We start from the raw sequence: 236956 nt of genomic DNA on the forward strand, positions 1-236956 counted from the left end.
GAGATCACCCGGGAAGACAAGGGATCCCAAATTGTACACCGAAACCGGTTGAAGCTCTGCCTGACGCCAGAACCTAGTGCCGAGAGTTCTGGATCTGAATATCCTGTGTCAGAGTCAGCAATACAGCCCGAGGATCCTATGCAGGCTGTTAGTAATCTGAGGTATGACGCTGATCCCATGCATTGGCTTCTGACACCTTGGTTGAACTTGCTGGTGCCTGCTCCGGCACCTACTGTAGCTTCACCTCCGGAAGAGCTGGTTCAAGATGCCCCGGATCCAGTTCCCCCTCTAGTGGATCTAATTGTTCCAGTTGTTCCTGACCAAGATCTCCCTGATGGAGACCCTCCTGTTGCTCCTCTCTCTTCTACCTCGTTGCTAAGGGAAGAGGAGACCCCTGTTTTGAGAAGGTCTACCCGGATGACCAGGGGACGCCCGCCAGTCCGTTTAGGAGACTTTGACTATTCTGGTGGTGTCTCCTCCCAAACAGTTGCCACTGGCAATACCTTACTTGACATTTGTGCGCAAGAATGGACTCCTCCACGTGAGCCCTTGCCTGTGATACACCCACAGGAAATTCCTGAGTAGTTCCGTTTTTATACCGTTTTATCTATTTTGCTGTTCTATTATGGACTTATTCATTGTCATGGACTATCCTGGTTATAATGTTACGCTGTGCCAGGTCAGCGCCCCAGTTCCATTCACTTTCCTGAAGAGAAGAGAACGACGCCCCTTGTCACTACCCTTCATCTTTGCCAATTGGACCTGATATGAATGTAAATGCAGATGAATTACATGTATGTATGCCTGCATGTCTCTTTTTTCTGTTTCAGGTAGAGATTCCAGTTGGGCGAGCCCTGATGGAGTACGAGGTCGTACTCAGCTTAAAGCAGTGGGGTATGTAGTGTACGGGGACTGTAATGCCCGTCACTACAAAAGTGTCGCTTGGTGTGCTGTCGTCCCTCCTTAATTATGGGAAAGTTGGTATATGTCATTTTTATAAATTGTCATGTAATGTAATGTTATGTATTTCCCTGTTACTGTGACACTTGCATGTACAGGCCTGCTAGGGGTGTCATTCCAGCTTCTAGTCACTAGAGGGAGCTAGGGAGCCCTAGTTTATATAAGGCCCAGACAGGGAAGTGAAAGTCAGTCTAGTTTAGAGTTCAGAAGTTTCTAGATGCTGAGGAAACTGAGGGAGAGACAGAGGCAAAGCGCAGAGAAGCAAGAGGTACTCAAGATAACAGAGGAGGTACTTTATAAAGCTAAAACCAAGGATATACGCCAGAGTTAAGGTATTGGACCTTGGAGAAGATTTGCTATATTCCAGGATCAGTCAGAGATAGAATGCAAGCTCCTGTACTGCAAGTCCTGTGTTTAACACTCTGTAATCACCTTGCTCAATCTGTATTGCCTGCATCAACCGTATTGCAAAATCGACTGTATGCCAAGGAACTGCGATTCCATTATTGTCTCTATGAAACCTACTAAAGTTGGAGTTCTGCTTTAACCTCACGGTGTTCCTCATTTATTCCTGCTATCCGCAAACGGCGTGCCACCGTTTAATTGGCACTGGCGTCACGAACAATTTCTTACCATCACCTGCCTATGCAGAGAGTCAGCCGTCTCAGGTTAGTGTCATTGCACTACTACATCCAGAAACTCTATTACACACAACTTGAGTACGCTGCACATACCTTCCATCAATGACGGCCCCTTCCGCCTTCCTACTATATATATATATATATACAGTGGATATAAAAAGTCTTCACACCCCTGTTAAAATGTCAGGTTTCTGTGATGTAAAAAAAAATGAGACAAAGATAAATCATTTCAGAACTTTTTCCACCTTTAATATGACCAATAAACTGTACAACTCAATTGAAAAACAAACGAAAATCTTTTAGGTGGAGGGAAGAAAAAATATAAAAATAAAATAATGTGGTTGCATAAGTGTGCACACCCTCTTATAGCTGGGGATGTAGCTGTGTTCAGAATTAAGCAATCACATTCAGAGTCCTGTTAGATAGGAGTCAGCATACACCGGCCATCATGTAAAGTGCCTCTGATTAACCCCAAATAAAGTTCTGCTGCTCTAGTTGGTCTTTCCTGAAATTTTCTTAGTCACATCCCACAGCAGAAGCCATGGTCCACAGAGAGCTTCCAAAGCTTCAGAGGGATCTCATTGTTAGAAGGTATCAGTCAGGAGAAGGGAACAAAAGAATGTCCAAGGCATTAGATCTACCATGGAGCACAGTGAAGACAGTCATCATCAAGTGGAGAAAATATGGCACAACAGTGACATCACCAAGAACTGGACGTCCCTCCAAAATTTATGAAAAGACGATAAGAAAACTGGTCTGGGAGGCGACCAAGAGGCCTACAGCAACAATAAAGAATCTGCAGGAATATCTGTCAAGTCCTGGCTGTGTGGTATATGTGACAACAATCTCCCGTATTCTTCATATGTCTGGGCTATGCGGCAGTGGCGTTACGAAGGGTGTGCGAGGGGTGCGGGCCGCACCGGGTGACACCAGTGATGGGGTGACACCAGTCTGATGGCGGCAGCGGCAGGGCACAGGGAGATGAGCGCTTCCATTGTGGAAGCGCTCATCTCCATAGTCATCTGTATCGCCGTCCTCAGGACAGTGATACAGATGGATGCTGCGGCGGGGCAGGGGAGGGAGAGGTGTGTCCCTTCCCTGTTCCTCTGATAGGCTGCCGGCACTAGGCCGTCTGCTTAGCCCCCTCCCCCCACGTCAGCGGTCTGTTTACTATCCAACCCTCCCTCCCCCCCCCCCCCCCCCCGTTACCGCTTGGGTTGGTCAGAAGGCTCAGTGAAGGACGTGAAGGGACATCAGCAGCGCCGCGGCGGCAGGGCGGAGCTTGATGGACGACCCCTATGTGACTTGTCCGCACAGGTCAGAACACGATGACCACACGAAGAAGCGGTCACCAGAAGAAATTGAACAGCATTTGGTGTGTCGGTCAGCCAGCCAGCGAAAGTGGGGTGCACCTCACCTAGATGAGCTGCTGCCAGCAAGGGGGAAGGGGGTGCTGGGGCTCTAAGCTTTGGGGGGGGGGGGTCTGCTGAGCTAACGGATGCCCCCCTACGGCAGTAGCACCCCCATAGCACCCATATATGGCTAAAAAATGATTGCTTGGGGGATGACACCATTTTCTACTGCACCAGGTGACACCAGCCCTAGCAACGGCATTGCTATGCGGTAGAGTGGCAAGACGAAAGCCTTTTCTTACGAAGAAAAACATCCAAGCCAGGCTACATTTTGCAAAAACACATCTGAAGTCTCCCAAAATCATGTGGGAAAAGGTGTTATGGTCTGATGAAACCAAGGTTGAACTTTTTGGCCATAATTCCAAAAGATATGTTTGGCGCAAAAACAACACTGCCCATCACCCGAAGAACCCCATCCCCACAGTGAAGCATGGTGGTGGCAGCATCATGCCAAGGGGCTGTTCTTCTTCAGCTGGAACTGGGGCCTTAGTTAAGCTAGAGAGAATTATGAACAGTTCCAAATACCAGTCAATATTGGCACAAAACCTTCAGGCTTCTGCTAGAAGGCTGAACATGAAGAGGAACTTCATCTTTCAGCATGACAATGACCCAAAGCATACATCCAAATCAACAAAGGAATGGCTTCACCAGAAGAAGATTAAAGTTTTGGAATGGTCCAGCCTGAGCCCAGACCTGAATACGATTAAAAATCTGTGGGGTGATCTGAAGAGGGCTGTGCCCAGGAGATGCCCTCGCAATCTGACAGATTTGGAGGGCTTTAGCAAAGAAGAGTGGGCAAATCTTGGCAAGTCAAAATGTGCCATGTTTAAGGGTGTGCACACTTATGCAACCATATTTTATTTTTATATTTTTTTCTTCCCTCTACCTAAAATATTTCAGTTTGTTTTTCAATTGAGTTGTACAGTTTATAGGTCTCATTAAAGGTGGAAAAAGTTCTGAAATGATTTATGTTTGTCTCATTGTTTTACATCACAGAAACCTGACATTTTAACAGGGGTGTGTAGACTTTATATATATATATATATATATATATACAGTACAGACCAAAAGTTTGGACACACCTTCTCATTCAAAGAGTTTTCTTTATTTTCATGACTATGAAGGCATCAAAACTATGAATTAACACATGTGGAATTATATACATAACAAACAAGTGTGAAACAACTGAAAATATGTCATATTCTAGGTTCTTCAAAGTAGCCACCTTTTGCTTTGATTACTGCTTTGCACACTCTTGGCATTCTCTTGATGAGCTTCAAAAGGTAGTACCCTGAAATGGTCTTCCAACAGTCTTGAAGGAGTTCCCAGAGATGCTTAGCACTTGTTGGCCCTTTTGCCTTCACTCTGCGGTCCAGCTCACCCCAAACCATCTCGATTGGGTTCAGGTCCGGTGACTGTGGAGGCCAGGTCATCTGGCGCAGCACCCCATCACTCTCCTTCATGGTCAAATAGCCCTTACTTTCAAAGTTTTCCCAATTTTTCGGCTGACTGACTGACCTTCATTTCTTAAAGTAATGATGGCCACTCGTTTTTCTTTACTTAGCTGCTTTTTTCTTGCCATAATACAAAATATATTATATTAGGCCGAGCCAGGACAAAGGGTGACTCTCTTTCTTGGGACTGGACCACAAACAGAGACACACATGGGAGAGAAAGAGATGAACTGAGCAGCTCCATAAAGGAAGAGAGGCCATGTGCCCATGGAGATGGCTGAGTAACCCTTTCCCTCCTGCATTGCAGTGCCACATACCGTGTGTCCTACAATCCTATATAAGAGACACTACTCACATTATTCAAACACTGGAGGAATTAGAAGTACATCCTGACTGGATATTGGGGACCCTTGACGTACAATCTTTATACACGATTATCGATCATGACCAGGGAACTTCAGCTATGAGGAGTCAATTAGAGTTAAGTAGATCGCTAAGAAAAGAACAAATTGAATTTCGGGTGGAAGGAGTGACCTACATACTCAATCACAACTATTTTTATTTTGAGGGAGAATATTTTTTGCAGACTAGAGGTACCGCCATGGGCACCAGGTTTGCCCCCAGCTATGCTAATTTATTTCTGGCACAGTGGGAAATGGAACACATCATCCCCAGGCTGGGGGCAGACCTGGTGCTATGGCGGAGATATATAGATGACGTTATATTCATTTGGAGGAAAGGTACAGAGGAACTACATACATTTCTAGCAGAGATCAATAATAACCGATTAAACTTATGCTTCTCATCCAACATCAATAACGAAGAAACTGAATTTTTAGATCTACAGATCATTAAGAAAAACAATAATTATACATGCAACACCTACCAGAAGCCAATGGCAAGAAACAGCTACATCTTGTTTTCAAGCTGTCACTTGCCACGGTGGCTAATTAATGTACCTTATGGTCAATTCCGTCGTATCAGAAGGAATTGTACTACTGAGAACACAAAATTTGAAGAAGAAGCAGCAAAGATGTATACACAATTCAAAATAAAAGAATACCCAGAAAAGGTTATAGATGAAGCACTCAACAAAGCCAGAGATGTAGAGAGAGAATCCTTCTTTAAATTAAACCACATAGAAGTGGTGGAGGTGGAATCTAAAATAGAGGTAGAGCCAGAGATGAGAATCATTCTCCCTTACAACGCACAACACAAACAGATTGAGTACATTGTAAAAAAACATTGGGCCAGATTTATCATTAGCTCAAGTCCGAATAATGGAGTGAAAAAGTCGCAAAAAAATGCGCAATTTCACTCCAGTGAGGACCATGCTTATCTTATGCGACTTTTTAATAGAACATGCGACTTTTTCGTAAAGACGTGCGACTTTTGTAAAGCTGCTTAGTGACGGATAAACTGCTATCGTCAAACCACATTTATTACAGTCTTAAAGAGCCGATCATAAACCTGACTTGGCTAAAACTGACTTTAGCTATATGTGAAAGTGGAGTGAGCTGTCAGAGTCATGATAAATCTGGAATAATGGGTTTTTTAGATGCGGAAAGTGTATAGGCTGCAGAAGTAGAAATTTCCCAAAAAAGACAAATAACGTCTCCTCTACACAGAACTCCTTCAGCATGGAGATCAAATATCCCCTGACATGCAACTCATCCAGTGTTATCTACCTAGTCAGGCGCCCATGCCAGAGACAGTACATTTGCAGAACAAAGAGACCTTTAAAGGTGAGAATATCCGAACACCTAACAAACATAAAAAAAGGATATGAGAAAAACTCTCTATCCAAACATTTTAAGGAAGTTCATAACCAAAACCATCAAGGTCTAACTTTTACAGCACTGGAAAGAGTGGAAAAACACTGGAGGGGGGGCAATCATATTGACAAAATGTAGCGAGCAGAGTCAAGACGGATATATGACTTTGGAAGCCTGCTACCAGCAGGAATAAATTCAGAGCTAGAGATTTTTGGGTTCCTGTGACAATCAAGTTGACAACAAGGAACGTGGGCCCCCTCGCCAATGGGAGATCGCATGTCCAGCTGTTTATCAGCACTGCGATCTTCCCTCGGCGGGGGGCCCACGCCCCCACTCTTCACACTACATTCCCCATACACCAATTAACAAACCCTGTACTATTTCTTATATGTTTTTATATTTTGCATATTTATATATTCATATATTGATATATTTTACATTAGAATGTTTTAAATAAATTTTTATACAGTGGAATGGAGGGACAATATACAGAAATGGGTAAACTAGAAGATCTCATGGACTGTATTACGATTTTATCTTTTATCTTTGATTGTGCTAGCATTATGAATTTCTTAACATATAGGGAGGATATAAAATTCCATTTTGCAAACATAAGCAAAAAAAAAAAAGCATGAATACATGAAAAAACGCATGCATACCGCATGGAAAACGCATAGAGAACAAAATACCAGAATTCGATACATTTTCGAAGTAGATCGAACGACTAATCGATATATTCAAAAATTGTGTGATAAATATACCACTACCAATCTGCAAGCATAAATAAACAAGAAAACACATGCACTTTGAAATGCTTATATATCGAATTGCAAAGAAATCTGTAGGACACAGAAATCCAAACCAGGCTTTGATGGGAGCTCAAACAGGATATAAAAGGTCGGATCCGGAAACATTGACTATAGCCACTCAAGAAGGGGAAAGTACTCCCCGAAACGCGTCTGGAAACTGTAAGACTATATTCAATGTCCGAATATATGCAAAAACAAGTCTGAAGCACTTCAGCATATTGCAAAAAATTGGATGCAAAAAAATCAGATGCATAAAAATTGAATACAGAAGAGAATTAGAATTTTCCCGCGAGTTGTGAGGAGAGTCACGTGAACCGCCAACAACAAACACAGCGTGAGACGCCGATGCACAGCGTGAGAGGCCAAGATCGCATACCATTGCACCATTGGCTTAAACTCCATGCTGAAAACGTGACTTTCCAATTCAATAATATCGATCACAGCAAAGGGACATACAGGGTCAGGTAAGCCCACAGTAGTGGGACGCCACAACGGGCTTGACCGACTGAACTGTAAGTAACCATTTAAGCGGGTATTGATTAATTTAAGTTATATACAAATACCAATATCAAAATTGAAAGCCTAAGCCATATCTTTGTTCTACATATGAACCCCATATAGCAGAATTGCTTGACATGAACTGTGTACAACCGATCTCATTATAATATCCTGGGCTACATATGAACTTTCTACAACTGGATTTATTGAAACACCTATACATGGGACTTTTGTGAAAACACGGAACATATGTGGAGTGACTTTGTGGTTTACCTACCTTTCCATGCGTGTTTTTATGGTTTTATCATTTGCTTTTAGTGAGTAATATTTTTAGTGTGCAATATTTTAGCTGTACAATTCAGCTCTTTTATACATAGTTTTTAATACCTAATAAATCTACATGTATCCATGGGAGTCACCTATGTTTGAGTGCCAGTCCATCCATTATTTATTTAGTGTGGACTGTGTTTGTGTTGTGGAGTCCTGAAGAGTCAAGGCAGGACTTATGCCATGGATTCTGCTGGCCTCCACAAGACAGGATGACAGGGGGAAATAAGCCTGAGTACACATGAGTAAGACAGGGATACCGTGCCATCAATTACAAGATGGTGCTTTGTAAACATCTCCCCTCGGATATCTTAACCTATTAGGGTGGCCATCCTTATCTGTGGGTGCAGAGGGATGTGATCCAGAGGACGCGATTCTCTGAAGGTAGGTGTTGGGATAACGAGGGGTCCTGTGACATGAAGGTCAGCCCAATACCTTTCTCTTCACTAGGGTCAAAGGTATTGTTGCTGGTATTTGGCAATTTGCACTGTGAGGGGAGAACTCCCCCCAGGAGCGTATGGTTTTTACTCTTATCCTAGGTATGGACACAATGGAACAGGAGAAATGGGCCCCAACTACGCCCAGCTGAGAAGGTGGATATCCGACCAGATACCTCTGAGAGTAGTGAGCAGAGAGAAGCCGAGTGTCTGAGATGGGAAAAGACTCTGATGTGTCCTGACTGCGTTGGATATCATCTAAAAGGGACTTTGCTTTTCAACCTGCCCATCCACCCAGTGACCCGGGTGGTCCTACCTTGGACTGTCAATGAACTGACATCGACAACAGACGAAAGGACTGGCCAAGTACAACCAGGCCAGTCAGAGTCCTATTGTCACGGCGGGGAGTAGGGTAAGGGAAACCCCCCACCGTACAATGTCAGTGGCAGTTACGCCAGATAGCAGGGAACAGGGAGCAGGTCACCACCTAACGCAACCCTGAAATCTCACTAGACTCCTAGTGCATGAGCCACCTCAGAAGGTAAGGGGGCTCATGCTCACCAACCTAGAACCCTAGGTATCCCTGCTATGCCCTAAGACTGAAGACAGGGCAGAGACCACCCATTCATCCAACACCACGGATGAATGGTGTCTCCAGAGGCCCAGTAGCTGGCAGGGTGCAAGACTTTAGGAGAAAACAGTACGGCAGGTAAATAGCACAGCAACACAACAAATGCTAGAAACACTTACCTGCCGCAGCCGAGATGGAAGGACGGCACAGATGACAACCTGGACCTCCCTGCGGCTACTAGATGCAGGGAGGCACCAGGCTAGGAAGCACACAGTCTTGTATTTTGCTTAAACCCCTCCGGGAAAGCAAGCCCCTTCCGGAGCAAACACACCACAACACAAACCTCCAAACAAGGCCCACACCATAACAACGTACACCAGGTGCGGGAGGGAAAACAGAAACACACCGGAGGGGACACACAGACAAAGCAAGAGAAACAATATAACAAATAATGGTGGCTCATACAGACCAAGACATTCAGCCCGGGAGCAGAGCTCCTACACAGACTGCCAACAAAATCAAAACTGACTTAAGGCTCCACAACACCAACATATAAGGAGGCCTGAGGACACCCACCACACCTAGCAGACACACCTTAACCCTGTGCATACCAAAATGGGGAAACACCACATCCAAGGAAAAGTGCCTCACATGCAAACCACGTAGCCAAAGGCAACCGCACGTTCAGACATAGAGTCAAGACCTAGCCAGGGGTCGTGACACTCCCACCCCTCAAAGCCCCCTCCAATCTAAAAGGGGAAGCTGGTGGGGCCAAACAACAGGGAGGGGGGAGGGGCAATGCCTGATAACCGCCAGTGTCTCCCTCCAGAACTGCCGCCAACAAACCTGGACCATCACAAAGGTCCCAGGTCGCCAGCCACCAAAGCAGACTGGAGGAAAGAACAACTGGAGGCACTGCCAGACAGGTGCCCGTATCTCCCTCCAGAACTGCCGCCAACCTCCCTGGACCGACACCTAGGTCCCAGGCAGCCAGCCACCAAAGCAGTCTAGAGGAGGAACACTGGACACCGCGTCCGACTCAGGAGAACGTTCCTACTCCAGGTCGCTGCCAGCAGATATTCCCAAACCAGCACAAAGCAGGTATACTGACAGGAATGCTGACAACAGCCGACCGGAGCAAGGAACCCTGAGAGGGAAGAGGGGATACCAACACGGACAACGGTTAGCAACGTGGCAGGGAAAAAGCCACCAACCGCGCCGTTAACGGTGTACCCCTTAACGCTCTCCCTCCGGAGAACGCGCATGTATGCCGAAAACGGAAGGCAATACATGCTGCACCCTCTTTCGAAGGCCCGAGACTGCGGAGCCTTTATTTGTTATAATGTCACGGCGGGGAGTAGGGGAAACCCCCCACCGTACAATGCCAGTGGCAGTTACGCCAGATAGCAGGGAACAGGGAGCAGGTCACCACCTAACGCAACCCTGAAATCTCCCTAGACTCCTAGTGCATGAGCCGCCTCAGAAGGTAAGGGGGCTCATGCTCACCAACCTAGGACCCTAGGTATCCCTGCTATGCCCTAAGACTGAAGACAGGGCAGAGACCACCCATTCATCCAACACCACGGATGAATGGTGTCTCCAGAGGCCCAGTAGCTGGCAGGGTGCAAGACTTTAGGAGAAAACAGTACGGCAGGTAAATAGCACAGCAACACAACAAATGCTATAAACACTTACCTGCAGCCGAGATGGAAGGACGGCACAGATGACAACCCGGACCTCCCTGCGGCTACGAGATGCAGGGAGGCAGCAGGCTAGGAAGCACACAGTCTTGCATTTTGCTTAAACCCCTCCGGGAAAGCAAGCCCCTTTTGGAGCAGGCACACCACAACACAAAAACCTCCAAACAAGGCCCACACCATAACAACGTACACCAGGTGGGGGAGGGGAAACAGAAACACACTGGAGGGGACACACCTATACTGATGAAGTTAGGGGTCAAGGACTCGACTCTGATTTGGTCCTGTGACCCCGAATGTGTTACCTTTGTAATTTGTATGTTTGTCAATTGTGTACCCACGGACACTCTAGGTGCAAATATGTGACAGCCTATACTGACACTCGCCCAAAGTTACAATATGGCTGTACACACATTTGCATCCTATAGTCGTTTCCCATTGACACGTTGATCTGTGATCTACCTGTGTCTTTGGAGCTGTAGAGAGATATGCCTGGTTGCATGAGTCTCTATGGGTACACACACTAAATTTAATTTGGCGGTTTTGGGAGGGGGAGGAATGTGTTGTGTGAATGTGGAAAAGAATAGATCCCCTAGGGACAGGCCCCCTCCTTTACCAAGTTCATTTGCCACTTTAACCCCAAGAACGGTGATGTTTGTAAGGGTAAGGGTCCGATCACATGTCCGCAAAATAGGTCCGCATCCGGACCCATTCATTTTCAACTGGGCTGCAATGTGCTGTCCACATTTGTGGTTCCGCACTTCCGCATCCGTTTCCACCAAAAAATAGAACATGTCCTATTCTTGTCCGCAATTGCGGACAAGATTAGGCATTTTCTATTATAGTGCCATCGATGTGCAGTCCGCAAATTGCGGAATGCACATTGCCAGTGTCCGTGTTTTGCGGATCCATCGCGCTGCCTGAGCCGTACAGCGCGGGACATAGGCCGGAAGAGGCCTGCATCGCATCGCTGCCAAGGAGGTAAGTATAAGTGTTTATTTTATTTTTTTGTGTACAATACTGGTGGCTACTGGCACATAATGGGGGTCTCTGGCTACTGGCACATAATGGGGGTCTCTAGCTACTGGCACATAATGGGGGTCTCTGGCTACTGGCACATAATGGGGGTCTCTGGCTACTGGCACATAATGGGGGTCTCTGGCTACTGGCACATAATGGGGGTCTCTGGCTACTGGCACATAATGGGGGTCTCTGGCTACTGGCACATAATGGGGGGGCTGTCATTACTGGCACATAATGGGGGGCTGTCATTACTGGCACAAGGGGGGGCTGTCATTACTGGCACATAATGGGGGGCTGTTATTACTGGCACATGATGGGTGGGCTGTTATTACTGGCACATTATTGGGGGCACTATAGGGGCATCTACTGAGGCCACAAAGAAGGGGTGTTTTATATGGAAGGCTCTGTACAGTAGAATTTTATACTGGGACACATAATGGTGGGTACTATGAGGAAGGGGGGAGAGGAGTACTATGGGGTCATCTACGGGGGCACTAAGAAGGGGTATTTTATACTTGCAAATTATGGGGGACACTGAGGGCATCTACTGGGGCATTTTATACTGGTACATTATGGGGGGCACTAGGAGGAAGGGGGGAGAGGAGCACTATGGAGGCATTTACTGGGGGCACTATATAGGGATATTTTATGCTGGCACATTATGGGGGCACTATGGGGACATTAGCTCAACTGGGGGCATTACAAGGGGGTATTTTTTGCACTGTCACATTATAAGGAGAATTATTTCTACTGGGGGGCATTATGGTGGGCTTTAATACTCCCACATGGTATGAGCCCCTAGTAGCAGCACCAGCCTCTCCCTGCTCTGCTATCCCTCTGCCCCTTCTCCAAATCCTTATTATGAAATCTTTCTCATTAGGATAAAACACAACATCAGCTCCGCCGAGCCCCCGGCCAAGTGTGGAAGTGGCGTCCGAGATCCCCAAGGGCCAAGCCAAGTAACTGTAAGTTTTCATGTGAAACATGTTTATGTTATACACATATAGCATACACTGTGCCCCACAATATACAGTATACCTCTACACTGTGCCCCACAATATACAGTATACCGCTACACTGTGCTCCACAATATACAGTATACCTCTACACTGTGCCCCACAATATACAGTATACCTCTACACTGTGCCACACAATATACAGTATACCTCTACACTGTGCCCCACAATATACAGTATACCGCTACACTGTGCCACACAATATACAGTATACCTCTACACTGTGCCCCACAATATACAGTATACCGCTACACTGTGCCACACAATATACAGTATACCTCTACACTGTGCCCCACAATATACAGTATATCTCTACACTGTGCCACACAATATACAGTATACCTCTACACTGTGCCACACAATATACAGTATACCGCTACACTGTGCCACACAATATACAGTATACCGCTACACTGTGCCACACAATATACAGTATACCGCTACACTGTGCCACACAATATACAGTATACCGCTACACTGTGCCACACAATATACAGTATACCTCTACACTGTGCCACACAATATACAGTATACTTCTACACTGTCCTCCACAGTATACAGTATACCGCTACACTGTGCCACACAATATACAGTATACCTCTACACTGTGCCACACAATATACAGTATACCGCTACACTGTACCACACAATATACAGTATACCTCTACACTGTGCCACACAATATACAGTATACCTCTACACTGTGCCACACAATATACAGTATACCTCTACACTGTGCTCCACAATATACAGTATACCGCTACACTGTACCACACAATATACAGTATACCTCTACACTGTGCTCCACAATATACCTCTACACTGTGCTCCACAATATACAGTATACCTCTACACTGTGCCACACAATATACAGTATACCTCCACACTGTGCTCCACAATATACAGTATACCTCTACACTGTGCTCCACAGTATACAGTATACCTCTACACTGTGCCACACAATATACAGTATACCTCGACACTGTGCCACACAATATACAGTATACCGCTACACTGTGCCACACAATATACAGTATACCTCTACACTGTGCCACACAATATACAGTATACCTCTACACTATACCACACAATATACCACACAATATACAGTATACCTCTACACTGTGCCCCACAATATACAGTATACCTCTACACTGTACCACACAATATACAGTATACCTCTACACTGTGCCACACAATATACAGTATACCTCTACACTGTGCCACACAATATACAGTATACTGCTACACTGTGCTCCACAATATACAGTATACCTCTACACTGTGCCACACAATATACAGTATACCTCTACACTGTGCCACACAATATACAGTATACCTCTACACTGTGCCACACAATATACAGTATACCTCTACACTGTGCCACACAATATACAGTATACCGCTACACTGTGCCACACAATATACAGTATACCGCTACACTGTGCCACACAATATACAGTATACCGCTACACTGTGCTCCACAATATACAGTATACCTCTACACTGTGCCACACAATATACAGTATACCTCTACACTGTGCCCCACAATATACAGTATACCTCTACACTGTGCTCCACAATATACAGTATACCTCTACACTGTGCCCCACAGTATACAGTATACCTCTACACTGTGCCCCACAATATACAGTATACCTCTACACTGTGCCACACAATATACAGTATACCTCTACACTGTGCCCCACAGTATACAGTATACCTCTACACTGTGCTCCACAATATACAGTATACCTCTACACTGTGCCCCACAGTATACAGTATACCTCTACACTGTGCTCCACAATATACAGTATACCTCTACACTGTGCCACACAATATACAGTATACCTCTACACTGTGCTCCACAATATACAGTATACCTCTACACTGTGCTCCACAATATACAGTATACCTCTACACTGTGCCCCACAGTATACAGTATACCTCTACACTGTGCCCCACAATATACAGTATACTGCTACACTGTGCCACACAATATACAGTATACCTCTACACTGTGCCACACAATATACAGTATACCTCTACACTGTGCTCCACAATATACAGTATACCTCTACACTGTGCCACACAATATACAGTATACCTCTACACTGTGACCACACATTATACAGTTTACCTCTACACTGTGCTCCACAATATACAGTATACCTCTACACTGTGCTCCACAGTATACAGTATACCTCTACACTGTGCCACACAATATACAGTATACCTCTACACTGTGCTCCACAATATACAGTATACCGCTACACTGTGCCACACAATATACAGTATACCTCTACACTGTGCTTTACAATATACAGTATACCGCTACACTGTGCCACACAATATACAGTATACCTCTACACTGTGCCACACAATATACAGTATACCTCTACACTGTACCACACAATATACAGTATACCTCTACACTGTGCCACACAATATACAGTATACCTCTACACTGTACCACACAATATACAGTATACCTCTACACTGTGCTCCACAATATACAGTATACCGCTACACTGTGCCACACAATATACAGTATACCTCTACACTGTGCTTTACAATATACAGTATACCGCTACACTGTGCCACACAATATACAGTATACCGCTACACTGTGCCACACAATATACAGTATACCTCTACACTGTGCCACACAATATACAGTATACCTCTACACTGTGCCACACAATATACAGTATACCTCTACACTGTACCACACAATATACAGTATACCTCTACACTGTGCTCCACAATATACAGTATACCTCTACACTGTGCTCCACAATATACAGTATACCTCTACACTGTGCCACACAATATACAGTATACCTCTACACTGTGACCACACAATATACAGTATACCTCTACACTGTGCTCCACAATATACAGTATACCTCTACACTGTGCTTTACAATATACAGTATACCTCTACACTGTGCTCCACAATATACAGTATACCTCTACACTGTGACCACACAATATACAGTATACCTCTACACTGTGCCACACAATATACAGTATACCTCTACACTGTGCCACACAATATACAGTATACCTCTACACTGTGCTCCACAATATACAGTATACCTCTACACTGTGCTTTACAATATACAGTATACCGCTACACTGTGCCACACAATATACAGTATACCTCTACACGGTGCCACACAATATACAGTATACCTCTACACTGTGCCACACAATATACAGTATACCGCTACACTGTACCACACAATATACAGTATACCTCTACACTGTGCCACACAATATACAGTATACCTCTACACTGTGCCACACAATATACAGTATACCGCTACACTGTACCACACAATATACAGTATACCTCTACACTGTGCCACACAATATACAGTATACCTCTACACTGTGCTCCACAATATACCTCTACACTGTGCTCCACAATATACAGTATACCTCTACACTGTGCCACACAATATACAGTATACCTCCACACTGTGCTCCACAATATACAGTATACCTCTACACTGTGCCACACAATATACAGTATACCTCTACACTGTGCTCCATAATATACAGTATACCTCTACACTGTGCCCCACAATATACAGTATACCTCTACACTGTGCCCCATAATATACAGTATACCTCTATACTGTGCCCCACAATATACAGTATACCTCTACACTGTGCCCCACAATATACAGTATACCTCTACACTGTGCCCCACAATATACAGTATACCTCTACACTGTGCCCCACAATATACAGTATACCTCTACACTGTGCCACACAATATACAGTATACCTCTACACTGTGCCACACAATATACAGTATACCTCTACACTGTGCCACACAATATACAGTATACCTCTACACTGTGCCACACAATATACAGTATACCTCTACACTGTGCCCCACAATATACAGTATACCTCTACACTGTGCCACACAATATACAGTATACCGCTACACTGTGCCCAACAATATACAGTATACCTCTACACTGTGCCACACAATATACAGTATACCTCTACACTGTGTCCCACAATATACAGTATACCTCTACACTGTGCCCCACAATATACAGTATACCTCTACACTGTGCCACACAATATACAGTATACCTCTACACTGTGCCACACAATATACAGTATACCTCTACACTGTGCCACACAATATACAGTATACCTCTACACTGTGCCCCACAATATACAGTATACCTCTACACTGTGCCACACAATATACAGTATACCGCTACACTGTGCCCCACAATATACAGTATACCTCTACACTGTGCCACACAATATACAGTATACCTCTACACTGTGCCCCACAATATACAGTATACCTCTACACTGTGCCACACAATATACAGTATACCGCTACACTGTGCCCCACAATATACAGTATACCTCTACACTGTGCCACACAATATACAGTATACCTCTACACTGTGTCCCACAATATACAGTATACCTCTACACTGTGCCCCACAATATACAGTATACCTCTACACTGTGCCACACAATATACAGTATACCTCTACACTGTGCCACACAATATACAGTATACCTCTACACTGTGCCCCACAATATACAGTATACCTCTACACTGTGCCCCACAATATACAGTATACCTGTACACTGTGCCACACAATATACAGTATACCGCTACACTGTGCCCCACAATATACAGTATACCTCTACACTGTGCCACACAATATACAGTATACCTCTACACTGTGACCACACAATATACAGTATACCTCTACACTGTGCTCCACAATATACAGTATACCTCTACACTGTGCTTTACAATATACAGTATACCTCTACACTGTGCTCCACAATATACAGTATACCTCTACACTGTGACCACACAATATACAGTATACCTCTACACTGTGCCACACAATATACAGTATACCTCTACACTGTGCCACACAATATACAGTATACCTCTACACTGTGCTCCACAATATACAGTATACCTCTACACTGTGCTTTACAATATACAGTATACCGCTACACTGTGCCACACAATATACAGTATACCTCTACACGGTGCCACACAATATACAGTATACCTCTACACTGTGCCACACAATATACAGTATACCGCTACACTGTACCACACAATATACAGTATACCTCTACACTGTGCCACACAATATACAGTATACCTCTACACTGTGCCACACAATATACAGTATACCTCTACACTGTGCTCCACAATATACAGTATACCGCTACACTGTACCACACAATATACAGTATACCTCTACACTGTGCTCCACAATATACCTCTACACTGTGCTCCACAATATACAGTATACCTCTACACTGTGCCACACAATATACAGTATACCTCCACACTGTGCTCCACAATATACAGTATACCTCTACACTGTGCCACACAATATACAGTATACCTCTACACTGTGCTCCATAATATACAGTATACCTCTACACTGTGCCCCACAATATACAGTATACCTCTACACTGTGCCCCATAATATACAGTATACCTCTACACTGTGCCCCACAATATACAGTATACCTCTACACTGTGCCCCACAATATACAGTATACCTCTACACTGTGCCACACAATATACAGTATACCTCTACACTGTGCCACACAATATACAGTATACCTCTACACTGTGCCACACAATATACAGTATACCTCTACACTGTGCCACACAATATACAGTATACCTCTACACTGTGCCCCACAATATACAGTATACCGCTACACTGTACCACACAATATACAGTATACCTCTACACTGTGCTCCACAATATACCTCTACACTGTGCCACACAATATACAGTATACCGCTACACTGTGCCCCACAATATACAGTATACCTCTACACTGTGCCACACAATATACAGTATACCTCTACACTGTGTCCCACAATATACAGTATACCTCTACACTGTGCCCCACAATATACAGTATACCTCTACACTGTGCCACACAATATACAGTATACCTCTACACTGTGCCACACAATATACAGTATACCTCTACACTGTGCCACACAATATACAGTATACCTCTACACTGTGCCCCACAATATACAGTATACCTCTACACTGTGCCACACAATATACAGTATACCGCTACACTGTGCCCCACAATATACAGTATACCTCTACACTGTGCCACACAATATACAGTATACCTCTACACTGTGCCACACAATATACAGTATACCTCTACACTGTGTAGTCTGTTCTATAAGCACCATTGTTTTGTGGCGGCGGACAGAAAATAATCTGGAAGTGCCCCTCCCGAGACCAGGCTCTGGATCCGCCACTGCACAGCTCATGCGTTATTATACTTTGTGATAATGAATATTCCCCTCCCCTTCATTACATTTTCAGAAACAAGCAGAGCATGGATGTCAATAAAATTATGCCCCCCCCCCCTGGAAAAATTTCTGCGGACGCCCATGCCTGTGTGTACCCTACTACCTGTATTTGTAACCTCAGACCACTGTATGTATTCCTTGTGTGTATAGTGTATTGTCTAGTGAGCCCTTAAGGCGATTATATATATAATTTAATCTTGTGCTGTCTTGTATCTCGATCACGAATCCCCACGTCCGTGTTTCGGCCTAGTTATAGCCACCCCGGGTTGGTTTCTCACCCCCTATTTAATCCCGTTAGCGGACCGGGCTTATATCAAACGAGAAGCTGGTGGGAGATTCCCTGGGCTGAGAACGCGCTGTTTCACTGGGTCAGTGACCAGGCTCCCTCAGCTTGTTGCATCTCTGTGCCAGTGTGGACAGGAGGGGTCTGTGTAAACTGTACCAAGCTGACCTTACCCGCTCCTCCGGGAGGGCGTGACGTCACGCCTTGGTAACCCGTGACCACACCGTATCTCGTGAGCTCGAGGTAGCTGACGTCGGACGTAAATCGGGGCACGGTATTCTTCACACATACCCTGTGTCTTTTTCTTTCTGCATTGCAGTGCCACATACCGTGTGTCTGCAATTAACCCTTTACCCCCAGAATTGCAGTAACCCCTTTACAGCTGACACCAATATTAACCCATGAGTTACCCCTAATATCCCTGCCCTGATTTACCCCTATTCATCCCTGGCCTGCATTGTGTTCCCTGTAGTATATCCCTGGCCTGCATCGTATATTAACCTTTTCAGTGCCACTATTGTGTTTCCCCATAGGGACAGTATAGAGCCGGGAGGCTTAGTAACGTGTGTGTGTAAGTGTATTTTTAGGTAGATTTGTAGGGTGGAATTGTGTATTGTGTAGTGTAGTTAGGTTTGTATTGTAGTGTTGTTGATATATTACTGTGTGCGACTATAAGCATATATATTTATATGTCCTTTGATATAAATATATATAGTTAGAGCAATAATTAGACTGTAGACGTGTAATTGTTTTAATAAATTCCTTAAATTATTTAAAGTGCAGCGGATAGTCATTTATCGTAGTATATCGCAGTAGTAAGTGGCACGCAGTTCAGTAATTAGGGAAGGCAACAGAGAGAGTTTCATTTAAGGTATAAATAGGCGGAGTCATTAATAGACGACTTACACCTCTTTACGAATATTAATTAGCGAGCTTACCCAAAGTATCAATAATTAAAGTCCCCTTTAACACTCCTGTTCGTGTGGATGAACCTATTTTGACCCAAACTGATCAATTCAAAAGTTTGAAAACTCTCTTTAACCTCTTCCTTACGGGCAGGGGCGTGTCTCTAGGGGGCGCAGAGGGCCAGTCACTACTGGGGGGGGGGGCTCAAAGACCCCTCCACCACTTAAACAGCCACCAATATCGTAGAAAGCACATGATATGATAGGCGGGGGCCCCGCTAAAGATTTTACACTGGAGCTTCAAGTTACCCCTCAAGGGGGGAGTGATAAGAAAACGTATAGGGTGGGCTCAGGAGCCGGGGGACGCTCCAGACATCTGACACCCACCCACCGTTTAACCCCTTATATACCCCATGCAAGGCATCTGAGTGATTAAACAAAGGCAGGGGGCTCCTTCTGTTCCCCCCGATAGCCCCCCTGGCAGGGTGGCGAGGATTTGTCATGGCATCTTAGTAGGCAGGGTGTAATAGGATGGCGTTTACCATATGTTTACGTCCCTGGTGACAAAAGTTGTTTCTTAGGCATTGGAACGATAAAAGAACTGATTGCAGAAGTATACACACCCTCTGAGACTTTTCTGCAGGGGACAGGGGGGCAGTATTAGTGAAAGGGAATTCTTTTCAAACTCAGTCCACTTTGTACTTTCTCTGGTGAACATGGATTAGACCTGCAGGAATGACAGGAGGACACACCCCAGAGCGGGCAGCACCAGGCCGGGTGTTCCTGGAGGAGCCCTGAGGGGGAGGTGTAGACACTGTTTGTGGGCGGGGCGCTGCCTTGTTCCTTCGTGCTGACACAACATTGCAACATTGTATCTGCGCCGCGCCCCGCCCCCTTTCCCCGCTGTCGCCCCGCCCCCCTGCAGGCCGGGGCAGTGTGGGGCGTCCTCCGTCCGGATCGGTGTGCGGTATTTTCGGGCCGGACTGCGAGCAGTAGGAGGTGATGATGGTGGTTGTAGTGGCAGGAGGAGAGGGAAGGAAGTGTCTGATCCGCTGCCTGGCTTCCTGATCCGGGATGGAGACCCCCATCCTCCTAGTGCTGCTGATCTCTCTGGGGGTCACCTGCCCCCCCGCTGCCAGTGTTACTCAGGGTGAGTACCAGACTGCCCCCCCCCCCCCCCAGATGCCAGCTATGCCTGTAGCCACAGGGTCACCCTGCCCCCACCCTCACCCCCCATACTCGCCTATCAGGTCTATGCCCTTCCCCAGCTGGCAGCTTCTCTCTGGGTTCACAGTGGCCTGAATGGGGGGGGGGGGGGGGGTCACTTCTACCAATTTCTGGGTCACCCCCATAATAGTGGGTGCTTTGTATTGCGTTGGTCGGGGCTGTGGGAAAGCTGGGTCCCCTAGGGCAGCTAATGAGTGGTCACCCTTCTGTCCCAGCCTTCCTTACGTATGGACCGGTGGCACCGGCTCTCTGTACAGACTGTGGGCGGCATAGACGTCCATGGGGCACCCTGGGCATTCAAAGTCCCTGGTGCCCCCTGTTGATTGCAGGCCTCGGGGGGTCCCTAGTGCCCCAGGGGTCTGCCAGTCATTGCCCACTTCTACCGTCGCAGTAGCACAAAGCAGAGTTGGCCCCATGATGCCCATGGGCACCGTGTCTCCATGTACTTCATCTTCCCATAACATCCATTAACTATTCAGACGCCCGGGGCGCTGCTTATACTCCGCTGGTTGATTACTGTACATGTAATTATTGCAGTCCCTGGCACTCAGCTCCCATGTCTTGTAGTCACCAGCTGTGCCAGTCTCAGTTGTTATTTAAAGGGACAGCGCCTCTTTTTGCTTCATCTTCCTCTGTCAGTAGACTTGCACTGCTCCAAATTGTATCCCCCCCCCGGCCGGCGTCGTGATCCGTGATCCAGCCAGATGTGATGCTGGACTATTGGATGTGTCACATGATAAACTCTGCAAAGGACATTGGATAATCTGGAAAATCTAGTATCGTAATCGGATATTTCCACAGTTCGCTCTGGTTAGAAGAAGGTCTGCAATGGTAGTTCCTTAAAGTGGTATTACACCTTTATTTTTCCTTTTACTGTGCGTCTCAAGGACCCATAAGGTACCGATCTGTAAAGGGGGCATTATCCCTGGAACCCATCCCCATGTACTAGGTCGCTGTTCCTTTAAAGGGAACCTGTCACCGGAATGTTGTGTATAGAGCTGAGGACATGGGTTGCTAGATGGCCGCTAGCACATCCGCAATACCCAGTCCCCATAGCTCTGTGTGCTTTTATTGTGTAAAAAAAACGCAAATTAACCTGAGATGAGTCCTGTAGGTGAGAGGAGTCAGGGACAGGACTAGTGTTGAGCGAACTTCTGTTTTAAGTTCGGCGTCTAAAGTTCGGCTTCCGGTTAGCGGAGAATCCCGATATGGATTCCGAATTCCGTTGTGGTCCATGGTAGCGGAATCAATAATCGGCCATTATTGATTCCGCTACCACGGACCACAACGGAATACGGAATTCGGAATCCATATCGGGATTCTCCGCTAACCGGAAGCCGAACTTTAGACGCCGAACTTAAAACAGAAGTTCGCTCAACACTAGTCCTGTCCCTGACTCCTCTCACCTACAGGACTCATCTCAGGTTAATTTGCGTTTTTTTTACACAATAAAAGCACACAGAGCTATGGGGACTGGGTATTGTAGATGTGCTAGCGGCCATCTAGCAGCCCATGTCCTCAGCTCTATACACAACATTCCGATGACAGGTTCCCTTTAAATTCCTTGCTTGTGCGATAAGCCGGACTTCCTGATGGTCATGTGTATTTCCCAACGAGACTGTCACAAGGAGGAGATTTCACAATGGCGACACACAACGTCTAGGTTTTAACTCTTAGACTTCCCCTGTGGCTCTAATCAGGAGCCTGGGAAAGCAGGGTGACCCCCGACCACCATACTGTGGCAACCATACTGGCTCTCATTCCAGAATCAGATAGAACTGACTTGTAAGTGATTGGAGACGTGATCCCAAACAACCAATCAGATCGCTGCTTTCATCCTCCAAAAGACCCCTGGAAGATGAAAGCTTGGAACTGATTGGTTAATATGGGTGACCACAGGATCTTCACATGCCATCTAGGAGGTGACAAAGTGGTCACTGGATATTTTCTTAATCTGCTAATAAAATGACCCCACAACAGGGAATAGAAATAGAATTTTGACTCCCTGACCCCCCAGAACCGATGTTTTGGTATTCCACGAGGGAAAATCACCGGTGACTACCTCAACGCCCCCCATGTCACAGGGAGCGCTAAAGCAGTTTGACCCTGCAGATAGCCCCTCCTATCTCAGCTTCTTGGACCCCTGTGAATATGACACGTGAGATGTAGGATATTGATGGGGGGGGGGTCAGGGTCATCTGAGGTCGCTGCGGAGTTCTTCTTTTACTTAGGGCTGGTTCATCTTTTCACCTGGAATGTTCTTTCCCCCATATCTGCTCCAAGGAAAAAGCTGAGCGATCACAAGGCGGGGGTTAAAGAACCTCCTATCGTGTAGCCCAGTCGGAATCGCACTTCTTAAAGGAATTGTCCACCTTGGACGTAAACATGAGGTTCAGAGTGTCATCTGTGGGTCCTAAAAGGGCACATGGATGAAGGTTGTCCTGAGTGGCATCGGTCACTAGGAAGGGCACCTTTAACGTATGGTATTGGAGACCATAGCAGCCAATGAGAGTTCAGCTTACAGTTTTCAACCTGAACCGGATATGTAAGTGCAACCTCTGATTGCTTGCAAGATACATGAGGCCTTTAATATTTAAAGGGGAAGTACACCTTGCAATATGTCAGTGGCACGTCCTGCTATCTCATCGGTGAGACGTATCCCCCCTCCGCCAGGCTATGTAATGGAGGACTATCCCTTTAAATCATAGTATCTATGTCCACCTGAGCACTTTGTGGAATTCGCGATTGTAAACGAACCTGTTCCGTCTGTTTCTCTCCGGTGGGATTGTCTGACAGGTGGTGAGATGAGTCTTTGGTAATAAACATCTCCCCTCCCTCCATTGTTGACTCCTCGGGTGACGCACTGCGGGGTCATTGTGGGTCACCCGGTGCAAATCACATCCTCCGCAGGAGAAATCGTCATTAACTTTTGATGGTGTCGTAAGAAATTGCATAAATGGAGATTCCCAAATATGCATGTGTTGTCACGTTCACCTCCCTTCTGATTGGAGGGGATCCGGCCACAGAGCAGGAAATCTGCCGCGTCCCCGGAATTTGGCATTTGGAATCCATGTACGGAATATATTGGGATTAAGTCTGCACCGCTATGGGGTCACTCCTGAGCAATTCAGATAATAAGTACATGCTATGGAATTGCTAAGTATGCGATTGTCTAAGGATCCGTTAACCGCGAGGAGGCTGCAGACTGCTATAGGGAATTTGCTATGGATTCGCTTGCAGCAGCAGTGACGTAGCTGGTGGGGGTGTATGGGGAAATTGCTGGTAAGGCAATTCCCTGATCTATTGGAAGGTCGTACAAGCGTCATGCGCTGTTTATTGCCGTTTCTCTTTGTCATGTGATGGTAGCTGCTCCTTTTTTGGAGTCGTTTTAACATCGTGGGGAATTGCACTATAAGCGATTGCCTGGTATCGTTTTATCTGCTGACTGTTTTCCAAATTCAAAAAACAGCAGCCCTATTCTGTGAATGGACCCGAAGGCTGTTGTGCAGTTCAGGTCCAGTTTGTCATTGGCCAGCGCCGTTTTTTCTTCTTCACGTCATATTGGCGTATGCTTTAGAAAAATGGCGGAATTCGTCTTATGCAGTTTTTGGCTGTGTGACGACGGGATGCCCCAGGCCCTGCAGGATGTCTAACTTGTTTTTCTGATGATTTTGGGGCCTCACGTGATAAAGGCATGCAGCAGCGTGTACTGACAGGCAGGCACCACACCTGACTGTCTCCCTGCGGCGGGCGGCCCTGGAATAGTCGAGGTTAATCGCTCATCCCCTGCCTGACTACAAAAGCGCGCGGCTATCCGCGGGTAAACAGGCTGATAAAGTGTCCACACAGAGGCCTGAGAACATTTTCTGTTTGCCCGGTCGGCCTGTACCAAGGGCGCGGACCAGGATGAAGAGATTATTAACGTGTAGGCAATTTAAAGGGAAACACCTCTTTTTAATTAGAAAATCTGATTAAGGCCTGATGCACACGAACGTATTTTCATTCCGTGTCCGTTCCGTGTTATTTTTTATTTTATTTTTTTCAATGGGTCCGCAAAAAAAAACGGAAGGTACTCCGTGTGCATTTCGTTTCCGTATGTCCATATTTCCGTTCCGCAAAAAAATAGAACAAGTCCTATTATTGTCCGCATTATGGACAAGGATAGGACTGTTTTATTAGGGGCCAGCTGTTCCGTTCCGCAAAATACGTAATGCACGCGGATGTCATCTGTATTTTTTTTTTTGCGGACCGCAAAATACATACGGTCGTCTGCATGAGGCCTAATAGTGCTGTCTAAGATAAGGACATGATCTCAAACAGTCACCCCTTTCTTTGGTGTAAGAGATGGCACAGTCCAACTTTGTCTAGTCTGACAGACTGATTGCTAAGGATACGCCGCCTAACAACCAGAGTTTTTTTATTTTATATGGTGACAGGGATGTAATAAAAATCTAATTAATAATGCTGGTCAGGATGAGGACATGATGTCAAACTTGAACATGAAAGAAAACATGCCAAACAATGGACACGCTCCAAAAATGTCAACTTTATTGGGTCAATTTAAAAACACTAAAACATTACATAGTGGGGGGGGGGGGGAGAACACGGGGTGCCATGGTATGGGACACCCTTCACAGAACGCAGCAAAAATCAATCCCGTGCAAGGTAAAGCCTTTATTTCATTCTCTACAGTATAATGGCACACAACAGTATTATTTGATGTGAGGCTTGGTCATCCATTTTTTTGCTTTGTCATGTCTGAAACTCTGGTTTCTGAGGGGACACTGCCTAATAACCAGAGTTTTTCATATGGGGGATTATAAAAATGTATTAATGATGCTGACTAAAATGAGGACGTGATCTTAAGCTCTTTCTCCCCTCCTTTGGCATCAGAAATGGCACAGTCCAACTTTGCCAGTCTGGTTGCTAAGGATACATTGCTTAACTACCAGATGTTAATATGGGGGAATTGGAAAATCTGATTAATAATGCTGACTAAGATGAGGACACAATCTCCATCTCTATTATCTCTTCTTTGGTGTTAGCAACGGCATTGTACCACTTAATCCTGTCTGACAGACTGGTTGCTAAGGATATTCTCCCTAAAACTCAGTATTTTTTATTATTATTATTATTATGAGGACATGATCTCAAGTCCTGTCACCGCCTTCTTTGGCTTCAGAAATGACACAGTCCAACTTTGGCAGTCTGATAGTCTAGTTTCTATGGATACAGTGCCTAACAACCAGAGTCTTTAAAGGGGTTGTCCAGCCATTTGTTGATGACCTATCGCCAGGATTGGTTATCAATATCTGATTGTGGGGGTCCGACACCTGGGACCTTCGCCGATCAGCTGTTTGCAGAGGAGGCCTCACTCCATTCAAGCGCCGCTTCCTGGTCTTCACGCTGCTCCTCGTCTCCTGTTGAGCGGCGGCGTACTGTAATTGCAAGCACGTGCTCCTCTTTAAACAGCTGGTTGGCGGGGGTGTCAGGTATGAGATCCCACCTATCAGATATTGATGACCTATCCTGATAATTGGTCATCAATATTAACGGCAGGACAACGCCTTTAATATCAGGGGTTGAAAAATCGAATTAGTAATGCTGGTTAAGATAAGGATATGATCTTCAGCTCTGTCACCCCTTCCTTCGTGTTAGCAATGGCACTGTCCAACTTTATCCTGTTTGACAGTCTGGTTGCTATGGATAAAGCTCAGTCAGTCAGTTAGTGTGTCCCTAGTAGCCGGTCTGTCCTAGATTACTCGGATCTTCATCTTCAAGCAGAATTGCCCCTGAAATGAGGGCAGAGTCAGTTTTAGTAAAACACTTTTCGGAACTTTGTGATTATAATAGCAGGAGTCTACGCTGACATATGATCCCTAGAAGTCGCAGGCCCAAAGCCTGAGGCTGCACTACTGATGACAGCATGCCTCCTCCTCATTTCTGTAGTCGCCGTGTAGACCTTGGGGTAGATTTATCAAAACTGGTGTAAAGAATGAACTGGCTTAGTTGCCCATAGCAACCATCAGATCCCACCTTTCATTTTCCAAAGGAGCTTTGAAAAATGAAAAGGTGGAATCTGATGGTTGCCAGGGGCAACTAAGCCAGTTCTACTTTATACCTTTGTGATAAATCTCCCTCCTTGTGTGGATTCAAATTCCCCATTCACATCAATATTACATCCTATCTGGCTTGAATGGCGGCAGAACCCACGTAGATATGTGGAGATATGGATGTAGATAGTGAGAGCAGACATCCCAACCTGCCAAAAACTCATTTCAGGGAGGCTTCATTTTTTTTCTTTCACAAACTTTTTTATTACATTTTCCAGACTATGCAGTATCTGCACACTGTGCTCTATGGTGTGGAGGACGGGGCTCATACCCTGCCCCAAATTATCCTATTTATGTATATGATTAAAGGGATTCTGTCACCACCATAAGCCCTGTGAGCTAAACATCTGCTCATGTCCAGGCAGCATTCTGATTTCTAAGGTGGCCTTATAAAAGCTATTTGTGGCTTTATTCTGCAGGAAAAACTGGTTTTACTAACCTGTCATTCATTGGAATTAAGGTGCCCAAGCAGGGGAGGTCTGTGGATGCATGGTGCCCGGCCGCACGCATCGCCGTTCGTGCCCAGCGCCGCCTTCTACTCCTCAGTGCCTCCCTCTCCCTCCCTCCCGCGCGTGCGCACAGGCTCAGCCTGACGCGCCGTTGCGGACTGCTGGCATCGGCTTCTTCTTGCACTGTGCGCACGCGCGAGAAGGGGACGCTTGCTACAGGTTGCCGGAAAGGTTTACTCGCGAGTAAACTAGAGATGGGAAAGTTCAGATTTTTCACATGAATCGGTTCATTCGAATCAGTTCATTTAAATGAATCGAATCTTCGGTTCATTCGCTGAGCTGACAAGATGCAAGTGAACCGAAGCTTAGGTTGCGCAACGCGCGGATGCTTCCATTCACTCGCTGAGTCGGCTCTTGGTCAGAAAGTCAGGAACTTTATCTTTTAAAACCTGTGTGTAATTATTACCCCAACTGTAGGAAAAAACACAAGCATCATGGGGGGTGAATTAACACTGGGATAAATAATATGAATTAAAATGGAGGGTTAAATGTGTAAATGTATTTAAAAAAAATCCTCTCTCTAATAGTTCTATAGCTACTGAATGAGACAGAAGGAGGGATGCCTTTAACATATAGATCACCTTGAGAAGCCAATTTGACCCTAAAGGGTTAATTCAACCTGTAATCTAAACTCTGTGTCTTCTCTTATCTCTCTGCTCTGCTATCAGAAAACCTTTCCGGGATATATTGTCTCATTGTCTCACATGTGGGTGTCAGGGAGCCGCTATCTAATAGCGGAGACACCCTGCAACCTCTGGGAGACTTGAGATCCCTGTGAGAGTAATCCATACAAGGCCTCCATGACAAAACATACCAGAAGAAGACATGTCATCAGAATCACTGAGTAGTGTAACTTCAAGTGGTAGCCATGTTGGTTTCTCTTCTGGTCGGTCTTGTTACGCGGGCATAGAGATGGTGTCGGTGGGGAGGGGGGAGCCGGATCATTCCCACCAGCAAGTGAGACCTTTGCTTCTAGGCCTGGACTAACCCATCCTGCCACTTCTCTTCTGACTCAGCCGCTGTTCTTTGTTCACTGCGTTACTCATGTTTTTCACTAATGATTAATCGGACAAGTCTCCTGTGATCACAAAACATTTCCAGCCTTTAACCTCATTCACACGTCTGTGTATTGGTCAGTGATTTCCATCACTGATTGTGAGCCAAACCCAGGATTGGAGCCTCCATAGACATAAGGTATAAGGGAAAGGTCAGAACCTGTTCTGTGTTTAGAGTCGCACCTGGTTTTGGCTCAAAATCAGTGATGGAAATCACTGACCGAACACTGACGTGTGAATGAGGCCTTAGGCTTTATTCACACTTCAGTGATTTCCATCAGTGACCGTGAGCCAAAACCAGAAGTGGACCCTAATCAGAGATAAAGGTTGAATGGAAACATCTGCGCTTGTTCTGTTTTGGACCTGCACCTGGTTCTGATACACAATCACTGATGGAAATCACTGACCTAACTGATTTGTGAATGAGGCCTTATACACTCTTCAACATTGAAATTACAACACCAAGAAGGAGGAGCTGTAAGGTTACACAAATTGAGAAAGCAGCGGGTGTCGCTAAAATCTGCAGATGATGACATTTTCAAGCAACTAGCTCAATCTGTGGCATGTTGGGGCAGGGGTCATGAAAGCAAAGTTGTGTGGGATGATTGTGAGATGCCTCCTGCCCATCGACGTGCCAGTTATCAGCACTTTCACAAACTATGAGGGACAAATTCTTGAGCTGAGAGGCCTTGGTTTATCACTCCGGCAGATCGATACGCGACTAGGCCGAGATGTCAGCGCTGGTCAACGAAGGGAAAAAAGCGAGAGGAGAACCTCTGTCCAGAGGGATTGTCTGATTTAGAAGAATGGCTCCTAGTGAACCATTCTGTTCTACGAGAGAAATTGTATGTCACGTCCAAAGCCTAGGGCGGCAAACAGTGTCTACACCAGGGATCAGCAACCTTCGGCAATCCATGCAAACATGCTTGGCTGCTCTTCTAACTCCCATAGACCTAAATTTAAGCATTCTGGGAGTTGTAGTTTCTAAAAAGCTGGAGTGCCAGAGGTTGCTGATTCCTGGTCTACACAAACCATCAGAAGGCATCTGCATGACGTTGGTCTACGAGCTAGAGCGGATACAGTTCCATTGACCTTACGCCACCGCTCTCAAAGGCTATTGTGGTGCACAGAAAAATGGCAATGGAGGTCTGTCCTCTTCAGTGATGAGTCCTGCTTTAGTCTCAGACGCAACGGTAGCCAGTGATTGGTCTCGGCAACGCCATGAAGAAGACCTCACTAGGGACTGTCCTATCGGGATTACAGTCTGGACTGACATAATGTATGGTAACCGGACCCCTCTAGTCCTCATTTTAGGTACTAACAGCTCGGCGTTATATTGATTTGGTCGGGGAACCAGTGGTATGGCCATTTCCCCCAAAGTGTCCCAGAAGCTGTTTTTCAACAGGATAACGCCAGGTCACATGTTGCTCGTGCTATTGTGAGCAGCCTGCGCGGCCTAAACGTTCTACCATGGCCTACCAGCAGCAGATCTTGATGATTTGCGTGCCCAAGAGCATTCAGCGTAGCAGATCATTCCTCAGACAACCCCTAATGACCTCATCGATAGCAGCCAAGGTGTGGAAGTGCAGGGATTTCTGCTCTTTAAATATTTTATTCTCATTTTTATCATATGCATATCAACATTGGGAAATGTATAAAATAATCTACACTTGAAGGAGACTTAGGGCTCATGCACATGAATATATTTTCTTTCCGCTTCCATTCCGTTTTTTGGGGTTTTTTTTAGGACGGTATGCGGAACCATTCACTTCAATGAGTCCGCAAAAATAACAGAAGGTACTCCGCGTGCATTCCGTTTCTGTATTTCCTTTCCGCAAAAAAGTATCGCATGTCCTATTATTGTCCGCAAATCACCTTCCGACCTTCAAGTCAATGGGTCCGCAAAAAATACGGAACGCACACGGAACACATCCGTATGTCATCCAAACGGTAGAATTGCTATGCCCAGCCCATATTGCCCATGTGTTTGGTGATTAATAAGTTACTGTTTCCGATACGCAAAAAACGTATCGCATACGGAAACCATACGGTTATGTTTTGTGGAATAACGGAACGGAAGAGGACTTAAATCAGAGAAAAAAAATCGGATCTGTGAAAAACGGACCACAAAACAGCAACGGTCGTGTGCATGAGCCTTTAGAAGGACGCTCTCTGCTCAGCGCCATGCGATGAATTTGCTCATTTCTCTGACCCTCTTGATTTTATGAGGCACGGTTCATGGCGGTTTAACCACTAGGTGGCACTGCTGTGTCTTGGGATCATTATAATATGGTTGTATTTGTCTTCTCCTTCCAGATCTCTCTTATGTAACGGAGATGTTCTCGCAGAGCCCCCAGCGATTGTCCTTCTATAGCTGGTACGGGAACGTGCGGCTCTTCCAGTTCCGGGTGCCGGCGGACGCCGTGCTGCTCAGATGGCTCTTTCAGGCGTTTCGAGGGAATGGACAAGGCTGTGAAGACGTGACGATCACGGTGTAGGTCCCTCTGGTCCGGCGGGATCTGGGCGTGTCCTGTAGGTCAGGACTCCTCCTATCATCCGCTTTCTTGTGTATTTCCAGACACTTCCGTTATGGCGCCCCGCCAGTCATTAACCCCTTGGGCTACAGCTTCGCCCCAAACACGAGCATCCCATCCTCATTCACCCAGACGATGACGTTTCGAAATACTGTGCAGAGCCATCTCTACCTTAATATCAGCAACCCCGCGCCCGGGGACTGGTTTGTAGCTGCGCACCTGCCCAAAGACACCGAGAAAATCGAGATTCAGGTGAGTTCTGTGGACAGAGTCGCCTCCGCCGTATGCCTTGTGCTTCTTCTGTTCTTCACTGTTTCTAGATCTCTGCTTGCCGTCAGTGAATGGGAACACACATAGGGTGAACAAATCAATCCAACAGAGGAATTGTTACAATTGTATCCAGTCTGGACAATACCGTGGACTCCAATCTGATACATTGTAACAAATCATCCGGACGGTAGAGCGAGATTGGTGCCGCTGAAGTGTTTTTAGCTCACAGAGGATTGTCTGGACTGGACACAACTGTAACAAACCCTCAGCTGTGAGAAGCATTAGGTGTTTGCTGGCATTCAGAGGTGTTGAAAATAGCCTACTTGCATGGATTATATAATATAGTTGTCAAACTGCCAGCACTGCTTGGAGTCAGATCTTTTTTTTTTTTGCCTTCGTTAGTGTATCAGTCTATACTGCCAGTCTGACATTATATTCATGAACTAGGAAGATCAGGGATGAACAGTGTTCTTGATCTGTTCCCTATAGGGGGGGATGCTGGGGGGGGGTGTGATTTATATAATTACATGGAGAGGTGGGGTACACAGGCACAGTGATGAGTATCACTCTCATCCTCTCTTTCGTTCCAGGGTCTCACCAAATCCTGCACGTACATTTTCCAGCCAGAACTCTTCGTCCTTCGGGAGGTGGAGGTGCCAGTTCTGCCGGCGGATGTGCCCGTCCAGCAGATTCTGGGGTCGATCAAGAACTCTGCTCGATACAAGTAATTACCTTGAAGGCAGTGAGTGATGGATGAGGGCAATCGCTGGGGACTGGAGACAATCGCTCGGGTCAAAGAGGAGAGAAAAACGGGACCAAACACTGGTCATAGGATTAGCAGCGTATATTTATATATGACAGGCTGAGATACACTGAGCTACTGTATCTCAGCCTATCATGCATGATATCTGCTGAACCTGTGTATCTAAGCTCATTATGTGTGATACAGTCTGCTGATTCATTTTATTTAATCCTGTCACGTGCAAAACTGTGTATCTATGGCCGTCATACTGTCCGCTGAGCTGTGTATCTAAGCCTGCTGTCTAATACTGTCTGCACTTCCAGTGTATCTAATCATTTCATGTGTGGTTCTGTCTGCTGCCTTGTGTATCTAATCCTATTGTGTGATACGGTCTGCTTAGCCACTGTGTTTACAGTGAGCCTATCCTATATGATACTGTCTGCTGTGCTGTGTATCTAACCTGTCATGTGTGATACTGTCTCCTGAGCCACTGTATCTAAGCTTGTTGTGTTTGCTGAGCCACTGTATCTAAGCTTGTTGTGTGATAGGCTTAGATACAGTGGCCCAGCAGACTATCACACAACAAGCTTAGATACAGTGGCCCAGCAGACACAACAAGCTTAGATACACAGGTTAAGGAGACAGTATCACACAACAGACTTGGATACAGTGGCCTAGCAGACTATCACACAAGCTTAGATACAGTGGCCCAGCAGACTATCACACAAGCTTAGATACAGTGGCCCAGCAGACTATCACACAAGCTTAGATACAGTGGCCCAGCAGCATAATGTATCACACATGACAGAATTAGATACAGTGGCCCAGCAGACACAACAAGCTTAGATACACAGGTTAAGGAGACGGTATCACACGACAGACTTGGATACACTGGCCCAGCAGACTATCTAGTGCGATACTGTGTGATGTGACCTTGTATCTAATCCTTTCATGTGTGATGCTGACTGATGGGACTCGGTAACTGCGTCTATCCTGTGTGATACTCTGAGCTAAGTCAGTGTATCTAAGCCCAGTCATTTTTTTCCTTTCTTGTTAGAAGTAGGTGCCCGTTCAGACTAGGTTATTGTGCAGACGTCCATGGCTGACCCAGAGGACGGCCCCGTTTGGCGTACGCAGCCCTTCACGGATGAGTCACGTCTACGTTTGTTTCTCAGGCTCTTCGTCCCTGAATACACCCGGGAGCTGCAGCTACGACTGACGTGCCCGTCCAATGTCACCGGATGTCCACTGACGGTCACTGTGGGGTCGGTGACCGAGCCGGACTCCTCCGCCCACCGGACCAACTGCAGTGACGGTGTGGACTGCGAGGTGGTCCTGCGGTCTCCGCCCTGGGAGAAGTGGCTGACCGTCCTAGTGGAGAAGCCTCTGGGGCTGAGCGGCAACGTGTCCTTCCAGCTGGTGTACAACCTCTCAGGTATGGCGGGGTCCCCAGGGTTGTCACCCAGCTTTCTGGAGGGCCCCTTTAACCCCTTCCTGTTTTTGCAGTCTGTAGGCCGGGCAGTGTAGGATCCCGAACGTTCCTGGCTTTCCTGAAGCTCTTCTCCTCCGTGAAAAACTCCACCTTGTTAGCAGAAGGCCAGCAGCCGACCTCCAGCCCCGCCGTCCCGCTGAACGAGGCCCCCACTTCCTGCCTGCGCAAGTACCCCGTTATCCGAGAGGACCTGGACGTGGTATCGGTCAGGTTCTACCCTGTGACTACTCCATCCGTGCCCGTGGTCGCCCAGCTGCCCAGCGTGGTCCTGCTTGACCTCGACTCGGAAATGGACAGCGGCGGGATGCTGGTCGTGAATTTGCAGTTGAATAAGGTGAATGTTTTTTCGTCTTTCGAGGCGGGCTTAAAGGGGTTCTCCTCCATTGAGTTTAGTTTGAGCCCCCCTTTAGTTCTGGGTGATTGAATGATGTCCCAACTAGTGATTCTAACTGAGCTCATGAAATGCCCCTCAAAGAACTAGTGAAGAAAGCAGGGTAGGTACACTGCCACCAATACTACTTACCAGAGCTGTAGGGAGTGTTCGTGTCATGTGTACGATTAGAGAACGCCCCTTTGTAGCCCCCCGAAACTATCCCCCCCTCCCCTATCATCTTGTTCTGTTTTATCCTCCCACCAGACAATGGCGAGCGGCATAAACTCCACAATTTTGGCGTGCCTGAGCCCCTCCGCCCCCATCCTCACTCTGAACGCCACACAGGACTGCACTACAGGTAATGGAACCCCAATTTTCTCTCGTATTAAAGGGGATTGCTCAATTTTGCGACATCCACTCAGCCTTAAAGGGGTTGTCCATATTCGGTGTCCTTTTGGGCAGACTCCTGCTACTTGACTGGACCTGCAGAGGGAAGCATACGTACCTGCCCCCCGCCACTGGTTTCCCGATCCATCGCTCCTCTCTGCAGGGCTCCGATTTCCGCTGGGTAAACTTCCTGTTTGCTGTGGGTCCCATGGCTGCTGCAGCCACTCGCTGGCCGCTGAGGTGTCACCCAATGACATGACACATGGGGAGACATGTCGCCGCTGCACCCAGGTGAACCACGGCAAACAGGAAGAAGTTTACCGGGGGTGCCAGAGCCGAAACCCAGCGGTGGGGATCGCATAAGTGATTACCTCTGCAGGTCTGGTAATGTGAGGGTGGGGGGGAAGGGGGGTGCCTGGAGGTCCCCGAATATGGACACTCCCTTTTAAGGAGGGTGTCTACATTTATGTAAATGATGTTCCTTGTATGAAAAAAGTTTGTATGAAGAAAGTTTTGACACTTTCCAACATACTAGGTGCTTCAGCATCTCTGCTTGCTGTCAATAAATAGGGGTGTTCTTCTTTTATCCTCAGAGGCTAAAAACCTGTTCAAACATTGTACTTCTCACAGCTGAGAGTTTGTTACAATTACATCAAGCCCCGACAATGCTCGGCAGCACAACTCTCTGCTGTGTTCTGCATTTCATCTGCACTTTGATACTTTGTATCAACCTGGAGTCCTTGGTGTTTAGCTCACGACTCGATGCCATTGTAGCAAACTGTAAGCTGTGGTAAGTATTAGTGCCATACAAGTTTATAGCGTTCAGTGTGTGTATACCACTCACTGACAGCAAGCGCAGATCTTGAAACGAAGCATACTTAAAATGTGCAGGACTGTGTGTTGTACAGCGATTCCACTTTGTTTACCCAAGTCCTGTGGTACATGGTTCAGCTCGTCGGCTCGGGCAGCGCCTGCGGGCACGGGACTGGCACCGGGCGGACAGGCAGGACCGGCTCATTCACGTTCTTACTTTAGTATTTGTAAAAATGAAGCTTGCGGAGATATCGGTTGTTGCCATGGGGAAGGGATTGGCGGTATTTATACATTTTTATAAAAAAAAATATATATATATTTTTTAAATAATTTTTATAAAATTACTGTATATCATCATCAGTTGCATTACTGCTGAATGGAAGGGTTAATTAGAGCCTATGTTTAGGGTTGTGATGAGTCGGTCACCTGTGCAGCTGCCATTTACTGTACAGCAGCGGGTACACCGAGGGCTGTGTGCCAGGATCGCTGCAATGTCTGAGTTATGACTGTGTCCATGTTTCTGTCTCCTGCAGCTTTTTCACAGGGATATTCCTTCACGTTGTCTGACGACGCAACTAGTGCCACACAAAACATCCCCTACCCTGTGACGGACAGGTGGTATATCTCTATGCAAGTCCTGTGCCCACAGGATGACAGGTGAATACTGGTTCATATAGGAGGCAGTATTATAGTAGTTATATTCTGGAACATAGGAGGCAGTATTATAGTAGTTATATTCTTGTACATAGGAGCAGTATTATAGTAGTTATATTCTTGTACATAGGAGGCAGTATTATAGTAGTTATATTCCTGTACATAGGAGCAGTATTATAGTAGTTATATTCCTGTACATAGGAGCAGTATTATAGTAGTTATATTCTTGTACATAGAAGGCAGTATTATAGTAGTTATATTCTTGTACATAGGAGCAGTATTATAGTAGTTATATTCTTGTACATAGGAGCAGTATTATAGTAGTTATATTCCTGTACATAGGAGCAGTATTATAGTAGTTATATTCCTGTACATAGGAGCAGTATTATAGTAGTTATATTCTTGTACATAGAAGGCAGTATTATAGTAGTTATATTCTTGTACATAGGAGCAGTATTATAGTAGTTATATTCTTGTACATAGGAGCAGTATTATAGTAGTTATATTCTTGTACATAGGAGGCAGTATTATAGTAGTTATATTCTTGTACATAGGAGGTAGTATTATAGTAGTTATATTCTTGTACATAGGAGGCAGTATTATAGTAGTTATATTCCTGTACATAGGAGCAGTATTATAGTAGTTATATTCTTGTACATGGGAAGCAGTATTACAGTAGTTATATTCTTGTACATAGGAGCAGTATTATAGTAGTTATATTCTTGTATATAGGAGCAGTATTATAGTAGTTATATTCTTGTACATAGGAGCAGTATTATAGTAGTTATATTCTTGTACATAGGAGCAGTATTATAGTACTTATATTCTTGTACATAGGAGCAGTATTATAGTAGTTATATTCTTGTACATAGGAGCAGTATTATAGTAGTTATATTCTTGTACATAGGAGGCAGTATTATAGTAGTTATATTCTTGTACATAGGAGGCAGTGTTATAGTAGTTATATTCTTGTACATAGGGGGCAGTATTATAGTAGTGATATTCTTGTACATAGGAGCAGTATTATAGTAGTTATATTCTTGTACATAGGAGGCAGTATTATAGTAGTTATATTCTTGTACATAGGAGCAGTATTATAGTAGTTATATTCTTGTACATAGGAGGCAGTATTATAGTAGTTATATTCTTGTACATAGGAGCAGTATTATAGTAGTTATATTCTTGTACATAGGAGCAGTATTATAGTAGTAATATTCTTGTACATAGGAGCAGTATTATAGTAGTTATATTCTTGTACATAGGAGGCAGTATTATAGTAGTTATATTCTTGTACATAGGAGGCAGTATTATAGTAGTTATATTCTTGTACATAGGAGCAGTATTATAGTAGTTATAGTCTTGTACATAGGAGCAGTATTATAGTAGTTATATTCTTGTACATAGGAGGCAGTATTATAGTAGTTATATTCTTGTACATAGGAGCAGTATTATAGTAGTAATATTCTTGTACATAGGAGCAGTATTATAGTAGTTATATTCTTGTACATAGGAGCAGTATTATAGTAGTTATATTCTTGTACATAGGAGCAGTATTATAGTAGTAATATTCTTGTACATAGGAGCAGTATTATAGTAGTTATATTCTTGTACATAGGAGGCAGTATTATAGTAGTTATATTCTTGTACATAGGAGGCAGTATTATAGTAGTTATATTCTTGTACATAGGAGCAGTATTATAGTAGTTATATTCTTGTACATAGGAGCAGTATTATAGTAGTTATATTCTTGTACATAGGAGCAGTATTATAGTAGTTATATTCTTGTACATAGGAGCAGTATTATAGTAGTTATATTCTTGTACATAGGAGCAGTATTATAGTAGTTATATTCCTGTACATAGGAGGCAGTATTATAGTAGTTATATTCTTGTACATAGGAGCAGTATTATAGTAGTTATATTCTTGTACATAGGAGCAGTATTATAGTAGTTATATTCTTGTACATAGGAGGCAGTATTATAGTAGTTATATTCTTGTACATAGGAGCAGTATTATAGTAGTAATATTCTTGTACATAGGAGCAGTATTATAGTAGTTATATTCTTGTACATAGGAGCAGTATTATAGTAGTTATATTCTTGTACATAGCAGTATTATAGTAGTTATATTCCTGTACATAGGAGCAGTATTATAGTAGTTATATTCTTGTACATAGGAGCAATATTATAGTAGTTATATTCTTGTACATAGGAGCAGTATTATAGTAGTAATATTCTTGTACATAGGAGCAGTATTATAGTAGTTATATTCTTGTACATAGGAGGCAGTATTATAGTAGTTATATTCTTGTACATAGGAGGTAGTATTATAGTAGTTATATTCTTGTACATAGGAGGCAGTATTATAGTAGTTATATTCTTGTACATAGGAGCAGTATTATAGTAGTAATATTCTTGTACATAGGAGCAGTATTATAGTAGTTATATTCTTGTACATAGGAGCAGTATTATAGTAGTTATATTCTTGTACATAGCAGTATTATAGTAGTTATATTCCTGTACATAGGAGGCGGTATTATAGTAGTTATATTCTTGTACATAGGAGGCGGTATTATAGTAGTTATATTCTTGTACATAGGAGGCAGTATTATAGTAGTTATATTCCTGTACATAGGAGGCGGTATTATAGTAGTTATATTCTTGTACATAGGAGCAGTATTATAGTAGTTATATTCTTGTACATAGGAGCAGTATTATAGTAGTTATATTCTTGTATATAGGAGCAGTATTATAGTAGTTATATTCTTGTACATAGGGGGCGGTATTATAGTAGTTATATTCCTGTACATAGGAGGCGGTATTATAGTAGTTATATTCCTGTACATAGGAGCAGTATTATAGTAGTTATATTCTTGTACATAGGAGCAGTATTATAGTAGTTATATTCTTGTACATAGGAGGCAGTATTATAGTAGTAATATTCTTGTACATAGGGGCAGTATTATAGTAGTTATATTCTTGTACATAGGAGGCAGTATTATAGTAGTTATATTCCTGTACATAGGAGCAGTATTATAGCAGTTATATTCTTGTATATAGGGGGCATTGACTAGTGGCATGGAAGCTTTATAGTGCCATATTTCTTTGATTACATGATGTATCCGTATTCTCTCTGTCAGATGCTATCTGGTTTGGACTGTTGCTGTGTATTGAGTGTTTGTATTGTCTGCAGCACTTACTTATGTTCCATAATATAAATTCCCCCTCCGGCTGGTGACATTTTGCTCTTTGGTTTTTCTTTTGAACAAATATTGACACATCTGGCATGTGAATACGGGGACGTGTCGGTGTATTCATCTCTATTGTTATACTGTTGTATGTTTTCGTAGAGGGATTTAGAGCTGTACAGGTCCTGCCAGCTCTGAGCTCAGTGAGCCGCCCCCTCCCTCATCATCTGTGGATTTCTTACACCCTGTAGCATTAATTGCTATATATTTGATCTTAATAACAACGTGTCGCGCCCCCTCAAATCATGCCTTGTACAGAGTCACTACTACCTCTACATGTGTGGGTTCCACCGCTTCCATTAAACCTTCCACAAGATTAGTGGTCTGGGGTCAAGAACAAGTGAGTTTGCTCTTTCCAGGACTCCTTCTTTTTCTCAAGAGTCAGGGCGGCGGCAAAGTGTCATGTGATACTTTCTGCTTTTGTGAATGGAAGAGCTCAGGGAGGGGAGGAGCATATCTTACCGGCTCCATCCTGGTTCCACTTTCACATTGGACTCCATAATATGAGAAGTCCACTTTGAGAAATACAAAGGCTACAAATATAAAATAGTATTTATTTTTATTTTTATAGTACATGCCAACAGCAGGCCTCCAGGGTGATAGTGACGGCCTACCTCAGCCCCTGCCTGGATGACTGCGGGACGTACGGGGAGTGCAGGCTGCTCCGGAGGAACGGATATCTGTACGCTGCCTGCAGCTGCAAAGCCGGTGAGAACCGTTATCCTAGGTTGCCATGGTGGTATGTCCTTGTCTCGTAAGTAGCAGTAAACTTGCCGGATTACCTCAGTGTCTCTTCAGTGTTTGCTTCTGGGGCAAAAATTTTGGATGTGACTGCAAAAAATCGGATCATAGATAAACACTCCAGTTGTGGCGTGGTCATAATATGATATGGGACCTATCCAGGGCGCCCCCTGCTGATTGTATCAGTGTATGACATCTCTAACAGATATCAAGAGAAGGGGTTTTGCGAGATTTCTATCCTCAGGATAGATCATCAGTATCTAATCGGTGGTGGTCCGACACCTGCGACCCCCACTGATCAGCTGTTTGAGAAGGCACCGGGGCTCAGGTGACGACATGTTCATTGCTCACGTGGCCCAGGAGAAGCTCAGCCCCATTCAAGTGAATGGGGCTGCGCGTGATACCAAGCACAGCCGCTATACAATGTACGGCGCTGTGCCTTCTCAAACAGCTCATCAGCGGGGGTCCGGGGTGTCGGACCACCATCGATCAGATTCTGATGACCTATCCCCCTGAAGATACCGTACGTCATCAATCAAACAAAATATTGTTTATTTTTATTTATTTTTGTTTTGTTTCTAGATTGTCGAATAATGCAACGTCCTCCGACTTTCTAATACACTTTGTGTTGGAATTCCACACCAGATTCACGATATCTCTGCTTGCTGTCAGAAAAGGGGCTTTTTTTTTTTAGTTTTTCCTGTTCACCTAGATGCGGGACTCGTAACAGTGTGTACTCTGTTCTGGCAAGCCATGCAGCTGTGACAGCAAGCAGAGATCTTGAAACTGGTGAGGAATCCCAACACAAAGTATATTAGAAAATTGGAGAACATTATCTGACAAACTGAAGTGAACTGAAACGCAAAGTATATGTTGAGTTGCAGAACTTGTCCGATAATAAAGACATTTTGTGCCCGATGGTTGCCCGCACCTGCAATGATATAGCGCAGGGCAGAGCCTTACCTTATGCTATATACAAAGACGCACCTAGCCCCCACATCTCGCCTGAATATACAGCGAAATTCAGTGTCTGCACCCATGACGCACCCCTTAGCATCTGGTTCTGTTCTAAATTTGGACATTATGGGGATACATTTTTATCACATGCATACTCCCTGTCCCGCAGCCATGGTGGTACTTACCTCAAAATGCACACTCCTTTTTCCATACAGTACATAGGTGACCTTTATGTGTATGACATATCTTAGTAGCCTATAGGTAGCAGTGAACTCTAAAGTTCAGTTTCTTAACTTCAACTTTTTTTAATTAATTTTTTTGTGTCCTAGATACTACTGACACGTAATTTGTGCGTAATCCTGAATTATAAATATTTTCTAAATGACATTTGCGCAACTACATGCCCCAGGAAAAATCACTTTTGCTAACAGATTGCAGTAATATATCTCGGCCAGCAGGGGGAGACATGGAGGGGACAATAAAGCCCATCCTGCCGCACTGCTTATCAAACACTACGTCCATGGGACAGAAATGCTGTGGATTTGCCGCTGCAGAGTGCGTGGATTCTGCCATGAAGCCCACATCAGTCTGCATCCCGTGCACGTGTACGAAAATGTCGTTCACAAATCTGCTGCTTGAAATGAGGAGAGCGTTACTTACGGTATTTTGTACAGGAAACCAAAGATTAGCCCCATTGGATGACGAGAGGCTAGTCCTCTGCAGATCTTCAGCACAGGACATTCATCAGATTTTATGGCAACAGGTGTAGGGGCCAACAGAGTAAAATTAAGAACCTCCTCCATGTATCCTACAAAGGGTTGACCATATGGGCCCTTAGGTCACCTGGTTGGTGATATGACTCTGATTTTATTTGTTTTTCTGGCAGGCTGGGGCGGTTGGAGCTGCACCGATGACCAAAATGCGCTGTCTGTGGGGCAGCAATTGGCAGCAACATTATTCCTAACTCTCAGTAACCTGATGTTTGTGCCCACTATAGTAGTTGCTATCTACCATCTATATTTTGTGGAGGCTGCTGTCTATACCTACACCATGTTCTTCTCAACGGTAGGTATGATGAGGCCTGGGTATCATTAGTTTGATGGGGCTTCTGAGTTCCCCCTGAGTGACTGTGCTCCTTTTGCCTTTGGTTATGATACTGCTGGTTCCCCTTTGGTTATACTCCTGGGTTCCACATGGGCGAGGGTGTTCCTGGATTCCCCTTGAGTAATAGTGCCCATGCGTTCCCACTGGTTGATAATGCTCATGGGTTCCCCTTTGGTTACTGTGCTGTTGGTTCCCCTTTGCTTATAGTACTCCTGGATTCCACCTGGGTGACAGTGTTCCTGGATTCCCCTTAAGCGACAGTACTTATGGGTTCCCACTGGGTGATGGTGCTCGTGGGTTTCCCTTTGGTTACGGTGCTGCTGATTCCCCTTTGCTTATAGTACTCCTGGGTTCCACCTGGGTTACAGTGTTCCTGAATTTCCCTTGAACAACATTTCTCATGGGTTCCCCTTTGGTTATGGTGCTCCTGGGTTCCTATTGGTTATCATGCCCCTTAGTTCACTCTTGGTGGTTGTTCTCCTAGGTTCCCACTGGGTGATGGTGTCCCTGGCTTCCCTCTGGGTGATGGGGCTCCTGAGTTCCCCCTGAATTATGTTGATTTTTGTAAATTACCTCTGAATGTTGAGGCTTCACTATATCGCCATGGGTGATTTAGCTCCTGGGTTCCCCTGGAAAACAGTGCTCCAGGGCTTGCCTGGATTTGCCAGTTACCCATGACTACTGAAATATTGCTGGGTTCCTGGATGACAGAGCTCCCACCAGGTGGTAAAATCCTGAACTCTCTCGGAAGATGGAGCTCCTAGGACCTTCTGGGTGATGGAGATCATGGCCCTTCCAAAATAAGAGATTCAGAAGTTGTGGGCTTCCCAGAAATCATTACCCTGCTGTCCTGGTCTCCTGAGGTTCTAGATGACTTCTAACCCAACATACCCAATTTTTCCAGGTCCGTTGTCCTTACCTCCCATTGTGTCACCAGTTTCTGATACCAAAGGGTGCAACCACCTTTTTTATCCTCCAAAATCTCTGCTCCATCCCCCCCCCCCCCACACCCTCCAGTGAATTACCTGCATCTTTTGCTCTTTCAGTTCTATCACGCCTGTGACCAACCGGGGGTGACCGTCATGTGCATCATGGACTACGACACCCTGCAGTTCTGCGACTTCTTTGGCTCTGTCGTCGCCATCTGGGTGACCATACTGTGTATGGCCCGGCTGAAAAAATGTATCAAATATGTAAGCGATGAGACTTTATATCTAGTGTCTACAATATGATAAATGAAAAAAATCTATATATTTTTTTAATTTTTTTATGGCTTTTTCTTCTCAGGTCCTCTTCATGCTGGGGACGTTGGTCATCGCAATGTCTATGCAGCTTAATCGCAGTGGGATCTGGAACATGCTGGGCCCCTGCCTCTTTGCTTTAATACTCCTGGTGATCGCCTGGGTAAATATCAGCATTTCAACATCCAAAACTTACAGAAAAAAAAAAAAGTTAAAACTGCCCCCCGTGCCCTATTAAAATAGAGGTACAGGCCCCCCAAAGTGGGATCCTAACTGGCCACATACGTTTCTGCCATACAAGAGCCACTGTAGCCATTGAGAAGAAGCAAGAGGTCTCACATGACCATGCCTCCTAAGAAACCGAGTTGTGGGGTTTAGGGATGACCCTCTCCTGCAGTTGTGCCCACAGTGAAGTGGCTGGGACTTAGTGGTGGGGGCATGGCCTCAGGTGGTCCGACAGATTTACTATCATTTACACTAAATTTCTATTGTAGACAACTCGAGGAGTGAGGCGTCGCCACTGTTACCCTCCGAGCTGGCGGCGCTGGGTGTTCTTCCTCCTGCCCGGAATAGCCTTGGCTCTTTCTGCCATTTCAGTTTACGTCTTCGCAGAAACCAACGCCAACTACTACTACACCCACAGCCTCTGGCACATGATGGTGGCCACCAGCGTCGCGTTTCTTCTGCCGCCTCGTGAGAGAAGTAAAAAGACCTGGGAGTGGTCTCAGCTGCTGGACTGCGGGTATAAAATCTGCAAGGAAGACTGCGAGGAACTGTACGTGGTCACATGACGACACATCCGTTCTCACCGTTCCATCCAGGGGAAGGAGACCTGGAGCCTGTCACTTTAAGTGGGTGCTTTTTGCACTTTTTTCGCTCTCATTGTGCAGTAGAAGAACAGGGAGTTTTTACTTATCTTCTTTTTATTCAACACGGACAATATCGGGTCGGCCGTGGACTGAAGATCGGCCATTTTCTTAATGCTTTCCCTCCGAGAGGGACTGTCACTGCAATGGTCCTGATTTTCCAGACTGATGAAGAATACCACTCACATTGGTGCTCAAACCTCCTGTGAATTGTGCACCACCGAATTTTTTTTTTCTTCTTTTTATTCCGCTGCATCTTTCATGACTCTAGTCGCACAGCAGCAAATGCAATTTTTTGAACCAAAAATCTTTAAAAGCAATTTTTTGGGTATTTTGTTCTGTTTTTTGGACTGCATGACTCCATGCCTTAACTTCATGTAACCTGCAACGACTTTACGAATGTGTGAATCGCATGTTATGTGACCGGGAATCTGCCTCTGGAGGCGGAAAGCAATAATTTCTAAATTTAAGGGATGGTTTAAAGGGGTGGTGGGGCGTCGTCTTACCGTCTGATTGTTACCGTTTCATTCCTGTTGGGATGTGGGGATTTGATGCCAGTGCTTTTTACGACAGTGACTTTCTGTGCCTCACCCCCAACTCACAATAAAGTTCTGGTTTCAAAGATGTGTCAGATAGTGTAGTGTTTTAAAGGGGTTGTCCCATCTTGGACATTGGGGTCATATTGCTAGGATATGCCCCCAATGTTCCAGAGGTGGGTCCTGCACCTATCCTTAGAACGGAGTCCGCGAAGTGACGGAGGATGCACAGCTGCCATCCATTCATTTCTATGGGCACGCTCGGCCATTTTCGGAAGTCCCATTGAAATGAATAGGAAGTGCACAGCGCAAGCGCAGCCACCACTCTATTTGCTTCTATGGGGCTGACAGAAATGGAGGGGGGCCGCGCATGCGCAGTGCACCCTCTGTCACTTTGTGGGCTCTCTGTTTTCAGGGACCAGCACCCCAGGGGCCTCTGGGACCCGCACCTATCAGACTTCGAGGGCATATCCTAGCGATATGACCCCCAATGTCCATGAGGGAACAACCCTGTTAAGGGCCCATGGCCAGAGAAGGCCCGCAACCGCCTCGGTTAGCGCTCAGCTGTCCTTCTACAGTCCCATAGAGATGACTGGAGCGGCACTTCAAATGCTCAACCACCGCTTTATTGATACAGAGAGGGAGAGACAGGACCCCATTAAGTGGGTTGGGGGGGGGGGGGTCATAGCAGTCGAATTAAAGCTTAGTTAAAGGGGTTGTCCAGGATTAGAAAAGCTTGGTTGTTTTGTGTCTTTAGATCTAAGAGTTGAGCTCCCACAATGCACTGCTCTCTGGTAACGAGAAACCAGTCGCTAGCTTTGGAAGTGACTGGAGAAGGAGCACAAAAATAGGAAGATAGACATTACTTAAAGGAGGAGGAAACCGCACAACCCCCTCACCTCGCTTGCTTCAGCGGTGCCCCCGGCAAGGCCAGTGATTGGCTGCAGAGGTCACATGTTAGCAGGATGTCACAGCTGCGTCGCTCAGTGTGAGGATAAGTACTTACCTATTCTTTATTTCAGGAGGACCCCTTTAACCACTAATGGCTGAGATTGCAATACCCATTATATGCGGCAGCCAGAGGGTGCTGGCGTTACGGAACCTCTCATAGAAATGAACGGGAGCCATAGTGTGAGGCTTTATTCACACGTCAGTGTTCGATCAGTGATTTTGAGCCAAAACCAGGTGCGGCTCTAAACACAGAACAGGAGCAGATCTTTCCCTTATACCTTATGTCTGTGGAGGCTAGTAAGTTTTGACTCGCAATCACTGACGGAAGTGACTGACCGAAACACTGACGTGTGAATGAGGCATAACACAGCAATATAAGCTACCTCGGGCCACCGCATTTGGCGGTTCTATCCCTTTAAGAAGCGTTTTCCTTGAAGAACACCCACACAAACAACTCAGTTCAGTTTTAAAATTTATTTGTGCCAAAACAATTATTTTCTATTCCACAGGATTACACATGGAGACCAAGGATACAATCTATAGGATTATAAACTATGGGGCTTCATTGTGGTAAGTGCTTCACAGGACATGCAGCCTGGTTTCCCATAGTAACCAATCAGAGTTTACCTTTCATTTTTCCAGGGCAGCTTGGAAAATCAAAGCTGAGCTCTCATTGGCTGAGATTATAAAAAGGCTGCATTTCCTGGGAGGCAGTTTCCACACGAGGCCCTGTATTTCTAGGTATTGTATGGTCCTGATAATTGACTGAAATAGAAAAATAGTAAATATTTCATAAAAAAAGCAAAAGAATCGAGTCATTTACCCGTACGTCCCAGAATTACAGATGAGGTGCAGGCTGCATGTGGGATGGGGAATTAATTACGTCTGTGCTAGGACATATATAGCTATATAGCAACTGATTTTATAGAAACCTGTAGCAATTACTTCTCATACCCACTAGATGGCGGTATTATAATATTGCATTCACACAAACGCTGGCCGTTGCAAGATACATCTCATACGCACTAGGTGGCGGCATTATAGTACTGCTTTCACAGAATAAACACGGTTCATTGTAAGATACATCTCATACGCACTAGGTGGCGGTATTATAGTACTGCTTTCACAGAATAAACACGGTTCATTGTAAGATACAGCTCATACGCACTAGGTGGCGGTATTATAGTACTGCTTTCACAGAATAAACACGGTTCATTGTAAGATACAGCTCATACGCACTAGGTGGCGGTATTATAGTACTGCTTTCACAGAATAAACACGGTTCATTGTAAGATACAGCTCATACGCACTAGGTGGCGGTATTATAGTACTGCTTTCACAGAATAAACACGGTTCATTGTAAGATACAGCTCATACGCACTAGGTGGCGGTATTATAGTACTGCTTTCACAGAATAAACACGGTTCATTGTAAGATACAGCTCATGGCCATTGCAGTATGCTACCGTTTTTAACCCTTTTGAGGATGTTTCATTTTTGCGTTTTCATTTTTCTGTCTTCCCAGAACCATAACTTTTTTGTTTTTCCATTCAGATAGCTTGTTTTTTTACAGGATAACTTGTACTTTCTAATGGCACCCTTTAATATGGCATACAATGTAATGGGGAGCGGGGAAAAAAAATCCAAATGGGTTAGAATTGGGGAAAAAAAAAGTTTTACCGCGTTCCCTAGGTGGTAAAACTGACCTGTGCCCTTCATTCTTGGGGTCTGTACAATTACCACCATAGCACATTTATATTGTTTTTCTCATGTTTTAATACTTTGAGAAAAAAATAATTTAAACTTTGAAAAACCTTTATTTTTTTTTTATCGCCATATTCTGACCCCCATAACTTAGGTCTACGGAGCTGTGTGGGGCCTCATTTTTTGGTGGGGCCGTCTATAGTTTTTACTAATACCATTTTGGAGTGTGTATGACTTTTTGATCAAATTTTACTAAACTTTTTTTGGGGTAAGAGAAGTGATGAAAAAAATGGCAAATTACACTTAGTACGTACTAGGTGGCGGTATTATCTTGTTGCTTTCACGCATACTCTGGCCATTGCAAAATGCTACCACTTTAAAGAGTGAGTAACGGTGTAACATGTATAATGGCAGAGGCAAGCAATTTATGAATCTGAGTATTTAAAAAACCGGTGTCGCCTAATCCTGTCTACGGGAAATCTGTTATAAATACTGTTCTATTTCCTGGTGGGCTTTCCGATTCCGCTCACAATATGGCTGCCATCACTAAAGGTGGGCATCCAGGGAAAGTTGCCTCATGGACTCCAGCTATCAATGAGACATTTATCCCCGTTGGATAGCTGCGCAGAAATTGTTTTTCTACATTTATAAAAGCCCTGGATTTCTCTAAATCTTCAAAGGTCCGCCATAATAATCATGGAGGGGTTAACTTTAATTGAGATCCCTTCTAGCGTAATAGGCCTTCAGATGATCCCGTACTGGGCCAGCTCGTGCAGCTCCAAGTGACTGAATGCCTCCCAGGGGCAAATCACTGTAATATCTGAAAGAGAAAGAGACCATTAGCCTATAGCCATTACACTTTGTGGGCACTAGGTGGCAGTATTATCTCACTACATGTATGCTATAGATGCCTGGGTTGTGTACACTAGCTCTTGCCTTCTTAATGCATGGGTAGATCTTTTATGGGGCCTAGGAGAAATCCCTAACTCCTGGCTGCACTGGAAGGAGAGGAAGGAGGTTGGTGGGGGGACACAAATTATGTTTGTCACATTTTTAGGGATCTGACTTAGTGAATGTAAGGTTCCAGCACCATTATGGTGAGCAGGTATCAGTCCACTCTCCCTCTTTGATGGTTTCCAGAAATAATTTAGGTAAATTAGTGGTGCAGGGAACACAATCTATGTCTCCGCTGCACTTAGTATTACTGACAGTCATATGGAAAGTCTGCTTCTATGTCGACTACTTTATCCCCAATCTGGGGCGTAGTTATAGCTGTTGCAACCACAGCTGGTCCCAGAGGCCCCTCTGCCACATAAAACACCAATATTATAAATCGGGACCCAGGAGCATAAAAGCGAATGAGCGAATTTTTTGAAATTCGATTTGTCTCCAAAAATTCAATTTTAAAAAGTCAATGGGTTCTACCCAAATTAAAAATGCTGCAGCTCCCTTGAAAATTGGCAATATAACACTCTATGGTCTCTTATTCTCTCAAAAACCAGAGAAAAGTATGACAGAGAGAGAAAGATGTAATACTTATCTGAGCAGATGTGCAAGCCAGTTCTCCTTCCAAAAGAGCGTCTCAAGAGAAAATTGCCCTGATTAGCTTAGTGGCCTTGGGGGTGCTCTGGCTCATTACAGAGACCACCTAATATGCACGAAGAGTATTGTAGTCCAGCCTGGGAAATGTACATGCAAATCTGCTGCCATCCAAAGGAAAGCTAATTTGAATATCTTTTCCAAAGGTATGCAAATTAGCTTTCCTTCCAAAAAGAAAAGAACACTAAGCCTATATGATGTCAGCAGATATGCTAATTTAAATATATGTTCACCAGAAATGCCGCGTTGGCTAAACTGCAATACTCTTCAGGCATACTAGTTGGTCTCCCTAATGAGAGAGAGCACCCCTCAAAGCCACTCTGCTAACTAGGGTAGTTTTTTCTTGAGACACTCAGTACTCTTATCCCTTAGAAAGAAGAAATAGCTTGCATTTCTTACTCGGAGAAGTCATGAGGAAGGGCTGGAATTGTCTCTGGTAGCCCGAAACGCGTAGACAAGACTGCTATTTTTGTAAACTGATGGATGAGTTTTTACTGCAAGCTAAATAAATTTATATTCCTTTAACCAAGTGGAGCTGGATTTCTTCCAACCTCTTTTTGCATCTTACTCAGAGAAGTATTATGCATCTCTCTCTTGCAAAACGAATCAAAATAAATTTGGGATGAGTTCCGAATTGGTAGAATCGATTCGTATATCTCTGCATGGGATATAATATGGCCTTTTTTTTAAAGAGCATCTGTCAGCAGGATGAACCCTATAAAACTAGGCCTACATGCTTTTTAGCATGATACCTGTCTTGTGAAAATTGGTTGCTGCATTCCCAGGAAAAAAAAACTGCTATTCTTTATGCAAATAAGTGTTTCATTGCAGCTCATCTTCCTGGTGTTGGCCACACCCCTGGGTGCACAGAAGCTCTTATTTCTATGAAAAATAAAAGTATTTTTCCCAGGAACTCTTCAACCGATTTTCACAAGACTATTTTCATTGTAATCAACAGGATAACCCTACTTGGCGGCATGCCTGGATTAATAGGGTTGATCCTGCTGACAGGTGCTCCTAAAAGGGTTGACACACATTTAGTTTTATTAGTTCAGTAAATGAGGATTATTTTCTCCATGGCATCATGTCCAGTTGTCACTAATCCTCACTTTCCCATCAGGGGTGTGATAGAGGGGGGAGGGGGGAATTTAAGGAGATTATTGATGATGCAAAATCCTCTTAAGCGTTGTGCGTTTTGTCAGCTTGGAGTAAAATAATTATCACAATGGGGACCCTGCATCTCTGCATGGTAATAGTTTTATGTAAGGTTTCTTGCTTTTTATAGTAAATGCTACAAAAAAGGCCAAAAACTAAAAGACAAAAACATTCCCTGTCTAAAAGTTACTGCCTCCCAACTTTCCTATGGTTTAAAGAAGCAACTCTGTCTGGTTCTAGAACCAAGCAAAGCAGCCATTCAGAAATCTAGGACTGTGATCCCTACAGAGCTCAGCAGATTTATAATATACTGAATCTACAGCAGAAGAAGATACACAGAATATGCCTGATATATATAAAGAGAAAAAACGGCTATTACCTGTACCAAGTCCATCCATGCCGGGAATATCATCTCCAAAACTGAGGTCAAAGTAAAGAAAAATGAGTTAATGAAAAGTAACCTAAGAATAAAAAACAAATACATTAAAATATTCTTATACTTAGGAGGCAGTATTATAGTAGTTATATTCTTGTACATAGGAGCAGTATTATAGTAGTTATATTCTTGTACATAGGAGCAGTATTATAGTAGTTCTATTCTTGTACATAGGAGCAGTATTATAGTAGTTATATTCTTGTACACAGGATCAGTATTATAGTAGTAATATTCTTGTACATAGGAGCAGTATTATAGTAGTTATATTCTTGTACATAGGAGCAGTATTATAGTAGTTATATTCTTGTACATAGGAGGCAGTATTATAGTAGTTATATTCTTGTACATAGGAGGCAGTATTATAGTAGTTATATTCTTGTACACAGGATCAGTATTATAGTAGTTATATTCTTATACTTAGGAGGCAGTATTATAGTAGTTATATTCTTGTACATAGGAGGCAATATTATAGTAGTTATATTCTTGTACATAGGAGGCAGTATTATAGTAGTTATATTCTTGTACATAGGAGCAGTATTATAGTAGTTATATTCTTGTACATAGGAGCAGTATTATAGTAGTTATATTCTTGTACACAGGATCAGTATTATAGTAGTTATATTCTTGTACATAGGAGGCAGTATTATAGTAGTTATATTATTGTACATAGGAGGCAGTATTATAGTAGTTATATTCTTGTACACAGGATCAGTATTATAGTAGTTATATTCTTGTACATAGGAGCAGTATTATAGTAGTTATATTCTTGTACATAGGAGGCAATATTATAGTAGTTATATTCTTGTACATAGGAGGCAGTATTATAGTAGTTATATTCTTGTACATAGGAGCAGTATTATAGTAGTTATATTCTTGTACATAGGAGCAGTATTATAGTAGTTATATTCTTGTACACAGGATCAGTATTATAGTAGTTATATTCTTGTACACAGGATCAGTATTATAGTAGTTATATTCTTGTACATAGGAGGCAGTATTATAGTAGTTATATTCTTGTACATAGGAGGCAGTATTATAGTAGTTATATTCTTGTATACAGGGAGCAGTATTATAGTAGTTATATTCTTGTACATAGGATCAGTATTATAGTAGTTATATTCTTGTACATAGGATCAGTATTATAGTAGTTATATTCTTGTACATAGGAGCAGTATTATAGTAGTTATATTCTTGTACATAGGAGGCAGTATTATAGTAGTTATATTCTTGTACATAGGAGCAGTATTATAGTAGTTATATTCTTGTACACAGGAGCAGTATTATAGTAGTTATATTCTTGTACACAGGATCAGTATTATAGTAGTTATATTCTTGTACATAAGAGTAGTATTATAGTAGTTATATTCTTGGACATAGGAGGCAGTATTATAGTAGTTATATTCTTGGACATAGGAGCAGTATTATAGTAGTTATATTCTTGTACATAGGAGGCAGTATTATAGTAGTTATATTCTTGGACATAGGAGGCAGTATTATAGTAGTTATATTCTTGGACATAGGAGCAGTATTATAGTAGTTATATTCTTGTACATAGGAGCAGTATTATAGTAGTTATATTCTTGCACATAGGAGCAGTATTATAGTAGTTATATTCCTGTACATAGGAGGCAGTATTATAGTAGTTATATTCTTGTACATAGGAGGCAATATTATAGTAGTTATATTCTTGTACATAGGAGCAGTATTATAGTAGTTATATTCTTGTACATAGAAGGCAGTATTATAGTAGTTATATTCTTGTACATAGGAGCAGTATTATAGTAGTTATATTCTTGTACACAGGATCAGTATTATAGTAGTTCTATTCTTGTACATAGGAGGCAGTATTATAGTAGTTATATTCTTGTACATAGGAGGCAGTATTATAGTAGTTATATTCTTGTACATAGGAGGCAGTATTATAGTAGTTATATTCTTGGACATAGGAGCAGTATTATAGTAGTTATATTCTTGTACATAGGAGGCAGTATTATAGTAGTTATATTCTTGTACATAGGAGCAGTATTATGGTAGTTATATTCTTGTACATAGGAGGCAGTATTATAGTAGTTCTATTCTTGGACATAGGAGCAGTATTATAGTAGTTATATTCTTGTACATAGGAGGCAGTATTATAGTAGTTATATTCTTGTACATAGGAGCAGTATTATAGTAGTTATATTCTTGTACATAGGAGCAGTATTATAGTAGTTATATTCTTGTACATAGGAGGCAGTATTATAGTAGTTATATTCTTGGACATAGGAGCAGTATTATGGTAGTTATATTCTTGTACATAGGAGGCAGTATAGCAGTTATATTCTTGGACATAGAAGGCAGTATGATACCTGTCTATAATAAATAGTGAAGTGGTTAGAGCTGAAGTCATAAACAATCAGCTCAGTTTGCCATTACCATCGCTGAATAAGGTTGATCAGTGACCAGTACTCCCATGTTCTTACCCTAGAATCCCCCTTTTTGGTGGTTTGCTCTTGAATTGCCTTGACGCCCTCTGTTTAAATTTTGGTGCTTTTCTGGGTGTTGGACCTGCTTTTGCTGGAGGCAGTGGGTTGTTTTCTGATGGAGCCAATGTTTTTGTCTCCTGTATTTCTTTTGGTGCAGCTTCTTCTGGCTTTTCAGGCTTGTTCTCTTCTTCATCTTCTTTTTCCTCCTCAGCATTTTCCTCTTCATTGTCCTCATTTGGTTCTTCTATAGTAGGCCCACCTTGAATGTTATTTTGGTCTACAGACTCTCTCCTTTTCTCCTGAGGCTCTTGGCCATTGGTATCTGTGATTGTTATGGAGACCTGGGCCTGTATTTCAGTCGGTTCTGTCGCATCTGATGGCGTGACTGTTTTAATCCTGTAAAGGGAAAAAAATCTCTATAAATACTATGGACCTTCAAAGCCCCACAGACTATGGTCGTGATGGAGAACATTGCCTATTTTTCCGGTGTGTTACCCCACAACTTAACTCCATATTTTTCTCATAGTTTGGTCTACATGACCTGAGCTACACTGCTAATGGCCTAGAGATGTCTCTACTCATGCCGGTAGAGTTGTCCTAGTGTCACTGCTTCCAATTAGGTTGCCATCTAGACCTAGACTAAAGGTTTTCTTATTGGCATAACAGACACATGACTTCGGATAGTCCATGGTCATCACTGGATTTGGGATAGCATATCCATATGTCCCCATACATTTACTAATGGCCAGTAATTGGTAGATACTTATCGATGTTTCCTTTTGAATGGCTCATGTTTCGTTAATTTCCCTCCTCCAGAGTCATCCGGCTCCATCTACAACGGGAAAAACATGACAGCTTCAGTCATAGCAATATCGATCAATGTTCATATGAACCTCGGTTACAGCATGGGTACACGGGCAATTACTCCAGGGCGCCAACCATTTAAGAAACTTCCCATGTCAACCATCTGCAAACACTCGCCAGTTCTTTCAGATTTTGTGGCACGGGCTATAAATTATTACTGAAGCACTGCATGTTATATGATCACTGTATGGCCCTACTATGTAGGCTCGGTAAGGCGAGATACTGTTTTTGTTTGCCACGTGGTGGCATGAAATAGGCACTGCATGGTTGTATTATGTGTTGTTTAGACACAGTATGGCGCTAACCTGTTGGCAATATTTTTGAAGTACTTTACTCTTAGGCTACTTTCACACTTGGATTTGGTGCGGATCCGTCATGGATCTGCACAGACAGATCCGTTCAGATAATACAACCATCTGCATCCGTTCAGAACGGATCCGTTTTGTATTATCTTTAACATAGCCAAGACGGATCCGTTTTCTATTGTGCCAGATTGTGTCCTAGAAAATGGATCCATCCCCATTGACTTACATTGTGTGTCAGAACGGATCAGTTTGGCTTAGTTTTGGTGTCCGCCTCCAAAGCGGAATGGAGACGATACGGAAGGCAAACTGAGGCATTCTGAGTGGATCCTTTTCCATTCAGAATGCATTAGGGCAAAACTGATCCGTTTTGGACCGCTTGTGAGAGCCCATGAACTGATCTCACAAACGGAAAGCCAAAACGCCAGTGTGAAAGTAGCCTTAGAAGAGAGCTTTTCATCTTATGTCCAGTGCAGTGGCCAAGTTTGAGGTGGCCCCCATTGCTACGCTGGGTTCCCCAAGACTTAGTCAAGGTGTCAACCCATGTTGCTGCTCTCCACAGGATATGGTAAGGTGTGGTGCATCCCAATGGGAAATATGTCCAGGGAGACAGGGTTTGCAATAAACCACTGTGCTTCTTTACTGGAGCAACTTAAGTGCAAAACAATACAGGCAGTGCACTGAGCTGGCTTCTCCAGTCTCCTCCCTGGCAGAAGAAGCCTGTTCCTCTCTTGGTTGGTACGCTGGCCAAAGGCTGGTGGCCCAGGATGTATGGCAGAGTATCCCTTTCTCAGCGTCTTCTTTTGGTCACTCATGCAGTCTGACAGAATCTCTCCTACTAAATGTTGGTCCCTGTCCGCAGATCTCTAGGGGCTCGAACTGCTCTCCTTATATACAGTTTCTAGTTAATCCAGGACCTTCTAGTGGGAGGAGGAAGCTGGAGAAGCACAGCCTAACAAACACAATGTTGCAGTTCAAGGCTGCCATGAACAGCTAAACCAGATGGTCACAAGTTCACGGTGTCTGGCTTTTCCAGGCATTGTCCCTTATGACAGCAGTGGTCAATTACCAGCTTTTCAGTGAACAGGATGGACATTTTCAAAGTCTCTTAGTGTGAACTGGCTGTGCATTAACCGGTGCAATGAGCAGGATGGATCATACAAAATGCAATTCAACAGTATGAAACTGTATAAGTGAAAACAATGGCATAAGTCACGTTCTCAAAGTGCACCAAAGTAGTGTGTTGATGGCTTTGCATAGCAGCCGTAGGGGCAAATGTCCTCAAATGTCCAGACTCCCAAGCACCCTTTCTCCAGGGCAGTAAACTAAAGGCCTCCACAGACCTTAATCTGAGCAACATGGGGGGATAAAGAGGAACATAGTGTAACTCTGTTAGATGCAATTCATCACGGTGTCGTCCTTCTTTCGTCCTGCATGCTCTGTGATCCTCTCCTCGACAGCCGGGATGTGGGCGGCTTTAGAGAAGGATTCAGTGTATGCAAACATGTAATCAGATTATGCTCCCGCCACTTCTGTAAATGCTCAGTTGCACTTTTCTGGAATAATCCACTTTCATCACATCTGCACAAGGACATTGTATAAGCAGTATACGGGGAGCCATGTGTAAGCTAGCTCCGTAAGACCTGGAGACCACCTCCAGAAGGGCATCCGCGAGGTCAGCAGGAGACCTCCCCGACAAAGCAATTAGATCTAATATTCCATAAACAGGGGCAGATACCTTTCCACATCACAGTATATGTTATATGTATGGGTACTCATCCCAGCCCAAAGCCAATAGAAAGTCTGCGTCCAGCCGTATAAAATACGGGTTGATCTAAATCAGGGATGCTCAACCTGCGGCCCTCCAGCTGTTGTAAAACTACAACTCCCACAATGCCCTGCTGTAGGCTGATAGCTGTAGGCTGTTCGGGCATGCTGGGAGTTGTAGTTTTGCAACAGCTGGAGGGCCACAGGTTGAGCAAGCCTGATCTAGATTGAATGGGATCACCAATCCCTATTTGTGAATATCTCTCCTTGTGGAACCCATGGAGTGATGATTTCCTTGCTATTGGTCATACCCCTTTAAAGGGTTTCTATCACTTCGTTTCACCTATTTAGCTTTCAGACACTAGCGATCCGCTAGTGTCTGCTTTATCTAACCATCCTAATATAAGAGCTTATTGTCCTGCCGTTTAGCTAAAAAAATAACTTATATAGATATGCAAATGAGCCTCTAGGTGCTATGGGGGCGTGATTAGCACCTAGAGGCTCCGTCTACCTTAACAAACTGCCGCCGCCCAGCGCGTCCCTCCAGCCCGCCCATCTCCTCCGGAATGCGATGCTCCTCGTATTCGGCGCATGCGCAGTGAATGTCTGATCGCTTCCCTGCTCAGACATCTCCACTGCGCCTGCGCCGATGACGTCATAGTGCTCCGAGGAACAGGCGCAGTGGAGATGTCGGAGCAGGGAAGCGATCAGACATTCACTGCGCATGCGCCGAATACGAGGAGCATCGCATTCCGGAGGAGATGGGCGGGCTGGAGGGACGCGCTGGGCGGCGGCAGTTTGTTAAGGTAGACGGAGCCTCTAGGTGCTAATCACGCCCTCATAGCACCTAGAGGCTAATTTGCATATCTATATAAGTTATTTTTTTAGCTAAACGGCTGCCCAATAAACAGTTATATTAGGATGGTTAGATAGAGCAGACACTAGCGGATCGCTAGTGTCTGAAAGCTAAATAGGTGAAACGAAGTGATAGAAACCCTTTAAATAAAATGGTGTCCCCAGCGTGACTAACTTTCAGCCATATAGATTATGTAGATGATAAGCCCTGACACACGTATGAGGGAGCGGCTAAAGAGTATTAACAGGATGATCCCTGATGAACTGCATAGATGGGCAAGAAAAAATATCCTAAACGAGCTGCACCCCTCCATGAAACTTAGTTGTTTGCATTCAAGTGGGTCCACCAGAGGGGAGCCTCGCTCATAGAATAGGGTGCTGAGTTGGGACCCCCCGTACGCCCCAATAGGTCATTTGGAAAGAAGTTCTGTGAAGTGAGATAAGAGTCTAGTCATCTTCAGCCATCCTATAGGTTTATCTGGGCACCAGATGATTATAGAGACATCGACATCCATATTGATAGGTGGAGTTCTTTTCCCTGTTCTGTTGCCACAGTAATTTGGGCATTTCTATCGTCCTCGCCTTATATTCATAAACCAGGAAACTGAGGATGAAGATGACCACAGGTGCCTCCCAGATAGCAGATAGCTCTAATAGACAGGATTGTAGGACATATTTTTAGTTTGGTTGGACCACCAAGATTTTTGGACCATTGGGTGCCTGACTAAGTGGCGGTGTCTATTTAATGGCACCGAATGGCATTGACATTGCATTTTTGCAGCACTGGGTTGGTGATCGAGGCCCCTAACACTGCGACTTGTCAATCCCGGGGGGGGAGGGGGGTGGGGGGGTGGTGGTGAAACTACAACTACTCTTACATTGCTTCCCATAGAGGAGTGCTTTCCAGCTATTGTGAAACTATAACTCCCAGCATGCTGGCAGTTGTGGTTTGGAAATAACTGAAAAATCCACAAGTTAGAGATCAGCACCTTAGAGGAAATCCAGGGATTAAGGGTCCATTCACATATCTGTGTGTGTTTTGCGCAAAACACGGACAGCGGCAATGTGGGTTCCACATTTTGCGGACCGCACATTGCCGGCACTAATAGAATATGCCTATTCTTGTCCGCAATTGCGGACAAGAATAGGACATGTTCTATTTTTTTCGGGAACAGAATTGCGGACCCGGAAGTGCGGGTCCGCAATTCCGTATCCGGGCAGCACATCGTGCTGCCCCATAGAAATGAATGGGTCCGCAATTCCGTTCCGCAAAATGCGGAACAAAATTGCGGACGTGTGAATGGAGCCTAAGAGTCTAGTTTTCTGTATAATTGGTTTTAGAAAGGAAAATCCCATAGTTGTTCTTAAATCCAAGCAGTATACAGCAGCTCAACCCCTGTCTGCTAAATTCACACGTATGAAGAACAGGAAAAAAGTTTTTTAAAACATTTAAATAAATAAAAATGAAAAAAGCTACAGCATTAACATAAAGTAAGAAATAATACAGAATCTGCATGTCTGTATCCAATGTGAAGTGATGGATAATTTTCAATAAGAATAAGTTCACATTTTGCAGAAATATTCAATCTTTTTGCGGAACCGACATATGGATGCAGAAAGTACACGGATGATGAGTGGCGTACTAAGGGCATGGGGGGGGTCCACCCCGAGTGACTGCTCTCAGGGGGGTGCAAGAAGCAATGAGCGCTGGGAGCTGGGGTCCTGTCACTCACCGCTCGGCTCCCCGCGCTCCTCCTTCAGGCCGGCGGCACACAGAATGGTAAAGCAGGAAGACTTCTCCCTGCACCACCAGTCAGCCTGCAGGCACAGATCGCGTTGCCGGCCTGTGTAGGCGGAGCCTGCAGCCTAGAAATCAGCATAAGCTCCGCCCACACACAGTGCTGCAGAGCGATCTGTGCCTGCAGGGAAGAGAGGACTGTGAGCTTCAGGAACGGGACAAGGTGAGTAGTTAGTGTTTTGTTTTTTGTTTTTTTTATACAGAGGGGGCACAGAGGGCTTTATTACTATAGAGGGGGCACAGAGGGCAGTACTACTATGGAGGGGGGTACAGAGGGCATTACTAATGTGAAGGGGGCACAATGAGCATTTCTACTATGGAGGGGGCACAGAGCCAGAGGGCATTACTACAATGAAGGGACCACAGAGTGCATTATTGCTGTGAAGGGGGCACAATGGGGATTTCTACTATGGAGGGGGCATAGTGGGCATTATTACTATAAAGGGGGCACAATGGGGATCATAACTGTGAAGGGGGCACAAAGAGGGCATTACAACTGTGAAAGGGGCACAGAGGGCATAACTTCTGTGAGGGGGGCACAATGTGGGCATAACTTCTGAGAGAGGGCACAATGTGGGCATAACTACTGAAGGTTGTACAATGAGGACAATACTACTGTGAGGGGGTACCATTTTTTTAAAGTATTGGCGGGGTGTCAAAGATAGGACCCGCCCCGGGTGACAAACACTCTAGGCAGGCAACTGTCTGTGCGCATTCCACATTTGTATCTCCGTTCCACAAAAGAATAGAACATGTCCTATACTGTCCGCAAACTGTGTGGATGCAACACGGACGGTATACGTATTTTGCATATGCGCAATTTGCAGACTGCAAAATACATACGGTCATGTGCATAAAGCTTTATACCTTATCTGTGTGGAGGCTCCTGGTTTTGTCTCACAATCACTGACGGTAATCACTGATCAAGCACTGAATGTGTCATCGCTAATGAGAGTCCGGAGTAATGCTCGTTAGCGATGATCTGGCGGTATAATACTGCCGACGATTGCCCAGTGAACGAGCAAACCACATTCTGGTCTAAAAATCATCGTTTGCAGGCGGCAAATCATGCTGTGTAATCGCGATCTGCTGCCGGCAAACAACTAGTCAGTATGAGGATGAGCGTTGGCATTAACGATCGCTCCTTCCAATACTGTGGAAGAGATCGCTGCGTGTAATAGCAGTGGTCTCCTCCGCTAATGAGCAGGCGATTGCTGGGAAGGAATGATTCCCTCCCGACAATCGCCTGCTGTATCGCTGTATGTAATACAACCTGTAGTCTTTTGCATTTTGTTTTCCAATTGTTACAGAATTATTTATTTTTCTAATTGTAAAATTGTTTTGAATATTTTTTCTTTTTTTTTTTTGTCTACATTTTGTAAAATCCCATTGTTTTAGCGTGGCCTAAATTTATAAGCAATATACATACACCAAGCATAATATGAAAACGACCTTGCTAATATTGTGTACTATATGGCTATGCAGCCCGATACGCAACAAACTGTCTTGTGTGTTCTGACACCCTTCTATGATCGCCAGCAGTAATGTTGTCAGTAATTTGCTGTATGATAACTCTTTTGTGGGATCACACCAGCTGGGCTAGCCTTCAGTTTCCAGGAGCCTTGGGCACCCTGTGGCCAGTCCTCTGTCACCGCCAGTCCTGTGAGAAGGTCTGTTAGACGTTCTTCTCTACCTCTTGCATGACGTTCTTTGTTTTGGTTTCACTTTGTCATCTCCTTTCCTTCTCCCAGCTGTCACCTATTTACACTAATTGTCTCCCTTTATATTCCCTCCCATACTGCCTCACTTTGCGGTTTATACTTCTTCCTGGATGAGTTGTTCACTGCTGGATTCTCCTGATTCCTCAGATAAGTCTGTTTCCTTTATTTGTGTTTACTTGCTGGCTTGATTCTAGGTGACCCTGACTCCGTCCGTATTAAGTGCAGGGAGCCGGTGGTCGTGTCCCCTCACTATTATAGGGTTTTCAGGTGTCACACAGTATGAGGTATGCGGGCATGCAATCAACTACCATAAAGACCTTTGCATGGGCATAGCAGTCAGGGAGAGCTCTAAGGGTTTTATAGGGCTCACCCATATGCTCCTTAGTTTGGGATCAAGCCAGTCGGATGTTTATTTATAAGTTCCAGCTTTCTGCAACTCCATCCGTGACATCCTCTCTCGGACCACTTCTGGTAGATACTAATCACTACATCCTGGGAGCGCCCCACAAGACCAGCGGTTCTGGAGATGTTCTGACCCCGTTGTCTACACATCGCTATTGTCAAAGTCTCTCAGATCCTCACACTTACCCGCTTCCAACACATCAACTTAAAGAACTAATTGTTCAGTTGCTGCCTAATATATCTCCCCTTGATAGGTGCCATTGTTTTAGTGTTATGACTGATCGATATATCGTAGCGATCAATCACAATGGAAGCAAATTCACAAATGTAAGCGGTAAAATGAGACGAATCTTACCTCTCGGGATGAGACGATTTGCTTCTTAGATAATTTGTAAACACAAGAAGCACTAATTGAGCCGCATGCTGAGTGTTAGAGCGTATTAATAGCGACTTAGAGCAGCTCGCTGACATCATTAAGTACTGAGCCGTCAAACACACGTCTGAGGCTGCATCTCACATGCAGTGCAGATTAACTATTTAACACGGATACTATCAACTGGAATATGGCTGCCGCCTGTGTATGGGGCAGGATGATGTGCCACTGAAGTTTTAGAATGGGCACAATCACTGTAGGGCATGCACCAGGAACGCAGTAGGTGCATCCTTCTAGGTTATTATGTGTTATTTGTGCCCCAAACAAATTGTTGATGCAGCCAAATCTTAAGGAACAGCAATGGGGGCTTGCTCTACCCCTTATGTATTACGTATTACTATTGATATAATAAAGGCTAGGTTCTGTGGCTTCTATTACAGATACAACATGCCACAAAGTCATCTCGTTGTGTGATGCCTTCTTCTCCTTTTTTCACCCAAAGTTTAATCTTCTAGCTGTAGTTGTCACATACACATTCACATAGGGGTCTGGGGGGAGAGCACAGCCTGTAGTCTCCACACATCATGGCTTCCAGAATGCTGATCTGTAGAAAAACTGGGGGTAATTTTCAATTTAGTAAATTGATATAATAGTTGTTTATGTAGTTGAATAAGGTTTCACATAAAATAAATTATCACGAAATGTACTTTTTCATTATTACATGAGAAAAAGCACAATCTCCAAAGGATAGGTTATTTAATCCATATGGAACAGCGATGGGTGCATACTTTGCCCCTTTGATTACCGTGTTTCCCCAATAATAAGCCCTAGCGCTATTTTGCACGGTTTTTGGAGTAGGCTTAAAATATACGCCCTCCTCCAAAAATAAGCCCTAGATACAGCAGTATTTTTTTCTATATAAAGGGAAGGTGGGGGAAATGTGCGGGCTGCAGCAGCTAAGGAGCGCTCACTAATGGCTCCTGAGCTGCCATGAAACTGTGGGCGGGCGGGCAGCACAGGCTTCAGTAAATTAGCTAAGTTATGTCGCCAGCCCGCGCCCTTACATCGAGACACTAAGCAGCACCTGACGGGCGGACTAGCGGCTTCACTAAATGCTAAATTATGCCGGCAGCCCGCGCTTCCCTTCACTTTCACGTTGGGCGGGCTGGCGGCTTCTCTGTATGCCCTGTACTGCCGCCAGCCCGCACGTTCTTACTTACATGAAGGAGGCAGCAGGAGGTTCTCCTTCTCCTCTCTGCTGCCTAGAGGAGCTCCCTACATCTCTTCTGTGCCGTGTCTGCTCTCCCTGGTACCGTAGATTGCTGCTTAGGTCCCTTGGGTAAGGACAGCTCAGGGGCAATATACGGTACAAGAATGAAAAATGTGTAGCAAATATGACTATAACCCCCCTCATCCATAGGAATGCACCCATGTACTGCAGTATATGGGTGCATTCCTATGGATGAGGGGGGTTATAGTCATATTTAAAATAAACACTGTCCACTGTCTATATAAAACATGTTCATGGAGCAAAAATAAGCCCTACCCCAATTTTAAGCCCTAACCCTTCTTTCCGAGAAAAAAATAATATAAGACCCTGTCTTATTTTTCGGGGAAACACGGTAGTATTGTGTACGTTAATATATGTTAAGTATTCCAGACTTAACAATCCTGATGAATAATTATGATGCAAATACTTAAAGGGGTTATCCAAGACTGAACAATCCCCCCACAATGCCCGGACATGAGATGCTGACTGCGCCTGCGTAGGTCATCACTGCGGCCTGTTATTGGCTGCACCTCCTGTCGATGGGAGAGATGCAAAGAAGGCCGTGGAGCGATCGGGAAGGAAACCAGCGTTGAGGACCAGGTAAGTATGGTCATTATCATGGGTCCGGGAATTGTGGGTGGGGTTGTTCAGTCTTGGATAACCCCTTTAACATAGCAAAGAAAATAAAGGGAATTTTAAAGGGGTTGGCTCACCTGGGGCATATCACTAGGATACGCCATCGACATTGTTGTACTGGGAAACCCAGGGCCCATCAGTAAAATTTATTCTGGGGGCCCACTGTAAAGCTACATGCATATACTACCTCCCCACACAACCCAGTTTTTTTATATGGACATTGGCAATGTACTGTATAACATCTCAGCCAGCCTATTTGTATGTCAGTCTACGGTGCCATGTGCCACTTGAGTAGAGGACTAGGGTCCCACCTTGCACAGGGGCCCACCGGGGGATTCACCTGTTCCCCGGTGGGCCAGTCCAAGCCTGGCCATTGATGTCAGATAATTACAAATACCACCTTCTGGGACCTGCTTCTATCTAGAGAATGGACCTCCTGAAGTAAATGAGAGAACACTGCGCAGGCGCAGCATGCTCTCCTTTCATCTCCGTGGGAGTTCCATACATAGGCGAGCGAACACGGCTGTTTTCAAAAGTCTCAAAACTGTAAATGGAGGGCAAACTCTGCAAGCACAGTCCCCTCTCCATTCACCGCTATTGGACTGATGGAAATAGAAGAGCTCCCACAGCGATGAACAGAGGGTGGCCATTCAGGCCTGGCTGCTCTCTGTTCACTTTGGGGTCCTGTTTTGGAGATAGGAGTGAGACCCATGACCCACACCTATCTGACATTAAGGGTCCATTCACACGTCCGTAAGTGTTTTGCGGATCCGCAAATCACGGACACTGGCAATGTGCATTCCGCAATTTGCGGACCACACATCGCCGGCACTATAATTAGAAAATGCCTAATCTTGTCCGACAAGAATAGGACATGTTCTATTTTTTTGCGGAAACGGAAGCACATTCTGGCCCCATTGAGAATGAATGGGTCTGCACCCGTTCCGCAAAATTGCGGAACGGATGCAGACCCATTTTGCGGACGTGTGAATGGACCCCAATAGCGTATCCTAGTGATAGGCCATCAGTGTCCCAGATGGGAATATCCATTTAATACAATCCATAAGGAACCGCAAAGGGGACATACTGTGCACCCTTATTTCCCAGTATGAAGTATTATTGGGATAAGCTACGTACTCCAGATACAATCGTCATGTATGTTCATTATTAACTCAGATGAGCCACAATTAGAGATGAAAGCTTTATTCCTTACTGTGCACTTATATTTGCCAGACCTGCGTGGAAAAGCAATTATTCTATTTGCCAGGATTGTGTATTATTCTTCATATGTGTTTTATAGTCTGAAAATACCAGGATAATGAAGCATCCACGTTATGCTTTTTCTGTCTTCAAATGGAGCATAATCATTGTAATAAGGGATGAGAGAATCGACTTCTGATGAAACATTCAAAGTCGATTCGGATAAAACTTTGTTTCAATACTGTACGGAGCAGGAGCTCCGTACAGTGTTAGAATGTATTGGCTCCGATGAGCCGAAGTTATTACTCCGCAAAGTCTCGCGAGACTTCACATAATAACTTCGGAAATTGATTTATACTCTAGTTCGGTTTCAAGGCGCCCCCAATGTTTTGCTGTACACATGTTTATTCCCTTTGTGTGTATTGGAACAAAACCAAAAAAGGGAGGAAAAAAGCAAATTGGACATAATGTCACCAAACTCCAAAAATGGGCTGGACAAAATTATTGGCACCCTTAACTTAATATTTGGTTGCACACCCTTTGGGGGAAAAAACTGAAATCAGTCGCTTCCTATAACCATCAATAAGCTTCTGACCCCTCTCACCCGGAATTTTGGACCACTCTTCCTTAGCAGACTGCTCCAGGTCTCTCTTATCGGAAGGGCGGCTTTTCCCAACAGCAAGGTCTCTCCACAGGTGTTCAATGGGATTTAGATCTGGACTCATTGCTGGCCACTTCAGAACTCTCCAGCGCTTTGTTGCCATCCATTTCTGGGTGCCTTTTGACGTATGTTTGGGGTCATTGTCCTGCTGGGAAGACCCAAGATCTCGGAGGCAAACCCAGCTTTCTGGCACCGGGCTCTACAGTGCGACCCAAAATCTGTTGGTCATTCTCCGATGTCATGATGCCTTGCACACATTCAAGACACCCAGTGCCAGAGGCAGCAAAACAACCCCAAAACATCAATGAACCTCCACCATATTTCACTGTAGGTACTGTGTTCTTTTCGTTGTAGGCCTCATTCCGTTTTCGGTAAACAGTAGAATGATGTGCTTTACCAAAAAGCTCTATCTTGGTCTCATCTGTCCACAAGACGTTTTCCCAAAAGGATTTTGGCTTACTCAAGTTTATTTTTGCAAAATGTAGTCTTGCTTTTTTATGTCTTTGTGTCAGCGGTGGGGTCCTCCTGGGTCTCCTGCCATAGCGTTTCATTTCATTTAAATGTCGACGGATAGTTGGCGCTGACACTGAAGCTCCCCGAGCCTGCAGGACAGCTTGAATATCTTTGGAACTTGTTTGGGGCTGATTATCCACCATCCAGACTTTCCTGCGTTGACACCTTTCATCAATTTTTCTCTTCCGTCCACGCCCAGGGAGATGAGCCACAGCGCCACGGGTTGCGAACTTCTTGATAATGTTGCGCACTGTGGACAAAGGCAAATCTAGATCTCTGGAGATGGACTTGTAACCTTCAGATTGTTGATATTGTTCCACCATTTTGGTTCTCAAGTCCTCAGACAGTTGTCTTCTCCTCTTTGTGTTGTCCATGCGTAGTGTGGCGCACACAGACACACAATGCAAAGACTAAGTGACCTTCTCTCCTTTGTATCTGCTTTCATGTGTGATTTCTATATTGCCCACACCTGTTACTTGCATCACATGCTTGAATCAATCTTATTTATCCACAATTTTGAAAGGGTGCCAATAATTGTGTCCAGCCCATTTTTGGAGTTTGGTGACATTATGTCCAATTTGCTTTTTTCCTCCCTTTTTTGGTTTTGTTCCAATACACACAAAGGGAATAAACATGTGTATAGCAAAACGTGTGTTACTGTGTTACTGTGTATTAACGTGTGTTACTGCAATACTTTTCTGTGAGAAATACTTCATTTTCTTAAAAACATTTCTGGGGCGCCAACATTTACGGCTATGACTGTAGCTCAGTTCATATTTTAGGCTACTTTCACACTGGCGCTTTGGCTTTCCGTTTGTGAGATCCGCTCAGGGCTCAGCGGTCCAAAACGGATCAGTTTTGCCTTAATGCATTCTGAATGGAAAAGGATCCGCTCAGAACGCATCAGTTTGCCTCCGATCCGTCTCCGTTCCGCTTTGGAGGCCGCCTGCAGCGTTTTGGTGTCCGTCTGACGAAACTGAGTCAAACGGATCCGTTCTGACACACAATGTAAGTCAATGGGGACGGATCCGTTTTCTATGACACAATCTGGCACAATAGAAAACCGATCCGTCTTGGCTATGTTAAAGATAATACAAACAGATCCGTTCTGAACGGATGCAGACGGTTGTATTATCTGAACAGATCCATGACGGATCCGCACCAAACGCGAGTGTGAAAGTAGCCTTACTGATAAGAATGTGGTTTAAATAAGTGTTTATAGATCAGGGTTATTAGATAACGGCACAAAGTGAAAGTAAAAGTACCAGTCACACAGCTAGAAAAACAGTTAAAGGATATCCTCTGGATAAATCATCAGCATCTGATCAGCGGGGCTCCGACACCCGGGTCCCTTGCCGATAAGTTGTTTGGCGAGTGCCACAGCCTCCTGACAGCTCACCAAGCACAGCACCATCCAATGGATACTGGCTGTGACTGGCATTGCAGCCTAGCCCCATTCCCTTGAATGCAGCCAGGTCATGCAACCGATGAATGTTACATCACTGTCCTAGGAAGAGGCCACAGCAGCACTCACCGGAGCACCGTGGTCTCCTCGAACAGACCCTGCGCCGATCTGATATTGATGACCTATCCTGAGGATAGACCATCAATATCAAAGACAACCCCTTTAACTCAACACAAAACAACACACTATTATGTGATACATTGCATACACACATAAAATAGTTATGATTATATCAACTACTATTTTTTTTCATTTTCAAGTTAATATCGCTGGAAATTTTTGCAGACCTCAGGACTCCTTCTCCTGGCCAGACCCATGGAGTGGCTTTATCTGCGTGGAGGGATTACATTACCTGATTGTCCTGGAGCTATATTCGGAAGAACGTCTGAGTAAGCATATATTTAATCTGTGACATCAGAGGACAAATGTGCCTGAGCAGACGGGGAAGGAGGGAAAGAACAAAAAATACAAGCACTTTCACTTATTCACTCGCTTATACTGTATTTTCCAGCAGACTCCTTGTGGAGACACATTTCACCGTAATTGCACAGCGATCACTAGGCGAGCAGTTGCACAGCAGCGTGGACTGGATTTCCATATTCTGCATTTAGTAAGAGTAGATTCCAGTCTTTCATGGTTATTGATCGATAAAAGGAGACAAAACCCATGTATTGTCCACTTGGGGTATTAAAAAGAGAATCTCTGCTAGTCCTCTGTGTATGGTCTGGTAAGAGCACTCGTTACATGAACACCAGTTTCACTCCCCAAGAAATAACTGCATTATAAGATGTTAGAGGTATACCTTGACTGATTCCAGTAACAAGCAGCAGAATAGTGAGTGCAGCTCTGGAGTATAATACAGGATGTAACTCAGGATCAGTACAGGATAAGTAATGTATGTACACAGTGACTACACCAGCAGAATAGTGAGTGCAGCTCTGGAGTATAATACAGGATAAGTAATGTATGTACACAGTGACTGCACCAGCAGAATAGTGAGTGCAGCTCTGGGGTATAATGCAGGATAAGGAATGTATGTACACAGTGACTGCACCAGCAGAATAGTGAGTGCAGCTCTGGAGTATGATACAGGATGTAACTCAGGATCAGTAATGTATGTACACAGTGACTGCACCAGCAGAATAGTGAGTGCAGCTCTGGAGTATAATACAGGATGTAACTCAGCATCAGTGCAGGATAAGTAATGTATGTACACAGTGACTGCACCAGCAGAATAGTGAGTGCAGCTCTGGAGTATAATACAGGATGTAACTCAGGCTCAGTACAGGATAAGTAATGTAATGTAGGTACACAGTGACTCCACCAGCAGAATAGTGAGTGCAGCTCTGGAGTATAAAACAGGATGTCACTCAGGATCAGTACAGGATAAGTAATGTATGTACACAGTGACTGCACCAGCAGAATAGTGAGTGCAGCTCTGGAGTATAATACAGGATGTAACTCAGGGTCAGTACAGGATAAGTAATGTAATGTCTGTACACAGTGACTGGAGTATAATACAGGATGTAACTCAGCATCAGAGCAGGATAAGTAATGTATGTACACAGTGACTGCACCAGCAGAATAGTGAGGGCAGCTCTGGAGTATAATACAGGATGTAACTCAGGATCAGTACAGGATAAGTAATGTATGTACACAGTGACTCCACCAGCAGAATAGTGAGTGCAGCTCTGGAGTATAATACAGGATGTAACTCAGGATCAGTACAGGATAAGTAATGTATGTACACAGTGACTGCACCAGAAGAATAGTGAGTGCAGCTCTGGAGTATAATACAGGATGTAACTCAGGATCAGTACAGGATAAGTAATGTATGTACACAGTGACTGCACCAGCAGAATAGTGAGTGCAGCTCTGGAGTATAATACAGGATGTAACTCAGGATCAGTACAGGATAAGTAATGTAATGTATGTATACAGAGACTGCACCAGCAGAATAGTGAGTGCAGCTCTGGAGTATAATACAGGATGTAACACAGGATCAGTAATAAATGTACACAATAAGTCAGCTTTTTAATGTAGATTATATATAACTTGTATACTGGGCTTCTTTAAAAATGACCTGTTTGGTCCACTTAATCCAGCACAACGAGATATACATTTTAAAGCTCAATGTTGTTACTACACCGACTGCCAATAATTTTATGTTGGCAGAAATTAAATCATAGTATAAAATCCAGACAGTCTAAAAAGAGCCGGAAAAGACTCTAATTTGTGTTGTCTTTACCTGTTTTTTTTTAAATCTTATTATTGTCATTCATCATTCACAGCTCATAATTCTGTCAGAGCCGGCCAAGTATAACAGGGAGTCTGCGATGTCAGAAGCTATTTAGAGGTTAGCCCAAATGTTTTGGTTCCAATGGAAGCGCTGCTGTCCGGATACTATGTCGGGGGTGGGGGTTCTTCAGAACATATCACCTACAGGGCCCTGTTTCACCACGTCTACAACATATGTTTATGGTATCATTGTGGGGTTATTATCACATTAATATAAAACAATTAGAAGGATGCTACATTTATATATACACATTCTTCTCTACATTATTATTCTTTTTTATATTTTATTTTATTCTGCATTTTTTCTGCCACGAGAGGACTTTTGTCATTACTGTATTTTCCAATCCATTATTTAAAAAAAGTGCAGGCATTTGCTGCGTCATAACTTAAAGGGGTATTCCAGTGGAAAAAACATTACCAGCAACGAGCTCAGAGGGGCTTAAAAAAGGTAAAAAAAAAAACTCCTCGATCCCCGTCCGCCACTGTCTGGATCCCCGCTCGTCTCTTCTTCTTACTTCCATCTCAATACACAGTAAAGGGCTGTAAATTCTAGCTCTGTCATCCAGTGATTGGCTGAGCGAGACGGATCCGGGAAATAAAGACTGGGCAGTGCCGGAACGGGAGCGGCAGAGGATCGGTGAGGTGAGTATCAGTTCTTCTACACTGCTCAAAAAAATAAAGGGAACACAAAAATAACACATCCTAGATCTGAATTAATTAAATATTCTTCTGAAATACTTTGTTCTTTACATAGTTGAATGTGCTGACAACAAAATCACACAAAAATAAAAAAATGGAAATCAAATTTTTTAACCCATGGAGGTCTGGATTTGGAGTCACACTCAAAATTAAAGTGGAAAAACACACTACAGGCTGATCCAACTTTGATGTAATGTCCTTAAAACAAGTCAAAATGAGGCTCAGTAGTGTGTGTGGCCTCCACGTGCCTGTATGACCTCCCTACAACGCCTGTGCATGCTCCTGATGAGGTGGTGGACAGTCTCCTGAGGGATCTCCTCCCAGACCTGGACTAAAGCATCTGCCAACTCCTGGACAGTCTGTGGTGCAACGTGACGTTGGTGGATAGAGCGAGACATGATGTCCCAGATGTGCTCAATTGGATTCAGGTCTGGGGAACGGGCGGGCCAGTCCATAGCATCAATGCCTTCCTCTTGCAGGAACTGCTGACACACTCCAGCCACATGAGGTCTAGCATTGTCTTGCATTAGGAGGAACCCAGGGCCAACCGCACCAGCATATGGTCTCACAAGGGGTCTGAGGATCTTATCTCGGTACCTAATGGCAGTCAGGCTACCTCTGGCGAGCACATGGAGGGCTGTGCGGCCCTCCAAAGAAATGCCACCCCACACCATTACTGACCCAATGCCAAACCGGTCATGCTGGAGGATGTTGCAGGCAGCAGAACGTTCTCCACGGCGTCTCCAGTTTCTGTCACGTCTGTCACATGTGCTCAGTGTGAACCTGCTTTCATCTGTGAAGAGCACAGGGCGCCAGTGGCAAATTTGCCAATCTTGGTGTTATCTGGCAAATGCCAAACGTCCTGCACGGTGTTGGGATGTAAGCACAACCCCCACCTATGGACGTCGGGCCCTCATATCACCCTCATGGAGTCTGTTTCTGACCGTTTGAGCAGACACATGCACATTTGTGGCCTGCTGGAGGTCATTTTGCAGGGCTCTGGCAGTGCTCCTCCTGTTCCTCCTTCCACAAAGGCGGAGGTAGCGGTCCTGCTGCTGGGTTGTTGCCCTCCTACGGCCTCCTCCACGTCTCCTGATGTACTGGTCTGTCTCCTGGTAGCGCCTCCATGCTCTGGACACTACGCTGACAGACACAGCAAACCTTCTTGCCACAGCTCGCATTGATGTGCCATCCTGGATAAGCTGCACTACCTGAGCCACTTGTGTGGGTTGTAGACTCCGTCTCATGCTACCACTAGAGTGAAAGCACCGCCAGCATTCAAAAGTGACCAAAACATCAGCCAGGAAGCATAGGAATCTAGAAGTGGTCTGTGGTCACCACCTGCAGAACCACTCCTTTATTGGGGGTGTCTTGCTAATTGCCTATAATTTCCACCTGTTGTCTATCCCATTTGCACAACAGCATGTGAAACTGATTGTCACTCAGTGTTGCTTCCTAAGTGGACAGTTTGATTTCACAGAAGTGTGATTGACTTGGAGTTACATTGTGTTGTTTAAGTGTTCCCTTTATTTTTTTGAGCAGTGTATTTTCTGAGCCTGCCCACAGCAATTTTTTCAAACAATGTTGTCAAGGAAATGAGGGATCTGATCTAACGACCCCCAAGGACGATCATTCTTTCAAACCCCTCGAGATAATTGCAAAGTGAAAATGAATGTAAACAAGCGCCGATCGGCACCTTATATAATTGATCGGCCCTCAATAGCAAACTGAAAGGATCGTAAAGGCATGTTCTACCAAACATTACCAGAAGCCAGCTCGGGGGCCTATCCATATAACACTTTTTAGCCCCAGCAATTATGACGCTGAGAGGACAACCCATTGGTGCCACGATCACTATTGATCGTGGCATCTTAGTCTTTTCTTTGCCATTCTGAGACAACCTCTACGACTGCTGTTATGGCAGCCGTATTGGTTTATCACCCAGCATTTCCAGACACAGATATAGCTATATATAACATTGGAATACAATGGAGAGATGAGGGTGACATAGCTGAGCTGTATGTATATCCTCACAGAGACACTTCAGATCCTGATCATCCGAGATCCTTGACTGGGCGATGACGCACGTGGATTATTACGCTTAGAGAGCAGTGAGGATTTCAGCTTCTCCCGCCTAGGAAATGAACTGCCTCGGGATCCGGCCGTTTTCAGAAGACGCTGGAGGACATTATATAGTGATTTAAAGATCAGCTCCACTAGGCCCCAATTTATGGCCTTAATATACTGGAGCATGATGTATTCACCATCTGCAAATCAAGGGCTCAGGCACTTTACCTATCCTAGCAATATGCCATCAATGTCCCAGATGGGAATATTCCCTTAAAGATGTCAAGATTTGATCTTAAAGGGGTTCTCCAGGATTTAGATGTTGACGGCCTACCCTCAGGATAGGTCATTAATATCAGTTCGGCAGGGGTCCTACACCCAGGATCCCCGCTGATCAGCCGTATGAAGAGGCACTCTGACCGCTTAGGCGTCTTCCGAGGCCGTGTAACCTCACATCCATCGATCACGTGGCCTAGGCCCAGCTCAGTCCCATTGAAGTGAATGGAGCTGAGCTGCAATATCAAGCACAACCACTATCCAATGGACGGCGCTATACTTGGTAAGCGGCGAGTAGGCCAGAGCCCTGGTGAGCACCGCAGCTTCCTCAAACATCTGATCCCTGCGGGTTCTAGGAATTGGACCTAATATATCTGGAGAATAGGCCATCAATATGAAAATCCCAGAGAACCCCTTTAATATTACATAACTCACCTGGCATAATCTACAATTTCTAGTTCCGCTCCATTAGGGTGCAGCTGAGATGAGTGACTCCAGCTTAACTGCACCGTCTGCTGGAGTCTAAAATCAACCTCCTGACTCATCGCAAGCTTGGTCTCTCCTCCATGCTTTACACTGCAGTTCTGCTTCCTCTCATACGCTGATATTATCACCGAAAAGATGCCTACGAAAAGGACACCGGGTTAAATGTATATCGCAAAGGAACTCATTTCAAGATGTTTTAACTGGGCAAGGGTGTGAATACTTTTGCAGGACATGGAATAGATTAATAACCAAATCAATAATCACAGAATTCGTCGGGTTGTTTTAAAAAGCATTTTATTATAGTGACGTTGTAACCGTATTACAAATAGACCACCGACCGCAGATATAATAAATCCGCTACCCTATATATTGCTTAGAACAGGCGAAGAGTTCAGGAACCACAACGCATGCTGGGTATTTAAAGGGGGAAACTACCTAGAGGCATTGGACATGTAGACTCTCACGAGGTCATGGCATTGAGGGATGTATCACCTGGAATACCCACACATCCAGAAAGGAAGGGAGTGCAGTATTCCCTGGGGGCCCCCAAACCTTTGGGTAAAAGAGCACCATGTACTTTCCCTTTAAAAACTGTTCAACATGACCTGGTAGATAAAGGGTAAAAAGGCGCCACATCTTCCAAATTTGTGATCTTCCCCCATTCAGTGCGTATTTGTTTCATGTAACAGAAAGTGTTAAAAGTTCACTCCGCTAGTGCAGTGCCTGAAGGGGCGGAGCAGGACACATCTTGTCACCTTGTGTCATGCTCCGCCCCCTCAGTTTTAGGGGGCGTGTAAGTACAGGAATACAAGGCTGCTTGCTATGCACCATAGGTCTAAATACAGGAGCAGAGAAATAAGCTACGTATATATAGCGCCCCCTCCCCCCCCCCCCCCCATGAGCTAAAAAAAAATGGAAGAGAGGAGAATCGCACATCACAACTGCTACAAAAATGTACTGAATCTGAAGACCCTGCTCCTTCCACCATCAGTGAGGGGCCTTCCGCTTATGTCCGCTCTCCTCTTCAGACCGGTGGACAGGTCACAGGATTGACGTCCTCCATCATAAACACTCTGTGCTGCTGTGAACTCTGCTCAGTCACCGCTATGTCACCCTCAGTTTATGTCTCCATTCTCGCTAACCTCATCACCCGAGTGGACAGGTCATAGGATCAGCACACTCCTCCGCTGAAATACTCTGTGCAGCTGAGGGCCCTACGCCCCTGGTCTCTCTCCATTCTCCTCCCTATAGGATGACGGCACCCCTGTCACATGAAGCCCCATCCTCACTTCTCTCCTTAAATACTCTGTCCTGCTGTTGTCTCCATTCCCTTCCTGCCATCATGACATTGTCCCACGTGGCCCTGCCCTCGCTAACATGGCGCGCATAGACAGGTCACTGCCCCCCCCCCCCCGCGCTCGTCTCCTGCTGCTGACTCTACAGGGCGTCCCGTCTACAGGGCGTCCCATGAAATTACAGACGTCTCAATAGAAACATCTGCCGCCAGACCCAGTCAGCTGCACAATGCGCTATACGGTGTTTCTTAAAGGGCCCGAATGTATCCAAAATCAAGAATATTCACATTCAACTTCATAATAAGTTAGGTTTATTACGCGTCATATAGATATGTAAAAAGGCGCCACATCTTCCAAATTTGTGATCTTCCCCCATTCAGTGCGTATTTGTTTCATGTAACAGAAAGTGTTAAAAGTTCACTCCGCTAGTGCAGTGCCTGAAGGGGCGGAGCAGGACACATCTTGTCACCTTGTGTCATGCTCCGCCCCCTCAGTTTTAGGGGGCGTGTAAGTACAGGAATACAAGGCTGCTTGCTATGCACCATAGGTCTAAATACAGGAGCAGAGAAATAAGCTACGTATATATAGCGCCCCCTCCCCCCCCCCCCCCCCCCATGAGCTAAAAAAAAATGGAAGAGAGGAGAATCGCACATCACAACTGCTACAAAAATGTACTGAATCTGAAGACCCTGCTCCTTCCACCATCAGTGAGGGGCCTTCCGCTTATGTCCGCTCTCCTCTTCAGACCGGTGGACAGGTCACAGGATTGACGTCCTCCATCATAAACACTCTGTGCTGCTGTGAACTCTGCTCAGTCACCGCTATGTCACCCTCAGTTTATGTCTCCATTCTCGCTAACCTCATCACCCGAGTGGACAGGTCATAGGATCAGCACACTCCTCCGCTGAAATACTCTGTGCAGCTGAGGGCCCTACGCCCCTGGTCTCTCTCCATTCTCCTCCCTATAGGATGACGGCACCCCTGTCACATGAAGCCCCATCCTCACTTCTCTCCTTAAATACTCTGTCCTGCTGTTGTCTCCATTCCCTTCCTGCCATCATGACATTGTCCCACGTGGCCCTGCCCTCGCTAACATGGCGCGCATAGACAGGTCACTGCCCCCCCCCCCGCGCTCGTCTCCTGCTGCTGACTCTACAGGGCGTCCCGTCTACAGGGCGTCCCATGAAATTACAGACGTCTCAATAGAAACATCTGCCGCCAGACCCAGTCAGCTGCACAATGCGCTATACGGTGTTTCTTAAAGGGCCCGAATGTATCCAAAATCAAGAATATTCACATTCAACTTCATAATAAGTTAGGTTTATTACGCGTCATATAGATATGTAGCGGTAATAATAATAATGTTATTATACACCGACGTCCACCATGTGCAGAGTGACTATTTACAGGCCGCACATCACCCCCTGTATAAAGGCACCTGAAGAAGGCCGAGGCAGCATCAAAATACAGTGGAAGACTCTAAACTCTCTGTGTCCTCCTCCTTCTGTGATATCCGGGAATCTGGCTGGGCAGTGAAGACTTTATCCGCTATATAGATTTGGCATTCCAGGGGAATTTTTTTCCTGTTTAAAAATGTATAAAAAAATACATATAATGAAAAATAAGAAAGATGTAAAACAAAAAAAAACATAACTTTTTTTACATTTAATAGAAAAGCAAAGTTGAATATTTTAGGTCTAGACAGTTATACATTCTCGTAGACTCTTTTATATGATTTTATATAAAGGCGAAGATTTCATTTTTTGTTCTTTTTTTATATACTGTATTTATCCCAAATATAAAATATTAATGATGTTGTTATATTGGTGATATATTTAATCTTTTTGTGAAATGATTTTCTTTATATCATTTTTTTTTTTTAGCTTTCAACATTTTGAACTTTTTTTTGTATTCCTGTTTTGAAATTTTTAAAAAAATGTATATATATATCAGGAAAAATTTGGGATAAAAGTTTCAAACCGTCAAACAATATATATATTTTGTAAAATTTGCAAAAAACTGATTGCAATGTTTTAGTTTTTTTATGTTATATATTTATCTGAAATATACTGCTTTCTATTTTGTCTGCATTGTATTTTTTTCATATATCTTATGCCATTTTTACCATTTTTTATATAGTTAGCTTTATTATATTTTATTGTATTATTTATTGTATTTTTTAACTTTTTTTTATTTATTTTTTTAAAAAAAATTATTTCTTCTTTTACATTTTTATTTTGAAAAAAATCTTGCAGATGGCCTTATATTATGCCTATGTCGATTTCAAGTGAAGTGTCTTTTCATGTAAAATCTCGCGCATAATCGACCTTATGTAATTTTTAAGAAGGATCACAGATGGTTTTTAAATAATCTAAAGCTGGCCTGAGGCTTAATTTTTTTTATTTTTTTAGATTTCATTTTTTTATTCGAAATGTTCAGCTGGCGGAAAGCATTATATTATAAAGAGATGGGAGCACAGCACTACACAGTGGGGGCCCCTCCAGCTGTGAATGTAAGATTAACGTGGGGAAATATTAAAAGGCCTGTGAACAAAAGCAAAATAAGACGTCTTTTCACTCAAGGAAAGCATTGCTCCGAAGTGGGTTATGTTCACAAAGGCAGATTCAAATAGGAAAAAAAAAAATCCCTGGTAAAATAGGTCAGAGCACAATCTCGAGGGCCAAGATATATTTTCAGAATTTTTATTGTAAAAACACAAAAAAAATGGTGTCATACGTGGCCATCGGATGCTGGTAATGCACATTAAAGGGGTTGTCTGGCCGATAACATTTTTTAAAAAGAAAGAGTCAAAATGATGTATAAAAATGAAAGACGTCACCCAAACGTCCGCTGCATCCCCAGTCTCTACTTACTGCTCCCTCCTAACATTGGAAATGTGACAGTCCAGCAGGTGATTGGTGGAATTCCATGTCAAGAGGGATCAGGAAAAAGAAACCGGCAAGGAACCTGGGAAGCGCCAGTCAAGGGATCGTTATGACTTAATTTTTTATAGCATTCTGACCACTTAATTTAAAAAATATTATGAGCCGGACAACCGCTTTAAAGGGGTTCTCCGGGATTTAGATATTGATAGCCTATTCCTCAGGACAGGCCATAAGTATGAGATTAATGGGGATACGACTCCCAGAACCCCCTCCGATCAACTGTATGAACAGGCCATGAGTATTTAAGTCTCTTACTGGCCATGTGGCGTCGCGTTTATCGGTCATTGGCCTAGGAGCAGCTCAATCCCATTCAGGTGAATGGGGCCAAGTTGCAATACCAAGCACAGTCACTATCAAATGGACAGCGCTGTGCTTGGTTAGTTGCAAGGAGGCACTGATAAGCACTGCGATCTCCTCAAACAGCTGATCGGCGGGGGTGCCGGGAGTCAGACCCCCACCAATTTCATATTGATGACCTCTCCTGAGGATAGTTTCAGACGGCACACCGGCTTTGTTCCTCACACCGCGATGAGCGCAGTTATTAGCTCGAAAAAGAGTCGTTACAAATATAGACCCGAAACGTTGCTGAAGTTCTTGACCACTGCACCTCAAAAGCTGGTGGTGCGCCGTCTGAAATTGTTCTTATGACTAATATATGGTCCGAAGGGTAGAGAGAAGGGCCTAAAAAGGCACGTGCACCCAGCGGGGCGAGGAATTATTTCAACTCTCCTGAGGATAGGTTATCAATATGTAAATCCTGGAAACTCCCTTTAAGATACTATCAAATATTCCAACCTCATTTATATCAGAATCCCCACCAATCAGACCAATGCCAGGTTGTAGGTATCTCCACTGAAGTTTTCATCAAGGCTGCTCATGATCACAGTCTCGGAGGGGTTGTGCCAAGATTTAAACATATCCCCTTATCCACAGAAGAGGGGGTAAATGTCTGATCATGAGGAGTCCAACCATCACGAGAATTGGGATTCTGTGTCCTCCGATATGAATGAAGTGGTGGTCGAGCATGCCCACTGCTAATTCATTCTCTAGGGGACTGCTGAAGAAAGCCGAGTGCACTGCTCAGTTGTCTCTGGCAGTCCTACAGAGAAGAATGGAGAGGAAGGGATCAGAAATGGGGTGCATGCAATGGCAGCCAGCACCCCCCCGCACTACACCATAACCAAGATACAAAAAATGTGAAGTAATTATAATATTTTTCTAATTTAATACATTTCATTTTTTTATTGTTTGTATTTCCTACTGGACCTCAAATGCATTTTTTTTGGGACCCTAAGTGGAGTGAGGGACTCATATACATCTGGACATGCACTCAAGACTATCAAACATACATTAGACTTGTCTATGAGACAATGTATACGACGATGCAATAATAAGACGCCACGTCTGTGTAGTCCTCGCAAAGTGGGCGTCTCCAATAGACAAAAGCCCACTTTATACTCCAATACAGCATCAAAATGATGTCATTTTGTACAAAAAAAAGACAAAAAGTTCACTCGTTCTACATAACATATGTAAAACCTGAACATATGCCTCCGATTTAAGTGCAACAGACAGGAAATATATGCGCCTTATTACAGCAAAGTCCAAAAAGAAAACAAAATGACCGGAGACTAAACCTCTCAGAGCCATTCGCGCTCGGAAATGGGAAGGTGGGAGAGGCTTCCAGGCGAGAAGAGGAGGTGCCGTGCAGGGAACAGGACAGTCTCTCTTCAGGACAAGCAGGTAAGAGGTTTCCGGGTAATTTAGCCAAGGGACTGCTTAAAGGGGACAGCTGTACAAAGGAGACAAATGACAATGAGAAGGAGGAAATGGAGCAAGGGGAAGCTGATTATACATACAGGCAAGAAGCATGAGGAACTCCCAAATTACCTAAAATGGAATGTCCACCATGTGGTTTTATTAACCTAGATAGATCCAGAATTCTGTGCCTATAGTCACTACCTGCAGCCACCACTAGGGGGAGCTCCAGAGCTTACTGCGTACTGTCTGTAAATTAAGCATGGAGCTCCCTCTAGTGGTAGCTGCAAGTAGACAAAATTATAACATTTACCTCTGTGTCTATGCAGCGGATGTGAAGCTGAAAAATGAAGTTCTGATTCCTAAAAAAATATATTATTTTTTTTTTGCACAGAATATTGGATTTATAAATATGTTCAAATGTGGACATTCAGAGGACCCCTGTTGCTCCCCCACCACAGCTATCGTAGACCTCCTGTTGCTTTGGATACTTTCATGTGGCATGCGTAAATATGGGAAAGCAGTCTTTGTTGGGAACAGTAAACTTTGCTTTTCTGCCAAAAACTGATCTCTGGGGAATTAAGCAGAAACAGAATGATTTTTTTTTTTTATGTGAGAGGCCTGGGAATAGTCTCATTCGAAAAGATAAAAAAAATGATGAAAAGCAGGGTTTCATGTCAATGATCCAAAGAGAAAATAATCTTGTATTATAAATATGTAAACAAGAAAATCATGCTATCCTCTTATGTAGAACCCGTGGTGCAGACTAAAAAAGATAATGACATTTCCTCATGTGTCCAGTAGGTGGAGGCAGAGGTTCATGGTCTTTTACACTGCAATGGACGACAGATGTGGTAGATTATGTACCATACGTGCATATAAGAAATCACATCTAAATCTTCAGCCTACGTAACTGCCTGCCTATAGGACAGATATGACATTGCAGAAAGCTACAGGGGTGCACGAGGCCTGATATCACAGATGGTCGTCATACGAATGACCCCCATCTCCAGGAAGGAAGGAATATGATGATGAAACAATTCCTTTTAAAAAAAAAAAAAAAACACACCATAGTCACCGTGTGGCTTTCAAGACCTCTCACCTATAGTCCTAACCAACTAACCTACTGAGATATGCATGCATTTTTGCTGGGGATTGCGGTTAGCAACGGATCACAAGGGCAGGATTTGCTCCCCCGGGTAAAAATGCGCTACAGCATTAGGGGTTTTGAGCATCTTCTGCCTTTTAGACCACTTTATTCTGTGATTTTGTCTGCCTGGAAGTGGGGCAACCTCAGGTTTGAATGTGCCTTAATTTTGATCTATGGGTAACATTCAGGTGCACCTGGGCCAGTTATAGGTGGGACTCACAGCCTCCTCCCTCCTCCCATTGTATATGTGTGATTTCACGCTGGAGGTAACTGGGAGCTGCTGGCTGTGTGTCGGACTTTATGCACCTAATATAAATTGTCCATACGGCATAGGTAGCTTAGCATTATGTCCCGTGCCATTTTGAGAGACCTTGACGGGGTGCGCGGGCTCCGGTATGTTCTTGATATAAGAATATATTGGCGAAAGTCTCATTTTAATATCAGTGTGAGGGTTTAGCCATATATTGTCAATTGCATTTATCACTGTAGTGCACCATTTTCAGTGATTACTAACCTACTGAGACAAGATCTGCCTTAATCCCTATTTAATAAAAAGTTCTACTGTTTGCAATATGCTTTGTGTTTTAATTCCTCACCAGTTCAAAAGCTCTGCTTGCTGTCAAAGGAAAGTTAGATTGCTCCCAGAGCCTGAAAACCCTTTCTAATATGGTACTGTTTGGTTATAACGTGGTTTTGAAGATTGACATTCACTGACAGCAAGCAAAGATATTAGAGAAAGTGAGAAATCAAAACCTTACCATGTAACTCTTTCATTTTGGGACTGCGCGGGTTACAGGGGTCAGGGATCTTCATTGCTATGCTTATTCAGTCTTAATTTGGCCACATTAATAGAACCGCAGAATCCACAAGTATTTAACCTGACCACCGACTGCCAGGAGTCACAAGTGCGGTCACAGGAATTATAAACATCCTTGATTATCATGGGAGTAAAAAAAAATTAAAGAGCACGTATATCCAGAAATTAAAAAAGTCATGAAGATGAGATAATGACAAAGCCATTCAGGACATACCGAAGTATTCTTTTTTATAAATACAAATGACATATATTTTCAGAGGAAAGAGATAAGATATGTGTAAATAAAATAGTAAATAGGAGTCCATGATAATACTTCTACTATGTGCAAGAATATAACTACTATAATACCGCTCCTATGTACAAGGATATAACTACTATAATACTGCTCCTATGTATAAGAATATAACTACTATAATACTGCCTCCTATGTATAAGAATATAACTACTATAATACTGCTCCTATGTGCAAGAATATAACTACTATAATACCGCTCCCATGTACAAGAATATAACTACTATAATACTGCTCCTATGTACAGGTATATACTACTATAATACTGCTCCTATGTACAAGAATATAACTACTATAATACTGCCTCCTATGTACAAGAATATAACTACTATAATACTGCCACCTATGTATAAGAATATAACTACTATAATACTGCTCCTTTGTACAAGAATATAACTACTATAATACTGCTCCTATGTACAAGAATATAACTACTATAATACTGCTCCTATGTACAAGAATATAACTACTATAATACCGCCTCCTATGTACAAGAATATAACTACTATAATACTGCTCCTATGTACAAGAATATAACTACAATAATACTACCCCTATGTACAAGAATATAACTACTATAATACTGCTCCTATGTACAAGAATATAACTACTATAATACTGCTCCTATGTACAAGAATATAACTACTATAATACTGCTCCTATGTACAAGAATATAACTACTATAATACTGTCTCCTATGTACAAGAATATAACTACTATAATACTGCCTCCTATGTACAAGAATATAACTACTATAATACTGCTATTATGTACAGGAATATAACTACTATAATACTGCCTCCTATGTACAAGAATATAACTACTATAATACTGCTTCTATGTACAAGAATATAACTACTATAATACTGCCTCCTATGTACAGGAATATAACTACTATAATACTGCCTCCAATGTACAGGAATATAACTACTATAATACTGCTCCTATGTACAGGAATATAACTACTATAATACTGCTCCTATGGACAAGAATGTAACTACTATAATACTGCCTCCTATCTACAAGAATATAACTACTATAATACTGCTCCTATGTACAAGAATATAACTACTATAATACTGCTCCTATGTACAAGAATATAACTACTATAATACTGCTCCTATGTACAAGAATATAACTACTATAATACTGCCCCCTATGTACAAGAATATAACTACTATAATACTGCTCCTATGTACAAGAATATAACTACTATAATACTGCTCCTATGTACAAGAATATCACTACTATAATACTGCCTCCTATGTACAAGAATATAACTACTATAATACTGCATCCTATGTACAAGAATATAACTACTATTATACTGCCTCCTATATACAAGAATATAACTACTATAATACTGCTCCTATGTACAAGAATATAACTACTATAATACTGCTCCTATGTACAAGAATATAACTACTATAATACTGCCTCCTGTGTACAGGAATATAACTACTATAATACTGCCTCCTATGTACAAGAATATAACTACTATAATACTGCTCCTATGTACAAGAATATAACTACTATAATACTGCTCCTATGTACAAGAATATAACTACTATAATACTGCTCCTATGTACAAGAATATAACTACTATAATACTGCTCCTATGTACAAGAATATAACTACTATAATACTGCCCCCTATGTACAAGAATATAACTACTATAATACTGCTCCTATGTACAAGAATATAACTACTATAATACTGCTCCTATGTACAAGAATATCACTACTATAATACTGCCTCCTATGTACAAGAATATAACTACTATAATACTGCATCCTATGTACAAGAATATAACTACTATTATACTGCCTCCTATATACAAGAATATAACTACTATAATACTGCTCCTATGTACAAGAATATAACTACTATAATACTGCTCCTATGTACAAGAATATAACTACTATAATACTGCTCCTATGTACAAGAATATAACTACTATAATACTGCTCCTATGTACAAGAATATAACTACTATAATACTGCTCCTATGTACAAGAATATAACTACTATAATACTGCCCCCTATGTACAAGAATATAACTACTATAATACTGCTCCTATGTACAAGAATATAACTACTATAATACTGCTCCTATGTACAAGAATATCACTACTATAATACTGCCTCCTATGTACAAGAATATAACTACTATAATACTGCATCCTATGTACAAGAATATAACTACTATTATACTGCCTCCTATATACAAGAATATAACTACTATAATACTGCTCCTATGTACAAGAATATAACTACTATAATACTGCCTCCTATGTACAAGAATATAACTACTATAATACTGCCTCCTATGTACAAGAATATAACTACTATAATACTGCTCCTATGTACAAGAATATAACTACTATAATACTGCTCCTATGTACAAGAATATAACTACTATAATACTGCTCCTATGTACAAGAATATAACTACTATAATACTGCTCCTATGTACAAAAATATAACTACTATAATACTGCTCCTATGTACAAGAATATAACTACTATAATACTGCTCCTATGTACAAGAATATAACTACTATAATACTGCTCTTATGTACAAGAATATCACTACTATAATACTGCCTCCTATGTACAAGAATATAACTACTATAATACTGCATCCTATGTACAAGAATATAACTACTATAATACTGCATCCTATGTACAAGAATATAACTACTATAATACTGCCTCCTATATACAAGAATATAACTACTATAATACTGCTCCTATGTACAAGAATATAACTACTATAATACTGCTCCTATGTACAAGAATATAACTACTATAATACTGCAAAAATCAAAAGGTAAAGCATAGAGGTCAGATCAATATATATCTGCGCTCTGGATCATCTGGGGTATATGCAAAATTCTGAAAGAATAATCCTAAAACATAACATTTATTAGTTAATGCTGATAAAATCCTAATTAGTGTGTGCAAGAAAACTGTATACAGGGATAAGCATGGAGGTGAACCGCTAGATGGAGTGGTCCATAGTCATCCCGGTATCAGAAACAAAAATAATTAAAGTGCACGGCGGCACTATGGTGGTAACCAGTGTGTCCTACCGGTACCCAGGGAAGGTCGTCAGATGCTCCACCACACGATATTGTAGCAGTTGTTCATCCGGTATGGATGGTCGGATGAATAACAGGGTATGAGAAAATTCAAGTCAGACAAATGCATGTAGGGTCCCTAGGGTGATCCCTATAGCTGTCTAAACACCAACCCTGATGCTATAGATATGGTAGCAGCCTGACCACAGGGCACTCGTCCTTGAAAGGACGACCCCGTCCGGAACCTGTCCCTGTTCTAGAATACTAAATGTCCCTAAATATGCATAGGCAAATCCCTACATGCACGTTTCGCTGCCAGGACATGGGGCAGTTCATCAGGGGAGATGGTAAGAAATCAGGCAAGTCAAACCTAGATAAAGTGATCAAGCCTGCAGACCAAAATGACACGATCAGTCATATGGTCATGAGGTGCACGAAGATATTCGGCCCCTGCGTGGGCTACCTCATCGGTAGGAGGTTAAGGAAAGATGCAGTATACAGATGAGAGTGACTGAATATGGGACGCCAACTGACCTGGTGTACCCTCCTTGTTTAAATACAGCTCGATTCCCGCAGCTGCCGTCGGTAATTGAGGCCAATGAACGCGCTTACCTGCCTGCACGTAAGCGCGGCGCATGCGCTCATCACAGAATGGAAACGAGGCCTGCAGCGCACAGAGAGTGCCTGATACAGAGCGCACTCCTGCGCATGCGCGAACTCACGTTGATATCGCGAGATCGCGGACGCTGTACAATACAGCAAAAGAGATAAGAGGCAATTCAGGTATCGATTGCTCTTGAATATTCAGCAGAATACAATCGGTCGGACAAACGGGAGTACGGCTGAATATTGTAAACCACAATCGGTTCTAATTTATAGATATTTGTGGCCATTTATCCTGTGTGGGATAGGTACAGCTCAGGGATAGAGAAACAATCAAAAAAGCAGGTCAAAATAGGTGATCATTGAAAGTAGATTAATATTTCATGCAGGGTCTTGGTCAGTGTTGATTACTGACCCAGAAACTGAATGTACAGAATTATGATACTTAGGGGTAAAGTCCAAAACATGTTCACACTCAAAATAGGTGTACATAATGTAAAACTGATGTCAGAAAGGTGACAGTTAATACAACAAGGTACATAGATCATTACTGACGGTGATAGGCCAACATGTATTCTTTCTACAAGAAGCAACTATAATTCAGCTGCTCGTTTAGGCCGTTTGGTGCGACAGTCTTCAAAAGAAATATCCACCGTGACTCACGTTGTAAAAGAATCTTGTCCCAATCACCCCCTCGTTTGGGGGGACTGACAGCTTCAATACCCATGACTCTGATGGCCTTGGGATTACCTTGGTGTAAATCGCAGACATGACGGGCCACTGGGGTATCACGGCTCTTAGCAATATCCAGGAGATGTTCTCCTATGCGTCTGCGCAGTTCGCGCTTAGTCTTACCAATGTATTCTTTTTGGCAAATACATGTAATTTTATATATTACACCAGCAGTTCTGCATGAGATGAAGTCTTTAATGTCAAAACTACGTTGGAGATTGGTGCTGTGGAAAGTTTTTCCTTGGTCAATATTGCTGCAGGCCACGCAACCACTGCATCTGAAGCATCCCACAGGACGACGGCTCAGCCACATACTAGGTCTAACTGGTGGTGCAAGATGACTATGCACCAATAAGTCCTTAAGACTTTGGCCTCTTCTGAACGTCACCTGTGGGTGTTCATGCAGTACTTCTCGGACATCTGGATCCATGAGTAAGATGGGCCAGTGTCGTGCAAGAATCTCTCTAGATTCCTTTGCAGAGCCGTCAAAAGTAGTAATAAATCTCACTTTCCTGTCACCCTCCTGTCTGGTCTTAGGAGTAAGTAAGGTCTCTCTGGGGGTGTTAGCCGCTCTCTGAAAGGCCCCTCTCAGTACCTTGTCAGGGTAACCCCTGGCCCTAAACCTTTGACGAAGGTCTGCTGCCTGACGCAAGAACTCTTCCTCATCAGAACAGCGTAAGCGCAGGTATTGTCCATAGGGAATACCTCTCTTTAATGGCAGGGGATGGCTACTCTGCCAATGCAGGACTGAGTTGGTGGCCGTGGTCTTACGGAAAACAGTTGTAGAAAGTTCACCTCCAGGTTTCTTGGAGATGCGGACATCCAAAAAAGGAAGGGAACAGTCATTGGCCTCATAGGTAAAACGGAGACCTATGGTATTGTCATTAAGAAAGTCCACAAACTTTTTAAATTCCAGGGTGCCCGCATTCCAGACTATAAGGATGTCATCGATGTACCGGGCCCATATGGTAATGGGCCCGGTCATCGGTTCACCCTCTCCAAAAAAACGACGGTGGCCTCCAACCAGCCCAGGAGCAGATTGGCATACGACGGCGCACAGGAGCAACCCATGGCCGTACCCCTGAGCTGGTGGTAGAGGCGACCGTCAAAAGTGATGAAGTTATGCGTCAGCAAGAATCTAAGCAGCTGTAAGACAAAGGCATTGTGCGCCTTAAACTGCTGTCCCCGCATGCTGAGATAATAGCTGACCGCCAACAAACCAGCTTCATGTGGTATGGAGGAGTATAATGCCTCCACATCGACACTGGCTAGCAGGGCATGATCCTCAATGCATATTCCTTCCACCCGTTTTAAAAGGTCCATTGTATCGCGGGTGTAAGAAGGAAGTGCAACAACAAATGGCATTAAAATTTGGTCAATGTACACCCCAATATTTTGTCCAATGCTCACAATCCCGGCCACGATTGGTCTCCCCTTGAGTGGTCTGAGGCCTTTATGGACCTTGGGGAGACTATAAAACGTAGCCACTATCGGGTGCCGGGGGTACATAAAATCCAGTTCATCTTGTGAGATGAGATTCAAAGCTCTTCCTGCCAAGAGGATCTCTCTTAGTTCAAGTAAGTATGGTGCTGTCGGGTTAGATGTTAACAACTGATAGCTATTTTTATCTTTAAGGATATTTTGACACATGGATTGGTAATCTGGGCGATTCATGATCACCGTATTCCCACCTTTATCCGAAGGTTTAATAATTATATCCTTATCCTCTTTCAAGGACCTGATAGCCCGATGTTCCTCAGATGAACAATTATTGTAATGCGGGAAATGTTGCATAGCCATCATGTCAGCACTAACGAGCTGTAAAAAGACGTCCACACACGAAATATCACTGGCCGGCGGCATTTTACTGCTCTTATTACGCAAAGAAGTAAATGGGCCAGCACCCTGCAATGTGTGGGTGTCCTCTGTGAGGCTGTGCAACAATTCCACATCCCTTAGAATGTCAGTTGGGATGCCTAACAACTGACACTTTTTTTGTTCAGAGACCTTAAAATGTTTATGCCACCTGAGCTTTCGTATGAACAAGTGTAAGTCCTTAACCCATGTAAACATATCGTAATGGCGAGTGGGGACAAATGAAAGTCCTTTCGATAGAATCGCCATTTCGCTATGGGTGAGAATGCGGTCAGAGAGGTTAATCACTTCGGGCCCAATAGATCCCGGGTGTTGGGATGGTTCCTGAGTGGATAATTCACACCCTGTTCTAAAAAAAACAATTTTACCAGGGCCAGTGGAACCTCTCCCCCTCCCCCTTCCTTTCCCTTTTTTGTTGAAATTCTTTTGTTTATTTCGATTGGGATTACCACCTGGTTCTCTATCACTGTCTGAAACCTCAGTATCAGTGGTGGAGATCTCCGAGGTTACTTCTTTGGGGGCCGCCTCTCTTAAGACCAAATAGGCCTTATTCTCCTTAAATTCGGCTAGATCCTTGTTGAACTGCCGATGTTTACGTTCACGCAAGTAATATTGATATTTCTCAACGGTGACTTGGAGTTGTTTCTCCTTGTTGAGAAAATCAGGATCACTTGCGAAGGTTTTGGTGACTTCAACTTGGATGTTAAGTTTATCAGTAAGACTGGTTAGATTAAGTCTTTCTTCCTCCAGGAGGAGTGTCATCAATTGAAGTGAACTTTTTGTGGCCAGTTGTTCCCAGCGGGTGGTGAATCCGGGGCTCTGTTGTTTCTGCACAGGGGTGACAGAAATACGGAGTCCCCGCGGTACAATGCCCTGTTTGATGTAGTTATCAAGGCTCTGTACCTCCCACCAGCTGGCCAAATGTTCCTTATAAAGTCGATTCAACTCTTTAAAAGCGACTTTAAAGGATGGTACACTCTTTTTCTGCTGATATGATCTATCAGAAAAGACCTCTTTGGCCTCCTCAAACCATGTTTCCGTATTGATTCCACTATCCAAAAAACCTGCCATATCAAATTGCAGTTGAAGCAAAAATCAAAAGGTAAAGCATAGAGGTCAGATCAATATATATCTGCGCTCTGGATCATCTGGGGTATATGCAAAATTCTGAAAGAATAATCCTAAAACATAACTCAGTCCTGCATTGGCAGAGTAGCCATCCCCTGCCATTAAAGAGAGGTATTCCCTATGGACAATACCTGCGCTTACGCTGTTCTGATGAGGAAGAGTTCTTGCGTCAGGCAGCAGACCTTCGTCAAAGGTTTAGGGCCAGGGGTTACCCTGACAAGGTACTGAGAGGGGCCTTTCAGAGAGCGGCTAACACCCCCAGAGAGACCTTACTTACTCCTAAGACCAGACAGGAGGGTGACAGGAAAGTGAGATTTATTACTACTTTTGACGGCTCTGCAAAGGAATCTAGAGAGATTCTTGCACGACACTGGCCCATCTTACTCATGGATCCAGATGTCCGAGAAGTACTGCATGAACACCCACAGGTGACGTTCAGAAGAGGCCAAAGTCTTAAGGACTTATTGGTGCATAGTCATCTTGCACCACCAGTTAGACCTAGTATGTGGCTGAGCCGTCGTCCTGTGGGATGCTTCAGATGCAGTGGTTGCGTGGCCTGCAGCAATATTGACCAAGGAAAAACTTTCCACAGCACCAATCTCCAACGTAGTTTTGACATTAAAGACTTCATCTCATGCAGAACTGCTGGTGTAATATATAAAATTACATGTATTTGCCAAAAAGAATACATTGGTAAGACTAAGCGCGAACTGCGCAGACGCATAGGAGAACATCTCCTGGATATTGCTAAGAGCCGTGATACCCCAGTGGCCCGTCATGTCTGCGATTTACACCAAGGTAATCCCAAGGCCATCAGAGTCATGGGTATTGAAGCTGTCAGTCCCCCCAAACGAGGGGGTGATTGGGACAAGATTCTTTTACAACGTGAGTCACGGTGGATATTTCTTTTGAAGACTGTCGCACCAAACGGCCTAAACGAGCAGCTGAATTATAGTTGCTTCTTGTAGAAAGAATACATGTTGGCCTATCACCGTCAGTAATGATCTATGTACCTTGTTGTATTAACTGTCACCTTTCTGACATCAGTTTTACATTATGTACACCTATTTTGAGTGTGAACATGTTTTGGACTTTACCCCTAAGTATCATAATTCTGTACATTCAGTTTCTGGGTCAGTAATCAACACTGACCAAGACCCTGCATGAAATATTAATCTACTTTCAATGATCACCTATTTTGACCTGCTTTTTTGATTGTTTCTCTATCCCTGAGCTGTACCTATCCCACACAGGATAAATGGCCACAAATATCTATAAATTAGAACCGATTGTGGTTTACAATATTCAGCCGTACTCCCGTTTGTCCGACCGATTGTATTCTGCTGAATATTCAAGAGCAATCGATACCTGAATTGCCTCTTATCTCTTTTGCTGTATTGTACAGCGTCCGCGATCTCGCGATATCAACGTGAGTTCGCGCATGCGCAGGAGTGCGCTCTGTATCAGGCACTCTCTGTGCGCTGCAGGCCTCGTTTCCATTCTGTGATGAGCGCATGCGCCGCGCTTACGTGCAGGCAGGTAAGCGCGTTCATTGGCCTCAATTACCGACGGCAGCTGCGGGAATCGAGCTGTATTTAAACAAGGAGGGTACACCAGGTCAGTTGGCGTCCCATATTCAGTCACTCTCATCTGTATACTGCATCTTTCCTTAACCTCCTACCGATGAGGTAGCCCACGCAGGGGCCGAATATCTTCGTGCACCTCATGACCATATGACTGATCGTGTCATTTTGGTCTGCAGGCTTGATCACTTTATCTAGGTTTGACTTGCCTGATTTCTTACCATCTCCCCTGATGAACTGCCCCATGTCCTGGCAGCGAAACGTGCATGTAGGGATTTGCCTATGCATATTTAGGGACATTTAGTATTCTAGAACAGGGACAGGTTCCGGACGGGGTCGTCCTTTCAAGGACGAGTGCCCTGTGGTCAGGCTGCTACCATATCTATAGCATCAGGGTTGGTGTTTAGACAGCTATAGGGATCACCCTAGGGACCCTACATGCATTTGTCTGACTTGAATTTTCTCATACCCTGTTATTCATCCGACCATCCATACCGGATGAACAACTGCTACAATATCGTGTGGTGGAGCATCTGACGACCTTCCCTGGGTACCGGTAGGACACACTGGTTACCACCATAGTGCCGCCGTGCACTTTAATTATTTTTGTTTCTGATACCGGGATGACTATGGACCACTCCATCTAGCGGTTCACCTCCATGCTTATCCCTGTATACAGTTTTCCATCACACACTAATTAGGATTTTATCAGCATTAACTAATAAATGTTATGTTTTAGGACTACTATAATACTGCCCCTATGTACAAGAATATAACTACTATAATACTGCTCCTATGTACAAGAATATAACTACTATAATACTGCTCTTATGTACAAGAATATAACTACTATAATACTGCTCCTATGTACAAGAATATAACTACTATAATACTGCCTCCTATATACAAGAATATAACTACTATAATACTGCTCCTATGTACAAGAATATAACTACTATAATACTGCTCCTATGTACAAGAATATAACTACTATAATACTGCCTCCTATGTACAAGACTATAACTACTATAATACTGCTCCTATGTACAGGAATATAACTACTATAATACTGCTCTTATGTACAAGAATATAACTACTATAATACTGCTCCTATGTACAAGAATATAACTACTATAATACTGATCCTATATACAAGGATATAACTACTATAATACTGCTCCTATGTACAAGAATATAACTACTATAATACTGCTCCTATGTACAAGAATATAACTACTATAATACTGCTCCTATGTACAAGGATATTACTATAATACTGCTCCTATGTACAAGAATATAACTACTATAATACTGATCCTATATACAAGGATATAACTACTATAATACTGCTCCTATGTACAAGGATATAACTACTATAATACTGCCTCCTATGTACAAGAATATAACTACTATAATACTGCTCCTATGTACAAGAATAGAACTACTATAATACTGCTCCAATGTATAGGAATATAACTACTATAATACTGTCATCTATGTACAGGAATATAACTGCTATAATACTGCTCCTATGTACAAGAATATAACTACTATAATACTTCTCCTATGTACAAGAATATAACTACTATAATACTGTTCCTATGTACAAGAATATAACTACTATAATACTGCTCCTATGTACAAGAATATACCTACTATAATACGGCCTCCTATGTACAAGAATATAACTACTATAATACTACTCCTATGTATAAGAATATAACTACTATAATACTGCTCCTATGTACAAGAATATAACTACTATAATACTGCTTCTATGTATAAGAATATAACTACTATAATACTGCCTCCTATGTACAAGAATATAACTACTATAATACTACTCCTATGTACAAGAATATAACTACTATAAAACTGCTCCTATGTACAAGAATATACCTACTATAATACGGCCTATTATGTACAAGAATATAACTACTATATACTACTCCTATGTATAAGAATATAACTACTATAATACTGCTCCTATGTACAAGAATATAACTACTATAATACTGCTCCTATGTACAAGAATATAACTACTATAATACAGCTCCTATGTACAAGAATATAACTACTATAATACTGCTCCTATGTACAAGAATATAACTACTATAATACTGCTCCTATGTACAAGAATATAACTACTATAATACTGCTCCTATGTACATGAATATAACTACTATAATACTGCCTCCTATGTACAAGAATATAACTACTATAATACTGCTCCCATGTACAAGAATATATCTACTATAATACTGCTTCTATGTACAAGAATATAACTACTATAATACTACTCCTATGTACAAGAATATAACTACTATAATACTGCTCCTATGTACAAAAATTTAACTACTATAATACTGCTCCTATGTACAAGGATATAACTACTATAATACTGCTCCTATGTACAAGAATATAACTACTATAATACTGCTCCTATGTACAAGAATATAACTACTATAATACTGCTCCTGTGTACAAGAATATAACTACTATAATACTGCTCCTATGTACAGGAATATATCTACTATAATACTGCCTCCTATGTACAATAATATAACTACTATAATACTGCTCCTATATACAAGAATATAACTACTATAATACTGCCTCCTATGTACAAGAATATAACTACTATAATACTGCTCCTATGTACAAGAATATAACTACTATAATACTGCCCCCTATGTATAAGAATATAACTACTATAATACTGCTCCTATGTACAAGAATATAATTACTATAATACTGCTCCTATGTATAAGAATATAACTACTATAATACTGCCTCCTATGTACAAGAATATAACTACTATAATACTGCTCCTATGTACATAGATATAACTGCTATAATACTGCTCCTATGTACAAGAATATAACTACTATAATACTGCTCCTATGTACAAGAATATAACTACTATAATACTGCTCCTATGTACAAGAATATAACTACTATAATACTGCTCCTATGTACAAGAATATATCTACTATAATACTGCTTCTATGTACAAGAATATAACTACTATAATACTGCCTTCTATGTACAAGAATATAACTACTATAATACTGCTCCTATGTACAAGAATATAACTACTATAATACTACTCCTATGTACAAGAATATAACTACTATAATACTGCTCCTATGTACAAAAATTTAACTACTATAATACTGCTCCTATGTACAAGGATATAACTACTATAATACTGCTCCTATGTACAAGAATATAACTACTATAATACTGCTCCTATGTACAAGAATATAACTACTATAATACTGCTCCTGTGTACAAGAATATAACTACTATAATACTGCTCCTATGTACAGGAATATATCTACTATAATACTGCCTCCTATGTACAATAATATAACTACTATAATACTGCTCCTATATACAAGAATATAACTACTATAATACTGCCTCCTATGTACAAGAATATAACTACTATAATACTGCTCCTATGTACAAGAATATAACTACTATAATACTGCCCCCTATGTATAAGAATATAACTACTATAATACTGCTCCTATGTACAAGAATATAATTACTATAATACTGCTCCTATGTATAAGAATATAACTACTATAATACTGCCTCCTATGTACAAGAATATAACTACTATAATACTGCTCCTATGTACATAGATATAACTGCTATAATACTGCTCCTATGTACAAGAATATAACTACTATAATACTGCTCCTATGTACAAGAATATAACTACTATAATACTGCTCCTATGTACAAGAATATAACTACTATAATACTGCTCCTATGTACAAGAATATAACTACTATAATACTGCCTCCTATGTACAAGAATATAACTACTATAATACTGCCTCCTATGTACAATAATATAACTACTATAATACTGCTCCTATGTACAAGAATATATCTACTATAATACTGCCTCCTATGTACAAGAATATAACTACTATAATACTGCTCCTATGTACAATAATATAACTACTATAATACTGCCTCCTATGTACAAGAATATAACTACTATGGGGGCGGAGCCTGGCTGTGTAGCTGAATGGCTGCTAGTTTCTGAGCTCCTCAACCTTGCTGGTGTTTTAACCCCTATAATCAGCTTACAGCACCGCTCTAATGGGCAAAGTGGGTAAAGATAGATCCAAGGATCCAGCAGATCCCACTCCAGTTCGGTCCAGACAACCAGATATGGACCAATTTCTAAGAAAACAGCCGAAGCTCCGGTCGGCTGGGACACCTAAGATGGCTCCAGCTCAGCTATCTGACATGGAGGAGGATTCAGATGCCGGGAGTGTCTCTGATGCTTCTACCTGCAAATCGCGCAGACAGGGGAGATCCTTCACTAAAGCTGCACTTCTTGAAGTGCTTAATTCAGCACTAGCCCCTATAAAGAAGGATCTGTCTGAAATCAAGGAAGACCTGAGGAATATGGGGTGTCGGGTGTCTGACCTGGAGAGCACACAGGAAGCTGCTCTGCAGAGAGAGGAGAAGTCATACAATGTGATCCGATCCCACACCGACCTGCTAAATGAAGCTCTCCTAAGAATTGAGGATCAGGAGAATCGCAGCCGCAGGAAGAACCTGAGGATTCGAGGCCTCCCGGAATCGATTGCCAGTGAGGCGCTTGATAAAGTTGCTCGCGAAATATTCGCGAATATTCTGGGTGCCGAAAAATCGGATCGGATAATAATCGAGCGCATACATCGAGCGCTTAGGCCCAAACCGAAAGCTACAGATCCTCCTCGCGATGTAATTTGCGGCCTCCTCAGCTATGTCGATACAGCCGCACTGATGAGAGCCGGCAGAGAAGCGGAGCAGCTACAGCATGAAGGTACGCCAGTCCTGTTTTTCCAAGATTTGGCCCCATCCACACTGGCTAAAAGGCGTATTCTTCGCCCACTCCTGGACGCCCTTAAAGCTGCTGCCACTCCATTCAGATGGCTGTACCCTTTTGGCATTGCAGTCCTTAAAAACGGACGCCAAATCACTATCCGCTCGCCGACGGATCTACAGGCTAGCTGGTCCCAGCTTGGGTTAACCCCTATCAAGATACCCTCGTGGATGCCGGCGGATCTAGAAGACCCACCCTTACCGCCACCCCATGCGGGTGAATGGCGCTCCGTCCGCACAAGAAAAGGGCCCAAAACCAGGGCTGAAAGTTCTGCTCAAGCTCCGACCTGAATATAGGACGGTGAAGAGGTTCTCTGCGTTTTCTGTTCCAGTTCCACTCTAAGTATACGGGACTCTGTGTCTTATTGTCTGTTTACTGGTTAATAATGGATCCCTCTTCTTCCAGGCTTTTATGGTTATTACCATGGTCTGGTCATTTCCCACTCCCTGCTCTCACCTCAGTTTGCAGGGGTTAACCCGGCTTTACCTACGGGTCACCCTTCCCCTTTTGATGGTCAGTCATTGGCCCTCTTTAGCTCTGCGGGACCCCCCACCTGACAGACCCCGGCTGGTAGCCGTGATGAGAAAGGGTCGCCTCACAGTCAGGTGCTCAGTGGAGCTTCTGTTACAAGCTTTGTTTGCACTATTGTTTTGTTCATTAACCGTTTGTCTCCCCTCCTTCCCTCTTGTGTCGCACCCTCCCCATTGTAGTCGGATGTCATATAGAGTCTATGTAGATGCTGATTATTGTCTCTCACTTACAGAATGTCCTCCGTTGTGATATCCTCCCTGAACGCCCGGGGAATGAACGAGCCTTGCAAGCGGTCCCAAATCCTGGCCCTTTTACAAAGGGATAAAGTGTTTATAGCATTCTTCCAGGAAACCCACTTCAGAGTGGGTAAGACCCCCAAATTGCCCCCCAAAAGGTTTTCCCAATGGTTCCACAGCACGTATAGTTCGGCTAGCAGGGGTGTCAGCATAGCGATCCACAAACAGCTCCCCTTTAAGCATTCTGCCGTCTCCTCGGACCCTGAGGGTCGCTACCTGTTTGTTAAGGGCACTATCGCTGACACACCTGTTACCCTGGCAACTGTATATGCTCCCAATAGAGGGCAGGTTGCTTGGCTCGTTCAGACCCTTGGCTTGTTATCCACCTTTAAGGAAGGTGTGGTGATTCTAGGCGGCGACTTCAATGTCACCCTGGAGCCTTCCATAGATTCCTCAAATGGGAAGTCCGCCATTACACATGTACGCTTACGGCGCCTCAAACTCGCCTTGCATAGGCTTGGTGTAATAGATATTTGGCGCACCACAAACCCCTCTAGTAAGGATTACACCTTCTACTCAGCTGCTAAATCCTCCTACCATAGACTCGACTATCTATTCCTGTCTAAAACCCATGCTAATAGGGCTATCCGATCCCACATAGGGAACATCACCCTGTCTGACCATGCCCCGGTATTCCTGAGCGTTTCTCTGCAGGACCTCCCAAAGAGGGAATGGAATTGGCGTATTAATGACACCATTATCTCTGACCCCTCCCATGTCGCTAAATTGTCCTCTACCATAACAGAATTTTTCACACTTAACCCCCTAGGCCCGGACGCGCCCTCCCCCTCCATCACTTGGGAGACCCACAAGGCGGTTCTGAGAGGTGAGCTGATAGCTCTAGGGGCTCATATTAAAAAGCAGCGGAACCAAGCAGTGGCGGCCCTCCTCTCCCAGATACAGGCGCTAGAAATAACGCACAAAAACTCGCAGGCCCTTAGATGTGCCTCGGACCTGTCAGAGGCTCGCACAAAGCTTAAGAATTTGCTGAATGTCACGTCAGCCAAACTACTTTTACGTGCCAAATTTCGGTCATATGCCCATGGAGATAAGGGGAATAGGCTAATGTCCGCCTTAGTTAAAAAACAGAAAGCTGATTCCTTTATCGCAGCTGTAAAGGATGCCAAAGGTACGCTACATAAAAGCACCCCAGACATAGCAGATTCCTTCTGTGCCTTCTACAGGGACCTCTATAACTTAGAGCCACCAAACCAACTCTCGCCAGCCCAAATAGGGGAAGCGACTGAGAAGTTTCTCTCCTCCCTCCAGCTGCCTACTATCACCCCATCACAGTCGGCCCAGCTCCTATCCCCTATCACGGACTCTGAAATCAGCAAGGTCCTCTCCTCCATACCTTCCGGGAAAAGCCCAGGCCCTGACGGCTTTACCATCTCCTACTACAAAACCTTTAAGCACATCCTGATCCCACATTTTAACATCCTTTGTAATTACTTACTCCAAGGAGGTTCCCTCCCCCCACAATCGCTATCGGCCCATATCACAGTAATTCACAAAGAAAATAAGGACCCCCTAAACTGCGGGAGCTACCGCCCTATTTCGCTTTTGAACACTGATGTGAAATGGTGGGCTAAGATTTTGGCCCATCGGATCCAGTCGGTTCTCCCTGACATTATTAATAGGGAACAGGTGGGATTCGTCACTGGCAGACAGGGGAGTGAAAACACGGTCCGCGTCATACACTTAATCACGCATGCTCGGCGGAATTCTATACCGCTAGCCCTTCTCAGTACAGATGCAGAGAAGGCCTTTGACAGGATCAACTGGCATTTTATGTCTCGGGCACTGTCAAAATTTGGCCTTCCGGACCAGTTCATCCAGTCCATCTTCTCACTCTATTCGCTCCCCTCTGCCAGGATTCGGATCAATGGCACACTCTCTCCAACCTTCCCCATCACTAATGGGACGAGGCAAGGCTGCCCACTATCACCGGCCCTCTTTGTTATTGTTATGGAGACAATGCTGGCTAAAATTAGGCAAGATCCGGACATCCAAGGGATCACCTTGGGATCTCATACTCACTTGACAGCTGCCTTCGCAGACGATCTCTTAGTCATCACGTCCAATCCCACGACCTCATTTCCCAGGCTCCAAGCTCTTTTTGAGGAATATGGTTTGGTCTCTAATTTCAAGATCAATTATGGTAAGTCACAGGCCCTAAATATTTCCTGCTCAGCCACTTCCATAGAAATGATCAAACGCTCCACGGCATTTACGTGGGCCCCCAAGTCAATCCCATTTTTGGGCACCCATATATCAGCGAAACCAGAGGACCTTTACGAGCTTAATCAAGCCCCTTTACTTAGATCCATTAGAGCACACCTGCAATCCCTAAAACTCCCGTTCATTTCGTGGATTGGAAGGAAGAATTATATTAAAGCCTTCATTGTCCCTAGACTACTTTACTTCATTCAAACACTACCTATTTGGCTACCCCATTCCTTCTTTGTGGAGGTCCGCAGAATCTTCTCAGCATTTGTATGGTCGGGTAAGTCCCCCAGAATAGCGTACACCACCCTCACTCGGGAGAAAAGATTGGGAGGTTTCGGCCTGCCAGACATATACCTTTACTATAAAGCGTCAATGATAAGCAGAGCTCTAAGCCTCCTCTCCTGGCGCCCTCTCAGTCTTGCCTCCCAATTGGAGTGTGATATGCTCACCTATAAAGATAAACTGGTCTTATGGGGTTTGCGGAAAAGTACTGCTAATAACATTTATGCCTCGCCTCTGTGGAAGGGCTTACTGTTAGAGTGGTCCAAACTATATCAGGCCTCAGTCCTTAAGTTCCCTAGTATGAATATCCCCCTGCACCTGCTTCAGGCCCATATTCATCCCGCCACCACTGCACCATCAGGAATTTGGGCCCTACTATCTAGCTTAAGGTTACAAGATATTATATCTGAGTCTGGTGCTTTAAATTGGAGTGATGTTTTCGCTCTTCCAAAGGTCCAAAAGGCTTCCTTTTTGGCAGTTATGGCCTTTAAAAAGGACCTAAAGCTTATTGAAAAGGTCCCACGACCCACAAATGATCCCTCATGGATGGAGGGGAAGATTTCAGTAGGCCAACGCCCGCGGAAGCCTCTCTCCACACTATACAAGGAGCTGCTCTCCTCCGCCCCTCCAGATCTATGGTTTCTCTCAGCTTGGGAGAAGGAGTTATCCATAACTTTGTCAGAACCTGAGAAAGCTTTTATCCTCACACACTCGCACGGATTCAACCGTTGCATTAAGATACAAGCTAACTCCTACAAATTGCTCACGAGATGGTATAAAACACCAGAATATCTACATAAGATCAATTCTGATATCCCCGACCGTTGCTGGAGGTGCGGAGGAGATGTTGGTTCTCTTTCTCATATATGGTGGAGTTGTGAAAAGATCCGGCCTTTCTGGATAGAGATCGAAACTATTATAAATAAGACCTGTAAAAACCAGGTTAGAATAGACGCAAAACTCCTAATGTTATGGTGTCCTAATGACACGCTAACCCCCTCAAGGTCAAATCTACCGACTATGCTTATAACAGCAGCTCGCCTATTGATTCCATTGTTATGGAGAAATGATTCTCCTCCATCCCTCTTGATGTGGACCGAGAAGGTGGATCAGCTTTACCGGTTTGAGGAGCTTGCACACTGGGAGACTCACTCTAGAGCAAAGTTTATCAAAACATGGTCCCCTTGGAAGCATTATCGTAACTTCTAGATTCACACGAAGCATATGATAGACATCTATTACCCCCCCCCCCCCCCTTACCTCCTTTTCCCCCTCCCCTCTTCCCATGTCTTGTCTTTACTTTTCCGTATTAATTACTTTTATGCACATGTTAATGTGTTATTGAGTCATGTCGCCACTGCACTTGAATTGATGCGCTTAGTGAATAAGCATTTGTCCAGCTGCGCCTGGTATTTAAGTGATTGATTTGTCACATGACTATTTGCGTTTTCTTCAATAAAAAGAAATTTGATTAAGAATATAACTACTATAATACTGCCTCCTATGTACAATAATATAACTACTATAATACTGCTCCTATGTACAAGAATATAACTACTATAATACTGCTCCTATGTACAAGAATATAACTACTATAATACTGCCTCCTATGTACAAGAATATAACTACTATAATACTGTTCCTATGTACAAGAATATAACTACTATAATACTGCTCATATGTACAAGAATATAACTACTATAATACTGCTCCTATGTACAAGAATATAACTACTATAATACTGCTCCTATGTACAAGAATATAACTACTATAATACTGCTCCTATGTACAAGAATATAACTACTATAATACTGCCTCCTATGTACAAGAATATAACTACTATAATACTGCTCCTATGTACAAGAATATAACTACTATAATACTGCTCCTATGTACAAGAATATAACTACTATAATACTGCTCATATGTACAAGAATATAACTACTATAATACTGCCTCCTATGTACAAATATACAACTACTATAATACTGCTCCTATGTACAAGGATATAACTACTATAATACTGCTCCTATGTACAAGAATATAACTACTATAATACTGCTCATATGTACAAGAATATAACTACTATAATACTGCTCCTATGTACAGGAATATAACTACTATAATACTGCTCCTATGTACAAGAATATAACTACTATAATACTGCTCCTATGTACAAGAATATAACTACTATAATACTGCTCCTATGTACAAGAATATAACTACTATAATACTGCCCCCTATGTACAAGAATATAACTACTATAATACTGCCTCCTATGTACAGGAATATAACTACTATAATACTGCTCCTATGTACAAGAATATAACTACTATAATACTGCCTCCTATGTACAAGAATATAACTACTATAATACTGCTCCTATGTACAAGAATATAACTACTATAATACTGCTCCTATGTACAAGAATATAACTACTATAATACTGCCTCCTATGTACAAGAATATAACTACTATAATACTGCTCCTATGTACAAGAATATAACTGCTATAATACTGCTCCCTGTATACAAGAATATAACTACTATAATACTGCTCCTATGTACAAGAATATAGCTACTATAATACTGCCTCCTATGTACAAGAATATAACTACTATAATACTGCCTCCTATGTACAAGAATATAACTACTATAATACTGCTCCTATGTACAAGAATATAACTACTGTAATACTGCTCCTATGTATAAGAATATGACTACTATAATACTGCCTCCTATGTACAGGGATATAACTACTATAATACTGCTCCTATGTACAAGAATATAACTACTATAATACTGCCTCCTATGTACAAGAATATAACTACTATAATACTGCTCCTATGTACAAGAATATAACTACTATAATACTGCTCCTATGTACAAGAATATAACTACTATAATACTGCTCCTATGTACAAGAATATAACTACTATAATACTGCCCCTATGTACAAGAATATAACTACTATAATACTGCCTCCTATATACAAGAATATAACTGCTATAATACTGCCCCCTATGTACAAGAATATAACTACTATAATACTGCCTCCTATGTACAAGAATATAACTACTATAATACTGCTCCTATGTACAAGAATATAACTACTATAATACTGCCCCCTATGTACAAGAATATAACTACTATAATACTGCTCCTATGTACAAGAATATATCTACTATAATACTGCCTCCTATGTACAAGAATATAACTACTATAATACTGCTCCTATGTACAAGAATATAACTACTATAATACTGCTCCTATGTACAAGAATATAACTGCTATAATACTGCTCCTATGTACAAGAATATAACTGCTATAATACTGCCCCCATCATGACCTCAGTTAATTGTCTCTTTTTTCTCAGTTACAGAACAGATTGCAGTATATGACTGGTATGTAAACACTTCCATATACTGTACATCTGGACGGCCCTATATATGGACAATATTAAGAATTCCTGCTTCCCCGCTGAGTGGTACATTCCGTTCTATATTTTACTGTACACATAATGAGAAACTTATGTAACACAAAACTTTTCCAGAGTTTTTCTTTTATTCACCACGGCCCCCATAGACAAGCAGCCTGAAACTGTGACTACGCTAATTTATGGGGGCGGCTCTCTGATACCGTCGCATGAGCTGACAGGACATTGTAAAGGGGTGTTCAAAGCACATGACCCATAGCCAAAGAGAGCATTGTCCGTATCTCAGGTACTGTATGTTAGTAAATAGGAGTGTTCCTTTAATTGAAGAGAAAAAAAATCTGCTTCAGTGGAACAGCCCTTTAAGGGTGCTCCTTTAAGACCACTAGTATCAGCTACAAGGAAAACATCTCATTCAGTGGCACCTGGGACACGGCAGCCGGAGAACCGGACTTGCTTTCTCCATCTGTCTTTGGATCTTGATCTCCTGGTGGAAAGAGGAACACGGGGCTCGGGCTGGAGTGACGCTGCCGTCTCATAAAGGGGAATACGCTGCAATAATAACGACAGAGAGTAAGACAAGATGTCTCTGCAGCCTCCTGAGGAAAGCTCTATGTGCTATAGAGTAGACTGCCTCCCTACGCTGCATTACAGGGCATCTGTCAGCAGTTTTGTACCTATGACACTGGCTGACCTGTTACATGTGCGCTTGGCAGCTGACGGCACCTGTGTTGGTCCCATGTTCATATGTGCCCGCATTGCTGAGAAAAATAAAGTTTTAATATATGCAAATGAGTCTCTAGGTGCAACGGGGGCGTTACCATTACACCTAGAGGCTCCGCTCTCTCTGCAACTGCCAAGCCCTCTGCGATTGACAGGACCAGACGTGATGATGTTTTCACTGCCTGGTCCTGTCAAGCAAAGAGCAGACAGCGCGAGAGAGATGATATCTAGGTGTAATGGCAACGCCCCCGTTGCTCCTAGAGACTCATTTGCATATAGTAAAACTTTATTTTTCTCAGCAATGCGGGCACATATGAACATGGGACCAACACAGATGCCTTCAGCTGCCAAGTGCACATGTAACAGGTCATAGGTACAAATCTGCTGACAGATGCCCTTTAAATAAAGCATTTTGCAACGTTTGGTTCTGCAGCTTTTCTCCTCCATTTTCAATTCCTCTGCTTGCTGTCAGTGGACATAAAGCTCGTGTTTGCACTTGCAGCTCTGTCCTGACTTGGTTACGCTCCCACACACTTAGGTTTGTGACCATGTATTAGTGCAAGCCTGGTGTCGAGGGGACTGGTGTGGCTGATATTTGTTTTGTTATCATAGAGGATTGTCTGCACTGATACATTGTGGCAAACTGCAGCTTTGTGAAAATGTCATTGAACAAGTTTTCTGTGGCTTAAAGATCGATCTGGACTTGAAATACTCAATTCCACCCCAGTCTCTGACTGCCAGTCCCGTGCGTCTTCAGCTGCTCCTGTGTGACATCCATAGTGACATAGGAGGCCAGATGCACTGCCATAGTGATTGGTCAGTCGCCTAATGTGTCACTGCTAATTCTGTATTGATGTCCCTAAAGTATCCATTCAATGACAGCAAGCAGAGGTCTTAGAAACTGCTCTTGATTGATACATACATGTCTATTAGAAAGTTGCAGAACTGGTCATTATACAATAATTTAGCTGTACTGACATAAGATTGGGCATGTTGACATCCCCCTGACTCCCTGCCCCCCACCCCCTAAAATCCTCAGGAAATCTTACAAACCCTTTCTTTGTCTCAGGAGGGATGAAGGCTTGGCCAAGAAGACTCTTGTACATTTCCGATTTCAGGTATCGGGGATAGGAATCCTGGAGCAGAGGAAAATCTGTTAATTACATCTCCTCCTAATCTACCCCACAGCAGCGGTACTAACTGCCCCAATGACTGGGGTATATACAGTTGCAAGAAAAAGTATGTGAACCCTTTGGAATGATCTGGATTTCTGCACAAATTGGTCATAAAATGTGATCTAAACTTCATCTAAGTCACAACAATAGACAATCACAGTCGGCTTAATCTAATAACACACAAAGAAATAAATGTTACCATGTTTTTATTGAACACACCATGTAAACATTCACAGTGCAGGTGGAAAAAGTATGTGAACCCTTGGATTTAATAACCGGTTGAACCTCCTTTGGCAGCAATAACTTCAACCAGACGTTTCCTGTAGTTGCAGATCAGACGTGCACAACGGTCAGGAGTAATTCTTGACCATTCCTCTTTACAGAACTGTTTCAGTTCAGCAATATTCTTGGGATGTCTGGTGTGAATCGCTTTCTTGAGGTCATGCCACAGCATCTCAATCGGGTTGAGGTCAGGATTCTGACTGGGCCACTCCAGAAGGAGTATTTTCTTCTGTTTAAGCCATTCTGTTGTTGATTTACTTCTATGCTTTGGGTCGTTGTCCTGTTGAAACACCCATCTTCTGTTGAGCTTCAGCTGGTGGACAGATGGCCTTAAGTTCTCCTGCAAAATGTCTTGATAAACTTGGGAATTCATTTTTCCTTCGATGATAGCAATCCGTCCAGGCCCTGACACAGCAAAGCAGCCCCAAACCATGATGTCCCCACCACCATACTTCACAGTTGGGATGAGGTTTTGAGGTTGGTGTGCTGTGTCTCTTTTTCTCCACACAGAGTGTTGTGTGTTTCTTCCAAACAACTCACCTTTGGTTTCATCTGTCCACAGAATATTTTGCCAGTACTGCTGTGGAACATCCAGGTGCTCTTGTGCAAACTGTAAACGTGCAGCAATGTTTTTTTTGGACAGCAGTGGCTTCCTCTGTGGTATCCTCCCATGAAATCCATTCTTCTTTAGTGTTTTATACGTATTGTAGATTCGCTAACAGGGATGTTAGCATATGCCAGAGACTTTTGTAAGTCTTTAGCTGACACTCTAGGATTCTTCTTCACCTCATTGAGCAGTCTGCGCTGTGCTCTTGCAGTCATCTTTACAGGACGGCCACTCCTAGGGAGAGTAGCAGCAGTGCTGAACTTTCTCCATTTATAGACAATTTGTCTTACCGTGGACTGATGAACAGCAAGGCTTTTGGAGATACTTTTATAACCCTTTCCAGCTTCATGCAAGTCAACAATTCTTAATCGTAGGTCTTCTGAGAGCTCTTTTGTGCGAGGCATCATTCACCTCAGGCAATGCTTCTTGTGAAAAGCAAACCCAGAACTGGTGTGTGTTTTTTATAGGGCAGGGCAGCTATAACCAACACCTCCAATCTCATCTCATTGATTGGACTCCAGTTGGCTGACACCTCACTCCAATTAGCTCTTGGAGATGTCATTAGTCTAGGGGTTCACATACTTTTTCCACCTGCACTGTGAATGTTTACATGGTGTGTTCAATAAAAACATGGTAACATTTAATTCTTTGTGTGTTTTTAGTTTAAGCAGACTGTGATTGTCTATTGTTGTGACTTAGATGAAGATCAGATCACTTTTTATGACCAATTTGTGCAGAAATCCATATCATTCCAAAGGGTTCACATACTGTTTCTTGCAACTGTACCTGCATCCCTGTGCAAGGCACCTAACAATGCCATGAGTGACAGTCACAAATGCAGCACTGCTTTCTAAAATCACCAGTTATTTTGTCTGCTTCTCTGGTGTTGCTCATCCTGAGCCTCCTGGTGCATGAATAAAAAGAATGCAACAGTAAAGACTGTCATCAGCAGAATTAGGGGTTAAATTGCGCCATACCATGTCCTTGGTACCATTACAAAAAAGTCCAATCTGGCTGGATTTTATTCAATCATTGGACGGTTGCCTGCTATCTTGATTCCCCCAGACGTGGTAATGGCGCCATTCTACTGCCCCTCGCAGGACATCAAAGGCACCTCTTGTCTTATATGTACTGACATATTGTAAAAACACAAAAATTGGTTTAAAAAAAAAGTGCAAGGGGATAAGACAAATCCTGAGCTCCAGGGACAGGTGCAGATCCTTACGTCAGCACTGCGGTGATTGCAGCACTTAAGCCCCCTCCACCTGTAAAGTAATTATAGTAACACTGCAGGGGTCATATATAGAGAAATTGTTTCAAGCAGCAGCAATCATTCATCGCCAGTCATTTCAATCAGTCAATCCTGGAAGTCCCCGCAGAGTGACATAAGACGCTTATTACCCGGCGCCAGGCACGCCATAAATCCTCTATATCAAACTGAATTTAAGGGGAACTTGTCCCCGAAGCAGCCCGCCTTAGACAGCGGTAAACAAAATGGAGATGGGTCCTGGTATCTAGATATGAGGGTCTGGAGTCTGCTGACTCCTCACCAACTCACTTAAATCAAATATCCGCCCTTTTGTTTATCGCATTTAGTCCCAAAATTTCTGCTGATTGATTTCTTAATGCATCTTTATAGTGACCAGAGTTCAGTTTTCCTGATACAGAGCTCCAAATCCCCTGAATGGAGATTCGTCAAATGGAAAAAAAAAATCCTGTCTGCCTGCAGCCACCACTAGGGGGAGCTCAGAATCTTCCTACAGACAGCTTATACACTGAGCTCAAAAATAAATTTGTATGCAGTGAGCTCCCCCTAGTGGTGGCTGCAGGCCAGTGTATTGGGCTTAAAAATTACATGGTGCTAAAGGTTAAAAAGGGAGAAGACGGCATAATGACGTGAAGGTTTCTTTCTGCTGTGCAGGTCCATACTGCTCATAGGGAACTTGCACTCACTAAAAAGACTCACAGTGCCAAGTGATTGGGTAGAAGGGCATAAATAATGTGCCCTTATGATGATGACTGAGGACATCCTATTCATCATGGAGGTCAGTAAGGTCACAGGGACCATCATCCTCCTCTCTTCACCTGCTTTAATTACATTCAGCTAACAATATTTTTTGCTCCTGTAGGTGGCACCAGTGAGTAGCTGCAGAAAAGCCCAGCTCTATATAAGGCAATAGTAGCAGTGAATTTTTGAAAACCCACCTTTTTCATCAACATGTAGATATGCATTTGGGCATCATCTAACACATAACGATGAGGGTTCTTTATACCTTCTAAAGTCTTCTCCATTGTCTTGCTGTCAATGTTTACCCAGCGAGTTGCTCCAGGGGCCAAAAAATGCCTAAAAAACAAAATGACAAAATGGCAACTTATCTGCACCTTGTCCTCACCCCCCTATTGACATGGCTGCCATAGGTGAAGTCAGCACTGTAGACCCGCAAAGGGGTGGTGGGTCATAAACCTGATTTTGATATGGCTATCTCCCTTATCTCTAGGTTGACCTCCACTGCTAACCCAAAAACAGACCAGATAACGGTCTCCAAGGGTGGTTTGTAGGACTGACTATTCACTAGTGTGGACTGGCAAGGATCTTCTTCTAGATGGGGTCAGGTTTTTGCCTACACTGATGTAGACAATGTTAGTCTGGCCAGGCACAGACACTGCCTTTCTGCCTGTATCCTCCTCCTGTATTGCGTACATGCATGCTTCCTGGCTTTTAAGGGGCCAGTGCATGTGCATCCTAAGTCTGGCTGTCCCAGGGTACTTACTGCACCTACCCCAGTAAGAGGGTTCCTAGGCTTTAGGTTCCTAGTTGCCTAGTTAACCAGTGAAGGTGTGCTATTCTGTCTGTTTACCGACTCTGATACTCTGCTGCCTGCCCTGACCTCAGATTAGTTTCTCAGATACGCACAAACTCTGCCTGCCCTGGCTTCGGCCAGTTTTCTGACTTCGAGTGTTGCCTGATTCTTTGGTGCCTCTGACCCCCTTGGGTCAGCTGCCAACAACACTGGAACTACTCCATGGTGGCCTGGTTGGTTCCCTGCAGCAAAGTCCACGTCATTGCACAGTAAAGGCCAGGACAACGCCCTTATGTTTAGCCCACATCCAAACTGATTAGTTGGCACAGTGGGTCCATTCCCACTGTCCGTTACAGATCAAACAGTATTTTGGATGAAATTTGTGAAGTTCTGGTCTCATAACTACTGTATATGTGGAGTTGTCTTACAGTAAGTATCTGAAGAACATGTAACAATCCGGAATTAATCTCAGACATATTATACCCTTTATTTGTTATTTCATCTTTTAATCATGGACCCAGAGAAGCAAATTATTGGGTATTTTGCACTCCTCGCATATCTGGTCAAAGCCAAGAACTTTGGTAGCACTTTCAGTTTGATTAAGGTCATCCGGAAGACAGATACATTGACGACTTACTCATAGACGGACTGCACTGTAGACACCATTTTGGACTGCTCCCCATATCGTAACTCCTCACACGCCTCCCAAAAATACAGATTTTCAGCTATAAACAAAATAAAATACAAAATGAAAGAGCTTTCTTCCACCAGAACCTATCTGTCAGGAAAACCAAGGAAATGTCCTGGCTGATGCTCACCACTAAATTCTTTCTCCAAGAACTGCAAAAACTCCTTCCGGCCACGTTGGTCATTCAAGAGCTCCATGAAATTAAAAGTCCATCGCTCCACTCGCAGTTTAGTCGGCATTGGGGCCCTGGTGGTAATATTAACATGGATATAAAAAATACAGTCTGATGCTGAAGGTTTGGCACCCCTTGACAAGTCAAGTCCTGTTCCTTTTCAACGTAAAAAAAAAGAAGTCAACATCCACAGGGAACAAACTAAAATGTGATATATTTTTGCATTGTTAAAATTAAATACAGGACTTGGTGTGCTAAAGTTTTGGCACCTTCCCAGGTCTTAGACTTTCATTAATTAACGAATTATGTGACCTTTCAAGAGTAGATCTCAATCCGTGAGTCTTCCTGAGTAAGACTAGAGCTAGAAACATTCTGTAAGGAAGAGTGGAGATATTCAAAAAGACTTGTACCAAATGGGATTGTACTGCCTTTTGCATCAGACTGTATGACTGTGTTCTACGTACATGAGGGCATTCATTGTCCAGTACATGACATCATCCGTGATCCATGGGTTACTGGGAAGGCAGCCAGACATAATTGGATCGTGAGGGAGATATTGCTCACTGAACTTCAGAAACCTACAAGAGAGATAAGAAAATAATAAATCACAAAGTAAAAAATTGCAGACGCTGTTATAGATCTGCAAGGGATTTTCTAAAAGAACTCCACGCTACGTCTATAAGTCATCCTTGATGTCATCCTTTTCGTAGAATGGGCAAAGAGCAAGAAGGATAAGAACTTCTTAAAAAGTATTTTTTGTACTCAGATTGTAACTTAATGTTTCATCAGTGGAACATGCCTATGGGCATCTACATGAGATGGTGCCAAGGACAAAGTGTCAAGTACGGTTTCTTGACTTTTTAGGACCACTCCAGGCATTGAGATTGGAGGACCCACGGAGGAACATGATATTCTAGAACAAACTAACATTGCTCTGGGACTCATTGAAAGGAGATGTCGGGACCTATCCCTTTTCCCAGTGGGTGGTGTCAACCAGCACATGTTTCTTGAAGCCTACAGTATGTGGTGCTCCTTTCAAACAGTGCACAAGGAGGATCCCACTGTAGGGCTCCCTGGTCAACTGGCCCCACAATGAGGACTGCACTGGGGAATACCTCGATTAAATACAGGATGGCCCATAGAGGGGGCTGAGGTAGCAATCACACCTGGGCACTGGTAGCCACATAAGAAGGCCCCAGTATTATAAATGGCACATGGTAGGTGGGTCTCTGTTACAGATTTTGTATTGGGGCCCAGAAGATTAAGGTTCAAGGTGTAGAGAAGAGTAAGGACCAGGACCTCTTGTTTTTGGATGTCGAAATGTAGCTCACCCTTCCAGACAGATAGAAGATTTCACTCTCGTACGTGCCGTGGCTTTTTTGAGGTACTCCACCTGGTATGAAAAATAAATAGAAATATGAATTCCAAGAATATGTTTATCGTAACGCTTTATTTCAGTTGTCATGGTTAGTGTACAGCTCACAGAGGGAGCAGAGTTGGCAACTTGAATGTTTATTTTTTTTTGGACAACTTATCTAAAAATCACGGACAGCCAACATTTTTTACGTACAAGCTGGAAAACCATATTGAATAATGAAGATTATAAGTAATACATGTCTACAGCTCAATATACTGATAGGAACTCATCACCAGGATTTACTGTGAGCTGTAAAATGTTGATAGTTAAAGGGGTTATCCCATCACAATGATCACTAAATCTGTTAATGATTTGACAGTGATCATTTTTGTAAATACATTTTATTACCCAATTCCCACCCTTTTTAAGAAAATAAGTCCCCTCTTACCTGATTGTTGTCTTTAGTCTCCCCTGGTTACGGACACCTCTCGCCTGTCGAATCCCGACGCCGCGCTTGCGCAGAAGACTGAAGATTTTCTCCTAGTCGTGCCGCGCAATGTCCGGAACGCGCACGCCGCTGCCCATGCGCCATGATGACTTCTTCCCAGCCAGTATAGTACAGAGCCGCGAACGCGCACGCTGGCTCTGTACTATACAGGACAGGATTAAGTCACCATGGCGCATGCGCGGCAGCGTGCGCGTTGAAACAGCGCACAGCCCGGCCGGGAGAAGACGTCAATCAAGCTGACTGAGCCCGAATCCAGGAAGTGAACGTCGCACTCGCCGCAGGTAAGTATGAAAACAGTTGATGGACATACCCCTTTAAAAAGTCCCCTATTTTTACGGACTTTCCAGAAATTTCTGGATGGTTTGCAACCCTGAGGGGGAGTAGCCCCTGGGTGAGCCCCGTGACAAACAACATGGCCGACAATGGTAGGTGTCAGACAGCTACTGTGGAGACTGTACACATGGATCAGAAGCACAGACACATTCCTATAGTTCACTGCGTGCAGTACCTTCAGGTGGTACCCACCCGTGTGGTGTGCTGTGTGCAAATATCTATACCGCACAGTGCTTAATTATAAGCACCATCGTGTGCCCAAATAGCAGCGCCATACGGTGGCCAAATAAAATGTCTGCTCAGCTGTCTAAGCAGCAATGCTATACAGGGTCACCACCATCATATACTACAAAAATAAAATTATACAGAATACAGTGCCACACAATACCAGAGTAAATAGCACCACACAGTAGTCAAAAATACCACCATACAGTGCAGAAATAACTGTGTCATCATATCTAATCCCAATGCTGCACAGGGAGAAAACACAATACTGTCACAAAATATTACAAGTTATACTTACCTCCCTTTTGTAATAATCAACATTTCTTCCCTGAAAAAAAAAAGTCATATTAGTTATAATTATTTACATAAACGTCCAACACTCTGACAACCTCTTCCCATAAACCTCTAAATCTCTGACAACCTCTTCACATAAACTTTCAACACTCCGACAACCTAATCACATAAACCTCCAGAAAACTCTGACACCCTCTTCACATAAGGGTCCGACAACTCAAAACAGAAGGATTTTTGACTTTTGCTATTTTTTCCAGTTTCAGAATCTGACACCAAAAGAAAAGTCAAAAGTTGTCTAAACAACTGAAAGAAACTTACCAGTGGCATTGCTCCTGTGTAGCAGTTTCCCCTCTCAGGCCCACGGTCCATCACATTTAGACATCCCGGCTGAAATACACATCAGGAACTTCAACACACAGTCTGTCATGTCAAAGGTTTAATCCTAGCAGTACTTAAAGGGGGGGGGTCCTTACTTAAAGGGGTTGTCCATATATACTGTATATCAGGGAATTGCAATTCCTGGATAGAAGGCTAAAGTGGAGCCTTATTTTATAGTGCATATGTTTCAGACAAAAATTACCACTGCTGTCCTTCATGCTTTACGCTGCAGCTCTGCATGTTCAGACCTTCTGCTTTTCATATGCACAAGCTCAGCTAGAAGTCAGTACATAGAAAGCTTTCTATTACAGCCAATGACTGGCTTCACATTTGAGAATAAATAGGCTTAAACAGGCTAAGTGATAAAAATATTTACTAAATATGAATAAATATATAAATATAAAAAGCAGACAAATCACACACAGAATGGTAAAGGTAAATAATATCAATCACCTGGCCTGCAATCTCTAATTTACTAGATAACAAAGAATATAGAAGGTGATATAATATTTAAATGGGACAGAACTAATCAGTATGTAAAATACCCTTACGACCCAGTGACATGGCCAGAAACAGTACATCACTGCTGAAGCCAGTCACTGGCTGCAGCAGAGCTTGTGATTTTGCTAATGCTGCGCTGTATGTAAAGACTGCAGGGACCAAAACCTGGAGGCATCGGAAGCAGTGCTGAGGACCTGGGCGGTTGTGAGCAGGTAAGAGTGAATCCTCAGCTTAGTGGGGCAGGCTGCAGGCACTTGGTAAAATGTCATTATTACCAGAGAACTCCTTTAAGTCTTATCCTAAATTTTCAATTTCTGACAAGTTGATTGCTTACATTAAATTTATGTCTGAACACGTGCCAAGCAGTGAGGCTATATTTAGAGTAATAAAAAGGAATGCTGACAGCACGATATAACGGGGCGAAAGCGAAATTATACACGTTTAATTATACACCGCTCACACAAACCTTGTGCTTTACTACATAAAGAGGAGCAATGAGGGGATCAGGAGGTCAAAGTCGCCTGAAGGTGACATGCAAATGCCTCCCATTGATTTCTCACTGAACCCGGAGTATTTTCCTAGATCAGAAAGGCAGCTATTGTGGCCTAGAAGAAGCAGACCCTGCGATGAAGGCGTGGGAGAGAACGTGCACGAGAGCCTCCTAAGTGGGACAGATGTGGAGAAGCGACGGCGGTGACTCACAACCTGCTGTTTTGTGCCAGAATTATAGAGCGTTGTGTGGTTTCATACTCCTTTATTATAGTATATACTGTATATATCCAAAAAATATATATGAAAAAATGTATTAGAGATTCCTTTAGAATCTGTGGCTCCATTTACTAAATAATACCAAGATAAGTTTGGGCTGTTGCCTAGCAACAGGTATCACAGCCAGCAGGTGACTACCCTGGATCACCTGTTGAGATGGACACCCACTGTTTTGCCCTAAGGGTGACATTCATACCTATCGCTCCTGCAGTCTCCCTCTATAGTACCGGCATAGCGATAGGCTTAGTGCCTTATGTCACCTATGGCCCAAGTCATTTACAAAGCATGACCATTCTGTCACCTGTGAAATTCAGCGCCAACGTGCTGAAATTTTACTTTGTCTCTATCATATTTACCAATATTTTCATTGGTCAATTCGGGGCGGGCAAACTATGCCCCCAGGAATGCCCCCAAACCCGCCTAGGACTTCCACGTGACGGGTGCCAGTTAGTGGTGGCCCCACCCATTTTCAGCCCAGGACATCCTGAATTTGCTGGGGCTGCCTCTGAAATTTAGGGATAGTCATTGCAAATTTGTAGCAACTATGCTCTGTATTCTGATATTCATTAAAGGTGTTCTCCTGATCATTATAAATAAAGTTTATTGAAGAGAGCACTATGTAGCCTCACACTTTGCAATATACCCTCTGAAGTAATTTGGCCCCTAAGAGCAGAGATCTGGGGCCAGGGTGACAGGGACTGATCTGTCCGTTTACGTACATGTCCAGGACAAGGCATGGGCCAAAGACCTATGCGGATGGGGGGAAGGGGGGGGGGGGATTTGGTGCAAAGGTAAACTGGCTTAGTTGCCTATAGCAACCAATCAGCTTCCACCTTTCGTTTTTCAGAGCTCCTTTAGAAAATAAAAGGTTGAATCTGATTGGTTGCTATGGGCAACTACGCGAGTTTTCCATTGCACCAGTATTGATAAATCAGGGCCTGTTTTTTTTTTTTTTCAATCAACTTTATTTATAGTGTTCAGGAGAACATATAATGGCTCATGCCTTGAATCCAGAGGGGAAAAAAGCAGTACGGTTTGAGAGCTGCATTTATACAAGCAGACAAATAACGCGAGTTTGTGAGCGTTCGTGTGTGTTTGTATTAAGTGTGTGACTTTAGATTACGTGACTTGAGATTCAGGGACTTTAGGAGGGGACTACAGTAAGTTAGATTCTTATCACTGCACCATATTGTATTTTTTCTCTTTTCTTGTGTAATCCCCATTACTATGTGTTCCATTATTGACAGCGCAGTCCAGTGCACATCTTGTCTGATGTATGCAGTCCTGGAACAGCCGTCTGAGGGGGCATATCTTTGTTCAAAATGTGAGCAAATTGCCCGCTTGGAATCGCACATCGTGTATCTAAACGGGCGAGTTTCAACACTGAGAAGCGTTGACAATTTGGAAAAGAGTTTGCTGCTCACTGAGCAAGCACTCTATGGGGTAGATGTGGGGAGGATGGTAGCGAAGAGGATCAGGAAAGTGAGGTAGGTCGCTGGATAACAGAAAGCGGGGTAGAGGGAAAAGTGCCAGGGAGGCTAGCCGAAGGTTGGCAGATGAGGGGCATATCAGTCCAGGGACGGCACTGCTGCAGCCGGACCCTTCCTCTGCCAGTCAGGGGAATGTCAGCTCCAGTAAGCAGGGGACCAGGAGAGCGGGGCAGGCCAGACGGGTGCTGGTAGTGGGAGACTCCATTATTAAGGGTACAGAAAGGGCGATCTGTCACAAAGACCGGGATCGACGAACGGTGTGTTGTTTTCCTGGCGCTCGAGTTCGACACATCGCGGATCGCGTCGACAGATTACTGGGAGGGGCTGGAGAAGATCCAGCGGTCATGGTCCATATCAGAACCAATGACAAAGTTAGCGGTAGGTGGAGCGTCCTTAAAAATGATTTTAGGGATTTAGGTCACAAGCTTAGGGCAAGGACCTCAAAGGTAGTGTTTTCCAAAGTACTACCGGTACCACGAGAAAGGCAGCCGGGAGATTAGGGAGGTTAACAAGTGGCTCAAGAACTGGTGTAGGAAGGAGAGGTTTGGGTTCCTGGAGAACTGGGCCGACTTCTCTGTCACCTACAGGCTCTATCGTAGGGACGGGCTGCACCTCAATGGGGAAGGGGCAGCTGTGCTGGGGGGAAGATGGCTAGAAGGTTGGAGGAGTGTTTAAACTAGGGACTGGGGGGGAGGGTAATTACATTATAGAAGGGGAAGATAGTGCAGATAGAGACGGGGGCAGGTAATGGGACTGGGGGAGAAATGGAGGTTCAGAAGGAAAGGTGTAGGGTAAAAAATATACATAAACCTCTCAAATGTATGTATACTAATGCCAGAAGCCTGACTAATAAACCGGGGAACTGGAATTAGTGATGTGTGAGGAGGACTATGACATAGTGGGAATAACTGAGACATGGCTGGATGATAGCTATGACAGTGGGAATAACTGAGACATGGCTGGATGATAGCTATGACAGTGGGAATAACTGAGACATGGCTGGATGATAGCTATGACAGTAGGAATAACTGAGAAACGGCTGGATGATAGCTATGACAGTGGGAATAACTGAGACATGGCTGGATGATAGCTATGACAGTGGGAATAACTGAGACATGGCTGGATGATAGCTGTGACAGTGGGAATAACTGAGACATGGCTGGATGATAGCTATGACAGTAGGAATAACTGAGAAACGGCTGGATGATAGCTATGACAGTGGGAATAACTGAGACATGGCTGGATGATAGCTATGACATAGTGGGAATAACTGAGACATGGCTGGATGATGGCTATGACAGTGGGAATAACTGAGACATGGCTGGATGATAGCTGTGACAGTGGGAATAACTGAGACACGGCTGGATGATAGCTATGACAGTGGGAATAACTGAGACATGGCTGGATAATAGCTATGACAGTGGGAATAACTGAGACATGGCTGGATGATAGCTATGACAGTGGGAATAACTGAGACATGGCTGGATGATGGCTATGACAGTGGGAATAACTGAGACATGGCTGGATAATAGCTATGACAGTGGGAATAACTGAGACATGGCTGGAGGATAGCTATGACAGTGGGAATAACTGAGACATGGCTGGAGGATAGCTATAACAGTGGGAATAACTGAGACACGGCTGGATGATAGCTATGACAGTGGGAATGACTGAGACACGGCTGGATGATAGGCTGTGACAGTGGGAATAACTGAGACATGGCTGGATGATAGCTATGACAGTGGGAATAACTGAGACACGGCTGGATGATAGCTATGACAGTGGGAATGACTGAGACACGGCTGGATGATAGCTATGACAGTGGGAATAACTGAGACACGGCTGGATGATAGCTATGACAGTGGGAATAACTGAGACACGGCTGGATGATAGCTATGACAGTGGGAATAACTGAGACACGGCTGGATGATAGCTATGACAGTGGGAATAACTGAGACACGGCTGGATGATAGCTGTGACAGTGGGAATAACTGAGACATGGCTGGATGATAGCTATGACAGTGGGAATAACTGAGACATGGCTGGATGATAGCTATGACAGTGGGAATAACTGAGACATGGCTGGATGATAGCTATGACTGGGCAGTTAATGTACAGGGTTACAGTCTGTTTAGAAAGGATCTCCAAAACCGGAGAGGGGGGGGGGGGGGTCTGCCTTTATGTAAAGTCCTGTCTAAAGCCCACAGTCCGAGAAGATATAAGTGAGGGACAGGAACATGTGGAGTCTCTGTGGGTAGAAATACATGGAGGCAAAAACAATAATAAATTACTAATAGGAGTTTACTATAAACCCCCTAATATACCAGAGTCCACAGAAAATCTACTACTAAACGAGATAGACGAGGCGGCAGATCATGAGGTGGTTATTATGGGGGACTTCAACTACCCAGATATAGACTGGGAAACTGAGACCCGTACATCTCATAAAGGAAACAGGTTCTTGGCAATAACCAAAGACAATTACCTTTCCCAACTGGTTCAGGACCCGACTAGAGGGACGGCCATACTGGACTTAGTGTTAGCCAATAGACCTGACAGAACAACAGACGTGCAGGTCGGGGGACACCTGGGAAATAGTGACCATAAAGTAATAACCTTCCAATTATCATTCAAAAGAGTATTTCTTCAGGAAGGAACAAAAATACCAAACTTCAAAAAAGATACATTTAGCCAACTAAGAGAGGCCATAGGCCTAACTAACTGGGACAAAGTCCTCAAAAAATAAAAATACAAAATGGGATTTTTTAAAAAGCATCCTAAAATCTAATTGTGAGAGGTACATACCTTATAGGAATAAAAGGTTAAGGAACAAGATAAAAAAACAATGTGGATAAATAGAACTGTAAGAAAGCATTTAGATCACTAAAACAGGAGGGTAGCGAGGAAGCACTGAAAAACTATAAGGGAAAAAATAGAATATGTAAAAAAAACAAATAAAAGCAGACAAACTAGAGACCGAGAGATTAATTGCCAAAGAGAGCAAAACTAACCCTAAAATGTTGCAGAGAGCGATGAGGAGAAAGCAAAGTTATGAAATATTTTTTTCTCCACTGTATTCACTGAAGAAAATAAACTGTCAGATGAAATTTAGAATGTAAAAGTTAATTCCCAATTAAAAGTGCCCTGTCTGACCCAGGAAGAAGTGCAGCGGCGCCTTAAAAAGATTAAAATATAATTAACCCACGTCCCTCTGATAAGGTCTTACAACCCCTCATGTCCTCTTCTGGTATTACAGACATATGGAGATCTCTTCACCCAGATGATAGAGAATACACACATTTTTCTCATGTGCACCAGTCATGGTCCCGCATTGATTATTTGCTGCCTAGCACAAACATGGAGGGTAGAGTGACCAGTGCCAAGATCCATGATTTGGTGATCTCAGATCACTCACCTGTATTTACTTGCAGAACGCACAACCCAGGGGAACGGATTTTATTTGGCGTTTTTCCTTCCTTCTTGGCCAAAGATGATAACTTCCAGGATATCTTAAAAGGTTGGTGGTTGGAGTTTCAAGATGACAATCCCCCACATGCATCAGATGTCTCTACTTATTGGGAAGCGGCAAAAGCGGTTTTGAGGGGTAAGATTATAGGGTGTATTGGTAACCTCCGCAAAACAATATCTAAACAACATTTAGCGGCCAGTAAATCACTGAGAGAAGCTTATACAACATTTCTAAAATCAGCTTCCTTAACAGATAAAGGTAATTGGATCAGGGCCAGAAGTGATTATCAATTATGGGTGGACAGGAGAGAGTTAATGTATAGGTCGGCTTTCCAAACAGACCTCTTCCGTTTCGGAAATAAGTCAGGGCGCATGTTAGCCAATTTAGCCAGAGGCAGATTCACCCCTACGAACATCACGTCTTTACGAAATGCCAAGGGAACGACACATACAAATCCCAAGACTATTAATAGACTCTTGGCAGAATTTTATGCCGGCTTATACAGTGACTCTCCAAGGGGATCTGAAGCAGGTAAAACCTTCCTGTCATCCATTAATATGCCATTCCTAGATGCGGCTCAACAGGAAAGCTTAAACTCAAAAATTACGGAGGGAGCAATTCTAGCCACCATTAAATCACTGCATAATGGCAAAGCCCTGGGCCCTGACGGGTACTCAGGGGAGTTCTACAAAGTGCTGCAAGCCCAAATATCCCCTACTTTAACCACATACTTTAATCATCTTCTCCAATCTGGTGACTTCCCGAGACACTCCAAAATAGCCCACATAAAACTTATATTAAAGCCCCACAAAGATCCATCTGATCCTGGCTCTTATCGGCCCATATCTTTGATCAACCAAGATCTAAAAATCTTAACGAAGATATTGGCGGATAGGTTGGGGGCCTTGATGCCTGATTTGGTGGGACCCTCCCAGGTGGGATTTATCAAAGGAAGATCAGCAGTAGCAAACATCAGAAAGGTGTTAGCTACCCTGCATTGGGTCCGACACCGTGCCCACCCAGGAGAGTCCCCCATTTTGCTAGCTTTAGATGTGGAGAAAGCTTTCGATTCAGTGAAATGGGATTGGTTGGAAGCGGTTTTAGACAAGTTCCAGATTATGGGTTCTTTTCGTACCTTTTTAAAAGGCTTGTATACAGATCAATTAGCCAGAGTACATACGGGAGGCTTTCTCTCCCCCACCTTCTCATTATACAAGGGGACACGACAAGGGTGCCCCCTCTCTCCGCTACTCTTCGACCTAGCCCTAGAGCCCTTAGCACGACTCTTGGAGGGGTCAGATGTTTACTCAGGTATTAAAATTGGCAGAAAATAAGTAAAATTACCTCTGTATGCAGATGATTTGCTATTGTTCATGTCAAATCCAGCCCAACACTTACGCCCCCTAATGGATTTAATGCAGACCTTTGGTTCTCTTTCAGGGTACCAAATCAACTCCTCTAAAAGTGAAATTCTTAAACTACAAGCCAGGAATCCCCCCCAATTATGGCAGACTAATGGGTTCGCCCCTAATTCGGTCAAACAAAATATAACATATTTAGGGTTGAAGATAGGCAAACTTCTGAGCTCCCTATATCATTTAAACTACCCACCTCTGATTAATATCATAGTGGCGGATTTGAATAGATGGCATTCTCTTCCATTGTCATTCATGGGACGATGCCACCTGATCAAAATGATGAGTTTTTCCAAACTACTTTGCCCTCTTCAAACCCTCCCAATTTTGTTGAAACACTCAGATGTAAACATACTTAACAGAGCCTTCACTAAATTCATATGGGTTGGGAAACGACACCGAATATCCCTGCATAAACTGATGCTATGGAAGCCTGAAGGGGGAATAAAGTTCCCAAACATTAGGGGCTATAATATTATCTGCCTTATGAGACACATCTTAGACTGGCTACATGGGACAGACCATTTCTCTAACAGAGACTTAGAACAAAACTTAGTAGCTCCGTGGGGCCTGGTGTCATGCCTCCACTCCAATTTAACTACTTTACCATCAGGAATAAAAAACTCAATACTAATAAGAGACGCGGTAGTTGCGTGGAAAGTGGCAAGGAAAGCATTTGGGCTCCCTTTCTCGACATCCAAATGGATGCCACTATGGGATCACCCTGAGTTCCCTCAGGGCAGGCACAACGCATTTCTGGAGACATGGAGAATGAAAGGGATCACTAGGGCAGAGCATCTGATGCATGTGGAGGAAAGGAGATGGTTGTCCCCTGGGGAGTTGAAAGAAAGATTCCAACTACCAAATTCCCAATTTTTACATATCCTGCAAGTATTGATATTTTGCGGATCTAGGATTCGTGACCTCTCTAAAGAAGCCTACAGAGCCATGTCAGGGACTTTCACGAAGGCCTCTCCAGCTAAGCTTTTTCACACATGGGAAAACATCACGGATGATGCGGACATCAGGGAGAAAATACTGGAGGGCTGGACCAAAGTCCGCTCTTGTGTCATCAATGAAGGGTGGCGAGAATCGTATTTTAAGATGATGCATAATGCGATATATGGCTTTAATTTCCCAGCTTCACCTAGTTTTCCAGATCCCATTACCCACTGTCCTAAATGCAAAGAATCCTATACAGATTTTTGGCATTAAATATGGACCTGTATAAAGGTGACGAGATTCTGGAAAGACCTGATAGATTATATCAGGAAACACTGGAAGGTGGACCTCCCTATAGAACCCCAGGTGATGCTTTTTCAATATATTTACCTCCCAACGCCTCAATCTGTTCCCTTCTTCCTCCACTCGATCTTGTTGGTCGCAAAGAGGGTCCTGCTACAGCATTGGCTGTCTGACCTTATGCCTGGGATGCCGGACGTGATCTCACAACTAAAAGTGCTACTAAGACATGATCGATTGGAGGCGGAGAGGCACAAAGAGAGTTCAGCCACAAAGTTCTTCAAGAAATGGAAACTTTTCCTCATCACTCACTTCAGTCCCTCTGAAATCCAGGGGATGGTCAGTCCGTTCTGCTATACCTCTTGGTATCTTACCTCCTCATTGAAAGGCACTTTAGGTGCCCTTAAGTTGGAGCACTTCAACGGAAATAAGCAAATAACGCCATATCAGCATGGCTTCATGAGGGATTGGTCATGTCAAACTAATGTAATCAGTTTCTATGAGGAGGTAAGTTCTAGACTTGACAGCGGCGAATCAATGGATGTCGTATATCTGGACTTCTCCAAAGCATTTGACGCTGTACCACATAAAAGGTTAGTATATAAAATGAGAATGCTCGGACTGGGAGAAAACGTCTGTATGTGGGTAAGTAACTGGCTGAGTGATAGAAAACAGAGGGTGGTTATTAACGGTACACACTCAGATTGGGTCACTGTCACTAGTGGGGTACCTCAGGGGTCAGTATTGGGCCCTATTCTCTTCAATATATTTATTAATGATCTTGTAGAAGGCTTGCATAGTAAAATATAAATTTTTGCAGATGACACTAAACTGTGTAAAGTAATTGACACGGAAGAGGACAGTATACGGTATATACACTCACCTAAAGAATTATTAGGAACACCATACTAATACGGTGTTGGACCCCCTTTTGCCTTCAGAACTGCCTTAATTCTACGTGGCATTGATTCCACAAGGTGCTGATAGCATTCTTTAGAAATGTTGGCCCATATTGATAGGATAGCATCTTGCAGTTGATGGAGATTTGAGGGATGCACATCCAGGGCACGAAGCTCCCGTTCCACCACATCCCAAAGATGCTCTATTGGGTTGAGATCTGGTGACTGTGGGGCCATTTTAGTACAGTGAACTCATTGTCATGTTCAAGAAACCAATGTGAGATGATTGGAGCTTTGTGACATGGTGCATTATCCTGCTGGAAGTAGCCATCAGAGGATGGGAACATGTTCTCATTCTGTTTATGCCAAATTCGGACTCTACCATTTGAATGTCTCAACAGAAATCGAGACTCATCAGACCAGGCAACATTTTTCCAGTCTTCAACAGTCCAATTTTGGTGAGCTCGTGCAAATTGTAGCCTCTTTTTCCTATTTGTAGTGGAGATGAGTGGTACCCGGTGGGGTCTTCTGCTGTTGCAGCCCATCTGCCTCAAGGTTGTGCGTGTTGTGGCTTCACAAATGCTTTGCTGCATACCTCGGTTGTAACGAGTGGTTATTTCAGCCAACGTTGCTCTTCTATCAGCTTGAATCAGTCGGCCCATTCTCCTCTGACCTCTAGCATCCACAAGGCATTTTCGCCCACAGGACGGCCGCATACTGGATGTTTTTCCCTTTTCACACCATTCTTTGTAAACCCTAGAAATGGTTGTGCGTGAAAATCCCAGTAACTGAGCAGATTGTGAAATACTCAGACCGGCCCGTCTGGCACCAACAACCATGCCACGCTCAAAATGGCTTAAATCACCTTTCTTTCCCATTCTGACATTCAGTTTGGAGTTCAGGAGATTGTCTTGACCAGGACCACCCCCCTAAATGCATCGAAGCAACTGCCATGTGATTGGTTGACTAGACAATTGCATTAATGAGGAATAGAACAGGTGTTCCTAATAATTCTTTAGGTGAGTGAATACACTACAGAGGACAGTATACTGTATATATACTACAGAGTATACAGTATACTGTATATATATACTACAGAGGACAGTATACTGTATATATACACTACAGAGGACAGTATACGGTATATATACACTACAGAGGACAGTATACTACTACAGAGGGATCTGGATAGATTGGAGGCCTGGGCAGATAAGTGGCAGGTGAGGTTTAACACTGACAAATGTAAGGTTATGCACATGGGAAGGAATAATGCAAGTCACCCGTACATACTAAATGGTAAAACACTCGGTAACACTGACATGGAAAAGGATCTAGGAATTTAAGTGAACAGCAAACTAATCTGTAGAAACCAGTGTCAGGCAGCTGCTGCCAAGGCCAATAAGATAATGGGTTGCATCAGAAGGGGCATAGATGCCGGTGATGAGAACATAGTCCTACCACTTCACAAATCGCTAGACAGACCACACATGGAGTACTGTGTACAGTTCTGGGCTCCTGTGAACAAGGCAGACATAGCAGAGCTGGAGAGGGTTCAGAGGAGGGCAACTAAAGTAATAACTGGAATGGGGCAACTACAGTACCCGGAAAGATTATCAAAATTAGAGTTATTCACTTTAGAAAAAAAACGACTGAGGGGAGATCTAATTACTATGTATGAAGTTTTTTTTTTTTGCCTTCCTCTGGATCAACTTGCAGGATAACAGGCCGAACTGGATGGACAATGTCTTTTTTCAGCCTTATGTACTATGTTACTATGCACACAAATGTATTTTCTTTCCATGTCCGTTCCGCTTTTTTGCAGACTGTATTCAGAGCCATACATTTCAATGGGTCCGCAAAAAAAAAAAACGGAAGGTACTGTGCGTTTTTCCGTTCCGCAAAAAAAATAGAACATGTCCTATTATTGTCCGCATTACGGACAAGGATAGTACTGTTCTATTAGGGGCCAGCTGTTCCGTTCTGCAAAATACGGAATGAACACGGACGTCATCTGTATTTTTTGCGGATCCGTTTTTTGCGGACCTCAAAATACATACGGTCGTGTGCATGAGGCCCTAAGGATCACCATTATCTTGTATTTAGGATAATGAACTTACCGATGGTTTGCTAACGAGCCAGTACGCCTGCTCCTGACACTCTATCACAATCCGGTCTCCTTTGCGGCGCTGTTTGGCGGCCCTGTGCATTAGCGGAAACAAGAACATAATATAAAAGTAGTATTCAAAAAGTCAGAGCCTTACAACATTATGGTGGTGGGCTGTCAGCTCTATATGCTGCCATGTTAGACAAGTCCATAGGGATCTATGCATGCAAACAAAATCACTTATCAGAACTGTTTCCCATAGCAACCAATCAGAGAGCAGCTTCCATTTCTCTAGAGCAGTTTTAGAAATGAAAGCTAAGCTCTGATTGGTTGCTATGGGCATCAGGTCCAGATTCGATAAATGAGGCCTACTGGATTAGCTAAGCCCGTCCTGGGTGTTATGTGTTATCATAGGGACACTGTTTGCAGGGCACAGAACCCGTATGGCAGTACAGCCTCCATATTCTGCACAAATACCACATGTACACAGGTATTCTCCTGTAGAAGCGATGCTTCCGTGTTTATGGAGTCCATGGACCACAGCACAATTTAAAATCACATTGTACGAGACACGATAGAAGATGGCTGGCTGTAATAACTCTGCACAAGGCGCTGCTGCGTGCATCCGGGAAAATCCATACAAATATTCCACACGATCCTGAATTTTTCATGATGGATTTTTATAAATATTTCATGTGCACCGGCTGCATTAAGAATATGCAGAAACACTTTACTTATTTATGGGGGGTTTAAGACGCGCTTACAACAAACAAAAAAAAGCACACGTGTCCTGAAACGCGGCGGCGCTGTAAGGGAGAGCTGTCAGAGCTGAAGGTATTACAGGATGGCTATGGGTCAGTGCGGAAAAAGGGCATGGACTGGGGTGGTGCACAATGCTAGCATTAAAGGGACATTCCAGAATTAGGGTCACACTTGTCCAGGTGCTATTGGAACCCATTTACATTGAAGTGAATGGGGATGAGCCGCAATACCAGACACAACCTGCAGCCAGGTGTGGCGCTGTTTTTTTTTTATTTTATTTTTTATGCAGTGCCCTGGAGCAAGGGAACTTTAGACTATGGACATTTGTGGATATTTTCCCTTATTGCTGCTATACAAAGCCATTCACTACTTAAATAACTTTAAAGGGTCAACTTGCACTGTGATTTGTGCTGTTGTGTGCACTTATACTGTTTTATATTGTTGAACTGCATTTATATATTTGTTGTAATATATCTTGTTCATTTGCACTGTTATTACCCTATAGCTGCACTGCACTGTGGAAAGGGTCAATGCACAGCCAGCTAATACTGAGAGACTTTATGACTTTCTACCTATGCAAAGTTATAAAAGGGAAAAACAGACAGACAGACTGTCTGGTTTAGCTCTGCTGTTTCTCTCTGAAGACTTGTTTATGTCTGGAAAAATTGCTTAGTCATTCCCATAGACTTGCATTGAAGCTCTATACAAGTCTATGATAGACAAAAATTGTAACATTGTTTCTGTTTAGGCTGTGCTTCTCAAATCCATCCCTTCTACTAGAAGGTTCTAGTTCAGTTATAAACTGTATATAAGGAGAGCAGTCAGAGGCCCTAGTTTTCTACAGATAGGGACCAATGCTTAGTAGGAGAGACTCTGCCAGACTGCATGAGTGACCAGAAGCAGGCGCTGAGACGGGGAGACTCTGCCACAGATCCTTTCCTCAGCACAAAACCTTCTGCCAGGGAGAAGCCATCCCAGTGCACTGCTTGTATTGTTTTGCACTTGAGTTCCTCTACTAAGGGCGTACACTGGTTTACTGCAAACGCTGACTCTCTGGACTTATTTCCCATTGGGGTGCACCACGCACCATGCAGAGCGCTTGAATGGAGACTGAGTTATGTGTCTGGTCACATGACCCGCCATCAGCGGCCATCTTATGGACAGGACCATTGTTAAAGTGAATGTGTCAATAAGAAAGAGATGAACATATGTAGGAAGTTCCATCAAAGCCGAGCTAGAAGTTGACATTTCTCCTAGTGGGCTCCACCCCCTTGACTCTTTAGAAACAAGGCACTTCTTGTTCTAAAGAATCATTTTTAAACATCATGTCACCTTTCCAGCTCGGTGGTTCACAGAGGCAAGGGGAATATGTCATAAGCCGTTTTCCAGCTTTAAGGTGGCCATTTTGTGGATACAACTACCTCCTTTACTTCAGCATTATTAAAAGGGGGTTCTGGGAGAATAGATGCGATGTCCCCATTAAGACCCCTTAACTGTTAGCCAGAGTGGAAAGCGGCTATAAAAAATAATCTCTCGCTCTGTAGGATATAACACAGGCAACCCACTGATTTCTATGTGCAGCATGTAATACTTCATTTCTCCTGTGGAGGTGCTGCAGGGAAATTGAACACTTGCTGCCAGGTTTTCACACAGACTGTGGTGGATCTCTGGGAGTCCGAGCAGTAGGATGTTCTGTGATCAACTTCTTTTTCTAACAACAGGCCTCCCTTCTTCCCTTTTAAAGAGGTTGCCCAGTTTTAAAAAAAACATATACCGTACCCTAATCATGAATTTTGAGTTAATAGAGGGGAGTGTAATGTTCAGGATAAGAGCTGCTACAAAGAGTGTCTTTTGCTCTGGAGGACCTTTCCTGTCCTGCATTACACAGACAACCCAATGGCTTGAATGAGCATTGTGTAGTACTTAATTACCCCTGTGGTGGCGCTGCAGGGAACATGAACAGTTACGGCCAGGTTTGATCACAGATAAAAGCAGATTGCTGTGGGTGTCAGGAGTGGAACTCTTCTAATAAATAGGGATTTCCAAGGTGGAGAACTCCTTTAAGGCTGGGAAAGCTGTAAAATGATTGGCTGTCATGGGTCACACTCCACTTTTCAAATAAGTGAGATGGTCTACAGACCTGATTTGCTCTCTTGCTTGCATCACGACGAAGTCCCAGGTGTGGTTAATTCGCTTGTGCAGCTGATTATAATTATCCTGTGAGAACCCAAGAAAAAAAATGGTTGACAAACACCTAAAAAAGACGAAATATTCACGTACAGTTAGAACACAAACCTGGTGACATACCCTACAGACTGACAATGAATATGGCCATCTTTAAAGCTCCAGTAGAGGTCTCCACTCATCTATCTTCAAAGCCTAATAGGCAAATCCGCCGGATTCTGTAGAGATGCATTCCCCTCTCCCCTAGCATTTCCTAAAAAGGCATATTTGTCTTCAAGGAGTAAAGGAAAGCTGGGTGACAACCTGTTGGAAGCTGTAATGGCGGCCATATTGATCGTCACCCAGCTTTCCCTACAAATTCATGACTGACCTTCTCATACTCCACCAGGTCTCCTTGTTTCCTGATATTCTTTTTTGCCAGATAAATTGCTGAATAGAAGATATAAGAATCATATTACTTCTATCCTAACCAGCATTTTCATCCTGATTTGCAGGTCATTATTAGGCCCAGCCCATGATCCACCCAGGAGCAACCATAAACACAACTGAATAGTTCGGAAGTATGGTTATTTGTGACTGTCAGGGCATGCTGGGACTTGCAGTCTCAGAACAGCTTCAAAGACACAGTTTAGGAACAAATGCATTAGCGCACCTTATGGGAACTCAACCAGTGGGGACAATGCCATGAACTAGTGGCACCGCCCACGAGGAGCACAGGTTGAAATACTGAGCAGTAGCACTTTAATCTCTATAGTAAAATGGTTTCCTTTCTTATGGAGAAAATGGGACTGCAAGAAATTTTAAGAAAATGAAAGTCTGAATAGTTGCTATTAGGCCCAGCATCCTTATCACAGTACAAAAGCAGGAAGAGTTGTCATGGGGATACAGAGAAGGCTGAGACACATGCATTATTACACCGGGCACAATATGAATAATTAAACAAGTGTAATTTACCATAGTCCAACTCTGTGGCGGGCCATTTATTGGTGGTCCAGAAATATGGGGTCTAGAAAAAAAAAATTACAGAAAATATCATAAAAAATATTTATGTATTATAAACTACCCTATCCCCGATTCCACTACACAACATAAAAGATTATATAATTACTGAAAAAGTCATACAGTGTGACAGAATAATAACAGATACAGTAGGAGGGAAGGTTCTGTCCCAGGGGCCACACGTGACCCACAATACCATGTTGTGTGGCCTACGGCCAGGACCGTTTCTAAGGAAGCTAATCGCCACTGTTTTCAATTATATCTGCATTGTCAGAAGCCATCTGGCCGAAGAATCCTCTGGAAGAACTCAACGACTGTGATTTTATATTGGCGAACACCCCAGTTGTTAAAGGGGGAACCATGGTTGGGGCCATGTTAATGGGGAACTCTCTTGCTGAACCACTATTAATAGAGGAATTCTGCAGCTGGGGCACTCTTCATAGGGGAACTCTGGCTGTGGCACTGTTAATGAGGGTACTATGGCTGGAACACTGTTAATAGGAGGACCATGGCTGGAGCACTATTAATGGGGGAACCATGGCTGGAGCACTGTTAATGGGAGGACCATGGCTGTAGCACAGTTAATGGGGGAACCATGACTGGAACATTGTTAATGGGAGGACCATGGCTGTGGCACGGTTAATAGGGAAACCATGGCTGGAACTCTGATAATGGGAGGACCATGACTTGAGCACTGGTAATGGGAGGACCATGGCTATGGCACTATTAGAAGGAGGACCATGGCTGGAGCACTGTTAATAGGGGAAGCATGGCTGAAACACTATTAATGGGGGAACCATGGCTGGAGCACTGTTAATGGGGGAAACATGGCTGGAGCACTATTAATGGGGGAACCATGGCTGGAGCATTGTTAATGGGAGGACCATGGCTGGAGCACTTTTAATGAGAGGACCATGGCTGGAGCACTGTTAATGGGGGAACCATGGCTGGAGTACTGCTAATGAGGGAACCATGGCTGGAGTACTGCTAATGAGGGAACCATGGCTGTGACACTGGTAATGGGAGGACCATGGCGGTGACACTGGTAATGGGAGGACCATGGCTGGAACACTGTTAATGGGAGGAGCATGGTTGGAGCACTGTTAATGGGAGGAGTATGTTTGGAGCACTGTTAATGGGGGAACCATGGCTGGAGCACTGTTAATGGGAGGACCATGGCTGTGGCACTGTTAATGGGAGGACCATGGCTGTGGCACTGTTAATGGGAGGACCATGGCTGGAGCACTATTAATGGGGGAACCATGGCTGGAGCACTATTAATGGGGGAACCATGGCTGGAGCACTGTTAATGGGGGAACCATGGCTGGAGCACTATTAATGTGGGAACCATGGCTGGAGAATTGTTAATAGGAGGACCATGGCTGGAGTACTGTTAATGGGGGAAGCATGGTTGGAGCACTGTTAATGGGGAAAGCATGGTTGGAGCACTGTTAATGGGGGTACCATGGCTGAAGCACTGTTAATGGAGTTATGCCATGATTGAGGTCCCTCACATGGATCCAGCGATCTCCCCATTCATTACTCTAATTGCTCTACGAGATTCTCTTCAGAATAGCAACCTCAAAGGTGTGTCCTTTGTGCTGCATCTCTCTCCGTATCAGCTCAGGGGGCGTGTTTGTTCTCCTGCAGCTTTTAACCCTGTAACTGCAACAGCTTCTATCAAATGATATGGCTGAGCGCGTGCGACCACCTCAGTGAGGTGGACAAGAAATAAAAAGAATAAACAGCAGGTGGCGCTTTACAGATTTTGCATTTCATTGAATAGCTCAGTGGCTATACAAAATGTTTAATTACATGCAATTACAAATGTATTCACATCCAAGTGCTGGTTTAAAAAATGTCTAATATTTTTCAGGGGGACAAGCTCTTTAAGGGGGGACTCTGGCTGGAGGATTGTTAATGGGGTAACCAAGGTTGGGGCAATGTTAATAGGGGATTTCTCTGGCTGGAGTACTACTTATAGAGAAGCTCTGCGGATGCGGCACTCATCACCGGGGAAATCGGGTTCTGTTGATGGAGGAACCATGGCTGTGGCACTGTTTATAGAGGAACTGTTAATGGGGGCTGGGGCACTTTTAAGTTTTGTCATACCAGGGTCAACCCTAATGTTTCCTCCTCCCCACACACTATGAGACAGAGTAGAAAGCGCTGTTAGTGTGGAATAATGAGTTGGGGGGATGGGGGTTAAGGGGCGTTTGGTTCCTGAAGCCCATGTTGGCCGCTAGAATGCAGCGGGAATCAGTCAGGCCCAATACAATAACCTATTTAAATCAATCTCCGTCTTGACGTGCTCCTCTCATTGTCCTCTTAGAGCCTGAAGAGAAGAAGCTTCACGTCTGCTAGGATTATAGTCTCCAAGACAGATTACAGTAATAATAGGGGATGGCAGAGCGTCTTGACATGTTGGGCAGTGCTCCTGTCAAAATAAATATCCTGTCGCTCTAGCGAGGAACACAAGATATTCATAGTCCCAAAAAGGAACTGACAAAAATCTCATTATTTTTTTTATTTAGCAGCACGTTCCTTACAGCAATGTCCTTGTCAATATTAAGCCCAAGACACCCAGTTTGTTTGAATACTTCCTGGCTCCATGCTTTTTTCTTTTATAGTATCTGCTTATTAATTTTCCAAAGAGAAAAACAAACCTTTCAAGGTATAACAGTACACAGACAATCAGTACTGCAGAAGTAATCGAGTGGTTACCACTAAGCACGGTCTATATTCCTGTTCAGAATTACATGCACAATTAGTTTCTGTCCAAAAAGAAATTGGTGTTAGAGGCAAATGTTTCATCACAATCACACGGACGTACATTCAAACCAAACAGTCACTCCCCCCACGGGACCAAACAAGGAAACATTGCTAAATCAAGGTGTTACTGTCTGTGCGTTAATCCAAGGATTCCACATTTTAAGGAAACGGTCAGAGGTTCCCCTGTGTTCGTAAACAAACTTGTAGAGTCCTAAATCAGAGTTGACTAATTTTATAACAAGACACGGAGGCTTCATATTGCTTTTACCTTTCTTTACTTCTACCATAGCAGCAAAGAGAAAAAAAGGTATACAAAATGGAAACCATAGTAACAGACTCCTCCCCTTATCCCAGTATATCCCTCCTTGTCTGCCTGGGATCTTCCTCTTTCTTTGCTGCTACCAGGCAGATAAGTACTCTCCAGCTCTGTGGCGTTGCTCAGGGTCTGGTATATATATATATATTTGTTTGGTTCTTTGATTTACCCCCCCCCCCCTTTTACTTGGGGTGTTGGGGTTCTTCTTCTTTAACAAATTTCATTTTTACAGTCTTTTATTATGTTTAATTTGTCTGGGGTATAATCGTTTCCTTTTCAGGTCTGTTATTCCACTGTGTCCCCTTTTCCTTGGGATTTTGCCCTCTTTAACGGTCCTTGCGGCTCCTCCGCCCTCTTGGCGTGAACCGCTTCCCCTCCTCTTACCTTTTCGTTCCGATTTACCTCAGATTGCGTCCGCCATTGCGCGCGCTTTTCTCTGTCTTCTTCTTCTCCTTCCCGCCCGAAGTCTCGCGATAACGAGATTTCGGCCGCATTTTCACTGTTCGGCTATTGCTGACGGCGAGATCTCGCGAGATCTCGTCGTCTCTGTGAGTTCCCCGCTCTGCACGCACCGGACATTACCGCTCTCCTCAGCCTATCCTCCTGCGGTTTACTACTGCTCCTCTGGGCCTTGTAAGTCCCTTCATTACACATATATTCGCTTCTTCCTCTATTATATTCCTGCTGCAGGTTATTACATGCTCTCTCCCCTTTTCTTTTCTTTTCTTTCAGTGTTGTACCTGCTACTTCCGGCTGGGGTGACTAACTCCTGCCGTTCCCTTCCATTATCATGTCCCTCAGGAAGAATTCTGTTACTTCACTGGCCCCTAGTGACCCCTCTCCTACAGATCAGGTTTCCCCTGTTCAGGATAGAAGGTCCGAGGTGATTCACCCGGACGACCATGATGTAGCTCTGCAAAAATCAATATCTAATGCTATTATGACCGCCATGGGTTCAATGTCTTCGGCATTGACCCAATCTATATCTCAGGCCCTTATGGCTCGTCCTATTACTGCTACCCAGGGCTCGGTCCTGCCTCCGGGGCCGGTACCTATTGCCTCCAGAACACCTCAGATTGATGGGCCATCCCCATCCCAAGATAACGCGCATTGTTCGCGTAAACGAGCTTGCACCCGCCAGGCAGAAAAAACGCGGGCATGGAAGACTGCCAGGTCTCTACCTGAGCCAATGTCAGACTCTGATAGGGAGTCGGAGGAGGAAACTCATGAGAATGTCTATGAATTGACGGATGAGGTGGAGGACGAATTGGCGGATATTGCTGTGGACCCGGCACTTAATGTATGCCCGGAAAACCCCTTTCTGCACCAGGGGTCAGCAGAGGATCTTTTATTGGATCCGTCTGGGGAACCACTGTTTAACCCCGATGAGCTGCACCATCCCCGCTCTGCGGAATGGATGCCCGCCACGCATGTAGCACAATATATGGAGGCTCGCATACGCAATCCGCTTAGTAAGGAATCGCGTAATAAGTTGCGAGCAGAGTGCCCCCGCCCTTTGATACCACACAAAGTGTGTGAAACGCCCTCAGTGGATCCTAAAATGGTCCAGTTTTTGGCAAAAACGGGTTTTAACCCCCGTAAAGGACTGGACGCGGCCTTGAAGGCAGTCCAAGACAAACTATTGGACATTACAGGTCCTTTAGCAAAAATCTTCGATTTGGCTGAATCCGCCAAAGCGGCAGGTAGCCAGGTGGACCCGGAAGAATTGAGAGGTTGGGCCCAGAGGGCCATATGCGTGGCTGGTAATGTCAATGCCTCGCTCGCCATTGAAAGGCGCAAAGCGATACTGATTAAAATAGAGCCAAAGCTGTCTAACTTAGCTTTGACTGAAGTGGGCAAAGATGCCCAGGGGTTGCTCTTTGGTGACTCTTTCATTAAAGAATTAGGTAAATACGTAGGAGCCTTTACGGCTCTTGATAAGGCCCAGACATCGATGCGTCGAGTCTTTCAAGGGCGTTTTTCCAATAGGGCCGGCAGTTCAAGGGGCCGACTGTCCGGCCGTTCCAATTTTCATGCCCGAGGTTTCGGCAGAGGCTCCTTTAACTATAGAGCATCCCTCCAGGATCAAAGACACCAACCGTCCTTTTTTCCATCACGAGGCACTCCTTTCCGGTCACGAGGTTTCAGAGGGAATCCAGGCTCCCGCCGACCTTTTGGTAAGTTATATTCTTCGTCCTCTACCTTTTTCAGACCATTATGTCGGAGGCAGACTCCGGTTCTTTTCTCATGTGTGGCCAGGCATAACCTCAGACCAATGGGTCCTTTCTACTGTGCAGGGGTTCACAATAGATCTGATTGCCGATCCGAGCTCCATACCGGTTCCCCCTCCAATACCACTGTCCGAGTCAGCACGACTCCTGTTTCAGAGGGAACTTTCGGATCTATTACAAAAAGGCGCGATCGAACGCGCTCCAGTACATCAAAGGGGTGTGATCAGCAGTATATTTTTGGTGCAAAAGAAAGGGGGCCAGATGCGCCCGGTGATCAACCTGAAAGCCTTAAACGCTTTTGTACAATATCGGCATTTCAAGATGGAGGGCATCCATCTTTTGAGAGATCTGCTCCTTCCAGGCGATTGGATGGCCAAGATAGATCTCAAAGACGCCTATCTCACGGTTCCAGTGTCTCCCTCTTCAAGAGACCTGCTGCGGTTCCTATGGAACGGTCAAACCTGGCGTTTCACCTGCCTTCCGTTCGGCCTATCCTCCGCCCCCTGGTGCTTTACCAAGATCATGCGCCCAGTGGTGGCTTGGCTTCGCAGCCGAGGTGTCCGCCTAATCGTCTACCTGGACGATATCTTGATTATGGCCCAATCACATACACTCCTACTGAAGCACCTCCACTTGACGGTGTCGCTCCTGTCCAATTTGGGGTTTATCGTCAATCGGGAGAAATCTTGTCTGACCCCTTCCAGGTCAATGGAGTTCCTGGGGTTCCAGGTGAACTCGGTGGAGTTATCCCTCAGTCTTCCCCTCTCAAAAATCAAGGCTATCCGCAAGGAACTGCGGCATGTCCTGCGACTAGATCAGATGTCTTTGCGACATTTAGCAAGGATAATCGGACTTTTGGCCTCCTCGATCCAGGCCATATTTCCAGCCCCCCTCCATTATCGGGCATTGCAGCGCCTCAAAATTGCCCACCTTCGGACGGGGGCCTCTTACGCAGATTTCGTCACTTTGGATGCAGAGACGAAGGACGAGATGAGATGGTGGATCCACAACCTGTCAGTCTGGAATGGCAGAGCAATTGTGGGTCCCCAACCGGATCTGGTCATAGAGTCCGATGCGAGCCTGCACGGATGGGGAGCGCATTGCAGTGGTGTCTCCACGGGCGGTCCTTGGTTTCTAGAAGAATCCCGCCTTCACATCAACGCCCTGGAGCTTCTCGCAGGGTCGTTTGCCATTCGCAGCTTTGCCAATGGGGTGGTCAGCTCAGCCATCAGACTCCGCATGGACAACATATCGGCGGTCAGGTATGTGAATTGTATGGGTGGAACACGGTCTGTGGTTCTGACCCATTTAGCGAAGGATTTTTGGGAGTTTTGTCTCGACAGGAACATTTCTGTGGTGGCAGAGTACCTTCCAGGCCTTCACAATACCCTGGCGGACTGGAGTTCACGCTACATATCAGACTCCAGCGACTGGAGGTTAGACGAGACAGTTTTTTCTGCTATTTCTTCTCTGTGGGGTCCCTTTTCAGTCGACCTGTTCGCTTCCCGCTTGAATACCCAGCTGCCCAGGTTTTTCAGCTGGAGGCCGGACCCCTTGGCGGAAGCAGTGGACGCTCTACTTCAACACTGGGGGGACGCGCTGATGTATGCTTTCCCTCCCTTCGCACTTATTCCGAGGGTACTCCTTCAAGTTCGTCAGCAGTTGGCGAACCTGGTTCTGATTGTGCCATTTTGGAGAACTCAGTCTTGGTTCCCTCAAATCCTGGAACTTCTGGTGGATTTTCCGCTTCTCCTTCCCGATCAGTTGTCTCTGCTTCTAGGGCCTGCAGGAGAATTTCATCCACTCCTCCAGAACGGGTCGTTACGTCTTCTAGCTTGCAAGATCTCGGGAGTCCAGAAGGAGGCGCTGGACTTTCAGCAACGACTAGGTTCTTATTGGACTGCGCTTGGGCACCCGGAACAAGACGGGCTTATCGAACCGCCTGGGGTTCTTGGGCTCGCTGGTGCGTCGAGCGAACTTTGGATCCCGTTGAGGCCCCTGTGAATTCCATTTTAGCCTTTTTATCCTCACTTTTTGAGGCCGGGAAGGCTTACCGTACCATCAATGTCTTTAGGTCAGCAATTTCCTCCAGGCATAACGGTTTCGAGGGACGTCCTGCGGGTCAGCACCCCCTGGTCTGTCGTTTACTAAAAGGCTCACGCTTGGCCCGACCGCCTCGGCCACGATTTTCATCGACTTGGGATGTGTCTGGTGTCTTATCCTTTTTAGTCAACTGGCCCTCTAATACTCAACTGTCCTTACGTCAGTTATCGGCCAAATTAGTCACCTTATTCTGTTTAATCTCCTGTAAGAGAGTTTCGGATGTGCGCGCGTTAGATTGGGACGCTAGATCCTTCACCCCTGAAGGGGTCCACTTTAATATCTCCCGACGTACAAAAACCAGTATCCGTTCGGTCTCTTACCCCCGTTTTCCGGATTCACCACAACTTTGTCCTGTGGAATGTTTACGCGAATATGAAGAGAGAACCCGTCCCTTACGCTCGCCTTCTCTTCCCCACTTATTCATTTCTTTTCGCAGTCCATTTGCTCCAGTTACCAGCGTTACATTATCTCGCTGGGTTAAGTGGATTCTCTCCCTGTCTGGGATTGATACGACCATATTTACAGCACACTCGGTTCGCAGTGCAGCGGCTACTTCCATGACAACATCTGGAGCTCGCTTAGAAGATGTTATGAGATTGGCGGATTGGTCCAGGACTTCCACTTTCCGCGAATTTTATTTCAGACCGGCATCACACGCTTTTGATTCTTTAGTGGCTCAGCTTTAAACGAGCAATATGAAGCCTCCGTGTCTTGTTATAAAATTATAGGATTTTACTAATGTATGACGTAAAGTCATGATTTTATTAAAGACACGGAGGCGAGTATTGCCCTCCCTGGACCCACCCTTGGGGCTTGAGTAAGTATGGAATGTTGATTTACCTTATGGTCAGGATATTAAAGTTGTTAGTAATTTTTTTTACTACCTGTGGTTCCTATGTTTTTTATGATGCACTGGATTATGCTCTTAGCAGGTTTTTTCTTTATTTTCTTTTTTCCTAGGTTGAGAGACTAACGGCGTCATGCTTTTGAGTCATACAGTTCCGTTCCGGTCGGATGTCCGATTGTTGCGGTCCAAGCCGACAGTTTCTAAAGGTTTTTCGTTATCCGGTTGTTTCAGCGTCAGTCGTTCCGGTTGGACAGCGCTGGTTGAGACGCAAAGAAAGAGGAAGATCCCAGGCAGACAAGGAGGGATATACTGGGATAAGGGGAGGAGTCTGTTACTATGGTTTCCATTTTGTATACCTTTTTTTCTCTTTGCTGCTATGGTAGAAGTAAAGAAAGGTAAAAGCAATACTCGCCTCCGTGTCTTTAATAAAATCATGACTTTACGTCATACATTAGTAAAATCCTATAATTGCGTCCAGTGTTGTTTTGTATGTATTTTATGGGTTTTCCTGTTCAAAAGGATGGTTTTCCTTGCGTAGTATAGAAGCAGCCTGTACAGTTTCCTACCATACTTTGTGGGGATAACATAATTGACTGGTTCCATGCTTGACACAAAACCATCATTTAAAAGCCAACTGCACATACTCTTGGGGTCCCCATCAGTCGTGCAGTATAACTACTATAATACTGCCTCCTATGTACAAGAACATAACTACTATAATACCGCCTCCTATATACAAGAATATAACTGCTATAATACTGTTCATATGTACAAGAATATAACTACTATAATACTGCTCCTATGTACAAGAATATAACTGCTATAATACTGCTTCCTATGTACAAGAATATAACTACTATAATACTGCTCCTATGTACAAAAATATAACTGCTATAATACTGCTCCTATGTACAAGAATATAACTACTATAATACTGCCTCCTATGTACAAGAATATAACTACTATTATACTGCCTCCTATGTACAAGAATATAACTACTATAATACTGCCTCCTATGTACAGGAATATAACTACTATAATACTGCTCCTATGTACAAGAATATAACTACTATTATACTGCCTCCTATGTACAAGAATATAACTACTATAATACTGCCTCCTATGTACAGGAATATAACTACTATAATACTGCTCCTATGTACAAGAATATAACTACTATAATACTGCCTCCTATGTACAAGAATATAACTACTATAATACTGCCTCCTATGTACATGAATATAACTATTATAATACTGCTCCTATGTACAAGAATATAACTACTATAATACTGCTCCTATGTACAAGAATATAACTGCTATAATACTGCTTCCTATGTACAAGAATATAACTACTATAATACTGCTCCTATGTACAAAAATATAACTGCTATAATACTGCTCCTATGTACAAGAATATAACTACTATAATACTGCCTCCTATGTACAAGAATATAACTACTATAATACTGCTCCTATGTACAAGAATATAACTACTATAATACTGCCTCCTATGTACAAGAATATAACTACTATAATACTGCCTCCTATGTACAAGAATATAACTTTTATAATACTGCTTCCTATGTACAAGAATATAACTTCTATAATACTGCTTCCTATGTACAAGAATATAACTACTATAATACTGCTCCTATGTACAAGAATATAACTACTATAATACTGCTCCTATGTACAAGAATATAACTACTATAATACTGCTCCTATGTACAAAAATATAACTGCTATAATACTGCTCCTATGTACAAGAATATAACTACTATAATACTGCCTCCTATGTACAAGAATATAACTACTATAATACTGCTCCTATGTACAAGAATATAACTACTATAATACTGCTCCTATGTACAAAAATATAACTGCTATAATACTGCTCCTATGTACAAGAATATAACTGCTATAATACTGCTCCTATGTACAAGAATATAACTACTATAATACTGCCTCCTATGTACAAGAATATAACTACTATAATACTGCTCCTATGTACAAGAATATAACTACTTTAATACTGCTCCTATGTACAAGAATATAACTACTATAATACTGCTCCTATGTACAAGAATATAACTACTATAATACTGCTCCTATGTACACGAATATAACTACTATAATACTGCTCCTATGTACAAGAATATAACTACTATAATACTGCTCCTATGTACAAAAATATAACTGCTATAATACTGCTCCTATGTACAAGAATATAACTGCTATAATACTGCTCCTATGTACAAGAATATAACTACTATAATACTGCTCCTATGTACAAGAATATAACTACTATGATACTGCCTCCTATGTACAAGAATATAACTTCTATAATACTGCTTCCTATGTACAAGAATATAACTACTATAATACTGCTCCTATGTACAAGAATATAACTACTATAATACTGCTCATATGTACAAGAATATAATTACTATAATACTGCTCCTATGTACAAGAGTATAACTACTATAATACTGCTCCTATGTACAAGAATATAACTACTATAATACTGCCTCCTATGTACAAGAATATAACTACTATAATACTGCTCCTATGTACAAGAATATAACTACTATAATACTGCTCCTATGTACAAGAATATAACTACTATAATACTGCCTCCTATGTACAAGAATATAACTACTATAATACTGCTCCTATGTACAAGAATATAACTACTATAATACTGCTCCTATGTACAAGAATATAACTACTATAATACTGCCTCCTATGTACAAGAATATAACTACTATAATACTGCCTCCTATGTACAAGAATATAACTACTATAATACTGCCTCCTATGTACAAGAATATAACTACTATAATACTGCTCCTATGTACAAGAATATAACTACTATAATACTGCCTCCTATGTACAAGAAAATAACTACTATAATACTGCTCCTATGTACAAGAATATAACTACTATAATACTGCTCCTATGTACAAGAATATAACTACTATAATACTGCTCCTATGTACAAGACTATAACTACTATAATACTGCTCCTATGTACAAGAATATAACTACTATAATACTGCCTCCTATGCACAAGAATATAACTACTATAATACTGCCTCCTATGTACAAGAATATAACTACTATAATACTGCTCCTATGTACAAGAATATAACTACTATAATACTGCTCCTATGTACAAGAATATAACTACTATAATACTGCCTCCTATGTACAAGAACATAACTACTATAATACTGCTCTTATGTACAAGAATATAACTACTATAATACTGCTCCTATGTACAAGAATATAACTACTATAATACTGCCTCCTATGTACAAGAATATAACTACTATAATACTGCTCCTATGTACAAGAATATAACTACTATAATACTGCCTCCTATGTACAAGAATATAACTACTATAATACTGCCTCCTATGTACAAGAAGATAACTACAATAATACTGCCTCTTATGTACAAGAATATAACTACTATAATACTGCTCCTATGTACAAGAATATAACTGCTATAATACTGCTCCTATGTACAAGAATATAACTACTATAATACTGCCTCCTATGTACAAGAATATAACTACTATAATACTGCTCCTATGTACAAGAATATAACTACTACTAAGATATCGCATGTCACATACAACAGCTGGTTAATAAAGGTCCTTTGACCCTTCTAACTTGTACTATTTCCCTTTACCTCCATCACCAAATTATTCTATACTTTCTCAAAATGTGCTTAGAGACATAAGTTATGTTATGTTTTGTATGTTCTCGTAAGGCCGTTGCCTTGCTGTTCACTAATTGCATAAAATGTCCCTGCAAACCAAGTGACTGTTACATGTACACATTTCTGTATATTCAAGATGTGTCCTCACAATGATCCACAAGTGCCTAAAGTATAGATGTTATACTACATTATCTCTGCTTCAAATCATGCCTCTTGTATGTTTAACTGCACTATTCATACTGCTTAGACATGTTTGGGGGATGTGCCTATCCACCCTGGCCTGAAATGCCCATCTATTTTTGTCTTGACACTATGTTGGAAAGTCGCTTGTGTAATAATTATCTGCTTCTTTTCAATAAAAAGAGCATTGTCAAAGAATATAACTACTATAATACTGCTCCTATGTACAAGAATATAACTACTATAATACTGCCTCCTATGTACAAGAATATAACTACTATAATACTGCTCCTATGTACAAGAATATAACTACTATAATACTGCTCCTATGTACAAGAATATAACTACTATAATACTGCCTCCTATGTACAAGAATATAACTACTATAATACTGCCTCCTATGTACAAGAATATAACTACTATAATACTGCCTCCTATGTACAAGAATATAACTACTATAATACTGCTCCTATGTACAAGAATATAACTACTATAATACTGCCTCCTATGTACAAGAAAATAACTACTATAATACTGCTCCTATGTACAAGAATATAACTACTATAATACTGCTCCTATGTACAAGAATATAACTACTATAATACTGCTCCTATGTACAAGACTATAACTACTATAATACTGCTCCTATGTACAAGAATATAACTACTATAATACTGCCTCCTATGCACAAGAATATAACTACTATAATACTGCCTCCTATGTACAAGAATATAACTACTATAATACTGCTCCTATGTACAAGAATATAACTACTATAATACTGCTCCTATGTACAAGAATATAACTACTATAATACTGCCTCCTATGTACAAGAACATAACTACTATAATACTGCTCTTATGTACAAGAATATAACTACTATAATACTGCTCCTATGTACAAGAATATAACTACTATAATACTGCCTCCTATGTACAAGAATATAACTACTATAATACTGCTCCTATGTACAAGAATATAACTACTATAATACTGCCTCCTATGTACAAGAATATAACTACTATAATACTGCCTCCTATGTACAAGAAGATAACTACAATAATACTGCCTCCTATGTACAAGAATATAACTACTATAATACTGCTCCTATGTACAAGAATATAACTGCTATAATACTGCTCCTATGTACAAGAATATAACTACTATAATACTGCCTCCTATGTACAAGAATATAACTACTATAATACTGCTCCTATGTACAAGAATATAACTACTATAATACTGCTCTTATGTACAAGAATATAACTACTATAATACTGCCTCCTATGTACAAGAATATAACTACTATAATACTGCCTCCTATGTACAAGAATATAACTACTATAATACTGCTAATATGTACAAGAATATAACTACTATAATACTGCTCCTATGTACAAGAATATAACTACTATAATACTGCTCCTATGTACAAGAATATAACTACTATAATACTGCTCCTATGTACAAGAATATAACTACTATAATACTGCCTCCTATGTACAAGAATATAAGTACTATAACACTGTCTACTATGTACATGAATATAACTACTATAATACCGCCTCCTATGTACAAGAATATAACTACTATAATACTGCCTCCTATGTACAAGAATATAACTACTATAATACTGCCTCCTATGTACAAGAATATAACTACTATAATACTGCTCCTATGTACAAGAATATAACTACTATAATACTGCCCGGTATATACATAAATATAACTGCTGTGAGTGACGCAATCAGTAAAGTTTCCTCTTCCTCTATAGTTAGACCATCCTGGGATAATTTGCAGTGCGGCAGGATCTATAACTCCAGCTATTTGCAGCCTCTTCAATACTCCAGGGCATTAGAGTCCAATTATCTTTCAATCTTCTTGGGAGAATCTGATGAGAGAGAAGCCCTGAGGCAGCAAACATGTTGATTTTTGGAATGAAGGATGCACAGGAAATGAAAGTAGGAGGAGGCGTAATCGATAACGCTCCACGATGAAGAATCGGCCAGCACACTGTCACTTATGTCAGCCATTAGCCGCTAACTGCTCTGCTTTGTAGCCCGGGGGCCGCCTGCTCTATAGATTGGATTTGGTTGACCCGTCCCCCTCCTCCCAATTTCCATACAATTTGATTAATAAATACTTAGGATCCTGTTTGTAGCATGGGGCCTGGTAAATGGAAATGTTGAGAAACTACACTTTTAGCGATTGCCTAATATATTGTTATCAGAATTGCTCATGTTACAGGCAGGTGAAAAGAAGCCAGCCAGGGCTGCAGGCAATTCAAATGCCCTACCCTAGCCCTGCAGGCACCATCAGCAAAATGCAGGCACAGTTGTATGGCAGCCTTAATCCTGTCTATGGACTGCATTCATTTTCCATTATGCAAATCTTCAAAGGCCCTGATCCAGGGCTAGCTGTATAGGCTGCCTCTTGGCTTTTACACACTTTCATACAGGTACAGACCATAAGACTAAAGGGAATTATTTGCCTGGGATAACTAAATATAGAAAAAATGTAATGTAACCTGCACTACCACCTATGACCACTAGATGGCATAGAACACTATTAGCGGTACTATGTAATTTGTGTACTAAGCTGGATAGTAATTACATATACCATACAATGTTATTTTAAAAAGCTGGCCTCATCTGTCATAAGAGTAGTACAGCCCATCCACCACTAGGGGCACTATAGAACTTGTTCTACAGTGATAGAAGTAGTACAGCCCACCCACCAGTAGGGGCACTGTAGACCTTGTTCCACAGTGATAGTAGTACAGCCCACCCACCACTAGGGGCACTGTAGATCTTGTTCTACAGTGATAGGAGTAGTACAGCCCATCCACCAGAGGGGCACTGTAGAGATTGTTCCAAAGTGATAGGAGTAGTACAGCCCATCCACCACTAGGGACACTGTAGAGATTGTTCCAAAGTGATAGGAGCAGTACAGCCCATCCACCACTAGGGATACTGTAGAGCTTGTTCCAAAGTGATAGGAGAAGTACAGTCTATCCACCACTAGGGACACTGTAGAGCTTGTTCCAAAGTGATATGAGAAGTACAGTCCATCCACCACTAGGGACACTGTAGAGCTTGTTCCAAAGTGATATGAGAAGTACAGTCCATCCACCACTAGGGACACCGTAGAGCTTCTTCCAAAGTGATAGGAGTAGTACAGCCCATCCACCACTAGAAATACTGTAGAGCTTGTTCCAAAGTGATAGGAGCAGTACAGTCCACCCACCACTAGGGGCACTGTAGAGCTTGTTCTACAGTGACAGACATAGTACAGCCCATCCACCACTAGGGACACTGTAGAGCTTGTACCACAGTGATAGACATAGTACAGCCCATCCACCACTAGGGGCACTGTAGAGCTTGTACCACAGTGACAGACATAGTACAGCCCATCCACCACTAGGGACGCTGTAGAGCTTGTACCACAGTGATAGACATAGTACAGCCCATCCACCACTAGGGGCACTGTAGAGCTTGTACCACAGTGACAGACATAGTACAGCCCATCCACCACTAGGGACACTGTAGAGCTTGTACCACAGTGATAGACATAGTACAGCCCATCCACCACTAGGGGCACTGTAGAGCTTGTACCACAGTGACAGACATAGTACAGCCCATCCACCACTAGGGGCACTGTAGAGCTTGTTCCACCATGACAGACATAGTACAGCACATCTACCACTAGGGGCACTGTAGAGCTTGTTCCACCATGACAGACATAGTACAGCACATCTACCACTAGGGGCACTGTAGAGCTTGTTCCTCTGCAATATAAATAGTACATTAGAGCTTGTTCTGAAGGACAACACATTCTATGCCGTACTAGTGGCTAAAACTTACCTGAAATCTGTAGGGGGAATCATCTGCTCTAAGAACAAGGTTCCTGGGGTCCTTCAGAGGATAAATGTAACCATACTTGACTAGCAAATTTCCAAGGTGCAGCGCTTCTACAAAAAGAAAGATTAGTATGTTTCAGAGATAAAAAATTCTAAAACACATCACATAAGACAACACCAGGCATTTTATGTCTACACCGTCTGTGAGGTAAACGTAGCAAAATATTGTGGACTATAACATCAATTAAAAAATATTGCGTCACGGAAGGGTTAAGTGTAATATTTTTGTACAGTTTGACTCCTATGGGCGCTCCATACGTGGCATGCTCAGTGAGATACTCTATTCTAGATATATTTTATCCTAGAAGCATTACTCCATTTTACCGTTCAATACAGAAGCTCTATATGGCGGTACATGAAATACATGGATGGCAGCCATTACAGAAATCTAGAATATCTGATAATCCAGCACCTACCAAGTCCCAGTGATGTCAGATTAAAGGCCTGGTCAAGCATTCTCCTGCCATTAATCATGAATGGTTAAATTTCACCAATTCAAGTCCCCCCCATCATATCTATATGCCCTAATAGCGCAAAAAATAAGTATTTTACTATACGTGTGCAAATCTATTTTTCTTATTATTTATTTTATGTTTTGTGCATAATGGACCACAAAGGTTTATGCTACAAAATAGATTTTTTCTTATCAATGTGTAACAGCTGAGTTTCCAATGCAAGCACCGACAAAACAATGATTTCTGTAAGTAAATCAAATTATGAAAAAATCTAAAAGAAAAAACATTCGAAATTTTTAAAAATTGTATAATACAACCAAAAAATGAATGTTCACGATTTTCCCGTCTTCCTTAGAGCACCTTGTCGCTGCCTCACTCATTTTATGCATAATTAAAGAGCCTTGATGATGTAAGACTCCCTAATCTGTAATGGAACAGACATCAGTACCGCTACCCGCTGATGCCAAGCTTTTTGTTTTCCCCCACAAAACGTGGAGACAGATGCTGAGTGAGTCTGAGCCTGCGCTGTCGCAAACACCCTCAACCTACTGCCAAAAGCTTCAACATGACAATGTTATGTATTAAACAAAAATGTTACAAAAAATGTAAAATCAAAATTTTATACATCCACCAATCCATAAAGAAACCCAGCAATGATACTTGTAAAGAGGGGGCCAAACTGAGCCCCCATTATGATGCCGGATTTAGCTATCTGGCACAGCATGACCTAATGTTTGTTCCCCTGTCCACCTCCTTTGCGTGACCCTTAGGCCATTTCCTTACCACTTTGCTTATAAACAATGTGGTTCCTCTGGGGAGGGGCTTCTTGGGTTATCCCACCCACTAGCAACAGTGATGGAACAAATCAGGGCTGAGCACCCTTTCTAAGTGCCAGATTGTTGGAGCATGGTCTGCTTCTATGGTCTTTACATTCTTGACAAACTCCTATCACTAGACAAAGCTTAGTGACAACCAATATGGCCACCACGATAGCATTTATAGGGGTGGTCACCCAGGTTTTATAGGGGTGGTCACCCAGGTTTCAGATCCCCAGAAACAAATCTGCCTACTTACACAGGGACAACACCTATGGGATGGCCATCTTGGTTTTTCAAAAGCAACTATAACTAAGAAACCATTCTTCGAGGGTACAAGTGCAGGCTTAGAGAGTGTGGGCCCACTAAACTTCCCCTTAAAGTGCAAAAATATTGGGAGGGATAACAAGTATCATTATCTTTAAGTTGCTTCACCCTTCCTCTCCATGGGGTCTCTTGGGGGACATATTGCTTGTTGGGGATTTTTTGAAACAGGACTCCACAGGAATGGAGGCTGGGGCTGGGGACTTTAGATATTAGGATATGCTATAACTATCATTGAGACCCCTATGGCTCCTTGCCCCATTAGCCTCTGTTCACCATAAGAGTCATGAGGTTGGATGAAGCCCAGCATGGGCCATAGGTGCACGACAACTGACAGCCGTAGCCCATTATTTACTGATCAGTGGGGGCTCCAGAGGTCATACCCCCACCAATAAGCATGCATATCCCATCACTATACCATAAATGTATAGGAAACCCCTTTAATTGGCACCAGGTTATTTTTATCTCTCCTCATTAAATTCAGACTGATGTAACGGCAGCCGCTATGTCTGCTCTCCGAGGAGAGAAGTGTTCAATAGAAACATAACTGGGCTGCCCTATCAATTCCTCTGGAACGTATAGAAGATAGTCCGCTTATTTATCTCATTTTCCTAGTTCTATGTTTCAGGAACCGGGACGTGATGCAAAGCCGAAACCTATCGCGTGACCAAGATCTCTGCAAATTCATTTCTCTGCCTTTTACGCATTAGGAGATGAAAGAAATTTCTAGAGGGAATAGACGTTGCGGAAAAACTGCAAGCAAGAAAAAAAAAGCATGATGGGGGTGGTCCCCAGGGTCTGGGAATAGTGGAAACACTGTAACTACTGTTACCGCCACTTCTAAGTCGGGGGCTCCTGGGAATTCTTTCTATTTATTCTGTAATTAGTCCATATAATTAAATTATTATTTTAGCACCTGCACATGTCTACTGGGAGGATCAGTCTATAAATGGAGGCTTATCACAGTGAGGGTGGCCATTTTTTTCCCAAGCCAGTAGGACAAGAACTGAAACAGTTGTTCATAGCAACCAATCAGATCACAGACGCCGTCACTCCAAGTGTGTGAGCGTATCCAACTATTCATGTTAAACAGGCTTGTTTTACATCCAGGACTGGCTCATATCGCTTTAATGGATATAAATTGTAAAATCTAGTATCTCTTTGCCGAAATAGAGAGAACCTGACCACAGAAGGTGTAGAGTTTATGTTAATTTTCTTTTTACTGTGTTGTTTCCTGAATTTTGGGGGAGATTCCAGGTGGAACAGGGGTGAGTCTTCAAAAGCCCCATAATTTGGATTTCACATGTTGATACGAACGCTCTGTCTATACAGAGGACTTTCTAGCTAAATAAATCCTGTGATCACAGCAGCACCTGCACTGATTTAGCAGATAGTTTCTATGTAGACACAGTGACCGGTGACGACTTTGCAGCTTCAGTGTATCTTTAATATGGCAAACAATGCTAACTTGAATGAATTAGGAAGAAAGAGAAATTTGCAACTTTGAGGGCGTTATGGCAGTGCATGTGGAACCACTGTGTCAACCATTCACATTGGGCTAATCCTAGGGGCATAATCCTGGCAGTCTCCTTGTACTCAACCATTTACCTGTATACAAGGATCTAGACTTCGCTGCAGAGGGGACAACAGGCTGCAAAGTAGTCTTTCTGTGATTGACAGTTGACCCACGGGGGTGAGAGACACCAGTGCAGGGGTCTAGCAAAATCAGAGACAACCTGAGGACAGGGCTGGCGGAGTACATGCAATATGGGAAACCGGTCCGAGGTCAGGGGAGGCAGCGTGGGATCAATACGGTAGTCAGGCACAGGTCAGATTAGGCAGTGGAGGGTCAGAATACAGTAAATGGACAAAAGGTCGGTACAAAGGCAGACAACAGAACAACCATCTTAACAAAATTATAGAAAGATAAGAATCCTATTGTTCAGGTACCCTCCTACAGGAGAAGCTGCCTAAAGTACCCCAGGGTATCAGCCATAGGCTGGTGAAGATTAGGGTGCACTTGCTGGCCCCTTTAAGAGCCAGAGGGAGCATGCATGAACTACGGCCTGCATGGAGGGACAGAGCCGATGCGGTAGGAAGAGGACAGTGGGAAACGGCAGATTATAGGAGATTGCATTCAAACTAAATACTACATTGATTTTGTAAAAAAGAGTGGCGAGCCAGAGAGGGGGAGGGGAGGGAGATGCATCAGTTCAGGGAAATTCTCCTTTCTCTTATTTAGCTAATGAGACATTATGTAAGGATTTTTGTCACTAAGGAAGGTTCACTACATGTAAAATGCCCAAGGACTGACCATCGTTACAAGCCAAGGACACCAAGGAGATGTTGCATTCCATATTTTTTTAACTATTAGATTACAACAGGAAATAATAAAAAAGAAAATTCTTATAATTAAAAACTTCCCTTGAAATTTTATGAAATGGAGTCATCAATGTCTGGGGTAGAGGGGGTTAATAGTTTACAGTCAGCTCCTGAAAATCCTAGTGCGTCATCTGCTGACCATTAAAACAAATAGCGATGGCCCATGTGGTCACACAAGACGAGTATCAACATCATAAAAGTAACATTGCACAGTACAATACAGAACCCACTGTGCAGTCCTTTTCTTATTGATCTGACTCCTCCCACTGGTGACATCATCAGAGTTCCTTTAGCTACATAAAGTCAGAGTCTGGGGACCTTCAGCATGGGATGTTCCTCAGAGTCCTTCCTGCACTGATCACATGGATTGGCATCGGGTGGGGAGAGAGAGAAGTGTGCAGGAGCACAGCTCTCTTACTGATCCATCAGAGTGCTGTATGAGTGCTCTGCCGGATCATTACAGAAGTAGTCATGGAGGTCTGCCACTACTGGACCACCCAGACTGTGGACTAAAGGACGCAGGCACTGTTAAGCAAGAATTTTTTCCTTGCTAACAGTGAGCCTTCACGACTCCATTTAAGTCATTACTTTTCAGAATCTCTTCATGTAGCTAGTAATGTTTTCTGTATCTGGCTTTAGTTCAGATTACCTAGCACCCACTCAACTTCCTGTCCAGGTGACCACCATTAAACTGCATGTAATGTTCACAGGAAGTTGCATCTGCTGTACAAAAGACTGCCTCTACCTTACTTCACAAACTTGTTTTAGGAACTCCCCCCCTCAAGTAGCTGGAAGAAGACTCTTAAAAAAATCCAGTAAAAAAAAAAGAAACACGCAAACAAGGCGTAGGGATAAGAAAAATTGTACGTTATGCAATATACGTAGCTTATACCCATACATAAAAGAGGCGAACATCTACTCTATGAAGAAGTGAAGACCAAAATCAGTCACTCACCTTCATCACTGATGGACAACTTCTGTATGAGCCACTCCACAACATCGTTACCTGAAACAACACACACAAATAATTTCTACAATCACAGATTCTACAAATAACTCGGTTCCATTTTCTTGTACATAGGAGGCAGTATTATTGTAGTTATATTCTTGTACATAGGAGCAGTATTATAGTAGTTATATTCTTGTACATAGGAGCAGTATTATAGTAGTTATATTCTTGTACATAGGAGCAGTATTATAGTAGTTATATTCTTGTACATAGGAGCAGTATTATAGTAGTTATATTCTTGTACATAGGAGGCAGTATTATAGTAGTTATATTCTTGTACATAGGGGCAGTATTATAGTAGTTATATTCTTGTACATAGGGGGCAGTATTATTGTAGTTATATTCGTGTACATAGGAGCAGTATTATAGTAGTTATATTCTTGTATATAGGAGGCAGTATTATAGTAGTTATATTCCTGTACATAGGGGCAGTATTATAGTAGTTATATTCTTGTACATAGGAGCAGTATTATAGTAGTTATATTCTTGTACATAGGAGCAGTATTATAGTAGTTATATTCTTGTATATAGGAGGCAGTATTATAGTAGTTATATTCTTGTACATAGGGGCAGTATTATAGTAGTTATATTCTTGTACATAGGGGGCAGTATTATTGTAGTTATATTCGTGTACATAGGAGCAGTATTATAGTAGTTATATTCTTGTATATAGGAGGCAGTATTATAGTAGTTATATTCCTGTACATAGGGGCAGTATTATAGTAGTTATATTCTTGTACATAGGAGCAGTATTATAGTAGTTATATTCTTGTACATAGGAGCAGTATTATAGTAGTTATATTCTTGTATATAGGAGGCAGTATTATAGTAGTTATATTCCTGTACATAGGGGGCAGTATTATAGTAGTTATATTCTTGTACATAGGGGGCAGTATTATAGTAGTTATATTCTTGTACATAGGAGCAGTATTATAGTAGTTATATTCCTGTACATAGGAGCAGTATTATAGTAGTTATATTCTTGTACATAGGAGCGGTATTATAGTAGTTATATTCCTGTACATAGGAGCAGTATTATGGTAGTTATATTCTTGTACATAGGAGCGGTATTATAGTAGTTATATTCTTGTACATAGGAGCAGTATTATGGTAGTTATATTCTTGTACATAGGAGCGGTATTATAGTAGTTATATTCTTGTACATAGGAGCAGTATTATAGTAATTATATTCTTGTACATAGGAGCAGTATTATAGTAGTTATATTCTTGTACATAGGAGCAGTATTATTGTAGTTATATTCTTGTATATAGGAGGCAGTATTATAGTAGTTATATTCTTGTACATAGGAGCAGTATTATAGTAGTTATATTCCTGTACATAGGAGCAGTATTATAGTAGTTATATTCTTGTACATAGGAGCAGTATTATAGCAGTTATATTCTTGTACATAGGAGCAGTATTATAGTAGTTATATTCTTGTACATAGGAGGCAGTATTATAGTAGTTATATTCTTGTACATAGGAGCAGTATTATAGTAGTTATATTCTTGTACATAGGAGCAGTATTATAGTAGTTATATTCTTGTATATAGGAGCAGTATTATAGTAGTTATATTCTTGTACATAGGAGCAGTATTATAGTAGTTATATTCTTGTACATAGGGGGCAGTATTATAGTAGTTATATTCTTGTACATAGGAGCAGTATTATAGTAGTTATATTCCTGTACATGGGAGCAGTATTATAGTAGTTATATTCTTGTACATAGGAGCGGTATTATAGTAGTTATATTCCTGTACATAGGAGCAGTATTATGGTAGTTATATTCTTGTACATAGGAGCGGTATTATAGTAGTTATATTCTTGTACATAGGAGCAGTATTATGGTAGTTATATTCTTGTACATAGGAGCGGTATTATAGTAGTTATATTCTTGTACATAGGAGCAGTATTATAGTAATTATATTCTTGTACATAGGAGCAGTATTATAGTAGTTATATTTTTGTACATAGGAGCAGTATTATTGTAGTTATATTCTTGTATATAGGAGGCAGTATTATAGTAGTTATATTCCTGTACATAGGGGGCAGTATTATAGTAGTTATATTCTTGTACATAGGAGCAGTATTATAGTAGTTATATTCCTGTACATAGGAGCAGTATTATAGTAGTTATATTCTTGTACATAGGAGCAGTATTATAGCAGTTATATTCTTGTACATAGGAGCAGTATTATAGTAGTTATATTCTTGTACATAGGAGGCAGTATTATAGTAGTTATATTCTTGTACATAGGAGCAGTATTATAGTAGTTATATTCTTGTACATAGGAGCAGTATTATAGTAGTTATATTCTTGTACATAGGAGCAGTATTATAGTAGTTATATTCTTGTACATAGGAGCAGTATTATAGTAGTTATATTCTTGTACATAGGAGCAGTATTATAGTAGTTATATTCTTGAACATAGGAGGCAGTATTATAGTAGTTATATTATTGTACATAGGAGCAGTATTATAGTAGTTATATTCTTGTACATAGGAGCAGTATTATAGTAGTTATATTCTTGTACATAGGAGGCAGTATTATAGTAGTTATATTCTTGTACATAGGAGCAGTATTATAGTAGTTATAATCTTGTACATAGGAGCAGTATTATAGTAGTTATATTCTTGTACATAGGAGCAGTATTATAGTAGTTATATTCTTGTACATAGGAGCAGTATTATAGTAGTTATATTCTTGTACATAGGAGCAGTATTATAGTAGTTATATTCCTGTACATAGGAGCAGTATTATAGTAGTTATATTCTTGTACATAGGAGCAGTATTATAGCAGTTATATTCTTGTACATAGGAGCAGTATTATAGTAGTTATATTCTTGTACATAGGAGGCAGTATTATAGTAGTTATATTCTTGTACATAGGAGCAGTATTATAGTAGTTATATTCTTGTACATAGGAGCAGTATTATAGTAGTTATATTCTTGTACATAGGAGCAGTATTATAGTAGTTATATTCTTGTACATAGGAGCAGTATTATAGTAATTATATTCCTGTACATAGGAGCAGTATTATAGTAGTTATATTCTTGTACATAGGAGCAGTATTATAGTAGTTATATTCTTGTACATAGGAGGCAGTATTATAGTAGTTATATTCTTGTACATAGGAGGCAGTATTATAGTAGTTATATTCTTGTACATAGGAGCAGTATTATAGTAGTTATATTATTGTACATAGGAGCAGTATTATAGTAGTTATATTCTTGTACATAGGAGCAGTATTATAGTAGTTATATTCTTGTACATAGGAGCAGTATTATAGTAGTTATATTATTGTACATAGGAGCAGTATTATAGTAGTTATATTCTTGTACATAGGAGACAGTATTATAGTAGTTATATTCTTATACATAGGAGGCAGTATTATAGTAGTTATATTTTTATACATAGGAGGCAGTATTATAGTAGTTATATTATTGTACATAGGAGGCAGTATTATAGTAGTTATATTCTTGTACATAGGAGCAGTATTATAGTAGTTATATTCTTATACATAGGAGCAGTATTATAGTAGTTATATTCTTATACATAGGAGCAGTATTATAGTAGTTATATTCTTATACATAGGAGGCAGTATTATAGTAGTTATATTCTTGTACATAGGAGCAGTATTATAGTAGTTATATTCTTGTACATAGGAGGCAGTATTATAGTAGTTATATTCTTGTACATAGGAGGCAGTATTATAGTAGTTATATTCTTGTACATAGGAGGCAGTATTATAGTAGTTATATTCTTGTACATAGGAGGCAGTATTATAGTAGTTATATTCTTGTACATAGGAGCAGTATTATAGTAGTTATATTCTTGTACATAGGAGGCAGTATTATAGTAGTTATATTCTTGTACATAGGAGGTAGTATTATAGTAGTTAAAAGTCTATAAAGCAATGCACAATACATACTCTTACTCATCACCTCTTAAAATATCAAACATAGAAATATGTGCCAAGGCCGTAGTTCTCTGAGACAGTCTGGCTGTTCTTGGAACCTCCTCTCAATCAGCCGACAGTGCAGACAGAAACAGTTTTCTTTATCTACAGCCTGTGGCCAAGAAAATAGCTTGAAGATGTTCATGGAATTGTCGGAGAAAATACAGCAGCATTCTCTATGTATGGCGCCTGATCAAGGAGTTGAATCAGTCTACACAACACACTGTACAGTCTTTAACAAGAGAAGCTGGCTATAACATAGTCTTATAGTCTTGCTGATGGGCTCCAGGGATTGTATAGGGTCAATAACAATGTTAAGAGCCTTTTAACTGCACAAAGGTGCACTTAGATTGTTGCTGCTCTCCTATCCATTACTATTAACAGAAGGCAGATTTGGAGAGAAGTTATGGGAAATGTTATCTTTCATATGGATCATACAGTTTGTAAAGCTCATTTTATACATAAGTAAACCAAAGCTTGATACGAATGCTACTTTAATAAAGGCTTCTCCACTGTGGACAGACATCTTTCAGGTCAGATTGGGTTTTCAGCATATGAGTAGAGACAAGAATGTTTCAGTTCACTGAGAGCAGGCAGAGAACTTTATAATACAAAGTAAATCAGAAAATTACATAACATAATGCAATGATTAAAAGTACACTCTAGACAGGACGGATACACTTTGTTGTATCCAGTGCAAGGCCTGAGGGGTGGAGCATGACACATGTCCCATACTCTGCCCCTTTTAAATGCCCCAATTTTGTAAGTGTTGGCAAGTATGCTAATAGTGACTGGTGCAACTACGGTGTATCATACAGATAAAGGAGTAATCGTCAACTTCTCAATTCCCATATAACTTGAGTGATGGATGTTCATGGTTAATGCAATTCAGAACTGAAATATCCTATTCCTGGTGGAGTTCTTCCTTAATCTTCATCGAATTACAGTAACCCACCATACTGAGGATGATATGGTTCAGCATGGTTTTACCGTGAATTCTGAGATCCGGGAATAACACAGGCTTGACAAGGCATGGAAAGTTTACTAAACAGAGATAAAAAGTATCAAATTACCTAGCCTTTAAACAAATGAGTAGGCCCCCATTGACCAGTTCCCAACCTGGCACCTGGCCAATGCCCATGGTTATATAGAGAAATATAGTTACAAGACATCTTATCCAATTGATGTCATTAAAGTAGATGAGATTTTTATTGCATACATAGAAGTTTTCTAGCTTCTTGGGCCCCTTCTAGCCCTTGCTAAAGTATCTTCAGTGTGCAGTAGGCATGTACATTTACCTCAACCCTCAGGAATGTGGTACTAGGTACCAGTCCTGATAACGGTAGAACATCAGGGGCCTGTATATGTTCACTTTTTAATTTTGTTACAAGGAGTATCATTACATTTAGAGGGGATAATTAATAGGAAAATAACCACTAAAAATAAACTTTGCCTCATAGAGGTGTAGCTACAGAGCATGCAAGTAGCACACAGTCCCCGAAGGGGTCCAAAGTCATATTGTCATGGTACCTTCTGTGACAGAGGTTAGAAGATCAGAGAGACTGACTTCACGTGAGGTTAACTGACAGTCTCTTGATTCTCAGTGTTGTTGTTTGGTAATGACCACACCTCTTGTCAGGTGCAGCTGGCAGTCATTACTGCTTCCCTATTTAGTTTGGTTTCACACTTCATACCATGCGGTTGATATTCTCTGCTTGGATTTGGAAGAGTTGGTGTGTGGTCCTTACCTGTGTTCCTGTTCATCCATTTTCTATAATATAAGTTGTACTGCTCTTTGTATTTTGTTGTTCCCTTGTGCTTGTTGTTGCTAGGCCTCAGGGAGACGATGGTTCGTTCACCTGGGAAGGAACCAGTAGTCTCATTCCCTTTCACTACCTCTAGGGCATCTCAGGGCTCCTACGGTTTAGGTTCCGGTGTATGTATTTTCCCACATTCAGGGTCTATACATACTGATCTAGGGGTATCCTAGGAGGTGACCTTTCCCTTCTTCCTAGCCTTGAGGCCTAGTTTTTTGTCTTCTCCCTTTTGTTGTCTTTTTGGTGCCCCCCCCCCCGTCCCCCCCATTATTCGTGACACATATAAATGGTGCATGGAGGGGGACAAGAAGCTTTAGGTTATGCTGCTGTCCACTACACATCCATCTGCAGAACTGCCATTCTCCTAATCACTAAAGCTGGAATTTACCGTACTTTTGTTTCCGACATACAATGTGCCATATATGTTTCCTGCATTTTCCTGGTTTATTTTTTACCAGCAGCCAGGTTTATCTTCTGAGAAAAGAGCAGGTGCCTAAGAGGATGCAAAGGAAATTAGAAAGAAAGGCCCACAGGTGTAATCAAGACTCGGAGGGGTTTAATTATCTTAATGAAACAGCTCGGCAATGAAGCCTGCAGAACACTACAATCTTCTACTGTGTGACATAAATTATAACTGTGAATGTAAGATGGAACTGGAGACAGGTGGAAGTGGGAAAGGAGCCATTTGTATTGAGTTATGCTGACAATTATTTCCTCCCGGCCACTAGATGACAGTATAACTGGAAACACAGGAACATTTCCCTTTACAGCTTGCTGTAAAGTCTGCATTTTAATAGGAACAACCAGTTCTTAAAATGGTAAGGCTACTTTTGGATGAGAGGAGGATAGTAAAAATGTGCACAGCTCTATTACTGGTTGACTGTATTAATATGTATTATCAACATTACACTTACAATAGTACCAGTCCATAACCAACACAAAGGGGACTTTGGTCTTCTGGATTTCAACTACTGACATGATTGTGTTAATCCATTGATGACGTACTTTGAGATATTTATTCAATGGTATGACTGAATCTACTCCAGTCTCTTCCTCGTAGTGGTCCACCAGTGGGCTCAATCTACTGATGAGTGCAAAAGAGGGTCATTGTGCACTGGTAATTATCACCTACTAAATGGGATCTGGAGCCATCTAAAATAGATCCTTGGGCAATTACGGAAAACAACCTACTAAAAATGTGTGTTTGTGAGTCACCTGAGCCATTGGGTCCTTGGACAATGCCCAATTACTATCTCCTAAGTGGAGCCTGAGAGTTATCTAAAATAACTGTCCTTGGCAAATACCAATTAGCCACCTACTAAAGAGTTATGCAAGCCATTGGAGCCTTTAGGTTCTTGAGCCATGCCCAATTACCATCTACTAATGGGGTCTGGAAGCAATTTGAGGTAACTGGTCCTTGCCAAATACCAGACAGCCACCTACTAAAGGGTTATGGGAGCCATCAGAGCCATTGGGTCCTTGGAAAATAATAAATTAACATCTACTAAGTGTAATCTGGGAGCTTTCTGAGGTAACTGGTTCTTGGTATATACCCATTAAGCACCTACTAAAAGATTATGGGAGCCATCAGGTCCTTGGGCAATCTCCATTTACCATCTACTAATGGGGTCTCGTAACTATCTGAGGTAACTAGTCCTCGGTAAATACCAATTAACCACCGACTAAAGGGTTATCTGAGACATTAGGTCCTTCTGTCATGCCCAATTACCATATACTAATGGGATCTGGGAACGTTCTGAGGTAACTGGCCCTTGACTAATACTAGACAACCACCTTCTAAAGGATCGTGGGAGCTATCAGAGCCATTGGGTCCTTGGGCAATAACTAATTACCATCTACTAAGTGTAGCCTTGGAGCTTTCTGAAGTAACTGGTCCTTGGTAAATACCAATTAGGCACCTACTAAAGGGTTGTGGGAGCCATCAGAGCCATATGATCCTTGGGCAATGTCCAATTACCATCTCATAATGGGTCCAGAAACTATCTCAGGTAACTGGTCCTTGGTTAATACCAGATATCCACCCACTAAAGGGTTATGGTAGCCATTAGCACTAGCGGGCCCTTGGACAATGCCCAATTGCGACCTACCAATGAGGTCTGGGTGCCAACTGAAATTGGCTCCTTAAGTAATACTCAATTACTACCTACTAAATAGCATCTGGGAGGTAAATAGATTTTTCCGGACCTTCAGCAATTCTGGATATCTACAGGGAGGTATTATAGCATTTAAACTCTAGTTCCTCGAATGCTTTCAAATTACTCACTCCTAAACATGGTCTAGTAGCCATCTTAGCTATCTGGTCCTGGGCAATTCCTGATTAATATCTACTAAAGGTGGTTTTGGAGAGTGTCCAGCTCCAAAGTTAACCAGTGTGCATCCGTTTTGCACACTGTCTACTGAAATGTCTCCACATAAATTGCACCAGAGAAGAAGAAGTATCTAATGGACTGTGTAAAACGCCTTGAGCTTAACGTTCTCCCACTTTCCAGCTACCTCCTGTACCAAGTAATAACTTCCTCCTTCCTTCTCCAGCTTTTTCATCCTCCCACAGGGCTTAAATAAAATAGGTCGGGGATAGTGTGCTGCTTTTATGGCTTTTTATGTTTTATGATGATTGGGAAAATGTGCATCTAAACATGTTTCTGCAGGATACAGCTAGTCCCATCATAATACACAAATACTTCACATTTTTGGCCCACACCCCAACTATAGTCCCCTTTTAATATAAACATTGCTTTTAGTTTAAAAAGTTATCAAATCTCAAATTTCAAAGCTTCCTCTTCTTGTTCACTTTCTTGGCTAATTTGTTGTGGGAGGTTGCACACTGGGCACAGCATTACAGAAGCTCTGCTAAGTTGTTAGAGATGTTACTGTCTACATCCAGTAGACAAAACCCAGTGGCAACAGGTAGAATAATGACTGCAGCTGTGGAGTATAATGCAGGACAAGTAATGTAATGTACGTACACAGTGACTCCCCCAGCAGAAATGGGAGTGCAGCTCCGGTGTATAATACAGGATGTAACTCAGGATCAGTACGGGATAAGTAATGTAATGTATATACACAGTGACTCCACCAGCAGAATGGTGAGCGCAGTTCTGGAGTATAATACAGGATGTAACTCAGGATCAGTAAGTAAGGTATGTACACAGTGACTGCACAAGCAGAATAGTGAGTGCAGCTCTGGAGTATAATACAGGATGTAACTCGGGATCAGTACAGGATAAGTAATGTAATGTATATACACAGTGACTCCAGCAGAATAGTGAGTGCAGCTCTGGAGTATAATACAGTATGTAACTCGGGATCAGTACAGGATAAGTAATGTATGTACACAGTGACTCCACCAGCAGAATAGTGAGTGCAGCTCTGGAGTATAATACAGGATGTAAATCAGGATCAGTACAGGATAAGTAACTGTGACTGCACCAGCAGAAGGGTGAGCGCAGTTTTGGAGTATAATACAGGCAGGGGCGGACTGAGCGGTCGGGCACTTCGGACGTGGTCCGAGGGCCTGGCCGGGATGGGGGCCCGCCGCAGCAGTGCACATAACGTCAGTCGTCACTGTGTTCCTTCTGCACCGCACTGACGTCACACACACACCGCCGGCGCCTGGCAGCGTGTGTGACAGTTTATTTTCAAGTTAGTTAAATATGATTGATTCTTGTCTTAGCGGACCAGGCCCCCTCGCTAATGTAATCTTGGGATTCGAACCCACAACCTTCATGTATCAGAGGCAAAGCATTTACCCACACAGCCATAAAGGCTGCCTTACCAATGACTGGGGGGAGCGGGAGGCACTTGATACTGGCACATGGGGGGAGGGGGGTTGGGGGTTTCTTATTAGGATAAAATACATCAGCTCCGCCGAGCCCCCGGCCAAGTGTGGAAGTGGCGTCCGAGGTCCCCGATGGTCAAGCCAAGTAATTGTAAGTTTTCATGTGGAATATGTTTATGTTAGTCAGTGCTTGTATAGCATACACTGTGCCCCACAATATACAGTACACCTCTACACTGTGCCCCACAATATACAGTATGCCGCTACACTGTGCCAAAGGAGTGGGGTTTACACAGGAGAAGGGAGGTGCGAAGTGCGCTGGGGGGGCCCTTACAAATATTTGCGCTGTTCGCACACTCATTGGCGCTGTGGGATTCGCAGGAAAAGGAAGGGAACTCTGAGGAGCGTGGGCACAGAGTTCGCTGAGGTAGTGGTTTTTGGATAAGTGGTAGCCTAGGCAGCTTTACGTCTCAGCCATGTCTGGTCTGAAAAAAAATGAAAGACTGTGCTGTGCTGGCGGCGCTGCTGTTGCTGTGGGCTGTGGCAGGGCCGGGGTGAAAAGGGGAGAAAAATACGTTATAAAAAAGTCTGATAAATACCAGTGTGAATGAAGGACTGTTAAAAGGGGTTAATAACTACTGAAGGCCCTTCACAGTAGTTATTAACCCGTTTCAGCAGTCCCCCATTCACAGTATTTATTAACCCCTTTCACTAGTCCCCTCTTTAGTGAAGGGGGGACTGCTGAAGGGGTTAATAAATACTGTGAATGGGGGACTGCTGAAGTGGTTAATAAATACTGTGAATGGGGGACTGCTGAAAGGGGTTAATAAATACTGTGAATGGGGGACTGCTGAAAGGGGTTAATAACTATTGAAGGCCCTTCACAGTAATTATTAACCCCTTTCAAATGTCCCCTGTTCACAGTATTTATTAACCCCTTCAGCAGTCCCTTCTTCACTGAAGAGGGGACTAGTGAAAGGAGTTAATAACTACTGTGAATGGGGGACTCAGGACTGCTGAACTAGGTTAATAATACAGCGCTTTTCCATCCCGCAGAGTACAATAAAGCAAAAGCGCTATAGTGACGTATTTTTTTTCTTTTGCCGGGCACTTACTGGGAGAGGGGCATGGTTTATCAGGTTGAGGGTGTGGCCTAGGGGTGAAGCAAGTGGTCACCCTAGTCGCGAATCATAATACTTACCTGTATAGGATAGGACTCAGGAGGGGCCTGGTCCTGTACACGTGGGTGGTGCTTGCGGCAGAACATGGGTGGAGCCTGTAAGGGGGCCCTTGATTTATTTTGCCCGGGGGCCCTGAGGCTTCTCAGTCCGCCCCTGAATACAGGATGTAAATCAGGATCAGTACAGGATAAGTAATGTAATGTATGTACACAGTGACTCCACCAGCAGAATGGTGGGTCACAGTTCTTGAGTATAATACAGGATGTAAATCAGGATCAGTCCAGGATAAGTAATGTAATGTATGTACTGTGGGGATTCGCTCAAGTAGTTAGGATACGCGGGCGCAGTACAGAGGCAAAATACAAGTTCGTAATTCAAAGTTCAGTGTTTATTCACACATGATGCCAAAAACAAAACTTCAGTTTTGCAGTGTTGGTGTTACTTCACACCCAATGGAAAGTTAATAAAACAAAAGTCACCTTGGTGGCAGTTCTGCCTCAGAAAGTTCAAATACAGGCTTTAGGCGGCCTGTTCCCCTGACACACGGGTCTCCGCTCTCCAGCCCAGCACAGGCCTCAGATCCCAGCACACAGACCTCCTGAGCTCCACTGTCAGACAGAGGTAATCCTCTCACCTGGCAGTGCTGGCTGTTTTTTATGCCTGGCAAAACCCGGCCTGGAACGTGGGGAGTAGTCACCCACCCAGAACTTTGACTACTCCCAGTAAGAGCCGTCCCAGATCAACTATTACAGCCATGCTAAGTACCAAGGTGTCAAACAGCAACTGCTGCTGACACATAAAAACCGGCTCTTACTCCACCGAGGCCAGGAACCTCAGTGACATGTACCAATCATCCACGATGATTACTTGTACCTTCTTACATACCTCCCCCCTTTGTTCAACCCTGAGTGGGTGAACACATGCCATACAGTATACTCGGGACAGGGAATCCGCGTTTCCCTGCAACCGACCTGTCCTGTGTTCTACGGAGAACTTAAAGTTTTGTAAGGAAAGGAACCACCTGGTGACTCGAGCATTTCTCTCTTTGGCCTGGCTCATCCACTTGAGAGGGGAGTGGTCAGTCACCAGGCGGAATGTTCTCCCCAACAAATAATAGCGGAGAGACTCGAGTGCCCACTTGATAGACAGGCACTCTCTCTCCACTATACTATACTGGATCTCGGCTGGGATGAGCTTACGGCTGAGGAAGACAATAGGATGCTCCTCCCTGTTGACTTCCTGAGACAGTACAGCACCGATGCCTACCTCAGAGGCATCGGCCTTTTGAAGTCGGGCATCACCAAAACCAGGGTCCCGCACAGGGCCAACATCAAAGCGGAGAAAGCCTCTTCCGCCCGATCATCTCAGCGAACCATCACTGACTTGTGTCCCTTCAAGAGCCCTGTCAATGGCGCGGCCACCCTAAGTGGGGGACAAACCTCATGTAATAGCCCACCATTCCCAGAAATGACTTTACTTGTCTAGTGGTGACAGGTCAGGGCCAATTTCGTATTGCCTCTATTTTGTTCACTTGGGGTTTGATGACTCCGCGCCCATACCCCAGGTATTTAATCTCCTCTAATCCTATCGCAAATTTTTGGGGGTTAGCGGTTAGTCCCGCCTTCCAAAGGGAGTCCACTACAGCCTGCACTTTGGGTAGGTCACTTTCCCAGTCGGTACGGTGGATGACAATATCGTCCAGGTAAGCTGAAGCTTACCGACGATGTGGACGCAGCACAATGTCCATAAGCCATTGAAAAGTGGCGGGGGCACCATGCAGACCAAAGGGTAGCACCTTATACTGATACAGCCCCTCTGGTGTGATGAAGGCAGTTTTCTCTTTGGCAGCCTCCATTAAGGGCACCTGCCAGTACCCTTTCCTGAGGTCCAAAACAGAAAAATACCGGGCTTGTCCTAACCTCTCGATGAGCTCATCTACCTGGGGCATGGGATACGCATCGAATTTGAAAATCTCATTCAGTTTACGAAAATCGTTACAGTACCGTAACGTCCTGTCTGGCTTGGGTATTAAGACTATAGGACTGGCCCATTCACTTTTTGACTCCTCAATCTATTGCAGCATTAACTGCACTTCCTCCGAGATGGCTTGTCGCCGAGCCTCGGGTACCCGGTATGGTTTTAACCAGACTTTGACCTGAGATTACGTGACAATGTCATGCTGGATTGTGGAAGTGCATCCATGGAGCTCCCGAGAACACATCCGTGTTCCGACTAACGAACTCCCTGGCCTCCTGAGCCTGTTTAGAGGAGAGGCTGTCAGCAACTTTTACAGCGGCAACCGCTTCCCTTGCATCAGCCAAAGGGGCCGTAGAGGTCTCCCTATCCTTCCACTGCTTAAGTAAATTAACATGGTAGATCTATTCCGGCTTTCGCCGCCCTGGCTGGTGTACCTTGTAGTTCACTTCTCCAATTTTCTCGAGTACCTCGTAGGGCCCCTGCCACCTAGCCAGGAACTTACTGTCCACAGTCGGTACCAGAATTAAAACCCGATCACTCGGGTAAAGATCCGGACCCGAGCCTGACGATTATAGACCCAACTCTGGGCTCGTTGAGCTGCCTCCATATGCTCCCTAACAAGAGGCAACACTGTCTCTATCCGATCTTGCATCTGGGTAATGTACTCAATAACACTTTTATACGGAGTGGGCTGTTGTTCCCATACCTCTTTGGCTACAGCCAAGAGACTGGGAGGGTGTCTGCCATATAGCAGTTCGAAGGGCGACAACCCAGTAGAGGTCTGGGGTACCTCTCGCACTGCGAACATGAGATAGGGCAGAAGAATGTCCCAGTCCTTCCCATTTTTAGCCATCACCCTTTTCAACATATTTTTTAATGTTTGGCCTTTCTACCAGACCGTCTGTTTGCGGATGGTAAACAGACATCCGTAGTTGTTTTATGTGCAGCAACTTACAGAGTTCCCTCATCACCTTGGACATAAAAGGGGTCCCCTGGTCAGTCAGAACCTCTTTAGGTAGCCCCATTTAGGAGAACATTTCCATTAGCTCCTTAGCTATCAGTTTAGCCGATGTATGTCGCAGTGGCACCGCCTCCGTGTACTGAGTGGCGTAGTCTAGGATGACCAAGATGTGTTGGTGTCTTCTAGCAGACTTTGGTACTAGGCCTACGAGGTCCATAGCGATACGCTCAAACGGTACCTTAATGATCGGGAGAGGTACCAAGGGACTATGGAAAAGGTGCTGGGGGCTAGTTGCCTGGCAGGTCGGGCAAGACTTACAGACATGGTCCACCTCCCTTAACAGACTGGGCCAGTAAAACCGTTGTAGAATCCGGTCCTGTGTTTTCATCATTCCCAGATGACCCCCGAGAACATGTTGGTGGGCTCACTCTAACACGAGTTTGCGATAAGCCTGGGGCACCACCAACTGTTCAATGGGTTCACCCAGCAGCTGGTTTACCCGATACAACATATCCTGCTGAACCACAAAAAGGGGGAACATCGACTCTGGTAGATGGTTCACCATCTACTATTAATACATTTTCCCAGGCGCGGGATAGGGTGGGGTCCCGGTGTTGTGCAGTACCATAATTATGACCACTAATGGACAGCAAATAAAACTAATGAATAATGGACAGTAAATAAAACTATTTATTCTAAACCCTGAAAACTCTTGAGTCATGTGTACACAGAGAGGGAGAGAGCAGAGGACCATGTGGGACACCTCGTAGGTCCTTACAGCTCACAGAATATACAGATTACTGAATCTGCCACACACAGATGACTACAAGAGCTTTGGAGGCGGACTGTACATAACCAGCTCGGATTTGTAAAGTACTGGTTTTGATCTTCCATCCATTCTTGTACAACAAGTCTGAATATATTAACCTAGCTCCAATGTAGTGACTTTATTTAACCCTGCTGACGGAAGTAATCTATATTGCAGACACCTATATACTGGAAAACTACCTTGATTTTACCCTTTTCTTCTTCAAGCATTATTTAGGTGGACTTTATTTGTTTTTTGTTTTTGTTTTTGTGTGTGAGGGTCACACCCCATATCAATAGGGGGACTTCTGAACTTGGATTGAGGTTACAATTTAGCCCCGTTAAGGATTGATACAGTGGGACATATGAGAGTGAAGACACATGCTATCATACATAAAGATCATATTTTAAAGTGTTTATTCTGCTATTTTTTGAGGACACATCTGTACATTTTATCGATTTCTTATCTACGTATTTCCTAGTTTTATACAATTTAGAATAAATAGTTTTATTTACTGTCCATTAGTCATTAGTTTTATTTGCTGTCCATTAGTGGTCAGATAAGATATAGAGTGCCCCCACTGTCTATTCAATACTCACTCCTTCTATTTCGGTACTGGGGGTACCGCGGGGTGTGCACCTGGTAATTTTCTGTGATTTTGGTTGAGCCACTTACCAGTATACATTTTTACAGTACCAAAATTATCCCCGGAGACATTGAGGTCTGCCAGCTCAGGCTCCAGCGGCAAGTCCTCCACGTCTCCCACCATTACACTCAGTGGGGTTGTCTTTTCCACCGAAGTGACAATCACTCCTACCGCTGGCCCTTCAGCCTTGGGTTCCCAGGGTTCTGGCTTCCCCCCAGAGCAAGGCCACTCTGCTGGGGTTACTCCTGTCTCATGGGTATCAGTTACTTTTGTAGCAGGCCACAGTGCCGGGAAACCAGGGAAGTCTCTCCCTATTATAAGTTCGTAGTGTAAGTTTGTGGCAACTGCCACTTCGTGAGTCCACCTGCCGGCCCCCGTGGTTAGAGACACCAGCATGGGCGTCCGCAGGAGGGGGCAAGGGGGGGCAAGCGCCCCCCCCTGGAATCGCCCCCCCCTCCTGGAAAGATTGCCCCCCCCGAGCTGCTCAGAAGTGGGGGGGCGGCGGCGGGGTACAGGGAGATGAACGCTTCCATTGTGGAAGCGTTTATCTCCATAGTCATCTGTATCGCCGTCCTCAGGACAGCAATACAGATGACTGTGCTGAGGCAGCGGAGGGAGAGGCGTGTCCTTTTCCCTTCCTCTGATAGGCTGCAGGCACTAGGCCGGCAGCCTATCAGAGGCCGGCGCAGGCGGCGCAATGACGTCATCACGCCGCCTGAGCCGTACAGCGCGGGACACAGGACGGAAGAGGCCTGCATTGCATCGCTGCCAAGGAGGTAAGTATAAGTGTTTATTTTTTTTGTGTACAATACTGGTGGCTACATGCACATAATGGGGGTCTCTGGCTACTGGCACATAATGGGGGTCTCTGGCTACTGGCTACTGGCTACTGTATATTGTGTGGCACAGTGTAGAGGTATACTGTATATTGTGGGGCACAGTGTAGAGGTATACTGTATATTGTGGGGCACAGTGTAGAGTATACTGTATATTGTGTGGCACAGTGTAGAGGTATACTGTATATTGTGTGGCACAGTGTAGAGGTATACTGTATATTGTGGGGCACAGTGTAGCGGTATACTGTATATTGTGGGGCACAGTGTAGCGGTATACTGTATATTGTGGGGCACAGTGTAGAGGTATACTGTATATTGTGTGGCACAGTGTAGAGGTATACTGTATATTGTGGGGCACAGTGTAGCGGTATACTGTATATTGTGGGGCACAGTGTAGCGGTATACTGTATATTGTGTGGCACAGTGTAGAGGTATACTGTATATTGTGTAGCACAGTGTAGCGGTATACTGTATATTGTGTGGCACAGTGTAGAGGTATCCTGTATATTGTGTGGCACAGTGTAGAGGTATATTGTATATTGTGTGGCACAGTGTAGAGGTATACTGTATATTGTGGGGCACAGTGTAGCGGTATACTGTATATTGTGGGGCACAGTGTAGCGGTATACTGTATATTGTGGGGCACAGTGTAGTGGTATACTGTATATTGTGTGGCACAGTGTAGAGGTATACTGTATATTGTGTGGCACAGTGTAGAGGTATACTGTATATTGTGGGGCACAGTGTAGAGGTATATTGTATATTGTGTGGCACAGTGTAGAGGTATACTGTATATTGTGTGGCACAGTGTAGAGGTATACTGTATATTGTGGGGCACAGTGTAGAGGTATACTGTATATTGTGGGGCACAGTGTAGAGTATACTGTATATTGTGTGGCACAGTGTAGAGGTATACTGTATATTGTGTGGCACAGTGTAGAGGTATACTGTATATTGTGGGGCACAGTGTAGCGGTATACTGTATATTGTGGGGCACAGTGTAGCGGTATACTGTATATTGTGGGGCACAGTGTAGAGGTATACTGTATATTGTGTGGCACAGTGTAGAGGTATACTGTATATTGTGGGGCACAGTGTAGCGGTATACTGTATATTGTGGGGCACAGTGTAGCGGTATACTGTATATTGTGTGGCACAGTGTAGAGGTATACTGTATATTGTGTGGCACAGTGTAGAGGTATACTGTATATTGTGTGGCACAGTGTAGAGGTATACTGTATATTGTGGGGCACAGTGTAGAGGTATACTGTATATTGTGGGGCACAGTGTAGCGGTATACTGTATATTGTGGGGCACAGTGTAGCGGTATACTGTATATTGTGGGGCACAGTGTAGAGGTATACTGTATACTGTATGGCACAGTGTAGAGGTATACTGTATATTGTGGGGCACAGTGTAGCGGTATACTGTATATTGTGGGGCACAGTGTAGCGGTATACTGTATATTGTGGGGCACAGTGTAGAGGTATACTGTATACTGTATGGCACAGTGTAGAGGTATACTGTATATTGTGGGGCACAGTGTAGAGGTATACTGTATATTGTGTGGCACAGTGTAGAGGTATATTGTATATTGTGTGGCACAGTGTAGAGGTATACTGTATATTGTGGGGCACAGTGTAGCGGTATACTGTATATTGTGGGGCACAGTGTAGAGGTATACTGTATATTGTGGGGCACAGTGTAGCGGTATACTGTATATTGTGGGGCACAGTGTAGCGGTATACTGTATATTGTGGGGCACAGTGTAGTGGTATACTGTATATTGTGTGGCACAGTGTATGCTATATGTGTATAAAATAAACATATTTCACATGAACACTTACTGTTACTTGACCCTTGGGGGTCTCGGACGCCACTTCCACACTTTGGCCGGGGGCTCGGCGGAGCTGATGTTGTGTTTTATCCTAATGAGAAAGATTTCATAATAAGGATTTGGAGAAGTGGCAGAGGGATAGCAGAGCAGGGAGAGGCTGGTGCTGGTACTAGGGGGTCATACCATGGGGGAGTAATAAAGCCCACCATAAATATACCATAAAAATACCCCCTTGTAATGCCCCCAGTTGAGCTAATGTCCCCATAGTGCCCCCATAATGTGCCAGTATAAAATACCCCTATATAGTGCCCCCAGTAAATGCCTCCATAGTGCTCCTCTCCCCCCTTCCTCCTAGTGCCCCCCATAATGTACCAGTATAAAATGCCCCAGTAGATGCCCTCAGTGTCCCCCATAATTTGCAAGTATAAAACACCCCTTCTTAGTGCCCCCCATAGATGACCCCATAGTACTCCTCTCCCCCCTTCCTCATAGTACCCACCATAATGTGTCCCAGTATAAAATTCTACTGTACAGAGCCCCCCATCTTTGCGGCCTCAGTAGATGCCCCTATAGTGCCCCAAATAATGTGCCAGTAATAACAGCCCCCCCATCATGTGCCAGTAAGAACAGCCCCCTCATCATGTGCCAGTAATAACAGCCCCCATCATGTGCCAGTAATAACAGCCCCCTCATCATGTGCCAGTAATAGCCCCCATCATGTGCCAGTAATGTCAGCCCCCCCCCCTTGTGCCAGTAATGACAGCCCCCTATTATGTGCCAATAATGACAGCCCCCCATTATGTGCCAGTAATGACAGCCCCCCATTATGTGCCATTAATGACAGCCCCCCATTATGTGCCAGTAGAAAGAGCCCCCCATTATGTGCCAGTAGCCAGAGCCCCCATTATGTGCCAGTAGCCAGAGCCACCCATTATGTGCCAGTAGCCAGAGCCCCCCATTATGTGAAAGTAGCCAGAGCCCCCCATTATGTGCCAGTAGCCAGAGCCCCCCATTATGTGCCAGTAGCCAGAGCCCCCCATTATGTGCCAGTAGCCAGAGACCCCCATTATGTGCCAGTAGCCAGAGACCCCCATTATGTGCAAGTAGCCAGAGCCCCCCATTATGTGCCAGTAGCCAGAGACCCCCATTATGTGCCAGTAGTCAGAGCCCCCCATTATGTGCCAGTAGCCAGAGCCCCCCATTATGTGCCAGTAGCCAGAGCCCCCCATTATGTGCCAGTAGCCAGAGCCCCCCATTATGTGCCAGTAGCCAGAGACCCCCATTATGTGCCAGTAGCCAGAGCCCCCCATTATGTGCCAGTAGCCAGAGCCCCCCATTATGTGCCAGTAGCCAGAGACCCCCATTATGTGCCAGTAGCCAGAGCCCCCCATTATGTGCCAGTAGCCAGAGCCCCCCATTATGTGCCAGTAGCCAGAGACCCCCATTATGTGCCAGTAGCCAGAGCCCCCCATTATGTGCCAGTAGCCAGAGCCCCCCATTATGTGCCAGTAGCCAGAGACTCCCATTATGTGCCAGTAGCCAGAGACCCCTATTATGTGCCAGTAGCCAGAGCCCCCCATTATGTGCCAGTAGCCAGAGACCCCCATTATGTGCCAGTAGCCAGAGACCCCCATTATGTGCCAGTAGCCAGAGACCCCCATTATGTGCCAGTAGCCAGAGACCCCCAATATGTGCCAGTAGCCAGAGCCCCCCATTATGTGCCAGTAGCCAGAGCCCCCCATTATGTGCCAGTAGCCAGAGACCCCCATTATGTGCCAGTAGCCAGAGCCCCCCATTATGTGCCAGTAGCCAGAGACCCCCATTATGTGCCAGTAGCCAGAGACCCCCATTATGTGCCAGTAGCCAGAGACCCCCATTATGTGCATGTAGCCAGAGACCCCCAATATGTGCCAGTAGCCAGAGCCCCCCATTATGTGCCAGTAGCCAGAGCCCCCCATTATGTGCCAGTAGCCAGAGACCCCCATTATGTGCCAGTAGCCAGAGCCCCCCATTATGTGCCAGTAGCCAGAGACCCCCATTATGTGCCAGTAGCCAGAGACCCCCATTATGTGCCAGTAGCCAGAGACCCCCATTATGTGCCAGTAGCCAGAGACCCCCATTATGTGCATGTAGCCACCAGTATTGTACACAAAAAAAATAAACACTTATACTTACCTCCTTGGCAGCGATGCAATGCAGGCCTCTTCCGTCCTGTGTCCCGCGCTGTACGGCTCAGGCGGCGTGATGACGTCATTGCGCCGCCTGCGCCGGCCTCACAATATACAGTATACCTCTACACTGTGCCACACAATATACACTATACCTCTACACTGTGCCACACAATATACAGTATACCTCTACACTTTGCCACAAAATATACAGTATACCGCTACACTGTGCCACACAATATACAGTATACCTCTACACTGTGCCCCACAATATACAGTATACCTCTACACTGTGCCACACAATATACAGTATACATCTACACTGTGCTACACAATATACCTCTACACTGTGCCCCACAATATACAGTATACCTCTACACTGTGCCCCACAATATACAGTATACCGCTACACTGTGCCCCACAATATACAGTATACCTCTACACTGTGCCACACAATATACAGTATACCTCTACACTGTGCCACACAATATACAGTATACCGCTACACTGTGCCACACAATATACAGTATACCGCTACACTGTGCCACACAATATACAGTACACCTCTACACTGTGCCGCACAATGTACAGTATACCTCTACACTGTGCTACACAATATACAGTATACCTCTACACTGTGCCACACCATATACAGTATACCTCTACACTGTGCCACACAATATACAGTATACCTCTACACTGTGCCACACAATATACAGTATACCGCTACACTGTGCCACACAATATACAGTATACCGCTACACTGTGCCACACAATATACAGTACACCTCTACACTGTGCCGCACAATGTACAGTATACCTCTACACTGTGCTACACAATATACAGTATACCTCTACACTGTGCCACACCATATACAGTATACCTCTACACTGTGCTACACAATATACAGTATACCTCTACACTGTGCCACACAATATACAGTATACCTCTACACTGTGCCCCACAATATACAGTATACTCTACACTGTGCCACACAATATGCAGTATACCTCTACACTGTGCCCCACAATATACAGTATACCTCTACACTGTGCCGCACAATATACAGTATACCTCTACACTGTGCCACACAATATACAGTACACCTCTACACTGTGCCTCACAATATACAGTATACCTCTACACTGTGCCACACAATATACAGTATACCTCTACACTGTGCCACACAATGTACAGTATACCGCTACACTGTGCCACACAATGTACAGTATACCTCTACACTGTGCCACACAATGTACAGTATACCGCTACACTGTGCCACACAATATACAGTATACCTCTACACTGTGCCACACAATATACAGTATACCGCTACACTGTGCCACACAATATACAGTATACCTCTATAATATACAGTATACCTCAGTATACCTCAGTATACAATATACACAATATACAGTATACCTCAGTATACCTCTACACCTCTACACTGTGCCCCACAATATACAGTATACCTCTACACTGTGCCACACAATATACAGTATACCTCCACACTGTGCCACACAATATACAGTATACCTCTACACTGTGCCACACAATATACAGTATACCTCTACACTGTGCCCCACAATATACAGTATACCTCTACACTGTGCCACACAATATACAGTATACCTCTACACTGTGCCACACAATATACAGTATACCTCTACACTGTGCCACACAATATACAGTATACCTCTACACTGTGCCACACAATATACAGTATACCACTACACTGTGCCACACAATATACAGTATACCTCTACACTGTGCCACACAATATACAGTATACCTCTACACTGTGCCACATAATATACAGTATACCTCTACACTGTGCCCCACAATATACAGTATACCTCTACACTGTGCCCCACAATATACAGTATACCTCTACACTGTGCCCCACAATATACAGTATACCTCTACACTGTGCCACACAATATACAGTATACCTCTACACTGTGCCACACAATATACAGTATACCTCTACACTGTGCCACACAATATACAGTATACCTCTACACTGTGTAGTCTGTTCTATAAGCACCATTGTTTTGTGGCGGCGGACAGAAAATAATCTGGAAGTGCCCCTCCCGAGACCAGGCTCTGGATCCGCCACTGCACAGCTCATGCGTTATTATACTTTGTGATAATGAATATGCCCCTCCCCTTCATTACATTCTCAGAAACAAGCAGAGCATGGATGTCAGGAAAATTTTGGCCCCCCCCTGGAAAAATTTCTGCGGACGCCCATGGACACCAGGGCGGTGGAATAGTCTTTTATGTCCCAATGAATGCACATGACCCAGACTTTCCGGCCAGTATACTCAGTGGACTATACCAGGGGAGCCCTTACTAGGGACACCAGACTCCCTGAGTCCAGCAGGGCCTCTGCTGGAGTGTCTCCCACTTCCACCTGGCACAAGTGATTTAGAGTTTATGGGGTACCCGCTGCAAACAGCTTCCTGGCATATAACGACTGACGGAAGTCCATGGGTTCCACCTGATGTGGACAGTCAGCTCATACATGGCCATGCTCCCGACACTTCCAGCAGACTATCAGAGCCAGATCCATAGGGGGTACATCCCCGGCAGGTTTGGTTGACACAAGTTGCCGGGTCTGGGGTGGAGATTTACAGGATTTGACTGCCCCCCTCCCAAAAGAACCCCCCCGTAGATTCCGGGTAGCCTCATAGCGTTTCACCAGGTCGACCATCTCAAGGGCATTACCTGGAGAGACCTGGTCGATCCATTGCTGGAGAGGGGGTGGCAAAGCCCTCCAGAACATATCAGCCAGTAGTCTATCCAGCATAGCCATGGGACTCAGCACCTCAGGCTGTAGCCACTTTTGCAAAAGGTGGAGTAAGTTATAATACTGGGGTCTCGCGGGCTCAGCCGACTTAAACCCCCACTGATATACTCGCTGGGCCTGGACCAACACATTCACCCCCAGTCTTGCCAAAATCTCACCCTTCACTTTTTGGTAGTCGGCCGCTTGATCGTCCGGCAAGTCAAAATACAGCCTCTGAGAATCGGATGCCAGGAACGGAGAGACGACCTCAGCCCACTGGTCTTAGAGTAGCTTCTCCCTTGTGGCCACTTTTTTCGTACATCGCCAGGTTTCGATGTCGTCTGCGGGTGTCATCTTAGAAATCACCGCACAGACTGCCTTCTGGGCATCGTGGACGCTCGGGGTTGCTCCTGCTGTCTGCAAAGCCATCACGTGTTGTAGCAGCAACTGGTTGGTCTCTTGCTGCTGCTTGTTAGCCTCCCATTGTTGCAGGTTTGTCTCTAGCTGCTGCAGATTAGCCTCCATGAGGGCCTTCACAACAGCCTCAATTTTGTCGTGGGACACGGGTTGTAATACCACTGGTTTGATGTATGATATACCACCGTGCCCAAAAATGCAAACCCAAAAATATTTTGGCGTTCACGCCAGCCTCACTACTTATGCCCGCATCCTCCACCAATTGTGGGGATTCGCTCTGGTAGTTAGGATAAGTGGGCGCAGTACAGAGGCAAAATACAAGTTCGTAATTCAAGCTTCAGTGTTTATTCACACATGATGCCAAAAACAAAACGTCACTTTTGCAGTGTTGGTGTTACTTCACACCCAATGGAAAGTTAATAAAACAAAAGTCACCTTGGTAGCAGTTCTGCCTCAGAAAGTTCAAATACAGGCTTTAGGCGACCTGTTCCCCTGACACACGAGTCTCGGCCTGTTCCCCTGACACACGAGTCTCGACTCTCCAGCCCAGCACAGGCCTCAGATCCCAGCACACAGACCTCCTGAGCTCCACTGTCAGACGAAGGTAATCCTCTCGACCTGGCAGTGCTGGCTGGTTTTTATGCCTGGCAAAACCCGGCCTGGAACGTGGGGAGTAGTCACCCACCCAGCACTTTGACTACTCCCAGTAAGAGCCATCCCGGATCAGCTATTACAGCCATGCTAAGTACCAAGGTGTCAAACAGCAACTGCTGCTGACAGTAAGAATCGTCTCTTACTCCACTGAGGCCAGGAACCTTGGTGACATGTACCTATCATCCACGATGATTCCTTGTACCTTCTTACAGTACACAGTGACTCCACTAGCAGAATAGTGAGTGCGGCTCTGGAGTATAATACAGGATGTAACTCAGGATCAGTACAGGATAAGTAATGTAATGTATGTACACATGACTCCACCAGCAGAATAGTGAGTGCAGCTCTGGAGTATAATACAGTATGTAACTCAGGATCAGTACAGGAAAAGTAATGTATGTATGTACACAGTGACTCCACCAGCAGAATAGTGAGTGCAGCTCTGGAGTATAACACAGGATGTAACTCAGGATCAGTACAGGATAAGTAATGTATGTACACGGTGACTGCACCAGCAGAATAGTGAGTGCAGCTCTGGAGTATAATACAGGATGTAACTCAGGATCAGTACAGGATAAGTAATGTAATGTATGTACACAGTGACTGCACCAGCAGAATAGTGAGTGCAGCTCTGGAGTATAATACAGGATGTAACTCAGGATCAGTACAGGATAAGTACTGTAATGTATGTACACAGTGACTCCACCAGCAGAATAGTAAGTACAGCTCTGGAGTATAATACAGGATGTAACTCAGGATCAGTACAGGATAAGTAATGTAATGTATGTACACAGTGACTGCACCAGCAGAATAGTGAGTGCAGCTCTGGAGTATAATACAGGATGTAACTCAGGATCAGTACAGGATAAGTAATGTATGTACACAGTGACACCACCAGCAGAATAGTGAGTGCAGCTCTGGAGTATAATACAGGATGTAACTCAGGATCAGTACAGGATAAGTAATGTAATGTATATACACAGTGACTGCACCAGCAGAATAGTGAGTGCAGCTCTGGAGTATAATACAGGATGTAACTCAGGATCAGTACAGGATAAGTAATGTAATGTATGTACACAGTGACTGCACCAGCAGAATAGTGAGTGCAGCTCTGGAGTATAATACAGGATGTAACTCAGGATCAGTACAGGATAAGTAATGTATGTACACAGTGACTGCACCAGCAGAATAGTGAGTGCAGCTCTGGAGTATAATATAGGATGTAACTCAGGATAAGTACAGGATAAGTAATGTATATACACAGTGACTGCACCAGCAGAATAGTGAGTGCAGCTCTGGAGTATAATACAGGATGTAACTCAGGATCAGTACAGGATAAGTAATGTAATGTATGTACACAGTGACTCCACCAGCAGAATAGAGTGCAGTGGCAGCCGCTAACATTTGCATCAGCTTGTAATTCTGACTTCTGCATACTACAACGTACCGCTATTTTTGCTGCCTGGCACCAAAGGGTTTAAATGGCTCCTGGGATCCTAAAATTAAATTCTATGAATTATTAACCGTGTTTACTCGTATGAAATTTCCCAACTTTCACAGGCAAGAATGATGGAAATAATGAAAACATGGTGTGCAGCTCTTAATATAGGTCACCCACACTTATCCGCTCCTATACCGGGTTTTGTTGAGTGCACGCACCAAAAAGCATAGTATAAATGAGTCAGCCGTGCACCAATCAAAGAGCTTGGCCTAAACGGGTCGGGGCATAGCTTAGCGGGATCTGGGGGCGGGGTTTTTAAATCCGTCTTTTGAGGGAATCATGACTTCAGATGGAAAAAAATGACAAATATTCTAAAAAAACTAATATATAGCACTATATTGAATATAGTGCTATATATTTGTTTTTTAGAATATTCGTATTTTTTTTCCATCTGAAGTCATGATTCCTTCCTGCTTAAGTTGCTTCGATATAGCGAATATGTAGCACTATATTCTAAATATTTGCAAATTCTCAAAGTGGCAATATTCGAGATAAAAAATTGCTTTTCGAATATTCGCGCTCAACACTAGTCTGTACCTCATCTGATGAGGCAGTTAGTTGGGTGCGTAGGTTGACTCTATTATTAGGCGGACAGACATGGTTGAACTCTTCACATGACTGGGCTGTAAATATTGAAGAGATAGAAACGCAACTGTATAACCAAATAGAGCGTGCGGCACAGGCTGGTACAGTGGTCATAATGGGAGATTTTAACTTCCCAGACATTGACTGGGGTCATGGTTCTGCCTCAACCGCAAAGGGGAGAAAATTCCTCAACTTGATGCAGAACCACTTTATGGGCGAGTTTGTAGAAGCTCCCACTAGGGGCGATGCTCTGTTGGATCTGGTAATTTCTAATGATGCAGAGCTTGTTGGTAATGTTACTGTTCGAGAAACACTAGGTAATAGTGACCACAATATAATTATATTCCCCCTAAACTATAAAAAGCAAACTTTGTCAGGCAGAGCAAAGACATTGAATTTCAAAAAGGCTAATTTCCCTGGGTTGAGGGCAGCATTTCAGGGCATAGACTGGGAGCAGCTACTGTCACATAATAATACCGAGGATAAATGGGAGAGCTTTAAATCCACATTCAGTAATTGCACTAAAAAATGTATCCCTTTAGGTAACAAGTATAAACGGCTAAAATTAAACCCCCCCATTGCTTACAACTACTGTAAAAAGAGCAATAAAAAAATACAAATCTGAGGGGTCAGCTGTAGCGTTTGAAGATTACAAAGGGCTTAATAAAATCTGCAAAAAGGAGATACAATTAGCAAAGATACAAAACTAACAGCAGGTAGCAAAAGAAAGCAAAATAAATCCCCAAAAGTTTTTTAAATATATAAATGCTAAAAAACCTAGGTCTGAGCAGGTTGTTCCCCTAAATAATGGTAAAGGGGGAGTAGTCACTGAAGATAAGGAAAAGGCAGAGTTCCTACATAGTTTTTTTTTTAGCTCTGTATATACAAAAGAAGAGAAAGGAGCTGATATCTGTGGTTAGTTAGTACATCCAGTGATATACTAAATTAGCTGTAGATATGGTCCAAGAGAAGTTAAATAGGGTAAATGTGAACAAGGCTCCGGGTCCAGATGGATTACACCCAAGAGTGCTTAAAGAGCTCAGTTCAGTCATTGCTTTGCCCCTGTTTATAATTTTTAAGGATTCTCTAGAGACTGGTACAGTGCCAAGTGATTGGCGCAAGGCAAAGGTGGTGCCCATATTAAAAAAAGGATCAATGTCCTTCACAGGTAATTATAGACCAGTTAGTTTAACTTCTGTTGTGGGAAAAATGTTTGAAGGACTCTTAAGGGACTATATAAAGGAGTATGTGACTATAAATAATATTATAAGTGATAACCAGGATGGGTTTACCAAGGACAGAAGTTGTCAGACTAACCTGATTTGTTTTTATGAAGAGGTGAGTAGTAGCCTGGACAGAGGGGCAGCTGTGGATGTAGTGAGGTAAGTAGTAGCCTGGACAGAGGGGCGGCTGTGAATGTAGTGAGCTAAGTAGTAGCCTGGACAGAGGGGAGGCTGTGGATGTAGTGAGGTCAGTAGTAGCCTGGACAGAGGGGCGGCTGTGGATGTAGTAAGGTAAGTAGTAGCCTGGACAGAGGGGCGGCTGTGGATGTAGTGAGGTCAGTAGTATCCTGGACAGAGGGGCGGCTGTGGATGTAGTGAGGTAAGTAGTAGCCTGGACAGAGGGGTGGCTGTGGATGTAGTGAGGTAAGTAGTAGCCTGGACAGAGGGGCAGCTGTGGATGTAGTGTTTCTGGATTTTTTATACTGTCCCTCATAGACGCTTAATAAGTAAAGTAAGGTCTATTGGCTTGGAAAGTATAGTCTGTAATTGGATTGAAAACTGGCTGAAGGACCGTGTCCAGAGAGTTGTGGTCAATGTCTCCTATTCAGAATGGTCCCAGGTTACAAGTGGTGACCCCAAGGTTCAGTGCTGGGCCCTTTATTATTTAATTTATTTATTAATGATATCGAGGACGGGACTAATAGCACCATCTCTATTTTTGCAGATGACACTAAGCTGTGTAGAACTGTACGGTCTATGGAAGATGTCCACACACTACAAGCTGACTGGGACACTCTGAGGGATTGGGCATCAACTTGGCAAATGAGGTTCAATGTGGACAAATGTAAAGTTCTGCATCTTGGTAGTAATAATCTCTGTGCTTCATATGTCCTGGGGGATGTAACACTGGGAGAGTCACTTATAGAGAAGGATTTGGGTGTCCTTGTGGATGGTAGATTAAATAACAGCACAATGTCAATCAGCTGCTTCTAAGGCCACCAGGATATTGTCCTGCAATAAACGAGGCATGGACTCGCGGGGCAGGGATGTAATATTACCACTTTACAAAGCATTGGTGCGGCCTCATCTGGAATACGCAGTCCAGTTCTGGGCACCAGTCCATAGAAAGGATGCCCTGGAGCTGGAGAGAGTACAGAGGAGAGCGACTAAACTGATAAGGGGACTGGAGGGTCTGAGTTATGAAGAAAAATTAAAAGAATTGAGTTTATTTAGTCTTGAGAAGAGACGTCTAAGGGGGGACATGATTAACCTGTACAAGTATATAAATGGGCCGTACAAAAAATACGGTGAAAAGCTGTTCAGTGTAAAATGTGCTCAAAACACAAGGGGGCGCTGCCTCTGACTGGAGAAGAAAACGTTCAGTCTCCGGAAGCGTCAAAGCTTCTTTACTGTGAGAACTGTGAATTTGTGGAATAGACTTCCTCAGGACGTGGTCACAGCACAAACAGTGGACGGTTTCAAAAAGGGTTTAGACTAATTCTTAAAAGTAAAAAACACCTAGCCCTTGGTTGAACTTGATGGATGTATGTCTTTTTTCAACCGTATTAACTATGTAACTATGTAAGGTTTGGAAAAAGGGGCGTTGTTAGCCAAGACGGATATTGAGGCTGCCTTTAGGTTGTTGCCGGTTCATCCGGACAGTTTACACCTGTTAGGATGTTTTTGGAATGGGGGGGTTTTTCATTGATCAGTGTTTGCCGATGGGTTGTTCACTATCGTGTGCGTATTTTGAGGCTTTCAGCTCTTTTTTGGAATGGGCAGTGGCGGACGCATCTGGGTGTAAATCTAGCATCCATTATTTGGATAATTTCCTTTGTATTGGCCCCCGGAGTCGCGGGTTTGTTCGGTTTTACTGCACACGTTGTGCACGTTGTTTGGAAAATTCGGGGTTCCCTTGTCAGCGGATAAAACAATGAGTCCGGTGACAGAGTTGAGTTTTTTAGGGATAGTGATTAATACGGTTCATATGGAGTGTAGCTTGCCATTAGATAAGTTGAAGGATTTAAAGAGATAAGTGTAAAGGGCGCGGCATTTACAAAAGATTAAGCTGCGTGAGCTTCAATCACTCCTGTGGAAGCTTAATTTTGAATGCCGGATTATACCTATGGGGAGTGGTTTTAGTAGAAGGTTAGCGGGGGCAACATCTGGAGTGTCGGTGCCACATCATTATATTCGGTTTGGTCGTGAGCTGAGGGCGGACTTGCAGGTTTGGGATTTGTTTTTGGTTCATTATAACGGGCGTTCACTATTTATGGGGGAAGTGGTAGATTCATTTGATTTCCAGCAGCAGGAGGGGGGGGTTCGGGGCCTACTGTGGTGGTCAATGGTGTGCGGGAGTTTGGCCGGATAGTTGGGTAAGAAGGGGCTGGGTTAGGTATTTGGCCCTGTTGGAACTCTTCCCTATTGTAGTGTCGGTTATGTTATGGGTGAGGTTTTTTGAAAATAAAAAGGTTCGGTTTCACTGTGATAACCTGGGAGTCGTTCAGGCAATTAATGGTTTGTCGGCCTCTTCGCCGCCAGTGGTACGACTTACAGGGGCTGGTCTTGGAATGTTTATCACGTGGGTGGTGGCGGTACATGTACCTGGGGTTGACAATTGTATTGCTGATGCTCTCTCTCTCGTTCACAGTGGGAACGTTTTCTGCAGCTTTCCCCGGAGGCGGAAGAGGTTGGGCTGGCGTGCCCGGGTTGTCTGTGGGATCTGCTGGAGGGACCGTAGTGGGGTTTATTCGATTGTCACTTGCGCCCGTTACATGGGATACTTAATCAGAGGCGTGGCGTTGTTGGGAGGAGTGGTGTGGAAGGTTGGGAATTGGGGGTGATGACTTACAGGTTCCTTTGTGTTGTTTGTGGGGCACTGCAGGGATGATGGTCAGTTGCAAAAATGAATAGGTATGTGGCTGGGCTGACTTTTGGTTTTAGATTGCGTAAAATGCCGGATTTTACTAAATCATTTTTGGTTGGGCGGGCTTTAAAAGGATGGCGTCGGTTGCGGACGGGGGAAGATGGCAGGCGGCCAGTTTCGTTCGCTCTGTTGGTAGATTTCGGAAAGCAGTTAAGGTTGGTATGTACTTAGGCATGGGAACTGCGTTTGCTTCGACTTGCCTTTTCATTGGCGTTTTTTGGGGCATTGCGCTTGGGCGAGCTGGTTTGTCCAACGGTTAGGCGAGTTGGAGGGGTGTTTAGGGAGGATGTTGACTTTTTCCAAGACAGGGTGGAATTTCGTATACGACGCTCAAAGACAGATGTGGAAGGAAGAGGATGGAGGGTAGTACTGTTTTCAATACCGTATTGTTTGATGTGTCCGGTGCGTTGTATGCGGGAATATTGGTTGGAGATGAAGATTAATGCGGTTTCGTTGTTGGTTCATGCGGATGGTTCCTTTTTGTCTAGGTTCCAATTTACAGCTGTGTTTAGGAGATGCTTGGATCGTAGGACAAGAGGGTTAATCAAGCAACTTATACAGGATTGGAGCAGCAACTGAGGCAGCTCGCTGGGGACTGGGGGAGGAAGTTAAAAAAGGGTTGGGTGTTGGGAATCCATTCATTTTCGGTCTTATGTTCAGCCAGATAGAGTGTGATGTACATGTTGGGGGGTTATTGGAAAATAATTTTTGTCTGTGTTTCTCCAGTCCTTGGTGTTCGTTTTCTTTTCAGGTGTAGAAGCAGCTCTTGTTTGGATTATGGGACATTCATATGTCTTCTGGGGTGCTGTACGGGCAGTGGTTTGGCCTGATGGGCAACAACTCGGCTTTGCCAGATCAATGACAGTGGTAAGGTGGTTGAGTCATCGGGGGATGTTTTTGGCAGGGGTCATTCCTGAGGTTCACCGATTTGTTAGGCTTGACTGGGCTCCTGATGTGTTGGTGCTACATGTAGGGGGCAATGACTTGGGTGTTCGCCTGTTTCGGGAACTAGTTGGGGATATTAAGTTTGATCTATTAAGGTTGTGGTCCTGGTTCCCAGGGCTGATTACAGTCTGGTCGGATATTATTCTGCAGTGGGTTTGGCGGGGTAGCCGTTCGGTTGAGAGTCTGAACAGAGCACTTGTAAAGATCAACTGGCCAATGGGGCAGTGGCAGTAATGCACGGTGAGCTGGAGAAGGATGTTGGGGGTTTTTGGCGTGAGGATGGGGTTCATTTGAACGCCATTGGGATTAATATGTGGTGTCTGGCCCTGCAGGAGGGCATCGAAATGGCCTTAGGGGTGTGGAAGAACGCGCAGACTTAAGGGGTCAAGCCTGCACGTCAGTGGCGGTGGGAGGTCCTTGAAGTTGGAATAATTCTCAGGTGGGGATGATGGGAGGGCTCCACGGTTGGGGCTGGACTCCCATTGTTGGCGGTTGGTTGTGGCAGAGTGTGGGGGCCATCAGTGGTGCCTCCGAGCTGGCGCTCATCGGCTGGAGGAAAGATGGCTCACTCCAGACGGGGTAACTCTTTATTTGGGGCTTCAAGGACCTCCCCCGTAATCAATGATATGTTATACATATTGAAATTTTATTATTATGTATATGCCGTTGCATATGGGTTTTTGGTTATGTTATGCTAACTAAATAAAGGTTATATTTCATGGCAATAAAACGGCTGCTGTGGCCGATTAAATCCAACCCTGATGTCAGTGTTTTTAATGGGGTCCTAATTAATTATTGGAGGGTTTTGGTTTGAGGGTTTTATGAGGGACGGCATCCAATAAGGTCCGGTAAGTATTAGAGGGGTCGAGCGGAAGGTAACCAATACCTCCGTCAAGAACAGGACAGACTGGGGGCGGAGCCTTTAGGGGAGGCCAGCATGACGGGGGGTTGGTTCAGGGAGACCCTGGGGTGGTGTAGGGATTGGTGGGTTCAATTTGGGGGGCGGGTAATTGGGGGGGGCTTTAAGTAGGCAGGGAAGGGAAAAGAGGTGGCCATTTTTAGTTAAATCAGCTCCCACTCTGTTTATAGTAGTCGATCTTTAGAAGTAGGAAAATGGGGGGGTTCCAAGTGGTAAGGGTTGTTTTTTATCGGGCACAGAGATGGTGTTAGCTGCAATGTGTCACAGCGGCTGTTGCGGTGGGAGGTCCTTGAAGTTGGAATAATTCTCAGGTGGAAATGATGGGAGGGCTCCACGGTTGGGGCTGGGTTCCCATGGTTGGCGGTTGGTTGTGGGGGCCATCAGTGGTGCCTCCGAGCTGGCGCTCATCGGCTGGAGGCAAGATGGCTCACCCTTTACGGGGTAACTCTTTATTTGGGGCTTCAAGGACCTCCCCCGAAATCAATGATATGTTACACATATGGAAATTTTGTTATTATGTATATGCCGTTGCATATGGGTTTTTGGTTAAGTTATGCTAACTAAATAAAGGTTATATTTCATGGTAATAAAACGGCTGCTGTGCCGATTAAATCCAACCCTGATGTCAGTGTTTTTATTGGGGTCCTAATTAATTATTGGAGGGTTTTGGTTTGAGGGTTTTATGGGGGACGGCATCTAATAAGGTTCGGTAAGTATTAGAGGGGTCGAGCGGAAGGTAATCAATACCTCCGTCATGCGACGGTGCGGATTCCTTTAGCGGACATACATACATATACACACACATACACTCAGCTTTATATATTAGATAAGACACACTGTAGGACAAGGGCTTGATGGTAGCAGAAGACCTCTGTGATAGACCTTCATGAGTATCCCCAACCAACAGACCCAATGCATGAGGGAAGATTGGTCGAGGTTCTGTTCCAAACCCAGTTTCCGGACTTTGAGTTCCTGTTGCTTTAGGAATTTAACAAGCTCAGGACTTTTAGTGATATGGTAGAACTCAAAGACTGAAGCTTTTTGTAGATGATCAGTGGAGCTTTTTTTGATGTTCACAGGTCTTACAAACTTCCGAACTTCTATTGTGAATAATTCATAGTCGGAAAGGAAAGATTAAGTACAAACACATCACGGCTCCCCATTCTGTGTGTGTCACCGCAGTCTTTATACTTCTTACACCAGGTCTATCTTCTCTAGGCAATAGTGGCATATCTCACATCACAAGCCATCGCAAGACAGCACATTTTTCTTCTGCTCATCATGGGGCGTGGATGGAAAAGTTCACGGTGCACAAGAAAAGCTTTAAAAAAATGTATGGGTTCCTAATAAATTGGATTACAACCTATGGATATTGGAATCCTGGGTGACAACCGTGGTGGCCGCCATGATAGCTCCAACAGTGGTTGTCAATTAGCTGGACACCAAATCAAACAAGATACATAACTGCATAAACAGATTTAGAAAGCCAGGTGATGGGACTTTTGTGCGTTAAAATTGCAGCCATATTAGTTGCCACTGGACTCTCACTGCAGAACATGAAAGGTTCAGCCACTGACGAGAATGACTTGAGGAATTAGCGGAAATGTTCCTTAAATGGTAGCTTGAACTAGGAACAGGGTCCTCACCTACATGTGGCATTTATAAGGGCTCATGCACACGAGCGTGTTTGCCCCGTGCCCAAATTGCGGACCACAAACCCACTGACTTGAATAAGTCCACAACCTTCACTAGAAGGAGCAGTACGGAGTGGAGGCACGAATCAGAAGCCCACTGAAGCACTACAGAGCGCTTCCATGGGATTTCGGTTCGTGCCTCCGCACCGCAAAAAAAAAATAGAACATATCCTATTTTTTGCAGTGCGGACCGTCTCTTGTGGATCGCGAACCCATTCATGTCAACGGGTCCACAAACAGCATGCAAGCGGACCGTGCCCGTGCATTGCAGACTGCCATTTGCGGTCCACAGCATGGGGCACACACGCTCGTGTGTATGAGCCCTAACTCTGCATCTCCTATAGCTACACCCTTGCTTAAAAGGTATCTCCACCCACGAGGGGAATCAGAAAAGAACAACACATTGCTTATTTTCACAACCCTCTATCCCTATGTGTGAAAACATCCTCCAATTAGATAAATATTGTAAGGGTTAAAAAAAAAGGGGCGGGGCTGTGACAACCTCTAAATTGTTTCATTCAAAACAAGTTACTTTGTATTCTAAAACTGTAAACGCTGTACTAGAAGGCTCTCTCAGCTCAGGATCACCAGATATCATAACCTTCTGGTGGGTCTACACACAGGTACAACAGCTATTTTTGAGCTTATTCGATCCAGTTTTAGCTACCACCAAAGGTTAATTGGAATTTTTTCAGACCCCAGTGAGAAAGGTTGAACTTTACACCAGTCAGAACGATTGGAACATAAACGTATTCTCACCTAATTAGATCACTTCTGAAACGTGCACCCAGAGGAATTCAGTGTATGGATATTTCCAGAAAGAGAATATCTCTTTAATGGAATGTAAAAGTATGAAGAGAATGGGATCTGTATGTACAGCTTCTCCAGCTTTGGGCTTCAGCTTAGTGTTATCATTTAAATGACATTTTTAGCCCCCACAACGGGGGATAGGGGGCAAAATTATTGGGTCTGCATGCAATCAGAAACTTAGAAGTAACAGATGTCTAGGACAGAAACATCAAAGATAGTCTTGGGTTCATCCAAATTCCATCCGTCAACTACAATGGACTATATATCAAGAATTACAACCAGGTAAGTTGTCATAGCCCCTCCTATGTTATCATTAATCCATTATATAACCTTGACTTGCGACATCTGCAAAATACCATCTTTCTTTTTGATGACCTCTGGACTTACCTGTCATGGCGTGCGGGATAACCGTGATCAGCAAGCGTTGGTTTCTCATTTTCATGCCAACATCTGGGTCCTGCATGGCCACAATGAGACGCTCCATCTAATGCAAGACAAGGCAAGCAAAAGGAAAAGGAGCTAGAACATGACTGAGAAGTTGTAATGCTGATAGATGGAGCACAAATCTTTACTTTGAGAGGTGTTTTTCCATATAATGAACAAGAATATAACTACTATAATACTGCTCCAATGTACAAGAATATTACTATAATACTGCTCCTATGTACAAGAATATAACTACTATAATACTGCTCCTATGTACAAGAATATAACTACTACAATACTGCCTCCTATGTACAAGAGTATAACTACTATAATACTGCCTCCTATGTACAAGATTATAACTACTACAATACTGCCTCCTATGTACAAGAGTATAATTACTATAATACTGCTCCTATGTACAAGAGTATAACTACTATAATACTGCCTCCTATGTACAAGAGTATAACTACTATAATACTGCTTCTATGTTCAAGAATATAACTACTATAATACTGCTCCTATGTACAAGAATATAACTACTATAATACTGCTCCTATGTACAGGAATATAACTACTATAATACTGCCTCCTATGTACAAGAATATAACTACTATAATACTGCTCCTATGTACAAGAATATAACTACTATAATACTGCTCCTATGTACAAGAATATAACTACTATAATACTGCTCCTATGTACAAGAATATAACTACTATAATACTGCCTCCTACGTACAAGAATATAACTACTATAATACTGCTCCTATGGATAAGAATATAACTACTATAATACTGCCTCCTATGTACAAGAATATAACTACTATAATACTGCCCCCTATGTACAAGAATATAACTACTATAATACTGCCTCCTATGTACATGAATATAACTACTATAATACTGCTCCTATGTACAAGAATATAACTACTATAATACTGCTCCTATGTACAAGAATATAACTACTATAATACTGCTCCTATGTACAAGAATATAACTACTATAATACTGCCTCATATGTACAAGAATATAACTACTATAATACTGCTCCTATGTATAAGAATATAACTACTATAATACTGCTCCTATGTACAAGAATATAACTACTTTAATACTGCTCCTGTGTACAAGTACAAGAATATAACTACTATAATACTGCCTCCTATGTACAAGAATATAACTACTATAATACTGCTCCTATGTACAAGAATATAACTACTATAATACTGCCTCCTATGTACAAGAATATAACTACTATAATACTGCTCCTATGTACAATAATATAAATACTATAATACTGCTTCTATGTACAAGAATATAACTATTATAATACTGCCCCTATGTACAGGAATATAACTGCTATAATACTGATCCTATGTACAAGAATGTAACTACTATAATACTGCCCCTATGGATAAGAATATAACTGCTATAATACTGCTCCTATGTACAAGAATATAACTACTATAATACTGCTCCTATGTACAAGAATATAACTACTATAATACTGCCTCCTATGTACAAGAATATAACTACTATAATACTGCCTCCTGTGTACAAGAATATAACTACTATAATACTGCTCCTATGTACAAGAATATAACTACTATAATACTGCTCCTATGTACAGGAATATAACTACTATAATACTGCTCCTATGTACAAGAATATAACTACTATAATACTGCTCCAATGTACAAGAATATAACTACTATAATACTGCTCCTATGTACAAGAATATAACTACTATAATACTGCTCTTATGTACAAGAATATAACTACTATAGTACTGCTCCTATGTACAAGAATATAACTACTATAATACTGCCTCCTATGTACAAGAATATAACTACTATAATACTGCTCCTATGTACAAGAATATAACTACTATAATACTGCCTCCTATGTACAAGAATATAACTACTATAATACTGCTCCTATGTACAAGAATATAACTACTATAATACTGCCTCCTATGTACAGGAATATAACTACTCTAATACTGCCTCCTATGTACAAGAATATAACTACTATAATACTGCTCCTATGTACAAGAATATAACTACTATAATACTGCTCCTATGTACAAGAATATAACTATTATAATACTGCCCCCTATGTACAGGAATATAACTACTATAATACTGCTCCTATGTACAAGAATATAACTGCTATAATACTGCCTCCTATGTACAAGAATATAAGTACTATAATACTGCCTCCTATGTACAAGAATATAACTACTATAATACTGCTCCTATGTACAAGAATATAACTACTATAATACTGCTCCTATGTACAAGAATATAACTATTATAATACTGCCCCCTATGTACAGGAATATAACTACTATAATACTGCTTCTATGTACAAGAATATAACTGCTATAATACTGCCTCCTATGTACAAGAATATAAGTACTATAATACTGCCTCCTATGTACAAGAATATAACTACTATAATACTGCTCCTATGTACAAGAATCTAACTACTATAATACTGCTCCTATGTATAAGAATATAACTACTATAATACTGCTTCTATGTACAAGAATATAACTATTATAATACTGCTCCTATGTACAAGAATATAACTACTATAATACTGCACCCTATATACAAGAATATAACTACTATAATGCTGCTCCTATGTACAAGAATATAACTACTATAATACTGCTCCTATGTACAAGAATATAACTACTATAATACTGCCTCCTATGTACAAGAATATAACTACTATAATACTGCTTCCTATGTACAATAATATAACTACTATAATACTGCACCCTATATACAAGAATATAACTACTATAATACTGCTCCTATGTACAAGAATATAACTACTATAATACTGCCTCCTATGTACAAGAATATAACTACTATAATACTGCTCCTATGTACAAGAATATAACTACTATAATACTGCCTCCTATGTGCAGGAATATAACTACTATAATACTGCTCCTATGTACAAGAATATAACTACTATAATACTGCTCCTATGTACAAGAATATAAGTACTATAATACTGCTCCTATGTACAAGGATATAACTACTATAATACTACCTCCTATGTACAAGAATATTATTACTATAATACTGCCTCCTATGTACAAGAATATAACTACTATAATGCTGCCTCCTATGTACAAGAATATAACTACTATAATACTGCCTCCTATGTACAAGAATATAACTACTATAATACTGCTCCTATGTACAAGAATATAACTACTATAATACTGCTCCCTATGTACAAGAATATAACTACTATAATACTGCTCCTATATACAAGAATATAACTACTATAATACTGCTCCTATGTACAAGAATATAACTACTATAATACTGCTCCTATGTACAAGAATATAACTACTATAATACTGCCTCTTATGTACAAGAATATAACTACTATAATACTGCTCCTATGTACAGGAATATAACTACTATAATACTGCCTCCTATGTACAAGAATATAACTACTATAATACTGCTCCTATATACAAGAATATAACTACTATAATACTGCCTCCTATGTACAAGAATATAACTGCTATAATACTGTCCCCTGTGTGCAGGCATTTAACTACAGTCTTAGTCTTCTGTAATGTATGGAATAATCTGGATTATTGTGGTTTTATACCATCCTGGTGACATGCAGTGGCATTTGTATAATTACATCTCCAGCAGTCTCCTGGCAGCAGAATATCATGTATAAGGAGATTATCTCTGTGGATTTCTGGGTATTTTGTGTCCATCACATTTCAGGCAGGTGACTACAGGCAGACATCAGGCGGTTCGTGTTCTGTCAGTCGGCTGTCAGCACAAGTTAGTCTTTTCTGCACTTGTCTGGGATACGCAAATTAAAACAATCAAAGAGATGTCAATCTACCCTAATGCCAAGCCTGCGATGTGATACTGTCTGCTGAGCTGTGTATCTAATCCTATCCTGTGTGATACTGTCTGCTGAGCTGTGTATCTAATCCTATCCTGTGTGATACTGTCTGCTGAGCTGTGTATCTAATCCTATCCTGTGTGATACTGTCTGCTGAGCTGTGTATCTAATCCTATCCTGTGTGATACTGTCTGCTGAGCTGTGTATCTAATCCTATCCTGTGTGATACTGTCTGCTGAGCTGTGTATCTAATCCTATCCTGTGTGATACTGTCTGCTGAGCTGTGTATCTAATCCTATCCTGTGTGATACTGTCTGCTGAGCTGTGTATCTAATCCTATCATGTGTGATACTGTCTGCTGAGCTGTGTATCTAATCCTATCCTGTGTGATACTGTCTGCTGAGCTGTGTATCTAATCCTATCCTGTGTGATACTGTCTGCTGAGCTGTGTATCTAATCCTATCCTGTGTGATACTGTCTGCTGAGCTGTGTATCTAATCCTATCCTGTGTGATACTGTCTGCTGAGCTGTGTATCTAATCCTATCCTGTGTGATACTGTCTGCTTAGCTGTGTATCTAATCCTATCCTGTGTGATACTGTCTGCTGAGCTGTGTATCTAATCCTATCCTGTGTGATACTGTCTGCTGAGCAGTATATCTAATCCTATCCTGTGTGATACAGTCTGCTGAGCTGTGTATCTAATCCTATCCTGTGTGATACTGTCTGCTGAGCTGTGTATCTAATCCTATCATGTGTGATACTGTCTGCTGAGCTGTGTATCTAATCCTATCCTGTGTGATACTGTCTGCTGAGCTGTGTATCTAATCCTATCCTGTGTGATACTGTCTGCTGAGCTGTGTATCTAATCCTATCCTGTGTGATACTGTCTGCTGAGCTGTGTATCTAATCCTATCCTGTGTGATACTGTCTGCTGAGCTGTGTATCTAATCCTATCCTGTGTGATACTGTCTGCTGAGCTGTGTATCTAATCCTATCCTGTGTGATACTGTCTGCTGAGCAGTATATCTAATCCTATCCTGTGTGATACTGTCTGCTGAGCTGTGTATCTAATCCTCTCCTGTGTGATACTGTCTGCTGAGCTGTGTATCTAATCCTATCCTGTGTGATACTGTCTGCTGAGCTGTGTATCTAATCCTATCATGTGTGATACTGTCTGCTGAGCTGTGTATCTAATCCTATCATGTGTGATACTGTCTGCTGAGCTGTGTATCTAATCCTATCATGTGTGATACTGTCTGCTGAGCTGTGTATCTAATCCTATCCTGTGTGATACTGTCTGCTGAGCTGTGTATCTAATCCTATCATGTGTGATACTGTCTGCTGAGCTGTGTATCTAATCCTATCCTGTGTGATACTGTCTGCTGAGCAGTATATCTAATCCTATCCTGTGTGATACTGTCTGCTGATCTGTGTATCTAATCCTATCCTGTGTGATACAGTCTGCTGAGCTGTGTATCTAATCCTATCCTGTGTGATACTGTCTGTTGAGCTGTGTATCTAATCCTATCCTGTGTGATACTTTCTGCTGAGCTGTGTATCTGATCCTATCCTGTGTGATACTGTCTGCTGAGCTGTGTATCTAATCCTATCATGTGTGATACTGTCTGCTGAGCTGTGTATCTAATCCTATCCTGTGTGATACTGTCTGCTGAGCTGTGTATCTAATCCTATCATGTGTGATACTGTCTGCTGAGCTGTGTATCTAATCCTATCCTGTGTGATACTGTCTGCTGAGCTGTGTATCTAATCCTATCCTGTGTGATACTTTCTGCTGAGCTGTGTATCTAATCCTATCCTGTGTGATACTGTCTGATGAGCTGTGTATCTAATCCTATCATGTGTGATACTGTCTGCTGAGCTGTGTATCTAATCCTATCCTGTGTGATACTGTCTGCTGAGCTGTGTATCTAATCTTAGGCCATGTGACACATCCCCCATCATGCAGTACGTTCCCACCTGGCGCTTTGTGTGGATCATTATAAGACGTCTTCGTGTACATATTATAATGTAATCAGACGTCTTCTCCTGCAGACCGTCGCACCCCCCCGCTTCTTTTTGGATGTGAGAACAGATGGAGTCTCACCCGCCACTCACTGCTTTCCTCAAGAAATCTGAAATGGGCTCCAGACACAGTAGGGGCTCATGCGCACGATTGTTGCACAAAATAAAAACAGATGACATCCATGTTACATATGTTTTATTTTGCGGATCCATTGTAACAATGCCTGTCCTTGTCCGCAAAACGGACAGGAATAAGACATGCTCTATTTTTTGGCGGAACGGACATACAGAGTCATATACTTTTTTTTTGCGGCCCCTTTGAAATTAATGGACCTGTAAAAAAACTGAACGGAAACGGGCATGTCTATCTGTTCCAGGAAAGCTGGGTGACAATCAATATGGCCGCCATCACAGATGTCCCACACTCCGAAGAGTGTGTTCACATGTGCGGTTTACTACTGGGTGCTGGACACCTGACAACACAGCAAGCACAACTCCGCAGGGAGCTGCACTGGTTGTCACCCAGTGGTCACCCAATCTGAGTACTGGGATCTGTTGAAAAGTGCTGAAGGGTGCTATACTCGAAGGGGGGCTGGGTGCTGAAGGGTGCTGGGATATAAGGGGGGCTGGGTGCTGGTATATAAGGGGGGCTGGGTGCTGGGATATAAGGGGGGCTGGGTGCTCAAGGGTGCTGGGATATAAGGGGGCCTGGGTGCTGAAGGGTGCTGTAGTCTAAGGGGGCTGGGTGTGTATAAGGGGGGCTGGATGCTGAAGGGCGCAGGGATATAAGGGGGGCTGGATGCTGAAGGGCGCAGGGATATAAGGGGGGCTGGATGCTGAAGGGCGCAGGGATATAAGGGGGGCTGGGTGCTAAAGGGTGCTGGGATATAAGGGGCTTTGGAAGGTGAAGGGTGCTGGGATCTAAAGGGGGGCCGGGAGTTGAAGGGTTCTGGGTGAGAACCAATGTCTGAGGTAAAATACTGATGTATACAGAACCTGGCCGAGTAATGTCTGACATATAATACTGATACAGTCCTGATCAAAAGTTTAAGACCACTTGAAAAATGGCAAACAATCCTATTTCGCATGGCTGGATCTTAACAAGGTTCCAAGTGGAGCTTCAACATGCAACAAGAAGAAATGGGAGGGAGACAAAACATTTTTTGAGCATTCATTTTAATAAAAACAACGAATAAACTGAAACAGGCTGTTTTTCAGCTGATCAGAAGTTTAGGACCACACCTCCAAAAAAAAACTAAACCCCCCCAAAACAGAAATCCAACTTCCAAACATGAACTCAGTAATGAGTAGCTCCGCCGTTATTGTTTCGGCATGCTTGATGCAAGCGTTTCCATGAGGTGAGTGGGAACATTTCTCCAAGTGGTGAAGACGGCCGCACGAAGGCCATCTACTGTCTGGAACTGTCGTCCATTTTTGTAAACTTCCCTTGCCATCCATCCCCAAAGGTTCTCAATTGGATTTAGATCAGGGGAACACGCAGGATGGGCCAAAAGAGTGATGTTATTCTCCTGGAAGAAGTCCCTTGTCCTGCGGGCATTGTGTACTGTAGCGTTGTCCTGTTGAAAAACCCAGTCGTTACCACACAGACGAGGGCCCTCAGTCATGAGGAATGCTCTCTGCCACATCTGGACATAGCCAGCGGCCGTTTGACGCCCCTGCACTCCCTGAAGCTCCATTGTTCCACTGAAGGAAAAAGACCCCACCGGGCCATTATGGCGCCCCCTCCACTGTGGAGCGTAGAAAACATCTCAGGTGGGATCTGTCAGTAACGTTGGAAACCATCAGGACCATCAAGGTTAAATTTTTTCTCATCAGAGAATAAAACTTCCTTCACCTTTGAATGTCCCATGTTTGGTGCTCTCTTGCAAAGTCCAAACGAGCAGTTCTGTGGCGTTCAAGGAGACGAGGTCTTTGAAGACGTTTTTTGTTTTTGAAGCCCTTCAGTCTCAGATGCCGTCTGATGGTTATGGGGCTGCAGTCAGCACCAGTAAGGGCCTTAATTTGGGTCGAGGATCGTCCAGTGTCTTGACGGACAGCCAATTGGATCCTCCGGCTCAGTGCTGGTGACATTTTTTTGGGTCTTCCACTTGACTTTTTTGTTCCATAACCCTCAGGATCATTTAAGAAATTCCAAATGACTGTCTTCCTGCGTCCCACCTCAGCAGCGATGGCGCGCTGTGAGAGACCCTGCTTAGGCAGTTCAACAACCCGACCACGGTCAAAAAGGGAGAATTTTTGCCATCACAACGTGTGACTACCTGACAGAGAATGACAATGAATCCACATCTTTGCACAGATTTGGCCTTTTAAAGGCATGTGGTCCTAAACTTTGGATCAGCTGAAAAACAGCCTGTTTCAGTTTAATCGTTATTTTCAATTAATTGAATGCTCAAAAAATGTTTTGTCTCACTCTCATTTCTTCTTGTTGCATGTTGAAGCTCCACTTGGAACCTTGTTAAGATCCAACAATGTAAAATAAGATTTTTTGCAATTTTTCAAGTGGTCTTAAACTTTTGATCAGGACTGTATATACAGGACCTGGCTGAATAATATCTGACACATAATACTGATGTATACAGGACCCGGTTGAGTAATGGCTGACGTATAATACCGATGTATACAGAACCTGGCCAAGTAATGTCTGACATATAATACCATTGTATACAGGACCCAGACGAATAACGCCTGACGTATAATACCGATGCCTGACATATAATACTGATGTACTGTACAGACCAAAAGTTTGGACACACCTTCAAATTTAAAGAGTTTTCTTTATTTTCATGACTATGAAAATTGTAGATTCACACTGAAGGCATCAAAACTATGAATTAACACATGTGGAATTATATACATAACAAACAAGTGTGAAACAACTGAAAATATGTCATATTCTAGGTTCTTCAAAGTAGCCACCTTTTGCTTTGATTACTGCTTTGCACACTCTTGGCATTCTCTTGATGAGCTTCAAGAGGTAGTCCCCTGAAATGGTTTTCACTTCACAGGTGTGCCCTGTCAGGTTTAATAAGTGGGATTTCTTGCCTTATAAATGGGGTTGGGACCATCAGTTGCGTTGAGGAGAAGTCAGGTGGATACACAGCTGATAGTCCTACTGAATAGACTGTTAGAATTTGTATTATGGCAAGAAAAAAGCAGCTAAGTAAAGAAAAACGAGTGGCCATCATTACTTTAAGAAATGAAGGTCAGTCAGTCAGCCGAAAAAATTGGGAAAACTTTGAAAGTAAGGGCTATTTGACCATGAAGGAAAGTGATGGGGTGCTGCGCCAGATGACCTGGCCTCCACAGTCACCGGACCTGAACCCAATCGAGATGGTTTGGGGTAAGCTGGACTGGAGAGTGAAGGCAAAAGGGCCAACAAGTGCTAAGCATCTCTGGGAACTCCTTCAAGACTGTTGGAAGACCATTTCAGGTGACTACCTCTTGAAGCTCATCAAGAGAATGCCAAGAGTGTGCAAAGCAGTAATCAAAGCAAAAGGTGGCTACTTTGAAGAACCTAGAATATGACATATTTTCAGTTGTTTCACACTTGTTTGTTATGTATATAATTCCACATGTGTTAATTCATAGTTTTGATGCCTTCATAGTCATGAAAATAAAGAAAACTCTTTGAATGAGAAGGTGTGTCCAAACTTTTGGTCTGTACTGTATGCAGGACCCAGACAAATAACGCCTGACGTATAATACCGATGTATATAGCACCCGGCCGAGTAATGCCTGACGTATAATACTGATGTATATAGGACCCGGCAGAGTAATGTCTGACATACAGTTAGGTCCATATATATATTTGGACAGACAACATGTTTCTAACCTTTGTCCTGTACATTACCACAGTGGATTTTGACCAAAACAATTCAGATGCAGGTGAAGTTCAGACTTTCAGCTTAAATCTTGTGGGTCGAACAAAATGATGGCATAAAAATGTGAGGAACTAAAGCCTTTCTTAAAACTCAATCCCTTCACTTCAGGGGCTCAAAAGTAATTGGACAAATTAAATCATTGTAAATAAAATGTTAATTTCTAATATTTGGTTGAAAACCCTTTGTTGGCAATGACGGCCTGAAGTCTTGACCTCATGGACATCACCAGACTCTGCGCTTCCTCCTTTTAATGCTCGGCCTTCACTGCCGCGGTTTTCAGTTGGTGTTTGTTTGTGGCCTTTCTGTCTGAAGTTTAGTCTTTACCAAGTGAAATGCTCTATTGGGTTCAGATCCGGAGACTCGGCCATTCTAGAACATTCCACTTCTTTGCTTTAATAAACTCCTGGATCGCTTTGGCTTCATGTTTTGGGTCATTGTCCGTCTGTATTTTGGAACCCCGACCAATCAGTTTGGCTGGATTTGAGCGCACAGTCTGTCTCTGAAAACCCCAGGATTCATCCGGCTGCGTCTGTCCTGTGTCACATCATCAATAAACACTAGGGCCCCGGGGCCACTGGCAGCCATGCATGCCCAAGCATCGCACTACCTCCGCCGTGTTCTACAGATGGTGTGGTATGCTTTGGATCATGAGCTGTACTGAGCCTTCACCATACTTCTTTCTTTCCATCATTCTGGTAGAGGTTGATCTTGGTTTCATCTGTCCAAAGAATGTTCTTCCAGAAGTCTGCTGGTTTTTTAAGATGTTTTTAGCAAAGTCCAATCTATCTAGCCTTCTTATTCTTGAAGCTGATGAGTGGCTGCACCGTGCAGTGAACCCTCTGTAGTTACTTTCATACAGTCTTCTCCTTATGGTAGATTTGGCTATTGATATGCCTATACCCCGGAGAGCGTTGTTCACTTGGTCGGCTGTTGTGAAGGAGCTTGTCTTCACCGTGGTAATTATTCTGAGATCATCCTCCACTGTTGTCTTCCGGGGGCGTCCAGGTCTTTTTGCATTGTTGAGGTCACCAGGGCTTTCTTTCTCAGGATGTACCAGACTGTGGACTTTTCCACTCTTAATAGTGTAGGTTTTTTTCTGTTTTCACAGATGAAGGACGGCTTGTTTCACCTGCATGGAGAGCTCCTGTGACCTCATGCAGGGCTGGGACAAGGCCATTTGGTGCCCAGGGCGAAGATGGCAAACTGCCCCCCCCCCCCCCGTTTTTAAGAAAGAATCAATGTTGTTTCAAAACAAGAATATACTTAAAGCAATAGAACAAAGGACTGTGGGACTTTGAAAGTCACAGACACTATAAAGTTCCCCCCCATCATCATGTGCCAGTATAAAGTCCCCCCCATCATCATGTGCCAGTTTTGTAATAAGCCCCCCCAATGTGCCAGTAACACTATTGTAAAAGAAAACAAAAAAAAAACACTTATACTTACCTAAGTGTCAGCGATGCGATGCAGCCTCTTCCTGTGTCCCATGCTGTAATGTAAGGCTCAGGCGGCACGATGACGTCATTGCGCCGGCCTCTGATAGGCCTCCCGGCCTAGTGCCTGCAGCCAGGGGCGTACATAAAAATCACTGGGCCCCATAGCAGGAATCTAAATTGGGCCCCCATTCCCCTTTTATAGCCCCTCCCTTTGTTCCATGAACTATTCTTGCTGCTGCGTTTTATAATTTATGCCATCAGGGCCGGAATGGGATTACAAAACAGCCCTGGCACACAAAAGAGGTATAATAGATGCAGATGTATATTATATACAGCAGTGTACAGTTATGTGAGGTACGCGGTATAATAGATGCAGTGTGTACAGGTATATAGTATATTCCCTAGTGTTCTGATATGTGAGGTACAGGGTATAATAGATGCAGTGTGTACAGGTATATAGTATATACAGCAGTGTACTGATATGTGAGGTACGGGGTATAATATATGCAGTGTATACAGTATATACAGTAGTGTAATATGTGAGGTACGAGGTATAATAGATGCAGTGTGTACAGGTATATAGTATATACAGCAGTGTATTGACACCTCGTACCTCACATATCAGTACACTGCTGTATATACTATATATCTGTACACACTGCATCTATTATACCTCGTACCTCACATATATAGTATATACAGAAGTGTACTGATATCTGTACACACAGCATCTATTATACCTCATACCTCACATATCAGTGCACTGCGGTATATACTATATATCTGTACATATTGCATGTATAATACTGTGTAATATATGCAGTGTGTGTGCATGTATGTGTGTGTATATATATATATATATATATATATACAGAGCAGTGTATTGATGTGACACATAGAAGGTATAATACTGTAGATGCAGTGTTTATAGAAATATGTGGTCAGTTATGCATTATAGTCACTGTGAGGTACATGAGGTAGTGGTAACTGTCTGAAGTAGTATACATGAGTGAGCAATGAGTAAAAACAGGGCATGGAGGGGGGGGGGGGTAAATGATGAAAAGTGGAGGACCTCCTCTTACCTCTCCATTCCAGTCTGTATGGATCAATACAGAGCTGCTTGTGAACTTTTAATACTTGCTGTTAGGGGTTGAAGGACCTGTGATGATGTCATCACAGGTCCTGGCAGATGTACCTTTGAAACCTAGGAACTACACCATTTTTGGTGCAGTTCCTTTGCTAGATTCTGCAGGACCTGTGATGTTGAAGATGATGTCATCACAGGTCCTGGCAGATGCACTGTTCTAACCTGGGAACTACACTTTACACTGTGCAGTTCCCTTACAGGACCTGTGATGACATCATCAAAGGTCCTTTAGCTTTAGAAAGGTAAACAGGAGTAATTAGGGGGCGGGGCCTCTCCTCCACTTCGGTGCCTGCCTGCAGCCTATCAGAGGAAGGGGAAGGGACACGCCTCTCCCTCCCCTGCACCTCCGCTGGCACAGACAGTTTACAATGGAGATGAGCGCAATGGAAGCGCTCATCTCCCTGTGCCCGGCGGCGGCTGCTCACTTGGGGGGGGGGGGGGTCATTTTAGTTGGGGGGGCACAGCATGATGTAGGGGGGGCCGTGGCTGGCACTTCACCTGCGCCCCCCTCCTGTCCGCAAATGGTAGAGCCCAGGGCACCCGCTCCTTCGGCCCCTGCCTTGTACCGGCCCTGACCTCATGTTTACTTCTCAGCAAAATCTTCAAAATCCAAGCACCACATCTCAAATCAACTCCAGGCCTTTTATGTGCTTAATTGGGAATGAAATAATGAAGGAATAAAACAGCCTCTGAGTCAATTGTCCAATTACTTTTGGTCCCTTTAAAAACCGGACGCCGCATGTAAAGGAGCTGAAACTCCTAAACCCTTCATCCAGTTTTAATGTGGATACCCTCAAAAGGAAGCTAAAAGTCTGGACTTTATGTCCGTTATATAAATATAACTTGAATATGTTTTAGTAAACGGTAATAAAAACTACATTTGTGTCAGTGTCCAAATATATATGGACCTAACTGTATAATACTGATGTATACAGGACCCGACCGAGTAATGTCTGATGTGTAATCAATACCTCGATAGAGGTGACGGGTGATGGCAGCTGATGGTAATTATGGTGGAAGTGAAGGTGCAGGACATGAGGGGCAATAATGGGGAGGTGATGGTAGTGACAGTGATGGGATGGGGATGTGGGTAGAGGGGATGATGGGGGTGATGGGATGGGGATGTGGGTAGGGGGGATGATGGGGGTGATGGGATGGGGATGTGGGTAGGGGGGATGATGGGGGTGATGGGATGGGGATGTGGGTAGGGGGGATGATGGGGGTGATGGTACAGCCGCGCTCCTCCGCTTCACCAGTGCAGATTCCATTTCTTCTAAATATAACTCGCTTTATCTGGGAATTTGCTCCGTGTGTCCTGATGTAACACTACAGCCGAGCGCTCATTATCCTGGCAGGGGTATCAGCCACAGCATGTGAGCCGAATACACACAGATGTAGCAGAGCTGAGCTTGTATCATAATCTACTATCTGTACATTTACATAGGACTGCAGTTTTACATACTGCACTGGTGTGATAATTGTGCTTTTTTTAGTGGACTGCATCTAAATGTGGTTTTTACATGGGACTGCATGTAATCCTACTACATTATGACACCATGGGGACGGCAGCTGAACCTATAGCAGTATCCACAGGTCTTACACAGGACTGCAAGTCTACCTGCTACATGTTCTAATTTATTGCACTACATAGGATTGCAGGCAATCCTCGACCTACATATGATTTTATCACTTGTTATCTGAGGATTTACATAGGACTGCATGTAAACCTACTTAGTTATATTATGAATATGGTTTTACATAGGACTGAAAGAAAACTTAACGTATTATATACAGAACAGCATATAAACTTAATGCATGTGTATAATCATCTACTTACATAGGACTGCATGTAAACCTACTTAGTTATATTATGAATATAGTTTTACATAGGACTGAAAGAAAACTTAACGTATTATATACAGAACAGCATATAAACTTAATGCATGTGTATAATCATCTACTTACATAGGACTACATATAGTCTGTCCCCTTACATAGGACTACATGTAAACTTAGTGTAAGTGTATACTCTGTCGCCTTACATAGAACTGTATGTAAACTTAATGCATGAGTATAATCTATCGCCTTACATAGGACTGCATGTAAATTTGATGCATGTGTATAATCTATCGCCTTACCTAGGACTGCATTTAAACGTAATACATTTGTATAAGTTATAGCTTTACATAGGACTTCATGTAAACTTAATGCATGCGTATAATCTGTCACCTTACATGGGACTGTATTATCCTATGCTTATGATCTATGGCTTTACATAGGACTGCAGGTAAACTTACTACATTATCCTATGCCTATGATCTATGGCTTTACATAGGACTGCATGTCAATTTAATGCATGTGTACTGCATGGAAATTTAATGCATGTGTATAATCTATCGCCTTACCTAGGACTGCATTTAAACGTAATGCATTTGTATAAGTTATAGCTTTACATAGGACTTCATGTAAACTTAATGCATGCGTATAATCTGTCGCCTTACATAGGACTGCACGCAAGCCTACTGTATTACCCTATGCCTATTATCTATGGCTTTACATAGGACTGCAGGTAAACTTACTGCACTATCCTATGCCTATGATCTATGGCTTTACATAGGACTGCAAATAAACACATTGTTATGCCATATTATCTATGGTTTTACACAGGACTGCAGTTAATCACTAACTGTGCCGCCCCAAAGAGCTAAATGACCATTCGGCTCTGCTACATGTATACGTAGAGCCGAGGAGCAGTACGTCCAGAGTTTGCCATGTCCTAGGGCTGTGACATTCTGGAGCAGTGTAACCTCTGGCTGCCTCCACATCTGTCATCTCTCTCACGCTGAAATGCAAGGAGTTAAAAAATGTCAGTCTCATCCCACCGGGGGACGCTGCTGTGATCTTACCTTGGTCAGACATGACATCTGCACTTTGTAGTTCTTCCCTTGCTGCAGATTATTGATGGTCATGATGGTGAGGAGAGGAGAGCAGCTGTGTGTGCACTGGCTGAGCAGAATGTGAACTGGGGAGATGGTAGGAAGTTGCTGCTGCTGCTGTCTCTGCTGCCACCTTGTGGATGATTTGGGGAATGCATCTGGTATTTGATACATATTGAGACATGCAGATGTAGTCGCGTGGAGTTTGTTATGGATTTGTCACTTATTTGTGACTCTTGCAAAAACTCATTCAGATAAGATAAAGTAACGTCCGCGCAGAGAAAATCGCAGCATGCACCATACATCTCCCGTAGAAGTCACTGGGTGCCCGATAAAAAAACAGACAACAAGTGAACGCCATCCGTATTAAGAAATCGCCTGATTTTTTACAACATCGTCTGATATCTTACAATTAGGCATGCTCAACCTGTGGGCCTCCAGCTGTTGGAAAACTACAATACAACTCCCATAATTCCCGACAGCCGACAGCAGGGCATGGTGGGAGTTGTAGTCTTACAACAGCTGGTTGAGCATCCCTGCAAATCACAGCTGGAAAGGAAGGACCCCTGGTGGTCATCGGTCGTACTGCAGCTTTGTATTTTTCATGTTTTTTATTTTATTTTATGAAGCCTTTTTTTTTAGACATATTAGTTTGGGTCAGGAGGACCAAACTTTCATATCTTTTGCACTGAGAAGAAGAACATTTATAATAAGAAGCTGCTCTGGGGTCTGTTTATTAATTTATATAGGGCCAACATATACCGTAGCGCTGTGCAGACATTAGGGGCTTTTAATCTCAATCCCAAATTAGCCTCAGTACAATTATTATTATTATTATATCTGCTTACATAGCGCTGACATATTCTACAGACATTATGTTGCATGCTGTCGATGTATCTTCTCTTCCGTGTACCCGGAGGGAACCACGCAAACACAGATTTGAACCCAGGACCCCAGTGCGAGCCCCTGAGCCCCCATGCTCACTGCACCTGATTATGTTTTCTAGATGAATATTGGTGATAATATAAATTTCTCTGTTTTACTGTATAAAATGGGCAAATAACACAATTAGGCTGGAATCACACATGGCCAAAGTCAGAAGTGGATCCCGCAGGTAGAATTATAAGTCCTGCCTTTATACTTCTTATTCCTCTTGAATCCACTCCCGGCTTTGGTTCAAAAAACTGCATCAAAAACTGCACATGTGATTCCAGCCTTACAGGATAACAGCAGCTGCTTCTGCCCTCTGGTGGTCACTCCTAGAACTAGCAGGGCAGGAAGAAAACGAGAGCCTCTGGCGGATATCTTATGACTTACATAAGATATCCGGGGAGGGTTGTGATCCCTTCTCTTCAGATGCTACATGCCCATATAATACCAGACTCAGTGGCGCCCATGTAATAACACCGCCATAGTGACTATAGTATATGCATATCAGAAACAGTACCTATAGTACACTATACTTTACAGCAGGGATCCATAACCTTCAGCACGTCAGCTGCTACGAAACTACAACTCCCAGTAGGCACACATACTCGGCTGTTCTTGAAACCCCCATAGAAATGAAAGGCGGATTCTGGGAGTTGTAGTTGGAGAACAGCTGGAGGGATCGCTGCCCCTATAGTGTATGTATCCCGTGACTCCCCAGCGTGGTAACCCCAGGTGTCATACATTTATTACCTGCCCTGTTCAGGAGTCTACGGAAGACGGGTGCAGTGTCGGCCTGGGGCACTTAGGGCCCACCAGTGTAACTGATTCTGGGGGCCCACCTTAGGGCTCCTGCACACTAACTTATTTTTTTTACTTTACTTCAATGGTTCCGCAAAAAATAAAATAAAAAATGACTCCATGTGCATTCCGTGTCTGTACGTCCGCATGGCCGTTCTGCAGAATGATAGAACATGTCCTATTATTGTCGGCATTACAGACAAGGACAGGACGGTTCTATCAGAGGCGGCCGTTCTGTTCAGCATAATGTGGAACGCACGCACCCGGTATCCATGTTTTGTGGATCCGCAATTTGCAGACTGCAAAAATCCAACGGTCGTGTTCATGAGCCCTTACAGTGATAACAGGAATATTACAGATGACGTATGATGGCCGACAGTCACAGCACAAACACATATCTGGATCTCCTGCACTTAAGTCAGTCAGAAACAAGTGCAATGAGCCGGACCGTGGGTAAAGCCGCACGGACGCCAAATTATGCAGTGGGTCAGGATATGGGTATAATAGTCCATGGTTTTTGTTCGTGACGCCAATTGCAGCGTGCGCAGGGTACTAACACAGGGCCCTTTAAGGTACTGTAACTCAAGTACCAGGTTAGGAATGCAGAGTGGTGTAATGTCTCTGTATGGTAATGGTAATGATAATAGTGTCAACGGTGTCTCCTACCTGGGTACGGCTGGACTCCTGGATCCTGGCTCACTTGCAATAAAATGAGTGTGGTGCTAGTAGGAGTAATTGAGGGATTTGGTAGCAGTAATTGACTTTGGGTGAAGTTCAAACTTGTCTTTACCGGATGCAGCTTTCATCAAAGTGAGATACAGCAATAGTCTGAAGTCCCAGCAGGTATTAGCAATGTGTGGCAGGAATCTGGCTTCTGCTCTATCATGTGCCTGGAGCTTTTTTCAGGAAAAGGACGTCTGCTTGTTGCTCTGTAATGTGGCAGGAATTTATCTTCTGCTGTCTTGGGGACTGACTAGCTGAGGAGGAATATGGCTTCTCCTGGGTCTCTGGACTTTACTCACAGTTGTCTTCACAGGATATGCTTCTTCCTGGAATAGTGGAGGTGGCTTCTTGCTTCTTCCAGCTGAGGCTGCAAGGCTCAGGCTGGGGACGATGATCAATTGTCTCAGCCGAGACAAGATCCTGGCTTGGATCCCTAGATCTGGGAGCTCCTACACGCATAGCCTTCCCCTAGCCGGGGTGGCTGGCACACTAAACTTAACTTCCTTCCCTCCCCATGAGGCAGGATGTGGGCACAGCCACTCTGCTCACAGAGGGGGGAGCTAAACTGGAATGTACTATTCCAGTCTAGAAACACTAAACTGTCACTAAGTCCCTGCTGAACACATTGCTGCCACCTGCTGGTGAACATGAAAATTACAGCAATATACATGTAACAAGGATTTGAATGCACATTTGAGAGAATGTGATGTTAAATTACACTGGATGACAATGTAAATACACTTAACAGGTTGTAGGGGGTAAAAGAGTTTCGTAACACAACTCTGGGGTGTTACACAAGACACATGCAGTGCACACTAATCACTCATTGGACACATGTGGCTCACATGCCCCTAATGCATATGTTACATACTGCACATACACCACTGATACATTGAACATATATAGCACACACCAGTCACACATAGGAAACACGCAATGCACACACCAAGACATTTATGCCTAACCCTATTAAGTGTAGCGCACTTAGGTCGTCTCACTTCAGCAATTGGCATTTACCATGTAGAGAAAGTTAATACAAGGCACTTACTAGTGTATTGTGATTGTCCATGTTGCCTCCTTTCCATCACATTATACACAGCACGTATCCGTGGTTCTTACCACCGTGTAATCCAGCAGCGGTGGCCGTGCTTACACACTATAGGGAAAGGCTGGAAGTGCGCATAGGCCAACACCTTTACCTATAGTGTACAAGCACGGCCACCGCTGCTGGATTACACAGTGGTAATAACCACGGATACGAGCTGTGTATAATGTGATGGAAAGGAGGCAATATGGACAATCACAATACATTAGTAAGTGCCTTGTATTAACTGCATGATAAATGCCATTTACTGAAGTGAGACAAACCCGTTTAACCCCTTTAAGCATAAATGTCTGGCATGAAATTTACCAAATCTTAACCTGCTCAGATTGCACATAACCTACATTATAATTAAAAGGGTTCTCCGACCATAATGACCTATCTCCTATCTACAGGATCGGTGAGAAGTATCAGATTACTGGGGTCTGACTGCTGGGACACCCACTGATCATGAAAAAAGGGGTCCTGAGACATTACATTACATTACCACCAATCTATGTGAACAAGGGTCTTAAGACCACGTTCCCTGGATCATGGGGGTCCCAGCAATCAGACACTTATCACCTGTTGTGTTATAGCTGTTGGACCTTTTCACATTCTCTATTCTTAAAGGTTTTCTTTTGGTGTAAAAAAAAAAAAAAAGATTTTTAAATCTGGCCCAAAATCTGTGTCAAACTAAAATAGAAATGCTCGCCTGTTAAAGGGCCGGTGTCCACTTTTCTAGTTATCCTCTATCCACAGGATCGGGGATAACTAAGTGATGCGTGGGGGTCTGAACGCTGGAGACCCCACTGATCCCCCTTCTTGATTGAGTGGCAGGTGGAGCACATGCCCGGCCTCTCCATCCATTCTCTATGGGGTCGCCGGAGATGGCGGAGCACAGCGCTGGCTATTTCCAGTGGTCCCAAAGAGATTGAATGGAGAAGCAGGGTGTATGTGTAGCCTGCCAGACCATCAAAAAGGGGGAACAGGACCCGTTCCTGGGATCAGTGGGGGTCACAGAATCGGACCCCACTATTCATATAGCTATGCCCTATGGTGTGGAGAGGATAACTTGGAAACCTGGACAACCCCTTTAAATCCTACACCACCAGTATCTCTTTACATGGCAGCAGTGATGCCTGTAAATACGGAATATCATCACTGCCGCCATGTAAACCATACGAGTCAATACTGGAGAATGGGACGCACTGGGCAGAATCTTTCGGGCATAAGTCCAACCCCCTTTGCAGGTCACAACCTTTAACAAAGCCCAAGCAAAGGCGCTAGAGCAGTGGTCCCCAACCTTTTTTGCACCAAGGACCGGTTTCATGCGAGACAATTTTCCCAGGGACCGGGTGGGGGGGGGGGGGGAGTTCTGGGCGGGGCTTAGGGGGTGGGCGGGGCTGACTGATTCACGCGCATAACAAAACACAAGGTGCATATTAAAATATATAACACTATATAATGACTATATAAACTGACTCTGGTCTCTGCTGCACTGGTCTCTGCTGCACTGGTCTCTGCTGCACTGGTCTCTGCTGCACTGGTCTCTGCTGCACCGGGTCTCTGCTGCACTGGTCTCTGCTGCACTGGTCTCTGCTGCACTGTACCATATTTTTCGACCTATAAGATGCACCTAGTTTTAGAGGAGAACAATAAGAAAAAAAAAAATGTCATTACACCTCAGGTCAGACCAGCAATCAGACCCCCAATGTTAATCAGACCTCAGATCAGACCCCCAATGTTAATCAGACCTCAGATCAGACCCCAAATGGCTCAGATCAACCCCCAAACCTTTAGCCATCTATCAGCCCCCAATGTCAGCCATAACCCCCCCCAATGTCAGCCATAACCCCCCCCCAATGTCAGCCATAACCCCCCCAATGTCAGCCATAACCCTCCTCAATGTCAGCCATAACCCCCCCAAATGTCAGCCATAACCCCCCAAATGTCAGCCATAACCCCCCCCCCCCCAATGTCAGCCATAACCCCCCCCCAATGTCAGCCATAACCCCCCCCAATGTCAGCCATAACCCCCCCCCCCCCCAATGTCAGCCATAACCCCCCCCCCCCCCCTCTGGTCAGCCATAAGCCCCCCTCTGGTCAGCCATAAGCCCCCCTCTGGTCAGCCATAAGCCCCCCTCTGGTCAGCCATAAGCCCCCCTCTGGTCAGCCATAAGCCCCCCTCAGGTCAGCCATAAGCCCCCCTCTGGTCAGCCATAAGCCCCCTCTGGTCAGCCATAAGCCCCCTTCAGGTCAGCCATAAGCCCCCAGTGCAAATAAAATAAAATAAAAAAACCACTTACCTCTCCTGCTCCTGGTCACCATCGCGATCCTCTTCATTCTGCTGTCGGCTGGCTGTGTATAGCGGCGCATAGTGTCATGTGACAGAGCGACCTCACGTTGTGCGCAGACATGCACAGCCGATAGCCGAGCCGAGGACCAGGAAGCGGTGAGTACAGATCCTTCACCGCTTCCTGGTCCTTCTGTACTAATGAAGCGCTTCAATAATGGAAGCGCTTCATTAGTACAGAGTTAAAGACTGCCCTGATCGCCGCGGCCCGGCTAACAATCCTCCACGGCCCGGTCCTGGGCCGCGGTCCGGCGGTTGGGGACCGCTGCACTAGAGGAGCAACGTGAGCAAAGGGCACAAACGGAGGGTCATAGCTGAAACAGAGGCATTAGGGTCACCTGAGGCAGAGAAACAGTGGGGATCCTAGAGCAGGGGTAACTGGAAAAGAGGCAATATTAGCAGTGCATTTAGAGTGGGGGCATCTTGAGCTGGGGCACTAATGGGGGTGCACCTAAAGCAGAAGCATTAGGGTCGCCTGAGGCAGAGAAATAGTGGGGATCCTGGAGCAGGGGTAACTGGAGAAGAGGCAATGTTAGCGGTGCATTTAGAGTGGGGGCATCTTGAGCTGGGGCACTAATGGGGGTGCACCTAAAGCAGAGGCATTGGGGGGACTTAGGGCAGAGTTCCCCCAATGCCACTCTGAACTCTGCAGAGAGCAGCACACATAAACAAATCCCCTATTTCCCCCTTACAGTCTCCTACAGATCACTACTGTCACACACCTGAGAAATCAGCCCAGCACCGCAGAGGAGTCCATCTCTCCAGCAACTACAGTTTCCTGACAGCAGGGAGGGCAGGAGGATGGCCAGACATGTTCTCTCCTCCTTCACTGCCAGCAGCCGGGAAGTTTAGAAGATACTGCGGGACCTCCTATACAATGTACACCAGTAGGAGGCTGCATCACTGTGCGATACTGCCACCTAGTGGCTACAATAATTATCTCTCCTGAGAAACAAGAGAAATAATTACTCCTCCGTCTTATCTCCGGGCGCAGGAGACTGGGGGCCCATCGAGGAATCCCCCGCCTCCCCGGTGGGCTAGTCTGAGCCTGGATGGGTGTATTGGTCCCACTCAGCTTTCCCTGGAGCAGATAAACCCAAGCAATGTCAGACTGCATGACTTTCTGGAGGATTCCAGAATAGATATGATAGGACTGCACCGTGGTAATAGCCGCCCTCCTTCACCGCCAGTGTGTAGGCTGTAGAGGAGAGGACTTCCTCCATTCTGGCAGCTGTGGAAGGAAATACCTGGATGCTCCAGGGACACTCATATCCTACTGCAGACATTATAGGAAGTGGCTGACATCATGGACTGAAACCCATACAGCAGGAGCCTGATTAACCCATTAGTAGCTGAAGACATAGTACAAATGGAAATGAATTTAATAAAGACAATTAAGTTGATATCTTATTTGTACAGTAAAAGTGATTGTATACTGGCAGCTGCCCACTCTTGAACCCCTTTTTTCATCACAGTAGGTCTACAATGATGAACTCCCAATCCCCTGCATAGACATTGAATTAAATGATGAATTCTTACTACCTGAAGACACCACTAGAGGGAGCTCAGGAACTTACCGCATACTGTTATATCCATTGTAGAAACAGTATGTAGTAATGAGCTCCCTCTAGTGGTGACTGCAGGAAGAAAGACTTTTGTCATTTATAACTATTTCTTTGCAGCAGATTTGGAGCTCTGTATCAGACAGACGGAGCTCCGACCACTATATATTAAGGAATAAATCAGCACAATATCTTGGACCTGACACTGCAGGATGACACAAGGATCTGATCAGATAGCATCAAATGTGCATTACCCACATACCAGACATTTCTCTGGAGGAGACATAGCCAAGATCTGATCTTTTCACATGATCTGAGGGCTCATGTCTTGCTTTGCTGCTTCCTATGGAGATGTCCCTATTAATCAAGAAAACTGAGAGGTTAAATTATACTGAAAGATGAGACAAATTGGATGTGTTTGCTTTGGAAAACGAGCAGAGAGATGACCTAATTACATTCTATAACTATAGTCATGGACGGCTCGGACTAGCCCACTGGGGAGGCGGGGGATTCCTCGGTGGGCCCCCAGTCTCCTGCGCCCGGAGATAAGACTGAGGAGTCATTATTTCTCTTGTTTCTCAGGAGAGATAATTATTGTAGCCACTAGGTGGCAGTATTGCACAGTGATGCAGCCTCCTACTGGTGTACATTGTATAGGAGACCCCGCAGTATCTTCTAAACTTCCCGGCTGCTTGCTGTGAAGGAGGAGAGAACATGTCTGGCCATCCTCCTGCCCTTACTGCTGTCAGAAAACTGTGGCTGCTGAAGAGAAGGACTCCTCTGCGGTGCTGGGCTGATTTCTCAGGTGTGTGACAGTAGTGATCTGTAGGAGACTGTAAGGGGGAAATAGGGGATTTGTTTATGTGTGCTGCTCTCTGCAGAGATCGGAGTGGCATTGGGGGAACTCTGCCCTAAGTCCCCCCAATGCCTCTGCTTTAGGTGCACCCCCATTAGTGCCCCAGCTCCAGATGCCCCTCAATGCCCCCTCTCTAAATGCACCCCTAATATTGCCTCTTCTCCAGTTACCCCTGCTCCAGGATCCCCACTATTACCCTGCCTCAGGCGACCCTAATGCCTCTGCTTTAGGTGCACCCCCATTAGTGCCCCAGCTCAAGATGCCCCCACTCTAAATGCACTGCTAATATTGCATCTTCTCCAGTTACCCCTGCTCCAGGATCCCCACTATTACCCTGCCTCAGGAGACCCTAATGCCTCTGTTTCAGCTATGACCCCCCGTTTGTGCCCTTTGCTCACGTTGCTCCTCTAGCGCCTTTGCTTGGTCTTTGTTAAAGGTTGTGACCTGCAAAGAGGGTTGGACTTATGCCCGACAAATTCTGCCCAGTGCGTCACATTCTCCAGTATTGACACTTATGGTTTACATGGCGGCAGTGATGATATTCCGTATTTACAGGCATCACTGCTGCCATGTAAAGAGATACTGGTGGTGGAGGATTTAAAGGGGTTGTCCAGGTTTTCAAGTTATCCTCTCCACACCACAGGGCATAACTATATGATTAGTGGGGTCCGATTCTGCGACCCCCACTGATCCCAGGAACGGGTCCTGTTCCCCCTCTTTGATGGTGTGGCAGGCCACGCATACGCCCTGCTGCTCCATTTATTCTCTTTGGGACCACTGGAAATAGCCAGCGCTGTACTCCGCCATCTCCGGCGACCCCATAGAGAATGGATGGAGAGGCCGGGCATGTGCTCCACCTGCCACTCAATCAAGAAGGGGGATCAGTGGGGTCTCCAGCGTTCAGACCCCCACGCATCACTTAGTTATCCCCGATCCTGTGGATAGAGGATAACTGGAAAAGTGGACACCGGCCCTTTAACAGGCGAGCATTTCTATTTTAGTTTGACACAGATTTGGGGCCAGATTTGAAATTTTTATAAAAAGAAAATTTTTTGCACCCAAAGAAAACCTTTAAGGATAGGGAATGTGAGAAGGTCCAACAGCTATGACACGACAGGTGATAAGTATCTGATTGGTGGGGGTCTGACTGCTGGGACCCCCATGATCCAGGGAACGTGGTCTTAAAGGGGTTGTTTTACTTCAGAAAGTCGGATTTATCATGTAGAGGCCTGGCCGTAGTTTTGGTCCGCATCCGAGCAGCAGTTTTGGCGGCTAGGAGGCGGACCCATTCACTTCAATTGGGCCGCAAAAGATGCGGACAGAACTCCGTGTGCTGTCCGCATCCGTTGCTCCGTTCCGTGGCCCCGCAAAAAAATAGAACAACATGTCCTATTCTTGTCCGCGCCGCGCAGTTATATTAAAGGCTGTCCGTGCTGTTCCGCAAATTGCGGAAGACGCACAGACGCCATCCGTGTTTTGCAGATCCGTGATTTGCGGACCACGGTCGCGTGCATGTAGCCAGAGAAAGTTAATGCAAGCCACTTACTAATGTATTGTGATTATCCATATTGCTTCCTTTTCTGGCTGGATTCATTTTTCTATCACATTATACACAGCTCGTTTCCATGGTTACAGACCACCCTGTAATCCATCAGTGGTGGTCGTGCTTGCACACTATAGGAAAAAGCACCAGCCTTTGTGCGCTCCCATGGTCCCAGCCACCAGAGAGGCTGAGGCTTTTTCCTATAGTGTGCAAGCGCGACCACCAGTGATGGGTTGCAAGGAGGTCTGTAACCATGGAAACCAGCCGTGTATAATGTGATGGAAAAATGAATCCAGCCAGCAAAGGAAGCAATATGGAGAATCACAATACATTAGTAAGTGGCTTGCATTAACTTCCTCTACATGATGAATGCCACTTACTGAAGTGAGAGGATCCCTTTAAGACCCTTGTGTACATAGATTGGCGGTAATGTAATTGAATGTCTCAGGACCCCTTTTTTCATGATCTGTGAGTGACTTATCATTGAGCCTACCTCACAGCGGAGTGGAACAGGGCGCAGGCGCCGACACTGCAGGGATACAGCGCACGCGTCCAGTGGTGAAGGAATTAGAATTCCTATCAATCAAACTCTAAGGGGCCGAAAAGTGGGCGGGGCATGCTTGACTTCGGGCGAGAAAGCCGCTGCCCCCTTGACTTTAAGACTATCGTTTACATAACACGGCCAATTGAATAAAAGTATTTTTTCTGACTTTTTGCGCACTGTACGGAAAAGACACTGACACCTTTATCATCATGCTACAGGCTGCAATAAGGTACTGCTGGCGGTTTAATATACATTTTCTAGGACCTAGGTGACAGGTTCCCTTAACAGTGACCTCCACAGCAGCCGCCCCTTTATTAGTGACCTCCACAGTACCCCATCTCGTTAACAGTGATTTCCACAATAACCCGCCCCCTTAACAGTGACCTCCACAGCAGCCACCCCTTTATTAGTGACCTCCACAGTACCCCATCTCGTTAACAGTGATTTCCACAATAACCCGCCCCCTTAACAGTGACCTCCACAGCAGCCGCCCCTTTATTAGTGACCTCCACAGTACCCCATCTCGTTAACAGTGATTTCCACAATAACCCGCCCCCTTAACAGTGACCTCCACAGCAGCCACCCCTTTATTAGTGACCTCCACAGTACCCCATCTCGTTAACAGTGATTTCCACAATAACCCGCCCCCTTAACAGTGACCTCCACAGCAGCCGCCCCTTTATTAGTGACCTCCACAGTACCCCATCTTGTAAACAGTGATTTCCACAATAACCCGCCCCCTTAACAGTGACTTCTACAGAGCTCTGTTCCCTTAAAATGTGACCTCCACAACACCCCGCTCCTTAACAGTGATCTCTTCAGCACCCAGCCCCTCAACGCTGACCCCCATAGCGGACCGTCCCCTTAACTGTGACCTTTACAGTTCCCTGTCCCCTTAACAGAGACCTCCACAGTGCCCGCCCCTTTAACAGTGACCTCCACAGCATCCCACCCCCTTAACAGAGACCTCCACAGTGCCCGCCCCTTTAACAGTGACCTCCACAGCATCCCACCCCCTTAACAGAGACCTCCACAGTGCCCACCCCCTTTCAGTGACCTCCACTATTCGTGACGTCACTGGGCCAGCGGTAAACAGTGAGAAGGCCGTGGCGCTGCTGCCTTCGCAAAAAGCTGATCGGCGGGGTCCCGGGTGTCGGACCCTCGCCGATCAGATGCTAATGATCTATCCAGAGGATAGATCATCAGTTTAAACAAACTGCAGAACCCCTTTAATATGGTTAGGCAAAAAATGTCTTAGTGCGTGTGTAGTATACGGGAGTTGTAATACCCGTTACTACCAAAGGTCACTTGGTGTGCTGTCGTCCCTCCTTAATTATGGGGAAATTGTTGTATGTCAGTTTTATAAAATGTAATGTAATGTGTGTATTTTCCTGTCACTGAAACTTGCACTTACAGGCCTGCTAGGGGTGTCATTCCTACTTCTAGTCCATAGAGGGAGCTAGGGAGCCCTAGTTTATATAAGGCCAGACCAGGAAGTGCAGGGGAGACGGAGTCTAGTATCTGTAATCTACAGTTGGAGATTAGACAATGTCTGAGACAAGTCCAGGCCTGAAGCCTGCTGTTCAGGAGAAGATTCCCTCCTGAATACCCATATGCAGAAGCAGGAACATCTTAGCCTAAGAGCCTGAGGAACCATTCAGAAGCTAGGAGAGACAGAGGCAAAGATCAGAGGAGCCAGAGGTACTGAGAGAGACAGAGGAGGTACTTATTTAAGCCATAATCAAGGATATAAAGCCAGACTTAGGTTAATGGGCCTTAGTGAAGAATTGCTACTTTCCAGGATCAGACAGAGTTAGAGTGCAAGCTCCTTTGCTGCAAGTCCTGTGTTCAACACTCTGTAATTACCCTGCTGTACTGAATTGCCTGCATCGACCGAATTGCAAAATCAACTGTATGCTGAGGAACTGCATGTCCTTTATTGTCTCTGCTTGGAAAACCTACTAAAGTTTGAGTTCTGGTTTAATACTACGTTTCCTCAATTTATTCCTGCATCCGCAAACGGCGTGCCACCGTTTACTTGGCACTGGCGTCACGAACTATTTCTACCTATACCTGCCCTTGCAGAGAGTCAGCTGTACCAGGTTAGTGTCTATTGCACTACATCACCCAGAAACACCTACTACACACAACTTGAGTACACTGCACCTCTCTTTTGGCGTCACAAACAGGATACGCACGCTTTCTAGTGCAAGAAGCGTGAACTTTGTGCCTTATACAGTTGCCCTGTGACCAAAGTGACAATTTTCCTGTTTTATTCAAGTGGACTTTGTGGATTAAAAATCATACCCAAAGTGTGTCAAAAACTTCTAAAAAGCGCTGTACAGTATTGCGCTGCACAGAGGAAGAAAATCGCCGCATTGGAGTGTGGTTTTGTGGACTTTAAACATTCCTGCTTGCCGTCAGTGAATAGACAGCGTTTGTACCTAAAGATGGCCGCTGGGCTTGCTGAATTTACTGCTGCGTCACCTTCATCCCGAAAAGGCGGGAAAAATTGGCGCCTTTCTGAGGAAAAAGCGGGAAGAAGGTCAAGGGCAGGCGCCACGGCTTATCTGGACATTTGCATGTCTGCCAGCATGGACACCGCCCTCCATATACTGGAATACCTGGGGGGCGGCCTCCCAGTGCAATGGGAGGAGCTGGCTGCTGTAACTGACGCGACCCTATCGCTCTCCTCAGAAGGATCGAGCATGTTGGATTGTGAGCAGAGTGTTGCTGCAGCGTCCGCACCTGTAATTGAAAAAATGACCGACACCGGTGTAGAGCCAGAAGAGGCTCCACCGGCCTACGCTCCGGGACCGGAGCAACCCGCCTGCCGCCCAAGGGAGAAAGAACCCGAGCCCTACTATGGCTCATGGAGGGACTTTTTTCAGCCATCGTTCAAATGGTCTTCCCTGATGGCGGAGATCCGAGAGGCCGCTATCAAGCGGAACATAAAGACTAAGATCGTGTATGAGGAATTGACCAAGACCATCCACGAGAAGCATACGCACACCCAACCCCGCCTGGAAAGGAGAAAGGGAGTGGTGCTGTCGTTTGACAAATCCCGTGGCTACGGGTTTATTCAGGACTATCTTACTGGCAGAGACCTCTATGTCAATCGAAGGTCTGTCAAAAGAGACTACCTCCCTTCGTACCAGCACAGCCTCCGCGAGGAAGAGGAAGTGGAGTACACCCCTGCCGAGGGCCTGCGAGGCCCCTATGCGACTGCTGTGACCCGTCCGAAGCGAGGACCTGAGGATTGGGAGGCAGAAGAAGGAGAAGACTACTCTGGCTGCGAGCGAGAACCGGAACGCTCTCCAGAGCCGGCCCATCACGCCTTTCAGGAGCGGAGCTCCTTCATCGGGCCGAACGTCTTCTGGCAGCCAACCGTGTTGGAGAAATGGGTGAGCCCTTACCCTTCCCCCGAGCTGCCTCGTCGGGAGAAGACAATATCAGAGCTGGAGCAGTTAAAAGGACTTAGTGCTACCTTTGAGAACATCCGGATGGGACGGAGACCAGATGCAAGTCCAGAACCTGAAGAGGCCGAGTCTGCGTCATCGGTGACTGTACCTGCGCCGGCGGCGCCAGCAGAGAACAGCGACTCCGACACAGAGAGCATCGGGGAGCAGATCGTCCGGCTGGAGGAGAAGTTGCGGGAGTTGCGTAAGACCTACACCGCCAGGATCCAGACACCGCCGGGGAAGGATGAGGTAAGGGTGCCTGTCACCACCCGCCGACCGCCTTCTGTTGTCACCGCTCCGTCAGTGCCCCCGACCGGACCCGCGATTGCCGTGAATTGCTGCACCCAGAGCACCGGACCGCTTGCTGCGGCGGCGCCAAGCATGTCACACCCTGCAGTGATTATGCCAGGGCCGGCACGGCCCACCAGAGGGTTCACCCCTAGGCCTATGGGGCCAATACCTATTAGGGGCCCCTTTACCCTGCAGCTGCCCCCTGATACTGTTATGTGGGCACATCCTCCTGTAGAGGAATACTACAGACGATACTTGCCAGCAGAGCAAAGTGGACATGATGTGCCACTGTAGTCAGCCTGCTAGGCCCTTGATTTATTTCTTCAGAAGGTGATGTTAACCCTTCCAGGACAGGAGTCCTATGTTGCTGGTCCTTTGTTGCAGCTGCCAGTTTGTCCACGGCTCAGTGGTAGGTGTTGACCACTGAAATCACAAAGTCAGCAAGGCCGCGTTTGTTTCCAGGACCTCCTGCCTGCTTTTGTTACCCCACACCAAGTTGTGCCTGTTCCTTTGTTGCACCTTTTACCCTTCACCCCCTTTTCAGGTTGATCAGGGGTGTTACAGCACTTGTCTTTGCTGTCCATTTTATTGTGCAACCAGTTACCAAGGAACCGTGCCCGGAGACAGACTCAAAAGTACCTGAGCCTCTGAGATTCTTATTCTTTTAAAAGTATTGTGCCCAGAGATGGACTCCACCGCATGAGAGCCTCTGTGATTAATAAGAAATAACCTGGGTACGGACTCATGTTTGTTCTTTGAGCCTCCAAGAACTTTTATACCGTTTTCTACTGTTTTATCATGGACTTATTCATTGTCATGGACTATCCTGGTTATAATGTTACGCTGTGCCAGGTCAGCGCCCCCGTTCCATTCACTATCCTGAGAGAAGAGAACGACGCCCCTTGTCATCACACTTCACTTTTGCCAATTGGACCTGATGTAAATGTAAATGCAGATGAATTACATGTATGTATGCCTGCATGTCTCTATTTTCTATTTCAGGTAGAGATTCCAGTTGGGCGACCCATGATGGAGTACGAGGGCGTACTCAGCTTAAAGCAGTGGGGTATGTAGTATACGGGAGTTGTAATACCCGTTACTACCAAAGGTCACTTGGTGTGCTGTCGTCCCTCCTAATTATGGGGAAATTGTTGTATGTCAGTTTTATAAAATGTAATGTAATGTGTGTATTTTCCTGTCACTGAAACTTGCACTTACAGGCCTGCTAGGGGTGTCATTCCTACTTCTAGTCCATAGAGGGAGCTAGGGAGCCCTAGTTTATATAAAGCCCAGTCAGGGAAGTGCAGGGCAGACGGAGTCTAGTATCTGTAATCTACAGTTGGAGTTTAGACAATGTCTGAGACAAGTCCAGGCCTGAAGCCTGCTGTTCAGGAGAAGATTCCCTCCTGAATTCCCATATGCAGAAGCAGGAACATCTTAGCCTAAGAGCCTGAGGAACCATTCAGAAGCTAGGAGAGACTGAGGCAAAGATCAGAGGAGCCAGAGGTACTGAGAGAAACAGAGGAGGTACTTATTTAAGCCATAATCAAGGATATAAAGCCAGACTTAGGTTAATGGGCCTTGGTGAAGAATTGCTACTTTCCAGGATCAGACAGAGTTAGAGTGCAAGCTCCTTTGCTGCAAGTCCTGTGTTCAACACTCTGTAATAACCCTGCTGTACTGAATTGCCTGCATCGACCGAATTGCAAAATCGACTGTATGCTGAGGAACTGCATTTCCTTTATTGTCTCTGCTTGGAAAACCTACTAAAGTTGGAGTTCTGGTTTAATACTACGTTTCCTCAATTTATTCCTGCATCCGCAAACGGCGTGCCACCGTTTACTTGGCACTGGCGTCACGAACTATTTCTACCTATACCTGCCCTTGCAGAGAGTCAGCTGTACCAGGTTAGTGTATATTGCACTACATCACCCAGAAACACCTACTACACACAACTTGAGTACACTGCACGTGCACTGCGTGTTTCTTATGTGTGATAGGAACTGTACGTGTCTTGTTTCTGACTGACTTAAGAGCAGGATATCCATATATGTGTAAGGCTACTTACACACTTGCGGTAGCAGGGTCCGACAGGCTATTTCAGTGGGAGCACAGCCTGCCATATCCGTGCTTACACTAGCCCACCGTGCTGCCGGAGGTCCGCTCCGGCCCCATTCACTATAATGGCACTATAAGTAGCTAGCGTCTCCTCTAATGGTTAGATCAGAGAGGGAGGAAGTAGCTAGCTTCTCGAATGGTTAGATTAGTGAGGGAGGAAGTAGCTAGCTTCGCCTCTAATGGTTAGATTAGTGAGGGAGGAAGTAGCTAGCTTCGCCTCTAATGGTTAGATTAGTGAGGGAGGAAGTAGCTAGCCTCTCTAATGGTTAGATCAGAGAGGGAGGAAGTAGCTAGCCTCTCTAATGGTTAGATCAGAGAGGGAGGAAGTAGCTAGCCTCTCTAATGGTTAGATCAGTGACAGAAGAAGTAACTATCTTTTCTTCTAATGGTTAGATCAGTGAGGGAGAAAGTAGCTAGCTTCTCCTCTAATAATTAAATCACTGAGGGAGGAAGTAGCTAGTTTATCCTTGAATAGTATATGAGTGAGAGGGGAAGTAGATATCTTCTTCTCTCGTGATTAGATCAGTGAGGGAGGAAGTAGCTAGTTATTCCTCGAATAGTATACGAGTGAAAGAGGAAGTTGATATCTTTTCTTGTGATTAGATCAGTGAGGGAGGAAGTAGCTAGCTTCACCTCTAATGGTTAGATCAGAGAGGGAGGAAGTAGCTAGCTTGACCTCTAATGGTTAGATCAGTGAGGGAGGAAGTAGCTAGCTTCACCTCTAATGGTTAGATCAGTGAGAGAGGAAGTAGCTAGCTTCACATCTAATGGTTAGATCAGTGAGGGAGGAAATAGCTTGCTTCACCTCTAAAGGTTAGATCAGTGAGGGAGGCAGTAGCTCGCTTCACCTCTAATAGTTAGATCAGTGAGGGAGGAAATAGCTAGCTTGACCTCTAATGGTTAGATCAGTGAGGGAGGAAGTAGCTAGCTTGACCTCTAATGGTTAGATCAGTGAGGGAGGAAGTAGCTAGCTTCACCTCTAATGGTTAGATCAGTGAGGGAGGAAGTAGCTAGCTTCTCGAATGGTTAGATTAGTGAGGGAGGAAGTAGCTAGCCTCTTTTGTACTGAAGAGACCATCGAGAGAGAAAGTAGCTTTATCCTCTAATGGTTAGATAATTGCAGTAGGTGAGTATAAGAAGAGAGCAGATTCATAGGCCGTTCAAGGTCTGAGGAAAGCTGGGCCTCACACAGAAGCAGCAGATTAGACTATTATTCGGGTCAGATATCAGAACGACTACATTATAATAACATATTTGATGCGTGGGAAAAAGATAACATAAAGTGATTAGCAAGAGGCGGCAGTGGGATTAGAAGCGGGGTCTCCAGCGTCACAGGCGGTCCATTGAGCAAGCGAGAATTCATCACAGTAACCTCCAGAAGACTGACCTTCATGTCGTGTTGTATGTAATTACCATAGAAGCTGACAGTCTAATTACATCTATAGCCCCAAACCAATTATATAATGGGTGTGATTATATTTCAGGCGTAATATTGGAAGATTTCACTTGATAGTGGTGTCTTAAAGGGGAACTGCCAGAAATCCTCTGCAAAGAGAGCTTTTACGTCTGTGTCCCTATGATAACACTTCCTGCACTGCACTCCAGTCACTCAGCATTCTCATACTGATATCTAGGCTGGTAGTCTAAGAGTTAAGAAAAGGTGAAATGACAGGACTGCTGTGACCAGAGCTTCTTTGCCTATGTCCCTTGGACAACACTTCCTGTCCCTGGGTTCTGGTCACTCAGCATTTTACCGTGATATTTGAGATTATAGTCAAAGAATCGTGAGAATGCTGTGAGAGGAGCTCCTCCACCTAGATCCCTAAGACAACACTTTGTGTCACTGTGTTTTGGTAGCTCAGTTCAATACCCCTATGAGAAGAGCTTCTCTGCCAACATCCCCAAGACAACACTTCATGTCAGTACAGTTCCTCTATGAGAAGAGCTTCTCTGCCAACATCCCCAAGACAACACTTCATGTCATTATAGTTCCTCTATGAGAAGAGCTTCTCTGCCAACATCCCCAAGACAACACTTCATGTCAGTACAGTTCTCCTATGAGAAGAGCTTCTCTGCTAACATCCCCAAGACAACACTTCATGTCAGTACAGTTCCTCTATGAGAAGAGCTTCTCTGCCAACATCCCCAAGACAACACTTCATGTCAGTACAGTTCCTCTATGAGAAGAGCTTCTCTGCCAACATCCCCAAGACAACACTTCATGTCAGTACAGTTCTCCTATGAGAAGAGCTTCTCTGCCAACATCCCCAAGACAACACTTTATGTCAGTACAGTTCCTCTATGAGAAGAGCTTCTCTGCCAACATCCCCAAGACAACACTTCATGTCAGTACAGTTCCCCTATGAGAAGAGCTTCTCTGCCAACATCCCCAAGACAACACTTCATGTCAGTACAGTTCCTCTATGAGAAGAGCTTCTCTGCTAACATCCCCAAGACAACACTTCATGTCAGTACAGTTCCTCTATGAGAAGAGCTTCTCTGCCAACATCCCCAAGACAACACTTCATGTCAGTACAGTTCTCCTATGAGAAGAGCTTCTCTGCCAACATCCCCAAGACAACACTTCATGTCAGTACAGTTCCCCTATGAGAAGAGCTTCTCTGCCAACATCCCCAAGACAACACTTCATGTCAGTACAGTTCCTCTATGAGAAGAGCTTCTCTGCTAACATCCCCAAGACAACACTTCATGTCAGTACAGTTCCTCTATGAGAAGAGCTTCTCTGCCAACATCCCCAAGACAACACTTCATGTCAGTACAGTTCCTCTATGAGAAGAGCTTCTCTGCTAACATCCCCAAGACAACACTTCATGTCAGTACAGTTCCTCTATGAGAAGAGCTTCTCTGCCAACATCCCCAAGACAACACTTCATGTCAGTACAGTTCCCTTATGAGAAGAGCTTCTCTGCCAACATCCCCAAGACAACACTTCATGTCAGTACAGTTCCCCTATGAGAAGAGCTTCTCTGCCAACATCCCCAAGACAACACTTCATGTCAGTACAGTTCTCCTATGAGAAGAGCTTCTCTGCCAACATCCCCAAGACAACACTTCATGTCAGTACAGTTCCTCTATGAGAAGAGCTTCTCTGCTAACATCCCCAAGACAACACTTCATGTCAGTACAGTTCTCCTATGAGAAGAGCTTCTCTGCCAACATCCCCAAGACAACACTTCATGTCAGTACAGTTCTCCTATGAGAAGAGCTTCTCTGCCAACATCCCCAAGACAACACTTCATGTCAGTACAGTTCCCCTATGAGAAGAGCTTCTCTGCCAACATCCCCAAGACAACACTTCATGTCAGTAGAGTTCCTCTATGAGAAGAGCTTCTCTGCTAACATCCCCAAGACAACACTTCATGTCAGTACAGTTCTCCTATGAGAAGAGCTTCTCTGCCAACATCCCCAAGACAACACTTCATGTCAGTACAGTTCTCCTATGAGAAGAGCTTCTCTGCCAACATCCCCAAGACAACACTTCATGTCAGTACAGTTCCCCTATGAGAAGAGCTTCTCTGCCAACATCCCCAAGACAACACTTCATGTCAGTACAGTTCCTCTATGAGAAGAGCTTCTCTGCCAACATCCCCAAGACAACACTTCATGTCAGTACAGTTCCTCTATGAGAAGAGCTTCTCTGCTAACATCCCCAAGACAACACTTCATGTCAGTACAGTTCCTCTATGAGAAGAGCTTCTCTGCCAACATCCCCAAGACAACACTTCATGTCAGTACAGTTCCCCTATGAGAAGAGCTTCTCTGCCAACATCCCCAAGACAACACTTCATGTCAGTACAGTTCTCCTATGAGAAGAGCTTCTCTGTCTACAACCCTAAGGCAACACTTCATGTCAGTACAGTTCCTCTATGAGAAGAGCTTCTCTGCTAGCATCCCCAAGACAACACTTCATGTCAGTACAGTTCCCTTATGAGAAGAGCTTCTCTGCTAACATCCCCAAGACAACACTTCATGTCAGTACAGTTCCCTTATGAGAAGAACTTCTCTGCCAACATCCCCAAGACAACACTTCATGTCAGTACAGTTCTCCTATGAGAAGAGCTTCTCTGCCAACATCCCCAAGACAACACTTCATGTCAGTACAGTTCCTCTATGAGAAGAGCTTCTCTGCCAACATCCCCAAGACAACACTTCATGTCAGTACAGTTCCTCTATGAGAAGAGCTTCTCTGCTAACATCCCCAAGACAACACTTCATGTCAGTACAGTTCCCTTATGAGAAGAGCTTCTCTGCTAACATCCCCAAGACAACACTTCATGTCAGTACAGTTCCCTTATGAGAAGAACTTCTCTGCCAACATCCCCAAGACAACACTTCATGTCAGTACAGTTCTCCTATGAGAAGAGCTTCTCTGCCAACATCCCCAAGACAACACTTCATGTCATTATAGTTCCTCTATGAGAAGAGCTTCTCTGCCAACATCCCCAAGACAACACTTCATGTCAGTACAGTTCTCCTATGAGAAGAGCTTCTCTGCCAACATCCCCAAGACAACACTTCATGTCAGTACAGTTCCTCTATGAGAAGAGCTTCTCTGCCAACATCCCCAAGACAACACTTCATGTCAGTACAGTTCTCCTATGAGAAGAGCTTCTCTGCCAACATCCCCAAGACAACACTTCATGTCAGTACAGTTCCTCTATGAGAAGAGCTTCTCTGCCAACATCCCCAAGACAACACTTCATGTCAGTACAGTTCTCCTATGAGAAGAGCTTCTCTGCCAACATCCCCAAGACAACACTTCATGTCAGTACAGTTCCCCTATGAGAAGAGCTTCTCTGCCAACATCCCCAAGACAACACTTCATGTCAGTACAGTTCCTCTATGAGAAGAGCTTCTCTGCTAACATCCCCAAGACAACACTTCATGTCAGTACAGTTCCCTTATGAGAAGAGCTTCTCTGCTAACATCCCCAAGACAACACTTCATGTCAGTACAGTTCCCTTATGAGAAGAACTTCTCTGCCAACATCCCCAAGACAACACTTCATGTCAGTACAGTTCTCCTATGAGAAGAGCTTCTCTGTCTACAACCCTAAGGCAACACTTCATGTCAGTACAGTTCCTCTATGAGAAGAGCTTCTCTGCTAACATCCCCAAGACAACACTTCATGTCAGTACAGTTCTCCTATGAGAAGAGCTTCTCTGCCAACATCCCCAAGACAACACTTCATGTACCTGTGTACTGGTAGTACAATCCTATCATAGGGACACACAGTTAGGCCGCATGCACACGACCATTCAGTTTTTTGCGATGTGGACCCAAACAACGGCCGTGTGCATGAGGCCTTACTTTGATGAAAAGGGTGAAATTACAAACATCCTGTGAGAATAGCTTCCCACCCCCTGTGCGCCTATGACAACACTTCAAGTACCCGTGTCCTGACAGGTCATTCCCACTTTGCTCCCCATGTAAATCTCCTGTCCTCGCTCATAGGACAGCAGCTTACAGAACAGGATTCAAAAATGCTCCGAATTTTTGGTTCCTGCGAAGAAGAACAGGAATGTTTTTCATTACAAGTAGAACAAAGGGGATAAAAACAAAGCGGTGACGCGGGGGGCCACATCTGCGCCGTGCTTGACTCCACTCCAGAAGTCTCCACCTATTCAATCAGTTCACCTTAAAGAGACTTAAACCGCTCGCCCCGCTCACACAGCTGAGGGATTGTTACAGTGTATCAGGTTACTCATCCTCTGTGAGCAATTCCCCACCTTATTCATTTACAGTCAATGAAATAAAGTATGGCTTTTTCAGTGTTTTGCGATCTGTTTTTCACGGATCCGTTGTTCCGTTTTTCCGTACGGCATATACAATATACAGAAATTACATAGAAAAAATTGGTCTGGGCATAAAATTTTCAATAGATGGTTCCGCAAAAACGGAACGGATACAGAAGACATATGGATGCATTTCCGTATGTGTTCCGTTTTTTTTTGCGGGCAGAAAGGCCTAGTGTACACGATCGTTTTTTTTGCGAGTGTACGGGCTGTTTTTTTGTGTTCCGTATACTGTCCGTATACGGAACCATTCATTTCAATGGTTCCGCATTAAAAACGGAATGTACTCCGTATGAATTCCGTTTCCGTATTTCCGTTTTTCCGTTCCGTTGAAAGATAGAACATGTCCTATTATTGCCCGCAAATCACGTTCCGTGGCTCCATTCAAGTCAATGGGTCCGCAAAAAAAAAACGGAACACATACGAAAATGCATCCGTATGTCTTCCGTATCCGTTCCGTTTTTGCTGAACCATGTATTGAAAATGTTATGCCCAGCCCAATTTTTTCTATGTAATTACTGTATACTGTATATGCCATACGGAAAAACGGAACGGAAAAATGGAAGGAAACGGAAACACAACGGAACAACGGATCCGTGAAAAACAGACAAAAATAGGACATGTTCTATCCTTTGCGGAGCTGCGGACCGGAAGATCGGGGCCACACTGTGTGCTGTCCGCATCCATTCCATCCCCATAGAGAATGAATGGGTCCGCACCCGTTCCGCAAAATTGCGGGACGGATGCGGACCCATTTACGGACGTGTAAATGGAGCCTTATGGGACATGTTCTATCTTTCAACGGAACGGAAAAACGGAAATACGGAAACGGAATGCATACGGAGTACATTCCGTTTTTTTTACAGAACCTTTGAAATGAATGGTTCCGTATACGGAACGCAAAAAACGGCCCGTACACGGAAAAAAAAAAACGGTTGTGTGAAAGAGGCTGAAGGCTGAAAACCTGTTCATGGATGAGGGTCCGTCACAATTGCATCCAGTCTAGATAATGCTCTGCGAACTGCTCATATCGGTAACCTAGACCTCTCTCTTGTCCTCATAGTTTGGTACAATGTGTCGGTGCGCAGGAAGAATGTATCGGCCTAGAGTCAAGACTGTTTGTCTTGAGGATTGTCTCGACCAGATACAATTGTAACAAACCCACAGCTGTGAGAAGGCTTTTGTCTGCAAAGTCTTCAGTAGTGGAGAGTGTTCCAATTCGCTGACAGCAAGCAGAGTTCTTGCAAATTACATGGAGTTGATAACAAATATTTATTAGAAAGTTGGTAAAATTTTCATTAAACAATAAGATTTAGCCACAGAAAATCCCACAAAATAACGGGATTCTGCATCTTTTGCTGCCTCCTAAGGGCTCATGCACACGGCACGCGGTCCGCAAAAAAACAAAAAAAACGGATGATATCTGTGTTGCAGTTTTCTTGCATTGTAACAATGCCTGTCCTTGTCCACAAAATAGACAACAATATTGTTTTGAGGAACGGACATGCGGACATATGGAAACGGAATGCGCACGGAGTCATTTCAGGTTTTTTTTTTTTGCGAACCCATTGAAATGAATGGTTCCGCATAAGGACCTGTAAAAAAAATAAAAATAAAATGGAACGGAAAATAATAGCTTTGTGTGCATGAGCACTAAGGGCACGGCCACGCGCTCAGGTTTCCCGATGCCGTTTCGGAAGCCAAAATCAGGAGTTGATAATAAAAGGGAAAAAAAACGTATAAAGGACGGATACAACTTCTTCTCTTTTTTGGATTCCCTCCTGGTTTTGGCTTCCGGAACTGCATCCGAAAAAAACCTGCCCGTGTGGCCGTACCCCAATTGTGCAGTAATTTGTTCCGTCAATAGGGAGTCGCTATGGAGACCCAGAACCAAACAGCAAACTCCTCACAGTCAACAATCTCTGGTCGGAGGGTTTACCGGAGCCAGAAGATCGCTGTGATAAGCCTCCGAACTGGGTCCAGTTACCTCTGGATGTTGGTTTTGGAGAGTTCATAGGAAATGAGGAGAACAGGGACAGTGAGGGGGGAAATTACAGATGCAGAGGGCAAGACACTAGACAAGCACCGCGAGGACTGGAACATATCATAGAGAAAGTACTGAGACCGGTCGCCTCCCTTGTCATGTCAGCCTTAGGCCTCATGCACTCGACCGTTGTTGTGTTCCGTGTCCGTTGTTCTGTTTTCCGTGACCCATTGACTTTGGATAATCCACCGTTTGTCATCCGCTTCCGTGATCCGTGTTTCCAGTCTGTCAAAAAAAATATGACCTGTCCTATTTTTTTCACGGACAACGGTTCGCGGACCCATTCAAGTCAATGGGTCCGTGAAAAAACACAGAGGCACACAAGATTGTCATCCGCATCCACGCGTCCGTGTCCGTTTTTTTTCCTATCATTTGCAAGGCAAACTTGACTTTCACTTTTCATGTCTGGTGATCCTCCAAAAATCAAGGAAGACACTCGGAAACAAAAACGGAAACGGATCACGGAACAGCTTTTTGCGGACCGCAAAAAAAAACTGTCGTGTGCATGAGGCCTTTTTCAGTGTTTTGCGGTCCGTTTTTCACGGATCCGTTGTTCCGGTTTTTGTTTCCGTTGTGTTTCCGTTTCTGTTCCGTTTTTCCGTATGGCATATATAGTATACAGTAATTACATAGATAAAATTGGGCTGGGCATAACATTTTCAATAGATGGCTCAGCAAAAAACGGAACGGAAACGGAAGACATACTGATGCATTTCCGTATGTGTTCCGTTTTTTTTTTGCGGACCCATTGACTTGAATGGAGCCACAGAACTTGATTTGCGGGCAATAATAGGACATGTTCTATCTTTAAACGGAACGGAAAAACCGAAATACGGAAACGGAATGCATACGGAGTACATTCCGTTTTTTTTTGCGGAACCATTGAAATGAATGGTTCTGTATTACGGACCGTATACAGAACGCAAAAAACGGCCAGTAAACGGGGGGGAAAAAACGGTTGTGTGCAGGAGGCCTTACTAAGGCTACTTTCACACTAGCGTTCTGCTGTCCGCTCGTGAGCTCCGTTTGAAGGGGCTCACGAGCGGAGCAGAACGCTTCCGTCCAGCCCTGATGCAGTCTGAATGGATGCGGATCCGCTCAGACTGCATCAGTCTGGCGGCGTTCAGCCTCCGCTCCGCTCGCCTCCGCACGGCCAGGCGGACAACTGAACGCTGCTTGCAGCGTTCGGGTGTCCGCCTGGCCGTGCGGAGGCGTGCGTATCCGTCCAGACTTACAATGTAAGTCAATGGAGACGGATCCGCTTGAAGATAACACAATATGGCTCAATCTTCAAGCGGATCCGTTCCCCATTGACTTTCAATGTAAAGTCTGAACGGATCCGCTCAGGCTACTTTCACACTTAGAAAATTTTCTAAGTTTTAATGCAGACGGATCCGTTCTGAACGGATGCGAACGTCTGCATTATCGGAGCGGATCCGTCTGATGAAACATCAGACGGATCCGCTCCGAACGCTAGTGTGAAAGTAGCCTAAGTAGTTTATTCCCAACGAATCTGGAGCATCTATTGCTAAGTTGATCCATTCCCCAATTATTGTTACTAGAAGTTTATTAACAAATAGGTAGTTAATAAAGCAGAAAGGTCAGGAGAGGTGGAAGGTCTTCTTTAAGAGAATTTTAATAAGGGTTATTTATACGTGAGGCTAATGTCTGCAATTAGAGATAATGCCGATCGTAGGCATTTAACCCCCTCAAAATTGACCACGGCATCAGAGAGTGCAAAGCCGGGAATCGCTGCTTTTCCAGGCTTGAACACCTCCCTCCAATGGCGATTGTGCGAGCCAATCATTGGTCGTGAACGGCCAGGGCCTGCTGGAGGCGCCGATGCTTTTCACAGGTATATTCTAATGTAGGCCTGCAGGTGGCAGCACTACATTGCAATATACTGAATCTTCTATTTGTCAATGGATTTATTTACACTGATAAACGGAACTGGCAATCTAACGATTGCGTGATATTAGGCCAAAAAATAAAAAATATTAAAAAAAAATATATATATATATATAACAATAATAGATTTAAAATAAATAAACAATGCAAATGAGCCAGCACACTGCTCTGTAGACGTGACTATAAAAAAAATGATGGGGGGTCATAATGAAAAGAAAAAAAAATATTTTCCAAAGTTTTTTTTTTGTATTAAAACACATAAATGTAGTATTGCTGTAATCGTTCCGACCCAGGGAATGAAAGTAACAGGTCAGTTTTACCCCATAGGGAACACTGTAAAAACAAAACTGATAAAACTGCGGCAGAATTGTGTTTTCCAATTCCACCCAATTTGGGATTTTTTTTTGTCCATCTCCCCACTACATTGTATAAAACAGTACATGATGTCATTAGAAAGTACAACTTGTCCCGCAAAAAACATACGGTTACGGGGATGGAAAAATAAAAGTTATGGCAACGGGAAGGCAGGGAGTGAAAAATGAAAATGCAAAAATGGAATATCTCAGGGTCAAGAAGGGGTTAAAAGGCACGCAACGCTATTTTACCTGTCAATTCACGCCATGCACTCTACACTATAAAAGCAGTTCCGACGGAGGAGCACACCAGGGCGAAGAGAAATTCCAGATATCTCCCCATTCATTGCTCTGCTAGATTTATATCAAGCTGGCAGCTCAAGGGGCGTGTCCTTTCTGCTGCAGCTTTCTCCCTGTTGCAGCGGGCCACCCCCTGGGCCCCTAAAGATGACCCGAGTACCCAGGTGAAGGAATGGCCGAGTGGTATAGGGTGGCCTAAAATGTCCCTTAATGTTTTGTGCGAGTGTCACGGTGCTCCTACCTGGATACAGCTGGAACCCCAGGCGTTGGCTCCGAAGCAGACAAATAGGGGGTAGTAAGTGAGAGATGAAAGAAGTAACTTGGGTCCAGACCTGGTATGAAGTTCAATAGCAGCTTTTACTTTGCATAAACGTTCTCCAGAACGGTTTACAGACTTTGTCTTGGTCCCAGCAGGCTTTAGCATTAAACTCTGGCAGGCAAACTCAACTCTGCTACATCTGTTGCTCTCTGGCTCTCCTGTGCTGACAGGCTAGCTGTATAACTTAGCTTCTTCTTTATGTTGCAACTTCTCTTTGTAGTATGTTTCTTAATTAGGCCAGGGCAATCTCCTCCTGGCTCCTGAGGCTCCAAACTGTGGCCTCCATATCCAGCAGAGCTGAAGGTGCTCTGGCTGGCTTGGCTTTGCTTGTCCTGGGCACATCCAGCAGGGGGTAAGCTAGACTGCCACTAAACTTCCACCCTTCCTGCAGGAAGTGGGACTCACCCACTCCTCCACAGAGGAGGTTTAGAATGGAAAGCTCCATTCTATGTACCTGTAGCTCTGCCATGTTTGCTGCCACCTGCTAGTGAACCAGGTACATTCAGGGGCAGACTGACAACTCATGGGGCCCCCGGGCAATAGGAGATTATGGGCCCCCTGTGTCCCTGCCCACCCTCAAGCCACACCCACCTACACTTGGTACAGAATTATCTTCACTATGTTCAAAATAAAAGTTAATTATAGTTAATGGGGCGGCGGGCATTCTGTCTGCATCCAGCAGTGGCGGATGTAGTAAATTCTCAGCTGGAACAGCCGCCAGGATCACTAACGCATATGTGAAGGCAGCCTAATACAGCGCCACATACCTCTTACATCCAGGGACGTCTCCTCTGATGTAGACGTTCTCTTTCTTCATCTTCTCCATTCAGACCAGACCGCCATGATGATTTCTTTCAGCCATCTCTCATCTCTGACAGACGTCTTAGTTTCCTACTTTTCCTCAAACCTTCTCAACATCCCATCATGCACCCCCAATACTGAGACGCAGTGCCCCCCAAAACTATACTGTAGAAACAGATAAACCCCCTGAAAATACTAGTTACACACAGATAGCGCCCCCTTCAATAATTATTGGAACACAATGCCCCAAAAAATAACTGCACCCAGCAAATAGTGCCCCTGACACTAATAGTGTAACCATAATGTCCCCCAAAAATAACTGTGCTAATCTGATACTGTGCCAGGGCACCCCCATAGTAATAGTGCTCCCCAAAATCCCAGCAATAGTAATAATTCTGTGCCAGGGCGCCCCCACAGTAATAGTGCTCCCCAAAATCCCAGCAATAGTAATAATTCTGTGCCAGAGTGCACTTAGTAGTAATAGTGCTCCTACAGTGCCCCCAACAGTAATTGTGTCCCAGAAGTAATAATGCTCCTATAGTCCCCCAGATGTAATAAAGCCCCCTTATAATGTGCTCCAGTACAAAAAAATGCCCTGTTGTGTGGCAGCAAAAAAACAAAAAACTCCTCTTAGTGCCCCCAGTAGAGCCAATGTCCCCAGAGTGCCCTCATGTTATCAAATAACCCGTACTGTGTGCCACTACAAAAAACACTTAGTGCCCCCAGTTGAGCTAAGGTGCCCATAGTGCCCCTGTAATTTGTGCCAGTATAAAATACTCCTATATAGTGCCCCCAGAAGAGACCCCCATAGTGCTCCTCCCCCGTCCTATATAGTGCCCCCAGAAGATGCCCCCATAGTGCTCCTCCCCCGTCCCCATAGTGCCCTTCATAATGTGCCAGTATAAAATGCCCCTATAGACTGCCCCACATAGATGCCCTCATAATGCTTCTCTCCCCCCTTCCCCATAGTGGCACCAAAATGGGTGCCAGTGTTAAATGCCCCTATATAATGCCCCTATAGTTCTCTTCTCCCTCACTTCTCCATAGTGCCCCCCATAATGCATGACAGTATATTGGGCCCCCAGTAGATGCCCCCATAGTGCTCCTTTCCCCCACACTTCTCCATAGTGCCCCCCATAATGTGTGCCAGTATATAGGGCCCCCAGTAGAATCCCCTATAATGTGCCAGTATATAGAACCACCAGTAGATGCCCCGATAGTGCTCCTTCCCCTTCTTCATAGTGCCCCCCCATAAAGTGCCAGTATATAGGGCCCTCATTAGATGCCCCCATAGTGCTCCTTCCCCTCCCCTTCTCCATAGTGCCCCCCAAAATGTGCCAGTATATAGGGGCCCCCAATAGATGCCCCCCATAGTGCTCCCCCCTTCTCCATAGGGCCCCCACCCCCCTTCTTGCCATACTATACTAAAAATAATAATAACAATAAACACTTATACTTACCTCCATGACACTCTCAGTGATGCGATGCAGGCCTCTTCCGGCCTGTGTCCCGCTCTGTACGGCTCAGGCGGCACCGGCCTCTGATAGGCTACAGGCACTACGCCTGCAACCTATCAGAGGAACGGGCAAGGGAGACGCATCTCTCCCCTGCCCCCCACCGTTCATCTGTATCGCCGTCCGGAGGACAGCGATACAGATGAATATAGACATGAGCACTTTCACAATGGAATAGAACTACTATATTACTGCCTCCTATGTACAAGAATATAACTACTATAATACTTTTCCTATGTACAAGAATATAACTACTATAATACTTTTCCTATGTACAAGAATATAACTACTATAATACTGCCCCCTATGTACAAGAATATAACTACTATAATACTGCTCCTATGTACAAGAATATAACTACTATAATACTGCTCCTATGTACAAGAATATAACTACTATAATACTGCTCCTATGTACAAGAATATAACTACTATAATACTGCCTCCTATGTACAGGAATATAACTACTATAATACTGCCTCCTGTGTACAAGAATATAACTACTATAATAATGCTCCTATGTACAAGAATATAACTACTATAATACTGCCTCCTATGTACAGAAATATAACTACTATAATACTGCCCCTATGTACAAGAATATAACTACTATAATACTGCTCCTATGTACAAGAATATAACTACTATAATACTGCTCCTATGTACAAGAATATAACTACTATAATACTGCTCCTATGTACAAGAATATAACTACTATAATACTGCCTCCTATGTACAGGAATATAACTACTATAATACTGCTCCTATGTACAAGAATATAACTACTATAATACTACTCCTATGTACAAGAATATAACTACTATAATACTGCCTCCTATGTACAGGAATATAACTACTATAATACTGCCCCTATGTACAAGAATATAACTACTATAATACTGCTCCTATGTACAAGAATATAACTACTATAATACTACTCCTATGTACAAGAATATAACTACTATAATACTGCCTCCTATGTACAGGAATATAACTACTATAATACTGCCCCTATGTACAAGAATATAACTACTATAATACTGCTCCTATGTACAAGAATATAACTACTATAATACTGCCTCCTATGTACAAGAATATAACTACTATAATACTGCCTCCTATGTACAAGAATATACCTACTATAATACCGCCTCCTATGTACAAGAATATAACTACTATAATACTGCTCCTATGTACAAGAATATAACTACTATAATACTGCTCCTATGTACAAGAATATAACTCCTATAATACTGCTCCTATGTACAAGAATATACTGTAACTACTATAATACTGCCTCCTATGTACAAAAATATAACTACTATAATACTGCTCCTATGTACAAGAATATAACTCCTATAATACTGCTCCTATGTACAAGAATATAACTACTATAATACTGCCTTCTATGTATAAGAATATAACTACTATAATACTGCTCCTATGTACAAGAATATAACTCCTATAATACTGCTCCTATGTACAAGAATATAACTACTATAATACTGCTCCTATGTACAGGAATATAACTACTATAATACTGCCTCCTATGTACATGAATATAACTACTATAATACTGCTCCTATGTACAAGAATATAACTACTATAATACTGCTCCTATGTACAAGAATATAACTACTATAATACTGCCTCCTATGTACAAGAATATAACTGCTATAATACTGCTCCTATGTACAAGAATATAACTACTATAATACTGCTCCTATGTACAAGAATATAACTACTATGCTCCCTCCCCGTCCATTATTTGGGAAACCCATAAAGCGGTCCTGAGAGGAGAACTAATAGCCTTAGGTGCCCATATTAAGAAACAACGGAATCAGGCTGTGGCGACACTTCTCTCCCAGATTCAGGCTCTAGAGCTAACGCACAAAGCCTCCCAGGCCCTTAGCTGTGCCTTGGAGCTCTCAGAAGCCCGTACTAAGCTCAAGAACCTGCTAAATGTCACGTCAGCTAAGCTGTTACTTAGAGCCAAATTCCGCTCATATGCTCACGGGGACAAAGGGAATAGGCTAATGTCCGCTTTAGTGAAGAAACAAAAAACTGACTCCTTCATTGCTGCAGTTAAAGACGACAAAGGCGTCCTTCATAAAGGGACTCCAGACATAGCAAAGACCTTTTGTGCCTTCTATAGGGACCTATACAACCTTAAAACACCAGATAATATGTCGCCAGCTCAATTAGGTGAGGCAACTGAGAAGTTTCTCTCCTCCCTCCAGTTACCTACTATTACCCCAGCTCAGTCAGCCCAGCTCTTATCTCCTATCACAGACGATGAAATTGGTAAGGTTCTCTCCTCCATACCCTCAGGGAAAAGCCCAGGCCCTGATGGTTTTACCATCTCTTACTACAAAACCTTTAAGCAGACCCTAATTCCCCATTTTAATACCTTATGTAACTACTTACTCCAAGGGGGCTCCCTTCCTCCCCAATCGCTTTCAGCCCATATCACAGTAATCCACAAGGAAAATAAGGACCCCCTAAATTGCGGGAGTTACCGTCCTATCTCGCTTCTAAATACTGATGTGAAGTGGTGGGCCAAAATTATGGCTCAAAGGATTCAGTCGGTTCTCCCTGGCATTGTCAACGAGGAGCAGGTGGGATTCGTCTCTGGCAGGCAGGGGAGTGAAAATACGGTCCGTGTCATACAATTGATCACGCATGCTCGCCAGCACTCAATACCTTTAGCTCTTCTCAGTACAGATGCAGAAAAGGCCTTTGACAGGATCAGCTGGCAATTCATGTCTCGGGCACTGTCGAAGTTTGGCCTTCCGGACCAGTTCATTCAATCCATTTTCTCACTTTATTCGCTCCCCTCTGCCAGAATACGGATTAATGGAACACTCTCTCCAGCTTTTCCCATTACTAATGGGACGAGGCAGGGGTGCCCACTCTCACCTGCCCTCTTTGTTATTGTCATGGAGACCCTGCTGGCCAAGATCAGGCAGGATCCAGACATTAAGGGGATCACCTTGGGGTCGCATACCCATCTAACGGCCGCTTTTGCAGACGACCTTTTGGTCATAACGTCCAACCCTCTAACTTCTTTCCCCAGACTTCAAGCCCTTTTTGAAGAATATGGAGCGGTCTCAAATTTTAAGATCAACTATACTAAGTCACAGGCCCTGAATATTTCTTGCCCATCCGCTACTGTAGACACGCTTAAAGGTTCCGCTGCTTTTTCGTGGGCCACTAAGTCAATCCCTTTTCTAGGTACCCATATCTCAGCAAAACCAGAAGATCTTTTCGAGTTAAATTATGTCCCTTTACTGAAATCCATTAGATCACACTTACACTCTCTAAAACTTCCGTTTATCTCTTGGATTGGGCGGAAAAACTTCATTAAAGCTTTTATTGTCCCCAGACTGCTCTATCTCATCCAAACACTTCCTATCTGGCTACCCCATTCCTTCTTTGTGGAGGTCCGCAGGGTCATCTCAACCTTTGTTTGGTCTGGCAAGTCCCCTAGGTTGGCTTGTGCCACTCTCACTCGGGAGAGGAGGTTGGGAGGCTTCGGCCTACCCGACATCTACCTTTACTACAAAGCATCGATGCTGAACAGAGCTTTGAGCCTCATTTCTTGGCGCCCTCTCGGCCTTGTTTCCCGACTGGAGTGTTATTTGCTTTCATATAGGGACAAGTTAGTTCTATGGGGCTTACGCAAATGTACTGCTAATAATAAGTTTACCTCGCCCTTATGGAAGGGTCTGTTACTGGAATGGACTAAACTATATGGGTCCTCGACCCTTAGGTTCCCAAGTTTGAGTCTCCCCTTAGATCTGCTGCAGGCACACGTTCACCCTACCACCTCTGATGCAACAGGAATTTGGGCTTTACTATCTAACTTTAAACTGAAAGACATCATAACTGTATCAGGTGCCTTAAATTGGAGTAAAATATATGAAATCCCGAGGGTTCAAGGAGCCTCTTTCTTGGCGCTTATGGCCTTTAAGAAAGATTTGGCGCTTTTGGAATCTTTTCCCAGGCCTACGGTAGATCCCTCTTGGTTGGAGGGGAAAATCTCTAACGCCCTTCGCCCCAAGAAACCTCTCTCCACATTCTACAGGGAGCTACTCTCCTCCGCACCTCCAGATCTGTGGTTCCTTGCAGCCTGGGAAAAGGAGCTGTCTCTGTCCCTGACAGAACCTGAAAAAGCGTTCATCCTCACACACTCACATGGTTTCAACCGTTGTATTAGAATACAGGCAAACTCTTATAAATTACTTACAAGATGGTACAAGACACCGGAGTTCCTTCACAAGCTCAATCCCGCTATCCCAAACAGTTGCTGGAGGTGTGGAGGAGACATTGGTTCTTTATCTCATATCTGGTGGAGCTGCGAGAAAATAAAACCGTTTTGGGTTGAAGTAGAAGCAGCTATCAACAAGATATGTAATAGCCAGATTACCTTAGATGCAAAACTCCTGCTGCTCTGGTGTCCAAATGGCACGCTAACCCCCTCAAAGTATAATCTACAAACCATGCTTATTACAGCAGCTCGATTGCTGATCCCTCTATTGTGGAAAAATGAATCAGCTCCCTCGTTCTTGATGTGGACCGAAAAAATTGACCAACTATATCGGTTTGAAGAATTAGCCCATTGGGAAAATCACTCTAGAGCAGTTTTTGTAAAAGTATGGTCTCCTTGGAAGCTATACCGCAAATTCTAGGCTTAGATATGTCTTGACTTAAGACTTTGATTGACATCCAACTCTCCCCCTCCCCTCTCTATCCCCCAACCCACCTTCCTTTGTCTTGTTATAGCCCCCCCCTCGTCAGATATTTGTTTACGTATTTCACTCCATTATCTGAAGTCGTGTATGCAATCATCTTGAATATATTGTGTTTGCTGACTGTGCACTTATCCAGCTGCGTCTGGACACACGATGTATGTCTCTCTACATGACTATGTATTTTTCTCAAATAAAAAGAAATTTGATAAAGAATATAACTACTATAATACTGCCTCCTATGTACATGAATATAACTACTATAATACTGCTCCTATGTACAAGTATATAACTACTATAATACTGCCTCCTATGTACAAGAATATAACTGCTATAATACTGCCTCCTATGTACAAGAATATAACTACTATAATACTGCTCCTATGTACAGGAATATAACTACTATAATACTGCTCCTATGTACAAGAATATAACTACTATAATACTGCTCCTATGTACTAGAATATAACTACTATAATACTACTCCTATGTACAAGAATATAACTACTATAATACTGCTCCTATGTACAAGAATATAACTACTATAATACTGCTCCTATGTACAAGAATATAACTACTATAATACTGCCTCCTATGTATAAGAATATAACTACTATAATACTGCCTCCTATGTACAGGAATATAACTACTATAATACTGCTCCTATGTACAAGAATATAACTACTATAATACTGCCTCATATGTACAAGAATATAACTACTATAATACTGCTCCTATGTTCAAGAATATAACTAATATAATACTGCTCTTATGTACAAGAATATAACTACTATAATACTGCTCCTATGTTCAAGAATATAACTAATATAATACTGCTCCTATATACAAGAATATAACTACTATAATACTGCTCCTATGTACAGGGATATAACTACTATAATACTGCTCCTATGTACAAGAATATAACTACTATAATACTGCCTCCTATGTACAAGAATATAACTACTATAATACTGCTCCCTATGTACAAGAATATAACTACTATAATACTGCTCCTATATACAAGAATATAACTACTATAATACTGCTCCCTATGTACAAGAATATAACTACTATAATACTGCTCCTATGTACAAGAATATAACTACTATAATACTGCCTCCTATGTACAAGAATATAACTACTATAATACTGCTCCCTATGTACAAGAATATAACTACTATAATACTGCTCCTATGTACAAGAATATAACTACTATAATACTGCCTCCTATGTACAAGAATATAACTACTATAATACTGCCTCCTATGTACAAGAATATAACTACTGTAATACTGCCTCCTATGTACAAGAATATAACTACTATAATACTGCCTCCTATGTACAAGAATATAACTACTATAATACTGCTCCTATGTACAAGAATATAACTACTATAGTACTGCCTCCTATGTACAAGAATATAACTACTGTAATACTGCTCCCTATGTACAAGAATATAACTACTATAATACTGCCTCCTATGTACAAGAATATAACTACTATAATACTGCTCCTATGTACAAGAATATAACTACTATAGTACTGCCTCCTATGTACAAGAATATAACTACTATAGTACTGCCTCCTATGTACAAGAATATAACTACTATAATACTGCTCCTATGTACAAGAATATAACTACTATAATACTGCTCCTATGTACAAGAATATAACTACTATAATACTGCTCCTATGTTCAAGAATATAACTAATATAATACTGCTCCTATATACAAGAATATAACTACTATAATACTGCTCCTATGTACAGGGATATAACTACTATAATACTGCTCCTATGTACAAGAATATAACTACTATAATACTGCCTCCTATGTACAAGAATATAACTACTATAATACTGCTCCCTATGTACAAGAATATAACTACTATAATACTGCTCCTATATACAAGAATATAACTACTATAATACTGCTCCCTATGTACAAGAATATAACTACTATAATACTGCTCCTATGTACAAGAATATAACTACTATAATACTGCCTCCTATGTACAAGAATATAACTACTATAATACTGCTCCCTATGTACAAGAATATAACTACTATAATACTGCTCCTATGTACAAGAATATAACTACTATAATACTGCCTCCTATGTACAAGAATATAACTACTATAATACTGCCTCCTATGTACAAGAATATAACTACTGTAATACTGCCTCCTATGTACAAGAATATAACTACTATAATACTGCCTCCTATGTACAAGAATATAACTACTATAATACTGCTCCTATGTACAAGAATATAACTACTATAGTACTGCCTCCTATGTACAAGAATATAACTACTGTAATACTGCTCCCTATGTACAAGAATATAACTACTATAATACTGCCTCCTATGTACAAGAATATAACTACTATAATACTGCTCCTATGTACAAGAATATAACTACTATAGTACTGCCTCCTATGTACAAGAATATAACTACTATAGTACTGCCTCCTATGTACAAGAATATAACTACTATAATACTGCTCCTATGTACAAGAATATAACTACTATAATACTGCTCCTATGTACAAGAATATAACTACTATAATACTGCCTCCTATGTACAAGAATATAACTACTATAATACTGCTCCTATGTACAAGAATATAACTACTATAATACTGCTCCTATGTACAAGAATATAACTACTATAATACTGCCCCTATGTACAAGAATATAACTACTATAATACTGCCTCCTATGTACAAGAATATAACTACTATAATACTGCCTCCTATGTACAAGAATATAACTACTATAATACTGCTCCTATGTACAAGAATATAACTACTATAATACTGCTCCTATGTACAAGAATATAACTACTATAATACTACCTCCCATGTACATGAATATAACTGCTATAATACTGCCTCCTATGTACAAGAATATAACTACTATAATACCGCCTCCTCTATCCTTGGGGCTTGTACATCTGAGTTACGTTACAGCTATCATGTTTCTATGGTGTAGGAATGAATAGCAGAGCTGTATGTGTATCATAAGGGTACGGTTCACGGTGACACTGGTCGTGGCCAGGATCGCACAGTAGTAGTGATCCCATAGAAATAAATGGGATGGCCGCACCCGTCACTATAAATCCAGCAGTGTCACCATGTAGCCCTATGTCACCCTAAATCACATCCTCAGCTGATACTCTTGCTCTGACTGTGATTAACTATTTAGCTGCCAGGACACACAGGTATAATTCGCTGTTAATTATTACTGTATCAGGGTTTCTTTCAGTTAATAGTCCCGGGGTCTGAAAATGCTACAACCACTATGGGGCCTGCCTCTGGCATCGTGGGGGTTTGTTACCCTACTTTACATGGAACCTAAATGACACATAATTTCCTCCTATTATTGCTGTTCCTTTGTGTCAGTCCTGACTGTTGCTCTGGCATTCTATTCGTCTTACACATACTGAGAGTTAAGTGCTTTAAATACATGCAGAAACTTTCTTTATTTTACAGAAAAGAGGAAGAAGAATGCAGAACTTCTTATCTGTGGGCAGAGAGGTGCACATGGACTATACCGCCATATAGAGCCTCGTCTACACTGGATACAACTCTACAACTACAACCTCCAGCATGCCTATAGCTGCACAGCCTCAAACTGAGGGCGTTATGGGCAGAAGACCCACAGTGCGTTACAGCAGCAGCCAAGTGGATAATATTTTACCAAATCTGGGATGGGTGCTGCAAACCGCGCGCTCTCAGCGTCCGTAAAAAAAAATAAAAAAATATAGAACATGTCCTATTCTTGTTCGTTTTGCGGATAAAGATAGGACATTTCTGCGGGAGTATAAAAAAATAAAATAAAAAAATAACGGCAGGCTCTCGTCCGTTATCCGTGTTTTGAGGATTCGCCATTTGCGGATTGCAAAATACTCCCAGCTGTGTGCATGAGCCCTTAAGGTACGGCTCGACTGCGTTCCTCCAAGTGGTGCCCAACCATGGCAGCCTCGGTGTACCCCTAAAAAGGCAACAGATAGGAGATAGATATATATATATTTTTTTAAAAACTAAATAGTGCAAAATATTTAAAAAGTAAAAGGAAACAGGTACTAAATAAATAATAAATAAATATATATATATGTAAATAAAAGCGCCCGCCCTTTCTATTACTGACATCGAAAAATGAGCAATTTTAAGACTCCATTTTCAGAACATTTTACATGATTGAAAAAAAAAAGAAAAAAAAAAAAAGTGATTCATTTTTCCATTTTTGAGCCTATCTAATACTAC

General features: G+C 43.6%; 3 protein-coding genes across 4 annotated transcripts; 1 reads left to right on the forward strand and 2 right to left on the reverse strand.

The window, feature by feature from the left end:
• The first annotated feature begins 21093 nt into the window (after positions 1-21093).
• On the forward strand, positions 21094-45140 carry PGAP6 (post-glycosylphosphatidylinositol attachment to proteins 6). Its single transcript, XM_040440497.1, has 13 exons — positions 21094-21334; positions 31405-31582; positions 31667-31874; positions 32483-32616; positions 33810-34069; positions 34141-34460; positions 34764-34857; positions 36233-36356; positions 40172-40308; positions 42185-42363; positions 43449-43595; positions 43690-43806; positions 44138-45140. The coding sequence occupies exons 1-13, from the start codon at positions 21259-21261 to the stop codon at positions 44432-44434; spliced, it is 2271 nt and encodes a 756-aa protein (XP_040296431.1). The 5' UTR covers positions 21094-21258; the 3' UTR covers positions 44435-45140.
• A 2394-nt stretch (positions 45141-47534) lies between these two features.
• Positions 47535-61527, reverse strand: LOC121008137 (neuroendocrine secretory protein 55-like). The gene is made up of 5 exons (XM_040440498.1): positions 61419-61527; positions 54122-54186; positions 53352-53750; positions 50833-50873; positions 47535-48519 (listed from the first exon to the last, which is right to left on the reverse strand). The coding sequence occupies exons 2-5, from the start codon at positions 54184-54186 to the stop codon at positions 48443-48445; spliced, it is 582 nt and encodes a 193-aa protein (XP_040296432.1). The 5' UTR covers positions 61419-61527; the 3' UTR covers positions 47535-48442.
• Positions 61528-75606: 14079 nt separating this feature from the next.
• On the reverse strand, positions 75607-198682 carry LOC121008139 (regulator of G-protein signaling 11-like). 2 transcript variants are annotated; one of them, XM_040440499.1, is made up of 19 exons: positions 198586-198682; positions 183237-183333; positions 148336-148386; positions 143349-143455; positions 127263-127314; positions 126679-126737; positions 126265-126341; positions 123376-123457; positions 111415-111483; positions 111101-111130; positions 109711-109772; positions 108844-108957; positions 108338-108453; positions 108157-108244; positions 106924-107062; positions 103708-103790; positions 102357-102483; positions 78885-79039; positions 75607-75885 (listed from the first exon to the last, which is right to left on the reverse strand). In XM_040440499.1, the coding sequence occupies exons 1-19, from the start codon at positions 198646-198648 to the stop codon at positions 75762-75764; spliced, it is 1695 nt and encodes a 564-aa protein (XP_040296433.1). In that variant the 5' UTR covers positions 198649-198682; the 3' UTR covers positions 75607-75761. The 2 variants fall into 2 exon arrangements, with proteins under 2 accessions (XP_040296433.1, XP_040296434.1); XM_040440500.1 differs by lacking the exon at positions 78885-79039.
• Positions 198683-236956: the final 38274 nt, after the last annotated feature.

Source organism: Bufo bufo, chromosome 7 (assembly GCF_905171765.1).
Source record: "Bufo bufo chromosome 7, aBufBuf1.1, whole genome shotgun sequence".
NCBI lineage: Eukaryota > Metazoa > Chordata > Amphibia > Anura > Bufonidae > Bufo > Bufo bufo.

Coding starts and splice junctions, on each gene's coding strand:
- LOC121008137 (XM_040440498.1), bottom strand. CDS start 54,186: ATGGAGCCGGATGACTCTGGAGGAGGGAAATTAACGAAACATGAGCCA. Junction 53,751..54,121: donor CCATTCAAAAGGAAACATCG/ATAAGTATCTAC, acceptor TTCCCTTTACAG/GATTAAAACAGTCACGCCAT. Junction 48,520..50,832: donor CATGGATGGACTTGGTACAG/GTAATAGCCGTT, acceptor TTTCTCTTTCAG/ATATTACAGTGATTTGCCCC.
- LOC121008139 (XM_040440499.1), bottom strand. CDS start 198,648: ATGACCATCAATAATCTGCAGCAAGGGAAGAACTACAAAGTGCAGATG. Junction 148,387..183,236: donor TATCCCGCACGCCATGACAG/GTAAGTCCAGAG, acceptor GTGTTGTTTCAG/GTAACGATGTTGTGGAGTGG. Junction 127,315..143,348: donor ATTCCCCCTACAGATTTCAG/GTAAGTTTTAGC, acceptor TTTTTTTTCTAG/ACCCCATATTTCTGGACCAC.
- PGAP6 (XM_040440497.1), top strand. CDS start 21,259: ATGGAGACCCCCATCCTCCTAGTGCTGCTGATCTCTCTGGGGGTCACC. Junction 32,617..33,809: donor AAGAACTCTGCTCGATACAA/GTAATTACCTTG, acceptor TTTGTTTCTCAG/GCTCTTCGTCCCTGAATACA. Junction 36,357..40,171: donor CTGTGCCCACAGGATGACAG/GTGAATACTGGT, acceptor TTATTTTTATAG/TACATGCCAACAGCAGGCCT.